The 262123-nt window shown below is 42.1% G+C and overlaps 13 protein-coding genes, 1 long non-coding RNA gene and 1 pseudogene across 22 annotated transcripts; 10 read left to right on the top strand and 5 right to left on the bottom strand.

Moving 5' to 3' along the window:
- Positions 1-12245: 12245 nt before the first annotated feature.
- On the bottom strand, positions 12246-26998 carry kcnk12 (potassium channel, subfamily K, member 12; the record flags this gene model as incomplete). Its single annotated transcript, XM_079169476.1, has 2 exons — positions 12246-13138; positions 26659-26998. 2 exons carry the CDS (start codon positions 26996-26998, stop codon positions 12246-12248), a joined length of 1233 nt encoding a protein of 410 aa, XP_079025602.1.
- Positions 26999-41663: 14665 nt separating this feature from the next.
- golga4 (golgin A4) lies at positions 41664-62587 on the top strand. Of its 5 annotated transcripts, none has more exons than XM_079168922.1 (24): positions 41664-41853; positions 42980-43057; positions 46883-46951; positions 47054-47380; positions 47523-47570; positions 47678-47734; positions 47812-47910; positions 48445-48598; positions 48736-48926; positions 49984-50067; positions 50416-50563; positions 50654-50832; positions 51163-51261; positions 51363-51518; positions 51879-55669; positions 55764-55885; positions 56283-56350; positions 56921-57007; positions 58395-58415; positions 58609-58677; positions 59028-59103; positions 60815-60900; positions 61681-61767; positions 61907-62587. In XM_079168922.1, the coding sequence occupies exons 1-24, from the start codon at positions 41776-41778 to the stop codon at positions 61919-61921; spliced, it is 6189 nt and encodes a 2062-aa protein (XP_079025048.1). In that variant the 5' UTR covers positions 41664-41775; the 3' UTR covers positions 61922-62587. The 5 variants fall into 5 exon arrangements, with proteins under 5 accessions (XP_079025048.1, XP_079025046.1, XP_079025050.1 ...); XM_079168920.1 differs by having other exon boundaries at positions 56283-56413; XM_079168924.1 differs by lacking the exon at positions 58395-58415.
- Positions 62588-64214: 1627 nt separating this feature from the next.
- On the top strand, positions 64215-108930 carry itga9 (integrin, alpha 9; the record flags this gene model as incomplete). The annotated part of the gene is made up of 28 exons (XM_079168275.1): positions 64215-64405; positions 64688-64815; positions 66070-66176; positions 68326-68449; positions 69589-69656; positions 72556-72685; positions 72769-72854; positions 72948-73010; positions 73430-73567; positions 74006-74111; positions 75947-76041; positions 76667-76757; positions 77056-77101; positions 77212-77366; positions 79269-79429; positions 93013-93165; positions 94224-94300; positions 94744-94891; positions 98592-98678; positions 98768-98847; positions 99038-99121; positions 99561-99669; positions 99788-99895; positions 101143-101268; positions 101460-101579; positions 101669-101764; positions 105228-105347; positions 106531-108930. The coding sequence occupies 28 exons, from the start codon at positions 64215-64217 to the stop codon at positions 106627-106629; spliced, it is 3096 nt and encodes a 1031-aa protein (XP_079024401.1). The 3' UTR covers positions 106630-108930.
- A 6881-nt stretch (positions 108931-115811) lies between these two features.
- Positions 115812-124207, bottom strand: zc3h6 (zinc finger CCCH-type containing 6). Its single transcript, XM_079169469.1, has 12 exons — positions 123734-124207; positions 121519-121738; positions 121312-121422; positions 120970-121219; positions 120740-120885; positions 120322-120450; positions 120095-120209; positions 119869-119978; positions 119532-119755; positions 119031-119449; positions 118751-118945; positions 115812-118575 (listed from the first exon to the last, which is right to left on the bottom strand). Exons 1-12 carry the CDS (start codon positions 123817-123819, stop codon positions 117080-117082), a joined length of 3501 nt encoding a protein of 1166 aa, XP_079025595.1. The 5' UTR covers positions 123820-124207; the 3' UTR covers positions 115812-117079.
- Positions 124208-125311: 1104 nt separating this feature from the next.
- On the top strand, positions 125312-135877 carry fbln7 (fibulin 7; the record flags this gene model as incomplete). The annotated part of the gene is made up of 8 exons (XM_079169213.1): positions 125312-125389; positions 126566-126728; positions 129417-129593; positions 131834-131959; positions 132120-132257; positions 132851-132988; positions 133388-133526; positions 134721-135877. 8 exons carry the CDS (start codon positions 125312-125314, stop codon positions 135091-135093), a joined length of 1332 nt encoding a protein of 443 aa, XP_079025339.1. The 3' UTR covers positions 135094-135877.
- Positions 135878-137785: 1908 nt separating this feature from the next.
- Positions 137786-146880, bottom strand: tmem87b (transmembrane protein 87B; the record flags this gene model as incomplete). Its single annotated transcript, XM_079169127.1, has 19 exons — positions 137786-139638; positions 140502-140532; positions 140628-140680; positions 140870-140940; positions 141059-141132; positions 141215-141318; positions 141410-141468; positions 141614-141723; positions 142908-142978; positions 143748-143841; positions 143962-144061; positions 144148-144331; positions 144634-144695; positions 144901-145066; positions 145262-145315; positions 145401-145535; positions 145636-145727; positions 145820-145880; positions 146731-146880. The coding sequence occupies 19 exons, from the start codon at positions 146878-146880 to the stop codon at positions 139597-139599; spliced, it is 1713 nt and encodes a 570-aa protein (XP_079025253.1). The 3' UTR covers positions 137786-139596.
- Positions 146881-147734: 854 nt separating this feature from the next.
- On the bottom strand, positions 147735-161967 carry mertka (c-mer proto-oncogene tyrosine kinase a). The gene is made up of 19 exons (XM_079168304.1): positions 161798-161967; positions 160095-160410; positions 159912-160012; positions 159659-159829; positions 156374-156460; positions 156141-156256; positions 155871-156060; positions 154962-155107; positions 153232-153367; positions 152122-152272; positions 151413-151501; positions 151206-151301; positions 151029-151109; positions 150841-150933; positions 150603-150721; positions 150388-150497; positions 150081-150240; positions 149247-149383; positions 147735-148358 (listed from the first exon to the last, which is right to left on the bottom strand). The coding sequence occupies exons 1-19, from the start codon at positions 161880-161882 to the stop codon at positions 147926-147928; spliced, it is 2817 nt and encodes a 938-aa protein (XP_079024430.1). The 5' UTR covers positions 161883-161967; the 3' UTR covers positions 147735-147925.
- Positions 161968-162811: 844 nt separating this feature from the next.
- LOC306703547 (lutropin-choriogonadotropic hormone receptor-like) lies at positions 162812-165793 on the bottom strand (annotated as a pseudogene). The gene is made up of 5 exons: positions 165753-165793; positions 164461-164530; positions 164019-164093; positions 163861-163927; positions 162812-163449 (listed from the first exon to the last, which is right to left on the bottom strand). The product of its transcript is annotated as a lutropin-choriogonadotropic hormone receptor-like (transcript).
- A 1102-nt stretch (positions 165794-166895) lies between these two features.
- sft2d1 (SFT2 domain containing 1) lies at positions 166896-177085 on the top strand. Its single transcript, XM_079168524.1, has 8 exons — positions 166896-167143; positions 167989-168075; positions 169052-169134; positions 171453-171534; positions 171847-171882; positions 171989-172047; positions 174228-174257; positions 176445-177085. Exons 1-8 carry the CDS (start codon positions 167078-167080, stop codon positions 176482-176484), a joined length of 483 nt encoding a protein of 160 aa, XP_079024650.1. The 5' UTR covers positions 166896-167077; the 3' UTR covers positions 176485-177085.
- A 2108-nt stretch (positions 177086-179193) lies between these two features.
- Positions 179194-180768, top strand: prr18 (proline rich 18). The gene has a single exon (XM_079168589.1). It carries the CDS (start codon positions 179480-179482, stop codon positions 180242-180244), a length of 765 nt encoding a protein of 254 aa, XP_079024715.1. The 5' UTR covers positions 179194-179479; the 3' UTR covers positions 180245-180768.
- Positions 180769-183833: 3065 nt separating this feature from the next.
- On the top strand, positions 183834-190064 carry LOC306703299 (uncharacterized protein). Its single transcript, XM_079169224.1, has 5 exons — positions 183834-183958; positions 184210-184365; positions 186831-187163; positions 187265-187364; positions 189997-190064. Exons 1-3 carry the CDS (start codon positions 183893-183895, stop codon positions 186948-186950), a joined length of 342 nt encoding a protein of 113 aa, XP_079025350.1. The 5' UTR covers positions 183834-183892; the 3' UTR covers positions 186951-187163; positions 187265-187364; positions 189997-190064.
- Positions 190065-192823: 2759 nt separating this feature from the next.
- On the top strand, positions 192824-194142 carry LOC306703434. Its single transcript, XR_013767289.1, has 3 exons — positions 192824-193445; positions 193551-193653; positions 193743-194142. It is a non-coding gene; the product is annotated as an uncharacterized lncRNA (long non-coding RNA).
- Positions 194143-194891: 749 nt separating this feature from the next.
- Positions 194892-197719, top strand: tbxtb (T-box transcription factor Tb; the record flags this gene model as incomplete). Its single annotated transcript, XM_079168314.1, has 8 exons — positions 194892-195100; positions 195201-195465; positions 195643-195777; positions 195967-196028; positions 196138-196199; positions 196298-196474; positions 196839-196971; positions 197446-197719. The coding sequence occupies 8 exons, from the start codon at positions 194892-194894 to the stop codon at positions 197717-197719; spliced, it is 1317 nt and encodes a 438-aa protein (XP_079024440.1).
- A 6022-nt stretch (positions 197720-203741) lies between these two features.
- On the top strand, positions 203742-254161 carry pde10a (phosphodiesterase 10A; the record flags this gene model as incomplete). Of its 4 annotated transcripts, none has more annotated exons than XM_079168288.1 (22): positions 203742-203814; positions 230262-230393; positions 238742-238770; positions 239947-240067; positions 240748-240797; positions 240927-241067; positions 241352-241507; positions 242582-242632; positions 243172-243230; positions 243525-243576; positions 244202-244344; positions 244902-244994; positions 245241-245427; positions 246397-246539; positions 247150-247233; positions 247310-247460; positions 247579-247734; positions 248507-248679; positions 248819-248930; positions 249115-249195; positions 249904-249992; positions 251546-254161. In XM_079168288.1, the coding sequence occupies 22 exons, from the start codon at positions 203742-203744 to the stop codon at positions 251643-251645; spliced, it is 2376 nt and encodes a 791-aa protein (XP_079024414.1). In that variant the 3' UTR covers positions 251646-254161. The 4 variants fall into 4 exon arrangements, with proteins under 4 accessions (XP_079024414.1, XP_079024415.1, XP_079024416.1 ...); XM_079168289.1 differs by having other exon boundaries at positions 239944-240067; XM_079168290.1 differs by lacking the exon at positions 203742-203814 and adding an exon at positions 220958-221046 and having other exon boundaries at positions 239944-240067.
- Positions 254162-255081: 920 nt separating this feature from the next.
- Positions 255082-259819, top strand: LOC306703546 (uncharacterized protein; the record flags this gene model as incomplete). Its single annotated transcript, XM_079169544.1, has 9 exons — positions 255082-255105; positions 256468-257046; positions 257226-257348; positions 257967-258026; positions 258623-258747; positions 258839-258900; positions 259159-259343; positions 259572-259625; positions 259724-259819. 9 exons carry the CDS (start codon positions 255082-255084, stop codon positions 259817-259819), a joined length of 1308 nt encoding a protein of 435 aa, XP_079025670.1.
- Positions 259820-262123: the final 2304 nt, after the last annotated feature.

The raw sequence follows: 262123 nt of genomic DNA, 5'->3' as shown, positions 1-262123 counted from the left end.
TGTGCATTGGCAGATAAACCTGCAATACGATTTCATTATTTCCATGCGTACGGATTAACAAGAAAAGGATGTTGAAATATCAACTTTTTACTGTTCTTCAATACTGTTATCTGCTGCTCTCTACAGGGGACACCAAATTACAAAGTTGTGTGGTGCAGCTTTGAAAGATGAAAATGTTTTTTCACTGTAGATTTCCTTCATCATTTTTTAAAATGAGAGAAATAGGCTGATTAGCTCTCTTGCCAAGAGAAGAGAGTGGTATCAATCTTATCTAACGCTCTGCAGGAAAGCGTGTTTCTCAAAATGTTGAGCTATTCCTAAAACAAAGTGCGAAATATTATGATGAGCTTTTATTACCAATACTATAACTGGGGATGTAAAATAGAGTGCTGTTCTAGTCTTTCTGTTTTTATCATCAAAATTAAGGATCCAGAGTGTGTTGTGTCTTAATTCTCACGTAAGATACTTCCCATATATTCTCCCATTAAACACAGTGCCAGGGTGTGAGTGGCAGATCTCAGTGGGCACCAGTTTACTGGGACGATACAGTAACTGACAGTGTTTGAGTGGGATCCTGTTAGTTAGCCTTCATTGCATCATTGTCATCAGTGCAGGAAAGGCTGTGAGGAATTTATCAGACACAGTAATGTTAATATTGTACATTAATTCAACAACCTTCTCTACGGGGAACCGAGCAAAAGCAGCAAAGCTGATCAGTGTACAGAGACTCTCTTTACATCCCCCTTGTTTTTATTCCCATTTTCCTTTAATGGGCTGCACCGCCAACACCTTACCTGTTATTTCTTTCCTTAACCTCTTTTGTTTCTCATGGGTGTCTTTACTCCTCTCCAACCATTCCTGAAGCAGAGCTATTACAAAGCAAGTACTATGGGACTCCTCTTAGCATAATGAGGAGGGCGCATCAGGTGTGCAGGGTGATTCCCTAAGCACTGCTGCGACTGTATAGAGAGACACAACATGAAATAACAGCTCAGCCCTTCTTCCCTTCCTCCCTTCCTTCCTTCCTCTCATCTTCTCTGCCTCGGCTGCACACTAATAAGGTGACCACTTCTCTCTTTGTTGGCTGTTACACCATCATAAGACAGACTTTATGATCACAGTTTTCCTTTTTGTCTTCTTCACAGTACAGACCAATTAAAAGCCCTCATGCAAATGTGTAATGCCTCTTGCCAGTTCGCAGCCATCCGTTCAGTGTGTCCCTCCACTGCTCTATTCTGCCACTGAGCCTTAAAATACCATAAATGTGTAAGGTTCAGTCACATTAATTCAGCTGCCTCTGGAGGAGCTGGAGTGGGAGCAGCCACTGACGGTGGAGTGATAGTGCAGTCAGCAGAATAAACTCCAACTGCAGAACTGCGGTATCTATTTCTCTAAATAGAAGGAAAAGAGAGGATCTGTGTAGATGCGAATGGGAAAACGAGAGAGAGATTGAGAAAGATATTGCAATGGACAGTGTATTGTCCCCCTCAATGGTGCAGTATGAACAATTCTGTCTATATTTAGATGCATTTAGTCGCTGAGTCTTTGCAAACAAGGTTATTTCTGAGCGCCCAGACAAATAAAACATGCAAAATGTGACCATAAAAGATCAAGAAGAAAATACCTGGTGTTATCGAGTTTTCCATCATCTCTATAATTTCTACTCTCCTTGGGATGCACCAAAGTTGCGCACACTGATTTGCAATTCAAAAGCAATTTAACCACCCCCTATTTAAAATCCAGTTTGTTTGTTTACTCTCAAGAGATTTAGAACTACTTTACTGTCCATCAAAGCGATGGAGATTTCTTCTTTGCATCTTAAATAAGTTAAACCCCCACAGTACACAGAGAGGAACTTTTGGTACGTATCCTTCCCAATCCCAAACTACAGTATGTTCTCTCAAGTCCATCATTTAGTATTGTTCATTATGCATTTGTGATATAGCTTCTTATAGCTCTTGTTGGAGCTGCATGTGCTTCTGCAAATACATGATTGCTTGCAGTCATTTCCACATTTATTTTAGACATGAACTTCATCTTAACTAACTAAACTCTTCAGCTTAATTTCTATTAATTACTGTTGTTAATGAAGAATATCATTTTCTTTGGCCACCTGATGAAGCTCTTTTTGCTATGGTTGGTCTCCACCAACTAACTGAACCAAAGCAATAGAGTTGCCTTGGAAAAACCCAAATAATGAGCTGAAGGAAGCTAGAATGCTTCAGAGTGATAATTCTGTGTGGGTTTGACACTTTCACATCACAAATTCAATCTATTCCAAAAAGATCAATCGTAGCTGCTCTAAAGTCTGTGACTGCCTCCAGACAGACCAGCAGGAAGATCTCTTGTTGAAACCAAAAGTGAACTAAAGTTTATTTTCTAAAATGAGCTGCACCTGCTGTGCAGTGCAGTGATATGATGAAGGTAATCTGTAAGAAACATCTCTGTGATAGTGGGAATTTGCATAATCTATTATTGTGCTGTCAGACTTTCAAACACAGACACTCAGAGATCAGATGTTGCTTTTACGAGCTCAAACTGTTGTTTTTTTTGTGTACGAATATAGTGAACTACACTAAAAAAAGCTTTTAAAGTGCTAAAACATTTACTCTCTTGGGCTGACTCCAGTTTTGCCATTTAGGGTAATTTGTTTTTTCCCAAGGAACTGCTAACATTTCACAAGAATTTAACCCTCTATGGCATGGTGTTCAAAATTGCTTTACATCAAAATGTATGCACGAACACGAAAGATGTATGTGTGATTGTTGAAAGACGCATTTTGTTTTTATATATACTAAAAGTGTCTTTTCTGTTTGTTACCTCAGGGCAACGTTGTGCACTTCGACCACTTTGTTCCGGTCGATATCGTGCTGGAGTGTGGAGATGTGCTCGGATTATGAACATAGACAATGTTTTTACTTCACTATCTACTGATACTTACAGAAAACGGAACATTCTATAACAAGATCGAGCAGACAGCGTCCTTCCCTCTGCGGACAGTAAAGAGAGTCGGGAGGAGAGGATACCCAAATCCTGTTTGTGAGACCGTTCGGATGTCAGGGGTCAGTGTGCAGAGTAACTATGTGTGCTTGACTGTTGACAAAGAGACTGAGGAGGAAGATGAAGACGTTACTGTTCCAAGAGAAACCACCTTGCACACTGTGAACCACTCAGTGACCCTATTGAGTGATTACACTCCTTACCTAGGACCAAGGTCCAAGGTTGACAAGCGGAAGATGATCACCAAAGACCCCTGCACTGCTGTGGTGAAAGACTGCAACACGAATATGTGTGGGTGTGGATCTGCTCGACTCACTGATTGCACTGTACCGGATGAGAGAAGTGTTTCCACCAGTAGGACTGGGCTGTGTTGCATCTTTTGTTGATCCGTTTTCCCCCCCTTTTTTTTCACGTTATTCATTCAGCTTTAATGTTTCCTGTTTTTGCTGAGTAAGTTCACTCTGCCCTCGTGTCATGACTGGTTTTTTTACTTCCTTACCTTTGTGTGTTTTCCTGCCGTTGTTAATCGTCTGCCCTGATTGGTTTCACCTGTCTCTCGTCAGGCCTGCAGTCACCGGAGCTCCGGCTCGCCTGTTCTTCCCCATCCGTCCGTCACTTCATAGACCGGCCTCTTTGTTCTCTGTCGGTTTGTCTTCATTTCTGTTTGGAGCTCTGTTCCAGTTTGCCCGAGTTGCTGCCTACTTGTTTTCCTGCCTGTTGTGTTGGTCTCTAGCCTGGAAGCTACTATATACAATTAAAGGATTGCAGTTTCTGCTGCCTCCTCATCTGTTTCTGTATTTGGGTCCATCCCCTATTGCCATGCTCTGCCACCGTGACGATACAGGAGGTGGTGGTTGTAATTTTTAACATATTAGAGCTAATTGTGATTAATTGGAATAGTTTGTGGTTGATGTTTTTACACTGCATTTACTGCTTTCCTTTTCACTTTCCACTATCATATGTATAGATAACCTTGGTGTTTCAGTACCTCCAAGCAATAACACAATATCTAATTATCAGCTCCCCCAAAAAAAGATTCCCCTCCTCCCCACCAAAATAAACATTCATGCCACAGGTTATGTGTACCAGGCTCTTTTTATTTAACTTATGTGAGTATTAAACCCGGACGCCACTTGCTGTATAGATAAAAGCACTAAAATCACTCTCTTGGTGCACAGGAGGAGGTGGAATTGCCGTAGAGTTTTGGACCTATTTATTTTCCACTAATGATAATGAAAAACCATTCAATGTTTGCTTTAAATCTCCACTTGATCTGAGTCACCGAGGTGTTCAAAGCTGAACGGTTTTCTTCTCACCTCCAGCTTGACGAGTATTCGTCTAACTTTATCTGCTGTGAATGATGCGGTTTCTTGCATTTAAGCAAGCTGACGCTGAAGAATAGCTGTAAACACCACTGTCTTCTAATCTGAAGAGGAGATCATATTAAACTTCATTAGCTGAAGTGGTGAGTTTCCCTTATCTATTAACCCCTCCCTCCCTCTCTAGCTCTCCTCCCATGGTAATGGGAAGAGCAGATGTTATAAGGTAATTGCCTCATCACTCAGGCTGCTCAGCCCCTCTACATGTAAATGCCGCAGTTCCACAATGACTTTTGAATCTCACACTCTGCCTTTAATTCGGATACGCTCGTGGTCTCTTCAGATACTATTAGAGCACTGCAGGCTATTTCAGCAGACGTCCCCATGTGCATTCTGAATAGATTGATGGAACAGCGGCCACTTGACATGAAAGGCATGTATGAGAAGAGGTTGCTGGGTCGAAAGTGGTTCTGAATGCGACTAAACGTATTACGTCTCCAGGTTAAGACATGAATGAGTTAAGAGCTTGGAGGATATTGAAGGCTAAAGCAATTAGCTGCCATTCAAATGTCTACATTAATAGACTTACAGGTCAATTATCTGATATAGATGTTTCAAGAGTCCTTCGTCAATCACTATAAAGAGTAATTTCAGACAACATTATATATTTTTGGACTTCAGTATGTCTCCGCTCAGCTCTGTTTTATTTTAACTCATTAATTCTGAGAACATCGGATTTATTTTTATCTCCTAAAATCTGAATCTAGATCTAAATTATTTTAAGTTGGGCACCAACTAAAATGAAAAAAAGCCCTAAATTATTTGCTGCCTTATTTCTGATTCAAGGGCAAGGCTGGTGATCATTTGTTATTGTCAACAACAACTATTGTTCTTCTGACTTCTCTACCCCAACTGTAGCTGTAAGACTCAACTAAGCCCATTCATTCCTACTGATGAATTAAAAGATCACAATCATTTTTATTTGATACAGTTCTATAGTTTGTTCATTTGAAAATAAAGGCTAAATAATTTGTTAAAACAGCTGGGCACTGTATGTGTCAGCAAAGGTTACTCGAACAGGAGGAAATTGTATTTACCAGCAGGATGTGTGGGATTGACGACAGTGCCCAGGTTCCTCATAATGAAGGAACAGTTTAGCCAGAGCGGCTCACTGATGTGTTTTTTTTTAGTGTTTGGAAAACAATGGAGATCTACAGAGGAATAAGCTATGTTTTACATAAGCTATGTTATCTAATATCATTTACCCTTTTGTTCAAATGTCAGGCTACACAGACGAGGGATTTTACAACAATAAAGAAAATATTGAATGTCAGACTTATCCTTTACGGTAGTATTTACTTCAATAACTCCAATTACAGTATATTCTTTCTCTTTATTTGAGCCGGCCAATCTTTTTTTCCCGAAAAGTCAAAAAGGTCGTGATGACTCTTAGATCTTAAACGACCCTTTTCCACAGATCTCACTCTGACTGTATTCATGCGCGCTCTCAAGACTGATTGAACAATGTATTCAATTTGACACGGTTTCAAAGAGAAGCATATTCTCAACTGCTTGCTAACCAAATCACTTAAAATGAAGATCACTTAAAATGAAGATAAATGACATTTCAACAGTGTGTCTGTTGGGATTTGGTGGAGTCCAATTTGTCTCTTATGTCTATCTATCTCCTGCAGTTTCCAGAAATAAATGTATCTGATTGCAGTGTTTATATTTAGTGAAGACTAAGTGAAAAAAGGGAGGCGATGCAAAAGGAGACGGTGAGAAAAAGTCCCTGACAACAATTAGAGGTTTCTGCCGCAGTGAAGGAATTGAGTCACATGTCTCTGACCCAGAGGAAACACTTCAGCCTGCTGCTTGAGGTTGAACTGCAGTCCTGTCTCCCTGTGGGACACGCTCTTCACACTGTGCCGGTGTAACAGAGAGGTTTATTTTAAAATGCCTAGCAAGGGGAATCAAAGAAAATATAAAAAAAGAAATCCCCTCATAAATGACTAAATCAGGGAATTCTTTTATGTGTCAAAGCGTTGCAGTAAATATGGACTTGTTTGTTTTATTTTTTTGTGGGAAACAGACGCAGTTCCATTTATTTTGTACACGCCTGGCAACATGCAGATATTCCAGCTAAACTAAAGCTCTGGTGATCAAATGTAGTCCAGCAGAAGGAGAGGACAGACATTCAGGTGGGTGTTAATTCCCCCAGCAACAATATTGGGCTGTTCAACGTCCCTAATGAGAGCAGAAAGCCGGCTTCTTGCTTAACAGAGAATTACTGATGAGCAAAGACTTTGTGGCACATTTCCTCCACACAGACTCCCATAACCCCTGTGCAGTGAGATAATATATGTTGTTTTTCAGCATAATTTTCTGGGATCAGACTCATCTCAATAATGAATGCAATTACAGGTCCAGCTTTATGACTAACATCCTGATTGACCCATTACTGAAGAGCCACACTGTTTCAAGGTCCTTTCAGAAGGCTGTATAAGTTCTGGTGGAATAATCTGGTGGACATACATGATACATGATACAATTTGTCATACATGCTGAGGACCTTTAATTATGAACATATCTCTTCAATCAGAAATGCGATGATGAGACACAGCAGGTCTGTAAAAAGCCAAAGGGGACATTGGCTGCTTTTCTGTTAGTGACAGTTTTGGAGCTTAACAGACTTTTTGCAGCATTGCTTGAAATTTTGTTGTGAGTTTTCACATTGTCTGCACCTTAAATAAGATTGATTGATTGATTGAAACAATGTTTTTACCAATTTTGGTGCCACTTTCTATGAAGTTACCTTTTTATTAAGGGCTTACAAGTTGGATTTATAAATGGTTAATAAAGAATTCACTGTAACATTATAGATTTGTTAACAACCATCAAATAGAACAAGTTTGGGGTTGCCAGGTTGTGGAAAATATCTCTCTGACTGGTGAGTCATTAAACAAACATTTCAATGTTTTGGGATATACACATATTTGCTTGTTTTTGGCGAGAGTTAGACGAGAAGATGGAGACCACCCAGCCAGTATGCTAAATGTGAAGCTACAGCAAGCAGCCAATTAGCTTAGAAATAAGGGTATTTTAGCTCTGTCTTAAGGTAATAAATTACCAGCACCTCTAAAGCTTACTGATTAACACGTCATATCTTCTTAAATCCTCACAAAAGGCGAATCTGCAAACATTTCAATTATGAGTCATGTATGAGAATAACAATTAAGAAAATGAAAGAAATATCAGTAAATATCAGTGTTTAATGGAACCCTTCTTGTTTCATATAGGTTTTACTTTTAATTACATAAATATAAAAGTACAATCATTTGTATAAATGTGCAACTTGCAAACAGAATGAATTTGCATACATTAACTGCATGTTACACCACAATGCAAGCAAATTGACACACACAGCAAGGTGTATAATTATGGTGATGTTGATAGAACCAAAGGTCAACATAACTGTGGATCACAGACACCTGAAGTAACTTCTAAATCGAGATCTGAATTAGTTTGTGTCTCCAACAGTCTTCATAATAAAACAAACATCAGGCACACGTTCTGCAGATTTGGAAACCAAGCTCCAGATCTAAGCCAACAATGTGACTCTTGCTGAATATCAGAAGCAGCCAAGCAGAGAAGTAATACATCATTCTGTTACCAAACCACTCAGCTGTTCACCACTTGTGCTCCAGCAAAATGAGTGTAAATACATTTTGTTCCTGAAACTAGCGGCTTTAACAGTCTTAAAATACAAAAGCAATCATGCAATCTTCTTCAGATAAAACCGGAGTGTTATGTATCGTACTGTGATCACAAAGAAATAAAGCCATGAGCACCAACGACAGCCTCCAAGATTCACACTAACAACATCTCCAATCTCTGCTTATTTAAAAAAAAAAGTTTTATTATGGGCCTTGTAGTGGCTATGGAGCATGACATTTTAATGGGGCTATTTGACAGTCACAGTGTGCTTGACAATAGGGCAGACTTTCCAGTGTGAAGATTAAATTAACAAAAACAACTTAACTGAGAATCATGCAGCGCTGTGATCCAAGTCTGCTATATTCACCGATATTATGTTCTAATAGTGTGGGCTTGAAAATGTTGCATTATTTCAATCTAATTTTGAACATTACACAAATTAATTACAATAAAGAAAAGTCATTGGTATGACATTTGATTGGCATTTCTGCTGATAACAAGTACAAACATACAGCTAATCCTAAGACCACCTGTCTCCTCTTACAGAAGATACAGAGGACAGCGGGACGGTTAAAACCATTGCAATCAATGGAGATCAATTTTGCAAAATGCAAAAGGATTGTAATGTACAACACACAAACGTTACACACTAAAATCTTTTAAATAAGGAACCTTTTTTATAATATACAAGGACTAAAGTAAGGCAATTGATTTCAAGCCACACATGCGTTTTAGGTGAGCAAACATTACTCTAAATATTATAATATTCAGTGTCTTACAAGCTTGATGTGGTTCAGTCTTAAGGAAAATACATTTGAATGGATGTTATATTGAGTCAAATACCTTCTGGGGGACTTGTTTAAGGAAGCATTTAAGTATATCACAGTCCTTTAATTCTCAGTCCTTTACACACACCAGTTTGAATACACAAATACACATGCTCCTTGTTAAGGATAAGGATACAATGCAGCCAGCTAAACCCCGACGGCTACAGGGGCTTTTAATAATCAGTCAGCAATGCTGGAACCTCTTCCATTGTAACCTCAAGCCTCAGAAGGAAAATGAAGGTTCACATACAGCATTATGGCAGCAAAACGTTTCCTCAGGTATATTGAAGCAAGGGGGACTCATCATTGAATTCACACAATAGTATGTCATTTGCTACAGCATGCCCATACTAATGCTGAAATGTCCTGGGGTTTGCCACTTTTCTATGCCTGCAATGAGACTGCTAATAGTATGGCAAATCCCCCCCGACACTGCAAGCTTAACCGTATAGTCGTAAAGCGTATTTCTTGCAGAGCGTGCGTTATCACTCTCCAATCTATGTAATAAATATGAAGATACAAACAGCAGCTGCTTTTCTTAGCTTTGCATAAACAGGTGGAACGGCTAGCAAGTCATAAAACTATTTGTTTTACCTCTTGGATTTAACAAACAAGATCATTTGTTGATTAGTGAGCTTTAGACCTGCCAATAGATAAACTAGAGCCAGCAGCTAGTTAGCTTAGCATACAATAAAGACTGTAAAAGCTTTCTAATTAACCTTTTACAACTAGACAATTCACATGTTTTTAGGTAGTAATGTGTGCAGACTATTTCTTGGCCGGCATCAGTTGCAAGGTAAACAGCAGAGACTCCAGGAAGGTACTGGTCCTGTTCAAGAAAGATTAGCCAAGTCAGTTTTGCTTAGCATAAAGACTAAACAGCTAGCCTGGGCCTGCTCAAAGGTAACAGAATTCCAGCACATCTAAAGCTCAATAAATAACTTGTTTTATCTTGTTTGTTAAATCTGTACAAACCCCACAGAGTAAAACAGTATTTGAGGGTTTTTACAGCCTGCTAGCGCCACTCGAAGCTAAGCTAAAGCTAAGCAGCTCCAGCTTCATATTTATCTTGCAGTCAATCTTCCCATCCAGCTTTCCGCAAGAAAGAATACCGGTATGTGTATTTTCCAAAACAGCAAACTACAAAGTGTTCACATTTAACCCTAGCATCCACAGTTTGAGAGGGTAGTTAAGTTCTGTATGGCGCAGCTTATTAATCTGCTGACTGACTGTGTAGTAGACATGAGACAATGACTTATTCAATCATCCACATGTACAAGCTATATGTAGAAAAATAGACTTGAAAGAGTCCTCTGTTTTATATACAGCTATCTTGTATGGCTTTACCATAATGGCATGCAGGACAAACTAAGACAAGCCTGAAGATTTAACTACCTGAGTCATTTTCTCTATTCCTCTTTGTGAGACTGGGGAGTAAAGGAAATTATTCAGATCTATGCACGAACAGGACGAGAATCAACAAAGAAAAGATTCAGATCCAATTCACGCCTTATTGTAAAAGCGCTTTTTAAGACATTCCAATACTATATATATATATACTGTATATATCTACATCTATGGCATGTCTCATCGTATTCACAGTGTAAGGGTGATGAGCGTGAGGAGAGAGCCAAGATCTGTGGGAAATAGGAGGCAGGAGGGTTCTGGTGCAGTGTGTGTCAAGTGAATGCAGAGATGACAGAGAAAAAGAGGTGAGCGGCCAGGATTTTAGATGTTGAAGATGGACGCCAAGAAAAGTTGAGCCCTTGGCTGAGATAGACCTTTTTATTTTGATTGGCCATGAATTTGACACCTCATTCTCTACCTCTAGGACTCTCTATCTAGTCATCTTCCTTCATGGCCGTCTCCTGGACTATCACCGATCCTCTGTCACGCTGTTTGCCGAAAATCAAATACACATCACACGGCTTTAAATCATAGATGCCCTGGAAGAGATAGTTACCGGCAACTAGGACATTGATCGCGTGGCTTGGTAGCACTGCATCCTTCGGAAACACCGTCTATCCAAACTTTGGCTGCACATTTACACCAAAACCGAGCAAAATCAACTTGTGCAGGCTTTTGGATCATGCTTTGTTTCACAGAGAGAACCAGAGAGAAGTCTCCCTTAATGAAAACAGAAAATCCCCCCAAGAAACAAATCGATGCACAACAGAATCCTTCGGGGTTTTGTTTTCAACTCCAGCATCTGAGATTGACCCGGCTGCTTTCAATCTGTATCATTTAACACAATGTACCTACTGGATAAAACCATCCATCATTTGCCTCCTTCTGCACCTCCCCTCCTCTCCCTTATATTTCACTTCAAACAAACATAAACTTACTCCTCATTTATTCAGTTTTTACAAATACATAAGTCTACATTCTGCATTCAAAGAATAACTAATACATTGCAAGCCGTTATCATCTGTTTTCCTCACAGACAGCTGTAGGTTTGAAAAAGAAGAGAGAGTGGGAGTTGGGTGGTGCCTTCTTTTACCCTTTAAGTCAAAGTCTTTGGCCACAGAAGCATTTTCTGGGCTGATAAGGCCAGTTTCTCTCTCACGAGAAATGGATTTTCATTTTTCAACTCTGTTCTCTTCTCCATCTTAAGCAATAGGAAATTACTCTTTGTAGCCCATTAGTGTGGCACACTGCAGAACCACCTCTCACTACTGCCCTGTCGAAATCAGCTACATCACAGCCATGCTTAGCGAAACTCTACCGCCCCCAGAAATGAAATCAATCACCTGAGGGTAAAACTTGACTCATGTCAAGAAAAACATGGAGTTTGCACAATCAATGGAAGGTCTAGAAATGGTGCAAAAAAAATGCATGAGACGTATAATGCATAGATCGGTATGTGCCATGTCATTCAGTGAATACACTTGTCTTGTTTGTATCAGCATTCAATATGTACATTCAAATAAACTGGCCCAAAACAATGACAATTGCATTGTATGCCTCCCTTGGCTCTTTTACAGCACATTTCAGTCGTATGAGTCTGATATAGTGAGCATGTATAACAGACCTCCGCAGAATAACTGACATTTCAGTGATTTGTTCTGGGTTGGGTTTGAGGTTAATGCAATGGGTGATGGATGGTCCCCAAGCTTCCGGATGTTTTTTTCTTGACTTTGAGGTTCTCTCACCATCATCGCCAAATCATCACTGAAACCGTCGCCATCATTACCGTTATCATCTCCACAGCCTTGTAATTCCAACCGAAAGTAATCAAAAAAAATCACATGTGTCATGCATAACAAGTTACATTGCCAATCCATCTCAGAAGCCGTGTATTTTTTCCATGGCCGTCAACCTCAGCGTTTGTTTCGCAGTATAAGAATCAAGAGATCCCACGCGTCCTGTCTCACTGTGTCCTCTACCTGGAGTTGCTTGTCTCTGCCAGCCTGTTGTTCATGATACCGAGTGCGCCAACCCCCCCAGAGAAACCATTATGGCGTGAGCTGCCACAGACTGTCCTGGGATACCCGTTGGCCGACTCAGACAGCTGCTTCTGCATGATGGCCAGCGACACCTTGTTAGAGGCTGCCAAGTCTTTCATAGAGATCATCTCCCCTGATAGTCTGCGTCCCTCAGTATCACTATCACATGGTCCATCTGAGTCGGGTTGCTGGCCAAGTCGACCCTGGCGACCCTTGGAGCCCGGCCGGATGGCATTGCGTCTGCCCAGGAGGACGTTGGGCTTATTGCAGCGCTGGCAAAACAAGCAGCTCATTTTCTCCAGAATCCAGTTGAGCACCTGCTTGATGACAATAGAGATGACGTTGAAGAGCGAGTAGATGCAGCACACTCCCATTAGCATGAAGAAGAAGTTGGCCACCCTGTAGAGGCTTTGATATTCGTAAGCCGCACCCTGGCTGCTGACAAAATCCCCAAATCCGATGGTGCTGAAGGTGACAAAGCAGAAGTAGAGTGAGTCTAAGTAAGCCCAGCCCTCCACGGGGGTGTACATGGCTGACGCACAGCAGGAGATGGTGATGGCCGACAGGCCGAGAATCAGCATCACGTGGTACACGGAGGGCTTCCAGCCGGGGAGGGAGTACGCTGAGAAGTCATGGCGGATGCCTGGCGGGAGTATACCACTGTTCCTGATTCGCCGCTCCCTCACGGCCTTCATCACCACGGCCAGCAGTGTGATGATTCGCTCCAGGAAGAGGTTAAAGAAGAGGATGGTGGCAGCACAGCCCAAAAGCCCATAAAAGATCAGGAACACCTTGCCTGCCACTGTCACAGGCGTTGTCATCCCAAAACCTGCAGAGACAGAAAAGAGATATCAGAACACTTAGTCCCCCAACCGAGGCCACGTTTTCACCTACAAGATGCAAAAGAAATTATATCTCTGATTCTGAAACAAGTGAAGCGATGCCTGAAAGTAAAACAACCTCAGATCTAAATGTTGCGGGGATTGAGTGCACAAGTAATGTGCAGAAAATACTGCATAATGAATTGTTATGATGCTGATACAAGACTGTAAGCTTTCTCTGGAGGATGAGACTATGTTAAGTCCTTCTGATGCACAGAGAGGACGATAAAAAAGTGACTTTGGGATAATTAAAAACAAACAATGTTTTGCAGTGCAAATGAAGTTGCATGTTGTGAGAGATAATAAGGGAAAATAGCAGAATTAACACAAATGTGAAATCAGCATTACATTTATTAACAATAAACCAGTACATAAAATAATAACAACAGTCTATTTGCACTCGGGTGAAAATAGTCACATGGTAGCTATTTGTTATTTACAGCCAGCCAATTTGAATTTGCAATTTAATTTAGCAGTAGCTAGCTAGCCTAAAGGCTTTCTGCCAGAGAGAAGATTTAGGAGTAGTAGTAAAAGTAGTAGTAAAAGTGGTAGTAAAAGTGGTATATAGTATTATAAAGAGAAGTATGTTTAGGGAAAAGGTTGTAGAGGATAACTTTCACCCAGGAAAGTGGGGTTTGAAACTTGTGATAATCCTACTCGCACACTTAATTGACTGGTTTCTGCCGTGCTATATACACCCTGGTGTAAAAAGCTAAATACAAAATTGGCTATTCTGCCTGCGTGTAAACAGTATTGTTGGCTTCTGACAGCTGGGTGCAAATAGCATTTGCCAAAAAACACCATGCATCTTTTGATGAATGCATAGATTTAACTGTGTCTTATGTTATCATAATTTATTCAGGAAATTAAAAAAACAAGGACATTGAGGGGAGGGGAATGCCAGAAATAAGCTTAGGTAAGCCTTCTGAATATTTTCTCTCTCTGCTGTGTGGTTTGGCTTCCTGCTATCTTCTGATTTCTTAGTCAATTAGACTGAGTGTTCAAGCTGAAGAAGGGGTTACGAGAGGAGAGGCTGTTTATGGAATCTGCCTCACGTTGAAGGAGCACTTCTCAATCTCGACGAGCATCACAGGTGCAGCTCTGACATTAACATTAGCTGATGAGTGTCTTGGTATTTGAGCACCGAATTGTTTCCTCTTTAAGATCAAATCTTATAAATTATGTCAGCACAACAACTGGTTATTTGTGCGCACACAGTCGTGTTTTTATGATTTTTTAGGACATTCCATTGACTCACATTAATTTCCAGAGTACTTATGGCGACTACCAGCCTAATCTTATCCCTTACCTTAACCTTAACCTTAACCGTAACCTTACCTTGACCTCAAACCAAGTCTTCATCCTAAAATGATTTATGTTAGATGTATGTCCCCAGAAGACTGGTAAAACAACATGCACACACACACACAAAGCACTCATACTTGTATCCCAGGGCCAATGCAAGCACACACCCTTGAACACACACACAGTGTCATTCCCCGTATCCACAGAACAGCAGATGGTATATTTGTCAACAAATCAAATCGTGTTGAAATATCAACCAGTTCACTTCCAGGCCAAGGTTAATTGATTGTTCCATCATGGCCATCCTCCATTTCAGAGCATTAGGGCAGCGCTTTTCCCCCCTTTTTTCACCAACCCGTCTATAATCATCCATGTCAGGTAATAAATGACATCAATATCTAGACAATACTTCCTTTATGACACCCAAAATGGCTTTTGTGACCTTATCTCTCGCCCTGAAAACCACTCTCCTGTGGGTTTGCTGTTGACACGCCAGGTCATTTAGATCAACACTGATTGATACAGATTGTTTTATAGAGACAAGAGGGCATATCACCCACACATATCCACACATGTATACACACCTTATGGCCTTACACACACAGATATACGCGTTTAGGCTTTATACGGTACACCAGACGCTGAATTACCTGGTTTTGTCAAAGATAGACAAAGTTCAGTAACAGACAATGAGGGACAGTTGGATGACAGGAAGGTGATGAGATTACCCAAATTAAACCCTTCAGTGAAATCCTATTTCAGTGTTTCATGGTTAATCAATTAGCAGACCAAGTCTTTTTAACCCGACTGAATAATAGGGAAAACAGATTACATCTACAGAACGCGCACAGAGACAGTCTGCCGCACCGTCTCTCATTACCAAGTAAATTACCTAAGAGAGGAAAAGGCACCCGGCATTGATTCGGTGTAGCATTTCAGAGCCATTACTCCAGACTACTGTGTCAACATGCATTAGGGAACACAGAACAATAATAGAAAGCAAAGGACGGGCAAGCTAAAACCAAACAGTGTGACTTTACACACAAAGACGTGAGAATTTAAAATTCTTATTTATAAAGTCTCCAATTCAGACCAATGAGCCTGCTGCTGTCCTCAGTTTAATCTTTCCACTGTGTCCGAGCCAAGATGAGTCATTTAATTCAGCAGAACTTGATAACGTAGGAAATCATATGCGTGCTAATCCAATTAAACCAGAGCCCCGGGAGACTATTTAATCATTAACATTAAATACAGTATGCTCAACTCTACAAAAAATGATGTTATGCTCTAATGGATAATGATGCTTGCACACATAATCACACACTAGAGCCTCAACCAGAAGGAACGTGGTGGAAATAGGGGCATTAGTATCCGTTAATTACCACCTGACAGTTTTAAGAGAAGAAGAAGAAGAAAATACTCAAATGGGTATCAGACTGTGGGAAGATGAATATAGATTGTTACTGACCTGCAGGGATTGAAAGGTTAAGGTGAGCGTTTATCTCCAGCGGTCAAGTTTAAATCACATGCACTCAGCCGTAATCACAGAGTTGACACGACTAAGACTGAGCAGCTCTCATTACAGTCCAATGGCAAATTACTATGGCCCATTAAGTTGTGTAGTAATGTCAGCAAACAAAGAAAGCACAAATTACTGAGTGTTGCTAATAGAAGTATTGATGGTCTCTGCATTTGATTTGCTACACTCAGTAGCACTCGCCTCAAAACAGTAATCAATCATCAGATTTGACACCAATGAGCCGCTCTGAGATAAGTAGAGGTGTTTAAGATCTTTAACTCTCAGTAGTCATTATCTAAAGCAGAAGGGAACTAATGCAGCTATTATATCTAATCCTATAAAGTGCACTGTTCAACCTCTCCTTGGCTGGCATATTGACATTTTCCATTGGCAAGATGTATTGAATTGTACTATTTTATAGCAGTGAAAACAAGGAGGCACTAGAATTTCTTTCACAAAAAGCATATTAACATACAACAGAACCATACTGACAGATTCTAAGCCACTTTCATACGTGGAAAGTAAGTCATCTTATGGCTCTCACCTCTATCGTCACAAGCTTACGTGGAGGTGGCTGAGCTGAAATAGTGGTGGCTAGCAGTGCTAATGGTGCTAACGGTGCTAACAATGGCAACAATGCTGACGGAGCTAACAGAGCTACCAAAACAAAGAACAGAGAAGCTCGGATAACAACAGCGGGAGTGTGACTTCATTCTCTGCTCAGGGCGCCATCACTCCACCACATCTTACAGCAAATAGTTGTTCACTGCTATATTAATGTTCTGAATGTCGTAGTACTTGATGGCACACAGGACTAAGCGTCATCAGGCTTTATCTACACAGAGAATGCAGTTTAGTGGGACCTTTGCACGGGATTTTCTGATCAATTTATCCGACAAATTAAATCCATTATTTTTGATGAATAAATCTATTTAATATTTGGTATGTGTCGTAGAGTCATTGCTGTTTACAATGAGCTCACGTTGGAGCTGGTGGCAAAGACAAATAGACACCTTTTGCAAAACAAAGTATCCCAAAAAAGACATATTGATTCACTTTCCTGGAAACTGGTCTCACAAGGCCAACTATCATAAAGCAGAGCACATTTCCGTCATGTTGGAGAAGTCTGCTCATAATGTGAGTGAATTCATCTGATAATTGAGGGAAAATAAGGACGTTCAGAACTAGTCTAAAAGAACACAATACAAGAGAAATACAGGATGGCCAAATCGCTAAATGGATACCCAGATGAGAATAAAGGGCAACTAAAAGCACCCAGTCATGTTCCCGTTTCTGAAAGGACATGGGCAGTACGTCCACCTGTCTCTCTGAGCAGTATCGAATCTGAAGGTCCCCGTGTGTCCTTGAGGACAACAACATCCCCCCTCACAACTCCCAGAGGGCCTGAAAATGGACCCAGAGATTCATTAAGTGACTGTTTTGCAAATCAAAGCTCAAATCTCGGCCTCCTCTGGCCTCCCCATGTCCCCAATTATGAATGCTTAAATACAAGCTCCAAGTCAAACTAACTGCATCCCACTAGTGGGAATACACTCAAATTGGCCTGATAGGAGCGGCAGCAGAAAACGCCACGTCCCTTTGATGACTGTGTTTCTCTGACGAGCAGGAAATAATTTGTCATGGGGTGGCGTGGCGGGGGTCCGCGGAGGAGAGGACAGAGGGCCGAGGAAGCAGCAACATGGCCAGACCTATCACAACAACATTTGCGGAGAAGCTGCCAGGATTACTGGCAGACTGGATAATAATAGGAACACTCACACCATTCTGCCAGTTTTACACAAAGCGGATGATAGAATAGGTCACATACATCATTGATATGCAGCTATATTGTTGTATCTACACACAGTGTAAACAAAGGCAAAAGAAATATTCATAAAACACTTAAAGCCTGCACACGCAACAATATGTCTATGTGGCCCAGAAGCAAAATAATGTGGCTTTGAATTTCACACCCGGCTCAGCCACACTCAGTATAAGCGGTATGTTAATGGTGTATCTGTTCTGCGTGTCAATGCATTGATAATGAGTGTTTTGTGTTAATTGTGTTACACAGCGCTGTGCAATAATTAGAAATAATGGACCGAGGTGACATGTAAAAGGTGTTATAGCAAAGTCGGAACAGATTGAAATTGCGAGACAGAGCTCAGGCGTGCACTGTTAGAAGTAACAAGGTAACATCTACAGCGCAACACAAATCTGTGCAGCAAAACACAACTTATAATACCTATTTTTTTCAGAATTTGTGATTCGTTTGGCTCCTCCATAACTGAATCGAGTCTAGTGGTTTAAATTGTATCTCAGTACTTAATTCACTGGCAAAGAGAGCCGGGAGGATTGATGGTTCTGCCGCTGTCTGTATTGATTTATTGTCAAAAAAATATGCTGCATTGTCTTTGGATCTGTGCCAGCATTTATTATTTTTCTCTTCATTTTTCGATCTGTTTTTCATCTTTGCAGGGTTTAAAAAGAACTGGAAAGACTCAGACATGCATGGGGTCCACTATTGTGCAATTTGTAAGAGTCAGGGCTTCAATAAGCAAAATGAAAATGAAAAGACTCACGTGGTTTCGTCGTCCATCATCAAACGGTAACACAGATTTTGTCCTTTCATGTGACTGAGGAGTCATTCTCTCATCAGATTAATAGCTTCTCCATGAATGATCTGAAGGCTGAATGTCCTTCTGTTTCCTTGTGTCTTGCTCTGTATGCAGAGTCAATGTTTGAATAAAAGCTGAGCTACATAAAGCCCTCTTGTATTATTCCAAAGAGTAAACACACCTGTCCAGGTGGAGCTTTTGAAACACTATCACCCTCAGATCAGTGTCATAAGCCATGTTCCCCATGATAGATAATACAGATTTGGCGCTCATACAGTATCATGGTAACGCTTCATTAAATGTATGTCTTCAGAACATGTGTTTCATCACATGAAAACAGTCAAAACCGATGCCGGCAGGAAATGAATGCTTGAGGCTCAGCAAATATTCAGTCTAATGGCTTTTCATTACTGATAATGTAAAAGCACAAGTCCCTGATATTTAAGGCCAAGCAAAAACCCGGTTCCAGACTGCTAAGTAAGTGACAGCTGCAATAATGATCCTAGATAACACATAGACAAAATCACAGCAAGCTGCCTCAGAGAAATGAAGAGGCAATGCTCTGTTGCTCAAAATTAAACTATGTTTTACATTCTATTAACTGAGTGTGACTACAATGAGTCTGAGACTCTGCCAGAGGCTGCCAGCCTGGAGGTAGCTGAGTTGTTTGTGTATTCTGGCATGATGACAAAATATATGCATTTCGACGCTTTCAGCTCTGTGTGATCCTGGTGTTTTCCTGGGATAACCATTATTTCATAATTGTCCAAGTGGCAAGAGGCTGAGTATTGGAGAAGTAGGTCTTTTTTCTTGAATGATTTAAATTCGTGTGCTGGCAGCTGGGCTTCACAGTGGCCAGTGTGTGTGTGTTCACCGACAATCTCACACGGTTTTGCTGAAATAAAGGAAGGGATCAGGAGTGCTGTTTCCTCTAATCCAAACAGATTGTGTGAAAATCCAACATGACTGAAACTGCATGTAGTCCAATTTTAGACAAGCTCTGCTGTTTGAATTGTCCTTTCTCTCGAAGGCAGATGTGCAATACGCAACGGCCGTGACTCCCACTAGTATGCGGCCCATGATCTCAAGCTCCACGGATGACATCATCTCGTAATCCGATCATGATGACCAACCATCTTAATGATTCAAGGTCATGCTCAAAAGTCACTCACGAGTTACGCCGTTATTGTGTTTCCTCTCTTTTGACCGAAAATGAATGGGATTTTATCAGCAGGCGTGAGAGGATGTTGATCCATCTCAAATCTGAAATGTAACTTTTATTTTTGCAATGAATACTATTTCAGCATGCTGCTTGCACGTAAGCAGTTGAAAGATACAATAGTGCAGCATGTCCTCCTGTGTCTCTAGTAGCCCCTCCTTCACACAATGAGACGGATGGACGGCTGCCAAATCACGCTGTTCGGCAACTTGCTGTTAGCTTATTAACATTGAAAACTATTTATATACATGACCCCAAGATGCAGATAAACGTTCTGCTGGTGCACAAGTGGAATCTGCTATGCAGGCTATCTGCAAAACATGGCGACCCTTTTTACTGGGGCTTCACTGCGTCAAAGGTTGCCAAACAACACAAAAGTTTCAAGAGAGAGACTTTTCTGCTTATGGGGGAATTTTAAACTCTCATAGCTGTGAGTCAGCATTGACGTCAGGGCCAGAGCAAATTTGGTCAAACTGATGATAGTCAAAATGTTAACACCAGAATATGATCTAACGTGTCTGTTGCAATGTGCTCTGATAGGAAGCAGGGCAGAGGACTGCAGGGTGCAAAGAGCACACAGAGATTAGTGTCTCTTTGCCTTGGCCGGTGCAAAGAGCCGAATCAGTGAAATGCTAATCAGGTTGGAGGAGGAAGCCCAGCAATTCTGCTGTGTCCTCTGAAATGATCTCGGTATCACTTGGCCATGATGGCTTGAGTCTGTGAGTTACTGTACGTAGGCGAGTGCGCGCCTTAGCAAGTCAGGGCAGATTAATGACCCGCTGTGACAGAGTGCAGAGGTGTGTACAGCCATCCTGTACAGCAGCAGTTAAGTAAGATGGGGATTTATTGAAGCCAACCCCTCACAGCAGGTTTGCCCTACACACATACACACACACACACACACACACACACACACACACACGCACGTTTCTGCTCCACATCAGGAAGCACCCAGTGAGGCGAGAAACTGGGAGAGGGGGAGAAATGGTGGGATAAAATGTATTTCAAGCAGCTGTGTGTTATCTGGAGAATAATATTTAAATTTTTCCCGTCTTTGAAGTCAGGCTATTTGAGTGAGTGGTCTCAATTCGTTTTAAGTCTTCTTCAATACAGCATGATGTTCGTTTAGTAAATGATGGTCCCATTTAGAGTCAAATTAAAGCAGGGTATGCTTTACCGGGTGGCTACCTTTTGATTGACAGGTCGCTGCCGTTGTCAGGTCTGGGAGTTTTCTCTTTCACAGCATTGTTTAATTTCTTGAAACATTTTTGGTCGCCCCAAAAAAACGTCTCTTTCAGTGTTGTGTTTAGCTCCCTGCTCTTGTGCCACTTCTGGTTACAAAAACCAAGATGGCGACGGCCAAAAATGCCGAACTCGAGGCTTCAGAAGAGCAGTCTACAAACCAATAAGAGACGTTACGGTTACTATGTCCACTTCTTAAAGACATTCTATGGTTGTCGACCGTAAACCTAAAAACAATGATTCAAGGACGCAGAAACGCAGAATCTGTGTGGGTTTGTCTTACAAATAGTCCTTTTTACAACGTTGATCTAAAAATAAATTCGGTATATTGCACAGCAACACGATTCATTTCGACACAGTCTTCAGGAACGTCTATGCAGCAGCGGTGCAGTTTTGGCTCCACTTCCTCATTGGGGACACAATTTTTGTGCTGAGCATCCGGACTGCACACAGTCCAAAGAGACCTCCAGTGCCTTTCATGTGACTGAAGGTCCTCTGTTTTCCATTTTTAACAGTGACATTTCCTCTGAGTCTGTGATTTCACAGAGCAGCCTGGAGATCTAAAGAGAAGAGAGGGGAGGTAAGGAATAGAGAGTCATACTGACCAGCTTCAAATGGTTCTGTGAAATAAACTGTAAAGTGATCTTCTTCTCATTATGTAATGCACTGCTTGTGTGTTATGAGCAGACTATTTTATATGTAGCACACGGTATAAGGAGATCAAAATGATTGAATGAATGGATGCAAATAAGTGAGGGCATTAGAATTAGTTATATTTGAGATGGATGTCAGACAGGAGTCCACACGTCTTGGACAGTGAAACAGTGCTGAAGTGAGACACAGACAGCAAAAACAAACATCGCTGTGCATCGAGGAATCTGATTACACAGATTTCAAACCTTTTCCACCCACCTCCTGTTCGCACACTCATAACATACACCAACAGTGGCAATAACACAGATGTTTTTTTTTTCTCCAAGCGAGGCAGCACCGAGCGCCTCATCTAAATACTAAAGCACGACATCAAAGCAAAAACACAGTCAGCCTTCAGGAATCCACGGAGTCCGTCATGTGACATTTCAAACTGCTTAAATGCCAAATGCATGCTCTGCCAGACTGAGGTGATATTGTCTTGGAACCTCGGAGCCTCAGAAAGTACAAGGGGCAGTAAAGTAGAGAGAATATATTTGATTTGCAGTTTCATCCAGATGCATGGGCCCTGGTCATACAAGCGTGTAATAGGCCTCACAAGTGTTCCTCAGTGAGACTCTGCTGCAAAATCAGCACTTTTTAAATTGGCACGAGAATACGAGGAAGATAACACTAAACTGAACCATTAGGCCTGATTGTTTACTATCACAATGACAGAGAGGACATGATTTCTCAACATCATTTCTCCAGATCGTGACATAACAAGCTTGCAGTTTTCTTCAGTTCACAAAAAATATAATTTCTTTATCATAACACACTCACTTTAGGAACTACAAATAATGTCAGAATGCATTAATAATTACTTTTTTTATGACAGAAAATCGATGCTAATTCTAAAAAGAATTGTAATAACGAAAATACAAAACCTGACAAACAATTACGTGCACGTCTTCTCTGGCCTTCTGATCTATTTCATTCAAAGGACTCTGTATAGTCTCTCTGCTGAACATGTAACATCTGTAGTGAGACACTCTATGGTGTCGAGGTTCACTAAATTCAGCAGATGGTGCACCTTCACTGTGGGGTAAAATGGAATTGCCTGATGTGTGAGCTATAAAATTAAATCAAAAATGTTGCACATAAACTTGATCTTGTTGACATAACTGGAGAAAGTCTGCAAAGTTATAGATTTTAGCACTGTGTCTTGGCTTTTACAGTAGAATGTTAACTGACTGTGTATGATATTTAAATCTCAAAAGTACTCTCCCTGACACTACTAGCCCAGATTTGGCTCCAGTTGAAGGGAAGCTACACTCCTGCACTGTGATCTGAGGTTATAAACCGCACATATATCAGCCTGATGATGTTGCCATGGTCAAAGGTCAAACTAGGCTACTGTTTGACAGACTCACTCCTCCAACTCGGTCCATTTAATACAGAACTAAATGGACAAATCCAGCCACAGGAAGTGTACTCAACACCTGCACAAAGAGCCCTACCATAAAAGCTATATGTTTATGATGTTAATAATGTTTATACTGTATAATTTTATGAAACTGGTTATGAAACAGTCTCAATTTAATAGTGATGCCTTTATAGCTGAACCAAAGTAAAGCTGCGGACTGTAAAACCAAAACAATGAGCTGAAAGATGCTACAACACGCTGTAGAGTTGAGGAGAAATGCAGCTTTAGGTGATAATAGTTACCTTGAGTGACTCCTTTCACACTACACATAGTCATTTGATCCATTGTTAACATAGAAATATTGATAGGTGCAGCTTTAAGCAACATTTCGAGGATCTTTTCCAATGCAATCTGATGTGACGCCAAAAACGGCAACTTAGAAAATACCAGAGTTGCTTTAACACTTCTCTTAGTGTCAATATAAACTGTACGTTACATTATAATTTGAAGCCATTAGCCTAACGAGGCCACTTTAAAATATCGACCTGGAATCAGAGGTTGGTGAGGGAAGAGACGTCGCTAGAGCGCCCTGACATTTTGCTGCAGCACAGCTCTGTACAGCCAGGGTTGAGCATGATTTGTATCTTCTCTCAACTCCACTGAAATGTACCCTCATTTTGCAAGTTATGGACTGCATGGAGGTTAAATCCGGCCTCATTTAAAGGACGAACTGCATGAGGGTCTGCATGTGCTGTTTGTTCAACGGTCCTATTTGCCTTGTCTGCCTTTGTGACTTCTCTGAGTGGGTGGTTATGAGTGTGATGGAGCTGGAAGCCACAGTGGCTGCCAGAGGCAAAGAGAGGCAGGACAGAGTCTATCCCCAGGAATAAATAACCCTGAATAGTATAACTGCAGAACAACTAACTGCTCCAACTGGCCTGGCCTGTTCCACTCAATCTCAACAAGTTGAACGTCTTAGATCAGACAGCCATCACCAAGTACACTCGAGCCACAAGTGTTACCCCCTGTGACCACTTCAAAGCTGACAAAAGTATTTCTCAAAAATGTCACCGTAGCAACTTAGAATGAGACCTACAGGCCCACACACAGCGACAGAGAGCTGTCCTAATTGGCAGTTGGCAGCTATCAATCAGCCTTGGGAGGGTTATGAATAGCTTTCCTATTAATAGAAATTCTGTTTACGGAGCAGACTCTTGTGGCCTCTTCATTGAGCATGCAAACAGTAAAGCTGCGTCTGTAAATGTAGGGCAGGACAACAATACCAAGAGTTGGATGTAGACAAACATAAACTCTTCAAAGCTTTAACAAGATGAGAGTCCACAGCTCTGCGAGGCGGTACTTAGACACAGCGACGTTTTGATCTAGATGCTCACGTCAACATGCGGACACGGTCACAGAGACAATGCTAATGCAATGCTGATGATGTTTACCCATGGATGTTCTGGATACCGGACTCAAAGATGGTACCCACTCACCCGTGTGGAAATTGATTGGCAAGTGCAACTGCCAAAAAAGTTACCTATTGACTTTACATTGGAATGACGTCACGCAAAAAAAAAGCTTTTTATAGGCTCTGGGATATTTTACAAAAGAGTAGTAATAGACCTTGTTTGCAGTTTGTGTTTGATTGTCCACCTTAACATTTGCTAATTAGCATTAAACACAAAGCACTGCTGAGACTGATGGGATTGTCATTCGTTTTGCAGGTATTTTGGTCAAGTGTTGAACAATTAAAGTTGTGTCCAATTGTTAAACGTTAAACTGCCCTTTCAAATGTTAACCACCGACAGATCAACATTGCCACTATTTGTTTTTCCTGCATCATTCCCAGAAATTGGGAAACAACACGGTGAATCTGGCCAAAACTTGAGGTAAACAAGCACCTCAAGTGACCACGGCTTCACTTTCGTTCTTCAAAGTGATATTGTGGAGGCACATCAAGAGGAGCACAGTGTCACTGCTGATTTGAAGCCTCTGCCTCAGCACTGAGGTTAGAAGTGTTTGGGTAGGATTGTCTAGAGTGCACAGGGGGATGACACTCTGAATTGTGTGGGGAGGTCCCCAAATCCCTTTTATATCAGCGGCTCACAAGCATGCAGAAAAAGTAGCACACGAGCCGGGAGGGAGGACGGAGGCGGTGGAGATCAAAGCGAGATGGAAATCTAGACAGAAATCCATGCAAGCATATGAAAATGACAAATACTGTAGAAAGACTCCCCCCCCAGGAGCCCTGGACAGGAGCTGAGTCAGTGTATATGATCTTGCTTGACATGACAACTGGAGCACAAGAGGATTTCAACCTGCCACAGACATGTACACAAACACAGCTGCTGTGGCCCCCTCCTGTGACTGCATGGGTGAGCCGGGTACGCAGGCTGCCTGAGAGCTCTGCATTTGTGTGTCTGAGAGCAGGAGGTGCTGGAGCCAGTAAAGCTCTCATAACAGGTCTACCGTTAATAAACTTTTGACAGGTTTCCTACTTGTATGGATCCAATTCTCCCTGTGCGCCCATGCACAGCCATCAGTTTTCCTTATCGCTCTCCTCGCCACAGTTTTCAATTAATAGGAAGGCGCCGGAGGTATCACAGTGTACATATGTGTGTGTTTGTGTGTGTCGAGGGCAAGGTCAGAGATAGACAGCAGCTGTCGGCTCAAATGACAACCTGGAGTGTCTCCGTTTGCTTGTTCACCCGCTCACACTCACTCACTCACTCACTGTATGCTGTGGCTCCTCTCTAGCCATCAGTGAGGAAGGGGCAGAGGCGGTGGAGCCATCAGGCATGCAGTGCACCACGCCGTTGGCCCTTGGGGTGCCCTGCGAGGGACACTTGCTCTTTTCTGACCTATCGCACGAGTAAATGTTAAATGAGGGGGAGCAGACGGGGCTTCTCATTGACATTCCTGCTGGTTTGAATGGAAATGTGGCAACAACAAAAAAAAAAATAGACTGCACCCATGGGTGCTGTCCTATAGCCAGGGATGAGTGTGCCATTCCTGGCAGGCGAGTCAGATATCGCCCCCCATTGCCAAAGTCCCTCACAGCCAAAAATGTAACACATGACTGGAAAAAAAACCTGTTAATCTGCTATTCTGTATGTAAGCCAATGGAAAGATAGCAGCCTGCAGGGATGGCAGCTCCTTTTGATGTCCAGACTGTCAGTAATGATATCATTATTTAACAAGCAGAGGCCGTATTAATATTAAACATTCTTCAACTTATTTGTCTTGATATAGCTTTATCAGGGCAGTAGGTCCCAAATGTGTTCAGTATTTAGCCTCCAATACCTCCTAAATAGAGCCAATAATTACTGACTTAATTGGTGTGAGCTGACTACATTCACGTGCTATTTGTAAGGCTCGACATGGGCCTGGCTACACATGGTTGTACTTGGAATAATGAATGCTTTTTTTTTTTTCAACAAGTAGAGGACACCGTTGATCCAACAACATGGACGCAAAGGTCAGTGAATGCTGCATAGATCACCCACCTATAGTCGACACCACAGTTCCAACAAAATAAAAAGCCCCTGTAAAATCCCATCGTGGCCTCAGGGCATCAGCCCGGATCCCGGCGGCGATGGCAGCCTCGTACTCCCGCAGGAAAGAGTTGAGGTCCTGCAGGCTGATGTTGAAGGTCTCGCTGAAGTTGAGGAGCGTCCCGTTCCAGCGGCCGTGAGACCGCAGCTCCGACGGCCTCTCTATGGCCGAGAAGACCGCAGCGCCGCACAGCAGGTACAGTATGATGAGGACGGCGAGCAGCGCGAAGCGGCCGTTGTCCTCGTTGAGGTGCAGGGAGCGGCAGCCTTGCAGTCGCTGGCCAGGCATCATCCGAATTTCAGCACCACGCGCGCGTCGGACAGCGACAAGCTCCACATCGGAGGCGGCATTCACTCGTCCGCAGGTGTCCTCTGGAAGTCACTGCCTTGCACTCTCACTGCACTTCTGCAGGCAACATCTCGTCCGCTTAGCCCATCACGTTGTCCCATTGTAGTTGGGAAGTGTTTTTATCTGTAGCTGAAAGGCAGAAACACGCCCCACTTGTGGATAGAAGTCTGTAGAAGCACGAAAGAGTTCATGAGAAAAGCTGCCGGCGCATTGTGTCATGATGGACACATTCTCTCCCACAGTTGTGGCAATGCAGTTGGCGTGAAGTGGACTGCAGCTTGAATCCAATCGGTACGCGCTGAACGCTTGTTTGTGCAAGTGCAAGCAGCAGTAGTAGTATCCTCTGGGTCCCCTGCACCAAAATGTTCCTCCTCAGAAGAAAAAAAGACCACAATGACGCTCGAAATTCTGCAAGTTACCGTTGATCCGCGTTCCGCAGGAAAAGCCCGCTCTCAAATAAAGTCATCTATCGCAAGGCTTGCTTGGGCTGGAGAAGTGCGGAACTGCATCAGCTTTCCTGTGGACGCTGTAGTGGAACATTGCACATGCATAAGCATCAGTGCATACGCATCAGTGCATATGGTGAGATCATTCTCCGCTGCAAATCAGAGACTATGCATCCCGCCACAATAGAAGAAGGACGGCAGATTAAATTAGACTTTTAGGTTGTGCAGTTGGCGGAGGTAAATGAGCGTCCCCGTGCGTCTTTATCGAGTCCTTAGATAACAATCACATTTTCACTAGAGTGCAGCCGTGCTGCCACGTGCCATGCGCACTGAGGATGCTCCACTCACTAGAAACTGTTACTCACTTTCTGTAACGTGGGAACGGGTGTAGAACTAAAAGCACACTCCTGAACTAAGCTGCTAAAAAAGTTTAGAAAAGCTTCCACACTGAGCCAAGGACAGTGTAACAAATACTCCATTACAAGAACAAATTCCACATTCACAATCGGGAAATTATACTTTGAAGTATTAAAAGTAAAAGTACACCTCATGCAGCAGAATATCTCCTGATGGAATTATATTTTCAATCGATTATAAATTATCACTGCAGATGCATACTTGTAAGAAATAATGTTTTAGCTTACAGGTGGAGGCAATTTAATACCAATGCATAACGTTTTGGGCTGAAATTATTTCCATTGATAACAAAATCAATAACCTATAGTGTTGGTGACCTACAATTAAAAAGACAAAGATTATGTAATGAACATTGATATAAAACTGGGGAAAGGAGCGAATCCTCACTATTGAGAAAATGCAATTAGATAATGTTGAGCTGAAAAAAGGTAGATTTACGGATAATCAAAATAGTAGCCAATGATAAATGAACTAATCTATTTCACTCCAATCCTATTGTACAGGGATCACATCTCAATCATTTTGCATGCATCCATCTCCACTTTTTCTGTCTATTTTTTAAAAAAAAGTTAAGAAAATGGAACACAAAGAACCTTAAAATTGTACTGAAGTAAATTGATTTAATATACAATAACATATACATTCAGATATATACCTGAGCATAATTCTAAGCATTTATGTATGAGCCTGTTGCACATGTGATACTCAAAATGCATTAAGAACACAGTTGGAGACAGACACGATCTCACTTTGCTGTCATCGCTTGATTTAAATGAATGACGACCCATCTGCATGCTTTTAAGACCCAACAGAGGACATAAGATGGAGAAATGCAATGCACTGACTGACTGCCAGAACACACAAAAAAGAGATTCATCTTATTTCTGCTGCATGTTTACAGCAGGTCAAGACTTCTTAATGGCAGTTCCCATAACTATTAGGACAAGGTTGAGTGATATTTACAAGGCGCGTAAGGCTAAATTACTGTTTAGGAAAAAAAACAGCAATATCCTTTTGGGTTGTTTGAGATTCTAACAAAATCAAAGACAATCTGGAGCTGCTGATCCATGAAAACACCTTTTAAAAAATTGACTGGTGCTTTAAAAAGACACATTATCCAACAGATGAGGAACCAGTGATTCAATAAACTGTGACCGTAGAGCTCAGAATGCTTATTGACATGATTACACTTTAAACACTAGTCCACAAATGCCTAAACAAATAGTGGTCCTTAAAAAGAGAAGATTTCCTATGAGAGTGGATTGAATCCACATTATTGAGACAGGCAGTGGATATTATTTTTCTCAAGAGAAGGCAGCACCGGGCTGCACAAAGTGGCTGTATTGATTGTGCTTTCTAATCAGGCTGATTGGCTTACACATATCAAGTCAGAATGTAGAACAAGGGCATGCTCAGCAGAGTCCTCTCAGCTGCACACAGTCTGTCCTTGTCAAGTCGAATAATTAGTTCAGAATGTAAGAAAGCACGGGACGGTGATGTAATAGAAGAAAACATCAATGAAAAGTTGTGTCTGAGGCATTGGCAGGCGGCCTATCCAGTTACTGAACTGCAGCTTGTGCTTTTTGTGTTTGAAAATATGCGCATGTACCGTGTCTGAATGCCCAAGACGTTCAGAAATACATGAGCAGAATTCAATCTATCAGAAGCAACATGCACGGCATCAGTGATGGTGATGAGCAGCAGCATGGGGGAAATACTGATCAGTGGAAATGAAATGAAATACATGTTCCCCCTTTTCAGTCATTTATATTCTCCAACCACTTATTTCAGGGTCACGGGGGAAGACTATCCCAGCATGCACTGGGAGGAGGGCAGGGAAGACAGTGCCGGTTTGAGACGTACGGCTCAGACACATTCATACCTCGAGGTAATAGAGACTCCAGTCCACCTGTCAGTGGGAGGAAACCAGCACTGCTGAAGCAGAAACTAATCCTAGGTTCATTTGCTTTCAGGCAACAATGATATTCACCTGAGACACCATATCGGACATTTTTAAACACCAGCATCGCAATTGCCTATTTTACATTCATTTACAGTAAATATACAATTAATAATAACACTATAACTAAGAATAATGTAGTTGTAAGCCAATTTAAAGACATTTTTCAATGTATGTTTCAGCTACTTTAAATCCTCATATCACCCATTTACACTGTTCACCTGTAATTCATGATGAGCAATAGTTTGACAATGGTTGATAGCACACTATAACCCAGCTGTATTCATATATCATAAAATGTTATTACACAGTGTAAATACAACATTACAACTATGATATATGTCATCAAGCATTAATCAAGTGTTTACATATGTCTATGATGGAGGATGTATAGTTATTGAGATGAATAACAAAAAGCCAAAAGACTGCTGAGAAGTGTGTGGTGTAACAATAGCGCAAGTAGAGAGGAGTCATAAAGTTTGTACCGTGATAATGAAATATCTAAAATGTGTTTTCTATTGTTAGCCATCATAAACTACTGGTCATACCAGACCAATTGTATTTGTATTGCTCATGAATCAACTTTCTTATTTGTAACATTCTTACACAGTTATATTTGGCTTGAAAGCAGTTTGAACATTAAAATAAAATAAATACAAATAAAATACGACATGCCATATATTCCCCTTTAACCTCCAGTGCAGCAGTCATGCTGCAGTACGTGTTAAATGGAGAAAGCACTCAGCCACAGCTCGGCACACACATTAACGGGCCTGTTACAGTAGAAACAGAGGACGTGCGGGCATGACAGAGGGGAGACAATCCTTCAGAGTGCAGCAACAAGGCCTCCTGCGGTGAATAAAGATGAGGAGACAAGTGACGACACACATCCGCTTACAGTGAGAAATGAAACAGCCAGGCGAGCGAATGAGGGATTTCCTCTCAGCCTGCTGAGCAAGCGCTGATCCCAATGATTGAGGACATATGGTGAAATCAATCCTTTTGTCATTTATCAAAAAAAATAAAAAAACACTCTGCTCACAGCCTTTTAAATAGTAAATGTGACCTGAAGCGTCCAACAAGTTCTTGTGCGTGATGTTGACATGAGAGACACACTAGTGTTGCAGGCAGTGAGGGTGTATTGATTTAGATCTGGCTTGACAAGGTTAATTAAGCCAACACAGTCCTCTGAGATTTCTGAGGATCCATTCAGAAATCTTCTTTGTCGTGAAAGGGTCTAGAGTGATTGACTAAACCACAACACTTAAATGCAACACCTGCACACCGGGTCAAAGGTCAGGGCAGTTAGATTTGTGTCCATAATGATTTTGTTTCAAAGGAATAATTCAAATGAAGAAAAAGGAGTAGAAATTAAACAAGCCAAGAAGGTAGAAATCCCATTTTATCCCACTAGTTCTGTCCTAAGTGCTGATCTGACTATACATGCTGAAATGCAGTTGTTCTTCAGTATATCTGCAGCGTTAAAAGTACAACTCTCTCTGTCAATTAGAAGTTTGAATTTATCTTTATAACATAAAATAATGTGTTTAAGTCAAAGCTACATGCAAAACCAAAGCTGCACGTAGCTTTACTCTCCCATTATGAATCAGAGGTTTTCTTTTTAAATAAACCCCTGTTGCAATCTCTGACACGAGCACCGGCAAAAGTCAATCTCTACGTCTGTCCCGCAACTTTAATCCACTTTTTTTGTGCTTGTGTGATTTTGTGCATTAGCTTGAAATGAAAACCATTTCCCCACTCTTACCGCTGAGGAGGATTTGCCATCAAGAATCCAGTTAGATATACAGTCCAACAACAATAGTCCTAAAAAAATCCTGGAAGGTACATTATCTGAGGGTTATCTGAAGGTTTAGGGCGGTTCATTCAGTCGGGGAACCTGCATTTCATTTTGCCAAAAAAAAAACGTAGATCCACTTGAGTGAGTGATTGAGGTGAACCCTGACCAACAATATGTGATTCTCCAAAATACAGGTTCCTTACGGCCCACACTTATTTCTGAAAATGTTTTGGTTGTGACTCATCCAAGTGTTGCCATCTTAAGATGAAGTACACCACAATAAAAATGCTTGTGGTCTGTTTGCCTACTTGATACCTTCATGCAACACATTGATTTGACTCATTCTGCAGAGTGAGACAAACACTCTGTATGTCCTCTCACTCGCAGCCTTTTGAGAGGAGCCTCTTGTGTAGAGTGTATTTCTCTTGGTGAGAACAGCCTTGGCAAAAAACATGGAGGAGGCCCACAGTGAGAGCTCCTGGTGGTTGTAGTTTGCTGCATTTATTATACCTTTCAAATCCACACACTTTCACAGCAGCTTGCAGCTCTCACAGACTGCCAGAGGAGTGGAATTAAAAACTACAATATCACAACTTTCCGACAAGCCAAACGGTACAGGGAGGAGGGAAGCAGACTTTTTAAGCGTCCCAGGGATATTTCAGCCAACACATTGCCAGTTCTTATACTGTCGTACTCTTCTTATCAAACGCCACTTCAGAATGGAAAGCTAATATGCAGTGCAGAGTGCCTGACAGTAGTTAAGCCTGCTTTGGATGCTTATCTCCCTGAAACATGCTCATGTTAGTGACCACTGTCGGCTGCAGTGTAGCGCTGCAATGCTCCCGACTTTTACTATTCAACACATGAATCGTCGTGTTTGCCTTGTGTGTTCATGACTTCAGTAAAAACTAACTATAAGAAGTGAACGGCAGCCAGCACCATGAGACATGGATTGTTTTGTTTTTTTGTCTTTATTCTTTAAAGAACACAAAATACAGAAGCCAAACCTTCAAAAAAGCGACAGTAGTGTAGCGAGGATCTGTTAATTACTGCTTATATAGGCTGATCAAACAGCCTCACGTCCCAACAGGCTGCATCCCTGGTAGCTGCAGATCCCTTAAAGCAGCAAATGTCACGGTTTAGTAGTTTCTTTCAAGTAAACCCAGAGCTCTGGGAGCAATCCAGTATTTCAGAAGGGTCCCACAACGCATCTTCACCGTATGTTTATTTAACCACCAATGCCAGTTCTCGAAACCCATATAAAAGATATGAGTTGTGGACACAGCAATAACAGCCAAGACGACAGCAGTTTTTTTACAAGATGACGATGCCCTATCCACAACAGAAGAAAGAAAAAAAGAATTATCAATTGATCCCAGGATAATATAGTTTCCTTTTCATCTTAGAGCCGCTTTAAACCTGAATCCCTTTTGGCCCATTGAGACCGAAAAGTAAAGGAACTCTGACTCTCCCCGCGATTCATTCATCATGGTGACAGTCGCCTATAGGTTCTCCCTCTCTCTCTGCAGGCTCTATCTCTCTGCTCAACCATTCCTCCAACTTTCTCATTTAGATGTGCGGCCATGATAGCGCTTGCAGCATGATACACATGAGATACATCGTGTAACATGCCTGCATATAAAAACACACTCTGAAACGTTTATATTACACTGGAGACATTTTGGTACAAGAGTGAAAAACTTAATGGACAATACAGACACTTAAAGCTGCCTTAATCCCTGAAGGAACATGTACACAAATAATGCCTTAACTATGCTTACACGCCAAATAAAAGCAACTTGTACATTTTAAAAAATGTGGCACTGACTGTGTTTTTTTTATAAATATTTTGGCATTTCACAAAATGACTCATAGTGACCCCAGCAGCTCAGAACCATCACACACTGGATGTTCAGCAGGTGTTCGGAGGCGTTGGGGGAGTTATACAGCATGTTGAATTGTTGTGGGAGAGCGACTAAGAGGAGGAAAAGTCTTGTCGCAGTGTATTAAAGTGATTAGATAAGGTGTGCTGCATTCTTAACAAGTGTCTTAGTCAGCAGATTGTGGAAGCTTGTGCGGGCCCACAATGCTGTTTATAGAAAAAGGATTGGAAGCCTCTCTTTCAGACAGTGGGATGCTTTTATTACACTGTGTGTTGATGTTATGGATCCAGCCTCCTATAGGTCATGGCCTAGCGATGTGTGAATATCACACGCCCACGCATATCAAAATAAATGTTTTCCTCCGCAGTTTATACCAGTGAGACAGGAAATAAACACCAGCATTATGATGCTATCATGTAGTGGCATGAACCAAGTCACTGAGCACACAGAAAATAATGATCCCGTTCTCATGCAATGCTGAGATAATGTTCACGTTGATATGCTGCTGAAATAGTACTTGAATGCCTAAAACTGTCATAAGAAATGAAACGTAAAGCACATTAACGCTCCTCTGGACAGCTTTTATATCCTCATCCTTCTCTGTGGATACCGTGACTACTGGTGAATAGTAATGTTGATATGTGACACATAGTAGCGTTAGTAATACAATTCTTTATTATTATTTTTTAATTAAGTCGTCACATATCATAGGAAAGTACATTAACAAAAAATAATTTTAAAAAACCAGAAGGAAAAAGAAGCTGAATCATTTTTATCACATTTTCAAAGGGCAACATTATGGAAAAATGTGATAAAGAAAAGTTATGGTTATGGGATCATCATCCGCACAACTTCTAAACTTGGAACGCCTTTTAAATATTTTACCCTGAGATATGGGACTGTTTATCTTGGCGACGTGCACCTTACACTATTACTATTTTTTAAAGCCTGGGTTCAAGAGCGCAAACCTTTTCACATTTGTTTGCCTGGACCCTTTTTCATAATGCAGGAAGTTGTTTTAAGCTATGACCTATGCCCTTGATTAAAGTGCAAAAGACAATCATGGTAAAAAAAAAGAAGAAACATAATTTTTTGTCAAAGCCACTGACTTCTTTTCAAATATACTTGGAAAATGTATCGGGAGGTGTTAAGGAGTGGTGGAGTTCCAAAACCTAAACCTATAAATCATATTGTCAAATATGGATTTAGAGCAGTACTGGAACCAATTCAGATAAGCTAAACATAATTGGACGAACAGCCTAGTTTATAAGTGACGTCTTTCTTTTGGCAGTCATCCAGCATGTAATTCCCTTTGCGAGCCTAACCATGCGTTTCCCTGCAGTCAGGTGAGTAAAGACATTATCGTAAAGATACAGACACCAGAATACAACAAGAAATGCACAGATGTCATCTGTTGTAAACACATAACGAACAGGAAATGTATGTTTGCTCCGAAGCAGAAGGTTAACATAATGGCACATTCGACTAATGCCGCATCTGTGCCTATACAACATGATCAGATTACTGCCTCTTTCTTTGTCTAATGGCTTCTCTGTCTCAGCCCGACCTCCAGGGGCTCAGGGGGGGGGGGGGGGGGAATCCCAGCTATCAGCAGGGTTGCTTTTATTCTCTGCCACAAAGCAGCATTTTATTACCACTGACATGGTGATGAGGGGACGGACAGATAACCCCTCCTGCCATTACCCAAAAGAAGCTTGCCCCTGCCAGTGCATTATGAGACCTGCAGCCATTCCCCCTCCTCTCTCTCTCGCTCCCTCTCTTGGATTTATCAAACACTATTCACGGTTGCCACAGTAATGACACACTGGAGACATTTTAATGGGCTAGAGTGAAGTTTGTCTGATCATTGTCAACGGATGAGCTTCTATCTGTGGTGCCAGATGCCTTGTAGTATTCCAAAAACATAAAAGTGTATCTAATTAAACACATTGTCATATCAGCATAGAGGCTAATTGGAACTCACTTGATGTGATTCACAGAGATAAGTGTCAAGTTTCAGCCTACCGGTTATTATGCAACGCTGCTTCCTCCTGTCTGATATCCATACACAGCGATGCCTATTATGTCTGCATAATAAAGTTGTAAAACAAGCGGAGCCATATATACATACATATCGTATAAAATATGGTGTTTGATTTTATGAAAATTTAAGATCTAAATTATGTTTCCAACTTTCCAAAACTACATGTCTAGTGGGAAAATATTGAACTTTTGGCAACTTTATAGTCAAACTAGAAAGGTGCACTCAGTAGATTGCAGATCTCCGCCAGGTGTGTTTGCAGGTTAATGTTAATGGACTGTATGGTATCGTAAGACACGCTTCATTCAAACTCAAAAACAAGTGGCGATGTATGCAGACAATCGGCTCACAGTCGTCGTATAAGACCTTTAAATGTTCACACATGCAGCTGATGGCATGAACCTCCTGGCGGAGATAAATGTATTGAATGTAGAATGCAAACTCCAGCTGGGTTGCTTAAACCTTCAAAGTGGTAGATGAGGACAGTATCTCAGTTTCCTCAATGCTTACTAAAGCCCAGTGTGCAAACACAACATATTATATGCAATAATAGTGATTTACTTTTCACTATTTCTGCCCTTTCAGGCAAAAGTAATGAGAAGTAAGCATTACTAAGCTTTGTAGGTGCGATAAGACTGAGATGAATATTCTGTTTTATGCACCAGGGTGTTCATGCCATCTGGAAATACCAATGGCTCCAACCACAGAGACTGATGGAAATCCAACTGCTCGAGAGATAATAATATCGGGACCAGCGCAGCCTTCTGGAACGATATTCTTGTCACATAAAACATGTTCATCCAGGTGTACCCTCCTCCCCTCAACAGAGGAGACTCACTCATCAGGCAAACACAAATCCAACCAGTCCCCAGGTGGAGTGTCACAGAAGCCTGAGCAATTACCAGAGCACCTTTCATCATCCCTCTATTTTATACTCCGGTGTTCAATTTTCCTCCATTTATTCGTGTCATAGTATAGCAGCAAAACAAACTGCAGCCGTGGAGTCAACACCTCCAATGAGTAATACTCAACTTTTCCTTCTTCCCGAAATAATTATGAAGAAAGTTACCATATATTGAAACTGAAAAAGCAATTACGTCCTCGACGGTGGAGTGTGTTGCTCTGTGTGAATTCCCAACTGTGGGAAATCCCTTGAAAGACTGCAATTTAACTGCCCAACATTAGATGTTTGGGAGTATTCATGACCACACCGAGAGACTGTGGCTTGTTATGCAGCTGCTTGTTATCTATGTCGAATCCCATCTTAGACATAACTCATGGGGTGAAGGAAATCTGTGGAAAGTTATGAGGGGTAAAAAACATAACTTATCTTGAGAGTGAGACTTGCAAAGGTCTTTGGTTGGCATGTTTATCACACTATTCCAAGATCCCATATATCTTTTTGTTCACGATTTACAAGCAACCTGCGCTGGCAAAACATTTTATTCTGATTTATGTTGGTGTAGTAATTGTTTTTCAAAAATATAAATTGAACTGCGAAAATAAATACAGCTGTTATTTCTTTAAAGTGATGGTCTCGAAAGAAATGAGTAAAATGTCAGTACTCATCACACTAAAAGCATGGGTTTATTTTACTTAATGTAGTTAAACAACCTAGTCAGTCTTTTGTCAGTGAATTCATCACTCATGTGGCAAATGCTGGTATGGTTCAAGCCTGGGAAAAGACCATCACAACCTTTGTGAGCAGTGCAACATTTGCTGTAGTGGCCAATGTTAAAAGTGACAATTACAGGATAATTCTAAAAGTAAGTATTGGATCGAGAAATGCTGTATTTCACTGCTTAAGAATTTAAGTTTTCATCTATAAAAGGAGGAATTTGTTATTTCTTCTTTCAAAAGTTAGACTTGCTTTAACCTCTTATGTCACTCCCTCCCTTGCCAGCATTAGTTCTTAGTGTGTTCTGCTCCCAACTCCCTAATTAGCCTCCCAGTATGCAGTATACTGCATACCTGCCTTTAGACGGACTGCCTTGTTTTACTGAGCCATTACAGTAAAGCTGGTTCTGGTTTGTAACTTGGATCCTACCATTTTTTTCCATTTAAGAAGCATTATATTGTATTCATCGAAGTGATTCCTGAGATCTGGGAACACACTGACATCCACAGAAGTCCAACAGGCGGAAGAAACAAGCTGTCAGATTAAACGGGTTGTGAACAAGCCGACCGTTGTTCTCCAGACAGCATGTTTATCGTCTAAAATCATCACAAGTGCAACAGGTCAGGACTTTGTTGAAAGAAATAACTTAATCTCAATGAGACTTTTAGCTGGTTATATAAAGAGAAAGAAACTGAAGAGTGCAGTTGCGATTGTTTTGGCCACTATAGGTGATCGGATTCCAAGGATTTGGTATCGCTTTTTTTCACTTCGGACATTTTTAACATGACACATTAGAAAGCAGATTAGAATCCTGGTATTGAGCATGACGGCTCACTGTCACACTGTCTTACTGGGACAGACCCATCCCTCATGTTATTAGTTATACCTGTGCTATTCCTACTATGACGGGTCAAAATGTCAGGTGTGGAAATCTGTACAGTTTGTCTCACTGGCATAGCTAATTGACCACATGCCTCATCCTTTGCTGAGTAAGGCGGGTGTGTTGCAACACAGGGGTAGCTCCATCTAGTGGATCCACTAGATTACATTAAACCACAGATTACCAGATATTCAACATGGCAAATGGCACCCCCCCCCCCCCCCCCCCCCCCCCCCCCCCCCAATCCACTACCAGAACAGACACAAAGTTATTTTCAGTCAACTTCAAATGACATTTTGACATGTGTTTTTAGTACTGACTGAACCCGAACCCTATCATCACACCTTCATCATTATCACGTTAATTAGCTAACTGCTAACCTAATGCTCATTAAAAGGCTACACGAAAAGGGTTGCAAATCATCATGTACTGCTGTTTTGGACAGGGCACGAACGAGAGACGATGGCTGTGCAATGCTTTCCCCCATGCCAGTGACAAAGCACATGGAGCTGCTTCTGAGGCGGTCTGGCAATACCTCACTGTGACAGGAGGCACGGCACGAAACAACCAGATGACAACACCGCGGGAGGTGGGAAAGGGGCAAAGGATGGCCAGAGCGCAAAACGCTTAATCATCAATCAGTGTCCAAAACAGTTGTTACTTCAACCTCGGCACAATACCGACACCATTTTAAAAAAAGGGAATATAAAATAATGCTTGGCCAACTTTAAATATATAGTGTAAAAATAAATGAGTGGCTCATTAGCATTTTTTACTGAAAACTGCTACGTTTACATCTTGTTGTATTGAACATATGCACCTACACACACACACACACACACACACACACACACACACACACACACAGCATGGTAAATCTGGCCTGGGAGGCAGATTGTTAGTGGTTTGGCAAATGTATTGCACAACTTAATAAACTGCCGTGCCATGTGGAAAGATAGAAATCTATGTGTCAAGGCTGGGCTGCCCAAACAGTGACAGTCAGCTAGTTGTCTGTGGTAAAATCTGCTTGAATAAACTACATGGACATCATCAAACATCTGCTTAAAAGAACATAGGCACAGATTTTAAATTCACGTCAGTCACTTAAATAGAGACCCTCTATGAGACTGTTTTAAGGACACTTAAAGAAACAAGTAAATTGGTCTTTGGTACCATGGACACCAGTTGGAGTCATTCATATTATTGTGGGGATTTTACCACAAGTAAGCCCTTGATTGCCAGCTTGACCCGTCGTAGAGTAAGGCAATGCTTTACTATAATTGTCTACCTCACAATTTTAAGGAAGGAGAAATAATGAGGGGAGAGAGAATGAGATGTGAGACCTCAGATGACCGTCCTTCAGGACGGGAAAAGAGGTGCAGCCAGAATCTGGTCGGCAGAGAGGATTTTGGAGAGGAAGGAGGTGAGAAAGAGCCGTAACAAGCAACGCCAATTCAGGAAGTGCATCAATATTTAATCAGTTTGGCCCGTTCTGTCAGGAGGGAGCCTCCCCTAGAGAGACAATTATGTGTAAAGTTGAAATTCCAAGAGCCATATACCTTTACACTTAAGCACATATTGTATCAGCTTTTCACAGCACTGACCGCTGGTTGGAAAAAAACCATAACATTTGCTTGGTTTTCAGGTCCTCCTTCACACATGTCTTTAATTGGGCATCAATAAACTTCACAGGGCAGTTGTAGCTCTCTTCCTATTGATCTGGTCTCTGAAGCCTCATTGTGTGGTCAGCAGTGATTTGAGGTGCACGTTACTCCCAAGTGAATGTGATGGGTGGTCCCCCCCCCCTTTAAACTTGCTGTCCAACAACGTCTGTAAATTTGCAGAAAGGCCTGAAGAAACTAATTTAATGATTAAACTAAGTTGCTTTCCGAAACAAAACAGCCATAGCAGACATACAACCCCTGTTTTGACTTCGTATCCTCTCTGCCTTATGCCTCAGGGTGACTGCCGCATGGTATAGGAGAGCTCCATCACTCTGCCGTTAACCACCCATCGCTCACACTCACTGTTCCAGGCACCCATCATTGATCAAAATCCCTGCTGAGTTGCAAGCATTAGAGTCAGAATGGTGAAAAAATGCAAATCACATCTTGCTTGTAGTCTTCATTTTAATGGATTTAAGGACCAAAATGGCATGCCTTGGATTCTTTCTGCACCAGTCAGCAAAGACGGATTCAGAAATGTTTATTTCAGATATCGGCACACTGCCAGATCCCAAAGAAAGGAAAATAACACATATTTGAACCATGACTCACAGTGTGATCTTTTCTATCAACTTCTGTCTTAAAGTTGTCATAATACCCAAGGACACTATGACTCACCCTGATGAAAAGCAAGCATGCAGACTGTCTATTTTTTAGATATGCATCGCTATAAAATTCATCAGAGTCCAGGGACTTCACCACAGATCATCACATAAACAATAAACAAGAGCATATTGATATTTTTAATCTACAATATGTGTTATTGTTTTATCACTGCGGCTCAGTATGGGCTCAAACAAATGTTCCCCAAAGATGATGTGTGTTGGCCCCCACGCGATGGGTTCTTCATCCCCTTTGCAGCAGAAAATAAACCCAATAAAATATTTTCTATTGACATTGTTCAGGTGTAGCAGCACAATTAATTACCAGAGGAGCTAAATTGGCAACACTGTGACTCTGCAGCTTTCCCCTGTGACATTCAGTTTTAGGGATGCCACCAAAGAATAAAGGGAAAGTAATGAATCGTCTTTTAGCAGGGAAACGTAGTACCGACTATGAAAACTGGATAGCACATACAGTATGACACATTATGTAAGTCTTGGTATTTTTGCTTTGAACTGGCCTGTAGCGTCATCTTATTAAAACACATTGAAACAGTGTCCTCTTCTGTCCAAGTAAGGACCCTGCAGTAGCTTTTATTTAGCTTCCATATTCATTATTGAGGCATGCAGGGTTGTTTTTAAAGTTTAAAGACTTGCAGGTCGGTACTAAGACAAATCCGATGATGATGGAAGGGGTAAGAAAGAGAGGTATTTTAGGTATTTTCACTGATATCATGAGTAGCATTACATATATATATGTATTTAATATACATCCTATACAATTTAGCATGAATACAACAAAGTATGTAGCGCCATCACTAAACTTTTGAAACAGGATATTTCTGAAGCCACTGCATTAAAAAACTCATGTGACCAGTAAAGTCAACTATGTTGTAAGTTTCCCCCATATAAAAAAACATGTTGTGAAGGCATGCTCATACGATACTGATGTGTAACAATATTTTTCATGCCAGCCTATGATATCAAGGGTTTTCAGGAGTTGCTTTGCCTTTTGTAAATAAAGTGCCACTTCAAACTACTAATGGGCAGCAAAATATAAAACATTCACTTCTGGTAGGGCAGCTAATACCAGTAAGCCAGTTTCCTGGAAAATCAAGGCACTTGTGGCGCTGTAGCTAATTTAGTCCAGACTGGCCCTTTAACTCTGACGTTTCAGTTTTCCTCCACGTTGGCCGCACATGCGCAGAGAGCTCCGTCACCTGCTGGATATCAGAAGCGAACAAGGAAGTCTGGCACTGAGGACTTGATGTCAGGCTAAACTTAACAAAATACATCTCTGACGGTTAGAAGTTATTGGCTCATCAGCTGTCAGCTACACCAGCGTGACAAGATGTTTAAAAAACTTAAACAGAAGATAAACGAGGAGCAGTCCCCGCAGAGGAATGCGCAGTCGCCCCAGCAGGCCCAGGTTAGTTGTTGTGTTGATGGGAGCTAACGAGCTAAGCTAACGTCTGTTTACATTGCTGAGGGGCTATCGAAGGAAGCTAGCTGTCATTTCGCAGACGTTATGGTTCACATTTAGAAACTGATTCTTTGTAATATCTCATTGACACATCTTAATAAGATGTCAACTATCGTTAAACAGTTACTTGTATTCTCAATTGGCCCATTTGTTCTCCTCTAAACGTTAGCGCCATGCTAAGTAATGTAGCATCCCAACTTAGCTGTCAGCTGCTGCTGCTGCAAGTAAGGTGCGTTCAAGACAACTTGTAACTGGTTCACCACGTCATCTCAGGTAGAAAAGAAAACCAGTCAGCCAACCGTGAACTTCGTTGTAGCCTATACACGAGTCATGATTTCTATAATAGACACAGGCAGTATATGGGCGGGTCTGTTTTATGTTGCTTGCATTAGCTGAAAGTGGATGTTTGCTTGCAGCTTTATTTGACTTATGCAAATCCAGCCAGTGCCTACATCAGAGAAAATAGGATTCAACGTTGAAGTTAAAGTAAATAATAATTGGAAACGCTGCTTTGTTTCCTGCTTAACTGTAGTTTCCAGTATAACTGACTGTGGGTTCATCATAACCCTGCTGGTCAGGTTCAACCTGTCCTTAAATGCAACTGCAGCTTGTCAATGTTTTGCATATAATAACACCATTTATTGAGTATTCCTCTATGTTTTAAACAAAGATTATTTAGCTTCTTTAGAGGTATAGTGTATGAGTTCATTGCTTTGTGGACTTTCTGTTAACGGTTTGGTTTGCTCTTTATGCACCGTGACCCTTGTGTAGACTTCAGTTTACTACTTGTTTGTGTCTGCAGTTCATCGCGCTCATTGTCTTGCCGTAAAAGCAAAAGCAGATTGGGTTCAAAGGTGAAGATTGACCATCAGTGGGGTAATCTGACAAGAAAAGTTAGATTAGGCAAATAGAATAAAGGGGTCAATCAAATAATTGTATGTCAGGGAGCCAAAAAATTTGATTTCTCAAAGGCCTCGTCAGAATGGGGAAGAAGAGCATAGATGTGAGTGTGTAGTTTGGGGAGAGGGATGCTGTGTTTTTAATACCAACACTATTTCATTTATTTTAACAGATGGGCAGTGGAGACCGGCGCAGCAGTCAAACCCCCCCGTTTCATTACGATGGCTCTCCCTCTAGCGGTGACAGAGAGGTGAGCGTGGGGTCAGCTTCTGATAGATATGTTTTTAATATCTTTGAGCTCAAACTGCAGCCCGCAGAGATGCCATATTCTCTCCCCAGCTTATATTCTAATTTTCAAAAAGCAGAGTCATGTTTCTGTCTGTCATGTGATTTGTTACGCTGAATGCTCCCTCAATAACACACCAGTCCTTTTGTGCAAGTCAGTGACCAAGTAGCACTTTAAAATACTCTCAGCTCTCTGTCCCAGACTGAACATCATTTGTTAATAATGACAAAATATGCACATTAGTCAACGCACTAATTCCCAGAGCGTATTTCCTGAATCGCAGCTGGTGGAATTACTTCAGGCAACAAATGACAATCTGTCCACACAGCGTCCTTAAGAGCCAGAATAACATTGTGATAACGGCTGTTGTAGAGCGATCAGCACTGCAATCTCATCACAGGTATGGCATCATCATTACATGCGACAATGACTTCGAAACTTAGATAAAATTCAGGACATTTTGCTGTTCATTTTTAAAGAGCACACACATAAATAAATATATATATATATATATATATATATATATATATATATATATATATATATATGCATATATAGCTTTTATTTAATGACACCTGGGTAATTTTTTTTTACCGTACTGTCCAAAGACATTCTCATTTAGACATATTGGGAACAGCGTTTTAATGGTGGTGGGCAGACCATAATGGAGCATGTGTATGAATAATTGATGTGACATTCTCTCCGTGTTTTTCTTTCTCTGTTGATTTGTTGCGATACTTTTCGGCAGTGGATGTGGCCAAGGTTATGCAATACGTCTTTGACTCACCAGACGGAGGTAGACCGGCACTGAGTTACCGACCGGGACCGTAAGATTGATGATGCAACAACCGTGAATCTATTTAAGAGCTGAGATCTGGATGTTTACAGTCATGCCCGTTTGATCTACAGATTAAAAAAAAGAAATCCATGACACGTTTTGTTTTACATCTCATCACTGCCAGACTCCGAGCTGGAATAGTGCCAGTGCCCCCTTTATATCTCAGGTTTTCATCCTCCACTTTCTTCCTCATGCTTTGGAGGCACATGTGTGTTGTTTGTAACTCGGGCCCATGATCGGCCTTCAACCTCTTATCACCGCAGCATATTTCTTCACCTCACAAATCTTTAACACTTTGACATCTCTGAGAGTGTTTATTTGCTTATTGGAGGCAGATTTGGCCTATTTTTTTTTTTTGTTGACAACATCATAACTTACGTCTTACATGCAGAGATGTCAAACTGTTCATAACATTAATGTTGATTGAGTGTTTCACTTTCCCACTTTCCTTATTTTTCTTCCTATTCCATGTCGTCTCTCTCTCCCTGTCTCTCTCCTCTCTCTCTCTTTCTTTCTCTCTCTCTCTCTTTCTCCTCTCTCTCTTTCTCTCTTTCTTTCTCTCTTTCTTTCTCTCTCTCTCTCTCTCTCTCTCTCTCTCTCTCTCTCTCTCTCTCTCTCTCTCTCTCTCTCTCTCTCTCTCTCTCTCTCTCTCTCTCTCCATCCACCCGTCTCTCTCGGCCAGCCTCGTCTGGCTAGACACTCCCTTCAGCGCTGTTTCACACTCATGGTGTTGTTTTTCTCATTGCTCTCTGTGTTCCTCTCCTTCCCCCACCTTTCGTCCCGTTACTGCACTGACGGGGGTCAGATGCTGGCCGGGATGATAGCCGAGCCCGCTTTTCTCTCTGAGTATACTATCTTTGCTCTGGACCATTCAAAACAACCCCAAACGGCCCAGGTAGCCAGTGTGGTGAGTTTGTCCCCACTTCGTGTCTCTTCCTCCTCATCTTACTCCTTCTCCTCCTCCTCCTCCTCCTCCTCCTCTTGCCCCGTTCCTTCCTCCCTCCCGTCTCCATGCCTTTGGGGACTCGGTAGAGGACTGTGGCCCAAGTAGGGACAGCTTGTTCCCTGCTCTGTTTCCTGTTTCCTTTGGATTTAGCAACAAGAAGGCATCTCATAGGCTAACCCTGCATCCGATGGGCGTTCTGGTTTACGCTGTGGGATAGAAGCTTGTGTGCTTTCTGCTGTATGTTGGTGTATCGCCCCACCTTTCAGTTCTTCTAATCTGTCACAGAAGGAAGTATCGTCCCCTTGTCTTTAGGTGTCCTTAGTTGCTTGCCTTATAGACCCCCAACACCCTGTTATGTTGCCTGATGGCCTTTGTCCCCTCGCCCCACAAGTCTGTTTATTTGGAGAGTTGCCGGTTTTTCCTTTGACAAGCTATGGGCAGGCAATTTAAGCAGTTGAAATGTTAAATTGTTCGTAACTTTTCCAAATAAACAAAAAGACCAGAGCACCTTTTGTCGATGCTCTTGTGTAGCTCTAGAACTAGATGATGTGTGTTCATATGTGGAGGCAGTCAGAAGAAAAGAACATTTAAAACAATTCATCACATTTTAAATGCAGACACTAAAATCATTTTGCTAACATTTCGTACGTCTATTTAAATGTCTAAGATATATTCAATGTAACGTGTAATATGAAGTGTTTGTAAAAGACTTTAGAGATAAATGGATTGTTGCTCTGCAGTCTGGAGCATTTGAATGTGTTTCAGCTACAAAAACCACCGGTGTCATTATGATCACCACAAATATCTTAACTATACCAATGTCTCTGTCGTGGTCCGTCTACATCTTATTCAGGTATTATAAACATATCCTCACAACATGTCCATTGCTCCGTCCAATGACAGTAATTCCATCAAACCATCCCATTCATTCACTCATTTTGTTGGTTTTTACATTTTATTTTGGAGGGACAAACTTGTTTTGTCATTTGACGAGCTAGATTTAAGGAATCTCTCTGTCTCTTGGAATCATGTTTGTGTTGGTTCTTTGATTTTAATCAGTTGCTTGTTGTCTGTGAGGATTGGGAAGTGGTGTGCTTGGTACTGAAAGACAGTAGAGAGATTCAAGTCTTCTACATAGGATTAGACGCGTGATGAAGTAATATTCATTCACATAAACCTGTGAGAATGAAGTGAGCAGTGAGGTATCGGCTTGTTTAAATAAGGAGTTTACTTAGAAACTTATTTACCCTTCTATATAGCATCACTTCCAGTAAAATGAGCGCTTCCTTTGTATTCATTTATCTCTATTGACACATACATTTACACGCTCATTGAACCAAGCAGCTGCCCCTATACACAGCAGACTGAAAATATGTTTAATCATTTGGTTTTAAATCTAAATCCCTGACATAAGAAACACTACAATGAGCATTGCTGCTTAGTAAGCTAAAACAGATCCTGGACGAAACATCTCATCAAGAACTTTTCCACAAGAAACAGGACAGACGTGTTGACTGTATTGCACAGTAATCCAGAGGACGGAGTAGCTCGGAGCTGGACAAGAGAGGAGAACATTTGCTTATCCTGATCCTGCTTCTAACAAGTCGACTAAACCAACTAAGCTGCTAAACGTCCACTTAAATTACGATTCTCTTGTAATACAGCTGCACACGGCACTGCCAAGCATCTTTAATTCAAACACCGGCTGTCCTTCTTGACTTTTAACTGTCTTGTTTGTTCTGACCTCATGGCTGTTCTGTAGTCTAGTCTTAACCCTTTTTGTTTGATGTACGGTAGAGATGCCTTCTTTTTATGTATTTAACCCCCTCTGTTTTTTCCAAGTTGCATGAGGGTACCCATTGCCCCTGCATTGCTCCCAGCAATTCTAATATTGCTCCCTCCAGAGTAATCAGGGAGAGCCCCGCTGGGTGTGGATGACTAACTGGTCCAGGACAAGCCCTCTGGCACGGTTGTCCCTTTGTCTCATAATGTACTTTATCTGCAGAGCACCCCTAAAGGAGCAGCAAGATCTCCCAGAGGTAGCATCAACGGGGATGGAAGTGCTTCTCCTCATGTACGTTTGTCACCCATATGATCTTCGTTAATGTTCTAAGGCTCTCGCTCGTTCTTCGTTTTTAAATTAGCTTTGCATGCGATGTGTTGATCCTCCCAACAGAGAGAGGAGACGCCGTCGTTTGCCCAGAAGCTGCAGTTGAGAGTTCCCTCGATGGAGTCGTTGATTCGCGGTGGTGCCAGTCGGGCCGAAAACCTGTTCCGCTCTCCGTCGAAAGAAAACCTGGTCCGGAGCTCGTCGCGTGAATCCCTGACACCTTTGGGAGAGAACGAGTCCCCGGGCGCCCCCTCGTACGATCCCCCCTCGGATATCGAGAGCGAGGCTGAGGAGCCACCAGGAACTGCAGAGTCCCTTTCCAAAGAGCAGCTGTTGCACCGACTGCTTAGAGTGGAGAGGAGCCTGGGGAAGTACAGAGGGAAGTACTCGGAGGTAAGCGGCTCCCAGAAGACTCAGATGTTAAGTTGTCACCCTGTTTTATCATGTAGCCATAGAAGTGCATAACTCTAGTTACTTTGATGTATCCTCATTCTTTCTTCCCCCTTTTACTAACCTCCACTCCTTAACCACACAGCTGGTTACTGCGTACCGAACGGTGCAACGAGATAAAGAAAAAACGCAGGTAATTTACTTCCACGTCGGCTTCTACTTTATTTATGATGTGAGGTTCAGGGGATTGAAGACATGTGGCATCCTGAACTGATCAGATTTCTGTTTCCTTCCCTTCAGGTCATCCTCAGTCAGAGTCAAGATAAAGCTCTCCGCAGGATAGGGGAGCTGCGGGAGGTAATGGCTATATGGTGTGAATGTTGTCATCTCTCTAAATCATTTACGCGTTGGTGAGCATATTGAATGACTTCTAGGAGCTACAAATGGACCAGCAGGCCAAGAAACACCTACAAGACGACTTTGATGCTGCGCTGGAGGAGAAGGACCAGATGATCACTGTGCTCCAAACACAGGTGAGTGGTGAGACACGGATGGTGGCGTGGAGGAGGTGAGGGTTTCTTACGAATGTATCATTATAATTCTTTGTATGGCCTCTCATGTGATTGTGTTTTTCAAGCACAATAAAAAACAGGGTTGGAAAAAACAACATATACAAGACTTTGATTAAACATGGCTGATTAACAAAGAGATAGAAATATTAAAGAAGTCAAAGAAATTAATTGCTTTAAAGGAATTCCATATAATAATTTGACTGCAGTGATCAACTAATAAATGTGGCAACATTTTACATCCCAGACACTAACTTAACATTAGTCTTTGTTGTGATATAATAACTTAAACCTTAGAAATTGGCTCAGCCTCTTTTGTGCACTTGCAATATTTGCAAAACAGTACGACTAAAAACATAAACGACGAAAAAGAAAAGAATAAGTGGTGTTGTGTGTATTAAAAGTTACATTTACAAAATTAGATATGCATGGAATAAGACCAGATTTGTAAGAACTCAGAGGTTTATTTCACTAACTGTTCTTTGCTCTTTCTAACAGGTCGCTCTGTTGAAGAAACGAACCAAGGTGGTCACTGACGGTGCTGTGCCACCCAAGGGTGACGTCCCTCAAGCTGAAGATGCAAATTCAGACTCAACCTCCTCCACACAGAGTCCTCTGAAGGAGCAAGGAGTAGAGCCTGAAGGCACTGAAGGCAAGCAAACTCTTTATGTATCGTAGTATTTTGTTTAGAAGTAAGCGCAAAAGTTACTGTTTCTGAGAATTATATAATAACTTCTGTGTATGGTTAGTATTATTTTTTTTAACGAGTGCATTTTATTTTCTGGGCAGGAGAGGGCAGCAGTGATCCAACCAAACTAATGGAGGCGCTGCAGAAGCGAGTGACGAGGCAGGAGAACCTGCTGCAGAAGTGCAAAGAACTGATGCGAACACACAAGGAGCGCAGCGCCCAGCTGGGCAGCGAGAACGAAACCCTGCAGCAGCAGCTGCAGGAGAGACTGCAGGAGCTGGAGAAGATGAAGGTGGTTAATCTGTGTTCAGCGTGTGTTGACCTCAGTCACGCAAGACAGGGTTTATCAGAATGAGGCTGGAATGAGAACACTGTCTTTACTGTTCAGGGTAATTAATGTTGTGCTGCAAAAGTCTCTGCCGGAGTCTTAACGGTCCACTGATTATGCGAGTCAATTATCTCAGGGACCCAGAGGATTGCTGTGGTCTCTGAACATCCAAATTCTCTGGCGAAGCTCCAGGGCGGCGGTTCATGTCATGTCATGTCAGCGTGACTGAACCGCTGTTTTCATTGATTTCAAAACATTTAGCTTCAGCGGTATGATGATGTGGCAGCGCCTGATAAGAAATGTTTGTCGTTCCAAAGACACGGTTTATAATAATAGACAGCTGGCCCGTCCTGCGTGGTGATTGACTTGTCTTCATTTTGTTTTGCCATAATTGTTGCGTTGGATCTGCTGTGTGTTTGGGAACAGGGCCTTTCCTGTGTCAGGAAAAGCAGAGGTTAACAGGCGTTTAGCCCTCTTAAGCAGCATGAAGGCATCCTGGAACTGCTGGGTGGTGCTGTGCTCATCCCCTTCCTCAGACAAATATCCCATAAAACAGACCATCTGTCTTAAGATTCCAGACCTTCAGCTCAGGGACGTTTGAATGTATCGTTTACAGTCTAGTTGAGAGTATTGTACGCTGTCTTGTCTTTTAAAAAAAATATATTTACAGTAAAACTATTAATTTGTGCAATTTGTCTGCATAGACACTAATGTCTTGTAGCACACACGGATCAAACGACTGAGAAATACAGACGTTTCCTGTTCTGTAACCATTGGTTACACCGCTACTACATGCCGCTGCTGCTGAAACTGGGCTGTAATTTGGGTCGACTTGTTGGTTTAGCTGGGCTTGTGTGCACTCTCTGGTTATTTGGCTTGTGGGTGAGGCATCCTGGGTGGTAGAGAAAACATCTCATTTTGAAGTTATCTGAGCAAAAAGCCTGTGCTGGATCTGAAATGGCTCTGCGTGAAGTTCAGGACATTCTCATTTGTAATTTTGTCAAATGGTTTGTGTTTCTAGGAACTGCACACAGCGGAAAAGACGAAGTTGATCACTCAGCTGCGTGATGCCAAGAACCTCATCGAACAGCTGGAGCAGGACAAGGTGAGTGAGCGGTTGTTTAAGCTTCAGTCACATCTTGATTGAAGGTCCTGCTGATTCAGACATGACTTTTTTTTTTTTTTTTGGGGCTCTGCCACGAAGTAAAGAAGTCAGACACCTTGTAGTCCAATAATGTTTCTCTTAAACTTTGACCCCAGCTCTGCAGGACGGACAGCAGCTCATGAGATCTGTGTCTCAATGCTGAAAGCACTAAAAGTTTTACAATTACAGACACTTGAGCTTGCGTTCGGGTGTAAAATACCGAGATAGCATTCATCAAATCAATATCGGTGTGTCGGTTCATTTGTTGACCGTACAGTTAATAGGTTGATAATGTTTGATGGCTTTCAGGGAATGGTGATCGCTGAGACAAAGCGCCAGATGCACGAGACCCTGGAAATGAAAGAAGAGGAGGTTGCAAAGCTACGCTCCAGGCTGCAGCAGACTACCGTCCAGAAAGAAGAATTACAGGAACAGAAAGAAAAGGCTGAGAAATCAGGTGAGTGTAATCCACTTCTGTACGTGAACATGTAAAGGGCTCATCTGGAAATGCTGATGATATATATTTTCTTTTCTCTCTCTATCAAAGCATTTGAAGAACTTGAACGAGCGCTGGGCGCAGCTCAGAGGGCGGACGAGGCCCGAAAACAGCTGCAGGTTCAGCTGGAGGAGCGAGTGAAGGACGTTGAAAGAGCCAGTGAGGAAGAGAGGAAGAGTCTGCAGCAGGAACTCACACGAGTCAAACAGGAGGTCGTCACCATCATGAAGGTCAGAGACTGAATGGCATTACCCTATCAGTATGAGTTGGCTATTTTGGTTGCGTTTCTTGGACTAAAACATGTCATAGTCAATTAATAGAAGTGTTTACATCAGAAAAAATAATAGGAAACTGCAAACACGTATTAAAAACATTCAAACATCTGCAACTGACATGGAGGAAACTGCAAGGCAAATGTATTTTGATTGTGATTTATTTACTTTGATTCATTTTGTTGCTATTTCTTTTTCTTTTTTAATGTATGTTATGCTGTAACATGTCTTTGATAACACAGTAAAGCACATATAAATCTGATTTATTATTATTATTGACATTATTAGAAATCATCGGAGGAAACGGTTGCCAATATGGAAAAACTCCACAGTGAAGCTTTGGCTGCTAAAGAAGAAGAGATGAGTGTCAAAATCAACAAAGCTGTGGTACGTGCCAAAGGTTTTCATTCGTCTCATTTCACAACATAACATCTGACTCTCACTTTTGAATGTTGAATGTTTTCTGTTTGTGCTGCTTGTGTATTTAGGAGCAATGCAAAGAGGAGTTTGCCCAGTTAGGAAATGAGTGGGAGCAGCAGTCCTCTCTGGCTCTGGAGGATGTAGAGCTACAGAAGGTAGCTCTGAGGACTGAAGCTGATAACAAGGTTAAAGAGATACAGCTGGAGCTGGAAGCTGCAAAAACTGTGAGTTGTTGTTGTTTATATATATATATGTATATGTAGTTATAGGGAGACATATTAATTAGGGCTGAGTGAATCCTTTGACGCTCAAATATTTGTTCATTTCCATGTTAATTGTTGTACAAAAATGGTAAAAGTAAAAGTAATTTCCCATGAAATAAGGGTAAACACAAGTGCTATAATACTTTAAAAAACTGTTTTATTGTTATGTACACACCTCCCTCATTGCCCTTGATACTTTTAATATTGTACTGTTAATAAATACTTTTTAAAATATCTTAATTATTGACCATTTGTTTTTATAGTTGTCCTGTGAAATGATTAACTGCAGTGACTTCATCGAATGATCTTGTGTGCTTGCAGAGAGTATTGGAGCTGGAGAGCACTCTGGAGAAGATCTCGCAGGACGGATCAAGTCTCTCCCAGGAACTTTCCGGCCAGTTGGACGAGCTGAAGAATAAACACAAAGAGCAAATCTCTGCATTAAAGGAGAAGCACCAGCAGCAGCTGGAAAAGCACAAGGGCACCGGAACCCAGCTCAAGGAAAACCACAGAGTTGAAGTGGAGACCCTTCTGAAAGATAAAGACTTGCAGCTCCAAGCACATGTTGAAGACATGAACCAGAAGACTTTGGAGAAACTGGATGCAAAGCAGGCCGAGCTGGAGGCAGTATCCGCTGAACTTTCTGAGGCTTTGAACAATAAGCAGCTGCTGGAGGGGAAGTTGGCGGCAGCTGAAGATGCTCATAGTTCAGCCCTACAGGAACACGAGAAGAGGTTTCAAGATCACGTGGAGAAGCACAATGTAGAGCTCGCAAATATCAAACAGGAGCACGAGCAGTCGCTTGGTGGTATGGAGAAAACGCTGAAGCAGGAGCTTAACGCGTTGAGGATTGTTCTGACAGAGAGGGAAAAGGAAATCAAAGAACACATGCTAAGAGAAAAAACACTAAACAAACAGTCGAAATCCACTGTACAAGAATTAAATGTCAAAGTCAAGGAGCTGGAGGAGCTGCAGCAGTGTTTGTCGCAATCCCAGCTGGAAAGTGGGAGCCTCAAGGAATCTAATGCACAGTTAAGTCAGATGTCCGAGGCTCTTGATCAGTGCAAGAAGGATTTGACAGATATGGAGCATCAGTTTGAAGTAGCAAAGAACGATTGTCAACAAAAGGAGAAGGCGCTTCAAGAACTAAAGGACCAATTACAACAGACCAAAAAGCAGCTTTCAGAGCAGAAGAAGTCATTTAATGCAGAACTCAACACTAAGCAGGAAGAAGTCGCTTGCCTCAAGAAACAGCTGGATGATGAAAAAGCTGCCCTCGAGAAAAAGATGAAAACCACCATTACTGAGTTGGAAGACAAGCTGAAAACACAGGAAACAAAAATGGAAAAGATCAAACAGAAGGCCAAAGAAATGCACGAGAGTTATAAGAAGAAGCTGCAGCAGAATGAAGAAACCATGAAGAAGGAACTCGCAAAGAAGGACAAAGAGCTTCAGCAGACGGAGCATCAAGTACAGGAGAAAATTGTAGAGATGGCCCAAAAAAGTTCCCAAGGCCTCAGCAGTGCGATGTCAGAGCTGCAGGCCAACCACAAGGAAGAGGTGGAGAAGCTCAACAACACGCACACGCATGAGATTGCGGAGCTGGAGCATCATTGGCAGGAGAAGTTGGGACAGCAGGAGGAAGAGTTAATGGAGAAACACTCGCACATACTGCAGGAGAAGGCTCAGGAACTGGAGGACGTCTCTCAGCAACTCGGCAGAGGCAAGGAGGAGAACGAGCAAGTGTCGTGTGAAATAAAGGATTTAAAGGAGGGCCTGGCGATTCGAGAAACCACTGTGCAGAAGCTGCAGGAAGAGCTTAACGAAGCGGCGGTGAAGCTTGAAGGTTTGTCTCAAAGTGAGGCGTTGCTCAAGGAGCAAATGGAGTCAGTGGAGAGGAACCTCAACCAAGCTCTGAACGAGAGAAGCTCCCTCCAGGACCAGCTCAACGCGACCAAGGAAGAGAACAGAGAGAAGGTGAAGACCTTGTCGGGAAAGTTGAAGGAAACGGAGAAGCAGTGTAAAGCTCTGAAAGGCTCCAAATCTAAGGAAAGCAAGGACTTGCAGAAAAAAATGGAGGAAACTGAGATTCAGCTACAAACCAAGGAGGCGGAGTTCCAGCAGCAGTTAATTACGATCACAAACCAAATGGAGCACTACTGTAAGGAGGTTCAGTCCAGAGTGGAGTGTGGATCTAATGAGCTGTGTCAAAGAGTTGAATGTAGGTTAAAGGAGCTGAAAGACGGGCTGCTCTCCAGTCAGAAAAAGGTAGTGAATCTCAAAAACGTCATCCTCACCAAAGTAGATAGAATCTGCACTTTAGAGGAGAATCTCCGCCAGCAGACGGAGGAGAATAAGAATCTATGCATTTCACTGGAACAGATGTCCGCTCAGGTAAACGCTCATCTGGAGCATATCAAAGCCTTAACACATGACAAAGAGAATCGTTCTCAGTCCGTCCACGAGAAAGCTCTGCAAATTGAGGAGCTGAGTGAAGCAAACAGACTCATGTCGGAAAGTATGAAAACAAACGAGTTGCATATCCGTGACCTGGAAAGCATCGCCAGTGATTTGAAAAATCAGCTCGCAAGTAGCATAAAAGAGAAGGAGGAAGCCATAAATCAGCTGAGTCTGCAATATAAAGAGGAGCGACAACAGGCGGCTGCTCGAACCGAGGAGGCCGTTGATAGATTAGAGCAGGAGAGAAAGTCTGCTTTAGAGGAGGCAGAAGCACTCAGGAACAGTCTCTCTGAGTATGAGAAGAGGACAGAGACCAAGTTCACCCAGAATGACAACACTATCACCTCTCTGCAGACCAGGCTCGACGAGCTGGAGCGAGAAATCTCTGAGAAGAATGAAACCCTGCGGAGGCTCACGGCGAGCATCGACAATCAGTCCATCAGCAAGTCTGAGATGGACCAGGCGCTGAGCGAGAAGGAGCAGAAGGTCAGCGGTCTTACCTCGGAGCTGGAGGGTAGCGTCCGTCGACTCGGCGAGCTCCAGGAGCAGTTGGCCTTAAAGACGAAAGAGTGCGAGCAACTCACAGCTGACCTCAAACAGCAACACGGCGTCAGGGAGAATGAAAAGAGAGAGTTGGTGGAGCAGCTCCAGCAGACCCAGATGCAGTGCACTCAGAATGGCAGTGTGGAGCAGGAGATGGTCGAACAACTCCGCTCCCTCGAGGAAGACAACCAAAAGTGCAAACGCCAGCTTGAAAGTCAACGGGAGGAATTTGAGAGGATGAGAGATGAGATCCTCAAGAGCAAAGAGGAGAGCGTGAAGGCAGCTGAGGAGAAGTTGTCTGCAGAGAGCGCCCGGAAAGTATCGGAGCTGAAGAAGAAAGCCGAGCAGAAAATCGGTCAGATTAAGAAACAGCTCACCTCGCAGCTCGAGGAAAAAGAGCAGGCGGTGAAGGCTCTTCAGGCCATCCTGGAGGAAACCGAGAGCAACGTGGCGTCCGGCAAGCGACACACAGAAACGTTGGAGGAGAAGACGAAAACACTGGAGGAAGCTCTCGTCAAGCTGAAGGAGGAGCAGGAGCAACGACTTGAGCAGACTCTGAGTAATGAGAGGCTCGAGAAAGAAAAGTCTTTAGAGGATTTGAAAAACTCGTACGAAGAGAAGTTATCGTCGCTTCAGAGAGACGCAGCGCAGGAAGGGGAGCTCAAAGGAGCTGAGTCTGCGCTACGCGAAATTGAGGCAAAGCTGAGAGAAGCAGAAGAGGGGAATGGAAACCATCTCGCAGAAATCAATCGCCTGAAAGAAGAAATATGCAAGAAGGATGCCCAGCTTGAAGAACATCAGGCCGCTATCAAGCAGCTTCCGAATCCGTCAGGAGCCGAGGCTGAGATGGAGGTGGAACGTAGCAGCGTCCAGCAAAACAAGAGCGGGATGCAAACCGAGACGGGAAACCACTCATCGACGCAGGAAGTGGACGGCGATTCTCCGGAATCTCTCAAGAGCAATCTGAGTCAGCTGAAGAACGAGAAAGAGAGAATCCACAAGGACTTCGTCCGACTACAGAAAGACATTCGAGCCCTGAGGAAAGAGCACGAACAGGACCTCGAATACATGAAGAAAGAGCTGCTCGAGGAGAATGAGAAAAAGCTGAAGTAAGTATACGATGACATGTTATTAATGAATTGTATTTAAGCTTGTGGTGCCAATAATGATTTATTGCATTTCCTTTGCTCTCCGTTCTAATAGACTGGAGTTGGAAGATGTGGAGATGAAGCACAATTCTAATATCAAGCACTTAATGAGGGAGTTCAACACACAGATGGCTTTGAGAGAGCGGGAGCTTGATACGGCGGTGAAGGAGACCATCGGTGAGGCGGCAGAGAATCCTTCTGCTTTCATGACATGAACCGTTACTGCTGTGTCGTGGAGCGTGGGAAATAAGTGCTTGAGACCACTGTGTGTTTGCTGTGGTGAAATCATTTCAGTATACGACCAAATAACAATGGAAAATCAAAGTGAATATGATTAACTTGCGTGTATAACAGCAGGGTGGAATAACTACATGGACACATGATGCATTTTTAATCTCCACACACGGGCGGAAAACAAAAATGAAGGGATCATGGCATCTGAATTGCCTTGTTTCCTTCATGGTTTGAATCGTGTTACTTTCCAAGTGTGTGACTGAGCGGTTTGGAATATGAATTTGTTGGTTTTTTTTAAGTGCTAACTCTGGCTTTTCTCCCCCCCCTTTCCTCGACACAGCGAAGGCCCAGACAGTAGAGGCAGAGCTCATGACGAGCCATCACGAAGAAGCCAATCAGCTGAGGAAGGTGATTGGCGAGAAGGAGGATGATTTGCACAGAACTGTTCAGAAATATGAAGAGGTTTTACAGGTACATAGATGAACCCCACCCGCCATTTGGAAGCTGTCACTGTACTAGTTGGCAGTCTAAAGCAGAGGTTCCCAACATTTCTTTGTCAGACATTTTTATTCATCTCAACTGTTATAACTCCACTTCTCACGTGCTAAATAATTTAGATACTTAATCACGTTGTTAGGGTGTTTTAGCTGAATTAATATGTGGTTATTAGATTAGAAATTTGATAATAAATTCCACTACTTTACAATCTGTCTACATATCCTCCTTGGGGGAGTCACTGGTCTTAAATCAATCATCAATGAACGCCTGCTGAATGATTTATATTTGGAAACTGGTCAAGTGATTTCTGAAGAACATTCAGTGTCTGGTATAAAGTTGTCTCCCGTACTGTCTCCAAATATAATTAGGGCTGGGAGGTCTGAAATAAGGCAGTGGGCGATCAGACCGACATGCTTGAGCTGTGATGCTGAGATGAAACATAGGAAGTGACTCAGCCGTTGTTCTTTATTATTTTTTCAGAGTCGAGAGGAGGAGATGGGAAACAGAGTGTGGCAGGTTCAGAAAGAACTGGAGGATTTGCAAGCAAAGGGCAACGACCCCGTTGAGGTACAAACATTTACACACATATTCACCAGGGCCAACATCTGTTGATGCATTGGGAACATTTTTGCGTTTACACAGATGTAGACAATCATACCTGCAGCCATTAAAGTCTGTTATATACGAGACTGGAGGTTTAGATTAAATTCATACAGCGATTCTGTGGAAACCATCAGTCATTGTGAAGTCGCTTTGCGACGGCTGAGTGAAATAACAATGGCTGTATAAAATCCCTTTTTCTCAGCTCCCTTCCCTCCTCTGGGAAGAAGCTGTCTGATGGAAGAATTATTCGTTTTCAATGACTTCCTGATTCCGGACGTATTTTTTGCGAGGTCGTCCCAGACACCTCAATATTTGAAAAGTTCACATCCATGTTACCAGACTTTGGCAGTGATCGGTTATCTTCCCCTTCGCCTTGCTTTTGTAATTGAAGGATTCCGCCTGAAAGCTCGCGGATGATTTGCTCGCATACTTCGCTCTGATCACACTCTCGCTCCAGTCGTGTGGCTGCTCTCCAGAGCGCGCCGGATGGCGTGGAGCTCGTTCGAATCACTCAGGAATGTTCCCCTCGAAAAAACAAATTCCCAGAGATTGTGAGGCAGCAGCCAACCTCAATCCCTGTTCTCAATTATCATCATACGAGGTGATTCTGGGCTTTAGATTTATACTCCAGCAATACTCACGGGCATGATGTGCCCACTGGAAAGGGGCCAGATAGGACAAATGTACTCCACGGAGACGTTTTTTTACCCAGGTGTTGAGGTGCCATGAGACCCCGGCACAGATTCCTCTACCTTTTACACCGTGTCCAAACACACACAAACACAAAGAACTATGCTGCTCTCTCTGTTGCATTTTTCCCTGGTGAGGTAATAACTTTATGAGTGGATTGTGTGTTGGTTCATGCTGCGGGAGGCCTCTCCTTACTACAGGCCTCACAAACCATAATTCATTCAGACGGTGGGTCAGTGTGTGTCTCTAAAGAGACATCAGAGCAACACGCTTTCACAAGTCCAGTTTGTTAGTACTCACAGCTGTTAAGCTAGCAGCTTGTGGAAGACTCCGGTAGGTAGGGAGGGAGGTGCGCTGTCCCAATCATTTCATTTGGCAGAATGAACTGATTGGACAGGCTTATCACAGTCCTGCGACAACCACAGAAGCTGTTTTTTTTTTTGTCAGAGCATTTGATTTATTGATGCTGTCGGGATGTATAGAGAAAAATGTTTCTAAAAATACATGACCTACCCTTGTTTTAATTATTATTATTATTATGTCATGACTCAATGAATATATATATATATTAATATTGTTTACTCTCACTACACATTTATTTGTTTATTCTATTGTAACATACAGTATCTTCCCTTTCTTCTTCTTCTTCTTTTGGGCACAGATGAGCGCAGAAGAACTACAGGTGTGTTCGCTGGCTCCAGTATCACTGCTTTTACTGTCCCTATTATTCCAGTCCATTACCACTGTAAAACAATACATTGGTTCATAAAACATGTATCATTGACAGGCACATGTGTTTGTGCTTTGCATTACTTGTTCCACCATAAACCGTCCTGTTCTCACCGACGGTGATGTTCCGTCCTTCTCTCCCTCAGGCTCTACTGGCCGAGAAGACGACGCTGCTGAGCGAGGCTTGTCTGAAGGAGCAGGGCTTCGTCGACAGAGTGAGTGTTGGGCCTCGGGTGTGCTCTTCGCGGGGACAAGTGAACAGCAAATCCCATGAAGTGTATTCCCAGGATTTCGGGTGGCCTCCAGCAAGAGCAGCTACTGCTCTCCTGCTGCATCAACTTAATTACAAAGCACATCTGTTTACATTTGGTTTAACCCCATAAACAATCACAGCAACGCCTCCCACAGTTTTTCTCACACACACACACACATCGTCATTCTCACAAACATCCCCTGAGGATGGTAACAAAATGCTACATTAGGCTAATGCATAGGATGAACCCACTAGGGTCAAATAGCTTTTTTTTGTAAATGATTAATCTGTGCGTTTGTTTCTCCACGGTAGATTCACTCGCTTGAGGACAAGATTAAATGTTTCCACCGGACCACTGTGGTAACTCATCTCGGGAGCACATTTACAGGTAACGTTAACACCGTGAATCACTTAGTTCTGCTTCTTGAGCCAATTTCCCTTTAGCTCAGCACAACAAAGATGCCACGCAAAATGCTTAAACACGGTGCCATACCATGGGAAACATGTATTGTGGTATAGTAATGGGGATTTATTCTAGAGTAGCTGCTCTGTAGGATCTCAGAGGTGGTGTTTTGACACACTACCAGTCTGCCTGATCTGCCAGCCCCCTCATCGCTTCATGGATCCGAGATAGGACGAGAGATCCTGAGAAGTGTGTGTGTGTGTGTGTGTGGTCTGGTTTAAATATGCTTTTGAGAACATTTAAGCCAACTTAGCTCGGTAGAAGGCTTACTGGTTAAGAGGAGAGCTGCGGCTATAATTAGGGTTTGGTTAAGGTTAGTTTAAAAGAGAGGCGGTCTACATCTAGTGAGGGTTAGGGTGAGACAAATAACCGCTGTAGTTAAGGTAAGCCTCTGGGTGCTGACTGTAAGTCGACGCAGAATCCCCAAGTACATCATAAACCGAGCGTGGTGTGTGTGTGGGAGCGGGATGGGGGAGATTGAGTGAGTTGGACCCTCCTCCTAGAGCTTCCCTGCTGGTGTAATAGAGAATCTCCTGTCAGAAAAGGGGGCGGTGAAGACCCCATCGTTGGATTTAATGGGTTTTGCAGATTCTGGTCTTCACGTTTCCCACACAGACTTTTACTTCTCAAATCCTCTACTTACAACACACACACGATACCTACGCTGGCCTGTGTTACTGTGGATTACAGTACTCATTAGTGGGAGCATCTTTCACTCGTTATGAATCTTCTTAATAAAGAACAGAGGTTTTCAGGTAGAAGGGCCCTTCAGAGGGCTGTTCAGAGATGGTTTCATGTGTGGGGGGGGGGGGGGGGGGGGGGGTCGGCTCCGCTGGACCAACATGGGGTCAGGAGTTCAAAGGCTGTGGGATTTATTGGTGACCCAGTACCTCACACAAGACATCAAAGACTTGTATGCACTTCTCCATCACCACTTCCTCTCCTCTAATCGCACGGTCTCTCCAGGTCAATGCAGAGGCATTCAGCTTCGTCTCAATGATAATTCCAGATAAGCGCCGACCAAGTGGGTGTCGTTCTGTGCTGAAGCCCTGATGGGGGGTTTTTCAGTGGTAGAAGCAGTCGTCTTTAAGTGTTACCAGCCCTATAGCACAGTTTCCCATTCATAGTTTTTAGAGTCATGGTGGCGTTATAGCTTTGGGGCGTGGAAGTAGAACGTTCACTCTTTGACTCTTGTGGTATTAGTGTGATCATGCTGAGCGTTGCCATTCTTTCCTCTGCTTATAGTCGCTGCTTAATTTGAGCCCATACCTGTGCAGAGAGTGGCTCTGTGTATATGGCTGCTAACGCAAACATGATGCTCTGGGTTGTTGTTCTTTTATGAAGTGTCAGAAGTCAGCCGGAGCGTTTGACAGTGACAGGCGTTGTTGTCTGTCTGACTTTAAAACTAGACAAGAAAAAAAAGTTATGTTTTTAAAAATGTATCCTGATTTAGATCTTTTAGCAATGTTTTATTTGTATTTATTTATTTGTTACCATTTTTAAAAGTCTCATGAGTTACAGTATCTCTTTTACCAGAGAGACCTGTTGATTTATAACAGTCTCACTCAAGTATGCATCATTGTGTGGCTGACCAGGTCTCGGATGATTAAATGGCTGTTTTTGCTTGTTTTCACAGAACCGGCATACAACAGCAGTGAACCGACAGAGACGGAGTATCTGAGGAAGGTGTTGTTTGAATACATGATGGGACGGGAAACGAAAGTATGACTTTTATTTTTCTTGCAATATGATACTTTAAATACATGTGATTGCTTTATATGCTTCAATTTTCAGGTTTTTTTAGTTCCTATTTTCTAATATTACTGAATATCAGATAAATGAATATTTGTCTCCATCTTGACCAATGGCTGGTTGACTGTGAAAACACCAGGAACTACATTCGCAATAAGTCAACGCTCAAGCACTTGATGCTTCCTCAGGAAATCATACTTTAGGGCTGTTTAAATTCTGTTTTACATGTTGCTAATGGTTAGCGTTTAGGACGTCGTATAAAAGTCATGTTGTGTCCAGTCTTCTTGGGTATAACGAACAGCGATCTCTATAATTAACAGTGCTTGACCTGGTCCTAAAGTCAGCGGGACTGTCCCAGCTCCTCGGCACACAGTTAGTCTTTATGGCGGCATGGCAGACCACCCCGGCGTGGAGGATGTCCCCCCAGGCTGCCTGCTAGCATACACATCTTGCATGACGCAGATTTGCCATTTAAAGACATGCTGGCCTTGTTTAGTGTTGGGCGGTTAGGTTTCCTACACAGCGGCCCTGTTTCTGATTATCCCTCGTGTTTATGGGGAAAGGCATGCACTCTGGTAGATCGGCCTGGACTTGATTCTTTTTAAATGTTTGTTGGGCTTTAATTGTCAAAGAACAAGCTCCATTTGTTACAGGTCATGGTGTCAAAGGTAGGTCTCTTTTTTTCTTTTTTTAATATCTTATTGTCAAGGTTATTTATTTTTTGTTTGTTTGTTTGCTCCTCATCCACAGACGATGGCCAAAGTGATTACCTCCATGCTGAAGTTTTCTCCAGACCAAGCGCAAAAGGTTTTAGACAAAGAAGACTCAAAAGCGATTGTAAGCATCCGTTTACCTCATGAGGATACTTTCACTCACTAAAGTCTCCTCAGTCCTCTTGCACTTGTAAAATCACATGACGTACAATTCTTCATCGCTGATTGCAGGATTAATTGATTTCCTATCTGTACCTCCACAGCCTTGGTTACGATGAGCGTGTGAATGATTCGGGTATTTATGGATGAAGATCTGCTGCTGCTGAAGGGGAAGACTATCATGGATTTGATCAAGCCCTTCTTTCTGCATTTCTTTTTATTTTATGTGTGTTGGTGTGTGTATATGTGTGTGTGCTTGTGTGTGTGTGTGTGTGTGTGTGTGTGTGTGGTGAAGTATGCTTGAGTATAATCTAATGGTATGAGGGAATTAAAGAATATGCCAGAAACACAAATCTTCCATGAATCTACTTTTATTCTGAAATTAAGTTTGTTAATTTATACGTTTTAGATGAAGTGAAAGTGTTTTCTTTTTGTTTTAGAATATCTTTATACAGATTGGCTTGTGCAATAAATGATATAATGATCACGTATTAATGCTGAAGGGTCAGTTGATTTCTAGGCTTCTGTGTTGTGCTGTTGTCTGAATCACTTCCTCTGTTCAACAACCCTTTAACTGTGCACCCGCACCACATTGAGAGACACCTGTGGACCCTGTTTGTTTAACACAGCTTTTCTATGCTTTATATTGTGTCACTACACTGACATAGAGACACAAACACAACAACTGTAAATTGTACTATGATAATTAAGACTGTACTACAGGGCACTATATGACTTGCTATACATTTTCAGACTAACAAAATAAATCTTATTTACTGAACAACTTTTGTCACTCCTGTATCTTTATTGCCATTCAGTATCTTAAGGTGCGTGTTAAATCCAATAGCTTATCTCATTACCTGGTTTTAATGTGTAGTCTGTCTGACAGAGGATAAAGTATGACAACATCCTGTAGAAATAGACATGAGTGGAATGCAGACATCACAACAAATCTGGGTTTTAAAGATCCTATTGGTAGTGGGTCACAAACAACTGTAACCTTTGCTTGACCTATTTTTTTTCCTTCACAAAACAAATGCATATTCATATGTGTTAGACCATGGAAACCCTCATTTAATGGGAATCAGAATAAACTGTATTGGTTAAGTATGTTGACAAATACAGGTAAAGTTGGTATCTACTTCTATTGGAAGATTTGCTAGATTATATAAAGTGCTTCGCCATACATGTGACAGTAAAATGATATGTACAAATTATTGCACGATGTATATATTACAGTGTAATAGTTGTACAAACCTTATGGCTCGGGACCCCCACAAGACTTTGCAAAGATAAATTGAGGGGTTTGCCTGAAGATTAAGAAATAAGAGAAGCAGAAACAAAAATATTTCCACAACACAATATTCAGACTCATTTAATCTTTGCCTTTTTATTGTAAATCTTGATAGTTTGTTTCGTGAGGACTGTAAAAGGTATTTAAATTAAACAAGGAAATGTAAATCAATATTTGTTTGACTGGATACAACTGGTGATTGGGTTGCAAGTAGACATTGATTTTGCTTTAAAGGGACACCATGCAGTCAAACGTATTGGGAACTACTGTTGTTATATATATATAATGTATTAAGATGATTTGTCCCTAGAAAACATATCCGGGTGGGTTTTTATTTTGTAACATTTTGCAACAAAAGCTCTCTTATTACAAGCTTTGAATTCCTTATATTACAACCGTTTACTCATGTCTTTTTCTAATTGTGCTGACTTTTAAAGGAATTGCAATATCCCTGGGGATTTTTGTGCCAATAAGCAAAATCAATACACTTCTCATTGAAATGAAAGCTTTTAAAAATGTACTAATGAGGGCGTTACACTGTTCATTGTTACTGGAAAACGTTAGATGGCAGCAGTGCGCCCTCATCGCTCAATTTAGGTGAGCGGAGTCCCCAAAGCCCACGGATGAAATGTGATGCTTTGCGCCTCAAAACCATCCGCGTCTCTCCGTGACCGCGTTACCAGTGTCAGGGTACCAGAGTGAAAACACGCGTTCCGGTTTCACCTGTCACATTAAAACCCTCGCTGACCTCCAGGACTTGTTTAAGCAGTTCGATCGGCGGTGATGCTTTTATTTTGACTAAAACTTGGTTCATCCGGTCCTGTCCCGGCTACCCCTTGCTAACTTGACGCAAGTGACCGCATTTATCTCCACGGCCAGGGAGCCTGCGAGCAACAACTTTCTCAGATTGACACAGAATGGAGAGAAGCTGACGCACCGTCATTTACCGGACCGTTAACTTTCCTCCTGCCATCACAGCCTTCACGCTGCGTTAGACCAGGAACGTATAACTGAAAGATAGTTTTGAAACAGTTTGAGCACTGAAGAGCTGACACTTTCCCCTTATTATTTTTTTCCCCTTCTTCTTCTTTTTGGACGCTTTAACCGCGTTATTACGCATGATGCGCCAAGAGATGGCTACTCCTCGGAGCCACAAAACGGGAGTACAACATTTTTTTTACGCTTATCTCTCTATTTCAGTGGCTTATTCTTACAATATAGACTTAGAACATCCTTTGGTGTTTCGCGGACCAAATTCAAGTTTTTTTGGCTACTCTGTGCTGGAGCATTATCATGACAACACACGCTGGTGAGTCCCATGTTTTACTGGAAATGTTGAAATATTCTGTCAATGATGCACGGAGTTTGTACTTTTGAAGCAAATGTCTGAGGGTCTCTAGAGCTCAGGCTGCATCCACATCCAATGCATGCAAAGCAACTTCTTACTATTCTCAATGAAACGCCATTTCTGTTGGCGCTGTGACTTTTTCTGCTTGCAAAAGATTTTCTTTTATTTCCAGGTTTTAGTGGCGCATTTTAAAGACACTGTAAGGTGTTTGTCCCATCCTCTATCCTCTCCTCATTTCTGCAGGCTTATAGTAGGGGCTCCGAGGGCAAACTCAACCTACAGTAGCTCTGTACACTCTCCTGGAGCTGTATATAAGTGTCGAATTCACAGCAACCCAGAGCGCCGCTGCACAGAGATGGATCTGGGAAGAGGTCAGTCCCCACTGCCTGCTGCATAAATATAAGAGCATTGACAAACAACACACTACTCTACTGCAACCTCAGACCAACACATGCACCCTCAAACAATAGAAAAGTTCACTATCTGGTGGTACAGTCCACACACACGCATTGAGCCTTCCTGCAGCTTTTTCTTCTCTTTGCCTAAACTCCCCCAAGCATCTGTTTTGTTTTATCAGAATAATGCGGCCTTATACTGCTCTTAACAGTGCGACATTTGTTCTTCTAGTTCTGAACTTGCTTTTTGGAGACATCCAAAAGACAAGAGGGCTCTGTGTGCAGAGGTCCATAAATATTTTTGATAAATATGATTTACGCTTCTGCTAATATTTTCCAAGCACGTGAGCCAAAAAGTTGAACTTCAAACCCCCCCCCCCCCCCCCCCCCCTCAGCCTCCGGCTCTGTTCTTGTGGTCAAGGAAGCCGGGGTGCAGGCGTAGCTTTAATATTAACTCTGTGCTCAGTCAGTGTGTCACCAGAAAAAAAACATACATTATCACAGTGAGCGTGTGCTGCTTGGTGCCTGAGGAGCTGAACTCTGACGGGCCTCTGGGAACACACAACACACACTGACACACTGCATGCTACACAGCTACATGCCATTGTGCTGAATCAGTTGTCTCCAGGAAGAAAGAGAATAAACTTGGGGAAGGGAAATAGTGATCTATTATGTCAGAGTTGGACTGTTAAAAAGTTGTCCCTGACATTTTGAAGCGTGTTTTCTAACTATGCACATTCATGTAAAAAGCATTACAGAGCAGTATGTATCTTACAGTCAGTTATTTGGTTTCATGATCTCCTTGGGCTTGAGGAAATTGTGATGAGCCTTTCCATGATGTTTTATTAACCAAACTATTCATGCAGCCCTAAGGGGATCCTATTATACAATAATATGTCTTTATGTTGTGTGTTAAAATAAAAAATGGAATATCAGTCAATATATTGTTGTTTGACTTGTTTAACACCTAAAAAGTCCCGTGTCTTTGGGCTCTTCCTTGATGTCATAACAGATTTATTTTCTCTGAGTAAAATTGACTGCTGACAGCTGTACAACCTATATAGCATTTCAAACTGTGTAAACACCGCACACACATTAAGCAGAAATGAAGACTGAAACAGAGAACGCAAAGAGCTGAAAATGGCTGACAAGTTAACAAGTTATTTGCTCCAAGAAAACCTCCGTCCCGATGACTCAACGTCTGCAGAAACTGCTCTCGTTGTCTTTCAGGAAACAAGCCGAGAGAGTCGTGTGGGAAGACGTGCCAGGGAGACAGGGACGATGAGTGGATGGGGGTCAGCCTGGCCCGCCAGGACAAAGCCAATGGCAAAATACTGGTGAGTTCAGGGACGCACCGCCGCACTCACCTCCCCAAATTGTTTAATGCGAACCACGTACACTCGTAAAAAGCAGACCGTATTAGACCGACATCATTGTTGCTGATGTCTTACCATGAACCGCACTGTTCAACCACAGCTGGTCTCAACATTACAACCCTCCTTAAATGAAAACGGCCTTTCCTTCCATTCTGTGTTACATGCTCACAAGCTTTGACTTGCATAAGTCAAAAATGAACTTCAAGTTATTTTGCATATTCAAAGCTGGAGTAACAGCTGAAGTCAGACAGATTTGGAAACTGCTGAGTGGTTACATAATACTGTGAAACATCTACCTCGTGTTCGGAGCTGGAAGAGTCAGTGGAACTGGGTTTGTCAAAAGTGGAATGTTGTTTATAAAGAATGGGAGAGGGATTTAGAGAAACGAGAAGGCTAACTAGTGGTGCTAATCCCAGAGGTGCTTGGCTGGGTATTTGCACAGAGATCACAGGGCAGCTGGCAGAGTTTGTTTAGGCTTCAGTCCCTCTGCGGTGGTCCCGTCCAAGGGCAGCCTTTCATTAAACGTTAACCCCCAGTCCCCTGCGGTGGGTAGCGAGGGAACCAGCAGCCTTCCTGAACGGTTTGAAGGCGACTGGTGGGCCGGGCAGCTCTTGAAACACTCAAGACAGGTGTGTGTTTGAATACCTGTCGTTCATTGACCTCGTCCTACGGGAGCCAAGCAAATCACAATAATTCCTCCGCATACAGACGTCCAGATAACTGCTTGGTCTTTTAAACCTCCATTACTTTCAATATGTTTGTCTTTAGCCCATTTTTTTATACCTCAGTGGAATGTATTGGCATGATTTTCAAACCATGACCCCATAGTTCTTGGAGTTGTCAGTCTTTGGAACTTGAGCATAGAGTAATATGATGCTTGTAGCTGCACACTCTTTGGCCTTTCAGATGGGAATATGATAAAGGAAAGGTGGTGATTTTCTGCCACGTGTTGCTGTGTTGCTTTTTTTATTTTTTAAATCTCATCTAAATGGACTCAGGTTTCTGTGCAACAGGAGGGAAATGGCTGCTTGGCAGATGTGTACAGTGGTGATTTCATCTGCGCTTTCAGTGAAGGCCTTGTTTGTGACCGGCGAGCTCTTTGACTGAACAGGAACAAGACAACAGCGGGGACTCCAACCATAAAAGCCTTCTTTGCTCCTTCGACAAAACAGTTGTTGCGAGAGCTCCTTCTGCTGTGTTTATATCAGCTGATTGATCTTTTTTTTCGTTCATGCTGGTATTGCTGCCGCTGTTGCCCAAGCCGTCCTTTGAAACACAACTGTTTCTCAACGCGGCCTCTTCTGACGCTCTGTGTGCGCCCACAATCTGCCGAGCTCTTGTATTCATTTAGATTGGCTATGTGCGTGCGTGAGGGAGGGAGTTGGGGGGGGGGGAGTTATACAGTGCGAGGGGAAATGAAGTGAACTTTGTCTGCACAGAGGCGTCCAGATCTGTCCCCAGAGCCACAGGAGCTCCACCACCATCCCCCCAGGGTGCTAAATTATTACCACATTTACACATTTATGTGGCATGATTTGTGCCAGAGTTTGAAATCGAGTCTATATTATCCTGTTTACTTATCGATCTGTGGAATGTTTTATTTTGAAAAACACAGCGGCCAAATATTGTTTTGAGAATTACTCACTCTCCGTTGTAGAAATGTGCCCCCACGCTTCAGCAGCAGCATAATAAAGTGGGAGTTTGTTCTATGTCTTTTGATCCGCTCTCTGAACTTTTGCCTTCTCCAGCTGGCTGCAAGGCCCGGAGGAGCCTGTTTTTGAAATTAAAACTTTTAAAAGACAAATGACGAGGCGAAGATCTTCTTGCTGCATGTTAAATGATGCTTAGGAAACACAGATCTCACGCTGCAGATGAGATATTCACACCACAGACCATGGCTGTGTCGGTCAGAGCTAAGGATGGGCTTTACTACCCCCTCTTATTGACGATCATTTGACAGCCGCAGAGACACACTGACTCCAGCCCAGCGAGGAAGGGGCTTAAACAATCAGCGTGGCTGAAGGAACGCCTGCATGCAGTCAGAAGTGTTTGTGTTTACTGCATGAACATGTGTCTGAATTTGTTCTCCGATGCTGCTTTTCTCTCGCAGGCCTGTGCTCACCGCTGGAAAAACGTCTACTACGACTCAGAGCACATCCTTCCACATGGATACTGCGCCATCATTCCTCCCACTCTCCAGGGCGGGACGAAGCCGCTCATCCCTTGCTATGAAGGTGCAGCAAGCGCACACATTTGAACCCATATCAGCCTCTCACATTAGGCAGGCACAGACACTGGGAAAGATCAAATGCGTTGGTGGTTATGGGTTTAGTCCAGTGGCTCCCAAACCCTTCTGCCTCATCACCCCTTCAATTTAAGCAAAGACCCAGGTTATGGCCTCAGTGTGAATTTGTGAGCAGCTAAAGTGTAATCTTCCGTCTCACGTTGATTTTTAAAAGCCTGGAGATTTATTCCATAACAAAAAAAAAAGAATAAATTGGTCTGTTTATCCTTTTCTGTGGTTACATTTTATCAGCACCTCTGATTGGTGTTCTGGCGGTGATGTCTAGTAGCAGCAGAGCCTTGACGTGTGATTTCTCTTCCTCAGTCCAACACAAGTACTTTGGCAAGAGCCAGCGTCTGCTATAGAGGGGTTTGTTAAGCCAAATAATATATGAGCATTTGTCCGGTGGAGATGGAGAGTTTGTATTCCCTACGCACCTTTTCTTAAAGAAAAACATTTTCTTAAAGGTTTAATTACGCCAACAATTTTGTAAGGACAGATTTTTGGCTTTTCTAGAAATCAGGTGCTTTTAAGGAAAGATTTGCTTGCAAGATAGAGAAGTCACATTTTGTTATGATTGTAGTAAATCCAATCCATTTGTGCTGCAGGTAACCTTCTTCACGCACTGTCTACAACACTAAAAATCAACTTCCATTAAAAAAATGAATGTACTGTATAAGCTGACTCATGCAAATGTGTTCTTAATATGTTTTGATATGTGACTCACAACTATTTATCAAAGCTCGTTTTACACCTTAATTGGTCTCCCAGGTCAGGATTCCACTTCCTTCTGTGTCTCTCGTTGCCGTCAGTTGTGGAGAAGCCAGGCACACTGTGCATGGGACCGTATTGATAGAGCATTTTGCACAGATCCAAGCTCAATATTTGTGTAACCTGAGAGCGGTGTGTCCCCCTTCCAAGTAAGAGGTCTCCTTGTTGAACCCCTTCTCCCAGTCTGTGTTCTGGCCCCAGACTCCTCGTGGATAGGACCGGGACTTTGACTAGCTCCATATGGAATGCAGGAAAAACTCCAGTAAATGCTGGCTCAAGCACACAGTGAAATAATCTGTGGTTTGTTTTTTCTTACAGACTATAAGCAGAAGTACGGGGAAGAGCACGGCTCGTGCCAAGCCGGGATAGCGGGAGTTTTCACGGAGGTCAGTAACGGTCCTCGTTCATCTTCTTAATCCGCGTGATACTCTTGTTGTGTTCGTCGCTGGTTGTCATCCAAACTCTGTCGCCTGGACAATCATGGCACCTCATCAGTCAATTCACTGTTTGCTAAACTGAGCACGTCTTCAAATGTAATACCAATTGCAGTTCTTTGCTTTTTCATATTACGTGCCATAAGAAACTGAAAAGGTGTACAGCCTTGCTGCGTAACCGATGCCCCCTCCCCCGTGCTCGTGAAGCGCTGGAAGGCGGCTTGTTCAATAACCTCTGACCTAGGTAACGAACGCACCCCCCAAAATATACACGCCAGACTGTCTTAGCCTGCTTAGGGAGGCGAAAACCAGGACAACTTAATACCACTAGCCACCGTCGTATCACTCATTTCAGGCTAAAAACGTCGGCCTTCCCGACTACCGGATATCAACGGATTTAGGTGTGTGTGTGTGTGTGTGTGAGGTGTGGATGTACTCCAGAGTGAACCCGCTCTAAAGTGCCACCGCTGGAGGAGGAACCCTGTGTGGTTGGGAACCTCGCTCGGGTTATTAAGGGCAGCTTCAGGACCCTGACCCTAACAGCCCTAATTTAGACACCAATCTAACCCCTATTGTTTCCTAATACACCTCAGCTAATGTCTAAACATTATCAACCAACACTGCGACATCACATATGATACATTAGCAGAGCTTCAAAATCAATCTGAGCCAACCAAGTTAGTGAATCACAACAATGATGAACAACACCATCTAAACCGTAGCTTGTAACATGAATATCATTCAGATCACATGTCTAGTAAATGTACTACTGTCTATCCCAGGGGAAGAGCTCTCTTATCTTGAGGAGACTACGAGGGCCCCATCATTTTTAGATGTTAAATGATGTGGAATATTCTTCAGTCAGATATACATGAGTACTTTTATCAAAGCAGCCAGCCCTCTGCTGACTAACTGCTGATAACTGTTAGCTCATGTTTCCATAGAAAGATACAGCAACCTCGCCTGACCTGGTGTGCTACCACGAGATAAAACGTTTAAGAAAATACGAGTTTCCTTTACTCTAGATGCTCGAGAGGTTTGTATCAACATATGACATCATCCTCGGGTTAACAATACATGTTTGTATCTTACTTATCTGTAAGCCGTCTAGAAGCCGTCTGCAGTAAGCAGGACAAATGGATTTGACATGTAAATGCATTTGGGCAAAAAATATATATTGACAAAAATTAGCAAATGTGGAATACATTGAAATTTGAATTTGACCAGTTTAGACATTTTGTTTGCTGTACGCTAGCAATATAAGTATTTCCTGATGTTGTCTGTGAGCGGCATGTTCTGCAAAAGACCTTTTCAAGTCTCGAATTACAGTTACGCTCAATTTGGCACATACAGTTAAGTACAGTGGACTGTAAGTGACTTAAAAATGTGTCTTTGGAGCACAGCGGCGCCCTCAGGGTGAAACCATTCTTACTGGTGAGAAAGAGTCTGATGAAAAGCGAATGTAATTTGAGTTTTTCTTTTTTAACTTTGCTAAATAACATTGTTTCGGCTTTCTAGTTAGACTGGTGCAAATCTCAAGCAACTCTACCAGAGCCGCAAACAACTTATCGATTAGTCAGTCAACAGAGAATTATTGTTTTGAACATTTATTAATCGTTGAGAAGTGAGAAACTCCAATCGTTCTGTGGTTCGTTAAGGTGAGGCCTTGCTGCCTTTCTCGATTGTATATCATCGCAAACTGAATCTCTTCAGGGTTTTGGACTGACGGACAAAACAAGACTTTTGAACCCTTGAGCTGTGAGAAACTGTGATGAACATTTCTTTCACTGTTTTCTGACATTTAATAAACCCAAATGCTCTTCCTGTCACGGATACTAAAATGGGATCATTTCACATGATCTGCCTGCTCACTTTTCGTTGACTTGTTTCTTTCAAGAGCCTTTGAAAATGTTGTTCACGGCTGTTATGAACACTTAAAGCAGTGTATGACATCATGTTTTAGGAATTTATTTTATGATTTTATGAGTAAACCCAGATAAAAAAACACAGCATTTAAGTTGGAAAGAGGTGTGGAGCTTATAAGTGGAGCCTTATTGATTTTTTTTTGTGTGTGTGTGTAAGTTTTTATTTAGTCAGCATCATGTGAACGCTTTAAATAACACTGGAGCGAAACCTTGTGGCTTTAGCCAACAAAATATTCTATTAACATTGGATTCTACAATAACACTACTGTTTTAAAACCTAAAAGAACATCATCAAACCCACTTTTTTCACAGACTGAGGACGTAAGTGTTGATCTGTTAAAGCAGTTGAACAACCCCACATTAAAGAATGTGAAGAATTTAAAGAAAAGATGTCCAACTGTTCAACCTTATCCTTGTCTGACCCATGGTGCCCAGATGTTTGAGACCACAGCACAGGGGCCATTCACTGCTGAGTGAGGTCCATACCATGTTCTTAAGTTTGTTTGAGTTCTCAGGCGACTACACACATCCTCTGAGACGGACGACACACTGTCAGGTTTGAAAACCAGGACTCAGTGAGCAATGGCTACACTTCTAGGGCAGCTGAAGCAGAGCGTCTTAATTGCCGTGCTCTGGTCCCTTTAATATCCGTGGAACATCACAACAAAAAGCTGTGAACAACTCATTTTACAGCTGTCAATTCTGCCTGGACTGTGAATTCCTCATCACATCAAAGGAGGCCCCTTCAGCTGGCACGCCATCTGGCTGTGTGGTTGAGAGCAGATAACACAAACCAGTCTGTGGCCACTGGTTAACCAAAAGGTTCACCCAGCAGCACTTTCTTTCTCTTTTCTTCAGCAGGCTATAGATGTGCAGAAGAGGGTGAATGCACAGTCATGTGAATGAATGTGATTTCTCATTTTCAGGAGCTGGTGGTAATGGGGGCACCGGGGTCATACTACTGGACTGGGACGATCAAGGTGTACAACCTGACTTCTGACTCTTTCTACAGCCCGAACAAAGAAGACGTTGACTCCCACAGATACAGCTACCTCGGTAAGAGCTTGTTAATGAGGGTTATTGTGTTGAATGTTAAAAATATAAGTGAAAATGTTGCTGCAACGGATGATTGTTTCCAGGCTACGCTGTGACTGCTGGACACTTCTCGTCTCCTAATGTAATAGACATCGCTGCAGGGGCGCCTCAGCACAGCGGCAGTGGAAAAGTAGGGGCTTCTTCTTCTGTCTTATTTCCAGCTGTTTGAATTTAAGTCATCTTGTGTTGCTTGCTACACTGATTTGCTTTTCTCCCGCAACAGGTTTACATTTTCAAAATCGACGGTGGGTCTTTGGTGAAGAGCTTTCAAGCCTCAGGGAAAATGGTATGAGCCCGGATGTGGTATTCTTCCAGTGGTCTCTGGCAGTCCTGTTTTTAATCATTAAATTACAATACTATACAACCATATTTCATTTAACCTGATCTGCCTCAGGGATCGTTTTGATTCTTGTGATTCGTTGCAATCTGATTGCCTTGTTGTCAGAACCACACTGTTTATGTCTGCCTGAAGTGTTTAGACAGCAACAGCGATTTAAAGAAGGAACACGCTTGCCAGAAAGCAAAGCCAGGGAGGTAGCTAATGCTTTCCATTCAGAGCAAACAAAAGGCTTTAAGACTTAATGCTGGTATAGATATATAAAAGGGGAGGTGACTCCAGTCGGAGCGTGAATCGTATGACAATGGTATGAACTGAAGGAGTGTCTGTGATCTGACCCATTGCTCTGTGGCTCGGCTTGGTTCCAGATGGGCTCTTACTTTGGCTCCTCATTGTGTGCAGTTGATCTGAACCAGGACGGCTTGTCGGACCTGCTGGTGGGGGCACCCATGCACAGCCAGCTCCGGGATGAGGGCCAGGTGTCTGTGTACCTCAGCAAGGGCAATGTGAGTGGGATTCGTGGTTCAGCAGGAACATGAGACCATTAACCTGCTGATTTATTTTGCTCCAGTGTGTCCGCTCTCTCTGAACATTTCCATACTGTTATTACTGTCTGCAGTGTCAATTTTTAGATTTGCTCATGTTTGATTTCTTTCTGACCGTGTTTATTATCATGAAATTAGAAAAACAAAACACTGGAGCATTGTGAGACTCGGCTGTGAAATTATTTAACCGACCAAGACGTGGACTTCTGTTTGTACATTTTGTATTGATGAGTTATTGCGAGGAAGTTGACTGTTTGGTTGTTAAATTGTTTTGGTTAAAAGCCAACTAACTGCAGTCGTGGCCAAAGAATTTTATCGGAGCGCTGCAATAATTTCACTGCAGCAGTATACGGTAGGACATTTCTTTACTGACGTTATCTTGCCTGCTTCTGTTTTCAGGGGGTGATGGAGGAAGAAGGTGTTTTGAGTGGTGACAATGCTTTCAATGCACACTTTGGAGAATGCATTACCGCAATCGGAGACATAGATGATGATGGATATCAAGGTCAGTACAGTAATAACAGAGTGGTCGTAAAATTTAGAATGCATGAATCCATAAAGATGTTTTATTATAAAACAGTGTCCACTTACTTGCTAGTTTTACCTCTCTATAAATAGTCGCTGTAAATAGTAATTCAATAACACAACCTGAGAAGTTGAACTGAAAGGCATCTGAAACTTGTGACAAGAGGTCACAAGTAGGCACTGGTTTCTGTTCAGGGGTCAAAAACCATAAAAGGTTGGGAACCACTAACATAATAGGACCACACTGGATGTTTAACGTGTTTCAGTCCATTGACCATTTTTACAACCATGCCACAACTTCTTCATTTGCATGGCAGCCACTGTTTTTAATTTAGTTCACTATGATGAAACTTGCGGTAAAACCTGCATGACATAGTATCCATTTGTTATATTGTTATTTTTGAAGTTCAATTGTTTTTGTGTATAGTGATACATTAAGAGAAGAGTCTTTAATATGATCCTTATAAATCAGCTTCTGCAATGCAAACCACAACAAAACATATTAATTTCCTCTTGTGCCTCAGATGCCAGAGAGTCCTTGAATGCAACAAAAAGGAGGTCTTTACATTCCAAAGTACTGGAATTGTCCTTTAACCACTTCACTATCTCTGTGCATGTAAACCGTTTGCAACACTGGAGCCACTAGTGAGCGGTCATAACCCACATGGGGGTCTTGTAATGGTCCACAAGTGGTCAATGATCTAAAGTCCAAGCAATGGCAAACCCTTTAAATAGCATTCGTTGCTATTAGAGTGACATTTTGCTTTAGTCATGAAACAAAACTATTTCCTCTGTCATCTGGTGAGTAATAAAGTCACACAGTTTATGTTCCCCACATCAGCCCACAAGCAATCGTTGGCTGTTTGAGAGTCTCAGTAGGTGCAACAAAACCCGTCATTTTCACAGATGCTTTGTTTTCATTACCCTGCGGCGAGGGGGCTCTTTAGAAAGTATTGCCCTCTCTCACCCTTGTGTGCATCGTGTGTCATCCAGATGCAAACTAAATTATCCACACACACACACACAGACACAGACACAGACATGCATTTACACTGTCTGTTTTCCTGGCACTCGCATTGGCTTGGCTTTGAGGGCTCGACTTGGCGTCCATGTCCCACTCGAGGCCGGGAGCTGCTGTCTGGATTCATCTCCGTGCAAGATACGCCTCGAGGCTTGCAGCCTGGCACAACCTCTCTATTTGTGTGTGTGTGTGCAGAGAAAGATGGCAGCTGGGAATCATAACTCATCCTGTAACTCGTCGCTGTTTGAGTGACGAAAGAGCCAGACTTGCTCGCCGACTGACAATCTATTATTTACAACCTAACTGCTACTATTTCATTTGAAAGAACTACTGTAGAAATCAGAATACACACAAGAAAAAAAATACTTGTTTAATTCTATCTCTACATAATGAGTTAATCATTGTGTGATATAACCAAAAAAAGAAATAAAGAGTGCCATTCGTTTACCATCTCTGCTTTGGTACGCTGCACCACATGGCCTGGAAGTGTTTTGGTTTATAAAAAGAAAGTTTATATGTGGAGTTTCTGTGCAAATGGGATAAGGAGACATTGTTTCAGTGCTCTTGCCAGCACTTTATAAGGCTTGTTTCCACTCTCTCAATGGTCGCACAAGTCTTTATGGCCACTAACGACACTTAACTGTCTATTAAGTCTCTTACTGTAACAGCTTGTTTCCCAGAGTTAATGAAAGCTTTTGTACACATTCACAAACACACACCGTCACATACATGCTCATTCATTTCTCTGCCATCTTTTCACAGAAACACTTTTGTCCTCTTATTTGTCTCCTCAGATGTAGCCATCGGAGCCCCTAAAGAGGATGACTATGGAGGAGCCGTTTATATCTACCATGGGGATGCCTCGGGAATCATCAGCAAATACTCCATGGTAAGAACTCCTCCTAGTGTCACACGACATGCCAATATCATGTAGATTTATTTATAGAACTAAGCAAAGGATTACATTTTGATTATCTTTCCCCTCATTTCTAGTAGTTCCACTAAAGGTTCACCTGCAAATGTTACATTTTGATGAAACCCATGCGTTCACCTTGTGTATCGAGCTGTTGAAATAGCGGATTAACGTGCGGTAAAGTCGCAGGTGGTGATGTTGCCTCGGGAATCCCCACATAGCGCTGAATGAGGAGCTTCTTTTTTATTCCGGACCACAAAGTATTTAAATCTTGAAATTCACCTGTTTAGCCGCCACATCATCACTACTGAGATGTTTTGAAGTATAGAGCGAGAACCTGGAGGCGACTAGCTTGGCTTGGCATAAAGATTGAGGGACACAGCCAGCTTCTGGCCGAAGCTAGATCAATCCACCTGCCAGCATCTCCAGCGCTCACTAATTAACACAATTTATGTTCTTTAAAATAAACTTGCGTCAAAAGGACTAGTTGCAGTCTGACAATGAGCTGAGAAAACGCAGAGCAAAAACAAATCATGCAATGTTCTCTTTTTCCCATGTTGGCTCACATGTATAACTTGAGGGCTGGTATCATCTGTTACAGAAACTGTCTGGGCGCAGTGTAAACCCTGGTCTGCAGATGTTTGGCCAGTCAATCTCCGGCAATGTGGACATGGATGGCAATGGATACGCAGGTAAGATCGTACCAGAATAGATGAAGGCTTAACCACATGAGGAAGATGAAAACATCAAATAGGAAAGGATGACAGTATGAAATATGTGTTGGCCAAAGCAGTGCACAGACTCGTGATAGAGGGATCTTGTTTACTGCATTCCACAGCTGACATTCAGACTTAGCCAGCATGACAGTTAAAGACCTCTGTGCATTGTTTGGGATTTGCAGGTGTAATGAGTGCTATCAGCAGATGTTGCATTCCCATCATATCCTCTTTATGGCTTTCCAAATCAACCCTGTTTATGTTTTTGTTGCAGATGTCACTATTGGAGCCTTCATGTCAGATAGTGTGGTCCTGCTGAGGTGAGAAACCGGATCAGTGACACTGCACTATTTCTTTCTACTTCTGAGTGGTATTATTAATGTCCAGCCTTTCCCACGCTGTGTTCTTGTGTCGGTCGATGTGGTTGTAGAACTCGGCCTGTCATTACGGTGGATGTGTCCATCTTCCTGCCCGTCTCCATCAACATCTCTGTGCCGCAGTGCCACGAGGGCCAGCAGAACCTAAACTGCTTCAACGTAGCCGTCTGCATGCGCTTCAGGGGAAGACAGCTGCCAGGACAGATAGGTGAGGACAAATCCCGACAAGAGAAACCTCACCAAAGTTGAAATCCACTCTGAAAGGGACACTGAACTGCCTGTGACTGGTATTACTTGCGCAGTCCCCACTGGAACAAAAACATATTTCCACAATACCGAATAGTAACGCAAGCTAAGTAGATAATAGCTAAAAACAACAAAGTTCATCTACCGCAGAATTCAGAATACTTGAATCATAGTTTAGTTTTTGTGGCTTAAAGGAATAGTTCAATATATTGGAACATTTTCATATTAGTTTTCTTGCAGAGAGCTACAATATTCATACCACTGGTAGCTGTGTGCTGTAAGTTGGAGCGAGGGCCAGGAGGAGGCAATTACCTAAGCCTAGTATAAAGACTTGAAACAGGGGAAACAGCTAGCCTGGCTCCCTCCAAAGGGAAAAAAAGCTCCTACCAACACCTCTAAAACTAATAATGAATACGTCGTATCTCATTTGTTTAATCTGTACAACCAGTAATGTAAAAACAACAAGCTGTGGTTTTACTGTGAGACTTTCTTGAGTCTTGACGTTGCTGTGAATTTTGAAAATGAATCTCAAAAGCCATAAATCTCTGTCGTCATGTGTCACTCACTGGTGTTGATCATATAGAGTATATTTTAGTCATTTAGTGTTGTGAGGAAGTGAAATTCATTCTCCTTGAACTTATGGTGGTCATCTAAATTGGGAAAATGTGTAAACATGCTCATGCTGAGTAATTCTCCCCGTGCTCGCAGATGTGTGTGGTTAGCCTTTGGCCTGTCAGGGCGTTTGACCGATGGTTTACCCTCCATCCTTTGCTAAGTCGAGTGCTGAGGTGCAGTCCTGTTCCAGTGTTTGGGTGTGGTCATTCGCAAACCCCCAGTCGAGCAGGAGCCCTGTCGTTAAATAATGACTACGTCCTGTCTCGCTGCAATAAAGCCTCTCTGTTTAGGCGTCTGGCAAACGCCATGGAAAGTGTAGCACTATGTGTTTGGTGACTCCCTTTAATGAAACCTTCCTTTGCCTCCTCTGGAGTGAGCTCATGGCGTTCCTCTGTTGGATGCAGGAAACAGTAGGCTTTGGTCCGAGGAGGGTGTGTTTGCCACCCCTCTCACTGTTTTTACCAGAGTGACACCCTCTTAAAGCAATTACTCCAGACTGAGGCTGATTCATTCAGAGGAATGGGTTTTTAAATGGCCAGAGGCCCGTATATGGTCTTCTCGGAAATGTTGTTTATGCTTGCTTCAGGGTTATGATTTCTCAATTCCAAAACTTCAAAGATTTGAAGTTGTTGTGTGTCGCAATGTCACTAAGACACTAAGACCAGGGGTGGAACCAGCAGGAATGTTGTTATTGAATGTTGTCTTTCACAGTAATGCTGCTTCCACCCCACCAGCTGGAAAATTACATCCTGTTTCTGTTAATATTTGTTATTTGTTAAATATCGGCACACAAACCTCGTTTTTATTGTATAAATTCAGTTTTAGCTGACGTATTTGCTGGCTTGTGGATGAATGATAAATTCTCCGTCTAGTCTCAAGATGAAATTGAAATTCTTCATTGTTCAAAGCCATTGCTTTTCATTCAGTTTTTCATCGTAGTAGCAAAGCTATAGGCAAATCTACTGAAACTAGCTCTGTACACACCATGGCACGAAAGGCTCTCGTTAACTCAAAGTAATATCAGATGATTAGACCAAGAAATGTCAAACATGTTCCCATCTTCCCTCTGACTCACAAAAATGTTACTGCAATAAGCGCTAATTTATTTATCCCCATGTTTTCCTGGCAGTTAGCAGAAAACCAAACCCTGCATACTTGAAGTGTTTTTCAAGATTATCTTTACTCAAAGAACCATCGCTGTCAGTTGATTATGTCAGTTATGTGTAACAGTGCTGTCGTCTCTTCACAGAGTTGATGTATAACTTGACAGCTGATGTGGATAAGCGACAGAAGAGCCAGCCTTCCCGGGTCTACTTCACTCAAAGCGGTTCTCAGATCAGCCAGATGAGCCAGCAGATCAGCTTGGACATCAACAGGGAGGAGTGCCAGCGCTACACCGCCTACGTTAAGGTGAGGTCGGATTGTCTGGTCTTAGCGCTGGCTGTGTTTCTGTTGGGTTGTCCATATGCGGCTCATGTCCTCAGCTGAACTCTCCGCTGCTTTCACATAACCTTGGGCACTCTCACCCTGCAATGTTGACGCGTGTTATGAGTTATTTGCTTATGTGGTCTGTTTTTCTTTCTTTCTTATCTGTTTTTTTGGCTTTTTGTGGGAGCATCAAAGGCTGTATGTTTCCAGTTAAAGTGTTTAAACAGATCAAAACAAGAGGAAAATTAAGATGTCAAGATACTGTACGGTCCATCACATTATCTCATAGTGTTGTAGGAGCAGCGGTTGCTGCAGCCGAAGGCTACGGATCACCAGGCATCTGCTGGGAAGCTCTTTGTGTCACCCTGCTGGGTTAGGTTAAAGGTAACAGCCAGGCTCTTGATGGTTCGTGAAACCATGCTGCTCAACTGTGCGTCTGCAGAAACTGACAGAAACAGGAAACAGAGTCTCCTTTGTCATCGCATAGTCCCTCTGTTGTGTTCCTCTGTGATGTACTCGTGTAGCCTCAGAGAGGGTCCTCGTCCTGAGGGCACCATCCATGTTTCACCTCCTCTAATGCGGAGGCCCACTGCAGGCCTGTAAATTTCACTGGCATTCTTAACTCCGCTCTCCAAGCGCTTTCACCGTGGGAGGCTGAGCTGCCGACTGAGGGGGGCTGTCATTACCACGCCTGCCTCTCTTCCTTCAGCCCCATCAGACTGTAATGAGCGTATATCACACAGAGCAGATGCAGCACTGAGCTCACTTTATTCACCACAACATGCACATCACAGTTATGAAGGTTTATTCAGTGACGTCTGTCATGTCTTTATTTAGGCTCTTTAGTAAAACCCGGATAGAAGAATTCAAATTGAATATTCACTTCTCTGTCTTAGTTTCAACACAGAGCATTAAGAGTAGGGTAAGTAGGGTGTTTCTTCCCCAAGTAAATCGGACATTTCAACACTTGAACCAAACTTCTTTGTGTGGGCGGGCAAGTGAATTATCACTCAGTCAAAGCTCGTAGCTGCCACATATCCATAGCATCTCTCTGGCTGTGAGATAAACATACTTATGCTTTAAGTGCCATCCATCAGGCCAGATGTTACATCAGGGGAGAGCCGTATTTTGCAGCTTCAGCCCCGAATGTTTCTTGATGAAATAACACTTTGATGTTGTTAAAGGTGTAGTTCTATTTTGGGAAACATTTTAGCGGATTTATGAGGGATCATGTTTCCATTGCCGAACACAGTAACTTATTTAAGTATTCAACTTGTTGTTTTTACGTTTCAGTTTTTGTACGAAGCAGCAGTAGCAGTTGTTCCCCTTTGTCTCCAGCGTTTATGCTAAGCTAAGTTTACTGTCTCCTGGCTCCAGCTTATTAAAGGATATAAGAATTGTTTAACTATTCCTTTAACATATATTTCAGTTTACAGATGACGCACATAACATTACATCTTTCTTCTGAAGGAGTATTTGGATTGGCTTGACTGAGGTGTGAAGTGCAGCATGGTTGCACTCGAGCTCTGTGGATTGTCATTTTCTTCTCCATATGTAGCCACAAATTCCACCTGCTCAGCAGCTGAAACAAGAGTGAGATTCCCAGAGTTACCATAAGCTGAAAAGCCACACAGGACGGTAAAGGCGTGGTGCCCAAATTACCACTCTGTCAAACTGTTTACAGGCTGAATGACCTTAGATATGTATGAGAGGGGGCAAAGATTACGACCTAGCAAGATAACTGTCTGCCATGAGTCCTCATCATCATAAAGTATGTGTTTTTATTGCAGAGAAGAGCTAAAGAATCACCATAATCAGACGTGATCTGGCTCCGCTCTTAGATGAGTAAAGTCTCCTTGCCCAATTGCATCATTTATCTTCCTCATGTGTCTGCCCACATGAGCCAGTCCTCCCATTCCCCAGAAGAGGTATGCTAATGCGAACCAGCCGGTTGCCTGACTGCATCCTTAAGGGTGGGGGGTGGGGGGGGGATTGTGCACCCCCCCTGCCCCACCCTTCCCTCAGCTAAAACACAGCAGGGTGCTGGGCTGCTGTTGTGTCCACAGGAGCTGTGCGCTGGCGCTGCTGATGGAAAACCCTCACGTCAGAGTTGATTGCTCAACCCCTGATGCATGAGGGCCGGTGGAAGCGGGCCATGAGCTATTCTGAGCCACTCTCACGTTTGAAACTACGCTGACCATCGGTAGACCCCATTTGTTGACTTTATGAATGATATAAATACTTTAAAATGACCTCAGTTAACAGCTTGAATGAATAAGGCACTGTTAAAGTGGGATTCGTTCTGATTACTGTACTGTACACGCAGCAACAGGACTGGAACAGACACGCTCAATTTTCACCATCTGAAATCTGGTAAAAAAAGCTTGACCGACCGGTAAATCATGTAGTGTTGAGAACACAAGGGCATAGCTGGAGTTATTCAGAGAGCACAGAGTACAGAAGCTAATAATTCAGTCCCTTGCTTTTTTTTTCAAGAGTAATTCCTCCTGAAATTATGCAAGTCTTTTCTAGTTGATCATTTTAAACATGTTTTCATTGGCATGGGCTAACAGCATACCAGTCCTCCAGATGGTCTTTGTTTGGTTATTTTTAGCTGAATAAACTCCATGCAGGCTTTTCCTTCAGTTGTACCTCACATTGAGGAAGGATGAACAGTTCCTCGAAGTGATGACTGATGAATGATTAGGGTTCAGATGACCAGAGGTGCTGTGTCCGTGAGACGGCAATGAGTCGTTTAATAAGAGATCCACCGACTTTAAACGGGAATTCTTCAGTTCGATGTGTTGCATTTAGTCATTTTTGTACAATTGGCATGTTACCCTTCTGTAGTATGGTAATGTCTCAGGTCTTAGTGAAATAGCTTCACTTGACCCCTCAGCAATTAAACTTCATTATAGTGGCGTCAACGACAGAAAACTGGAGCTGTTCAAATTTGAATGAAACAGGTAACTTTTTTACTGTATACCAATAATGGTATGTAGGTTGGGGATGATATGGAGCACTCTTTAGTAGTTGGAGGAATGGCAACTTAAAGAGTCACCAGGGAAGATATTTTAGTTACAGTTTTTTAGTTTTTAGTCTACAGCCTTGCTAGCGACTCAGTTTGCACTAAACGCGACATACAGCTGCGGCGAATGGGAATGCCATTAGTTTTCTTCTGCGATCCACTCATCTCATGGCACGTTTACGTCTCTGAGAGTTTACCTATCGTCAAGTACATGTTTTTACTCCAGCAGTCCAATCTCAGCGCAGTGCACGTGAGCCTTGAAATCATGCCAAGAGCCAATTCCATTTGTGGTCATGAGTGGTGTTGTGTAGCTCTGGAGAAGCATCGCAGTCTCCAAGGAGGAGCTAAAATAGGCATTTAAAGCCCAGCCTGTAACAGTTGTCTGTTTAATTTAGCCCGTAAAGTATCCTGCTCACTTTCCCCACCTCTTTTCTCTGGCCTACATCCCACTGTATCTCATGTCCCCATTACATTTGCTTGGCACCACCGAAGTATTTAAAGGTCCACCATACTTTACTCTGTTGAGTGCTGCTGTTAGTGGGGCAACTGCAGGATGAACATCTATCTGTCAAAGCTAAATGCACTGAAGCCCTCACAAATCTCTTATGACTGAATGGAAAAACTAGATACATGTTGGATTTGAGCAATACAATGCAGGAGATTATCAGACTGGCTAGTTGAGCTGATGGATGATGGTCTATGAAGTTACAGAATGAACCAGCTTCTCAGAATTATTACCTCTGCAAATGCAATTGAAAGGAGCAAATGTTTTAACCTGCCTGTGTGTCTGCTTGTTAGCATCGTACAGCGCCTCATTCATGTCTCATATGGCTAAATTCGATGGACAGATCCGTCGCTGACATGCTATATTTTGTTAGAAAACGAAGCCAAGAAGACAACAACAAACATATGTCAACGATTGTATTCTATTGATTTATGCATCGTAAGCGCTACTTGTATGTAGTTATACCATATAACAAGCTGCCTATATCCACAAATGCCTGACTTGTGAAATTCAGTTCTAGCAAATGATAAAGTCAAAATAGTTGAACAAAACTAATTTTTCAATTTATTGATCTGGTTAATCCTTAAAAATGCCAAAAAATGCATGTTTTCTTGGTCTTCTTCGACAGTAAACAGAATATATTTGGGTTTTGGAACAATGTGGGGAAAAAAACTAATTTCAAGCCTCATAACACTGAAGTGTTATCTTAAGTTTCTTTAACTTTATGGATATAGTGCCGGACATGAAGTGTAGTTTTCAAGACTTGGAATTGGCTCCCACAAAAGTAACTGGCAGGCAGTGTACTACCATTTTCTGTGATTGGCCACTTACCTGACAGTATTTGAACATTATGCAGTGAAATCCACTAATCTGTTCCCTCCAAAGACGTCGAAACAAATGTGAAAAATGATTTACGCTTACTGTTTGACCTAAGTCTGCTCTGCATAGCCAAACAGGACACCCTGGAGAGTAAAGCAGAGCGGGAGTTCCTGTCGCTGGATCCCAAAGAATCTCCAGTAAGACAAAGTCCCTCAACACTGTCTGGCACGTGGAAACCCGGAGCGGAGCCGCTGCCACACTGCCTGCTTTGTTTGCCTCTTTACAGTTCAACAGAAACGTGCAATTCCCTTGATGCCGTTCCCCCGGTTTCATTTACCTCAGGCCAAGAGAGCTGATACAATGAAAGTATATAGCAGGACGGTAATCATATCCAGCTGTCTTCTGTTACACATGGCAGAAAGTCTATTTATAAAGACTATAATGAAGAAAAAAAAGGGTAAAATATACAAGCAGTGCACTGCGATAATAAATCGCGTGGAAAATGACATGGACACTGTCATATGAATAAGTTCAGCGGAATGCTTTTCCTGCAAGTATTAGTGTTAATACCATGTACTGGATACTAAAGAAGAGCTATTCAGGTTCATTTTAGCTCAGGGTAATATTTTGGTCAGGATTTCCCTACATGGTCGTGTCAGAGTGAATATTAAACAGTTCTTCTCCAGGCTTGTTTGGGGAGTGCACAGCCGACTTTTGCCTCAGTAAAACAAGTCAAATGGTGCATGAAGTTCCTTTCATGCGTGTGCAAAGAAGATGTAAGTGAGTTTTTTTGTTTTTTTGCTGTAGCTGCTCATTAGACATGCTCTGTGTTGTTGCCATAGTAAATGCATCGCTGTTACTCATATCAAGACTGACTAAAGGTTGGGCAGATTTGATGAATTGTTGATTTTGGCAGCTAAGCACGCTGGGCAAAATGTTTCCGCAGTCTTTTGGCCGCGGTACTGCCACACGATGCTACCGCAAGGCAACGTAATGGGTGGCCAAGTCTGACCACAATGAAAGAGTTTCTCTTGCCATGATTCCCACTTCCACTGCAGAGGAAACGCGTCTGTGTGTACGGGTGTTCAGTGTGTGCGCGTCGGGTCAAAACGTGTGATGGTTCCTGTGCTTCGCCACACCAGGATAGGACCATAGGCCGTGATTACTTCATCACTTGGCGTCGTCACAACGCTTCCTTAGGAACCTGGCGGCGACCCCGTTATCATTTCCCCCCTACGTGACCCGTTTGTTAATATTAGTGTATATTCCTGATGTGGTGGCGTTCACGACAAATTCTGCTTCCCGTGTAAACAGGCGAGATCCGCCACAAAGGAAGTGGAACAAATATATACACAAGACGTTTGTTTATGTCCAGAGGAGACAGTAACCTGCCTTGCTCAGGTGGATTTGACGAATTAGTGTTGCCATGCTGCAGTTTTATCAGGGCTTTGTCTAAAAACAATGGCTCCAACAAGAACAGTGAAGTAAACGTGACCCAGATTTTGTGCACAGTGACGAAATTGGCTGCAGGAAGCATCTGGAGACCTCCTCTCTCACCAGGATGAAACCGACACACAAACACTCTGAACTCCATTTTAAAAGCGGCACATTTTGAGCTCATTGCTGGTATCTCATCTATCAGCGGGTCGAATAGCAATTTTCAGCAAACGCATGCAATTACAGTGTTGCATTGTTTAAACTGTCACGACATGAGGCAAAAATCAGCAACTGTGAAATGTATTAAGTAATCTTCATTCTTTTGTCTCCAATTAATTGTATAAGAGTTCAGATAACAAACTTCCTGTTTGTGCACAGATAACGTTCATCAGGATGTTGAGGGGAGTTAATCTCTCAAAGAGTGGAAATCTTCAGATGCTTGTTGTTGTTTCTAAACAGCAATAACATTGCAGAAACTCTGGTGCTTTTAGTTTGATGAGTAAAACCCAATAAAACACTGTCTGAAATCACTCCTTACTTGCTACCTGGTGCATTATATTCTCAAGACTCAAATCTGCTTCCTTAAAAGGATCTCATCTGGATTCTTTTTCCCCCCCTCAGCACTAAGTTTGTTTTGCTTCTTAGCAGAGCCGTGCTTTTGTCCTTGTGGTGACTCCGAACCTCGTCAGTCAGGTTACAATAGAGATCAGCGAGGGGTTAAAGGTAGCTAGACATGACGGGTCGAGAATTTGGGGAATGAAGAGGTCATAATGCAGAATCCGTTAGACTAATTCCCCATCAGTTCTGCTCCTGTTGCTACTGACCTTCCAGAGCTCGGTTTCGGGGTCATTTCAAGAATGAAAAGCCTTGTAATGCTCTCAAATGAGACGTAGAACGATACTGAAAATAGCACAGAAACAAATAATGTGTTAGGAACAGAACAATGTGGGAGTTGTTGAGTGAGGAGCAACTGTTACATGAGGGAACACATCTGTGTATTTATAGGTGGCTGGCTCAGATCCAGATATGAAACAAATTCAGCCATAGTAAGCATTGGTGTTAAATCAAGTTGTTGTTGATGGAATGTGGTCAAAAAAAAGTAACACGCTGAAGAATGTGGTATGTTTGAGCAGTAAACCTCTTCCATCTGCCAATTTCCAACGGGGAAGTGAGGCACCTTTCTCCCCTCCTTTATAAGTCCCAGCTGTGGTTTTAACTGTCCAAGGGTCAAATGTTGAATGCCTTCTTCATGATGCATGTGAGACCATAAAAGTTTCCTGTAATTTGTGTTTACGTGAACGTTGTTTTAAAAAGCAATAAATTCAATACACTTGGATTCTCCAGGGCAAACGGGATGTATATCTCCTTATCTGCACCCTTGGGATCTTTATCTTTATAAAGGGAGTCATTTTACTCAAAGTATGACGCAAAGAGCTTCATGTTTTTGTTTGTGTGTTTCAGGGGAAACGTTTTGAAGAGCATGTACTGTTGTGTGCACCTCTGCAAGTGGATGTTCTTGCTTGCATGCTGCGTTAAGAGCAACATGGTATTTATTGGTGTTTAGTCGTGATGCAGCCTCATGCATGACAGTACAGATGGTGTACGTTTCCTGTCAGTTAAGTGATGGTGCTCCTCTGTTTTAAGCCAGAGGGAAATGCTTGTTTAGGATTAGGTTAGGATTTGGTTGATTTATGTTTTCACTGAAAGAGCAGCCCAAATGTGTACTCCAGATTCATTGTTCTGTTTTTCAAAATGTACAGCTGACCAGTTATTTATTGTTTTATTTTTCTCTATACTGTTTTTGGGTGGTGAAGGTATAGGATGTGATAGTGCACACATGTTTTCCATCCATTCATTTCTAACTAAATTCGCTCAATATGCAACTTTATCCCTGGAGTAGCAGTAGCAGTAATAATAAAATATTTGCTTTAGTACTAGACACAATGTGCGATGACCTCTGAACACTGCCGTTCTCTCTTTTGTAAATCCTGTCAGTTTTCTGGGAAAAGTGTGTTTTGATCCACAACAGGTTGTGGAGTTGCAGTGTGTGATTTATCAGGTTGGTGCCTGAAGCTGGACAGACATCTGAGAATCACTGCCTACTACTAACATCAGACGGGCTGAATTATTTTCCAGTGGTTGGAGTAAACATGGCTCATGTTGAATGGGAGCCATTTTCAAAGGCATGCTACATACAATTGGTATGACTGGTAGTCTGGCCTTTTCGGATTACTCAGAATAGTTTGGTTTTGGACAGGCTGAAAGTATTAAAACCTAAGTGCATTTTTTGTTGATTTGTAACTTTCCCGCAGCACACGGGTATTTCAGAACATGGTTAGTTTCACTTATTCATGTCATTGTTTCAGACATGACATCTTGCTTCACAATGCAACATATTTTTATATTAAAAATGGATTAAAGAAGTTCCGCAAAAATACTCTAATAACCCGCTTTACGCTACCTGCTCTGCACCAAACAACAGACAGACACAGTTAGCGACTAGCTGGTGAATAAAATTGAGTGTTTAGCAGCTGAAGTAGTTCCCTAAAAGAGATATTAGACCTCACATTCACCAGAAACAGGACTTCTAATGAATGATAATGTTGCTTTCTGGTTCCCTCTCACTGGTCTCATCAGTTTTCGTTTTCAGCAGCAGCAGGCAGCTGTTTTCAGTGAAAACGCTGATAAACTTGACTGTCCGCCAGATGCCCATCACCAAACAGCAGACAGGAGCATTTAGCAGGTAAACAGCCAGATATTTCCCTCCAGAGACAAAACTAGAGCTTCTAGGAGAGTTAATAGTGGACCATTCACCAGATGGCCAGAAACACCACTCCACATGAATGCTAATGTCTACCTGATGTGTAAATAAGCAACTATTTGCTAATACAATATAACCTTTATTAGGTGATAATGTGTCAGTGTTGGGTTAACAGCTTGTTTTACGCTGCCCCCAAATGTCCAAAAATAAATCACGTAATTCTAAAATAAGACCAGAAACGTGACAAAAAATAACCACAAAAATTACAAGAGGCAGACAAACACCTCATTTGAAATGACAAGGCTATGAGGGCACAGTGGTGGGCACAGGAACTGAACAATCGAGGCGCACTTAAAGAGAACAACAACAGGAAAAGCACATAAAGAGCATAACAGTAAAAAAAACAATCACCAGGTTTAGAGGCAGCTGCACTCATTCTCACTAAGAGGTCCTTGACAATGTCCTTGAAGGAAGTTTTTCACATTTTTTGAAAAAGAATATTGCGCCACCGCCAACAGAAGTGAGAACCGAAGAGCTGCTCCTTTGGGCATTTCCTCTGCATGTAAAGGACGCTTGTTGTGATATGAGTGAAGATCACAGGAGATAAATCAAGTCTGAGGGGATTTAACAATTCTGTTAAATATGAGGAGGAGTCATGGGATTTCTTAATAGATGTGCAATCTGTTCTGGTTTATGAATAGAGATTGAGCTTGTATGGTGCCAAAGCAGGTACACACTCTGATCTTTCTGTCATGATCCACGTTACCAGAAAGATTTAGGAGGACGAGGATCGTTTCCACAGACAGAATGAAGCTGTTCATACCCGACAGCTCTAAAATGGTTTAACTAAAACAACTGGACGACACTCCTTCCTACTCCTACGCAGTTTGTCATTCTAGGCTTCTCAACATCTGCTAACCTATTCTGAGCTGAGCAGCTGATGTAGTTTGACCTGAAGTCAATCTGGCAGAGAGATAACACACTAAAAACTTAAGCAATTGTCTCACTTCTGGACTTTTTTCAAGGACAAACTGAGATAAGCTGCCTAAGTGCATGTCTGCCATATGCTGCAGACATTACTGTAAATACTTTCAATTTCGAGTTGTCTCCGTGTGTCTCAGGACACACGTAACCCCAACCTTTGACAGGCTGAATCCATTCATCACTTAACTAAAAGGCTTTTTCCATCTAAACCAAGATCCACTGGCGCTTCGCCCTTTAATGAAATCTCCTCAACCTGCAAGTTATCCAAACACCCATTGTCCTTAAAAGGAGTGCTGTATGCTGTGTTTCACTCACAAGTTAATGACCAGGCTTAAGCTATACGCTTTTGAGGCGATGGTTTCACTGAGAGAGGCGCTCCCGAGCGTTTCAGCCAAGCACGAGGCGTTTAAACTGAAGATCAGAGCCGTTTGCAGCCTGACGTCATCCTCCCCTCACCCACCATGGCGGAGCTGCTCTGTGAGCACGCAGGGCCAGTTTGGTGCGTTGCCATCTTGTTGATCAGATTAACATGTGAGATGTCAGAGCTTGCAACACTAGAGTATAACTGGAGTACAGCTCAACCAGTGTTCAGGGTGAAATCTATCTGTTCAATAAAGTCCGATGAAGTCACACGGTAGCAGTGTTTTTGCTCCTAAAACATGCATGCATGAAGCACACAGATGTGTGGGAAAGAGTCATACAGGCAGCAGAAAGGGAAATGAAGGGGAAAGAATGGATGGTAAGGTGAGAGTCATGCTCTGCGGTACCAAATAAATGGGTCTTGAGTGTGAACATAAATACCGAGATAGACCTTGTTCCACAGAGAGGGGATGTTGTTGGTGAAGGTTTGAATCCCAGTTGTTTTCTTTCAAAATATATACGTAATGGCAAGCTGTCCTTCGTCCTGTGAGTTAATATGAAAATGCATACAGGGAGGAAGACTTTGTATCAAGTGTGTCATAAAAGATTGCAACTGCTGTAACATGTAGTTTTTTTTTGGTCCTATAGTTGAGAATTTACAGTTTCCAAAATGTGGTGTGAACTGCTGGAAAACAGTTGCTTCCTGCTGAGTTGCCTGCAGTATGATTGAAACCATTAATAAGAGATTTTGTCCATGGGATGATGAGAGGGTTCCGACTATTTTTAAGTGACCATGATGGAAATGTACCTTTTCTTATTGGTAGTATTTCCGACTCAAAGAACACTGTAAAAACAAAAATCCTTCATCGTGTTTAAAGCCACTATGTTTAATATTTGAAACCTCCAGTATCAAAACAGACAGAAATACCCCCGTCAGACAGAAATACCCCCGTCTACCCTACTACCTGATAATCAGACTAAATGACGTACTTTACAGTCACCGTGGAAGCGAGGAGCAGTTCTCACAATTATCAAAGAAATATGCATATTGGGTGTTATTTCTCTCTGCCGAATGACAGCAACCTCCAAAGCTGCATCCATTTCATTCACGCTTGTTGCCATTTCTCTGTCGCTACATAGGAACCACATAAAAAAAAACATCAGAAATAATGTTTTGATCCCGGAGGGGAATTGGTACGTTACAGTTGCTCTTATATAAGAATAAAGAAATATAAGAAAATTAGAAATAAATGATTTTTGTAAATGTAAATGAAGGACTATGTAAGATGTAAATGATGTACATAATGCTAGAATATACAACACAATATATGAAGAGAATACAAGTAAATAACAAAACCAAGGAAGGAAAAATACAAGAAGTATTGACCTGCAGTTTTATATGTCCACGTTCATTGTAATGTTTTTTGGCCCACCCTGCTGCCTCTATATTTAAATGAGGATTAACACAGTGGAAGCCTTTGAGAAGAGAATGACCCGTCACAAGCTTCACCAGCATGTAAGGAACAGTTGTTGCGTTTCTTTCCATAAAGTTATAGGTAGCAGGCAGTAAACACTAGCCTGTGTCTTTCTCAGCTGGAGCTCAGGAACTCCTCTGTTCCATAAATACAGGAATTAAAGGCAGGATCAGGAGTGAGTAGGTGACTGGGCCTGGAGTGTGGACATGGGTGGGGCAATTGGCAGCATTGATCAAGGGATAATAAAAAGCTGAGACCAAGTGTTACTGGACGGCCTCCGGCACTTCTAATGTGAGCTTGCTGTGAGTCCTGAGAGCTCTCCAGTCAGTTCGCGGTGTTTCAAGAAGAAAGTGACCCTGTATGTGCACAATAATAGATGCTCTGTTTAAAAAAAAGAGCAGACAACCCTCCACAGCACACTAATTTAATGGAAAGAGTCTGCCTATTTACTTGCATAAAAGACACTTAAGCACGAGATTGTTCATAAACACCACATTTAATTTCAGGTCGTTATGTCCCCAAGTTCTCCTGTGGCTTTCTGAAAATGTGAGATAAGCGTTGGGAGTTTGTGGCAGTCAAGTCTCAGGGGGTCAGTTCACTCAGAGGCCAGTGGACAGGGGCCATTTCAAGCATTCTGCTTTAATGGCTGTTGAGGCCGAGGGCTTCGCTGGTGCCTCACATAGTATTCCAGCACTGACTACAACATTGTGTCATGTTACCTCCCGGCTGAGCCGACATACTACTAGAACAACACGGTCTCTATAAGTTTAATGAGGCATGAACTGCAGTCCAGTGAAGGATGTGAGGTCAACCTCTTGCCTCAGCCTTTGTACTGACCAATACTGGCCACATAATGTTGTCATTTTCAATTAGAGCTGAAGCAGTTAGTGGATTATTTGATTGACAAAGTTATTCTCTAACTATGTGCTGTTTTTCTTCGCCTTATGTGAAAGTGAATTGAATATCTTTGGGTTTTGGGCTGTTGGTCGGACAAACAAGCAAGATTGAGGTTGAGGAGTTTTATAAATGAAATGATTAATTGATTAATCAAGATTAAATTATATTAAAACTACATTTTCAACTATCAGTGGTAGAGCCAATCAAATAACGACAGAATATCTCTAAAAACAGATTTCTTTCTGGTCCATGTCTTTATCTGTGCGCAGCACCATTTCCCAAATGTCTATTCATGTCCTGCACGAACGTCTACTCTTTCCTGCTCTAACTCTCTCACTGTTGATGAGTTGGGTGTGCTCTCAACTGGTGATGTATTCAAAGCCCAGACTGGCTCAGTGCCTGCGTGAGGAAAGAGGATGGGTGGGTGCCCGCTGGAAAATGCTGCGATAATGGACCGAAGGGAGAAAGTGCAAAAAAGAACGAGTGGCCTGAGTGACCACCGGCAAACACAGGAAAGCCCTTTGTGTTTGCATTGTGGGATTGGCTCCATGCTGGTGGACATCAGTTGGGCACAGGGATACAGGTTGCATGGAGCTTGTTTGTGTGTGTTTCTGCTGCAGCTTTTAGACACGAAGATCCCACCAAGCCGCCCTTCAAAGAGTTGAGTTTAACTGTAATGGACAGAAGAGATCAGTATCTCCTTTTCCCATGTACGTCTTTCAGCGCTGTCATCTAATGAAGATATGGGATTTGAGAACATTTAGCTCTCTGTTTTCATTCCGTCTGTATTGTTTCCAAACCTGATGCCAAATCAAACACTTCATTTGTGGTCTCAGATGGAGCCGCCAAAAACGCAAAGATCTCTCTCAGAGGCAGTGCCAACAGGTTAAAAAAATGATCCATGTGTTTCCTTTGCTGGGAACCTCGTGGTGGCCCTGCTTTTATTACTGTCAGCATAATGACAATAAAGAAAGTGTAATTAATCAGAGAGCGTTTCACTCGTCCATTTAAACCAATTCAGATAATTTTGTAGTTTATCAGTATAATTACATCTGCGTTTAACCCTGTGGATCTTTCGCACAGTAATTACAGCGATAACATCACATCCAGACTGTATGATCCTCCGATAATCTGCAGTGTAATCAGTCTTTGCGGCAGTCGTCAATTGGAGAAAGATGTTAAAATTACCATAATTACCCAGGCTGTCGCATGACACTTATTTCTTTGAGGTTTGTTGGTTTGAATGGTTTTGTGGGACACATTTCTTTGTCAAAGCCTTGTTGTTTGTGCTCCGTGCAGAAAGATGTGAAGGACGTGTTCACAGCCATCACGTTCGAGGTGGCCTACAGCCTGGGGAGGCATGTGCTGTCGGGACACCAGGAGCGAGACCTGCCCGCGCTCACTCCTGTGCTACGATGGAGGAAAGGAAACAAGATCGCAGCGAGGAACGAGGTAAAACTTTGAGATTAAATTATATGGTGTTTGGGATCAATATTGTTTAAATAGATGTAAGTAGAAATTATCTTATGTTAAGGTGCCGAAGGTTTCAGGGCTTCTCAATGTCCGATTTTCTGTGGTGAAAGTAAGTTACCAGAGAAAAAGATCTTAATATGGCGGTGTGGAGGAGGGTGATAATTCCAAATGTACACTGATCATTGGACGTTTATTTTCCTGTGGTTGGACTTTGATGTACAATGGATGATTAAAGTTGTTATCAATGAAGAAAAAAAACATTCTGGCCCCACAATGAAGTACATAAAGTCATTGTTCTGAGCAAGAAAATGAGCATCACGGAGAATCTGTTGCTGTTTCATTTAAACCTCTTTTAATTTCGTTTTGATTTATTTTCATAAATTGTTCAGATACCGCATCATCTTTGATGGTTATGCTTTGGTTCAGGCGTGCTGCAACTGATGAGGATAAAAGGATGATCACTCTAACACAGCAGTTATTTTCAACTAATTCAGATTATAGTTCATCTCTTCAATTGATGATAAAGAATACATTTTTTTCTTCCCTTAGACCACAGAAGAAATGAAGGAAATAGCCCAAATTGAGGTTATAATGATTTGGTGTGGGTTACCAGCTTATTATTGTCTGTGTTAGCTTTTCTTGAGTGGAATCCAAAAAGACAGATTCATTTATTTTCTTTGCAACCACCTCTAACCTGCCCCACATGTGTTTCCCCACTGTCTGCACTTCTTAAAAAACGGAGGGATTTGCGTCTTTCAGCACCTACAGAATCCATTTATCTGAAGCTCATCAACGTTACATCAAACTTTACCGCTTGACTTAAGTTTCCTTTCATGTTTTAGCCTTAAACCAAAGACCATCCTCTGACTGATTAAAAGAGAGACCAGAAAGAGTAAAGATGTTGTCCTCCCCAGATAAAAGAAATCTACTGGATGGCTTCATCAACAACACAATACTGCCCCCTAGTCTGAATGTGGAGTGAATGTGTTGTGTGCATGATGTCACATGAACTGTGTACTTTACTGTTTCCTCTTTAGACTTGGTTCGAGAAGAACTGCCTGTCAGACGACTGTGCTGCAGATCTGAGGCTTCATGGGAAACTGTTGCTCTCTGGGTAAAAAACGTTGACTTCCTCAACTGTTTAGATTCATTCTCTGTCTGTTTCTTCAGTACTGAGGAAGCAAGCTGTCGTCATAGGCCATGTGGGTGTGGGTAGTGGAACCATGACGCATGCTTGGAGGATATCCATATGTTTTTCCATACTTAGGGAGTTCCCTTTCTTTTTATTGTGTATCTTTTGCTCTTTGTACATTTAGTGACAGCATGTGTGTGTCATGGGGAGCGGTAGTTTTACATATTCTTTGTTTTAGCCTGAAAAACAAGAATTGTAAAGGCTACTCTTTGATAACTTTTAAAGCAAAGATTTCAAAATAAGACAAAGTTAGATTTGATGTTGATATAAATCTCTGCTTACTGCTCCTCCTGTGACATCCCACAGTTGTCATAAGAAGCTTGCTTATTCTCTAACATGCATTGTTTCTTTTATGTTCCCATCAGGTTGCATAGCGTACCCCATTTGGCCCTCGGAGGAGTGAAAAATGTCTCTTTGAACCTGACCATCTCTAACGCTGGGGACGACGCCTACGACACCAACATCTACTTCAACTTCTCCAGAGAAGTCTTCTACATCAACTTCTGGCAGAAGGTCCGTTACTCTTGTTGCTGTTGAAGTATCGGCTGTTTGTTTAATGAAGTGCACATGTTTGTTTCTGAAGTGTATTTGGTTGTTTGGCTGAAAAGTTGTGGATAAAGTGGACCACATTTATTTTGCATACGTATCAGCTGAATAGCATCCGTTTTCAACTGAGACGTACATTTTCCGAAAGATTTAGACTCCTGATTCAATGTCAAGAGCGCAGTCTAAACAGTGAAGCGTACAAAAAAGGACAGACCTGCAAGAGGACAGGATGAAGAGCAGGAGAGCCCCAGCAGCAGCAGCTGTCCCATCTCACAGCTCCTCTGGCTGACCTGTCACACGCTTCTCTGACTCATTCAAGGCAGACACACCATGTCCAACAGCGTATGAGCTGTGTGCATGAGAACAAATCAGAACACACATGCCTCATATTCCCACAAGCTTGACTTATGTCCCGTTCAAATCGCATTACTCATGTAGAAAAAAAAAAAGGGAGCCATATTTAATGCAGGGATTATGGCTGACCTTCATGGGGATACTGATCGGGTCTGCTCCTCACACTCTTTGACCTCGAGCAGAAAACTATTTCATCCTGCTGTCTCTGTTAAAGAAATATCTACCCACTGTCATCCCACATTATACCTGGGAGATTTTCCATGCTGTGCTGCATGCGGATGGGTTTCACAGCGGCCACCTCTGCCTCTGCTCACGTCTGCTCGCTCGCTTGTTGCAAAGAGGCCAGCAGGTCCGCTCGCAGCCGGAAAAAAAGACGCCACGTCAGTCAGAGCGCTCTGACGCGAGCTCGCACAGGCTCAGCAGATGTTAGAGAGGACAACATCCATCATGAAGGCCTTTGCCCTCATAATGGACCTTGTGTTTATCCTCCAGCTGGGTTTTGCTCCCCTCTGATGGATAAGATCATCCCTTTTAAAGCACATAACCTGTGTCATGATTTAAAAAAAAACAACAAAGCTGAAATTGAATTAAGATAGAACACATGCTGCAGGCAAATATTAGAAAAACAGTGTTTCAGTTTGAGTTTCATAGCTAATCTAATGAACTAATTAAGTATCAGGTTACCAGCAGCCACAGAGGCTCATTTTGCTGAGGAATCTGATAAGTCAGGGTGGCCCACTGCACAAAGGGAGCAGGAAGTGAACAGTATGAAGAGATGACAAAGGGGCCACCGAGCAGATTTACTGCCGTATGCTCTTTGAGACACTTTTAATTACTACTGGCGAAGTCTGAGGTGATGATGTGACCCCTTTTTGTGAAGTTAAGGTTAAGCTTCCAATCCTCCCCTGAGGCTTTTTCTCCAGTGAGCGAAGCGTGAACTTGTGCTCCCCCCTCATATTTGAGAGTGGGCTGTGCTATCTGTCTGTTGTTCTTGCAACACAAGCTGTCAGAAAGCTGTGGAGGTGAATTGGTGTCAGGAGCACTGCCTTCACTCCCGTGGGATCCACGGACACCGGCTTCTGTTTTTTTTCTCTGAAATGCTTGTATTGTTAGTTCTAGCCCCTTTTTTTGGAGCAGATGTTTTGTGCCAGTGGGTTGTACTTCAGCCACTCCATTTCAAAGGTCAATATCGTACCTCCACTTCCACATTTACCTGAAAGCCATAGTTCTGCTTTACTTTGCAGATTACGACTTTACACACAAACATACCTGCCTCTAAATATTATGATTTATTAGGTAAAACCACACAGCAATCTATAAAGTTAGTAGTATTAAAATACGAGTTTTGGGGCAGGGTTAGGCAGGGTGATATTTGAAATCAATACCATCATATCTATGGGTGTTTGTATAATAATGATATACACAATGTCACAATATAACAAATGTATGCTAAATTTCATATTTTATTATCAGTGTATATATCCACCACTCTGAAAGGGGCCATTCTGCAGAATGAATACTTGTTATACTTTTTGCTGATAATACTTATTTATTGTTAATTTGTGACATTTTGAATGCAGGACTTTTACTTGTAATGGAGTATTATTATGGTTTGGCATTACTACTTTTACTTAAAAAGTGGATTTGAATACTTCAGTCCAGAGTCCAGAAAGTGGGAATGCAACTGTGAAATGTGTGAAGTTGTGAATTGTCAGTGGTCCTTCAAACCTAAGAATATACGAATCACTGGCTTTCTTGTCTGAGGGGATGCAGCTTTGCACATGCTATGTAAGCCAAAGGTAGATCTTAATCTTCATACATATGTGGAAAGTGGAAAGCAGGCAATGACACTGACTTGGAAGAGGTAGACCAAAGTAGAGCCAAATGTATAAATACCGAAGTGGATGGGCGACGTCAAGAGACACGAAGAAAATGGTCTTTCTGTGTGTTGTCATCCACACTAATGTACTCCTCCAGCAGAGGCTTCAGCCGACACTAAAGCAGGGTAAACAATCCTGGTGATGTTTAGCGGGCCTGCCATTTGTGAAAATCCCTGCGTGTATTTGTTCCCGACAGATAAAGACAAGAGGAAGAAAGTGAAGAAGTGCTGAACAAACACACTTTGTCACTTTTCTCCCCGTGGAGGCACAACAGGCCATATGTCCGAGTGCTCTGCTCTCTCTCAAGAGCTGCCAGGTGGATGATGGGTAAACAGGCTGACTTCCCCAATCCTGCCCAGCCCCATGGGACAGGCAGTGTTTGCACAGCAGCATGAAGGAATACAGGAAATAGAGGAAATTCCATCATTGCCATTTGTGCTGGGGTCCCAACCTCCCCCCTACAGGGCTCGCCATGGTCTCCATGCAAAGGGCAGCGCTGCTTATTTAAGCTGACTTAATGAAGATGGAGGGAACAGCCACACCCTGGATTTACACTGGGAATTTGCTGAATAAGGGGCATGGCGGTGTGGATGATACTGTGGATGGATGTCTACCTTTAAATATGTCAGCAGAGTCAACCTTCCCACCTCTTTTCTTTATCACTTTTGGAAACACGTTATAAACACAAGCCCAAACTGGACAGCAGCCGACGCATGCAGACGTTTTGTATGACTTACCTTAAGCCCCCTGCTGAAATGTTCCAGGAGCGCTAGTCTGTCGTTTCTTTTTCTTTTTTCTTTAACTTAGTCGTGAATAATTTCTGCCCTCCTTTATGCTCCCAGCACACGAGCTCAGCCGACAGCCTCTTTGTGAACTCTCGCTAAAAGAATTCTTACTCCTCGTAGGGTCAAGGCCCGAGTGTTTACACAGCGCAGCCGGTGAAGCTCCATAGTGTTTAGACAAGCTTCCAAACACGCAGCCTGGAGGTTGTCCAATTACCCACCCGCTCAGATGTGTGTGTGCCATCACTGCTTTGTACATTCTTCGTTTAACCTAATTTAGAACTTCAATAAAAAAAATGAGTACCTATTCTTTTACATATAGAAGATCTATTTCTAACAATAAACTTTGATCTTGCTGTATATGTTGGCAGGTGTGTGTGTGTGTGTGTGTTTTTAAAGCTGCAGTAGAGGTTATAATGTTGCTTTTCGCCATGTAGTCAATTACGTTATCTATGATATTTGCATCTATTTTACCACCCAAAGCCTTTGCTGAGTCTTTTTGCTCGTTAACTTATCAAAACTGAGTGTTCCCTATCACAGTCTACTTTGTCTTCCTCTTTGTGTCTGACTGTGTGACTGTCACCCACTCTGTCTCCAGTCTGTCTGACTTTATCTCCTCCTCTCACTCTCTGTCTATCTGTCTTTTTGCAGGAAGAGAAGGGTATTTCCTGTGGACTTGTTGATTTGGACTTCCTCAAATGCAGCGTGGGATTTCCCTTCATGAGAGCGCAGACTAAGGTAGCTCAAACCAAGAGAGAACTAATGGCACAATGTTAGAATTGCATTGGTTGCAGAACCCCTGGTTTATTCTGTCTTTTTCTCCCCAGTATCATTTTGGAGTGATTTTTGACACGAGTCAGCTCTCTGGGGAAAATGACACATTACAGTTCTTAGTTCAAGCGAAAAGGTAAGTCTTAAGAGTCTCACATTTTAGTGCAAAACAATATGTCTTTTTTGTTACCTGTGAATTAAATTATTAATCCCCTTAAATGTGTCCAACTTCATGGCCCGTAGAGCGAATGCAGTTTTCATGGGTGTTTGTGGAGTTTCATCTTACAAAATAACTGAATAACTGAACTGTTCCTTGTTTGTTGCAGCGCCAATCCTGAGCACAACCTCTCTGACAACAGCTTGGATCTGTCCATCCCTCTGGTTCATGAGACCGACACGACTATTACTGGGTAAGAACAAGGCGAACCATAACAGTGTAGTTACTATTATAGAAACTTAAAGCTGAAACCAGCTTGAACTGGTTTCCCATCTGTTGGCTGTTGGGAGGAGAGGGAGTGTTTTGTGTCAGTATGGAGCATGTCAACTTGAAAAGCCTTATCTCTGAAGGCTTTATCATAGCTCTGCTCCACGGGGAAGGGAAAGAGATAAAACAGCCCAAATCCGGCACAAGTCTGACATCTGATAAAGCTGCTGTGTGTGCTGTCTTTATTTGTGAGGGGAGGCTTCAGAGCAAACTCTTCTGACTCATATATCAACTGCTAAATAAATCTCTGCTGTTCAGCTGATAACATGACTGAAGCCAGAGATGTTCGTGGGGCTATTTCTAAGGTTATTTTAATAAATAGTTCATGTGAATGCATCATCTTTCAATCTCTCTGTCATCTGCAGTGTGGTGACACCGAGTTCCTTTGTGTACGGAAACTACATCGACGCCTCTCGCTTCGTCCAGTTGGAAGACATGGAGTGTGACTTTCAGCCTCTTAATCTCACTTTCCAGGTACTGCTAGCAGAGACCATGTAGGATTTCTTTTTGTATTTGGACATGCTTCTCTATATAATCACGTTTCTTTCCCTTTGTCTCCATCTTTTCCCGTCTCCGTGTGATGTGGTTCCAGGCCATAAACAAGGGCCCCAGCAGGTTGCCTGGCTCCACTGTGGACATCAGAATACCCAACCGGCTGGCTGGCAGCGGAGCCGACATGTTCCACATCATTGAAACACAGGTGGATGCCAACAGCAGTCTATCTCCATTATTTATCTAGACCAAATCATTATTTATTAGTTTATTAGCCTGCAGGCAGCCGTCTTTTAAGCTCATTTATCCTGCATACTCCTAAGCTTCTCTTCATGGCACAGCTGCCTGTGTCCACCTCAGAGGACACTTGTATGTATAGAAGGCTGCTAAACCCTTGGGCTTTTTGTCATGGCATGGCCAATTTACTTAGTGTGAGGCACCACTGGAGCAGTGAAAAGCAAAGCAAAAGTGTTGACATTGCTACTGAAGCTAGCCAACCATTTAGTTTCACAACATTTTGCATTTAGATAAAGAAACACAATACTCCCACTGGGTTGAAATGTTTTCTTAACCCTTGCATTGCTCCTTTCATTGAGGTAGATCATGGGGGAGCTCAAGCTGATAATTGTGTATACTGTGAATGGGCAGACGGGGTTCACTGTATCCCACCCTCCTTGAGCCCATCTGGAATCACTTTCAGGGGATCAGACAGCTTGCACGAAATGGGAATGGGACACCTGCAGAGCTGGCTACTGCCCAGTACCATCCCCAGCCTGGAAATACACATCATTAACACTGTGGCACACCGGACAGTCGCACACTTATATTTTATAGCCAGATATTCTTACATTTTATACAGACCTCCATTTGTTCAGACATGATATACAAGTTCCCGACTGTTGCTCCATACGTAGTTTTTCTGTACAAAATCCCTCAGTCGTCATTGTTTAATGTGAATTTTCTCTTCTCGTGAGGGTAAAAGTTACACCAGCAACGGCAGCAGAAAGACAGGACCTGAGAAAGCGCCGCAATAAAAACTCAAAACATGCTGGGTGGCAACAGAGCAGACAATGAGGAAGGCCAGAGGAGATTTCCACCTCCCGAGCTTCAGGTCGGACTGAGGAGAGGGGAAAGGGGAAGTGTTCCCCGGGGGCTGGGCAGTAAACCAGACACCTCTAAATCACTCCATATGGGAAATCTGGCTGGGAGGGGGTTACAGCTTCATTTTGGGGAGAACTTCCTCTGAGTCCTGGAGACTCATAACAATCGTGGGATTGGGCCAGTTTAGGTGACTGAAGAGCTGATGTGTACATTTTTGCTTTCAAACCCCAAATCTTTGCAACATTAACCTGACAAACTCCTGCTTTCCTCCTCAACAATGACACATATCCTACGTTATACCGAAGACTTCTTTAGTGATCTAGTCAACACAACTCTCCCACTGTCCTGTTTCAGGTGGCCGAGGGCCGAGGGAACTGCACCCCTCACAGGAACCCGACACCGTGCACCGTCCCCCAGGACAGAGAGAGCATCTTTCACTCCATCTTTGCCTTCTTCACCAAATCAGGACGCAAAGTCTTAGTAAGTATGCAGCCCCCGCGGTGCACTTTGACATCGCAGAGGTCACTGAGAGTCGCCCCATGTGAAGGTCCATGTTTTTGTTTTGTTTTTAGTCAGTGCAACATCTGTTCATCATACGTGCTTCTCTCTCGCACACACTTTGCCCTGTTCTCTCCCACTCTCTGTTTCATCTTCTCTGTCTTTTTTAAAAGGACTGTGACCGGCCTGGAAGAGCTTGTATGACGATCTCCTGCAGTCTGGGCCCACAATTAAAAGAGGAAGCTCTGAGCATAGATATGAAGCTTCTCCTCAACACTGAAATGCTCAAGAGGGTAAGAAGCATGTCAGAAGCTTGTTCAATTTAGTTGCAGGTTGTTGTGATTCTAATAGTAACAGTAATCCGCCCTCTCTCCACCCACAGGATAGTTCCTCTGTGATCCAGTTTGTGACAAGGGGCAGCGTGCAAGTAAATGACAGGGCAGTGGAGGTGCCCAATGGCCTGCCAGAGGACATTTCTGTGAGTACATTATTAACAGTGAATTCACCCTCTACCTACATTAATTGTAATATTTCAGTCAAATTTGACAGAATGCAAAAAAGGTAAATTATGGCACATAAAATAACTACATTTAACATCACAATTACGTGATATCTAGCTGAGCAGCTTCCGGTAGCAGGTGTTCTTTTTTTGTGTTTAACCACTACTTAAAGGAGCTCTTATCGAATATTTTTATATTAACAATTGGGTCACTATTTTACAGTAGTTGCTTATAATGACAAACCCACAGAATTATCGCCACACCCTACAGCAGCTATTTCCCAGCAGTGGGCCTCAGAGTGCCATCTAGTGTGCCACAGATGTACTGCCGAATGATTTCGATTGATTAAGAAATATATATATATACAGTATATATATAAATATATATAATTTTTTTTTTTTTTACAAAGCTTGTCATTTTTATATCTAAATGTGCTCAAGAATTCACTTAGATAAAAAAAACGTTCAATTAAAATGCATAATTTCAATGATGAGTGAATATCACCACGCCAATCACCAGATATCATCAGGTAGAGACAAGCGTGTTGTGCCACTGTTAGCTAGCTAACGTTCCTTCAGATGCAGTGACACGAAATCGATCGTTTTTTTAAACTAAAAAGTGATGTGGGACACAACCCTGTACCAGTAAAAGCTCCGAAGCATGTGGGGAGGAAATATGACCCTGAAAACATTAAATCTGGATTTATAATGGCAGGCAGTGAAGCGTGAGGGTAAGCAGAATATTTATTTGACATAACAGTTATTTACAGCCAAATTATTTTGTTTCTAATTTATTTGGAAGGTGGTCTTAACAATCAGAAGCTTAAGTTACAAAAGGTGAAGAACCCCTGCCCTACAGTTCCCCGTAGCTCTTTTTAGTGCTCATGGCTCATCGGTTCGGTTCTGCGTCCCACAGCTTGACTTTGGTTCACTCTCACTGCTGGCAGTACCAAACAGCAGACAAACTAAATGAGCGACTCGCTGGTGAACGTAGTGCAGTATTTCACCGCTGAAAACCCAGATATGCAAATCATGTTTTTTGTAATATGTTCGTCTTCGCTGAGTCTAGATTAGCAGCCTTCACCCGGTTTCTCTTGCCACGAATTACAGGCGAAATTGCAGCTGGTGAAGCTGCTGTGTCTTGCTCAAAGGGACTGTGGCAGGGCAGATTTAGGGCATGAATCCAGGCATTCTGATTGAAGGACAGGGTGCTCACATGGCTGTGCTAGCAGAAGAATATCAATAATAAGCATATATATTTATATCTTTAGGTGCACAGTCCATTGTGCTGTGGTTAAACAATCCGTGAGCTGCTGTTGTGAGCCCAGAGGACAGCTGGGGACTGTGGGTATACTCTACGGTGGCACTTCTATCGCCCTCTTTTCGGGGTCCTCAGCTGTGCTCAAGGACAGACCCTCCCCCCCTCTGTTGTTTGCTGAGTGATTGAATGGTCCACAGATCACAAGTGATGATTATATTGAGCACCCAGCATGCTCGCAGTGGGATCTCTCAAGTGATTAGGCTGCTAACCGGGGCTGCGGCCCTGCTGACCCTGAACTTCAGACGTGCTCGGAAAATTCAGACCCGCTATGAATATGTCCATACCATGCTGCTCTTTCAGCACTTAGTGAGTGAGCTCATTCAAACGACTGCTACACTCCCACCTCCCCCCTTCTAGGTTTTAGTAAACACAGTTACCTTTTCCCTCAGGATCCCTGCTGGCTAGAGTACACACTGGAAAGTATGATTTGTGGTCCCTGGTTGTATCGCTCACAGCAAGCCGACTGGTTGTCAGCAGCACGACAAGCTCACTTTTTAATCTCCCTTGACATGTAAACAAACTGACATAAATCTATAGGATTCTGTTGTGAGTACGCAAGATACAAACTTGGTAACTTCACATTCAATTTGACATTCCTGGAATTATCTGATTGCACAAGTTAAACTGGGAAAAGTCAGAGTGCAACGACCAGTCGAGCTTTCATCTGTCCTGCACACACAAGCGCCTCGGCATGCATTACACAGATTCCAGAGCTACGAGTAAGGGGGAGGTGTTAATTTGAGAAACTATTCAACAGAGATTAATCTCCACTTGTCCGCTTGGTTTTGTCTTGCCTCACAGTTGGCGTCTCATGCCACATTTAAGTTCAAAGGATGTTACGGCGCTGTACACTGAAGCAGTGAATTCCTCAGACATTTCTGAAATTGTCCCAGCATACTATGCCGGAACAAATTAGGCAAGATTATCTGACATTTGGGAGATTGCACATTATTTGCCTTTGTTTGAGACCATTCGTAAATATCTACATCTACATCTATTTTATGATCCCTGTGAATGTGATGTTTTCCATTTTAGGCCTGAATGCTGACAGTAAAGCAGGCTTAGCTGTGGTGCAGAGCAATGCAATATTTCACTCGAGTCAAACCGCTGTTAATTCACTGCAAATTATTGCAAGCGATCCAAGTACTTGTGTTGGATATGAATAAATTCACATCAACTTTTCCAAGGACAAAGTCAAAATGATTATTTTACTGTCAAAATAAATACAAGTCATGATAATCAAAGAATCAAAATACTGGAGAGAGAAAATGATTTTAGATTATTATGTTTTTGTCAGCGGAAACGACTTCCCTCCACTTTTAGTTAAGCGTTACAGTGTGCATTGGGTTAAGTGAGCTGAGTTTGCTGTCAGTGACAGATTACACAGCAGGTCAGTGTTCATTCATGTCATGGGAAACAGCCTAAATAGCTCTTATTTATTGTGGAACCAGGCTATTTTTTTTAACAGTTGCCAAGCCTCCCGAGATTTCTCTCAGAACCGTTTAAAGGCGTGACGCTACAAATTGAAAAAGGGGGGTGGATGATGTATTTTTTTGGATAGCACTGACCTCATAAGATGAAGATGTGTTGAGATTGCACACACAGAGCAGTGTATTATGAAACAGTGATGGTCAAGCTTACTGACTAGCTCTAAAACATAAAGGGCAACATCTTGTTAGACAGATGTGCTAGCGCCCTTATTAGGCTGTACTAAAGCTAATGTTAGCTTGTTAACTAACAATGACAATGATAACATGCTTATGTTGAGCGGTTATGATTTTTTTAGCATATTTGTCCAGTAAACACTGATTCTGAATCTACATTGACTTTGACTGTTTTTGTGTTTCTTTTCTACTGAACGAAACGTAAAATAAACTCACTACACGCAGCGACTCTTCAAATCAAGAGTGACACAGCTAAAGCGACTCAAGAACGATGTGTCTTGGTTGTTATTGTTGCACTGCATTGCATCATTAGCAGCACATGACTTTATGATTACTCTTGTGTGTCCCTCCGCCTGTGTGTGTGTGTGTGTGTGTGTGTGTGTGTGTGTGTGTGTGTGTGTGTGTGTGTGTTGTATTTGAGTGTGACTCACTGACTGACGAAAGTGTTGTGTTTCAGCTGGTCTTCGAGGCGCTCCACAGTCAGGAGCCGAAGGGTTACGTAGTCGGCTGGATCATTGCCATCAGTCTGCTGGTGGGAATCCTCATCTTTTTGCTGTTAGCTGTGCTACTCTGGAAGGTAAACAACGCATAAACTCAGACTGTGATGTTTCATTCGTCAACAAACACAAAAGACACAAAACTGCTTGTTTCTCGAACAATATTTGAAGTACATAAGAGATAGTTGCCACAAACTGGTCACAACCGGAGGCGTTGTGTCCGCACAGTATCCAGTTGTACAGACACAGCTGGAGGGGAGAGGTGGGGGTGAGAGCTTGCTTTGGGCCTGTAACATCCATGGAAATGACAAATCACAGACTGGACAATAATTCACACCATACCACTCACATGAAAGAAGACTCTAAAAGGGAAATGGCAATTACACTGATGTCTAGAGGCCCTGTTAGCACAAAACGTCTTTTCTTTTTCGCTGCTTCCTTTTCCGGCGGGAATACCACAGCGAAACCTTGGAATGTAGGTCCCCCCCCCCCCCTTCTTGATCCCCAGGTCCTCAGACTTTGCCAAAATAAACCCAACTTACAAGAGCAGCACATGTCCTGTATTGCTCATTTCAGGAAATGCCTGAGGAGAGTACAGGTCTGTATCAATAAACTTAAGTAGTGAAACGCAGATAAATGAATGGAGTCGTAGTGAAAGAGGCATCATCCCAGTGTGGCTGCCTTGTTTAGACACACACTAAGAATCTACTGCTCTCTCCATGCTTTCATATCTCATTTACGTTACACGGGGAAGTAAAATGTGAATCTGGGTGCAATATTAGTTTTCTAAAGAAATAACACATTTCCAAAGGGAAAGGTTTGATTTGCTTCCATCCATGCCTGTGGTTTCGTGTGGTTTAGCCTATTAACTTCAAATTGTGAGTAGTTAGCGGCACTGGCAGCACTTTTTCAAAGCATACCATTCCATGGTGGTTTAAATTGATTTCCTATCTACCAAACATCCATTGTTTTCTATTTGTTTCACTGCAGGATACATTTCCACTTCTAGATGTTTTTAACTCTAAGATATGTTATAATCCGTCATGATGAAGTCAATTTTAACTCAATAATAATAGCTCAAACCACATGTTATTATTGTATTAATGCAGCTTGAAGAAGAGACTGTTTTTAATAAACTCTCTCATTGGCAATGCCTTCAGTGACAGTCCTGAGAGTCAGCTGCTGAATAACGCTGCTATGTGAAATCAAATCCAGAAGTCAAGCAAAGAAAATCCATTTTTGTTCCTCTCGTTCCTTTAACAGATGGGATTCTTCCGTCGGCGCTACAGAGAGATCATTGAGGCTGAAAAGAACAGGAAGGACAGTGATGAAAGCTGGGACTGGATGGAAAAGAACCACTGAGACTTGTAGTGGGGGTCCCACAGGAGCCAATGAGATTAGGGATTGGGTCGAGAAAGATCCAATAGCACGTGGTCTCGCAGCCCAGCCGCCCCCAGTGGCACCAGGCCCTTCAGTCTTCCATATGTGGAAGAGAAGAATATTCTCCATATTTTTTGGAGACTTGATCTTTTTTTTGTGGATGGTGGTACAGGAAACAGGCTTCTGAAGTGACCGTGTTGCTTGCCAGAGGACACTTGCTGTGGAATTCAGCCAATCTCAAAAGAGGCAACTCTCAGCCAGCGAGAGCGGAGCTGCTGATGGAGACCCACATCCTTACGGGGATGTGGCGACAGCATGAATACTGGTGGACAATAAAACCCTCAGGGCTGTGTTACATAGCAAATTTATTTTTATACATACACTTTAAGCCATATTGTATAAAACTGGGCTTCAAGAAGAGATGGGGTTTTGACGGCCATTATAAACATACTGTATCTCCAGTATGTTTTTCTAAAAGCACTGATGTTTGATAAGAATGAATGCCTTGGCTCCATAGCTTCACTGTTTATGCCAAAGATATGTCCTGTATAGTATATGATTGGAGTCGTTTGTATATTCAGTTCTTCCTGGGAGTGAAAGATTGTATCTTTTCTGTATTATTTCCGCCTTATGAATATCTGGTTTAAACATCTGACTCCCGCTCTCTCCCACAGATAACAAGCCGGAGCTAATTCTGTATTTCAGACCCACACACACACACACACACACACGCGACGATTAAACGCTGTGTCCTCATGTCATCCGCTAGTGTTGTCAGGGTTGTCGCAGAGGCGCTGAGGGCCCAGCAAAAGCGCTCTCTGAGGCCATTAGGATCTAGCTCAGGATGTGGTAATCAACCTCACAGTAGAGTTCTCTATTAACACTTTATTTGCCATGTTTCCTTTATTATCAAGAGGTTGTGAATTATACATTCACATTTCAAGCTTTGGGACTTTTCACAAGCATTCCATTTGTTATGGTCTGGCTTTTAATCAGTTGTTTGTAGGTGTTAAAAGTGGATGTAACAAAGTGATTTTGTCCAAATTTGAATGAACAAATGCTTTGAAAGTGCAATGTGTGGGAGTAGAGTGAATTATCTGACGCTGTTTTTGCAAGGATCTGTTGCTCAGGTATGCAGCTGGCTTTTTAGATGAACCCCCCCAAAGGTTTTCCGGTTCAAGTGGAGACTGAAATATTGTAAGATATGATTCATATACGTCATGACATAAGTCATGATCATGTTTAATTTCCAAAACATTTCCAGACATCTCCTAAGCAGACCATATTTAATTTTACTATTATGTTATTAGTCATTGGGCTTTAGTGTGAAATATGAGATACATTACTCTCCACGGCCAGATGAAAGTCTGCGATGGGAGTCCACCTTCAGTCATTTACAGGGGCCCATGGCATGAGTAATGCCCTAAAAATAGGTGGGAATGTGCTGCACTCAATCACTTCACATAAACGAGCTCTTTGGGGCTCATGGGAAAAGCTCATTTTAAGTCAACATGAAGGAATGTCAGCTCCCCGAATATCTGCCACTATTAAAGTTCACAGCTTCTCAGTACTCACATTTTACCCCACATGTCCTTGAGAGTCTTTTAAAAGTTGGGTTTACAGAACACAGTGAATTACATTTTATATTAAAGGTGCCTAAAGAAATAAGAATATTAACTATTTTATACATTTGTAGAGCTTAACGTTTTGCAGAATTTATCAGTGACAATGGGATTATAATTCATTATATCAAAACAGATATTTTGCAGTAGTCCAGAGTCAGATTAAAACGTGCAATGCCCGAAAAAGTTTCACACAGTGGTGGTAACACACTTTATGGCTCACTGTGATTGCTTGGCTCTCTGTTTTGGGCTGTATGAACCGTTTATTGATCCGATAGCGTTTATTTTATCATTTAATTCCACTGGCATGACAGCATATACTGTACACATTCACGTCCTCCCTCTGATTTTGTTAAACCGATGCTATATCTGTATGCAGAGAAACCGACACTTGACAATTTTTTGAACTGTGATGTTTGTGGACACAGTCAATCACACCGTTATTTGGGGGTTTGGTTCTGAGTATACTACTGTCACTGAATATCATTTTCATTATAGTGTGATGTAGTGTGTATGTTTGATGTTTAAAGTCATGTTGGAGTTGTATATTTATCTGTTGAAAAAATGTTGAGTGAAATTTCCTGACTCTGTATGCTGTTTTTGTCCAGTGTGGTTGTTGGTTATAGTTCACTTCTTTTTTTAAGGTGTGTGGTGCTCTCTGCTGGCTGCTTTGATATGAATGTACACACTACATATAAACTACATATTCAACGTTTTTTCAAAACTCTTTAAACTGTTTTTATATTTGGTTAAACAAAAAGGTTTTTTTGGTCAAAAGCAGCATTCTAATTATAGGGGTCTAATTTCCATCTCATTATGTATTTATATCCTAGAGCTCAAACGATTAGCTGATCAACAGAAAGTCATTCAATTTGTGATTGTTCGTTTGTAAATTATCAAGCAAAAATAGTTCCAGCTTCATAAATATGAGGATTTGCTGCCTTTCAGAGTTACACCAATGTAAATTAACGTCAGTGTATGTATGTCAGTGACTTTTGTTTGGATAAAATTAGCACTTTAAGATGGCGTCATGGAAAATTTGAAACATTTGTAATTTTGACGTAATTTTTCACTTTTTTCTGACATTTAACTGGTGGTGGATTCGGCAAAAGTAGGCCTCTTTTTAACACTCAAAAAATTACTTTGCAATTAATTAAGCTTTATTAAAATACAATGACACACACTTACAATTACGATGTCACAAAGATAGGATTAACTGTTCAATGACAACTAGTCAGGGGAGGAAATATGATTTCAAAAGGTAGGGAGGACACAATTATTAGCACAGGCACACATTCTTGTTTTTCAGATACCCCGACCCGAGGTAGAACAAAACTCCACCATGATTTTTCACAAGTTTGTCACTTTCATATTAACGTGTGGTACTGCACAGGTCTCTTATTCTGAGTGTTAACAATCTTTACTAATATGCTACAAGTGCAACTGTCAAAGAGACAAGACACAATCCTCCTGCTGGGGACTGAGGTTGCATTTTGACCACAGGCAACTTTGGGTTATTATTTTTAATATAAACATTAAATTCTGTATTACACTGTACAAACACTGAACAAACACTTAACCAAAAGGCAACAGGTCAATAGCCTGTAAAAGCACTAAAAATACTAAATGAATAGAATAAAAAATAAAACCTGTCCATATACGTCAAGAAAGAAAGGCAGTTAAACACTCAGCTGGTCAGGTGACAGCAAAAAAAAAAAGCGGTTGCAGTGTATGTGTTTGGTCAGGTGACCCCCAGTTGCTATGAAACACTGATACCAAACACAAGCTCCTCTGTGGAGCACATTAATTATCAATTCAGCGAACGCACCACACTGTCTTTTGACTAGAGAGGATCCTTCTGATAACCATGTCGTCTTTATTTGATCATGGGTTGATCAGGACTGCGGTGGTGGAGCAGGTGGTCGCCCCAATTGCAAGTCATTTATGCCACTTGGTGCTGCTGTGTGACAGTGCAGAGGAACCTGAGCAGTTAAGTCAGCTGGAGGGCGCAGCTCAGGCTGTGGCTAAAGCTACTGGGAACATGGCAGCAGTGGCCTCCAGGTGCGTACATTGGGGAGTTTCCTGAGGTAAAGAAGAGACAGATAAGTGTAATGTATTATCAGATTAACGCCATGGCTCTTTACTTCCAGGCAAATAAGTGACACAGAGGATGAGGTTTTGCACATGGAGATGTCGTCCCTGTTGGAGTCAGTCACTGTGTCTGGACAGCATGTGCTGCTGGCAGCCCAGAAACTTAGCATTCAGCCCAGTTTGACTGAGCACAGAGAGGAACTCATCACTGCAACACAAAACGTCTTCCTGGGAGTGGCCAAAGTGAGTCCTGGTTTAAAATCTGACTGCAAGTGTGTTACTAAAGGCCTACCATTACACAAGAACCTACACATTTAAAAATATACAGACAGAGGGAGGAAACAATGGCTGCGGACACTGACTGATTAAAAGCAAAGAAAGGTTCCAATTGATTCCACAGCTGCAGATCTGCTTTCTACTTTCCCAGAGGTTTGCTTAAATGGGAATACTACTCAATGCAACAATAGGCCAAACTGACGATTCTTTGACATTTCTTTTTACTTTTTCAGTTAATCAGTGCTTAATTTGTGCACACAACTCTAGTTTTAATTTCTAGGTTTTACCTCAGTCGTTAAATTTGATCAGTGACATTATTGCCTGAATAGGTAATAATAATATTCTCACAGGAATACAGTCATGTGTGAAATATGAATAAGCGGCTCTACGTGAGGCTAAAATGTCCGCCTGCTTACATGTTCACCATGATAATGGCAACATTTCAGTCAAAATGGTAGACTGAGCCAATATTGCCCTCCACAGTTCTATGCTGGTAGCATGGCTAAAAAGGCAAAGCAGTAACAACTCCCCTTATCCGTCTTTCCTCTCAGGTTCTGTTAGTGGACGACGATGCTATTGTCAGGAGAGTGGTAGCTGCTGCTGATCGAGTTTTGGAGTCCCTCTCTGAGCTCGGCTCCGCATCAGACATCAAGTCTCTGCTCAAATCTTTCCGGGTGTTTTCTGAGGCTTTGCTTTTCCTCAACAGTCTGACAGTTGAGAGAGCGAATGCCTTACGGGACCCCAGACAAACGAAACAGCTCCTTGATTCCCTGGAGACCCTGAGGAGGTGCATCTCCATGCTGCACACGGCCACGTGCACGACCATCAAACACCCCACTAGCGAGCAGGCGAAGCAAGCCAAGAGGTACATTCTGGACAAGGTGCACAGCACAGTGAGTGACGTTGTTGTGACTCTGAAAAGTGAATGCCACAGTGGATCACTGGGTCCTTGCGGGTATTACACGGGGAGGAGGAACAGTCTGTTGCAACTGCTCACCAGTTCCCCCACCTCCTCACTCCGAGGCAGTGGCTTTGACAGTGTGGTGAGAGATCTTGTGTTTCACTCTATGGTTGTGGCAAACACTTCTCGTAGAGAGCTTCAACAGAGAGTGGTGGGTCATTGTCGTCACATCCTGCAGTTCTGGTCAGACACAAAAAGGATTTTAAAGTCCACAGAGGATGATTCGGAGCAGAGCCTTGAGACTACCTGTACTTTGCTGGTGCAGCAAATACAATTGCTTGACAAAGCTATGACGACTACTGTTCTTCATCAAGTCTTGGACGCATTTCCCACAGCATCGTCGACAGTTGAGGAACTTTTAAGTGTGTCGGGACAGATCCTGGTTGCACATTCTTCTACAGAGATGGATCTGTCCTTTATTCAGTCACAAGTCGAGGATGTCATATCTTCCACTGATAGAATAATCAAAGTGACCAATTTCATCTCAGCCGTCGCTGTTGATGCAAAGAGTTTGGAGAGCGTGGAGAACTCTCGAGTGTGCCTCACGAGGCTCAGGGCTCGGCTCGCACCTCTGTCCCTGGAGCTGGCAGATAACTCAATGCAAACCGTTCAAAAGATTCATGAGGCGTGTGAAAAATGGGAGGAGGAGACTAGTCAGCTTCAGGATGCTCTCAGTGATGTGATGGATGTGAGGGAGTTCACCAGTATTGCTATTGATGAGGTAGTCAATGATCAGCATGGATGTGACTCAGCGTGCAGAGAGCAAAGCTTTAAACTGTTTAATGAACATGCTGCAAACCTTATTTGTCACATGAAGCTGGTGGTTCGCTCAGTGAGGAGGCACTTGGACAGAAGTGATAACCCCATCCACAGGAATGGTCTGCTGGTCCTGCTGAAACAGGTTCAGTCCTCTCGAACCAAAGTGAGTGAGTCAGTCAGAGACATGCTTTTAGGTTCCAGTCTAAATGTGGAGGCATATTCTACTTTTTCAGATAATGTTTCCGGGGCTGTTCAGGATTTGAAAGTGCTCAGAAATGGACTGGACGGCCAACAGCATCCACATCTCCTGAGCCCGCTGCGAGAAGCAGCACGTCAGCCTGAAATCTCACGGCCATGTGTGCCGGTCAAAGACCCCTGTGAACTGAACCTGGGTCATATGATAAGAGGCTGTCCTGTTTTAGAGGTTATGGAGAGGGATTCCCAAACCGAACATGAGGAGGAACACTCACATGAGGAAAGCATAGAAGCAGAACTGGCTCATAAATGTGACTTTGATGATTTACAGATCCCAGCTGTCGCAGTTGAGCCCAAGCTGATCCACAAACCTCTCGAATTTGACCTTTTACCCCTCTTGTACGAAGTTGTGACTGTGACTAAAGGGAAAGACGTGACAGCACTCAACCGGGCCTGCACTGGTGTTTTTGAGCTGTCAAACTGTTACGCCCAAGCTGCAAAGGAAGCCTTGGCCATTGTTGATGCGGTTGATTGTCAGACGTTGGAAAGTTTCAGGGCAGAGCTGGTGTCAATGACTCCGCTGCTCGTCCAGACTGCTCAAGAAACGGCGATGAGCTCCGCGATGAGCACGGAGAGCGTCTACAAGCACAGCACACAGTTTACTGACCTTATCAACAACACCCGAAAGGTTTTACTGCCAGTAGCCGGAACCTGGTATACTGCTGTTTACGCCGAGCTGCAAGGAAATCTGACATCAACGGCAGCCACCGTTACGCGGCAACTAAATGAAGTGATGACTTTATGCGCTGAAGTAGTCCAGCTCTTGACATCGTCTGATTTACCCTCCCAAAGCGACGGTCAAGAAACATTCAGCGCTTTACACAACAAGCTGAACAAAGCCCAAAACAACACAAAGTATCTGATTGAGTTTTCCACCTCGCTGGAGGGACAGGCGGATCAACTAGAGGGACTCTGCATCCTCTGGGGCCTGTCTATTCAGGTTTTGCTGAATTCTCTTGATAAGATTTTGGGAACGTCAAGTGCAATGAACCAGTTGAGCCCTCAGAAACGGCTATCGGCGTTGTCGGAGAACTCGCTTCGAATCCAAGAGGCAGCGAGGTTGACCAGCCTGAGTTGTAGAAGTGCTTACAAATCAAAACAGTTAACAGGATACCAGGATGAACTGAAAACCCTGACTGAGGCCTATCTCAAAGCTGCGGAGGAGCTTGACATCATGCCGAGTGTCATGCAACTTGCAAAATCAGACTTCTTCCAGAGACATCTTTTGATTAAAATCAGAGTGCTTTCTTCTCATTTAAGCAAGGCAAATAATGATTACGACGCGGCACTTCAAAATATTGTCAGCATTGCTCATTTCGCTGCTGAACACTTCAGGGAGCACAACGCGGAGGACGTGGAGCGAAAATTTGACAACGCAGCTCAAGCGCTGTTTGAAAATGTCAAAACTGCGATCAAAAGAGTCGAGGACTGCTCACACTTCATCCGCAACCCACAAGCTCGTTCCAACCTGAGGTCTATCAACGACCGCCTGTCTTTTCAGATCTCAGATATAATCAGCAGGGCGAGGCTCGCGGTAGAGACTCACTATATTTGTGACACACTCAGTCTGGACGTGCAGATACAGTGCTGGTCAGCCAAAGCTCACTATGTGGTGGAGGAGATCCGGAAGCAGGATGGGATTCACCAAGAGGCTAAAGAGCACATCAGGGCTGGTCTACAGGGCAGAACACCTGAGGAGATCAAGGAAGTGTTGGCCACAGTCCCATCTAAAGTCAAAGAAGTGGAATTTCCCTCTGACATGACAATGACATCATGGCAGAGAGGCAACACAGAAAGCACAGATGCTGCAGAACCAAATATTAACGTGGCAATCGTGGCAAAATATGGACCTGGAAATATTGAAAATGTAGGTATTTCATAATTAACAAAATTTTGAATGCAGTTTCCTTTATGTCACAATAAACCATGTCCCTATATTTCTCTACAGGACGCTGTTGGATCTGGCGCATACAAAGAGACTCTTTCGCTGACTTTCACATCCCTTTCTCTAAAGCAAGAAAGTGACAGCTGGGATCCCAAAGACAACAAAATTGTCCAGATGACCAGGAAGATGGCTGACACACTGTGTTACATGACCAAGTACCTGAAGAAGAAAGGCCCAATACTGGTAACGACCAGCAGAGGGCACTTTACTGCCTTGTTCTTGATATTTGCAGGCACCCTCATCCACAATCATTCCATCTTTTCAGAATAAAGAGGCATTTGTCACTGCAGCCAAAGATGTGCTCTCAAACTGCCAGTCGGTCACTCAGTTCATCAGAGTAATTGCCAACCACTGCCTGGATAAACAGTGCGCAGTTGAACTCTCCCTCATAGTTGAGCAGATTCTCACCATCACTAACCAGCTCAGCATCATCTCCAGGTAAGAAGAATAAAAGAGATAAATCACACGCTGAACTAAGCTATTATAAGAAAATAATAATGAAGAAAGTTCCTCATCTCTACTTAGTGTCAATGCTGTAACACCTGGGTGCAAATCCTCTGACGAGATCCTGGTGAAGAACGCACAAAATCTGCTGCAGACGGTCCTGCGTGGGGTCCGCGCCGCAGAGACGGCCTGCATCAAAGTAAATCTAACAACAAAATCAAATCTGTAACGATATGAGGTCTTTTCCATGTTCTGTAGATATAGAAGACACAGCTCAAACTCCTATGTGAACCGTCTGCTGGGCCATCAAAGCGGCACAATGACTCTCTCGTTCCAGGGTTTGAAGCAGCCGGAGCCAAACTCCGACGGTGCAGAGGCTACAGCCTTGTGTTTCCAGTGGAGGAGGAAACTGGAGATCCATCGAGCCCTGCAGACCTCAAACCCAGAGACTGATGAGCTGGGTTTGAGGAAGACCTCCACCCACCCGGCAGCACCCAGTCTCGCCCCGCCAGTTGGCTTCAAGTGACCACTACCCCTTCAAAGCACGAGTGTGTTTGTGTCTCAAGAAATAAGAAGCATCACAGATTTAGTTTTCTATTTGACAAATAATGTGAAACTCACTTAATCCTTAGACGGAGCATTTCAAGGACACTTCAGCAGCGAAGTTTACAATATTTTGTATCAATGCTTAGATTTGATATAATGCGGGACATGTCACTGATTGTATGCGCACTAAAATCAGACAATGCAACTTGATGTGCGACTCTGAAATAAAATATTGTATGTTTTATGTCTTTATTTCAGTTATTCATAGTAAAATCACTGAAAAGTGACAAGCATATGCGTTGTTAAAATGTCATATAGTATTATCACAACCATAACAATCAAACAGACAAAAAAAACATTGTTCATTAAAACACTCAAAAACAGGCTGTACATGTGATACAAAATAGGTATATACAATGTGAAATATGAAAATGATTTTTTGTTTTTGTTTTTCTAAGTACATAGCTTAGTTTTAGTCCAACACGGCTCATCTTAACAGAGACAGGAGCGTCAAATAATACAAACCGACGAGCATTACGCCACCTTAAGCTCACAATATTCACCTTCTGGACACATAACCTCACGAGCTCGTCTACAGTCAACTCCAACAAAATGCAACATTCAAAAATAAAGTCATATTATCTCAACGCAATGCAATGTGACCAGGACAATATTGTCTTTCTTTGTATCATAAACTTCTTTCCTTCTTATTCTGATGAAAACTGTTTAGTCGCTATTTACAAGCTCGTCAGCAGTGAGTGTTTGGAGGAATGACAACTTCAATTAAGTAACAAATAATTAAGTTACTTAATTAGCCGTCATTGCTGCTAAGTTAGCGAGTGAGAAAAGCCCACCACAGTAACTTTACATCCACAAAGCGTTTAGGCCACTTCAAATCAAAAAGGTCCGACGATGTACAAAAACCCAAGTTAAATGGCCGCAATGTTTCAAAAGGACACATTTCCTCTCAGCTGAGTAGCGAACTGTCTCACGTTATGATTATCTGACAAATCACAAACTCATATCAGGGTGTTGAGTAAATACAAATGTAAATATTCAAGAAAACATCTGTTGACTTATTGTGGAAAACAAATCCCTCCATCACAAACGTGAGCATAAACCGAAAGATCTGATCATATAAAAGTGCCTTTAAATAAGGAAATACAAAACTTAAGGGAATTCTTTGTGTTAGATGGATTATTTTGGCTCATCTCTCTGAATGTATAGTGACTGCAGATCTATTCTACAGGGTGCGTGTTCTTCGTGGTAACTATACCAGTTCCCATAGTTTCTTTTTATCTGATCTTTTAAAAACTTACATGAAAATTACACAATGATAAAAAGTCCATGACATACACACTTTCAAAAACACAACAATATCGTGGTTAGGTTAAAAGCATACACTGTGTCTCCATACTGACAGACGTGTGGCACTCCAGACAGTATGTGAATCTATACAGGATCAGTTATATACAGAAATAAATAAGTTAATGTAAAGCTAAATGAAGATGAACAGACACGTCTCTGGGTTGTTTACTGACAGAAAGGGGAAGCAGTGGGATCAAAAGTCTTGAACACGTCTTTAAGTGTCCGGTCGTCTGCCTCCTCCTGTCCATCTTCCTGTTTTGGTTCTTCCTCCATGGCCTCCTCCTTGTCCTGCTCCTTCTTTTTCTCTTGCTTATTTTCTTCCGCCTCCTCTTGTGCTCCCGTGGAGCCCTGTCCTCCTGGTTTGGCCTGCCTCGGGTCAGCGTACTGGGGTCGGATCAGCCCGGCCAGTGCCTGGATGGGGAGGTTATGAACTGCGGGGGGTTTGACCGGTGAGGCAGGAGGCACTGTGGGAGAACTTGAAGGTGGAGGCTGATCCGAGGCCACGTCTGTGCTTTTGGCCTCTTCTAAAGAGCCGCTCCGTTGGGCTGGTGAGAGTGGCGGAGTTTTGTCCTTCTTAGCCGGGAGTTTCAGAATCAACGTCTTTTTGGGAGGCTCTGCTGGCTCCTTCTGACCCTGCTCGCTTTGATTACGTGGATCGTACAGACTGATGCCCCCCAGGATCGTAGTGGGACTCTCTAGCCCTCCACCGGAGGATGCCAGACGAGGGGCATAAGGTGGCAGCCTCTCAGGCTCCGGCTTCACATGGACAACATGAGGGGAGGAGCTAACACTGGCCTTCTGTAGCCTGGGGTCCACGACTCCTCCCACAGAGAAGGGCACTTTCTGACACAGCAGCTTGGAGTCCAGACTCCCTGTGCGCTTGAGTCTGGGGTCCAGAGTCTTCTGCTGACGCGGATCTACAGGTCTTTCAGTGGAGGATCGGGACTCTAGAGATCCAGAGGGCAATCGACTCATACGCTCCTTCAAACGTGCAGCGACCAGCCTGGGGTCAATAGCTGGAGGGCTGGAGACGGGGGGATGGTCAGGCAGGCTTGTTCGGTTCATCTGAGCATCTGCGATTAGAGGCGGGAGGGGCAGGTTGATGGAGTGTTCCTGTTTGGGCACGAGGGACGGGATGAGGTCCTCAAGGCCCCACACCACTGTCTGTGCGAAGGCCGGGCGCTGGAGCAGGATGTCCACCCGTATGTGGCTAAACTGCTTTAACTGGCAACGAGGGTCTCGCAGCACCACATCGGGGCCAGCTTCTAGCGGGATAGGAGCAGCTTTGTCCCTGAGCTCCCTCTCTCCCTCATCGTCCTCATCTCCTGTGGGAGGCTTCTTAGGAACAGCCTGGCGATAGGAACTCTGCTCCATTGGTCTCACCTTCCTGGGGTCTCTGGAGAACCGCGGGTCTGCAACGCCATCGGACTCCTTCTTCATATCGTGGGGTCGCTGTCGAGGGTCTGCCTTCACGCGGGGGTCGCTGGGCGGGGCCCTCTCCTTCACAAGCCGGGGGTCCCCCAGTGCTGGAGCCGCTGGGGCAGTCGGGGGGGGCTTGGACTGAGACTGCTGCATCTCACTCTGCTTCTTGAGGGATTTAAGGATGGAGGAAACACAACTCCCATCCTCCTCGTCGCTCGAGTACCAGTTTGTAGTTTCATCTGCAAAAAAGATCAAATTATAATTTCATGTTTGTAAATTGTCTGTGTATAAGCACCTTGTTTACTGACATGATTGGAGCATTTTCCAGTCCGTGCTCTATTTCTGAGGGGGTTCTGGAGTTTCGTTCCATCTTAATTAAGTCAGCACACCTGCTTCTTGCCCGGAGGCACTTACCTCTGTTTGCATTGTTCTCGTCCTGGCCCTCTGCTGCTCTCTGTGACTCATTTCCCTGTGGATGTGACTCTTGTTGTTGCTGCTGAGTCAGGTGTAGTAAAATGGCCTTCTGTACAGCCGGTGGTAAGGACTGAAACTGTGACTCTGCACCCATCTGCTGCTGGAGGTTCTGCATGAAGGCCAGACCAGGGTCTACTACAAAGAAGCACAATTTTGCAATTTCAGCGAAGCTTAAAAGATAATTAACCTTTTTGCATAACGATATTAATATTACACTGACCTCCTTGTGGACCCATGGCCTGGTTTCGGAGGAAGTTGCCGAAGAACTCTACTGGGTTCTGACCCAGCGATGGAAAAGGGAAGAGACTCTGCAGCATCTGTAGATCTGGTGGAGGAGGGAACGGCGGCCTCGGCATATTATTCGGAGGAATGAGATTGGGTCGGTTTCCATGGAAGGGTGGGGGTTGACCCGGGGGCATTGGTGGTGGCTGCATTGGAAACCTGTGTGGTGGGTGCTGCCCTGGGGGGCTCTGTGGGCCGGGTGGTCCAGCAGAGTGACCCATGGGAACAGGAGACCCAGGGGGAGGAACAGGAAGCGCAGAGGGGCCTGGAGGCACCATATTTCCACTCTGCGTGTCCTCGGAGCCTCCGCTAAACTGATTGGAGCCTTCCCCCTGATTCTGGGAGAAGTTGGATCCGCTGAAAAAAATAATGTGCACAATCAAGTTGAGAAGAAGCTCTTGGATTTGATTTGAGTTTGATTACAGATGATTTTAGTTACCTCAGGCCAATTTTTTGTGCCAAGTCTACAGTAGGTTGAACCGTGATTTCAAAAAGGGAGGGGATCTTCTTCCCCGCTTGGCCGTCTGTAGGACTGCTCTGACCAGGAGTGGGCAGCAACCCCACCCCAGGAGGAGGCTTCGGAAGGGGGGCGATACCCTGCTTTCTCAGATCCTCCAGCTCCAACTCGTCCTCACGGGCGTTCTCCTCCTCGGTGTTAATTATCTGATAATTGAGTCACAAAGCAGAAATAAGACAACCGTTGGCCATTACAGCCGAGTATCACTTGGCATAGAAGGTTTAAAGAGAACGTAAAAAAAACGTTATTTTTGTTTTACCTTATCAAGCAACTCTTTGGTCACATCGTTCAAAGCCTCGTGGGAGAATTTGCAGTTGTCCCCTTGATAACATTTGGCTCCAGTATGAAAGAACTTGCACGGGTATTCATGTGCACTCACCGGTTAAGGAATAGGACTAATTCAAAAAGGTACAATGAGCGTTCACTGAATTATGCGATGCGATTACACAAATGGAATTCAAACACGTGTGCACAGTGAAGGATATTGTGCATGTAAATGCAGTTATCTCCTTTACTGCAGTATCCTTGGAGGTAGAACTTACAAAGTTCCTTTTTCTTATCCGGTATGACGAGCTCATGTTCAAACTTGCACTGTTCCCCCTGTGTGAAGAAAAAATATTTCATCTTTCAGGTGTTTTATGTTTTGTTTTTTTATATATATATTTCAGCGTACATTGTTAAAGCAAGTAAAACCACATTAGCGCTACTATACCTTGATGCATCTGCCCTCCAGGAAATACTTGCAGATGTATCTCCCGTTGTGCTCAACTGTGTGCTGATTGATGAACTCCTTGCTCATAATTGGCCGTTTCTTCTGAAATCCGCAGGAATTTTTTCCCTCCTGCGACACAAAGTAAACAACAAGACGTGTATTTAGTTTTGTCTTCTTCTCAACGTATGCATTAATGTACAGTAGAAAACTGTGTGGTACAAAGCTGAACAGTACGGTCAAAAGCTGAAACCCTGGAAAAAGATAAAAGAAAGATGAACAATATATACAGTACTTTAGCTTGATTCCTCATGACTAATATTACATTTTATTTCCTTAAATATTAGGGGGCATTTGTGGCTTGTATTCTACTAAAATAATATACAACACCAACACATCTGGCTGTTTCAGGGCCACTCACTGGCATCATGTCTTCCATGCCCTGGTCTCCTCCTCGGCCTCGGCCTCGCCCCCCCCACGGTTTGCCCTTCAGCTTCTTGTTGTTCTTGTAGAGCATCCCACGTCCTCTTCCTGGGCCGCTCCCTCTGCCCCTTCCTCTCTGCCCAACTGAAAATGAAAAGTATAATAGTTCAATCTAGATGATGAATTACTACACGAGTGATCTGATTTGAAAAGTGGTTGATTTCATACACTGCTGTTGTTTCATCCCCCTCATGCCTCCTCTCTTCATCTGGTCTTTGGCATGGCGTCCCCTTCCACGACCCTGGGGGACGCAATCCTTTGACTGCGGATACTCGGACATGTCATCTTCATAATCCTCCTCCTCTTCCTCGTAGTCATACTTGTCATCGCTGTAGTCGCTGTATTTGTCAAAATCACTGCTCTTGTGCGGCGGGGACTTCTGGGAGTTGCCATGGCCGCCCTTCGAATCCCGTCCGTGCTGGCACGTCAAACGTCAAGAGAGAGGAAAATGTCACACAATAATGCCTTCGTGAAAATGACGCTTCAGCATGCCAGCGGCGGTGAACTCACCTGAGAGGACTGGCCATCGGATCCCTGGCTCTTCCGGTTTTTGGGTCTTTCCGGTCGGTCGAAGTCAGAGTCGTAACTGTCCGAGCTGGAGCTGCTGGAGGGGGAGTGGTGCTGAGGAGAGTGCAGAGGGGACAATAAGAACACAATATTAAAGTGAATTATCAAGAGTAGTTCAAACTCATGCCTTCATGAGGTATTGTATCTTACTTTCTGTCTGTCGCGCCTCCTCCTTTTGGACCTCCTCTTCTCTCTGGTCTTTTTGTATCTTTTCCTGGAGTGCCTGTGAGTCTTCTCTTCCTTCTCTTTACCTTTGTCCTTTTCCTTCTCTTTGTCTTTGTCTTCATTCACCACTGCAGCCTCTTTGTTCTCTTCTTCAATTCCAATCCCTTCATCATCTATTTCTCCATCTTCCAGTTCGCCGTCCTCCCTATAAAGAGGAAAACGGTCAGTAGAATGAGTACAAGTGTATTTATCAGCCTGAGGCATAATTCAAATGTAGTTCACTTCATCAGCAAAACATCTGATGAGCAAATAATCCAGAATCACCTGCTGTAATGATTTCATAAGAACTTTCATGATGTATTTTCCCTTCATTTGGAGTAAAGTACTAAATATCACACCAGACAGTTTGCAAATTGCCCGAAGCCTTTCCTGCACTAAAACATCTTATCAATAATTAAAGGCTTAGTTTTGATTTCCTGTGAACCAGTGTGTGGTTATTTCATGAAAGCCAATTTTAATTCTCTGATTTATGAGTATGATTTAGGCCCACATAAAACCTTAATGACAAAGGTCCATAATTACTGCAAAGTAAAAGCAGGTTATTCTTATTTAAATAGTACAATATCATTTTATAAATTAAATATTTTGATGGGATGTCCAACAAACACCGTCTGGCTGAAAGGCCTGAGCGCTGCTGTAGGAACATTTCAAGGGCATAATTGCAAGAAATGTAAACATGTAACAGAAAGGAAATGTTCCCAGGAGCATCCGATGCTGGACACTGGAATACAATGAAGTTAATGTTTGAAGACACAAACGTCCGTTATTGTGATGAGAATTTGGGGCGTTCTTTCGATGACTATGCTGCAGCACCCATGACCCCCGTGTCTCTGTCTGCAGTACTTCAACGTACTACGATGAGTACTTCACATCCACGCTGTTTGTCGTCATGTGTCAAGACAGGACATGTTTGGGTTTATTTAGATGGTTAACTTATAACACGACCCTTTGGCAGTCAAAAACAAGCGTTTATAACACCTGGTTCACAGTTAAACCCATGCATGTACCAGCTGATATACGTCAATCATTCACACTGTTAATATTATTTTTGTAAAATGTAATGTTAGCTGCTTTAAACTATATATAAATATATATATATAAAATGCAGGTTGGAGCATGAAACAAAAACACCTTGCAATGGGAAAGAATGTTCAACACCAGATGAAGGTCACCAGCTCCCTCTTCCTCTGACACAAGTGCAAATCAGGCTTCAACCGGGCACCCTTCATAAAGCCACCTGATACCTACAATTATTATTTACTCCAGTTAAAGCAGCGGAGACCTAAAGATTCAATATGAAACATTTGCCAATTCAAATATCTTTTGGGGAAAATTGGCATAAACGTACTCTTTCCTGTTGTCACATTTAACCAAAACCATGTAAGTGAAGACTGATAAATATAGGAAACTACTTCATACTAGCATCACTGGTAGAATACGTATCCCCAGCATACCCATCAACTTGTAGGTGCAATAAAACAACAGTTCTCTTTACTGAGCACAACTATTAGTCCACCAGCTTTTGCTCCAACCAAACACTGCACCAGCTGTTTCTTCTTCTTTGCTTGAACTTAAATCACCTGGTGAAATATGTGCTTTAACGCTAGCAAACTATTGACCCTGGACAATCCTGCAAAGCACAAACAGAACCCTTCCAGAGCACACAGGCCCGTGTCCAGCAGAAGCACACAGTAATCTCTCCACCCTGCGTGAACCCTGTCAGCAGCACTGCAGTACCGCCAGGTGGCCGGTAGGGGGAGTACAGTACAGAGGATGGGCGTGGCTGTGCCGTTTACATCACAGCCGTTTACATAGTCCCCCTGCAGTTGGCAACAATGAAGCCCTGAATTCATCCACAGAACCACAACAACACAAACGATGAGGTCTGCTATCTTGCATGGAAATGATCGTGGATGAGTCTTGTCGACACTAGGCTATTTGGACGGCGGTATTCACTTGCACCAAAGAGGCATGCAAAGATGTTTTTTTGAGGGGGGTGGGGGGAGAAACCGTGGACCCTAGACCCCTGCAATTCATCGTTAAATGAGGAAAACAGTAACACAAGCACGTAGACCCACCACAGCACTCAAAAACGCACAGATGAGCGTATTAAGAATATTGCATAAGAACGTTACTCGACCTTTCATCCCCTGCAAGCTCAGAGTCTGTCATGTTTTTGTCAAGAACGGGGGCTGGGGGACTGGAGACAAGGCTCACAGAAGCCATTGGAAAACGGATCTGCCTCCCTTCTCTCCGGTACAAAGAGTGAATTAACTCAGTCACTCAAGGAGACGTTGGGTTGTGAGAGATGCTGGAAGATTTCAGACTGGAAAAAACTCACGGTGTTACATGTCTCGACAGAGACAGTAAACGGACACTGTCCTCTTTCATGTCAATGACGTTTTAACTCTGTGAGCACAGCTTGATGCCCCGCTTTGCTAATGTCCCGTCGGTTGACAGCTGCCATGGTGAAATAGAGGAGACGGAGGGAGGAACAGACAGAAATGTAACCATGTTCGTAGATTTCAGCATCTTCATAGGGTTTCTCAACAGGGACATCATCTCAAAATGGCTTCTGAGGTCTGCAGCACATTCCTAAATCATGTATTCCTCCATGTATATATATAGTCCTTTAACGATCAATCTAACGTGATGGCAACGGATCCTCGTCTGCTATTGGTCAGACATTGCACTGGTGACGACAGCTGCGATTCTTATTGGTTCAGAGCAATGTCAGTTATTTTCAACATCTGCAACAATGAAGCGGATACGACGCACATCTTTGTCCTTTGTCAACGTTTTAATTTATGAATGTGTGTATTACGCAGTTACAACAACCCGAGTTTCTGATTTTATATTGTTTTTATTTTAACGCAAAACCGCTGAAGTCAATTCCCTTCATCGTGTTTTTAGTGGATACGTACGTCGTCCGTTGTATGAGCTCAGCTTCACGCGCAGTCTTTTCATTGACCACCAGGTGTCGCTCCGACTCTACAAGCCAAACCCTAAAAGACTTGCTCGTAAAACTGTGACAAATGCACATAATGTACGTCCGGTAGTGTTTATCAACAGACCAACACTAGTCTCAAAATGAGTGTTGTTCTTTATAGTCTACAAAACAATGTGGCCTTAACGGTTATCGTTAGCTCTCAGTTAGGCCTACCTGATCTTACGGATACATAACCGGTCATTTTAGGAGTGTATCCGGCTATGTCAACGGTTTAACGACCTGTTTCGTAATGAGCATCATACAATTCCTAGGAAGATCTTATTCTGAAAATATCCAGTCATTTGAGTTTGTAAGGAAAAGGAAACAACATTTTTTTTTTTTACCCTTTACGAGAGAGTTAATAAACTTAATTAAGTTCATATCATACTCGTGATATTTACCAGATATAGCTGACTCTGTGGTCAACTTTCCTTGACAGCAACGTCGAGATGTAAAGAGAAAAGCATACAAATGTGTGGGAGCATCTCGGTGGGAGGGATTCTTGCTGCAGGAAACAGTTAGGTGGCGTGCAGAGCTCAGAGGCTGAACTTTTCCAGAGCGCAGATAAAGAGACGGGAGCGCATCTCTTGTCTCAGACACCTGATGAGCATCCTCCAAACTCTCGTAACAAGGGGACAGGACTCGTTTTGGGGGATTTTACCCAATCACCAAATCTTGGAGAACACCAACAGGGAACAGCATTACTTTATTATCACTGGACTTTAAGAGATGGCACTGTCTTTTCGACGCAGGTGTTTGCTGCTGCTGTGTTTGACAGCTATCCAGGGTGGTCATGCTGCCGTTCAGGTAACAGCAATTTACTTTGCCTTAAATGCAACAACTCACTTGTCCAAGAAAGTTGCCGTCATGGGCAACTTGTCTCAACAACGTGTGTTAGGACATAGGTTACTTACTCAAATCTAAACAATCTGAGCAAACTCTATTTGGGAAATATTCATACATTTGATGAAAAGTAATCCATTTTAATATCTTAATCCTATTATTATAAAAAAAACTTCACCCCAACTAATAATATTGTGTTTTATTCTGTTCAAGCTCTTTATCCAGCTCATTGTGATCGTGTAGCCTGTGTCAAGTTGTGCATGGTTTGTGATCACAGTCTACAGTTTCCACTGGAGAAACAGCACGATACTTTTTGCTTTTCCCAAAAACGTCCCGTGTAGCATCCGGATATGAGTCCTCTCTTGTCTTGTCTGCTTTGCCTGAAGCAGAGCAGTGTTTTAACTACTGCACAAGTCCAAACTATGTACACATTGAATTGTAATGTATTGAAGCGAGTTGTTTTTTTGCAAGGTCCTCCAAATGCAAGTGCAGGAATTCAAGGTATGCTGCACAGAGAAATTGTTCCAATGAGCATGTGATTAATAAACCCTCCTGAAAGGATTAGAGGCACTTTCTCTGAGGAACTTTGTAATGGCTTGACAAGCTTTCTCCCTCAAGTAACTGTTAGTGGCACCCATGCTATTTTGAGTTTGCCCATTCAGGATTCTCCAATGTGCCTTCCTTCCTATGCAAAATATACAGAAGGACAGCATTTTGGGTTTAGGTCACATTGACATCTGCCAGACAGCTTTTGTCCAGCTGTGTCTGCCACAAGAGTTGTGATAGCAAGTGGAAAAGGGGAGAAGAAGAGAGATGGTGGGACTAGACTATCTCACATGTGAGTGCAATGAGGTTTAACGGAAAATAGATGTCAATAGAGAGCAAATGGAGTTTAATAAAAAGAAATCATGGTGACTGCCTCATGCAAATACAATAAAAACATGTTACATAATTTATTCTAATATCAATGAAAACTCTTTGTAACCGTAACAAAGATGAGTTTAGTTTCAAATACATCATGCTCCACAGCTCCACATTCATGTTTATTCACAGCTGTTTAATATTTTATGACCGTCAAACTGAGGTAACTTTTGTTCCTGAGCTCGTTTTCTGCTCATGGTGCTCATGCTTTATCCACAGACGTGCATGGACAAGCACCAGGTAGTCGGGGTGCTTCGTCAAATGGAGAAGTTTCTGAAAGGCCAGGAGATGCGATTTACGGAGGGCCTCAGGATCATGAAGTCAAAGCTGGCAACGCTCCAGAACTCTGTCTCCAAGTTACCTCAAGCTGACCAGTCAGCTGGTGAGTAATAAGCAGATAACAGCACGTATACCGCCACCCTCGTCATCATATTCCTCATTCAATTAATATTTGCATCCGTGCTTTTCACACTGTCACTTGTCACAATGTCTTAATGTCTGAAAAAGGTCTTTTGTCCTCAATCATAATCTTTATCAACTTGTTCTAGTTGATAATTATTTAATCCAACTGACTCCCTTATCCTGGGTGATGAGACCTCTGCACAGGTTGAGGTTGGGCAGAGCTGTGCAGAGATGTCATCATAATGTCATCATAATGTTACAAATATCCTGTGTGTATGAGATAATTTATTCCATTCTGTTACATCAGCCCATTTCACAAATAACTGGGTAATGGAACATGGTAAAGATATTTATAAAAAAGCATGTGTCTAATTCAGGTGAATGGATGTGTGGTGTTTTTGTTTATAGGAGTTTTAAACTTCTTAAAGCTCTAATGGAAGCAGGATTTATTTTTACATATAAATATAGCACAAAAAGTAAGGACATTTGTGTTTGGTAGACTATTTCTTTGTTGTAACAATGCTCCTTGGCAATAAATCGTATACCATTGAAAAGCCTGTTTATTTCCCTTTTAAATGGTGCCACATTTGTAAGGAACATGCATTTGTGGGATGAGCAGCAGAGCTGAGTATGTAGGTTGCGCCCATGAAAAATTTGCCAAATCTTCTCTGCCAATGCCAAACAGCTTATTCTGCCATTGACTCTGGTTTGGTGTTGTTTGGTGGATTGGATGATTGAAGTCTGAAGAAACAAGACATATTAGCAATTCAACAATTTATTCATTTAACAAACAGGAGCCTCAGTAGCGTGTGGAAGAACCAAACACAGCCACAACAGCTGGTCACCAGCCTGCTCACACACTGCTGTGGGATGGCATCCCATTCTTCAAAAAGCATTTTTTCGCAAGTCAGCCAATGTGGTTGTGTTGGTCACTCTGGCATGAACAGTACGCCCAAGCTGATCCCACAAGTGTTCAATGGGGTTGAGGTCAGGACTGCTGGCCGGCCATTCCATCTTCTCCACTCCCAAATTCTGGAAGTAGTCTCTGATGAACCCCGCTCTGTTGGCATTGGCAGAGAAGATTTGGCAATTCTTTCATGAGTGCAACCTACATACTCAGCTCTGCTGCTCATCCCACAAATGCATGTTCCTTACAAATGTGGCAGCATTTAAAAAGGGAAATAAACAGGCTTTCCAACGGTATAAGATTTATTGCCAAGAAGCAACAAAGAAATAATCTACCAAACACAACTTTACTTGCTTACTTTCTGTGCTATGTTTAGTATAGTAAAGTAGGAAATTGATTTATAGTCATAACTTAATACACATTCTTTAGGTATATGCTGTAAAATCAACATACCACGAGGACAGCCTGCTAAAAAATACAGAATATATGTCTTTATTTGCTCCACTGATCATGCAAACACTCAGTATATAGTTGGCTGTAAACCATAAACTGGATTTAAATTCAAAAATTCACAAAGAGTTTACCAAATGAGTGGATATTCAATTGACAATCCATAAAGTTCCACATGCATGCATGACTGAGGTTTGGTAATTCAGTGAATGATTGTTCACTTAAAGGCAACAGAAGATTCTAAAGTATACTTTTACAACATCTTGGGAACATTCAATTGTTTGAAGTTAACCTTCAAACAGATTTCTTGTTAATAGAGAGCCAGATATCGCTTCTTCTATTCTGGAGTTACATATTCATCCGACAGCGCGAGGTCATCTCAGTACACAGCTGGGTACCTGACAGGGGAAGGGGATTTGTGGAATTGTGTTGTTTGGCAGTCGATGCTGAGCCAATTTGTTAGTGATGGACCGGTGCAGTCCATAACTCTGGAGAGTACTTGGCAAGACAATAGGAAGCATATATTCTACATTCATACCAATAAAGCCTCAACAAAATGAAAGGACAAAAGTTAGGTTATTGCACCACCAGCTTTAAATGCTCAGATCTAAAAAATACACATTTAAATAAAAGGGAATATATTGTTGATTCAGATAAATATACAATAAATGCATTGGTAAAATAATATAGATTATAATCTGATGATAGTGTAATAATGTTGTGCAGCATTCCCCATCTTGTTCTAGCCTATTCTACAGTATATGCTTCCATACATACAATAGATGCAAAAAAAGCATCCGTCATATCCCTTGACGTGATGCTTAAACTTAAAGTTATTAGAAAAAACAACACAATGGGATTTCATTATTCAAGCCGGACATGATGGAGGTCCGGCTGTGTGAGATTGATTTATCATAAAGTAAGTGTAAGTGGTGGTTTTCACTTGAGGTTGAAAGCATAGGAAACATTTTCTCCTACTGGGATGAGGCATACATTCTCATAAAAGTCAAAAACCCAATCCATTCACAAAGTTATGTAATGTGATTACGTTCTATATTATACAAGCCTTACACTTTCCAGAGCATGCAAAATAGCAGAACATTTGGCTGCCGGCAAGATTCTGACTCATAAAAATGTCCGGTGCCGTGCTGGCTGACTGTAAACGAGGCATTTGAACCGTCCTCTCCCATGAAGGCTCTGCGCTGCCCAGCGACACGTGTATATCCCCAGGCAGGGAATGCCAGAGGATGTCGGGAGGCTTACTCCACATGTGACCAGCTTCCTCTCGTGCTCTCTCTCTCTCTCACACAGCTCCCACCACCTGCCCCACGCTGGAAGCCCCTGCTCACGGAACCAAGTTTGGCTCAAAGTATTTTGTCGGACATGAGGCCCATTTCACTTGTTCCCAGGGCCACCATCTTGTCGGTTCTGCCACACGTGTCTGCCGGGACAACGGCACCTGGACTGGCATCAGTGCCATCTGTAAAGGTGAGCTACATACAGGAATGCCATGCCCATCGCCCTGCCACGGAGCCTGATTTTTAACCGTGTGTGAGACCAGTGTTGCGTTTGATTCAGGTGAGGAATGCGGTCTCACTTCAGCTGCTGTATGTTTTCATCACAGGATTAGGAGCTTTTCAGCCCCTTTGACTTTCTCCACGTACAAACACACATCCACTGCTTTTCTGATTTGGTGGAATGTTTTGGGCCAGGAAGTGCTATGTCTGTGCATTATTCACTGCTGGAGCAGAGATCCCCACACCAATTTAGGGCGACCCCGGCTCAGCGGTGTCTGAATGCCAGGCTGAAAGAGACAGCAGCCCAGAAGCAAAACTGAGCTCCCCACACACACACACACACACAGATAACAGGCAAAGAAAAGAGGCATTCTTTAGCGTGGCTGGAACTCCTCGGCGTACTGAATGAAGCCCTCGTTAAAATGGCATTAAATGTCTCTGAACACAGAAAAACACCTGTACTGCATTCCACTGTGGGGTGCCTTACCCTCCAGGTTTCCACTCCTCATGAACAGCAGTGGTTGGGCTACTGTAAGATGAACCCTACCGCTCTTGCTCATGTTTCCCTGGTTCTTTGACAGTAGTCCCACTGGACGGGGTTAGGTCCAGACATTATGCCCAGACCACGGTCTGATAGCACAGAAGTATGTTGAGCATGCTATTGATTGCCCGGTCAGCCTGCGCTGGTGGCACTCTTCCAAAAATTCCTAGTGGCGCACTCAGTTGAACATGTGCATACGTTTATTGACATTCATGGTTAAAACAACATGAGAGGGCTCGACTCTGCACAGTATTATCCCTGTTCATGTTTTTCAGCTCGGCATAAGAGGTCTAAATTTAGTCATGCTTAAAAAGCAGTATTGACGGAGTGTGAAAACTTTAAAGTTAAGAAGAGTTTAAAAATATCTAGCAGAGTGAAGTGGGCCTTTCATGTTATGGCCCTGTGGTGGCCCCTGGGGAAGCCAAATAAACATTAAAGGGATTGGTTGTCATCCATTATACTGTGGGCTCAGAGAGCAGAGGCTGCTTCATCATTTTAACATCTGCACAACTCTTAAGAGCTGACTATAGAAACAAAGATCAGAATATATTTTGCTTATCTAGTTTGTTACCCTTGTTGTTGTCAACAGTTTGCGTTTTGTAGTACTTCTGTATCGAGTGGTCGTACTTACTATACAGGATTATCATCTTCGGGGCCGCTGTTTGATGAATAATCAATATACTGTATATGCCACAACAAAGACAATACGTCTGCACATTGGTGGGTAAATGAATAGACTATTATATGATATTATATTATTATAATGGACTATTGGCCAGTCCAAACGCTACTTTACGCATACTCACAGTCGAGGGCATTTATACCAATTTGCACTTGTTCATGTTTAGTCGATAAAATGCTTGTGAAGAAGTATGAATGAACTCAACTGTTTGTTTGGCAGAGAGGTAAAACCTTCACATTGAAAAATGATTCTCATGTGTTTCACAAAGCCTTAAAGTTAACTTTGAAGCTGAGATGGATTTTATTGCCGTACACTTTAAGAGTCCTCCCCATTAGATTTGATTAAGATAACTACTACTATTCCACAAAGAGAACGGCATCAGAGACTTACATACTGACATACTGTGCCCACAATGACAGTACCAGTTTGTCATTTTTAAGCATCGGTTATCAAACTGGGTGGACACTTATTGCCGCTCTTTGGATGGAGAGTCGATGGGAAGGGCTTTCAGAGGTTCTTTCATTTTTGTTGACCATTTCTTTCTTTCAGGACCTAATCTATGCTGTTTGATAAATTGGGCTGCAGACGATTTCTGCCAACCATTGTGTTGAATTATTCTATGTATTTTATTCTGAAGCACCTAGTATTTTTTATTTTGTCAAAGATTTATAGAAGCACACTGATAGGTTGTGAAGATACCGCTGGATAAAATCACTTTACATACCAGCACAAATAGAACCTTCAGCCTGAGGCAAAGATTATAAGGTGTTTCTCATAGATCATAACTGTGACAACAAACAATGTCAAAGGGAGCATCAAGATTGATGATAAAAAAAAAGGTTCATCTCAGAAATATGTACCTCAAAATTGCATCTGTTGTGCCTTTGATCTGTATGCACCAGACTGATGAAAACAAGAGATTCGGAACAAGCTGCACGTTTCTTTAAAGAAAGCTGACCACTGTGATTGTTCTCTCCTGCACCCACAGATATAAGTGAGTGTGCAAGTAATCCCTGTCAAAATGGAGGCACCTGTGTGGAAGGCGTTAACCAGTACAAATGCACCTGCCCCCAGAACTGGAGTGGCTCTCACTGTCAGCATCAAACCCAGACAGGTCAGTGCCACAAACGTCTGAGACTCTTTGTTTAGTTGGCATTTTCTTGTCAGTCAAGACTGGGATCTACTACTGTACATGTTTACATATAATATGTGTTCAGCTCGAGATCAAATGTTAGGACAGGTCTTCATCTTTCATATTGTCTCCCCCAATGCAGCGCCACCGGAGTGGAGTGTCATGAATGATCCAGCATTCAGCCGGAGACCTCGCTGTGCGCAAGTGAACAGAGCCCAACACTGCAGCTGTGATGCCGGCTTTCACATGAGTGGCACCTCTGACAACAGTATCTGTCAGGGTGAGCTGTAAATGATGTGTTCCTTAATTGATCCCTGTGGGGAAATTATCCTTTCACTGCTCCTCCTCACAGGGAGGCGAGGTCAGCTACAGTTCCCTGAAGCTGGTTGCTCCGCTCAATAACATCTCTGCAGCACAAATAGCACATGTTAAAGGGACTTTGCTGCTGAAAAGATTCCAGAGTAGCCAAATCTTTTACTCCTCTAGTGATTAATATGGTTGCAAATAAGAGAAATCTGAGGGGCCAGTCTGTGACAAACAAAATAATCCTCTTGGGAGGTCACAAGCTGATTAGCATTCATTTAGGTCACAGTTCAGTTGCTTTTAAAATGTAACTGGTTGAGTAACAATTCGAAATTACTGTTTTCAAGTAGTTGCCTGAAATGTGTTGATGCTTTCAATGCTGAAAGGGCAAACCTGATAGACTTCAATACTGACGATAACCTGAGGGACAGGAACAACATAGTATGGTTCCTCGGTGTGTGTTGTAAACTGTATGAGGTACCTACAGGCTCCCTCCTAGTTACTTTTCAGTGCACAATGGCCATGTGATGGATGTTCACGACATGCGATTCCTTGTCTGTTTCCTGACAGATGTAAACGAGTGTGAGGTGTATCGGCTGGACCAAGGAGGGAAGCTTTGCGTCCACGAGTGTGTGAACGTCCCGGGCTCGTACCACTGCTCGTGCCCCAGCGGCTACAAGTTGCTCCCAGACGGGCGGAACTGTGAGGGTGAGTGACAAGAGGGAACAGAGGACAAAGGCTCATTCACAGAGCCCTGGCTGCAGATCTGGCTGGGTATGTAGCTCCAGAGAGGAATACCTGTGACTTAAGGAGAGGAGCCTTTAAGCAACGAGCTTTTAGTTTCTGCAGAGGTGTCTGTCGGCCCCAAACCTCGTTTCCACTTTAATTTGCACCCCTGAAGCTTACAATGCTTGCCAGTGGAATGAGTGACCTCACCCTTTCCCAGCAGAAGGGATCTTTAGGACATGAGACTAAACTAAGAACCCAAATAAACAATCACAGCACAGCACCCCCTCTGACTGTGGTAACCAGGAAGCAGGGAGTCAGTCTGGCAAGTCTCTCTGCCCGCTTCTCATTCTTACATGCCTCTGCTGTTTTGTCTTCCAGATGTGGACGAATGTTTAAGCCAGCAGCACAACTGTAGCCGAGGGACAACTTGTATCAACACGGGGGGAGGCTTTCAGTGCGTCAACCCAGAGTGTCCCCGTTCTCATGGCAACATCAGCTACGTCAAGACGTCTCCCTTGTAAGTGGATAGACCCCGATGTGACCCCTTTGTCATTTGTTTTGTCAGTGAAAAAAGCTTTAGAGAAAATAAACCAGGATCACATCTTCCACGTGCCAGCAGGAAATTGTCATCAACTTTCAAATGGCCATGTGAATACTAAATCAGACCCGACACTAATGGGCTCCTGGCGGACATTTTGACTTGGAATAGCAAGAAAAGCAGAAATAAAACAGATCATTCCTGTGTTCAAGTGTGCAGGTAAGCCATGCCAGTGAACCCGCATGCGTGACTGAAGGTTAAAATACATGTATCGACTGTCATTGACGAGGTGCACTTGAGCGAGGTGTTACAGCCTTAGAGCTCTCTAGCTGAAATACATAAAAGGGAAATTCAGGTTTCCTACAACTGGAGACATAGTTTTGGCCATATTGCTAATGGTAGAAATAACAATAATCTTGCCATGGTAACTGCTGAGTTCTGGCTGTGCAGCAATACAACTAACTGCCAAGCTAACCAAACCGATGACAATAAAACACAAGAGATGTGGATCACAGTGAAGCAAATCGTTCCTGAAAAAGAACATGTATCAGCAGAACTTCACCAGACAACGTTTTTTTTTTTCTTTTTCTTGAAAACCATGTCGAACGTCTGTGTCTGGCCAAATGTTTGGAGGTATTACAACTTCCATCTCCATGTTCGCCAAGTCATCAGCAAGCTGCCTCATTTAAGAGCTTGAAACAAAGCTCTGTTTGCTTCTACTGAACCATCAATGTGGTGAAATACCGCTCCGCTGCCAGCGAAGGGGATGAATAAATGTTTGGGAAAACACTTGTAACAAGGGAGAGAGCAAGGAATCGAGAAAAGGCAGTAGCTGAGTCCCCGTTTCATAATTCTATGCAGGTTTTGAGATTGTTGTGCGCAGAGATGGAATTTTGGAAGTACTTCACAGAAAAAAAGGTCACAGCTTTCTATGATCCAACACTTCGGGGCACATGACTTCATATGTACTGTATGTATGTGTGTCACTACTCTTCAGTCACAAAGAGGCACTTATAAACACTATTATGTAATGGTTTTCTCAGTGACAAAATGGCTGCATTACATGACAACTGCCAAACACATAGAGAATGGAAAACATGTACCACTTTGTCCTGTAACGCCCCCCCCCCCCCTGCTTATAAAATTAGCTGTCTTTCTGTTTCTGTCCGGCAGTCAGTGTGAGAGAAACCCCTGTCCCATGGACAGCAGATCCTGCCACCAGGCTCCCAAGACCGTGTCCTTCCACTACCTGTCCCTGACCTCCAATCTGCAGACTCCTGCGACCCTTTTCCGTATGGCGACCGCCTCCGCCCCAGGGCGCACCGGGCCGGACAGCCTGCGCTTTGGCATAGTGAGCGGAAACTCCCGAGGCATCTTTGTCATGCAGCGTTCAGACAGGCAGACGGGTGAGCTGATACTGGTTCAGCAGCTGCGCGGGCCGCAGGAGATCAGCGTTGATGTGGACATGTCTGAGTACAGCGACCGCACCTTTCAGGCCAAGCATGTGGCCAGAGTTAACGTTCTGGTTTCCCCTTACAACTTCTGAGAGCGTGCTGGCAAAGGAGGAGGACGACTAGAGACAGACAGGGGAAGAGGAGCAAGGAAGAGTGTGTGATGGGCACGAGTTTATTGATACCGTTTCTTATTTCCATATCAGAAATTAATTTGCCTGAGTAGCTGGTCAAGTGACAAGCCGATATTATAATAAAACAGTTATATTATGAATAACAATTTACGGCAAAACACATCATAGATGCTTCTTTAAGTCAGTATGAGCTTTGACTGATGTTTGACTGAGTGTGTTTGGATGCATGGAAACAAGCTGAACAAGAGCATAAATGGGTTGGGAGGGTTGCAGAACTGTTTTTGTCATTGCTGTTGCTTTATGTTTGTATTTTTATGTCCATCATAGATCATGTCTGTAGCTCAGGGTTCAGTCCCGGGGCTGATGCACTGCCCTCGCTTTGTTGACGATAAATCCCTATAAGACATTAGTGCTCCTGAGGCTCTAACTTATTGGAAATATTATTGCTGGTTTTTACATTGTAACATACTGTAGGCCACATGTTTATCTTCCATCATATACTGTATATTTGTTTTGTTTTTTGTACTAGTTTGCCTTGTTTAAGCACCATCCATTATACTAAGGGAGTTGTTGTTTTTTTTAAACAGTAGATGCAGTCCTGTACCTGAGCATATTTCCTCTGTAACTCATATTCTGTATGTTACCCAGAAATGATTATATTCAGATCAACGTTGATTTGGCAAGCTTGCAAAGCACTACGCAATTTATCTGGGATTTTAATTGTCTCTACGTAACTGAAATAAAGTCGGTCTAACATTTCAGTATTTGTTAAAACTACCTCATTTGACGCTGAACAGAGTGCTATTAAATGTCCTTTTGGCTGTGCTGCTTTTCATTCTACAGTATTCTGCCATGATGAGTGAGTTTTAATGAGTGAAATTCAAACCAACGCATAGTTGATGAATGAACGCTGGACGGCTATCAAAAGTTCTCCGACTGGATGGATGAAAGGTTAAAGAGGAAGAATGTGGGTTTTTTTTTTTTTATATTACCCGTGAGGCATAAGTTCACAGACGATACAAGTCAAAGCAGCATTTCCCAGAATGTCTCAGAAACAAACAGTGTTTCATTTAGACTTCAATACGAGGAACAGTAACTGTCACATTTTCAAAACATATCTTCGTGTGTCTACGTGTTAGAGAAAGAAGAGACTAATGTCCACCACATGTGTTCTCTTCACTCTGTCCTCCTCTCTCGTCTCCATCCAGGGGTTTACATTGCATTAAAAGAGCTGCATGCTTCCAGGAGGGAGTGGATGGTGAGAATCAAAACACATGCCCCGATGGTACACGCCGCTCTGAAAATGACAACGCGCCTTAATGGCAGTAATTTCCTTCAGTAACCATACCGGGAGGGCTCACATTGCAGCCTTTGTTTCCAGGCTTGTGCTCGGGCTATTTGATGTTTCACATGTTTCATCCATTCTGAGGCGGCAGGACTTATTGCCAGAGACTATTGGAGAACACTGAGCTACATAACACAAGCCATTTGCTGGAAAGTAACAATAAAAATATACAGTAAGGGCCTTGAAGCAAAGCCAGCACATAGTGTGGTTTACACTGGGTTTACGTCAGAGTCACAGGAACATTGTGAATTTGGGGCTCTGTGGAAGCTTCCTCTTAGTGCGTCTGGAGACTTTAGTGCACCATTCATAAGGAGTGGACAAAATAACAGAAACACACATAGATACACACAAATATACAGACGACAGCAGTAAATACCAATTTGATGAAGCTTTTGATAATGTGTTTTTGAAAGTTTAAGACGTGATGCCGTACTAGTTTACTATAGATTGTGTGTCCTCTGTCTTTGGTGTTGGTGAGGATCTGTTTCCTGTGCCAATGCTGAACTACTGTTGGAAATGGGCTCAAATAAATGTAAGTAAACATCTTTTACTTATTCAAGCACAAAAGCAGAAATCATATTGAAGGGATACAGCTGGCACACTATAAATCTACCAGAGTAATAAAATGACACTTGTTTTTCTTATGGTTGAGACAAATATAATACTGTTTTATTTAGTCCTTCTATCAGCGTAGATAGAAAGCATATATTATAGATAGAAAAGAAAACTGGTAAAAAAGAGAAGAAATGAAGGTAGCAGCTTGCTCAGATGGACGAACCAGGTCTCTCTGGTGTCCACAGGGGTGTTCTTAAAATGAGGCCATGTTTTCCTGTTTGTCTCCACAACGAAATCCTGATGGTTTTATTAGTGATTTCATAATTGCACAGTTCCAGTTAAGGTATTTTGGCGGTTATTGATTGGTACTTTAGATCCAAAGGCCTATGACAGGTTTGTCTTCTTTCACGAAAAAGGGTACAAACAAACCCAACGTCTAGTATAAAGTGTCATTTTAAAATGGCACTCTAATGTTAAAGGTTTAACCAGTTTGCGTTACATAGAACAACTTGTATTGTCAACATGACAAATACATTGATTGCTGGTAGATTTATTGTTGTTTCAGCGTGAAAACTCAGGGTTTATATTTTTAACATGGGCTTCATGTAAACTGTCGGTTTCATTATCATTTATTACAATTTTCCTCAAACAGCCCATTTCTTCTCCCATTTCCTCTTGAATCTGGTATTTACAAGACAGCTTTAGAGTAACATTGTTCTACTAACGCAGCAAAAACCACAACCATAGTAAAATATGTATTTTTATTTCCAAAAGAATACTGAAAATCATAGACAAAGAAACAAACAGTCTCCTGTGGAAGATTAATATGTAATCTGAGGACACACTTCCTGAGAAGGAAGAGTGAAGAAAACTGCTGGTATGAAATGTCTATGCCCAGTTCTTTGTGAAAAAAAAAAAAGATGAGTCATATTATCCAGACACCGCTCTACCTGTGGAATTATGCAATAACAGGAATCAGCCAATACCCATCTGTACAAATACTCGAGGTCCACTGCAGGTGTCTGCACTTTTATATAACAGGACAGCTTGCCACCAAAAGCACAATCATTCCAGGTTTCCAACCAATATAAAAACAGAATAGTGACATTATGAACCCAAGTGATCAGCTTTTGCTTATCAAATATGTCATGTGGGATGGCCCAAGTCCTGCTGTTACATTTACTCGGAGAACAACACACATGAAGATGACGACAGTGTTCCAACTCCAAAACTACACTGACAAAAACACCAGGGCAGCCAATTTCAGAAAAAAAAAATATTAAGACGCATTTGACATGTTTTCACGGTGTCTGCGAAACCACAATGGTTTGTTTTTTTTACCAGCAAACACTGCAAAGCAATAAGAAACAAGCTGCAGTTTGCCGTTCGCCAAACACATTGTGAAACTGTTCAGGATCCAAATCAAATCAACCAAATGGAAGCACACATTGTAAACACACTCGAGAGTAAACATGTACGAACAAACTCTGTAACAACTTATAAGTACACTTGAAACACAAATAAATAATGAAATTACTAAACTCCATATTAACATACATACAGTATATTGCTCCCTAATTCAAACACCTGCCCACCCACAAACAGCAGATCCAAAACATGACTGCAAACTCCAAATTCTACACTTCTGAACCTACATTTCAATTCAAATAGTTTGTGCCCCCCCCCCACACACACACACACGCACGCACGCACACACGCACACACACACACACCGGTACTGAGGATGCCAGAGACATGAACAACACTTTCATACATATTGTTCTCAACTACCTGAACAGTTTAGGCCTCATACAAGAACTACATGTAGGCAAAGATTTGAACTTCAAAGTGCATAAGAGCAAAATGTTCTAGTCAAAGTGTGTGTGTGAATTTATTTTTTGTTGGCAAAAAAAAAAAAGAAAATAAGTGTGCTTCAGATATTTATATATAAAGACAAATCCTGTTTGGGATTAATTAACAAACAAATTGAAATTAAATTCTGTTTCCCTCCCATGGCTGCAAAAAGATGCTAGATAAACCAGTCTCTGTGTTATTTACTGAGAAAAAAAGGCTTTTGAATTATTTCCCCATCATAAATAGGCATCTTGTTTTATTACAACCAACCAATAACATCTAGATACCCACAAAAAGACACTTAACGTGTGTTTGAGGGTATGTTCATGCATCAGGCCCACTGTTCGTAACTCTCTGATAAAATAAATTCTCATGAACATAACAGAAATAAATACAGCACTTAATATAAAATGAAAAATTCTCTTTGGAAAGAAAGGCTCAAAACTGATCATAATCAGGGAAATGGTGAGCCAGTTGGTCAGTGAAAAGACAGTTTTCCTCTGGTAGAGTCCTTTGCTCTTGACAAGTTGAGGAAACGAGACCTGGACCACCCTGCGAAGTAGAAGCCGTATTGGGAAGAGGCCCTAAAAAAAGTAAACGGCACTCCACCACCTCTACCAACCGACTGGAGATCCTGGAGGAAACCCTGCTGCAGAGGCAGAGTCAGAGACAGCTGCTATCTTCTCCTCCATGTCTGGAAATCGATTGCCTCACTCCAGCTTTGACATCTCATATCTGGTCGTCATGATTTCCTGCGAAATAACATGCAAATATAAACTAAACATTTTTGTCCAGGCTATCAAGAAATCCCCTGAACACCAATGTTACTGCATGTTATTATTCAGACACAATGAACCATTTGACTCACCCCCCCTTTGTTACTTTTTCTACGCCTGTCAAGCTTTCCATTCTGGCCGAGCACATGTGCAGTTCACAATAACTGTACCACCCGAAATTCTTAGTCATTTATTAAACAACGGGTCCCTGATTTCAGACGGGGGCAGACAAAAGTACACCGGTTGTTGGCAGATTTTATAAGCTGAAGCTAGTTAGCTAGCTAGCTACTAATACTCATGACCACACCCAGCTGTGATATCGCATTGGTGCTGTAGGGTTAGGGGCCATGAGACACCACTGCAGCACAGGCTGTGGAAAGAGCATGTTGTCACCACTAGTTGGCAGGGAGAGCCAACTTGTTAAGACTGGGTGCAGTCACTCTTTTAAGTGCAGAGCATTGCGCTCAGTACAGCGCCATGCACACCATTTCACAAGTGAAGAGATCCAAAGCGTGACAGGCCTGTGGTGCCTCGTTTCAGTTGCTAAGCTATGATTGGACAATCCCTCTTCGGGGGAGAGGTTTAGTGAACAGTCAGCAAGTATGTGCTAGATTTCAAGGTATGAACAAAACGTATTGACTGCAGGTCCCATCACTCAGTCCCCATTTCGTCACCGATACAGTAACTCCAAAATGAGTCCCAAATGAGTTTCTCTCTTGGTGCTTTTGGACAAAGTTACTCATCTCCACATAATGTGGACCAGCTGTTTCTGGTTAAAGGAAATAAGGTGTGTGAATCCTGTTATTATATATATTTATAGATTGTAAAGTAATTCATACCTCATCTGAGTCGAGCAGGACTGGTAGAGCTCTGCAGCAACAAACAGAAACTCTGTTAGATTCACACACGTCTTATATGAAAACAGCTTGCTGGATTCATAAATATAATTTTGATAGGATGCTTACATATCCGTAAGAGAGCTAGGAATGTTATCCTCCACCCACTTCAAGTCTTCCTCCTGCAAAAGTGAGAAAAAAAAAGATGAGAAAAAAAAAAGTGTGAATAAGTGTAAATACTGCCATCTGCTGAAATACACTTGTACAGCTGCCTTTGCTACTTTTTTGCTGTTTATTTTTAATAAACCGTACTGAATTACACTAATCAACACTGAAATATTCCAAACCAAGAGTGCAGTTGTGCTACTCACTGGGTTTTTCTCTGCAGGCTTCACTGTGCCATTCGTCTCACTTTTAGATGCTCTCAACTTTATGCCATCAGCTGTGAAGAAGAAAGACGTAGGAAAGAAATATTAAATGAGTATGAAAGCACTATTAGACACTCCAAATGTTTGCAGCGTACTGGACAAAAAGGTAGCGCTCCCATGATGTCATCGTACCAAGGTTTGTAGAGGCGACGAATTCCTCAATCTCCTCATCGTCAGAGTCATCAATGAGAGGCGTGAAAGCATACCTGTGGACATGTGAGATTGATAGATTAATAACAGGGTTCAATTCATGTTGGTGAATTCAACAGTCCCCAATGCACTGCTCGCCTTTGGTTGTTTGCAGACGGTCTCCATAAAAACATTATGACGAACAGAATGACGGAGAACAGGAACCTCCAGAAGGCATCTTCCACCCACAGCTCAATCCAATCCTTTACACACAAAAAAGGCCCAATAATCAATAAAGTGTTAATCTATTTATTTTTAACACAACTACTGATGAATGTGCCAAACCATACTCACAGACTGGCAATCTGCAAGCCGGAATTTCTTTGCTATCCAACCCATGAAAATGATGGAAGCTGAGGGAAATAAGGGCAACGTTTGAGACGCAACTCATCAGGACTTGTGTTTTCACAGGTTATGTATGGTTAACAATACAAATATCTAGAAATCATGAACGCTGATTTTCAATATTATGATTGAAAGTGTAGTCGTACCACTCACCAATGACGGCAAATATGAGCGTGTTTGTAAAGTGCCTGTACAGTGACAACTTGACGGGGTTTTTCCTCAGCTTCAGAGTCTTGATGGTTTGAGCCAGGCTGACAAAGATGTTAGTGGCAGTCAAGGTAAACACATGGAAGCTATATTACAAAAGAATCAATGGGACCTCATAACCTTTACACGAGTACACACACTATCTCTTTCTTCCAGACACCGAGTCACATGTAAATAAGTGGCCACATCACTTGTAAATAAGCAAATACAAGTGGTGACTCAGGTTATTAGGTCTTTACCTTTAGAATAAAATGTCTACACACTCCTAACTAGGTTTACTAATAATGTGGACAACTGAAATATATGTAAACAGTATTTTTGGATTTTACGTGCCATATTCTTATTGTCTAAAAAATAAGTCTTTGTCAAAGTGCTACTTAAGATTGGGCAATATGACAATGTATACCGTGAAGCGATAGAAATAATAAACAGTGGGAACTATCCCTTACATTTTTTTTTTAATTAAAAATGTTTCAATTAATGTTGCAGAAAATGTGCCATGTTAAGATTTTAAAAGACGTTACAATAGAGCATTTTCTCCATATTGCCCACCCTAGTAGCGCACTTTGTACATTCTTTAAACAGGAACACCTGTAACGGGTGCTGGGTAGGCATGCAAATCAATGGCTTCTACCAACTCAGGCCAAGACCATTAATAGGAACCTGATGTCACCGATTGTACAAGAAAAGAAGCAGTGAGAATGGAGGATTTTAAGAGCAGTTAAATATCAACCAGAAAAAAAAAAAAGTTGTTATGAATTTCAGTGAAGGATGAATGATGAATGCAGTGCTGTATGTCTCTCTCTGCTGACTTGTACTTTAAGTGCTCTTTCACTGCTAATCATCTGGGAAAGGGCTCTAATTTGGGCTCGTGTGAAGGAGGTGAGGAGCAGAGGGGGACCACACAGGGAAAGGTTGTGGGTGCACTAAAGGATATCCACCAGCATAGAGAGGAGTCAAGCAGAGCCAGGGGAATGTTGGCCAGCAGGGCCAAGTCAGAGTCTTTTGCCTAGACGGGAGGACAAAGCAGGACCAAAGGGCACAAGGAAGAGGAGAAAGATGGCGGCAAGGCCAGTAAATTATAGAATCATTCACCAAAATGCAAAGAAGAAACTACCAATAATCCAAAACAAGAGGCAAGAAAACGCAGTCACTTGGGCTCAGTTAGTTAACAAATATGTCCACTTTGTTGTTACATGAGGGTATAATAGCCATTCATTATTGATGCTGAAAGGATATGAACCAGATGCCGCAGGAGTCAAAAACAGCCAGAACAATTTCTGTAATGAGAGCGGGGCCATTGTCTCGACCCTTGATATTTGGAGACCCAACAAATCAAGAAAATACACAAATTGTGATGTCAGTTTTACTTCAAATCACAACACTTTAATACTGTAATGCTAATTCTTAATTACTTATCAATGACTCGATTCATTAATCAGATACTTTATCAAGTTCAGTTTTTATCAGCGAATTTGCCAACTAACACTAGCTGAGTGTTGCAGAAAATGTATAATCGTGTACATTTGTAGGTTTATTTTACCACTCATTGCCTACAAGACAGCTGCACAGCCTACAAATATACAGTAAACTTGATGCAGCATATTTTAACATTATCCTTAAGAATTGTATTTAGATCTGACACTGTCCCATGATGACGGATACATGGAAATCACTTTAATTTTGACCAAATCAAAGTGAAATTAATTCTGCTGATTGAATATTATCTGTGATAAATACCATCAGACTCATCGCTTTCTCCACCAGACTACACAACTGATGCTGCGACAGGACGTCCTATTAACAACAACACTCTCGTTCCCCTAAGGTTCCAGTGATGGGGGTGCAATCTAGTCCACTTATGACCCTAGAGAATCCCACGAAGGAGTTACACAGCATTTTATATGCAAGCAAACGTCACACTGATTCAGAAAATAGTGAGCTGTTAATGTCACACAATGTGATGCACTCAGTTTGAGCTTCGTTCAGCGGCATAACTAATGTAACATAACGTTACGACTCAACAGGTTGTGTGTCACATGTTATTGTTGACATTTGCATTGACTGATCTCCTACTCACCCCAGTAATCCTCAGGACACCTTCAATGCTAGCGAAGGAAAAGTAGAGGACTCCGAGCCCAACAACTCGGTGCATTACTTGCCCGAGTCGAGGCCTGAAATTATGCAGACAAGGAGAAAATAAAAAAAATCGCCTGATTTGTTTCTACAATAATTTGTGGTTTTTCAATCAACAAACGAGTAGCAGCTTTGTGTTCAAAGACATGTTGACATACTTTATAATGCCATAGCCCAGGCTGACGATGATGACGAGCAATCGAGCCAAAGTCCTCTTGAGGGCAGAGACCAGCTCGGCGAAGATCAACAAGCCTGGAGCTGAAGGCAACACAGACGGGTGAATAAATGACACTTACAAAACATTTTTACTATCTCAAGGGTAACGATGACCTGGAGACACTCACAGGCAGAGCCGACAGCGTTGGTGTTTTCATATTCGGCACAGAAGACAGCTTTTTCCACCATGCCGAGGAATATGACCCCCGCTATCCAGAACTGGATCCTCAGCAGATCCTTCCAGTAGCACGCTGCCCAGATAAACCACAGCAAGGCGTAGAAGATGTACACCATGCACATCACCATGTAGAACTACAAACAGACAGTGAGGGGTTAGTGTATAAACACATATGGAAGCAGTCATCCCACATCTTTCTTTCCCCACAGAGTGCGGACTACTTGTACAGCTTCAGCGTGATTTGCTAGGATCAGATGTTGCTCTTGAGTTTATGAAACTAAATCTTTTGACTCCGTTGCGTCACTACTAAGATGCACAAACCAAAAACAGTGTCTATTACAACCCCCCCCATAAAGAAAGAACCATGGCCACATAATATTAATGTACATATATTTTTGCAAATTCAGGTTCATGCAACATAAAGTCATCTACTTACAATCATGAGAGGCCATTCTGTGATAGAAATGTAGCCATGGGTGCCTTTCATCACCACATGAACTGCAAAATAAAACCAATATTCACAACACGTTAACAATATTTTTTTTTTGTGGTTGTGATTAGGGAAGTCAATTCTGCACATTCATGCACCACCAACCAGCCCATGCTTTCAACTGTATTTCTCTGCAGAGTACATTCACACAGGGTGTTTAGGTTCCTCTAAGCCAGTCACACAGTATTTTAGTTGCACATGAAAAGATCTCACCCGTTAAATTCCAGTTGGCTTCCGGTTTACTGGACACAATCTTAACAACCAGGAGGTAAGGCCCGTCCTTCCACGTTGTGGCTATGACGTTGTCTTGGATATTTACACTGCCGTTGTTGGAGTTGCTGTCATATTCCTCAGTAATCCATCTGGTGTCTTTTTCATCCTGCAGTTTTACAAAAGTGGTGCAGTGTTTATCACCAATTTAAAAAGATGAATACGATGTTTGCGCAAGCCGTGTAAAGAAACAACACACTAAACAAAGACACTGAATACTGTCAGGAATATCTTTTTCTTACATCTTTGCCTACTTTAACTTACACTATTCTACTAAAAATAAAGAGCATTTATGTTTTCTTACAGGCACTTCGCCCTCAACAGGTGGACTGACTGGACGCGGCTCTGCCTTGGCTTTCTGAAAAACACAAAGTTACCGAATGCTGAGAGATAATAAACGCCATGATGCATGCGTGCGTGCGTGACTAATGTAACAAACCTACTTTGAGCACCGATAAGGAGTGCAGGCCATTGTTACACGGTATGGGGCTGTGTTTGTGTTCGATGAACTCCCCTTGTCCCAGGGGATTTGGATCCAGGCCCTCCCCACGACTCAGAGGTGTTCTCCCATACATTTCCTTCAGACAATGACAGTCACAACTCAGCTTTCACAAACACTCAAGGCTAGATAGACAAGGACGTCAGATCATTAGCATCACTTTAAGCGCATGTACTTACATCAATATTGTTGAATTCATTGTGACAGGGGTAGTATTTTAAATACCAGTGAATAGAGAAGGTCACCGCCTCAGGACAGCCAAAACGCACAACTAAAAGATGAGGACACGAGGAGACGATAAGCACAAGGGACCAAAAGGGAACCATTCTTTAATGAGTCATCAGCACTTCTTCCATGTCTTACCTTTCAATTCAATGTCCGTGTCTTTATACATGGATTTTCTTAACAACAGTGGTCTTGAGGTCTGCAGGATGGATAATTTAAAAAAAAGATTGTTTTTCTTATTGATTAATACATTAGTGTATAATAAGTTTGAACTGATTCGTCGTTTAGGCGGGACAGGGGCTCAGTAGTTAGTACTGTCACTCGTTCAAACGCAACCCTCTCTGTGTTAGTGACGCAGAGAAAAGGCCTGTGGGTCAGGTGAATCAGAAACTTTAATATTGTTCATAATGCCTGTCTGTCTGATGACCTCTCCAGGTTTCACCCTGCCTCTCAGTCAGCACACCTACTAGTGCAACTAGATATAGAGACAGACAACAACAGAGGGAATTTGAAACTTCTCTGTACTTCAATTATTTATCGAGGCTTTCTAGTTCTCCTTGGATTGAATCTAGGAACTGTCTTAATACTGATAGAGAAGAGGAGCAACTCCACTGTGCAAGCACTTGATTGTAATGCAACTTTCAGGGTGTGTTTCCGTGTATATATTACAGCAACAATGTGTTGAAAGTTGCTGATAAAAAAGCTCAGACCGAGATAAGGGAACACATTTGAACTACAAAGAGTCTTTGGACAGCTGTACAACATGGCTAAACTGTAGCCAGCTAGTTAGCCGACGGCTAACCTTCTCCACCAGGTGCATGCTAATTAGCCAACAACACACTCTGCTCTTTCGGCAGGCACACTTTATCCACGTCTATTAAGGATAAGTCCTAGTCAAGAGTGGTTAACGCGACACGATTAACGCAGGAAGGATTACACGACTGTACCCACACTGGCAGCTGCTAGCGAGCGAGCATAACAAGGCTAATGTAGCTAACGTTAGCTAACCGGTGCTGCAGTTATCCAGCGTTTTTCGCTAAAATACTCACATTTACAACTGTGATTTTCCAAAGCCCCGTCTCTGGCGCTGCATTGACTGCATGTATGGTACTGAATAAAACTAAAAAAAGGACTGCCCAAGGGTAGAAAACTCCTCTGGTCGGACAGCTCCACGTCCTCATCCTGACAGCAGCAGCCATGTCGGTGGGGGAGTGAACATCACTTCCCTGCAGGCGGCGCCGTGAACCACCAGAGGGTTTTCACTTTAACACGTTAATCACCCGTCCCAGCGTGGAGGTTGACTGCTCTTTTTATTACAAAAAACACATGCCTGCTAGAGCTGCAGGTTTACTATTAGCCTGTGGATTTATATTGTAGACAGAAGGATGACCTACTTGTCAGCTAAACTTCAAACCTAGTGACCTAGACCAGGAAACATAATGCAAATAACCTCAACTTTTTTACAATACAGTTTACAGTACATCACCGTTTTTGAAGTTCCGGCATTTACCTGATTAATTATGATTTTGTGACAATTTGCTTTCAACTCAAAACTACAAAATACTACTTAGGTCTACGCCACATTACTTAATATGTACACAACATATCTATACTTACTGGGGATTACATTCCTATGCATGTATAGATTAATTGCATATAGTTGTTCTCAATACTGATCTATGCAATTCCAATGCTCACCTACACTTGCATTTTACCAGGCACTATCATTGAATTATATTGAACCTCGTTCTTAGTTCAGTCTCTAATTGGAATTAACATACGCACTTGCACTTAAATATTTTAGTGCAGTTCTTTTTTTGATGATAGTATCAACACCGTCACCAATGTGAAGGAATCTGTTGAATCTTGACAAAATGTATCTCATTTTAATGAGTCTTGAAGAAATCTTCAAATCATATATTTGTTTACAGTTTATAAAATCACTTTACAAATCTGTATATTTCTATATTTACATTGCAACACAAAATCCAATACAGTAAATAATTTCACAGTTCAGTGTATCTTGAGCTTATGGCACTTGCATGAACATGTTGGATGTTGACACACACGGACAACATTCCTAACACTAACATGTAAACTGGCCATGTATGGCACGAACTGCTTGTCCAGTAAGTCCACATCAGGAAATGTCAAGGTGCTCGCAGTGCAATGAGGCGTACTGTTTTGTACTGACGAACCATGGTGATAGTTTTATTACAGTATTGATCTGCTGGGTACCAATCTTTACAGCAGGAAAGAGGTGTCACTTGAGCTGTGATCCATCGCCGCCACGTCAGTAACCGTGTCTCCATTTGCTTGACTTAAAGCATCACTTGACAAAAGAGGAGTGTCCACTGTAGGAGATCTCATGGAAGGATCAGAGGAGATCACCACCACGTAACGATCATCCTCCTCATCCTCCAGGCTCCCGTGAATGTCCGCAATGACTACGGATTCTTGATGGCTGCAGGAAGGTGACGAGTTGAAGACAGGATGTTCTGCAGGCGTCCCTCCATCGGGGTCCTCTTCAGGAAAGCTGGTGTTGATATAGATGATGTCGTCCTTGCTGAAAGACTCCGGCAGCTTTTCTGTGAGCTTTTCTAAGATTTCTCGCAGTTGGGTAAAGACGGGACGGTCCAGCGGATCGGCCCTCCAACAGCTGTACATGATCTCATACCTAGACACAGGGAAATAGAGGAAATAACTCATTTCATTTCTGTAAAACCTCAACTTTGAAAAAACACCTTTTCAAGTTGTATATTCAGTTTCTAATTTCAGTACACATGTCAGTGGTGAGAAAAGCAGGCCAGTTTTAAACGTTTTGGGGACTGATGTTGTTTGCTGGACTGGATGTGAGCCAGAATAAGGAGAAGTGAAAAAATGATGTACTTTACATCAGTACTTTATGTGCAAAACAACTTAAATTGCTCAAGTTTAGCCAAGAAATTGTTGATGCAACGTAGAAAATAAGGGAGGACTGATATCAGGTGGTTGAGTGGGACCTCAGCTCCGACCCATGCAAGGGACTGCATTTTAGCTACAAATAATTATCAAAACATTTAGGGGATTATTTTAAGCGTGAAAAAGCTTGCAAAAAATTACCTTTAATTTATTACGGTCCCCAATTATATTCCTAAAAATTATCCCCATTCCTGCAAAGTTTAGACAAACTGTTCACCTCCAACACAATCAATAGTCAATACTTCCATCCATCCATCCATTTTCCTCCGCTTATCCGGGGTCGGGTCGCGGTGGCAGCAGGCCAAGCAGGCTGACCCAGACTTCCCTCTCGCCCGCAACATTCTCCAGCTCATACTGGGGGATCCCGAGGCGTTCCCAGGCCAGCTGGGAGATATAATCCCTCCAGCGTGTTCTGGGTCTTCCCCGGGGTCTCCTCCCAGTTGGACGTGCCCGGAAAACCTCCAGTGGGAGGCGTCCAGGAGGCATCCTAATCAGATGCCCGAACCACCTCAGCCGCTACTCCTTCGCATCGAAAGGAGTCAGCTGAGGTGGTTCGGGCATCTGATTAGTCAATACTTGTGTGTAGAAAAGAGACAACACTCACAGCTCATCCAAACAGTCTCCTGGCTGCTTCAGTCGCTGTCCTTCAAGAAGGTAGTCATATATTTCATGGTTCTGGATGCCGGGGTACGGCGTCATGCCTCGTGTAGAGATCTCCCACATGGTAACACCAAATGCCCACTGCATGACACAGAATATCAACTTCAGATGATATTTCATTATGTGAAAAACTTGTTTTCTGTTTTTTCTTCTATCTAGAAATACTATTAATATCCTAGAATACCCCTTACCCTCAAAATATGCTGATGAAAGTATGCTGCAATTTATTTCAAAATGATAAACTACATTTGTATTTGTAGTCCACTACAATTGTGGGATTTCTTTTTTATGTACTCAGTTTCTCTTTTCATTTAAATTTTTCATATACAGAGTTGTGTTTTATGTTACAATATGTGGTGTAAACATATATTTTCCCTCTTCAGTTGCATGAATTCAGATTTTTTGCCAACAACACAAAATATGACACTTCAGGAAACTGGGTTTCAATCTACAATGTACTACTTTTAAAGTTCTAACATTTCAAAATCAGGGAAACATTGCAAAAGAAGGTAACATCCTAAAATGACCATGATTGATAAATAGTGCAAGAAAAGCTTTACCACGACATCATAAGGAAGGCTGAGTAATCAGAGCTGCGTAAATTCAACTGACTCTGCTCTGTGTACATCTCAGACTGATGGCTTTGAAATTCATTTCTAGTGCAACAGACAGTAATGAGCGAAACAGAGAGTGTAGACGAGGGGATAGTTCTTCTGTCAGTGACAGTGCACTCCGACTCGTGTTACTTTAAGAGACAGGAGCATATGGAGGTACTTACCACATCACTCTTTACAGTAAAAACTCTGTCTGCCAGACTCTCTACTGCAATCCATTTCACAGGCATTTTGGCTATTCTTCCCTGCCTGTAATAATCTCCACTGTAGATCTTCTTAGATAAACCGAAGTCTGCTACACACACAGTCATGTCATCGCGCAGCCTGTAAGACAAACAAAGTATGGACTTGAGAATAAAGAGGAACAGCAAATCACATCAGCCTCCTAAAGAAGCAAACTGACCTTTACAAATTTCGGCTTTAATCTAAAAGCGACTATTAAAAAAAGAAAGTTTAGAATTTTCAACCTACATGCAGTTGCGAGCCGCCAGGTCACGATGCAGAAAGTTACGACCACTGAGATACTCCATACCCAAAGCAATGTCGACCATGAACTTCAGGAGTGTCTGAGTGGGCAAGAACTGTGTAAAAGACACACAACAAAATAACAATTATAGGTTTAGTCTTTCAATAATAATATATCATATGAGCTGCCAGCAAAATATTCTGTTTGGCAGGAATCTTACCACTGGCCTTTCTCCCAGGCGTGAGCGCAGAAGGAAGCTATGAAGATCTCCATATTTCATGAACGGCAGGATGACCATCGGCTTGGGAAAATGTCCTGCGCCTACTTCCAAGCTCACACCTAAAGTTGACAAGTCAATAGACAGAAATAATGTAAGGACGGGCAAGCGAAAATGGAGCAGGTAAGAGAGTAGTGGGATTCTACAATACTTTTAAGAGGTAATAATACGTCACTCGTACCGAGCAGTCTGATGACATTAAGATGGTTAAAATCCTTCATGCAGGCCGCCTCATTCAGGAACTCTTCAATCTCCCTTTGAGAGAAGCTTTCCACTGTTTGAAGAAAGAACATAGAAAATGATCTGCCGTTTCTACCTGTTTTAGTTTATAGATGACCAAAAGATGTCTTTTAGCAATAGAAAGCTCACGTTTCATCGTTTTCACAGCAACTTTCTCTGATGTTCCATCTGGTCGTTGTAAATGTCCCTCCATCACGGAGCCAAATTCACCTGATCAAATGCAGTCATAAGTACTTCATACTCTGCACAGTATGTGTTGTTATCTGTGTTAACCGAGAGATAATGGCTGAACAAATGTTCACTCACCCTCTCCAAGAACCTTCCCTATGGAGAGCAAGTTCCTCATGACCATCACATCCTGAAGTTTGGCTTGGAGTTCATCACTAATACCAAGGTTCCCAACTGCAGACAGGACCCACTCAAGTTATTACGTATTTCGAAATGTGCCTTTAGCCGGACAACATCAACCTCTGCATACATGTTAATTTTCCACAATAATATTCAAGAACATACATGTGATTCCTATGCCTGATCGATTGTAGGACCTCTCGGGTTTGTACTGCACACAAGGCTGCTGCTTTTCTCCACCTCCAAACACTCGCCTGCAGGGGGGGACAGGGAAAGAGAAGAAATGAGAATGCTGAACAATGAGCTAATTCTCTCACTAACGTCATGACAGCTGTAATCATGCACACACAGGCTGAGATTCAACTGACGAGGTGGTCATCGTGAGGAAACCCTCTGAGTTGTTGCTTTCCTGACTTTGAGGTCACATACTGTTTTCCTATCTGGGTGGCAGCCTGTGACACATTCCTATCCATATCCTGATTGGCAATACTGAGTCACAGACTTCATAATAATGAACTCCAGAGAATTGTCAGCTGCTTGTTGTTCATTTCTCCAGCTGCACAGTTATTACAGGACTCAGGTGCAGACAATGGTGATTAAGAGGAAGCAATGGCAGTTTATTAGCAGAGTCCGGAAGTGTTCACTTTTTCAAGTCTTACAATATTGTGCCATTGACGAATATCGCTCAACTCCAGAGGCAAGAAAATGAACTACAACATCTACAATTTTATGTTTTTAAAGCAAAGTCAAACCATGTAGACAAATGGGTCACAAATACGGTTATCTGCTGCAACTTCAATAACAGACAATAACACTTGGAGCCAGGTTGGTAATGAAATCCACATTGTGTTTGCACAGAAGATAGTCTGCATACCCAAACCAAGATGCAGAAGTCCTGTTGTGTACGCAGATACCCGCCCAGATGATAGACAGCAGAAGACAGAAGCTACACACCACGCCCAGCACAACATAGAAAGAGTCTGAAACCCTGGTGTCAGGGCTGGACGATGGGGGCACCACTGATTCTGAGATAGGAATAAAAAAGGATATGCATTATCACATTTTAGTGCACAACATTCAGCAAATGGGACATCCAATGTTACAATATGTCAGCTCATGTTAGTTTATTTTTTCCACAAAATTAAGATTATAGTAACAAGTCAAGCGATAAGTTGTTTCAATGTGAAGCGATGAGGATATGTGATTGATCCCAATGGGTAACAAGAATGTGTTGCAGGAATGAGTCCTAAAAGCCGGAAATTATTACAGCATTTTAGCACTTCCGGTTCCCTTGTCTCAAAGTCAATGTGTTTTTTGAATGGAATTTTTGGTTAGATGCCTGAAATAATGTCAGTGGTGTAAAATACGTCAGTAGATACCTCTCAAGATTGTTTAGGCTTTTATATGTTTTAAAAAAGGCGGTTGCTGACAAAAGGCTAAATGAGACTACAAAACATCTTCCATGCCGACTAGTCCGCCTTCACAGCCTTATCTTGTATACTTGCACACATGTGACTGTGGTGTAATTAGTTTATAGCCAAAGTTAAATTTTAACTTTAATCATAAACTCGTGTTTACCACAGTTTATTTTCTGCAATAATCCAAAATCCAATGGAAAAATCCCATTGGCTATTTGTCGAGGGAATCAGTGTGATGCGAACGCCCGGTGTGGGCAAACACAAATACGTCATCCCTGCAGCACTCTATTACATCTTGAAAACAATTAACTAGTTTTCAAACTATTGTTTTTAAAATGTCCCCAAGATACTCCTGCCTGATCAAGTTGTATTTATTTGAAACAAAACTTTATCCCAAACTTAAACAATAGTCTACAGCAATGTTAGTGGCACTGTGAGGCACATAGGCACAGCGTTGAGCTAAATGCTAAAATCAGCTCACAATGACAACATTAGTATACTAATTGTTCTAGAATATTAAAATACAACAGCTGAACTTGATAAGATAAATCAATAGAGCAGCTTACTGTCCTCTGGCACAAACAGCCAGACTCGTGGGCTGACCATGCCGCTCCCTGCCTGTGTGCATGCAGCCACCTCCACACTGTAGGTTGTGTTGAATTCCTGCACATCTACAAAGGCCACGGTGTTGTAACTGTGGATCTGAAATAACAAACAGCATAACAACAGAGGCAATTTAAATGTGTCAAATTAGATTCCTCCTAAAAACATATTATAAAGGTTAATCATTATCTCTGTGGAGTTTAACTTGTTGTTAGAAGAACATACTGTAGGTCACAAGCTAAAGCAAGTTTTAATGGGACAGTAAGGTAAATCTTTAAACTGAAGTAGAAGCCCATTCTCCATGAAAAGAGAACAGCATGCTAAGGAACGTCTTGTACGTTTGTGCAACATCTAAAATACGGGTCAACAACTTTGCTGCATGTAATGTCCTTTCTCTCACCATGTCTTCTTTTATCTCATTTCAACTTAGAGCTTAGAAACTTAGAAAAATGAAAGCTTTTTGGAAAATACCAGAGAAGTGTATAATGGACATCATCATATATAATGAAACTGCCTACAAAAAGGGAAGGAGACCAGCTTTCTGGAGGGGCTCATGTGCTGCAATGGGAAAGAACATGTGACGGAGGTAGTGCTGCATTTCACAACACCACATGGTGGGGTTCCTCTCTTTACCAATGTGCTGACCGCCGGACTGGGAACACTGAACCCATGATTAACGATGGATTCATTAATTCATGTCTGTGGCACCAAACAGAGCTCATCGTGTCAACATTAGATTCAAAAGAAGACACCAAAGCTTCTACCATGAAACACACATAATTATGAGCAAGAAATTGTTATTTCTCTAACTTAGTTCACCATGCGGCGGTTTTAGGGGCAGGTGGGATTGACGATTGATTAAGCAGCATTTGCTCACATTTACAGTCACTGCTAATATTACAAAGCCTATGTGTAATAGGACATCACCAACTGACTGGACAATGCATAAGGGTATTTGGACCTATAGTACACATCCCGTTGTATTCATAATCCATTCACTATAAGATGACTCAAAGCCACATGCTGAACAAAGAAAAACACAGTTTTCACACCATCAGCTTCCTTTAACCACGACACAGACAGGAAGGACGGGAAACACACTATTGTACCAGAGAGTGCGTCTGCAGTGACAGAAGAGCTACTACACACAAACAGCATCATGGAATAATGCACCGGACAACTGATGTACTCAAAAGAAGTTGTTGTTAAAATAAACTGTGAGTGTATCTAAAAGGAAAAGGCACTTCTGGTAAATGACTTTCTCCGCCTTGTTGATTCTTGAGAGGAGTGGAAAAACTCTTGTTCAGAGATAACAGGGAAGCTGACCTCTGGTTCAGTAGGCAGGACAAAGGGAAGATCACATATGCGAGAGGCATTCTTTTCATATTTGTCATAAGTGAGTCATTGTTATCAGAAATGTTAAAAAAAACATCAGCATTCACAAAGAAGAGGGAAATATGTGCACATGTAGCTTTTGTATGTGCATATGTATATCTATAAAGAAAGGGAAATATGAAAATGGTAACTTACGAACTAAACAATTTACATTTGTCTTCAGTTTGCGTAGTAAGTTGCTACTAACTTTCTGTGTTTCAAAGTTATTGTTAAAGCTACATAAACCAGGATAAACCTAAGAAAACATTAATCACGAAAAGGGCTAAATCTTTAATTACCATGCTGTCGGCAAGCTTACCTTGTTTATTTTTGTGCCGTGTCTGATAATAACATCATAACCACGCAGGATGCCATTTATCTTATCATCCGGAGGAGGTTTCCACCTGATCACCAGCCAAGACTCATTCAGCTGTGCGGTGACATTTCGAGGATAAACTGATGGCACTGAGAATGTGACAAGAAATGGGAATCAGAGGGATTAAGACACTGTCAAGAGTGGTAAAAAAAATACAAAATCAAGAGATTAACATATAAAATTGCAACCTATAAAACATTATTGAAAAAGAGAAAGAGAAAGTAAGACTGCCCCACTATTGAAATCTTTGATTACAGTTTGGTATGTGGTCACTTCCTGGCACAGCATATCAAATCTTTCAACTAAAATATCCCCTGTGGTGGCTTTAGGAAGGAAATTGAAAGCAGCTCCACCCAGTTGGAACTTTATGTTTTCTCAGTGAGACCATTCCGATTTCCTATGTGACCCTTCAGGAAGACAACAGAGATTTTAGTGGATATGACATTTTCTCTGGAGGGGGACTTGCCAACAGTAGAGCAGGCAGTTGTGCAACTTCCGTAAATTCCAGTTATGACATTCTTCTACAGCAGGGAGGCTTACATTAAGCACATTTTGGATGGGAAAGTAGGCTAATTACATAGTGCTACGTTCCTCAAACCTAAACAGAAAAGCTGCTATGATGAGAAGGAGGCAGCAGCATAACACAGAGGTTCTTATAGCAAATACAATCTCAGCCTTGTGAATTCAAACAGCGGTGTGTATGTGCTGGGATGGACTGAATTCGATTTTGGTTCATTTTGCTGTGTTGCAGGCCCGTATCGACGGCTGCACCCCAAATCTGCTGGTGTACCACCAACTGGCAACAACATTCAACCTGTAAATTGTCCCAAAGTTCCTTTAGTACTAACACACCTCCCTCTGTGGTGTTGCTCTGGATCCACATGGTGACCGGAGAGGCTCCCACCTCATTGCTGCACGAAACGCTCATGTTGTACCACGTCATCGCCTGGAGCCCGGGGACTTCGCACTGGAAAGGCGGCACTGTGACGTTGATGAACCTGGTAGTCGTCACTTCCCCTTTCCTCCGACTCACCTCTTTAACCTTAGATGGAAGAAAGAAAGTGTGAGGATCAATCGGAAGACATTTAGCGACAGCACTGTTTCTGCAGATGTGGGGCTTACCCTGATGTGGCATTTAGTCAGTGGAGAGAAACCATCATGTCCGGGGCTCCAGCTCAACATTAACTTATTGGACTGCCTCTCCATCACAGCAACATTAGACACAGGGTCAGGAAGCACTACAAAACACCGTTAAAAACATGTATTGACTCGCTAACATGGAGGCATATGGTCAGCTTGCAGAGCATGAAAACCTTGTGGGATGTCTAACAGCCCCCCAAAAGACCAAGTTTTACCTTTGATGTTGATGTTTGCTTCTCTGGAGGTGGTGACACCCTTCGGATTGTGAGCTTCGCAGCTGAACTGAGTGTACTTGTCCACACCTGCAATTGAAACATTTCAAAGCATAATGTAGTCCTCCAATACGGTATGAATATAAAACTATCAGTCATCAAGGTCAAGATGGAGCTGAATATTTTGATAATGGTGTTATTATACTTCAATACTGGGGGTAAAAACCTGAAGAACAAGGCAGCCGGAAACAGTCTGGTTCTTTGTTTGAACAAACAAACGGATTTATCTCTGTGTCAAAAGCCAATCTGGGGCAAACGAGCAATGTCAGCCTTGATAGAGAAGCTAGAATGAAACTGATAGAAAAAAAGACATTTTGGAATGACTCACTCCTTTATTATACCTCAAATGTTCACACAGTAGCACCTAATGCAGTAAGCTCAAATTGAGCCTCTCCAGTGTGATGTACTGTGGTAACAATGCTTTTGCTGGGTCCCTTTTCCTGGATGCACAATTACTGTCTTTCAACAGCCACAGATCTGCCCAGCTAGAATAGAACTGGGACAGCTGCTAAATAATGTCCCTTTTGTGCTCTGTTTTCCAGCGTCTCTATCTCAGAAACCTTTGGACAAAGCTAATCACAGAGCAGCCTGTGCGAGATGACTGGAACCAACTTGGGATGTTTTGTTTACGTCTTCTTTGTCTGCTCGGGGAGCACCAGGGTAAAGTTCACTTTTCTCACAAACACTGACTGCAATCTGCTTGTTTGCACAAAGATAGAGCCGGACTTAAAATAGGTATGATTAAGTCATTCATGACATAAATCATTTTCATTCACATGACAAAAACATCTCAAATAAATTTGGTATCACATGGATCAACACTGAACGTCAAAACTAAGAGAAATGTGCAAATACATCAGTGCATTTCCAGCTAAGCTGTGCAGATGTAACTACCATATGCCTCATTTTAAACTGCATGGCAAACAGATGGTTGGGGCAATGTGGGCACTGAGCAGGTTTGTCTGAAGACCCAAATGACACTGGTCATTCAATTTTACCATACAGCAATGTGACAACAGGAAAAAAGCTCATTTAGTAAATGTCACAACACCATTTACTTTAAAGTGAAAGAAATCTAAAAGCCCTAAAAATTCAGCGGTCCCTATCGGGTTGAAACATTGCTGCATATAGTCTGTCCTGATTTTTGTATGACAACAAAGCAGTGGTGTATGCTGCAGAGGTGGTTCCATAAATTGATTCTCCACCCAGCATCTACAGTAGAGCGTCAATCATATTAGCTCATGACTCAATAAAGAAACAAATTAATTTTAAGTCATATCATTTTTAGAAAAGGAAATGAGTAAAGGTCAAGCACTGCTTTCACTTTACTTGGCAAGGAACTGAAAAAAACAAAACACTGCAATAAAAATAGATGGCTTGGCAACTATAATGGAAACATCACAAATTATAGAGGAAAGCTCTCCAGCTTCCTGAGCTGCCTATTTTTCCATTTTTCTGCTATATCTTTCAGCAAATAGAGTCAAACCTTCTCCGTCAGGTTACAAGTAAGTATTCAGTATAGTTTGTCTTCGCAAAGCTAAAGTGCCAAACCTGTGTTCACCTGCTGTTCTGAGATTGATAAACAATGTCATGTGGATAAGCAGTCTTTCATCAACCCAAATTAAATCCCCGTTGCCTTCATATCTCTTTAAGAAGGTATAATGCCCCGTTTTCAAGCAATCTGAATGATGAGTGCATGCTAACAATCATGCACCACTTCACACCACAAAAGCACTGATAATATCATGGGATCCAAGCTGTTGTGGAAAAAGGGGCCCTAGACTCATAGCATGCATGAGGTGCGTAAAAGTGGGTTTACACTGTTCTGTTGTGCCAATATTTGATCCTGCAAAGAGCTCTGGAAGCCCGCAGCCTGCCAGCCTCTGTGTCCAGCCCCTCCCTGCTGGGTAGTGGGCCGGCCCATGAATGAGGTCTTTGTCCCCGGAGCCAACCCCCGAACACACTCCCTGTGCAGCCCCCCCATAAACTCACTGCCCAGGCCCTTGCACATGCTGGACCAAAGCACAGCTCTGAACCTTTAACCCCTCAGCTTCGGGCTGACTACAGCAGTAGGGTTTATTAGCCGGCGGCGCACTGAAAATTAATGGTTAGAATATACAGAACAGAAAAGTTTTGCTTCTAATAACAAATGCTTTGTTTTTAGAGCAGCTGAGGGCAGAAAGGGAGCGTGCAAGTTGAAAAGAGAAGTTATATAATTTAAAGAAAATTCCATGGTCATGTTGCTACAAACAGTCTAGTAATTATATTCATAAAAAAAAAAAAAAAGTCACATATATCACATGAGAGTGATATATCAAACTTCTCATCTAACTCTCGGCAAGAAAGTGAATAAGCATATTTCCCTAAATGTCAAACTATGGCTATAATTAGACAGTAGGTGTTGCATTTCCAAAGTTTAGTTATTCTCTACATGTCACATTTTCTTCACTATACACCAAGCAGAGTGGCATATAAACAAAAAGATCTGACCACGCATGAATGACCGCTGTTAACCATTCAGCAGGGCTGCAGGAGGCCCTTGTGACACTGACCCTGGTGATGAATCTCATTGCAGTAAGCAGGCTATAGATGCTGAGGCAGCAGAGACGAGGCAGAATAGAAACCACACACAAAGTGATACTAGCTGAGTGAGACCTGCTCCACGTTCTGTCACCATCACCAGAGCCAAATGTACCTTTGAATGTTTCCACATTAACTCACAGCAGCAAGTTAATCAAAGTGAAACTAATGAATTGGTTTGATAAGCCGTAACTTGTGTGTTCCTTCTAGTTTCCTCCTTTTACAACTTCTTTAATAAAGCCAGAAGTTCCTTTATGAAAACAACACAGAATTTGTCTCAGATGTGTGGTTTCACTTTGATGTAACCACATCTCTGATGTGTCAGTTCTTCTTTGAACATTTAGTGTTTTGGTAAATTACCTTGGACAAAGGACTGTTAGTAGAACTGTTATGGCAGGAAAGTTTGTCAGGATGTGGATGATGTGTTTTCATCTGCAGCACGTATTATCAACCAAATACAGATATATTTCTGATATTTCACTGGTGTAAGATGAACAGCAAGAAATTACACCTTTCTGTAGAGACCGCCTCAACAGGAACAGGCAGCAAGAAGGAAGCAGAATAGATGTTATTAAGTAGATCACTGTGAAACACATATTCTCTGTGTGTGTGAGAAAGAGACAGAGACTTTGTAGTTGGTTGTCTCACCTGACACAGAGTAGTTGCTGGAAAAGTTATGAAAGTCACTATTAGGTAATCCATCGCGAAGCCAGCGGATTTTAACGGGGTCCGGAGGTCCGACCGCATCACATAACAATGTGAAAGGTGTGTTTCTTGTTACATTTCTGTCCTCCGGTTGATGTATAAATGTCGGCAGACCTATGGACAGATTAAAGACGTGTCATGAAAAAATGTGGACTCCCTGTAAAGCATCCAATTTTGCCACCATGTGGAAACTCACCTTCCACCTCAATGGTGATGGGCTGAGACTCTACCATTGTGGTGCTGATGTTCAGTCTGCAGCGATACTCCCCAGCATCCACTCGCTGCACACTGTTAATGCTGTAATACAGTACACAAAGACACTTATCAATCTGTGTATTCAGCACCTCACACTACTTTTCAACTCCATGTGTTTACCTACCTGACAGTGGAGAGGAGAGTTATGACCACGTCTGTGACGGTCTGGAGCTCGTTGATCACCACCTGTGTGTTTGCTGCCAGGTCCAGGCCGTTCTTCATCCAGAGGATGGTGGGCTCCAGCCTGGCATCGGGGATGTCGATGGAGCAGTTGAATTTAGCTTCATGGCCCTCTGACAGCTGGATGGAGCCGATGGTGGGCTTAAAATGCAGCCGTCTGAGCTGATCCGGGCTCAGATAGACCCTTGAAATGCGGCCCGATATCACCAGAGGCTCAGAGGTCCTGGTGGGACGATGGAACCGGCCCCTCAAATGCTGAGCTGTTTACAGACAGAGATGTTAGGTCAACACAATGTTCTACCTGCATGGGAGTTGAGGTCGGATATGATACCCATCAAAGATTTGACACCCAAAGGGACAGAACTGGGCATGTGTTACATGCAGAATGCTCACAAAACCACCATAAAGTAGCATTTAAACATCATGGGTATGTGACAGTTTTAGGGGTGCATCAAATTATAACTTTCATTATAGATGAGGCGACCGTGGTTAAGTGGAGACCAGGGCCATCCTTCAATCAGAGGATTGGTGGTTCGATCCCCAGCTCCGGCTCCGCTAGTCGAATAGATGAGTCCTTGAGCAAGACACTTAACCCCAAAATTGCTCCAGGAGCTGTTCAACCAACAGCTGTAAACTCAATAAAGGTGTAATTAATACTATTTCACCTGCCTCCGATTTCTCCGCCTCATACCATCACTTCGATTAATGTTGTCTCCTTCCTTCGTAGAGGTTGGACATCACTGCTTATGCCCACATCATAAAGGTCTCAACTCAGATCAATCTAGTATTAAGTAACCTGGGGTTTTGGGGGGTTGGCCGTGCCACAGTGCTACAGTGGATTCCCTATCAAAGCCCCCCACAACTCATTTGGCAAACCGGACGAGTTACACGAAGTTCAAGCCTCGCATCTCAATCACGTCTACCTTTAATAAATCCGTTAAACGTTTCTGTTTGATAGTGCGGTCATGGCTAGTAAATTGAAGATACCTAGAATTCCAGGAGCAGGACCTCTCCTCAACCCTGCCAGTTCTTGTACATCCACAAATACCTGCCTAACCAGCTACGCTCTCGTATTGTTCGTATCGTATCTCGAATCCTCCCCCCCCCCCCTTCTCTCTCTTCCTCCCTCCTCCTCCTCTCCTCGCATCTTAATCATGTCTACCTTTAATAAATATGTTAAACATTTCTATTTGACTAAGTGAATAGTGAAATTAAGCCCCAAAATAAAATAATATAGAACTCGTTTTGTATTATTTGATTTACCACTTTATGGTTTCAAATGCTTTTCAACATTTCTGAAGTAGGCTATGGCTCTTTAACACATTGGTATTTTGAAGTGTCACCATTTCTGTCACCATTCCAGTCCACAACCGAATAAGCCACAGTGTGTAATTAAAAAGAAGCGACAGAAGCCTTCGCATTTAGTGCTATGAGACTGACTCAGGAATGTGCCGTATGTTGTTACTTTGTATGCAGGTCTACAAAGAATAGCTTTAACGAGTATGTAATGTAGAGTATTTAAATATATTCCAGCTGAGAAGAGAACACGTCTCTGCTGCTGCACATTGAATCGAGTTTAGACTGAGATGCCACTGTGAACGGCATGAAGTTAGTGCAGGAAAACCTCCAAGAAAGTAAACAACTCACCGCTGACCGGACTCCCCACAATAATGGCTATGATCGTCGTAGAGAGAAAAACTCCAAACCAGCCTGGAGTGGACTTCTTTGCCATGACCTGTCTGAGCTCTTCGCTGCTGCTTTCTGTCCCGCAACAGACTGAAAAGGTATTTTATTCTAGGCGGATTGCGCGGCACGCGGCACAATATCACCGACAATAACCAACATCACCCGCTAGGCTTCAACGCAGCTTGTTGACCAGAGATCACGTCCAGCTGGAGAGAGAGAAAAAAAGTTAACTTTTCTCCACGTCACAGGAGGGATCCCATGAAGGCGGGACTGAATGCACCGAAATACTGAAAACAACCAAAATACAAAACATGCAACAGCAGATCACAGACACTCAACAAAACTATTGCAAAGTCACACTAGTTTATATATTTTTATTTTTCAATATCTTTTTGTCTTCTTCTCCTTCTTTGAGACATACATATTATGTTACAAGCATTATAAACAAGTGTGTAGCCTATAACAACACATAGATTAGCACAGCATGTGAAACATTCGATTTTCAACATGTTCACAAAAACTATTAAAAGAAAAACAAAAAACCTGGTGGCATACTTCTGCCCAACATCTCCACCACGTGGTCAATTACTGCATAAGCATTCCACATCATATGGCTGTAGATAGGATATTCTTCATTTCAATACATTCAGCCAATCTCATACGTGGCCAACCTCATAAACCAAACAATGTATTTGACATTGGATTGAGATTAATTGACAGGGCCGCCATGATAATAACAAACTACATGGTGATGAAGGTGATCACTTTTCTATTTGACTAAACAATATCACCACAATATCTATTTAGTGGCTGTTCTGGAGCTTTTAGTCGTATTGCTGTGCCCATTTATCATGGAATCATACGTGCTCAGTTATTTTGGAGCATTTTAAGGACTTCTTGTTCATTTAGCGTATCCATTTAAATGTTGAGATTGAAAAGTCAGTTTTCAGAGAGGTTGACAAAACGTTAAGGGATCTATGTAGTAGCTGTTCTGGAGCTTCCTTCTGCAGGCATCTCTATGTCCATGGGTAAGCACATGCTGACTTTGGTGTAACTGCTCACACCGACCAGGGGCAACATCCTCATCCCCAGACAGATGAGCCAGCCAGCTGCCATCATATTCAATGCGTGTGTAAGTACCAGACGGCGCTCTATCTGCACAGTGTTGGTGATGGTGTGCCAGCGCTCCAGGCTGATGCTGGAAAGTGTGTAGACTGACAGCTCCCCACCAAACACAGACAGGAAGCCTGCAGCACTACAGTCAGTCAGGCCCTGTCTGCCATTCAATAGCATGCTGACTGTAGTGACCATGTGTGCGCAGGTCTACTGTAGCTATCATCAGAAGGTAGATCCCAATGCAGAGGTCCACAAAAGCCAGGTGGCACATGAGGAAGCGAGGCACGTCGCTGGCTGGTGAAGAAGACCAGGAGCACTGTCAGGTTACCTGTGATGGCCATGTTGATGAACCAAATGGCAACTCTGAGAAAACTGAAGCCTGCTATGTCCTTACAGGGATTGAAAGCATCCGCTTCGAGCGTGCAAACCAAAGTTGGACGGGTCTGACAGAAGTCCAGTTCTGGATAGCGGAAATTCAAGTTTCCAAAGCCTTCGTCCTCAACAAGCCGATCAACGTCTGAGAAAAATGGCAAGTCCATCACCGGAGTCGTGTCTGCTGAACCTCCAATCACACGCTGAATCCTGTTTTCAAAGGAACAGAATTTTTTTTAGTTTGTTCAACAGTTATCCCAGTATTTGAGATGCTCCTATTAATGCAAAAATAACACACATGTCCATTTGTGGTATGTTTTACGATTTTTAATGTAAACCTGATGTAAATCCACGGCTTCTGGAAAGCGCAATATAAGTTAGTGGGTGTCTGATGTTGAATTCAAAACAGATTTTATTATTGCTTAAGTATGTATGTGGGATTTGAAAACAAACAAAGGGTTCTGTCTAATATGAACCTTTAAAATGTAAACAAAACAAATATATACATTTGAATTGTATATTTTGAGGTCTCTCACGAATATGGGGAGGTTGTTAAATGTCTTTCTGCCAATGTGCATCAGGCTCCTGGTGTTCTGGATTGAGCTGCAAAGCAAGATAAAACACAAGTTGAAACTCCACTGCATTACACTGACCACTGTTTTTATTGACTTAGAGAACGACAGAAAGGACCCACATTTCAGAGAGAGTGAGAAGGTTATTGAACGCCAATGTCTCAATGGATTCCAGGATTACGCTCTGAGTGATCTCACTGAGTATAGAGCAGCAACAAAGCTATTAAGTTAATCTAAAACACATGTGACACTAAAAGAAAAAGACAGATTGCTGTTTGGTGCCGTCAAACACCATGACACATGTTTGTGTATTTTATATGATAATATGTATAGCCATGTTTTTACTCTTTTCTATGGTATACACATACAGAGAATTAGTAATTTTTATATTTCTTTTTAACGGTTATCATCAATGCTTAGTTGACTAATACCATGAATACCGAGGAAAGAAAAGCAAAAAAACCCCACTGGAAATCATTTAAGAATACCATATTTCATTGCAGTAAAATGACAAAATGTCAGATTATTGAAATCAGATTTTCAGTCAGGGAAATTGATACTTACGTCCTCTGGACTCCTTTCAAACTCTCAAAAGAATGGCTTGAAAGAGTGCAAAGTCAAGTGATAGAGAAACCTGAAGAAAAAGAACATGGAGATGCACAATAAAGTTCTAAATATATGATAATCAAAGACATTTTAAGTAAGTGATCTGAAAGCAGTATGAATAAAAAGTAACTTTCTTATAATATAGCATTAAAATATCCTGCATGGTGAATATTTTCAAAGACGTTTTAAAAATAGCTACGACTTCCAGGTTAAGTTTAGGCATTTCCAGTCTCACTGGTCATTTGTCACCTTATGGATTCACAATGGCCTTCAAGCTGTGGTTTCTTCACACTGCCTGTGGAATATACACAACATTTTGCATCCAACAAATCATCAACTGTTTCAATGTTTTCCCTCCATGTTCAGTTAATACAGTGATAAACCAACTAAAGCACTTCAGAATACTGGTCATTTCCTAATTTGACAAATCACAAAGTTCCTGGAGTGTGCGTGTGTGGCTGCTGGTGTCATTTAGCACATGCATAAAGCTGCTGGCCTCAGTGTTTATGGATACTTATCAGGAGAAACTCAAGGTTCTGTGATTTAGCAGGGGAGAGGTCAAGATTCCCTGCACCTTCAAGAATTGTGACGGTCTGGTAAAACTGAACCTTTTAGACTGTGAGGACTCACTGCTACTTGACCGTGTGAGATTAATTTGACATTTTCTTCACAGGTAATTGAGTTGCACACATGAAGGGGGAGATTTACTGTGGTATACTCTCACTAAGAGGCCGCCAAATGTGCATTTGAGCTAGCATTTGAGCTAGCACAAAGATCAGACGTTGTGAGTATATTGAGATATATATATATATATTCTCTTTGTTAATGGACCAAATGTTTCATTTTCTTAATTTCAGAGTTAACTGTGTGGTATTGTTTTCTTTTCATTGTTGTACTAACAGAAGAGTTACCACTACAGTTATTTATGCATTGACAGCATGCACTAGATTGATGCACTGAGCTATAGTCTCAAGGGACGTTAAGTTAGTTTAGGATTTAATCAGACTGGTTAATACACTGTACAGGTTACTGTCCAGGGTTTGAAGGGAGAATTTGTGTCCAGACCCCTCCTTCCTGTCTGACCGCCCTCCTGCCCCCCAGAGCTGCATTCCTGGCTGGGTTGAACACACCTCGCGCTGTTTTCCTCTTGAAACAAAAACATTGGGAAGCTGCAGGAGGAACTGTGTGGAGATGGGGGGTGTGACCTGGCCACTGTTTCAAATGCAGAGGACCAGGCATTCTTTATTAACCTGAGTATCAGCATGGACAGAAGCACCATCAAGGCTTCCATGCTGCATGGATCGAATTGCAGGATTTGGTGACCGAGGGCGACTACTATTGGATGAATGGACAAAAATTGGACAGATATGCAAATATCCCAGTCCGAGAATCCGTGTCCCCAGTCTGGCTCCCCTGAGATCCCGTGTCCTGAAAAACTCCGGCCGGATGGACAACAATTGGACAAAGCTAATATGTTTTACTAACCCTAACCCTAACCCTAACCCATATCCTGTGCTTAAATTAGACAAATTGTCTAATTTGAGATTTTGAAGGGCTTTAATTTTGGAATCCTACATCAGAATGTCCTGGTTATTTCAGAGTGAGACCTTGAGGTGGTCTGCTATTAGCCTGTTTTAAAATTATTTTGTAACAATGCACCATTTTCTCTAAAATCTCATTTGAAATTAGACAAATTGTCTCATGAATGTGATTTGAAGTGAGCTCATTAATGAGATCCACCTCTTCCCAAGTTCCAAGACACTCGGGAGCCCACTCCCAAGGCTCTAGGACCTTCCAATCATCTAACCAGGATCATGCTTGGTAGTTTTACTAAAACTACCAAGCATGATCCTGATAGGAGGAGGACATAGCTCAGTAGTACTGATAGTGCCAACTGTCTCTTTTTTGCTGTACTTCCACTGGATGGCGGCAAAGCGAGATAAAATCACGAGCATAAAACTGTATTTACTTAATAGGCTTCAACATATTTAAAAACCATGAACAATGACAAGTAAATAGGCCAAACCATGCAAAGAAACACTATTCTATAGGGCAATTGTCAGACCTCTGATACAGGTTATATTTATTTGTCTGTTCAAGCCTTTAAAGATTGAACGTAAAGTCAAATATATCATCAAGTGTACAGTCTGCTTTGCTTTAATAATTAGGCTTTTCTCGTGCAAGGCACCAACAGCCTATCACACCGGAAATGTCAGCACGTTATTAATACAGTCCACACAAGAACACAACATGTGTGCTCGTTATGTTCGTACGCCGTTCATTGAGCAACACTATTATTTCCAACAGCACGGGAAGGCAGCAACAGTTCCGAGGAAGTCGGGGGGTTTTGAAGCTGATCTGCAGTCTGTTATTTAAACGCCTCCACGTAGACGTTGGCCAACAGTGGCTGCGAACAGACAGATTCTAAGTCAGCACTTAAAGAAAGCACCGCTCAGGAAGGCAGGAAGTCAAACTTCTGCGATCAAAACTTTCAGACATTAAATATCAGACGTACAGTTGTAAATATAGACGTCGTGACTTCTCCTGCGCTTCTGCTCGCTAACAGCCTGTAGCGATGGACAAGCTTCGTCGTGTGTTAAGCGGCCATGAGGAGAACGAAGAGCTGGGTCTCACTGACCAGGTAACCGTATGACAGCTACACGCTGCTAATGCTAACTGTCTGTCACGTTAAGTGGATAACATGTCATAATAATATGAATTGTACTAGTTTCTTTTCCTGTCTGAGATTGGGCGTTACCTTGGATACCCGCTTTCAACGTTAAAGTGGTTTGTTGTCGTGCAGTCAACGTTAGATTAGCTTATGCTGGTTAGCTATATTATTAGTGATAGCATTTCATAGACATTACGTTAGCTAACATAGCACTTTCGTTATCATGTTTCCTTTAGGAGTCTGTTTAAGCAAACACTGAAGCTAACTTTTACCATCATATGTTTCTGGCAGCATTCAATAAATTGTGTTGTTTGTTTATTTACACTTTTTACACGCGTTACCGATGAGGAGGACACGGGGTAAGATGCTTGAACACTGTTTTTATAATAGGTTACGTGATTGTAACTCTTTACTTTTAACCTCTTGCAAAGTTAAAGTTTCACCCTGGCACACCATGGTCTGCCAAGTTTGCAATTCTGCATTTTCTTGCAGATTCTTCTGTACAGTTTGGTACACGGCTCCCTTCTGGGGTCACGTGGTGCAAAAAGAAAATAACTCGATACCCATGTAGTTTATTTTTCTACCATGTGACCCAAGAGGTGCTCCGTAGTTTGGTTGTATTGGTTCTTGTGCCTAAATTCAGTGTACAGAGTAATGCTCTGTGTCTGTAACGTAGACCTGTGCCGTGTGTGTGTGTGTGTGTTTGTGTTTAAATATATTATTGTCTCTGTGGTTAAATCCCCAGTAGAAAGCCTGTGGGTCTTTCTGCGGGTCATTAGACTCGTCTTGTGACATCCTCCCATTGTTCTCACCAGGTCCTCGATGCCAGCACTCTCAGCTACAGCACCAGGGTGAAATGTTTTGTCATCTGCTTTGCTGGAGGCATCCTGTGTTCAATACTCGTGAGTGTCTCTGCCTTTCATGTTGAAAAAAGGCATCTGTTATGTTCTGTTGGACTTCATACTGACAGAAGGAATGCAGAGCATACATAACACTGTTACTGTTGTTAGGAATGGTCCAAGTTATCTTTTTCTTGTGCTATGTTTGATTTATAGGTACTATGAAACTCTCAAACTAACATGGCTCTGCGCAAATACCATCAAGACAAATTCCTGTTCTCTTGCACGCTTGCAGATGATAGTGACTGACACGTGTCAATTACACTTAATTAACACTTAAAGGTTGCTTGCTGTCAGCAAAGAGCTGACCGTTTCGGTTTGTAGAGCGTAGTCTGCAGTTCAAATGACAGGAAGTCTGGTTGCTGGCAGCACTTGCTGATAACACTTTGAAGCCACCACATAGGGATTCACTCTGACAAAGCCCCAACAGAACCCATGTAGGCCTGGATGGTGAACGTCACAGAGTCAGGCGCAGAGCCACAAGGCTGCCCCGTGCTCCCCTTTTTCTGTAGAAATAAGCAATGTCCTGAATTTGCTCCTTCTGTGAGATGCAGTTATTATCTGCAGGTTATTTAAATGTTCTTACAACCAACACTTGAGTAAAATGCTCCATCTTCTTAAAAGCTTAATTCATAACCGTGTCGTCTAAATGTAATTCCTCCCACGATGAAATGCACACTCTGTTCACACTCGCAGCGTGACACTAGTCTCTTTCACTGATAGTGGGCATTCATGACACACAGGCAGCGAATCGTAACAAAGCCTCATATAGTACTTTGCCACTAGGGGGAGCCCACCGTGTGTCAGTAAAACCTAAGGACAGCTCGCAGATGTCCAAGAAAAAATGTATGACATAGATGCAAGCCTTCAATCGTATCAGAATCCATGATTCATTTAGATACTTTCCACGTATCCCTGTTTTAAAGTTTGGTGACATTATTCTGTGTAGCTGACGGAGACCTTTTTGCTGTTTTCTCAGGGTTCAGCACTGCTGTTCCTTCCGAATGGATTAAAGCTTTTCGCCGTCTTCTACACTATAGGGAACATCGCAGCTCTTGCCAGGTAAGTCCAGCTCAAACTGGCCGGTCAGATGATTGTAATGACTTGATATAGTGAGTATGGCTCACTGCCAGGAAGACAACAAATGATGAGCATCAGACTCATAAACTCTGAAACCTGATGCCTGACAGACACACTACTCTGTTACAGTCATCCTTGGCACAGCTACACATTTCTCCCAAATGTTTGCTTGTGAACTGTTTATAAAGAAGACACGTCAAGTACTGTAATTATGGCAGTTATTTACCCTCTGTGCACTCATCACCTGTGGCTCAGAGTTTGGAGCACAGTGCCTGAGGAACCATGAGATGTTTCTGATTTATATGATAAACTGGTGACTACTGGTTCTGACTATAGGATCATAGCGAAAATTATAATCTCCATCATTTAATCAGATTAGCATTAGTATAATTGTAATTTTTTTTTTTAGTATAACAACAATCTAAATGAGCAGAGAACTGCCTTTGCAGTAACATGGCACTTAGTAAACCTAAACATTTAAATCTCCAGAGACCTGTAATCACTACATGCATAACTAAAAATGGTTAGACACTCTGTTTGCAAAGGGCTAATACTGCAACTAATTTAGTTTATTTAATTGTGATCTGTTTTATTAGATAATTAATTCTGCCCTGCAGCTTATTTGTATGTTGCTTGAAAGCCAGTAGGAGATTATGAAGGATAGACTGGTCAGTGTGAACAGACTGGCTTCCTGTCTCCCCAAACTGTTTGGTTTCTTCCTGTCTCTACCGTGCATTAGTGTTTGTTCTCTTATTATTATCTGTATAGGCGCATTGCATACAAGGATAATTCCATCCCAGTGACAGGCCATACTCTCAAATCTCTCATGAACACAGCCAACATCTGATATTTCTTTGTACATTATTCTTCTTTACAGAAAACTAAACTTGTCGCTGAGCACAATGAAAGTGTAAAAGTTTCCTTTTTGTAGTGTGACATTAGTTCAGCCACTGTTAGTAGGATCTGGCTGTGTGCTCTAATAATAATAATAATAATAATAATAATAATAATAATAATAATAATAATAATAATGCTGCAATATTAGGATTATATTTTCTATCACTAGATATCCGCATCCTCCTGGATTTTACAACATTTTGGATTATTTAGTCTCGATAAGCCACGCGCTAAATCTAATGAAGATGTCTTTGACTTCTCTGAACCGTTGATGAGGGGATTTTTTAAAGACGGGGCCGTCTATTGTCTGGTGTCATATGTCCAGACGGTTTAGGTGCATCAAGACACCGGGTCACCGTCTGCTTCCATAGCCCAGGTTACCGACCCAAACCAAGCCAGTCTCATATTTGAAGGAGCTTAATGCCATTTTCATCTTTTATGTGATTTTTTTGACTGCAAGAAGATAACCCTCCAGCATTGGTTTCATGTTGTCAATGGTACCGTTGCACCCTGTACCGCAGTAGCCGCATGTGCGTGGATATGATTAGTGTCATAATGAGCGGTTGATTTAAAAAATATCCATCCCTCACAGCTGACCGGTAGAGAGAGTCTGCGCCAACACAGACGGCTCTGATGTCTCACCTAACAGACGTGACGCCACACAGGCTCCCTCTGCCCACTCGGGCTCCGCTGAGCCCAGAGCTGCGTGACTCGTCGGCGGGGAAAGCCTTTGTCTCGTTACATTTACTGACGTCACGCATGCATCATGTAGGAGGTCTGAAATGTGTCACTGTGGTTTCGGGCATTAAATATTTACCCCTGATTAATTTGGTTATGGTGGCGGCACTCTTCTGATGTCAGTCGGAAGAGATTTGTGTTTGTGTCTGAAGACTTTTTACTGAAATCCACCGTGACCAAAAGTTTATATTATAAGATTTTCATTTTCTGATGTTTCACAGATTTTAGACCCTAAATATTCAATATTCATGGAGGCGTAACAATATGTGTGTATTGTGTCTGTCACAGTTGACCACCAGGATAATATTTGTAGTTCATCACTTTCAAAAAAAGTGCGACTGAAAAAGCTTTTTAATAGGTTACCTTGGTAACTAGCATTAGCACATCATCCACCATGCTGAATGGACAAAGAAACAAATTCCACTTTAACAACTTACACACACACACACACACACACACACACACACACACACACACACACACACACACACACACACACACACACACACACACACGGGCTGCACTACTCTCTAGAAAGAGCTACGAAAATAAATGAAAACAAAACGATAAAGATTATTGATTCATCTTTTAAACAACGATGGACCTTTTTAGCTGATGTATAAAAAGTGTCATTATTTTGTTTCTTTGTTTTTGTTCGTCTACAGCACCTGCTTCCTCATGGGACCACTAAAACAGCTGAAGCGCATGTTTGAACCGAAAAGACTGATAGCCACCATTGTCATGCTGGTAAATACCGTGTGCTTTACTGTTACTCTGAAGCTTAAGTTGAGCCAGATGCTTCACTCGGTCCTCATGTTTTATCTTACTTATCTTATTATAGTAGGTAATAGATTACGTGTTCTCTCTGATTCCTTGTTGACGTGAGGCCACGATGCGTTTACTTTGTATCTGACTTCACCTACTCCACACAGATTATTATTTTTGTTGTTGTTCGAACTTAATATTTGATGTGAAATACTGAAAGAAATCAAGTGTGAGATAGTGAACGTCATTCTGCCAGCGCACCAGAAGATAACCTTTCCTCTCTCCTTCCTTCAGCTCTGCCTTGTCTTAACTCTTTGTGCAGTGTTTTGGGTAAGTAGTCAACGTGTGGTTTTTAAAGCCGGTTACAGTCTTTATTGTTTTAGTGCGGCGTTTTCAACTATTCTGATTTACCGTTTTGTTTCTTTTTCTTTTACAGTGGCATAAAAAGGGGCTTGCTATCATCTTCTGTATTCTGCAGTTTTTGGCAATGACGTGGTAAGTGTGACCAGCCACCTCTCCATTTACTCATCACTCACACCTACTCAGTTGAAGCCGTCTTTCCGCTTCAGCTGCCTCACAAGAAATGTCTCTGAGTCGAGTTAATCTCGCTGCTCTTGTGGCACGTGCACAAGCAACGTATCTTTTCAGGGTAGTTCAAGCTTTTTTTTTTATTTGACTATAAAGTGTAAATATCATACCATGGAAGGGTCGTATGATCATATTAAGATGCACACATAAGATAAAAGAGAACCTCTGAGTCCCTAGTTTCCCTGAGCAGTCCTTGACTCACCTGTTGAGTCAGTCCGGTTGTAAGAAGACTGGTCGGTAGGTTGCCAGGCCTTGTGCTACAGTAGGTCAGTATATTTCTGGCCTGAAGAGGTATTGTGGATGTACTTAGAGACAGACGGCTGTTACCGCCTGTGTTGTTTACACACAAAGTCGCTGGCTGGCAGCTATCTCTGGGGTCATTACTATACTGCTAAGATCACAGGTAAATGGTTCATTGAGAATACATGGCACCCCTGGGTCCTCTATTCATTTTTTATTTTTAAGTACGTAAAATAAAAACCTAAACTATTTTAATGTCCTAATGTAACTTTTTTTTCAGACCGTAAAGATACAAGAATAATGTAACTAACTTTTAGTTGCTTGTTTTAAGTACGGCTGTCTGCATGCTGCAGATAACTCTGACTAGATGATTCAGTAAAGAGTGTGGTAATGTTAGCAGTGAATAGTAAGACCTGTGAGTGATGTGCATGGGCATGTCAGCACTTGTATGTTCATTAGTTTGAACATATTTGCGCAGCAGTAACACAAGACACAGAAACACAAAGGCCCCCCCCCCCCCCCCCCCCCCCCACAGCTCAGGAGGAAGGGACGGACAGATTCATTGCATCACTGAGCAGCACAGTGTGTCCGCCTCATAACCGGACTGCTTTTGCACCGACATGTTGTGCGTGCACTTCCGCTCTGCCTGCTTTCTCAGAGGTGTCCCCATGGTAACTGCAAGTCACACATCTCGAGCTCGTTCTTAACAGACGGAGGGGGGGGGGGGGGGGGGGGGGGGCATAGTGCATAGTGCATAGTGCAGTCCCACGCAGGCACTCAGACGTCTGTGTGAAGGTGGTTCTGTAATAAGTAGTCGACACACACACACACACACACACACACACACACAGTGGGGCAAGGTCCGGTCCTCAGGCTGAGTTGTGTAAAGTGTCCGTATGACACTGACGCACTGCTGACTCAACACAGAGCATGGCAGGCAGTGGGAAGTTAGTTCAACACAGCTGCACTTCTAGCTTTTTATTGAACTTGTTTAGTTTAGATATTCCGAACCGTCACGTTGCAGCACTTCTAATAATTGTTAAAGCTCACAGATGATTCCTGCTCACCGGTGGTAAAATAAGATGGCAGTAAGTTAATCATTCAACTGCTGCACCAGATTCCTCACATATTTCAAATTATATTGGGTGTTTGATTTCTTTGGTGCTTAACTTCAGCTGTAATCATTTCCAATACAGGGTGTTGTGCTCTGTTTGGCTTCCAATCTGTCTGAACTCCTTAGTCAAAAGATTACAGTGGATCCAATTCATTCACAATCACGTTTTGTTAATCCCCTCGATGTCAAAGACCCTTCAGTCCAATGATTACTGCTTACATTTTAACACATTTTACATTTGGGTTTTCTGCTCATAAGGAAACTATTATTATGCAGCTAATAAAAGCTAAATCTACTTCTAGACCGGCATTATTTGTGGCGTTATTTTATCCTTTTAATCGTATAATCTCTTTTGACATCACATCTTTACGCATGACGTCATTCAGACGAGTGTTGTTGATGTGACGTGTGAACCGTAAGTTGAGATCCTGGGATTTCCAGTGAGCACATGTTGAATGAGAGGAACATGTGTTTGCAGTCGTCTACAAGACGTCTTGAACACCCACGTAATGACAAAGCTTTTGAAAACTGAAATGTGGCCGTACAGCGTCCCACAAACAAAATGTGACTTTGAAGCCATCCAAGTGAAACATTACACATTCATATCACATACTATGTGATATGAATACTAAGAATAATGTATTTTATGAATATCTTTCTGTGTAGTTTGACCTGCTCAGTCTAAATGTTGTCTTCTACAGGAAGTAACTTCTTTTGTGTTTTTCTGTTTCAGGTATAGCATCTCTTACATTCCATTTGCCAGGTGAGACAACTTGATTATATGATTAATGTTCGGTCCGCGTGGACTTTGAGGTGTCCAGTTATACGTGTTGCTTACTGAATTCACCCAATCTATAAGAGCTACCATCCCCTGTCTACAAATGAAAAACTAACTGGAGAGAATACTGTGTGTGACCCTTCAATGAAAACATGTTTTCATTTATTGCTAAACACTGTTTGCCCCAACCATATGGCTGTAATCCCCCCCCCCCCCCCCCCCCCCCAAAGACTAGTGCAGGCACTTAGTGTCAAGCAAATGGCAGCTTGTTGTTTCACGCTCCTCTGTGCTTTAGCTCTGTGACGCTATTTTGCTTTATCCATAATATCTAAATGAAATCATTTCCTGTGCAATAATGCTCCTTCAGCCAGATTTACCTCAATATTTATCCCCCAAATGTAGCTTTCGTATGACTTGTGATGAGCTTATGTTAAGCTCAATAGGGTCGAAGCGCATTGCAACATTTTGATTAGATCAAGACCCAAATAGCCTGTCGTGCATAAGAGAAGAGGATCAAAAACGTACTTGCTTTGTCTTTATTCTAGATAATGTGCGATATAGAGCCTAAAAGCACTGAAATCGAGATTTATTTAGTCATTTCTTCAGAGTACACCGCAGTAAAGAATTTGAATTGAAAGAAAATACTCCTATACTCGGATGTTCACTTCTCAAATCGTCCCATGCGATGTACCACCTCAGTGCTTTCCTCAAACCAAGCACAAGGTGTGACGTTGTTTTGTCAGACCAGCTGTGAGAAGGGTTGTCTCATTTGATGAGAGGTCCAAAGCCCCCCCACCCCCCACCCCCCCACCCCCGCTCCCAGCCCAAATGCCTTGTGTATTTGGGCGACCCTATAATCCATGCTGACAGCTGAGAGACGTCCCATAACCACCCAGAGTCCCCCCTCCCCCAACCCAAACGCTAATAACAATACAAAGCTGGGACAAAGACGTTTTTGCCGTGCCAGCCTTCCAAAAACCAAATTCCTCCGGAGAAATTCAAATCTGACTGCCAGACCTTGAGCTGAATATTGAAATCCTGACGATCACTTATTTATTTATTTGTCCTTTGTTGTTGTATTTTGTGTCAACACATTATTGTCCCCTCTCTCTCTCTTTAAGTTTCTTACTTTAATCCATTTTTCATTTAATTTAGATTGAATCATTTATCTCTTTATTGTTTGCCGTGTTGTAACGGAGCAGCATATTTTGATCACAGATCTCAATCCCTCTGAGTATTAGACTGCAGTCTCTCCCTATGGTCTGTGGTCAAACAAACCGGGATACCTGGTGAGCCACAACACCACATGGCCAATGGACTTGATCTTTTAATGTGTTTTACTTTGTTGCCTATTTATAACCTCTAATACCAAGGTACTGAAACCTGCTGCATGTGCACTTCCCACAGTGCTTTAAGGCTACTGTTGCGCTCGTGGTTAATCAGAAATGGGGGGGGAAAGTCCCTGAGACTGATCTTTTATTCATGCCGTTTTTGGGGAAGCAAAATAGCATCAAGTGATTCTATGAAAAACAAACCTCAGGCTGTATGGGAGGAAGAGGATTCTGGTGTTGAATGTTTTTTTGTTTATACATCAGAGGGACGAACAAAAGCATTTGAAGGAGCAGGTCTCCTGTCTGACCTCCTCCCCCGCCTCCTCCCTTCCTCCCCTCCTCCCCTCCTCAGACTGCTTATGATCCCCCCTTCTCCTTTTAACCTTGACTGGTCCCACACCTCCTCCACTGAAACTTGACTGTGGCTAGAGGCAAAGTCTGCATAGCAACACACCGATAGCAAGAGCAAACAGTGTGTGTGTGTGTGTGTGTGTAGGGGGGGGGCGGTGGAGCAGGCAACGACTGTCTGTGGTTACCATGGCGATCACTCGTATTGCATCATCCCTCATCGTACCTGGAGGAAGGGAGCCCCCATCACTCTGAGCATGTGGTGCTTCCCCGCCAAAACACACTCACTTATTCATGACGAGCCCAACCCGAATCATCAACAAAGGGCGGAAGTGCTTTTTGTGTCTCTTTTCGTTTCGTACGCGTGACAACATTTTGACTCCGCTTTCTTTTACATTTTTAAAACACTGTTTTCTCCTATTTCTTGTCTTCTTTGCATTGTTTATGATGCTGGCTGTCTTTTTTTTTTTTCTTTCTTTCTTTCTTTCTACAGGGATGCTGTGATGAAATGCTTCACAACCTGCCTGAGTTAGGACTCCTTAGTCCACTATTTGAGAAGACTTGTCCTAATATGCAAACAAGAAGAGGAGCTCTGTAAAATATACATCTGTGTTGTTTGTACCCTATATCTCCAGATTTTTACTACGGCTTTGTTTCATACTGTGAATCCTCTCTTTTTAAGTCCAGCTGAAGGTCGATAACTATAATCAGATTATAACATCTTTTGCTTTTGATGTGGAAGAAATGAGTGCATTTAATGCTTAATCTATTTAAATACATCCCTATGTTTTCTTTGAGGATTTTAAACCAATTAAGTGCAGGGAAATTATTTTGAATGAGTGCCTATACATTATTCATATATATAGATAATATATATATCAGTATTTGGTATATTACTGTATTTGCAGTAATGTTGTTCTGACTTCTCACCCACAAGCATTATTAAAACGCGTTGTCTTTCTGTACAAGGCACAGATGTCTGAGGCTCTCGGATGCTATTCCATGTTTATATGATTACTTTCCCTTCGGCTGCTTCATGGGTCATGCACTGGAATATATGAAATCCACCTTTTTTGATGTTTTTTTCTTTTTCCCCTTCAGCTAAAGACAGATTAAAAAAGCAGCTCCTGTCTAGTCTGTCCATCTGTGTGTATTTGAGCACACCTGCTCCTCTCATCACATTACATGAACATCGCTTCTTTTTAAAGTTGATTTCCTGCCAGATGTAGCAATGACCCCGTTAATTACGCTTTTCTGAGCATTGTGATTTTGATGTGACCTAATAACCCAGAATAGCTTGCGTCTAGCTCCCTATATCGCTTCGGCGTGATAGCGTAGCCTTTGAGGATGTGGTTGTCATGACAACCTCCAAGAAAATTCATAAAACCTCAGCCTTCCCCCCATCTGTGGTGCAGATGTTCACATTATCCTGATGAGGAGGTGTGCTTTATTTTTTATTGTATAGAACACCTTGGACCGGTGGCTTTATGGCTGATATATTTTAAAACCGTCTTATGCATCAACAGCTACATAGAGTCCCAGCAGCCCGTCTCCCTGTTGTTAGCTGCACGATGTGCCCGAGGTATAACAAACATGCCTCCAGGCCTCCTCGTCTTTCTGCTTGATGCGACTGAATAACAGCATTGCACTTCCTGTTGCGCAGCCCCCACATAGTTTCATTAGACGCTTGGTATAATGTTACGTGTTGGAGGTGGATTAGCGGTACTACTTGTTTCCACCAACTTGGAAGGGACCCAGCAAATCCTTGAGCAATTAGTCAGAGGGATAAAATGACTGTTGGGTGAAGGGAGTGTGGTTGTTTTTGTTGTGGTTGTTTTTGTTATCGGTTTTCTTTGCCCGCTATTTTTGGATTACAACGAAGTCTGAGGATGAAGGGGAAGAACCCTGACCTCAGAAATCTCTTAGAGTCTCCCAACTGTTTCCTTTTTATTACATCTAATCCATTGTTATGTCAGAGGAGAGGGATCCCACGCCACCACAACAAACACTGATATAAAAACAAAGTCTGTGTCCGCTTCAGCTTAATGGTCCAGCTCATCTTGTGAAAAACACTCCATGCCATTTCTTTTTTTTATTCCAATAGTGAGTCAGTGGCTGTTGACCTAAATAGATTTTTGCTTTTGTTGGAAAATATTCTGCAACAGAAACACAACTCAAGTCACATGGAGAAAGTTAATGAACCACTATGGGCCCAATGTTTTTCCCGCCTTTACAGCAATTAATTTGTACACTATAATGTAAATTATTTCTTTCCTTTAAATCTCTCATATTGATATAATCACCAGCTAAATAATATATGGCCAAATGTTTCACGAACTGTAAAAGTATGCATTCCTCGGGCAATATCAAATAAACAGTCTAAAAACTATAGATTTGGAAGGAAGCATTGATTTTTCTCTTGCACCCTACACTGATGGAAACAAAATTACATTCAATCAATTGTGTAACGCTCTGTGCAAAAGTGCAGATATCAGCAAAAAGGAAGAGGAATCAATATTGTAGACTATCTGTGTATTCCTCTGGATGTCTTTCATGGCTGAAAGAACAACAGACCATCGACATACATCATTTAATTGATATTTGAGATATTGTGGAAACCGGAGACAAATTCCATGTATGCGTACGCATACATGGCCAATAAAGCTAATTCTAATATTGACTGACTGAAAGCATTGAGCCAATGACATGGTTTGTTAGTTCAAGGACAGACAGAGTTATCTTGCAGCAACAAGGACCGAACGGTACCTGTATGGCCGTATGCAGTACATGTAAGCCCTATGGAGGTGTATTCACAGCTATACTTAAACTGAAAAATGCACATTTTGTGTGTTTCTCAACTTATTCACGTTAACAATCTGTCTTAACACGTGTTTTGATATTGAGGCACATTTGAGTAAAAATATATATAGGCTTAAATTGGTGCAGTATTTTCTGCATGATTTCTTATTAAAGTTCAAATGTAATTACTTGAAATAGACAAGATATTGGTCCCCTTTAAGAACCACATATATCTTCACCTGTGGTCACTCTTAAAATATATCCACCCACTCACTATATCACCATTTTTTTAGCAGATGAGTGATATTTTTCCAGGCTGATTAATATTAAACAATTTGTGCATGTGGGTCTAAAATTACCGTGAAACAGCAGAGAGGCGCTGTGAGAAAAGATGGGGGGGAATGTGAGGTGGATGTCGCTCATCGCTTGAGGAAGTACTTGGAAATTATGAAATGACATCACCACAGTTTTTGCCTGGCTTTGTTTGGTGCTTCTCGTGGCCACGCCTTCCTGCCAGCCCCACCATAAAGCAGCCAAGCCGTGTGCGTGTGCACCAGTTGAACTCCAGTCTTTGTGGACAACAGGTGCACTACAGCAGCCCCTCTTCACCCCGCTGTTGGATAATGCCCGCAGAGCGCAGCTCGTCGCTTTGCGCAGCAGGGCTTCCCTCATCATCTGCACTTTGAACATTTGCACGTTTTTGTATCCTGATCACTTCCAGCCACAAAAATGCCTTTTCCGCCCATCAGCCTCCACCAGCGGATCACCTCTCCGGGCAGGGATCTATTCGGGAAAAAGAAAGCCAACGGAGTGCCTCCTCACACTGAGCACACCAGCAAATCCGGCGGAGAGAAAGGGTCCGATAAAGAGAAGCAGTCCACTTCTTGGACGTCGGCGAATTTAAGGAATTTGGGGCGAAGAGCCCATCAAGAGAAGCGTAAAAGCTCCGCTCAGAAGGCAGGTGCCGGTCAGGAGACGCAGGAAAAGAGCTCCTGGCTGACGGTACCAAAACCTCAGGACTCGTTCGAGAGAGTCAGGCGCTCCAGCTCCATGGACTCCGCCAGACACCTCAACGGCAAAGAGGAAGGGAAGAAGGAGATTCAGTTTACCCTCAGTCTCACCCCTGAAGCCATTCTTGTCATCCAAAAACGGAATCTAGAAAAGCAGATGATGGCAAAGCAACAGAAGTGTTGCGCCTCCGCAGACTTTCGCCACAGGCGAGTTTTTCCATCCAAAAAGACGCACGGAACGTCCAAAGGCTGCGCTCCGGTCGCCAAAGTGGAAAGCGCCGAGCAGGACATCACCGCCATCGTTAAGATATCGCTGTTGAATGATCAATACAAGTACGACGACGTGGAGTATGAAGAAGAGGATGGAGACGTGGATGAGACGGTCGTGAGGAAATGTAAAGAGTGGCTCAAAGGGGTCGAAAATGCCGCTGCTTTGGGAAATGTCGACAAACTTTCTGCACTCCCGCACCTTAAAGGCTGCTGACACCTGGCTTTTGAACTTTCTTTTTCTTTTTTTACACTGCAGACTGAAGGAATGATGGACTCATGAAAAGCGTGTGCCGATGTAGGCCCGCTGCGATGGCATCTTACATTTTGAGTATTGTAAATGAAACGTTCGCAAAGGAAAAAAAAAATCCACTCCAGAGGAATGTTAATTTGTTTCGGAGTAAATTGCTTAGATAGATGTCACAACAAATTACACTTATTGAAGAAAATGAAAATAAGTCATCTGCATTGGACATTTGGCATTCAACAGAAATAAGATATTAAAGCGGAATTGCAACCAACAGTGCTTCTTATGGTTCACAGGGACGTTGCTTTGCGAGTTTAATGCCTGGTCAATGTTTTGCTACAGTTTGAACTGAATACCTTAATATTGTTGTCCTTTGCACATGGTTTTTGTTTTCAGTGGGGCGCCTGTGGATTGGCAGTGGGGTTTGCGTAAAGGGACGTGAAACCGTTCCTTTGTGCTGGAGAACAATACGCTGTCAACAACAGGGCTTTACATGCGCCTGCTGCTGAAACCAAACTGGACTGTTTATTCTTTCCTCTAGTAAGAGGGTTATATCCTTTGTAGGGATTTATCAGCGATGTACAGTATTTAATATTTACTAAATATTTGTACTGTCAAACGTTTTCTCAATTGATGACTTTATGCCATTTGAAGTAAAATTGTTGTTGTTTTTTAATTATGCAAGTGTCACTGACCCTTTTAAATCTTTTTAAACTTGTGTTGTTGCTCTTGAATGATTCTGTTACATGATGCTGATTGGCTGTCGGAGTTCGGTTACCAGACCTTTTATTTAATTAAAGGATCTTTTGTTGCTGCTGTAGCTACCTGAGGCCATTTAGGCATTAGTGCTGTAAGCCTCTTAGATTTTTAAGCAGGGTTGACCAGTGTACTGAGGGGCCCAGGTGCATGATCCCTTCAGGAAATTACCTCCAGTCAGCTTTACTTTTATCATATCAAACCAAACAATGCATGTAGCTACCAGAGATAAACAGTAATGCTACCAATACAGTTTCACCCAGAGTGGCAGAACTATGTATTGCAGCAAAGGTTTTCCCAGTTTGAATGTAGGGCTTAATCCTGACATTCCCATACTTGTGTGGTCCTGTCTGAGCTACAAAGACCGCATGTTTTAATTCTATATGTGGTAATAAACGTCATGTACTACTCAGGGAGAAACAGCAGGTCAGGGACCAGTTGAGGGCTTAGAAACAAACCAGTATGAAAAACAAAATAAACCAGACTTAAAGAGAAATTACGCCTTTGTTGGTTCTCTTCAGCTGCCTTACGCTTTATTGTTTTGACCATGAAACCAGTCAAGGGAAACTTGAAAGGAAACAGCAATCACATGCTATAACCTTTGACACAAATTAAATCTTCATGCAGGGTCACAAACATATTTCAAATGTGTGTACAGTGTGAAGGTTCCTCGCAATAAGGTTAACTCCATTGTTCTCGGTAACTTGGTAACCAGAGTTGTACACTTTAAAGTCCCAAGTTGGACAGAAGACTGTGAGGTTTGAGACTTGACAGTGTGTTTGAAAAGCCCATACACTCAACAACTGGTAAGCTGTTTTTGAAAAATTACTCACATAACCTTACAATTGTTTTTTGATATTATTTTGTAATTTAATTTGCCAATAATCCTTTCTCTAAAGGTCAATAGAGGATTTGCCATGAGATCTAAGAGCAAAGACCTTCATCCATCAAGCACTCTGCCCTCTATTTTGGCTGCACACGTATTACCTGTTGGTGTCAGAAAGGTATTTGAAACAACCCACTCATCAACTCATGAGAGTTTCACATTTTATCCTGCTGTTATCCTGTTAAATGGCATTTTAATCAGTAATGGATCAACAGATCAGGTGTCAAATATTTGTCCTAGTAGAAGTTTTTATAGTGGTCCAGCACATGACATTACCGATTTCTCTTTAATGTAATGTGCAAACAAACTGCCAGAGTAAGGCCAATTGTTCCCATTCAGTGTCACAAAGTGGTTTTATTGTCACATGTTGCGGACTGAGATCATGGCTGAGCCAGTACAGTGTGTACCAAGACCCGTTCGGTTCTCCGTGCCTCCTGTGATGATAGTATCTACTGGCTCTGTGACCGAAAGTTTGGTAATCCTGCTCTATTGTGTCATTTCAATCGTGTCCTTGTTCATGTGCCTCTCTCTGGTATTCACTGTTGTCTGGTTTAGGCCTGAAGCCGAGCTGTTCATGACTGTGTCTGTCCTGGGGGTGAGAGCTGCATTATTAGGTCTAAAGTAACTCAAATACTTGTATTCAATTGGATAAGTAGAATTTAAAGAAGCAGAAGCTGCCAACAAGTTGAGATGGTTGCAACCCTCTTGGTTACAAGTGGAAACACCTTTTCCACACTCAAGGTCTTTATCATTTGGAGTTGCTAACTCTCGCTCTCTCTTTTCAGCTTTGCCTTTTATCATCTTCTGACACAAACTGCTTCTGTTTACACCTGCAGCATCTCTTGTCTTTATTTTCTATTTTTATCTCCAATGTCTCAGTCTCTCCCCTGCTCTTTATGGATCAGGATTAAAAAAAAAAAGAAGGGAAAAAAAGCATAAGAAATGGCTGCAGGCTTCTGTTCACCTCACTGCAGTATCATGATCACTGTCTGGCAGAGTAACGTGGTACAGCAGGACAGCTGCATTATCCTCCACTGATTTATATTGGCAGGGAGCACAGATGGATGCCGCCTTCGCCCCGTCACTTACACTTTGCAAACAGCAGTGAGAGCTAAAGAACGGCTGGTCCCTCCGCTCTGCCACGACAGTATTACTGTGGCAACGGAACAGATAAATCCCTCCTGTCCACCAGCTTTTGTGAGAAAAGACAAAGCAGACACTTCCCGAACTGTCTCAGCCCATAAACTTCAGTAATGTGGTCATTCAGGGGCAGCCTGTTAAGAACAGGGCATTTCCCAGAGACAGGGCGACCTCAGAGATAGGACTTGGATCAGAGAGTGCAGTCCTCCCATGAAACTTCAAACATGTTACATTCTTTATTTACGGGTTATAAAAGGAAGCATGTAGCTCCACGTTTTTCCTATAGTTAATCTGCTCTGGCATGCATGCTGTTACTCCCATTAGCCTTGCATTCTTTGGTAACATGCTTCGCATTTTGCATTCTTTTCCATCTTATGTTTTCTCTTTATGCTCTGGGGCAAGACAACATTTGCTTCAAGAATTAGTAGTTGAAATCTGCCTCTAAATCCTCCCTCTGCAACATCTGTTGGGTATCAGTCTTTATCAGGATTAAATAAGGACACTGTAGCCCAATGATATTCTTAGGGCAGATCACAGCCTTACAAAATTGTTTCCTGAATACATGCAGGAAATGAGGTGAGGGCTTTGTGGGAGAGGAGGTGGGCATGTTCCTCCCGCGTATTTTATTTTATTTTTTTGTCTGGGTATTGCAAGAACACAATGTGAAGCTGTTGTGTGGGAGGTTGCTTTTGGCAGATGAGAGGGATTACCAGAAATGCATTCTTTTTTTAATCTTCAGGCAAGCTGACTGACTCACTCCCACAGCATCTAAATTGGGTTTTTACTGTTGATAGGCAGGGGATGAAGTCAAAGCTGAGCCCCGGAGGAGGAAGGCAATGCATGACAGCTGTCCAGACCTGGACCAAGAGGCCAAGGCCCGGCGTCAGGCTCAGCTCGATCAGGTTGAAAAATACTGAACATTGATTTAAAAAAAACAAAAAAAGACACATTCATTGTCACAAAGGCACAATGATGCAATGAGAGATCATTGTATTAATAAATACCCACATGTCATTCATCAGTAATCAATAGCTTTATAATCTCCTTATCTTTATAGTCAATACTGAAGCACTACTTGTATACTCAGGTAGTGCTTACTTTTAGGTCATTTCCTCACAGCAAGTGTCCTTCCGTTACTTTATTTATCCTCCAGCGCCATCTAGAGGCCTACAGGAACATCCACCGTCTCCGAGATGCTCTCCGTCGCCGCTATGCCGCCCTGCTCACAGACAAGGTTCACTCCCAGAGAGTGTTTCTGCAGCAGAGAGATGAGACAGCCAGAGCAAAGCCAGAGAATGACACTAAGCAGGTAAATCATTGAAGCGTTCTCAAAACTGAGGGCTTTATCTGAGTCATGTGCGTGTATTGCAGAGGTCAAAATATGTCTGACATTCACTTTAAATGGTTTCAATTATTACAGATTATATTCTTTGATATATTAAACTCATAATATTCAATACCTTAATCATTGCTGTCCATGATATCATGTTGAACTTGTTTCCATGTCAGTGTTTCTATTAGTTACCAGCAGAGTGTCGACACACCATTACTACATGCTACAACTTGTGGGGGCAAAAATATATTAAATTAATTAGTTTTCCAGTCTTGACTATATTTTTTCTCTCCAACATACACTACAACCGGAGTTAAGCGATTACCTTCATCCATGGGCCAGTTTGTTTCAGTGTTTCTTCACTGTGGGATCTAAGGGCACAGTGGATTATTGTGTTTGTTTATTTTTTAATTCCTTTAAGAATAAAATAGTTTTATAAAAGTGTTTGTTTTGGGACTTTATCTCAGGGCATGCTGTGTTCACATAGCGCGGGGCAGTTGGTTTGCATGCCTCTCTACACACGGGGGCATTGCGGGCAGTACTAGATCTAACAAGGATTTATATGAGCCTTGTATTTACATTTGTAACTACAGGAGAAGTTTTGATGTAAACTATGCATCCATACTACTCCGTTTCTAAACGTAAACAGAGTTTTGAAACAAAAACGATCTCCGTCCACACAGCGTTTCAGCACTGTTTTCGAAATGATCTCCGTCCAAACTAACAAAACGAATATCACGTGACTCTTCACGTACATCACGTGACCATTAACGTACACTGGGCATGCGCATTTCCACAAACTGTGTCTGTTTGAGTTCATAGAGGAAGATTTTAGAGAATATCTTAAGTATCAAACACAACCTTTCATTATTAAAGACTACTTTATTACTCTGTCGTGGACGCTCAGTGTAAACGTAGCAAAACAGATGCGTTTTCAAATGGAAATGGAGTAATGTGAACATAGTCTGCAGGCCAAGTATTTTGCTGGTGGGCCTGATTTGGCCTTCAGGCAACTATTTGCCTGCCACTGTGCTACACATTGTCTGGGCTCAAATACATAACCCTGTAAATCAAAGCCTCTCTGTTTTCACTACAACACCGCCACTTTCTTTTTTAGTCCTCAAGTTGTCATGCATATCATTGGAAACAATTACAGCTGCTGTTTACAACTTAATCCTGTAAGTCTTTAAGTCCTGCACACTATAGCCAACACTGTTGATGAATGGGACGTCTATTGTATGAACCCGCTTTAATTAAATGTTAAATAATTCGCAAGTGATGTTTGAGCAGTTAATCCATTCTATGGAAGCAAAGTCGGGTCGTAACATTTTGAATCTTACAAAAAACCTAATAGTGGAATTTAATCACTACTGAATTATTCATGTTAACATTTTAACACCACTGAGTTTATAGCCTTGAAATGTAAATATTTTATTTTTAAAAACATCTTATCTGAAATTTAGGAAATTAAACTTCTGTATGTTAATCAGCATTGAGTGACCTCTTTCATATTGTCACATTCTGCTCACATTGTCATTTGATACATTCTCATTCTAAAAATATAAATTACAGTCACTTCAATTTTCGGTCTAAATTGGTGAACCCTTGAGAACACCTAAAATCAGGTTTTGAAAATGCACCACTTGAGAGATATCGGGAATTCAAACCACAAATTCCGATAGATGATTTTCAAAGTAAAATATGGCAATGCTGTGAATTCAATGGTATTTAAATTAACAATAAGGTTTTAGTAATGGTGACATTTCACACTTAAGTATTAAGTCGTTAATAAGACTTAAATTATTATGGCCTTTATTCACTCCCATACATCCTGTCACTTCTTTTTTCTTTTGTTTTTAGCAAATGTAGTTACCTGTTCTTGCGTATAATTCTCCTTCTGCCGTTTCAGCTGCTGTGGTTGGCTTTGATTTTGACTGTCTCGTCTCTATGCTGACGGGGTGTGAAAAGAGCAATAAGCTTTAGAGAGCGGCTGCATTGAGGGGGTCTAACATGAGAGAGATCCTGTCTTATCTGCCCCTCCTGTAAAAGCAGAGCTTCGTCAGGAGGATGTAAATGTCCTCTCTAATGACTTGCACTTGGTGGGGGGACAATAAAGGACTATAGAGGCCTTCCAGTAAGAATCCTTTGCTTCAAATTGCTGAGCAAATGAAACTACCAGTTGTTTCCTCAGCTCAGATCGAGAGGCTCTGTCACAGACACAGAGGTGAGGCAGGACCAAAGCAGGCAAAGGCAAGAACACCTGCTGGGGCCTAATTGGTCCTTGCTGCTGTTAATGGCTTCCTGTGGCTGTGTGTTTACTTCTCATTTGTTCAGTGCACTCTGTTTCCCAGCCCCTTAAACAAGGGTGGGTTGCTTCAAATCTCTATTCCCACAACTCTCTGTCTCTCCGTGTGTCTGCGTCCTTCTCTTTTATTCTTCAGAAACAAAAGAAGTTGGCCTTCTCCAAGCTGCAGCACAATGACTCACACCTGAAGTCCCTTCCCAAATCCAGCTACTACCTGGTAGTTTTTGTCCCAGCACTGACACACAATGACACCTGACTTTAATCTGTCATTGATGTTTCATGTCTCCCTGTGGAGTTCATCAAAGTGTTCTGTCGTTTTTTTTTTATGAGATCTTTGACCTCCAGAAACAGTTAGCTGAGCGTGGACTTCTGAAGACCCACCACGACTTGGAGGAGTTTTATAGGTGCATCAGATATAACAGTCAGCCATCTCAACTACACAAGAGTCTGGAGGATGTCAGGAAAAGGAGTTGAGTAACAGTTTGATATAGAAAAAGAAACCTCTTCCTAGATCTATTATGGAAAAACAGTAGATGTGACTTTGCATGTGTGTTGATGTAACCTTAACAGTGCTGGAAAGCAGGCCTGCAGCTGATTTGATGACTCAACACAAGATCTCAGAGACACATCCCTGCACTGCTGAAGATAAAGGAGATGAGGACCACTCCAGGTGCAGACAAAATACACTGTAATAAGTCTTTGTTTTAGAGTATTGACCCCTGACCAATATTTATTTTCAAATAATCATTTTCAAGCCTGCAGCATTCCGTACTTTTAAAGCAATAGTTTGACATTTCCCCCCCAAATTTCGCACTTCTGCTTTAAAGTGACACGTAGAAGTCTTTGAACATAATATTATGCAGCAGCAAAAATAGTTTGTTCCAAATATTTTTCAAATAAATATGGAAAATTATACTGAAGACAGTATATTCTGTATATTTGAGAATCTACATGTCTGAGGTTTTATGTGTCGAAGATGCAGCTGGCGTTGGTGGAGGGCTGGCAGAGACATGGTACTCGGCTGTAGAGGCCTCTGGTCTAATGGATCTCTGTTTGCACTGCCTTTTAAATCAAACACAGACTCCACTGCAGGCTTGGTCAGCATTGACCCTCCTGGGGGAGAGAGCTGATTACTCACGTAGAAGTGAGATGACCAAACACAAGCTGACCCCACTGTTGTGGAGACTCCCCTCCTCGGACGGTTGCTTTGACTCTGACAAACATCATCCGGGGGAAAATGTCGTAATTATGTCCGCTACAAAAGAGACATAGCAATTGGGCCAGTGGTGTCACTTCATGCCAGCACTGCGAGCAGATGTTGAACTGTTTGGAGAGTTCCTTCTCATTCAAAGCTTTATGGGATTCTAGGCAAACAGCGCTCCATTTACCAAAAAGTGGAAGAGATAATCTGAGAGACGACTTTATTGAAGAGTTTGCTTACTGTTCAGCTGACACTTTAACTGACATCGTCTTTTAGTTTATACACTTGAACTGCCACTAATTCCTTTCAGGACCTTTGCTTCAGCTGACTCGTCCAGCTTGATTTGTCACCTAAAATTAACTGAAGTTAAAATTTCTTACGGTTTTAGCTTTTTCACTTAATAAACTGACACTGGACTCTGCACTTACAGCTGATTTGACTATTCAACTTTGTTCAGTGCTTTCATTTAAACTGTAACTTACGCTTCTTTCAGCACATCCGTTTTAACTGCTATTTTCAGTAGGCCCAAGTCCAAATGCCACTTCAACTGTTTCAATGTTTGAACTACTTCTAAATAAATTTCAAGTACAGGGAAAGTACTTCAGAAAATGTTTCTTTTTTCTGTTTGAAATTATTGTAAATGATGATCAGAAAAAAATATTACCTTGAAAGCCCTTTGAAGTATTTTACACATAAGAAAACTCTCAAAAGCTTCACTTTTACCCTGGTTGTTGGGGCTTTCTGCAATTGTCTCTTTATATCATAACACTGGCGATTAACATAAGTGCTGTTAGTATCAAATACAAATTACACAATTCATACTGTACCGCTGTTAATCTACAGAAAATGATCTCCAAGGCATGTAGTTCAGATCCACTTTACACTTTTGCACCTGCTCATATCACCCTCAGTGTCCTTTGTGTTTACATGTTGTGAATGTATAACAGAACAGTGTCGGCCACTGTCACCCTTTTTGTTAATTAGGGCCGAACTCTGTTTAGTAGGAGCATGTATGATGTTAGCACAAGGCTGCCGCCGTCAAACAGCACATTTGCTTGGGGACATTAGGAGCTAAGTAAGAAGGCATGTGAAGGCTTGCGCTGACAAGTCCTCCATCAGTGTGAAATCTCACCGCTCCACAGACAAACATGGCGAGTAAGCGGCCCCCCAACCCCAGCACTGTGCCACAAGCACATTCCCCACATCCGTAAGAAAAACCCAAAATAAAGGCAATTAGAGCAGAAGCCAAAGATATGGAGTCGGCAAAGTCCTTGTTTATGCTTTTTAGTAATGAGCCAATTCATCCAATCTGTTCTGCTTTGTGGCTATTTATATGCTTATTATTAGCTGCTATGATTTATTGGACAGTTGAGGCAGTAATTTGCTATCGTTGTGGCCATCTGCTCATGGTCTCTTCAACATGTTGAATTTCACGAGTATGCATTACAGGTCTACAAAATTAGATTCAGCTGACCATATTACTATTACTATGAATTGACTTCAATGAGTGGAACTTGCACATAAGACAGGACTGGTCTAGTTGCCTCTTATTTTGTAGGATCTCGCTAGGCAACAATTTAATGAGAGTTTTTCATAATCAAGCTTCTGCAGTGTCATCTGTCATCTGAGCACCAGCACTGTACGTATGTGGCTGCACAGGCCCACATCCTCATTCCTCCACCTGCCTCCAGTGCAGCTGGTGTTTGTATGGATCTGTTACCTGCTGCACTGTCTTGTGAGTAAACGCTGCCTTGCTCAGGAGTCCTCCATGAAGCCAGTTTGCACCCAGCAGACAAAGTGTGTTGTCACCTGAGTGCGCAGTGTTATTGGGTGTGAGCTGCACCACACTATGGCTACTCTTGAGAAGTAGCACACCATTAGGAATATATTAACAACCCGACATTTTGTGTGCAATTCCGACATCACAGCAGTGAGGACGAGAAATATGTTTTGACGCCGTTTTCCTCAATCATTATCCATTAGGTTAAATATCCTGTTGGTGGCCTTTTGTTCTTCCAGCTGTAGAATTTACTAATTGTGTGTGTATGTGCGTGTGTGTGTGTGTGTGTGTGTGTGTGTGTGTATGCGTACCTACGTGTAGGTTATTGAAGCAAGGGTCTGGTCCAGAGGAGATCTTCGTTAGCAGCCAGGAGAAGGATGAAATTGAGCAAATGTTTCCCAAGGTTAGTGTCAAAACCACAGAGGCAGTAATATCACTCAACAAAGGCAGTGAGAGGCAAATACACCTGGAGCAGTGATGCCCCACTGCCTCCTCAAACCAACACACATTACTGAGGACCTGATAATATGTTTTCTTTCTCTTTGCTTCCATCTTACCTATTTTCTTTTCAGTGCCTTTATTTTCTCCCGCCACGTGTAAGTTTCTTAGAACACTTAAAGGTGCAACGTTGTACGATCTGGTCAACGTTCTAGTTTTAAAACGTTTACAAAATGAACCAACATGATTACCAGAAGGTGAAAAGGTTACAGTGTTGTTACTGTATGTCAAAGATGTCTATGTACTGTGTTGCAGAAATGTCTACTTAAATGAGCATGCTAACCAGCTAGCCCAGGCCTGTCCAGTCCGGTGATACCACTTGTACCTCGACAGGCGATTGTGAGTCACTGTAGCATCCAGGGCTTGTCAAAAATACATCCAGGGTCCGTGTGCGTTTTGATGGTTTGTTTATTGGATTAAATCCAAAGTGCCAGAAACAACTAGTATTTTCATTTTGTCCTCCAGGAGACTACTTAGCTGGGAGAAGGGCAGGTGATGGAGCCGGGAGACGGGCCTTCAGTTAGCGGTTAGCTATAGCAACTAGCATTCAGCCAGCGTAAACCTTGTCTGAATTTGAGTTGGTGGCACAGCAAACACAAGACAGGCAGTGTTGGTTTGACCGTCTCTCAGAGTTTCAGTAGTTTGGTTACATTTAAAGTATTCTTATCCTGCTGTTAGTAGGTGTAGTTGGCTTTTTTTTTTAATGTTATAACTGATGACTTTAAATTATGATTGTATATACGCAGTAATAGAGGTGAAATGCTGGTCACTATTTGTTTGGTGCATCTACATCTTACAGATTTTAACAAACAGAAAACGTATTTTCTTTCGTGCAGAGAGTTAGAAGTTGAGAAGATTGAGACCAAAAGAGCGAAGAGAAGCGTTTATTGTTTAAATCTTGAAACTTGAGACATTTTTAAGAGGCGATAGGCATAAATAGCATTATTTCAAATCCTTACAGTGATATCAGAGAACAGGAGAGAGACTGGTAACACTGGAGGGGAGGTTATGCTCAGGTGCTGAGATGAGCATATACGGACAAGGACGAAGGACTCATTTCTCTCTCACCCCTGTGTCAAAACGGGTCTGAGCAAACAGAGGATGAGCCTGGCTGGAGGGAAAGCAGGGGAAGGCAAACAGCGGTCAGACAAGACCGGTGAAAGCCAGGAGCATTACTCACCACAGCTCGGCGCTGACATCTCAGATCCTCCGCTGCCGGAGAGGCCTGTCTCACCTATTGACATCCTTAAGGTGTCAGTCCAGGGTTCAGGCTTTGAGTGTTTGTGAGGCACCTACAGTTACGCATGTGTGGGAACAAGCACCACTTTACTTTACCTCAGAATAATATAACATATTCATAATATCTTAACCTTATAATACAGCGTCAGGGAGCCGGTGATCAACTCTGCGGTCATTTTGAGGTCATATTTTGTTTTATTTGAATGATATTACATTATACTGTCATGTTCTCTAAATATTTTATCCACTATATGTATGTGATAGTACCAGCGTTTCACCATCTTCTAACCTATGTATTAGAAATGATATAGTTTATATGACTGCCAACTGTTTTTCAAAGTGCTTTGGCTATTTTAATGTGTTTTTCACAACACAACGTTTTCCATGTGACTTCCTTTCATGTTATTATGATAATCAGCTAGCAAAATATAATTTTACATTTTTTCAATGAATCTACACAGATAAACTACATTACCACGCAGCAATGCCAAACTTTAAGTAAAATCAAAGCAGATGTTGACAGTAACATCATAACTTTAGCAAGTTTGTGTGTCATAAAGTTGATTTTCATAACCTACTGGGTGAAATGGAAATCAGTGGTGGCCTGGAAGGAAATCCACTACACAACATGTTATAAAAACGATTAGCCGTAATGTTAAGTGGTTTGAAGTAAATGGGGTTAAAAGATGTAAAAACACTCTTATGGTCCTTTTAAGCTTTCCCAAAGCAAACTGAATGCAGACTAGATTGTGTTCCCTTACATTTATTTGAGTTGCACCTGCTTTTTATCCTTTGAGGAATGAATAGGCTGGGGGATCTATATAGCACCATATAGATCAATAACATTAATTCACAATGCTGCAGGCCCACATCAGGAAGTGGCCTAGTGTGACAGTTAGCGCTGGGAGGGGTGTTGGAAGGGGGAGAGAGAGAGAGAGGCGCCAAAAGGGACACTAGGACTGTGGGAAATGACACTGGCTATGACACCTATGACTTTTACACCATGGTTACCTCGTATACATGGGGACTTAAACTACAAAATGAGTAATGGACAAGGATATGATAGATAAATGTAATATGTGCCACCCACAGATGAAAGCCCCCACATTTGCAACCCTACAGCCTCACTTTATGAAGAGCTTCCAGAGCAAGATGCCTGATTTGGTAGGTCAGCCGTCTTTTATTTACACTGTGTGGTAGCCCAGCACAGAGGGAAATGCTCATGTTTACTACTTTGTCTCAATCACAGATTATCCCTGAGATTCCTCAGAAGATTAGGAAAGCGGAGATTTACATGAGACGGCTGAGACGAATGCATGATCTTTGTTTAGCAAACATGGCTTGCTCTAAAAGGTTGGTAATTCAGCAAACAGGCAGAAACATAAAGGAAGTGATGCACTGACATGGATAATTTAACCTTTTTTTTCAATAAGTTTAGTTTTTAGTAACCTTCAGATCCAATGGGGCGACAGGAGATCAGAAGCGCATTGAGGGAATCTTCTGCTCTTTAAACTGAGTGAGGTTTGTTTTTCTCTGCTTGCTGTGAACTCTGGTCCAGACTGCTGGACAGGGAGATAGACTCGCTGAGCTGGCAGGAGGAGCGAGGCGACCAAGATTTGGTTAGTAACACAAACCAGCCACAACGCAACACAACACAACACTACAGAGGTCTATGGAAGCTAACACGTAGCTGCCACACACTATCTGCCTTTAACGTTTGTTTGTTTTTCCTTTGGAAGCCACCATGGCAACAGGTCACACCGAATAAAATTACCAGAATACAGTAGTTATTTGCGGGCATGACACTCCGGTACTACACGTCTGGATATAAATTGTGTTTCATGAATTGAGTTATCAGCGAGATACTTTTTTTCCATCCTTGCTGTTCCACAGATGCTTCCCGGCATTGACTCCACACAACGGAAGACGAGCCAAACCAACCTGCCGCCTCTCTGCTCTCCGAAACAGCCAAGAAGTGTCTGGAATGACGGGCCTCCGTGTCCCCAGCAGCCGAGCAGAATGACCTCGACCAGGTGCATGGAGACATACAGTGCATGAATCATATGTATTTGTTTTTTGGAGACAAAAGTCTGATTGTCACTTGGCATTGTGCATGTTTGTGGGTGTTTTCTTGGCAGCCACCAATTTGTTGAGACTCTGGTTTGGGACGCAGCAGTGTGCTGCCCTAAAACACCTGATCCTTTATGCATTGAAGATGTGTGTCAACAAAAGCATGTTAAGGTATGAATATTTCTCAAAATGGTTTCATTTTTCATAAAGATTGCATTGTTTGTTTTAAGATGTAATTATTTTGTGTGTTCTATCTTTAGATAATTGACCGTGGGTTCAAGCTATGGAGAAACTATACAGAAAACACATCTGAGTGAAGATATCCCCACCACAGCATCTCTTAGTGTCTGCAATGTAATGTTTATTGATATGTTAATGTTTCACATATCAGAAATATACATTTTACATATTTTAACATTGCAAATGTGTTTATTCCATGTCACACTGGTTAATGACTATTATACTTTTATAGTGTCAGACAACAATATTTGTATACTTTATCAAATTAGTTTTATATGTCCGTCAATTGTTCATTTGAGTCATATACCTGTAAACGGGACAGTCCTTATACATGTGTAGGTTTTCTGAAATAAAAGTTTTGTTATAATAACATTGAACTATTTGTGCTGTGATCAGAATTGGTGATGATGCAGATATAAAGCCAGCAGTTTGTTCTATTAAATGACACTTCAAATCTGTAATACAATTGTTAAGGATGTGGTTGTTGCACTTGAGTGTAATTTTCATCTATTTGAGTGTCTATTTATAGAGTAATTTATGTATTAATTCATTCATTTTAGAGAGCTTCTTCTTTCACCTAATTGACTAAATGTTAACCCACAAAGACAGAACTGAAAACGTCCCAGGTTTCTTGAAAGTGACCTAAACTAGCCAGTAACAACAATGTGTCAACGTATAAAGCAATTTGAGTTTTTATCATAAAACTAAGCAATATTCCTCATAAAAAGTGTAAGAAACCATATGGATCTAAATCCGAGACTTCAGGGACTAAAGACCAACCATGCTCTGCCGCCCACAGGGGTTTGGTTTCTGCAGGTGTGGCTTTGATCTAAGTGTCAATGTTGACAGGCTGATGTAATAAAGTGGGTTGAACTGCGTTATTCAAAAAGCTGTCATCCTGTGGACCTCAATGATTATGGCTGCTCTGAGCCAATCGGTGGCAAGCCCGCAAAGATCAAAGAGGAGATGAGCCAACCATCTCTGCTCCAAACACCCATCCTGAGACGGAGCTTCTTTTCCTCCTATATATTTGGGGGCTGTTCGTGACGTCCAGCGTCCTGAGATAACTGCTCGTCTTTGGGGAGACACAAGAAGAGGAAAGAGGTTTAGTTTGTTTGTTTTTGCAATAAGAACTGTGATTACATTCAGCCCTGGAACTGCTGGACAGGATGGCCACTGCAGGCGCTTCTGAGTGTCCCGGGAAGGCCAGTCAGAGCCGGGTGGACCACCTCCTCAGTGCCGTGGAGAGTGAGCTACGGGCCGGCAGCGAGAAGGGCGACCCCACGGAGAAGGAACTGAAATTATCCCTGGATGAGAACGAACTTTGGCAGAAATTTAAGGATCATACAAATGAAATGATAGTTACAAAGAATGGCAGGTGAGCTGAAATACAAACACACAGTATACAATACCAGATAAAATAAAACATAAAGGAGAAATATTAACTCTTTTTTTATCATTCTTTCTTTTTTATCAAGGCGCATGTTTCCGGTGCTGAAAGTGAACGTGTCTGGATTGGACCCGAACGCCATGTATTCTTTTTTGCTGGACTTCGTATCTGGGGACAATCACAGGTGGAAATACGTGAACGGGGAGTGGGTCCCTGGTGGCAAACCTGAACCTCAAACCCCCAGCTGCGTGTACATCCACCCGGACTCTCCGAACTTTGGGGCGCACTGGATGAAAGCTCCGGTCTCCTTTAGTAAAGTCAAACTCACAAATAAACTCAACGGCGGAGGTCAGGTAAGTAAAAGAGAGAATGCGCGATATTGTATTTTCCTTGTTTTTCTTCGGGAAAAAAAGTTCAGTCTTTTCCATTTTCTTTTTAAATACCCTCATTTCAAAATAAAATACACTTGAAAATTCGAAATCTATCATATTAAATAACCATCTTCGTGTTGAACTGTTTTTTTTCTTCAGATAATGTTAAATTCCTTGCACAAGTACGAGCCACGCATTCATATAGTCCGGGTTGGAGGCCCGAGGAGGATGATCACCAGCCACTCGTTCCCTGAGACACAGTTCATAGCAGTAACAGCATACCAAAACGAAGAGGTCGGCAATACTCTCTCTATATAATATTACTTAAACCAAAGCATCAACAATGTTTCTTGTATGCGCGCAAAATGTGTGCGTAATTTACGCACAACATTTACGCACAGCATTTTGAATATCTTTTATGATTTTTACTGGCGGAAAAACACAATCCTAATTCTTTTTTTGTCATTTATGTTTGGATTTTAGGTAACTGCTCTTAAAATAAAGCATAACCCTTTTGCCAAGGCCTTCTTAGATGCAAAAGATAGGTAAGAATCCACATTGTTTTCACAACAACATGTTATTTGTCTTTAAGATGTGTAAGGGTTTAGTTAAACATTATTTAAAGTATGTCATCAATCTTTTAAATTTTGTCAGAAGTGATCACAAAGACATAAGAGAAGATGCCATTGAAAACCAGCAGTCGACTTATCCTCAATGTGGGTATTGTGTTATTTTTTCTGATTTCACGTCACGTTTTGGAAGCTATGTGGTGCTCATATGGTTTCATCATGTCTCTTCTCATCTGTGGAACCAGTAGGTGGTTGGTTTCTTCCAGGCACAGGGTCTCTCTGCCCTCCTGCCAGTCCTCACAGCCAGTTTGGGAGTCCCATCTCGCTCTCGCCGTCCCACGGCTGTGAGCACTACTCCAACCTAAGAAACCACCGCTCTTCCCCCTACACCAGTCCGTACGCCCATCGGACCAACTCGCCCAGTGAGTGTTCTCTTCCAGCCTTTACCGTCACACATCCAGGAATCACACCACTTCCTCCCCGGCTATTAACAAGAAACGCAAACAAATGTAGCTGAGCACAGAATGTCTTGCATTCCTCTGGCTTTTGTGTGAGTGGAGCCACAAAGCTGTAAACGGTTGGGCTTCAGACGGGGAATGTATGGAGAGAATATTCACACCTTCAACTGTCCTTCAACAATACTGATATCAGGGGGACAGGAAGTCTTGACTCGTACTGGGAAAGCAACAGGTTTAGTGCTAATATGATTTCTGACAAATATATATTTGAAATCACACGTGACTTGTGAACATGCTAAGCCCCAAGTGCTTCTGTCTTGTGTTACAGTCAGTTACTCCGATAACTCGCCAGCCTGTCTGTCGATGCTCTCAAGCCACGATAACTGGTCCAGTCTACAGATGCCAACACACTCCAGCATGATGCCCATGGCCCACAATTCCACCTCTGGTACCAACTCCAGGTTTGTGTTGTGTTTGTTTTTATTGCACCAAATGAAATCATAAACCACCACCATCGTCTCACCACCACAAAGAAGGTGACATAGACAGAAAGAATAACTCATTTTACAAAAGAATTGGGCTATTCAAGTAAGATGGACAAACAGTAAAGTGTATAGTTATGGTGATAAAAGAAAAGACAACATATAAAATAAAGCTTGCCTATAGTATATAAGACATTGGTGGAGAAAAATAACTATACAGTCATTTTATGCATTTCTTGTTTTTAGGAAGTTGGGTAAGAAATCAATTTGAGGGATATTCTGTGCACTGTAGCCTCTTCACATTCTGTTGAAAATGTTTAATTTTTTTAATGTTTTAACCAAAATGCTTCCCAAATTTTACACATTGCACCTTTAACCTTTTGCATGAGTTGCACTTCTAAAACACCCTAAGAAGAGCTGAGTAAGACGTGTTCTATCCATGTCTCTGTACAGTCAGTACACCAGCCTGTGGTCTGTGAGTAACTCGACCCTGACTCCCGTGTCCCAGAATGGGGGGATTAACAACAGCCTGAGCTCCCAGTTCCTTCGTGGGTCCAGCAGCCACTACCCGAGCCTGTCTCACTCAGTCACAGTGCCCTCTTCTGGCTCTCCCATGTACGACAGCGGCACAGCAACAGAAGTGCATGACACAGCTCAGTATGACACTACCACGCCACACGGGCGACTGCCTTTAGCCTGGAGTCCTGTGACACCTCCGTCCCTCTGATGGAAGTTTGGAGAGAATGCCATGAAACAATGTCTACAGGCTGTTTGATATGCTGTGATTTAAAGGAAGAATCAAACCCAGATGAAGTAGGTTATATTATATTTCCAAATGAAAGGTCACAGGCAAAAGACTGTTTTCGGTTTTTGGGCGCTTGAATTAATTAATTAGTTATTTAACAAAGAATTCTTCACCTCTTAATTGATAATAAGAAGTTACAGAGGCTTTGATCTCAATACATTGTGTGTGTTATATGTGTTTTAAGAAACAATATATTTGCCCTAATTGTTGGTAGATTTTCTCTTAAATTCAGCTAATGTTTTTGTTCAGCATAGCAGGATAAACTTGTATTTTAATGTTTGTAAACCAAAATCCATTTAACCTGCTTATATTAAGCATAGCTTCATGAAAACACAAAACACATACAGTTGAAAAATGTAAAAACATTGTTTATAGTGTAAATGAGAAAGTAATTGAGGTTTACCATGTAAATAGACAAACGCTTTGTACCACAATGATGCCGCTGGAGATATTGTGTTACAGATTGTTTTAAAAATTAAATGAAAAGGGGGATCTAATGTCAATATTCTGCTAAGCAGACGATACATAACTTTCCATATCATTATAAAACATGTCAAGGTCTCTCAAGTGGCTGTTTTTGAGGCCAGCTACATGACAATAAAAACTTGAATGTGCTTTGCTACACTGCGTTTTACGTTGTTGTTTACATTGTCCAAATTCATCCAAATTGGTCACTGTGTCCTTTTCGGGGTTTTTTGTGCCATTGTGATGCCACACAACACCATGAGATTGCTGGCCCATTTATTCCATCCTTACAGTATCTGGCTAACTATCCTCCAGAGCATCTTTCAAATTATAATCTACATGGGTGGTTCACAAAGTCAGGTCCAGGGACCTCCAGGGTTGCTTTAGATTAATGGAGGTCCCCAGCAACATAAGGGACAGTTTGATTTGAGTGTTCTTTGGTTCCTTGGGAGGTAAAATTAGGTCAGTGGTCTGATTAAAATCTCATTAGCAGCTCTTGATAAGATTTTCATCATTTCTACAGAAATCACAGGAGCACCGGTTTAATCGAATAATGACCCTACCTCCCTAAATATATTAAGCCCGACTCCAAAACACCAGATCTTCCAAAAAACATCGCACAATCCCAATCCCTTAACATTCCAATAGCCTTCCTATGTGTGTTTGTTAGTTTTGTCTCTGTTCGTGATTAACATTCAGGCAGCTGTTTATGATCAAATGAGCTGCACTGGTGCAGCAGCTGTTGAAACAGAACAAAACAATAGTAAATGCAACATAAACTAAAATGAACTTGATTTTCCCAAAACAACATACTGCTGTCATCCTGAATGATCATAATAGTATGCATCCTTGAATATGACAAGGAAACATTTTATTGGGGTTCTTTGGTGTTTTTATTTGTCATTTCAGCATTGGTTATTACAATTTCTTCATAGTGTTAAATCTTGTGATGTCAGCTTAAAAACTCAAACCCTCCTGCTCCCTTTTTGTGAGTAGGGAAGGAGTATTTTTCACACATGGGTGAGGAATTACATCTATGTATATCTGAAGGAGGGCGTTTGACGGCTGCATGGTCCACGTATGTCGGCTTGAGAAACCCCAGAGATCAACACTCAACTTTAGCCCTCTCGTTTCCATTAATATCTCCCTGACATGAGGGCAGAAATCTCCGAAAAGATATTGGTGACGCATCATCATCTCCTGTGTCATGGATCTGGTCACGGTTGTGAACGAGTATTTAATCAGAAAGGGACCAACTTATGTCGTACTCTGTTTAAACACAAGTTCTTTATATACTTCAAACTGCCAAGTTGGATAATGCATGGTTTGTCACATTTAATTAAGTAGGCACAGATCCACCATCCCGTCATAATGCGAGCCCAGACATGCATTTTGTTAATTAGGTGAGAAAATGTATAAAGTCTTGTCAGAACTGGCATGTCATGAAAATGATCTTGCCACGTACTACAGTGTGTTTTTTCATGTTTGACCCACATTATTGAACTGAAACCTTCTAAATGAAAATAGTTTCACATGAATATCTAACATAATTTTACTAAAAACTGCAGTAACTTCTAACAATTGTTGACCAATAGCATATTCTAACTCAAAATGGAATGACATTTTCTTTCTTTAACTGTGAGAGCACATTATGTAAAACTGCTGTCAGCAAGATAACAGATCTCACTTAACTGGATTGCAACTGCTAAAAACTAACAAGATACATCTGAAGAAAACTAACCTTTTTCCTTTAGGATCACCCGCAACCACCACTTTGGATCTGGGCCTCCACATCTGCAAAATGTCATGAGAAGCTTCAGAAGTAAAGAAAAGAATCGGACCACCTTCACTACAATTGACGACACTAAACACAACCGTAGCCCTCATGCTAAGCTTAACCACCTATGAACTACATCCAAACAATGTGTTTAACAGACTTAAATGGAGACTGTTACTCAGCTAGGGACGAAATGTTGCAATAGAGGCTCAATTCAGTTCAGGATAGTCCATCAGACCAGCTTCCCATATTTGCAGTTAGGGCTCCACCCATCAGTCTTCTGTTTCACAACCATTCTCCTTATAGAGATTGTTATGGTAAACTGGATGAAATTCACAAAATAATAACTTATATATTGTGGGCAATTCCTAATTTGCTGTATTGTCTCCACAGACAACTCATATTGCCAAAGGAAGGGCATCATGCATTTCGGAGATATTCATGTGTCATAGTGTTGCTGACAGTGGATCTTCAAGGGGTGATGATCAGGTACAGTAGGTTTGTAGAGAAGTGACTCCATGATCTCAGTTACTTACAAGTAATGCGGCTCCAGATTGTTGGCAACACACAAGGTGGTCTCCTTTCTGCTTGTAGACGCAATTGTATGAACGATGAAGCCCACCAGAATGCTGTCATACTGATATTCAAACAGCTTGATTGGCAGGTAGGAAGGGCAGAGCATGGGGTTGGGTTTTTTTTTCACAACTAGGGGAAAAAGACACCAGAGCTTCTTCTGCATGACAGGAAGCAGGGTCTACAGAGCAGCTGTTGATTGCAACATACTTCAGTTGATGTAAGAATGAAACTTAAATGAAATAAATTTCAATGACTGTATGTTTTTCATCAGACCTCGCTGATGTTTCGCTACTAAACATGTGTTGGCTGTGGATGAACCCCATATGCAAAATAGCATTCATGCTATTAAAGTGTTGCTCTCAAGATAAGGGTGACAATTCGAGTCTTGTTTGAAGTCCGAGTTATGAAGTAAAGAACAATATTTGCCCTTTAAAATGTCTTTAAAAGAAATCTTTCAGCATATATGCAAGATTTCTTTCACCTCTGTATGTGCAACAGGATATTTTATTGTGACATCATGACCTTTGGTGTCATCTTTTTTTTCTCCTTTATTTGGTTTGCATTTGCACTTAATTAAGCTGATAGGTGAATTGTACATGCAGCAGCGCACAGTTACTTATAGAGAGAACACTCAACAACATTAATATGTTCAGAGTATAGTGTAAGGTGTTTGACTATTAAGCCCTAGAGTGACTCAAAGCACAGAGCAGTTGAGCAGAGAAAGCTTAAAGACAGGCGTTATGGCTGAAGTGAGACAAGGCCAGTCAACAGGCACTAGAGCCCATTCAGCCCAGAAGATCAAGGTCAGCGTATACGGACATCATGACATCCTTCCCCCTCGTACAAGTAGCAACCACAGACTGACAGGAAGGAACAGACATCTAATCCGCTAAATCGAATACACAACTGCATCTCACTGGTGGGTGAAATAGTCTGTCTGTATAGTTAACATGTCACCATGTGCTTATACTATTGCGTGTGTCCAATGGCTGTCTGTGTACAGAGATATTTAAACTGGGTAGTCAATTAGCAGACGAGATAATAGCGAGCAACAAAGGGGACTCATTTCTTCATTTTGTGTGCACTACTTTATGAATAAATGCACTGCGGTTATTTAAAGGTTTTTGTAAATTGCTGTTATAAACTATTGCAAAACCAATAGAAGGACTGGAGTAAAAAGCATATTGTAGAATAATAACAATCATTTAATTCTTGTGATTTGCTTTAAGAGCCAATTATGTCCTTATAAGGAATAATGTTTAGAGCGAGAAAAGATAATGGGACATCTATCAAAAAATCTAAAAAGCCATGAAGGCAGGGTATTTCTCTAAGCCTAATAATCCCATTATGATCCCAATGAAAAAAAAAAGCTCTCTGTCAAAGCAGGGAGCATTGACGCAAGCATGTCTTGACGTCAGTAGCTGCAGTGAATGAGGGATGGGAGGGGTGAGAGCCAGAGAGAGAGGGAGAGAGAGAGAGGCGTATTTGCCTTCAGAAAATACCACGAAATACCAGCGTCATTGGCATGAATATAACTGTAGCTCTTTGCAAGAAACCCGCCGCGAATGTGCGCATATATACGCACCACCAACACCGCAACAACAAAAAAACACCCAGCTTTTTATTTTCAAAACTATTTGCCCTGACATCCAAGTCACACATTTTGGAGAAACAGTATAGTCGCTGCTCTGGAAATCTAAACCAGATGTAGTGAATGGAATATGATCCCCTGACCCGGGAGTGTTCATAAATAAATCAGCATATGAGAAAATTAAGAGAGGAGGAAGAGTGTTACTGAACTGGTGTCAGGCACCCATCTGTGAGTCTCCTGAAAGGGAAAAATAATGTGTGAAAAGTAGAAGTCAGTGATAATCTGACAAGGTCTGTGCAGTATTATCCAAGTGGATATTTGAGTGCACGCAGAGCCCATTGTTGCGTTGGTAAAGGAGGAGCGCTGCTTTTCTTTTTCTCTAGTCTACCGGAGGGGAAAACTACCATCAAGCAATTTGTAAAAGCCAGACCGGTTGCGTCACTGCCTCCTCCATAGTATAGTCTATACGCGCAACACCACGACTCTCCAGCTGCATTAATCACAGCGTTATTCTCCAGTTGCTCTGTGGCTCACTGACGTGAAAGCAAACCTGTTCGTCCAACACTTACACAATGCGTGTTAGTTCGATTTATGTTACTCTGGCACGTGGATTAGGAGGTTTTGCGAAAGAATCGTCACAGACAAATAGAGTGTTTTCTTCTCTCCGCTGGACTGATGGTGTTGTAAAAAAGAAAGGTAGGCTGCTGTACTGCGCGCTCCCCCCCACACCACCACTTCTGTTGTACAGTGTCTCCAATTTTTTCACAGGGGAGGAATCCTCTCCTCCGTCACAGATGTTGCCCGGAGAGCCTTTTCTACCAGCAACTTAGTGCGCAACTCAAATGCTGCCAAAGGGACACGCGCTTTGGCGTGCTTCAGCGGGCAGACCACTTCCAGATAATCTCCGTTTACATTGGCCTATACTCTGCAAGATACCCAAGAGTTCCCGTTGTGCCGGCTGTGCGTCATCTATGCCTGATTAGACTTGCAGTCTGACGTCGCCCAGCACCATTCAAGCTAAACACCTCACACAACGTTGAACATTTAAATTGATATTCAAAAGGACAAGAAAAGGAAATGACGGAAACCACCACCTTAAGACGCGGATCAACAAGTTGCCTCCAGTGCGTAACTTCCATCTGAGCGGGGTTCGAGCATAATCCGCGACGCACATGATCGACAAATAACCTTTATCTGCAAATAGTTCTCATTTGTCAAGAGAAACAAGCCCCGGGCTGTCCCCGGAGTCGCATCTTGTCCGACAGCGGCGGGATTCAGGAGCTGACCCGGCTCCATGCCTCGCTGCGTCTCCAGGTGCTTGGCTGGCCACCACATGGTAACTTTGCGCACACAGCACGCTGCAAAGAGGACATCCAGAGAAGGGATCTGAATGAATGGGACTGAGATTTATTCGCGTTTCTCTTTTCGCCTCCCCCAGACTGTTGTTTGTGTTGTATATCCTGCCGGTTGAAGGTGTCTCACATTATCAGCAGCTATCGATTCAGCGGTGGATAGATCCATCACTCGAGCAGCAAATGTCGAAGAAACGGAAAAGTCCTGACGACCAGGACTGTGAGGAATCTCCGCCAGCTGGATGCAGCGACCAAGGTAGGAGTCATGGTCAGAGATGAGTGAACGTTGAGCTGTTGCAAGAGTGCAGGCATGTGATATCTTCAGGGACTGTTTGATGAAACTACAGAGCATTTCTTAGTAGGAACTACAGGTTTACTGCAAAGTCAGAGGCACCATGCAGCACTTGGTTAAACCCTCATGATGCACAGCCACTACAGCTGTTAACTTCATATTTTAAACCTGGCTGTACAGAGACATGATGCAATGCCTCTCCACTAAAATAAGTATTTTATCCCTAGAAAACAATCTTGTGTGTTGCTGCAGATTACTTTCTGTAATCTCTCATCAGTCCTCAGTGGAGTCACATTGTGTTTCATCAGGTTTGGTTGCAGAACAGACTTTCATCTTCAGCTACAGCAGAAAGTGTAGGCAACTGTGGCATCAGAGTTGTTGCCACTATCACTCAGGCAAAGAAGGACCTGTTGATTCAGAAACAGCATTGTATGGATGGCTCACCTATATCACTATTTCCAGTTCCGTTGTAAACGTGGGGTTGATTTATGGTGTTGCAGTGTGTGAGTTCTGAGGGATAATCACAGCCAGATCTACCATCATGGTGTCCCTGGTGTGTGCACCCAGAGGCCCGGCACGCTAGCGCACCCTTTTATGTGCACAGAGAAAATAGAAATAAACAGTTGTGGATGCAAATAATAACCAGCAGCACAGACCAGGCACTCCGTGTACAATTCCATTGGTAAATTAAACAAAATAAAACAACAACTTTCTTTAACTAAAAGAAGAGCCATGATTGGCAATAATAAACTGCACATGATCAATAGTAACATTGTTTAGTCAGTGTGATAAATAAATGCCAGATTAACTACTTTCAATATTCTAATATCAATAAATAGTAAAAATGTAAAAGACACCCAGACTGAAAGTGATGCAAAACTGTTTGTGTCTCATTTTGGTCATTGTGTGTCTCTTTGTAATCGTATGACTGACCTTTCACCAAGAAATGAAAAATAGCACTTCACACAATCGCATCGGGCATCGGTAGGCCTGTTCAGTAATCCATGGTAACAAGTCACAACTGGTCGGGGGTTAACCAGAGGGGGCATGCACTATCCCTCTGGCTCCGCCACTGATAAACTCTCATTGATTGATGTCGATCCTGCATTGAGAAGAGGGTTATTTTCCACTGCTGCTTACTTACTTACCGCTCTCTGCATTTACCAACAGGCACACAACAAGGTCTCTACACACACTTACTGTAACAAACTGTGTTGTTACATGTCAGGCCACTCTGAAATTTAACCCCTGTTTGTGAAAGTCTTAATCTAGTCATTGGGATGATCACATTGCCTGAGTGTAAAATATCAATCAGGTGGTAAAGAAAGGCCAGAATAAACAAAATCCCGTCCTGTTCTTAGGTTATGCTTTACTTATAGTGCCTGTGATCTGTGCCCTGTGTAGTTGAAAACATTGGTTCAGCACATCATTTACTTTCAAATTCAAGCATTCCTCATTTACAAGAGACAGCTTTTGAAATGCTTCGATGGGCAGTGTGTGTGGCTGCTATTATGCTGGCAAACACATGACATGAGTTGTAAGTTCAAGGCCAAGAACAGCATCACCTTCAAGCAGAGAGTCGTGCCTGCCAGCATGAATAGTGCTGTAGCAATGGAAACGGCTTGTGCGTGTGTTGGGCGTGTTTGGTGTTTCCTTTGCATCACATTATTGAAGTTTAAAGCTACGTTTGTCATGTTCAGATTTGGGAAATATGTAATTAAGCATGTATACATCCTTTCATCTCAGCTTGTCTTTTACTTTTTGACTAGATCAGTCTTATTACCTCTGAAACCTCTGGAATTTACTCTTGTTTTGTGTCATGTAACATCATAAAGTTTGACACTTAAAAGGATCTGTTCACCCTCTTTACAAAGCAATGTGCCTGTAGTAATGCCAATGCTAGAAATGTTATCAGCAGCATGTATTTCCAGAAACGGTGCCAAGTGTCCAGTTTTCATAAGAACCAGTTCTTTGGTAGAAAGTAGGTTCAATACAAACTGTAGCAGTGAGGTCTGTGGATTCTCTTTAGAAACATTTATTCTAGAAAGAGATATTGCAGTTTTTTTTTCATCGCTGTGAGCACCACAAACAGAATTTCGTTTACCTCCATTGTATTAGCGCGGAGGCAGAAATCTCAAAACCTGGACAAATTAAAGCACATTCATCTGCATGGTTGGATAGACTTGTTTTTGGTAAGTTGAGTAAATTGACCCTTTTAAGACTTCAATATAAACTCAAAGCTGCAGTGCAAGAATTACAGTCAATATTATGGCTTCCTCGGGCCTACAGACTTGTTTGTTTGCACTGAAGACGTGACCTGTTTGCATCACAGTCTTTGGCTCTGTATCTTTTTGGGTCCATGCCCAAATGAGAGTTTCCCTTGGCTAACATGGAAGGAGAGCCGTGCGCTTCCTTCCCCGACTGCGCCTGGCATCTGTGACTACTTAGGGGGTACACACCCACTGAACCCCTCCTGCTCAAGATTCTGCATGCTTTGATGCAGGTTGGCAGCACTACATTGTACACAGAACACTGTCATAGCAAATGTGGAACAGAACACTTGGCTTTTCATACACACTAAGGAGTCATTTATGAAGAATGGAGAAGTTCTTAATAAAAAAAAAAAAACAGGCAGTCGTGCATAATCACTGCTTTAAACAAAACATCTTAAAATGAACTAAAACGTGTTGAACAGTTTTGTCCAAACTAAATGGCTGCTGGTACAAAAAGCAGACAAATATAATAAAGCTGTGGTATATTTGTGCATCATGAACTGAACCTGAAAACTAACACCGGTCATTTGTGCTGCTTCTGTCGCTGCTCCATTCACGGCCTCTGAGGGCTGCACGCTCATATTTTCTCATGGAGATCGTTTTTGTTCGCTCAGATATCCCCGGTGAGGCCAGGAGGGGAGGCGTAGAAACAGGGGCATTGAGATTCATATCAGGACCACCACAATGCTTTTTTGTCTTGCCTCTCGGTGTGCAGCCTGGACCTGTCCATTACAGGGCCACTCCTGGGTGCCCCCTCCAGGCCCCTGGCCACCAACCACCACCACAGCTGGTCAGCAGGCCTTCAGCTGTGCAAATGACCAGCTATCTTCCTTTATAGTAAGATACCAGTGCAAAGCTCGGCATGAACCTTGATGTCTGAAAACATTGCTCATTGAAATCTGTATTTTTTCGTTGTTCCTGGTGAATGGTAATGTGAGATAATTGAGCTGTAACGAGCATTCGTTCACAATGATTGTACATACAATATGGACTGGACGCTCTGCCTCTATGCACAGCAATACACCAATAATATTAAGAATAAAAGAGATTCAGTATTTATTTATTTTTTAAAGCCATCCTACAAATAATAAAATAAGAGATCATTTATGTATTTGTTCTTACCTAAACTGCTTGACTAATTAAATGCAGACAATAGATAAAGTGAGGAAAATGGTTTATTTACACGATTTGATTAAGTTCTGTTTGGGTTGAGACGCGGCGTGATTCGGCAGTTGTTGAACACAGTGGATGATATTGTGATGAGTATACGTACAATGAGATGGATTAAAAAAAGTGTGGGGCTGTACAGAAATAAGAATGTCTCATACTCATAAAGGCATCTGTGTTTTGGGCCTTTGGTGATAACGGTTCACTGCAAAAGGTACATATCACAAAGAGTCCACCTCTGCCAAGACCAACTTATCTCGTTATAACGTGAAACATTGTATGTTATAACAATAATTTATCAATTTATTGTGCATTGTACAAGTTTCAACAAAACAAACTCCATGAAACAGCTTAAGTATTGCCTCAAAATCTTGAAACTTTGTACATCGCTTTTTTGATCTAGGTCAATAAAATGTGGGGAATTTAAAAAAAAAGAGTTTATGGGTAGACAGATAACAATTTATCTGTGTCATCTTTGTTTTCCTGTAACGGACCCATTGGAGCAAATAGTTGCCATACATCTTCTCCATTGTAACAATGATGGTGCTCCCACATTACTGACAGTAGATCAAGAACAACATTACAAAATGGCCTCCGCTTACAGGAACAAAAAAGGCCCTGTTCCTATGAGACAGAAGGTCAGTGCGGTTGTGGCCAGTTAGAATTTCTCTTTCTCTTTGAATTCGAGTGTTGAGAGAATAGTTCCAGATCCTGTGGATTGGTTTTGTCCTCATAGATTAAACTGAGCAACAGCTCGGCGTCATACACTGTCCAAGCTTTCCAGCGGTGTACCATGTGCGTCTCTTTAGCTTGGCTTTGTGCCCACGATGTTGAAAGTGCAGCAGGGCCGTTCGCCACCATCGTGACGCCACAGAGCACTTAGTGTACAAAACCCACACGCAAACTCGCATACATTCAAACGCTCACACGTCTTCGTGAATATTCCTGTCCATGTTCTTCTCTGAATTGAGCAGCCGCTCACAGCTGCAGTCTATGAGGGCCGTGGCTGCAGACGGTTGGGAACAAACTCAACTTGTGCAAGAATACCACTTGGTGGTCGTAATGTGTATTGCAGGTCACAATAGTGCACACAAAGATTATCATAAGGATAGAATCAAAACGTCTTTGATTTCATCCAATTTGTAACAGTTTTACATTTATACTAAATGTTGACCTTTACCCTCGCAGTTGGTAAATGTCTACATCAGTGTCCTCAGACAGTTGGACACTAGGTGGAGCTAAAGCATTGAGGTGAAATGGAGGGAGTGGCGTCGGAGATATTCAGCACGGAGCGCACAACCAGTAACTATGGATTAACACATTTATTTTCTTTCAAATTGTTATTATTTTTTACAGACTTGGTAATCACTGCTAACAGGTTCCACAAAATAGATTCATATGATCCTTTCATGTCAAAAGAGGTTTCACTGGCACAGTTCTTAAGTCAACTAGCAGAAAACACTAAATCCATCTTATTGTTTATCAGTAATTGTTGTACAATACACTGAGGTTATTGGTTTTCAATTACAGTTTAATTTCGACAGCAGTGTTGAACTAGGTTAAGTCTTTTTTATTACAAGTTTGCATTCTAAAATACAATAAATCAGAAAAACAATGCTGTAGTTTCAAATCGAGTAAGGGCTAGATAAGGCTAGAGTGTGTGTGTGTGTGTGTGCAGTTTAGTTCATGAATGGATTGTATCCATGTGTTATCAGTAAAAAGGCAGACCTGACGTCTGGTTGCTTGGCCGTCTTGGCCTGTTCTGATCTCCGCTGTGCAGAGAGATTGACAGGCCTGTACGTCAGCACCCATATTTCCCACCTATGATCACACTGACTCTGTTTGGCTCCTGATGAGGGCTGCAGGCAGCCAGCGAGGGCTCGTCCCTCCTGCCACTCCCCAGATTATTTTTCGTTTAATACCGACCTCTCTTTCTTTCTCTCTTTTGGAAGCATTTCTCTTCGAAGGCATAAAATTAGTTTGTCAACTCATTCAAATGAACAATAATCAAATTGACTTTCTTACTTGCGTCGGTCACTGTGCTTTTCTTCCCACCTAGCTGCTGTTAACATTGAATAAAACTGAACCAAAAAAATACAATTTAAGCATTTGATCATTATTACATGATCATCACAATGTTTTCACATTTTGTATAACAATGCAGTTAGGGTGATACTACTTATTATTTGTCCTGATGACATAAAGGCTCATCAGGCAGGTTGTGGGTAAATTAAACAGGGTGAGTACAAAATTATAAAATGTAAAGTACATATTTATATATTTTCATTTCATTTGTAAATGTCGTGAGCTGTGTTGTTGTGTTTAAAGATGATTTCCTCTTGGTGTGTGTTAATGTGTAATGCTTGTACAAAAAGCAGAATCAAAGTCAGTCAGCAGCTCCTCACTGTATACACACCGTACAGCGTCACACACACTGACAGGCTGTGTGACATCACTCAGCTGTAAGTAATGATCCGATCTGTGTGTTTGGCGGTTAAAAGGCTTACACTTGACCAGGACATTGTTTGGCTTCTCAGCTCAGAGATCAACACACGTATCAGCATCGTATAGCACCAAGGGAGGGTGTTTGCCTTTTGTAAAGCCAGGAACTCGTGTGTGTGTGTGTGTGTGTGTGTGTGTGTGTGTGTGTGTGTGTGTGTGTGTGTGGGAGGGAGCAGAGACCCGGTGTGATGCAGTGGTTAGAAGTATTCAGATCCTTTACTTAAGTAAAAGTAGTAATACCACAGTATGAAAAGCTTCCTTCATTTTAAATATATATATATTTTATAAGTAAAAATCTAGCATTTCAAATCTTATTAGATCAAATGCATAATTATTAGTACTCATCATGCAGAATGGCTCATTATATATAATATACAGATGTGTAACTAATATTGCAGCTGGTAAAGGTGGGGTAGTTTCAACTTTAATACTGCTGGGGAGCTAAACAAGATATTAATATTATATTTAATTTGAACAATCTAAATCTGCAAAGTAACTAGTAACTAAAGTTTTCAAATAAATGTAGTGGAGTGAAAATACAATATTTCCCACCAAACAGAGCAGAAGTGTAATGTAGCATAAAATGGTAAAACCCCAGTGAAGGACCTCAAAAATGTACACGAGTACTTGAAGAGGTGTCTTTAGCTCCACCCCACAACTGGTTTGATGGGGAGCTGATGAGGTCATGGCTCGTGTCTCCTGCTTGTGTCATCACCTATAGGATGTAACTCCTGCCAGCAGAGCTGCAGCTGCTGCTCTCACTGTTCCAACAGTGTCAGAGGCACACAAAAAAACACCTAAATCTGAATAATGTTTTAGCTGTTATGTTGATAGAAATCCTCACGCCAGTCAGCAGACCTGCGGTGGAAAGCAACATTTGAATGAAGAATATGGATCATAAGCTGAAACAATAGCATTTCAATGTTTACTTTCTCATTTTATTATAGGACAACATTTGCAGCTGTCTGTGTGTTTTATATACATGAGTGAGCTCAACACGTCATCGCACGTGCCCGCTCTCATGTGCACATCCGAGGAGACACATTTGACCCCCTGTTTTGCATGTTTTACAAGATTGCACAGTGAAGCGTTTCACACGGCTGAGTGACGTCAGCAAAGTGAACGAGCACTGTTTGTTTTGCTGTTGTTTTTTTTCTTCTTTCCCCGGCACAGACCTATGACCACATGCTCATTATCATAATCATTCGCTAGAATTACAGATGTGTTAATCTAGGTCAAAAGTGGTGCCAACAGAAAACACTGCCCGCTAATCTAAATGACCAGGATATGCATGTGAGAGATGCATGCGAGTTTGTGTGTGTAAATGTTGTGTGTATCAGAGAGAAACACATTTTGAATCTATTTCTGAATTTGTGAAAGAAATAAGGTTGTTTATTTTCTCAAAACTGCACCTTTTTTTTAGGATTTTTCCAAATGAATCAGTAAATGTTTAAGCACACTGCAGAGCCAATCCTGAGAAACACTATTTCATGCTATAACAATATAGCATAAATAGAACGTATAATTTAATTCTGGACTGGTTGCTTGATTAGCATTGCATCCTTTGATACTGATGTAAGAAAGCCATTTGGTTACTCTGGTCTCAGTTGCATCACCTATCTTGCCATATGTGGCATTTACTTTACATACACATTAGCTTGATGTTAGAATAATGTATGTTACACTGTCGCATTATGAGAAAAATGTAAAAAGCATCCTTCAATGTCAGCGCTGTATTTGTTTTGAAGGGAATAAAATACACCACTGCTGGTCCGCTAATTTAACCGTCCGAGAATAGTGCGGTATACCGTATGTGTTTAATGCACATGAATTACATCTAACCGAGTGTGTGTGTGTGTGTGTGTGTGTGTGTGTGTGTGTGTGTGTGTGTGAGAGACAAACACTCAGGCAGGCATAATTTGTGCCAGCTCTGTGACGTAGAGGACATGAGGCCCAGGTGGGTGCTGTGAGTGGCACTAACAGCATCTCCTGCTCGAGCCTGCCCCATCTCTGACTTCATTGGCTGCAGCTCTGACGCAGATACACGCACCACCATCCTCCCTCCCTCCCTGCACATTTCTTTTATCACGTTTTTTTTTTTTTACACCCATTTAAACGTTTTTTCTTTTTTCTTTTTTGATTCATGTGCTTTCTGCAGTTCCCTCTACTGCAGCGCTCCACACAAGCTCTACATTACAAATCTGCACCACCTGTCCGTTGTGCACTCTCTGAACGTGCTTTCTTCGTTTTCTCTCATGCATTGATAGAAACCTTATCAACATGTCTGTGATTTCTAATCCTCTTTCCTTTTGAATTTAATTGTGCAGCGCGAGCTCTAAATCACGGTGAGCCACTGAGCGCTTTAGAGGTGTTATATGGTCACATTAGATTTGTCAGCATGTGGCACGCGAGCAGACGACGGCATCCACTTTTTCAGTCAACTGCTGCATTAAAACTGTTAAACTGTGCAATGAAATATGTTCATCATGGATCCCGTCGTTACATTTTGTCCACCAACTGCACAGTGTAGTTGCCAAGCGTATTTTTGTTAAACGCAATCATGTAGTTAACAAGCTTTAAATAAACAGACTACTGGAGAAAGATAATTTATATTTTGTTTGGGACTGCCTTTTTTCATATGGCCAGGGAAAACAAACACATCAAATCTATCCCTCTTGGTCTCATTTACAGTAATTATGTTGGCAAATTTACAAATAAAAACAAACAACAGAAAATTAGATAATTTAAAGGCATATAATCTACTCAAAGGGAATTTGGGAAGGAAAACTGAAAAACACATTTTACATTTTGAATCAGTCTCTCCCTAATAATAATAAGAAACGCCTTAGCTGTCAATTAAAAGGTCATAGCAAGTTTAGGTCTAAAGATTTGTACTTTAATACTGTACAAGCCATTTAGCATGATACCATTTAGCCACAGTTGAAGCACAGTGGTCCACGATGTCTGCCAACAGTGTGTCTGATGCTGTGGGAGTGCTCTGATGCTACAAACACTTCATTTTGTGGTCAGGGTATGTTTTGCTGCACATCGAGTGTTCGCTTACGAACCTATACATTGCTAATGTTTGGATGTTCTTTGTTTTTTTTATGGACTAAAGTGACCTTGTTCAGGCTGCAGTGATCATATTTGCATCAGCCTCCAGGGGTGCTACAGTTTGCATCGACCTTTGACCTTCATTTAAAGGCCTGCTGTCGAGGACATGCTTGAAGAGCCCTGAAGCTCCGCCGGTAGACCAAACCGGTAAGAGTTGCTAGAGCAGTTGTTAGAGCGGTGATGATTCACCATCATTGACCAGATTCATTTACTAGAGATTATATTGAGTGTCGAGACTCTACCGGACTTGTGCTTAAATACTTGATGCAGCATTGTAGTCCTTTTAAACTGAGTTAAGTGGGATGTAGGCATGTGGTAATTTTGCATATGAGGTATTGCTGCTGTTTTTTTTTGCTTGATCTTGACCGAATTATTATCAGTTTTTGGCGTTTGACGAAGAATTGACCAGATAATTGTCACACTTGACTTCAAACAGAATATCTCAAATATAGTACAGCCTTTCAGAAAGATTGGTTTGACAATCTTTCTCTAGAAGGGAGTCTAATGAAGTGTCTAGCCTGAATTAGACTCTGGTATTTACTCTACATGGCCTGCACCAAATTGGGTTGGATTTCAGTCTAATCAGTCTGCATGCTGCCCCCTGACCAGTCACGCAGTTTCATCATTCCTTGTGCTTAAACTCTGGAGCACCATTGGCAGGTAGAGATGGAGGGTATCCAGTTCTGTCATTCTGGTGACTCTCAAAGCCAGTCTTCAGGCTTCCAAGTAGGCTGTGCTGTTAGAGCAACACAGGCATCTAAGATATCTGCAGAGGAAACGGAGCAGACAGCATAATCCTATACCACAAAACACATCATAATGGAGGGAACACGACTGTGTTTTTAATTATGATCAGTCATTTGAATCAGCTCCACTCCAAATGAAAGTTAGGCCCGTCATCCTCCTCGGGTTCCCTGAACATGCTCTTACTGTCAGTCCATAAAAGGCAACTTTTACCAGATCAGCCTGTTTCCTGTTGACGAGCCAGTGCTACACCTCTTCTGGAGGGACTTGCAGGCAACTGAAGAGCAAAGGTTTTTTTTTAGTGGACACTTGCCCTTGGTCACTTGGGGACACAGAATGTAATCCCTGCTGTATAATCTACACAGTGCTTTCACTGATGAGACAATGCTGACAAAAAAATCATCCTGTTTTTAACGGTTCTATTGCACTGGACTCCTAATTTCCCGTCACCATGTGGAAGGAAGTCCTCCAAGATACAGCTGAGTCAGTACAAGTAACAGGCCACAAACTGTGTGCCCAGGCCTACATGTTCACTGAGAAGATGCCCATGTACCAAGCTCAGATGGACTCCTGCCACCTATACCAAACTCAAAGCAGCCACTACAGAATGGGTTATTTTGGCCAATTTCTGCAGCACTGTAAAGAGGTTGAGCGTCACGTATGAATGCCTGAGTGTTTAACGTGTACATTTGGATCTCATTGAGAGCTTGGATCCAGATTTGACTAAATTGCAACAATGAGGAAACCATCAACGATTTTGTTGGGCAAGCGCAACATTCCAAGTATCATCTGGTTTAACCTAAAATCAATCTGGTTCAACCCAACAATTGTACCACTTTAAAAGGCCATAAGAAACACAGGTAATGTCAACTCAGACCAACCTTTAGTTGCTCTACTTACCTTCATCTCTCCTCTTGTACATTCACAGTGGAGCCACTAGATCCCATTGACCAGGCATTGTCACCAATTTCAACTGAAGTGGGCGAATGTATTTGAAAGCCAAGACTTTGTTGCATTGTGGTGACACCACATCAATTCATATAATGCACCCAGGCCGGCTGAGTGAAGAATAAGCTTGTGTAATGCAGAGAAAAGCTTCTCCTCTATTGCATTCATGCCTTCTCGTATTCTTCCTTTTGGTCTTGGTTGCCATTTTGTTGCAAACAGCAGCGACAAGCTGCTACAAGCTAATGACAGAATTACTTAAGAGCACTGGCAGTATAAAAATAGTGAGCACTAGGTAGATTTGACAAGTGAAGTAAGACGAGATGCACTTTTTCTGTTTACCATATTTCACACACATACACAATTCAGCATGAGCTATGTCTGGTGTTTATGTTTGTTGGTTATTATTGTTTGATATGATGTATTTTATGTCAGCGATGTGATGACCATGCGGATCATTTTTTATATAATTCAATTGGTTAGTTGCTGCAACCATTATAGGGCCAATTGTATTTCATTAATCAGAATGTGTGGATTATCTCATGTGCAAAATGTATTTACTTTGGAATAAAAATGAAATAAAAGATCCACATTTACAGTATAAAACCTGCAACTAAGTATGTTCAATGGATGACCTCAGTGTGTTTTGCAACATACTAATTTGTGCACTTGTATTTATGACTTTATTCAAAATGTAACAATATTACATTTATATCCATCCCATATTAAACACACACCTAAAGATACATGCACCTTTTAATGTAATGACGCTCTTCTGTATCACTAGCATTGCCTTAAATAATCTATACGGCTTTCTATCTATGCAGACCAAGATTAAATTAGCATTTTATTTATTTTTTTACAAGAACATGTCGAAGACCACACATACTGTATGTAGTTACAGACAAAAAAACATAAACTATGTTATATAATGTGACGGAGTCAATGTCGGAAAAGGTGCGAGGAGGAGAGCGAAAGAGAATAATGAGATTAATGGCTCTGATGTCCTAATGATGTCTTAGAAGAAGAAAAAAAAACAGAAAGCGGTTCAGAACATTGAGCGGTAAACAAGATGTCATCTTCTCTCCTGGGACTGTGAGGACGTTTGAGGGAGCAACAAACCTTTCCTCTGGGAACGTCTAATATACGACAATCTGACAGCAGTTATTCAAAATGGCAATTATTAAGACGACAGAGGGCAGGCAATGATGTGCGCTGATTTGTGTTTCCATTAACCTAAATTATGCACCTATCTCACATTTGTCCTAATGGATCACAGTGCAATGACGTCCATTGACGTCACATTTCAGATGAGCCGCATTGCAGTCGCATGCAAATGTGTGCATGCCAGGCTTTGTGTAAATGTGGAACTCCTTTTTTTTTTTTTATGATTTTCATTTTTCAACAAATAAGAGTAAACAGAGACAGTAATATGCTCATTTGTTGTTGAACTAGTTGCGAGCCAAGCTGTGAAGATGTGCATAACTCCCTCAGCCCCCCAGGGACCCTGTATTTTCATGGGCCTGCCTCTGACGTCAATGCTCCGGCTGTCCTGTGGATTGTCAGAACAGACTATTCAGTTGGGGGGAGGGGACTGGAAGTCTCTGTGGTGTGTGCCTGCCGCATGTGATGTGTGTGTGTGTGTGTGTGTGTGTGTGTTCATGCCTACATGGATGTAACTATGCTCCTGTGTGTGTGTTCATGTTTGTGTGTGCTTGCATGTGATCTGTAAATGTTTCACTTACATCTGGGGCGTGTGTGTGTGTGTGTGTGTGTGCAGAGTGCAAAAAGCGTGTACAGTGCTTTGAATCAGAAATGTGCTTAAGTGGATGAGGTCTGTAATGTGGGGGTAGGGGGGTAAGGCTGTGTGTGAACAAGCGCACACACGTCTGAAGATGTGCAGCTCTTATGTAGGGAGACTGAGGCCGTATAGTCATCAGGAGGATGTTTGCTAAAAACAGCCGAGAGGGGGGAACAGTTTAAGCATGGCTGCCGACCACTTCTCTCTTCAGTCAGCTGTTGATCCCCCAGCGGACGACAGTAAAGCTGCGTTTTCACCAACCGCCATAGGAACCTTCTGCATGTGACACACGCATTAAGGCACATGAGATTTCACCTTCTTTCATCATCGCCTTTTTTATTTCCATAAATTTCTCTTTAACTCGTATGATTCACAGAAAAATATGGGATTTGGTGGCAGGATAATGTTGTCGGAGAAAAGAGTGCGCACTGCCTTTTCAAATTGATACAGATCAAGCCGGAGAGAGCCCCGGCGGACATTTTGAGGTTTTCTTGGGTCTGTGGTTGCTTAGTTCATTTATTTCCAAACAAATAAAAAGATACTGTGATGTACATTTAGCCGTAAAATCCATTTGTTGACCAGTACGTCTGCCTATGATCGATGCTCTTCTGTAAATATATGATTTTTTACATTATCCTTAATGAAGCACAATCAACAAGGACCAGTAGTGGACTGTTACAAAGTACATTTAATCAAGTACATAAATACAAATTTATGGTAATCGACTTCTGCTCAAGTACATGTCAGAGGGAAATATTGTATAACTGTGTGATGAGCTTATAAAATGTGATGACTGTTGTAGATGAAATTACCCAACAGTAAATTAGACCTGAAATGGTTCCAGCTTCTCAAATTTGAGGAATACACTGCTTTTATATGCATGTGCACTTGTACTTGAAACAGTACAAGAAACAAAGGACAGCTCAAAATTTGCTGGGGTCATTCTGTTGCATTTTTCAACGTGAGACTTATGTGTCTTAAAACAGAATTCATACCATTTTATGCCACTATTTGCAAGGGCAAAAATACAGCTGTCTGTGTAGATAAAACCATTACTTTAGTGCAATTTATATTTATATTTCATCCCAATTGGGCTAAATAAACACAGTTGAATTGTAATTTTGGTTTGACCGGTCACGCTGGTCAGTTCACTTCCTGTTATGTAATAATCTTTCAAACTTTACAGCGGTTGCTCTGCCTCTTCCTCGAGCCGTGGATCAGAAGGGTTCACTGGTGGGTCACAAACAGAGTTGTGGCATCCCTTGTGATCTACCGCATTTCCCTATAAGTTCTTCAGTCATAACCGTCCCACATAAGCCCATAAACTTCCAGTGCTGGGAATGTTTTGAAGCAATTTTCTTAGATCTAAATTCCCGTGCATAAGCTACTTGAAGTGCAGGGAGGACGCACAGAGGTGAGCCCCGAGGGAGCTAACAGAGCTCTCTGAGCTTCTTCAACTCGGAGCTTCTCTATTTTTTGTGTGTGTTACATTTGACATTTGTAACAATCTAACAATCTCCTGCGTCATTAGTTTCATAATCCAGAGACAAAATACTATTAATGTTAATAGAATAAAAGTCATGAATATGTCTGTGAATTTTCAGATAGCAACCTAAAGTATCTATCCTCAAATAAAAGGCGGACAATATGCTGCATGTTAATGGTTCTATTTCACCTGAATGGCTGAATTTATTTGGCTTTCCCTTCAGCTCAACCTCCCGAATTCCTGGGCATTAGAAAATATTATTAGATTAGTATTTCAAACGAACAGATGCATGCTTTATTGCATTACTATTACACGTCAAATAATCAAAGGGCAGCATCGTACAGGTAAAATAAACTGACGTGTCACCGTAAGATGCATCCCTCATTTTAAGGGCTTTTCTCATCAGGCAGAAATTGGAGAGAATCCATTATGTTATACCTCTGAATGGACCAGCTGCTTGAAAGCGTAGGAATGCCAGTGATTGATAGCACGCATGCTGACGCAACCCGCCACAGCTCTCTCGCTCTCTCTCTCTCTCTCCCCCGATATGATCAGTATATGCTGCGGCCGTGAGGGAGTCTGGCACACTGTATGCTGTATCATGTTACCGACTCAGAGCTGTTGATGTGCAGTGTGAGCACTGATAACACAAGCACACATCTACAAAGGTTGCAGGGATAGGGAGCTCATTTCATTAGGAACTTGATGTGGGATCCTCACGTCAACTATACAGATTTCTTATTTTTTACAGATTAAAACAGGAATCACACCCCGTGTTGATACAAAGTGATATATTGATCTAAGATCTTCATGTATGCTGTAAATGATGTGCAGTTTTGCTATTCTCGGCACAAAATCAGTTCCGCAGCAGGATTGTTTTGCTCTGCCGATGTCCTGTAAATGAATTATGTTTCTCTTTTCTACATGGATATTAATAGCGGAAATATAAAGATCGGTGGTGATGCATTGCTTGGTTAGCTTCAAGGCAATAACAACAGTTAACAGGAACTAAGTGTGGCCTTAAAGACGTCAGAGACAGCTAAAGTGGTACAGGAAATCCTCTGACTCAGACTTGAATCTGAAAATAACAAAAAGAAAAAAGAAAATTTACACTGGGGTAATTCTATCATAATCTTGCCATTTTCTAATCCTAACTTTGTATAATCCAAACCATTGTTCAGCATTCTTATTTATCTGTGTATATAGCTTCTATTGTTTTTTTTTCTCCAGATTGTCTTCAGTCAGTGCAGAATGTATCATCTGCTTGACCTCAATTTGATGTTAATTAGGTTATTTTTTATCATTATCTTTATTATGGGATTGGATATTATTAGTATAGGATTATAACTGTAGTCCAAATATTTAGTTGCACTACAGATGTGAAGTTTTTGCATTCAAGCTTTCTGCACTGCTTTTGCTAAAGGAATGGACTACATTGATTTATTTCATTGTGCAAATTCAAGGCGATATTTACAATTGTAATTTATGTAAATGTACGCCTAGTGAAATAAATCAATTGAATGTATTCCTTTAGTAAATGTAAGTGTCTGCAGATATTTGAAGTCAGGAGCTAAAATATCAACAGTTACCCAGAAAAAGGCAGAAAGACAAATCTTGAGACAAAAGAACGTTATGGGAAATCTGAAATGATAGATAGACACAAATTAGACCTCGGTGTGATCAGCGTTTAGAGTCTAAACTTTAGACTGCCCCTGCATGCTCGCTCACTCTCACACACATTGTGTGTACATGCTTTCCTTATGCTGCACCGTAGTGAACGTGTTTTCAAACGTTTATTAAATGTACTAATACATATTTCTTCCAGAAAAATCACTTTTTGACTGCTGTATAAGAGGGACTGTTCTGAATGCTCATTGAACACAAGCCATTCATAAAATGTGGCGTGGAAGTACCCAATAATATAACTCATGCAGATCGATCCCTATTTTTAACTCTCTCTATCTGCAGAGGAGGTCAGGGGTCAGGGTCGGCACCTGGAAGGAATTCACTGCCTTGGTAAATAGCGACAGCAAAATGCTTAAACACCGGGCTGGACCTTTTTCAATCCTCGTATGCAAAAGTTGACGCTCCATTAAATGTGTCCTGTCGTGCTGTAAATGTGGAGCTCGGCGTCTCCTCCTTGACCACTGAGCTGTGGATCAGGAAACAGCAGCGCGTCTCTGGAGAGCACTGGGGTTATATGGCTCGGCCCCTTTACGCAGCCACATTCAGAAACGGGAACAGCAGCTCAGCAGCGTCAATGGTGCGCTTCTCAGACGCGTCAAATATGCTAAAACACCGGAAACGACGACGATTCACCCTTCAAAATAACCGTTAGATGTGTAGGAAAAAAAAGCGTAATGAATGAATCTTTGAACATCGGTGTTTTTTAGGCAATGACTCACATTTTTAAGCGCTCTGTCATAGTATTTGTGAATGTTTGCAGTAAGCCAAATATCTTAAATCAATGTATTTTAAAGGCTAATTTAGCCATAGGCATTAAAACTGCACGTTTAAAATAAATTCCTGAAAATTATTGTCTGACCTACTTAAATTCTTGACAAAATGTCTTCACGTTCATTGCAGTATTCCTGACAGGACACCCTACATACAATCATCATGCAGTGCTTTGGCTTTTACTTTGAAAACTAAAACGGAAGTCGTGCTAGATATTTGTAGATGACTTGACAGTGGCGCGCACCCGTCTTTCCCTCTCTCCCCATGTGCGTGTGTGTGTGCGCGTGTGTGTGTGTGTGTGTGTGTGTGTCTTTTGTACTCCCGTCCCTCTGTGTCTATGCGTCGTCGTCTCCGCTCCCCCAGTCTGCTGCTGCACATCCACAGCGGAGCCACCACGCCGAGGAGGCGGGCCGACTGTAGCTACACCTCGGCCAGCGGTGCTGGGTCATAGCGCTGGTGGAGGGGGGGCAGCACACTGCTCTTCTTGCCCTTCCAAAACCGTGCACAGCCTGAAGCATTGAAGACACCATCAGACTAACGCGTACTGGAATAGTTTTGGTTTTTGCTGAGACGCGCCAAGTTGCAGCTGCAGAGGCGCACTTTTCTCCGTGGCTCCTCTCTCCTCCTGCGCTCACAATCCGACATGGAAGATGGTCCGTCTTCAACAAGCTGTTTCAGAAGGTTAACGGACTGTTTCCCGGGTGCAAGTAGGTCTTCTTTTTTTTTTTTTTTACAAACACTGTGAAAGAGTGAAACAAAAAACAAACTGAAATTTACGCGAAATACAAAAAGCTTTGCTTGTCAGTAACCGTGCCAAAACATGTTGGTCGTGCAGGCGTTCGTTATTTGCCCATGCGTCTACCCAACTTTATGAATGACAGCTTGATAGCTGATGTAGATGGGTGGGGACTTCATTCGAGGGGGACCAGGCAGGACTGCAATACGGAAAATGTAGCGTGTGTCTCTTCAGTCCCCTTTTCATAAAATAAAGAGCGGGTTTATGAATCCCATCTCGGATATGAGCTGGTCCGGTCTAAGGAGGGGACAGTCAGCGGTGCTGCAATAAGACATGGCATCAAGAAGCGAAGCGAAGTCTTCAGCTCGCGCCGGAGTGAGGATAGACTGTGTAAATGCTGTTCAGCCCACTCCCTAACGAGAATTACATTTAAAAATATTCCTGTCGAAATAAGAGTTCAAGGCTATGGTTCAGGATTCATATTCTTGCAGACATTACTTTGTTTTAACAACTATATTAACACATATTTGTATTATTTGTTGCAATACTACTATAATAAAACTAATGGTATGCACACCATTCAATATATAGGTTTCTCGTTCCATAGCTGGGATAAATGTGTCCTAATAAAATTCAGTATGGCTTTTATGTCAGCTGTTTTGCTTATTTGCTTTTCTTTTTTTAAAGCTTTTTTTCTTATTGTCAGAGGCTGCTACACTCCGCAATTTAGCATTGTTTTAATTATTAAAAAAATAGAATTTATTGAGAAACACAATAAGAAATAGTATGCAAAAAGTTTAGTGAATGTATTTGTAATTTTCAGTAAATATTCACTTATAATGTACATTCCCACTCAGTGGTGAATTTACAGGCCTTATTGCATATTTTTGCAATTTTATCTGGTTTTGTATCTTTGTAATATTGCTGTATAGGAACTTATACTTTGGGAGTTATTGTAATTTATTTCTGTGATTGTAAATTACACTGTCTGTGTGCCACATGAATAACACTGTCCATGGTTCCATTTGTATAAGTGGCACCTCGAGTGACCTTTATGGCAACGCTGTAATAACCAGTTAGCAGTTTGGGTCCTGGGATACCGAGTGATGCCAAAATACACACATAGCAGTAAACTGCAGTCATGGAATGTATTATTGAGGTACAGTTTGTAGGTATCCCGCCTTCATACTGACCAAAGAAGGACAAGAATTTGAGATTACACAATGCTTCCACACTTTTTTGAATTAACTAAACAACTGTAGCTGCAGCTGACTAAATATTCAAATTGCAAATGTGTCCTTTCCGTGGGACTAACACATTTTTCTTTTATTTTGTGCTTAACTGTCTTGTCCTATTTTCTAACACTATAAAGAAGTCGTTTCACAATACACATTGACCAGAGTAAAAGTTAATCATTGACTGCCGGCTTCCACTTTTGTTGTAATTGTCATTATATGCGAGTGTCCTAGCTCACATTTATGCTGTAATGTTATATCGTACAGCTGTCAATTAATCTAGATTAAATGTAGGATTTGACACACGGTTTGCCTTCTCATTGCACGTTTCCCTGTGATTGGTTTAGGATCAGGGCATAATTTGATTATAATTTATCCAAGGCATGAACACTTATATTTGTGTTTTTATAGCACTGTTTACAAAGGCTTTTTGTGTTTTATTTTCTGGCAACTGCTGTCATGTTTATCCTTTCTGAAATGGGACTGGTTAAAGACAACGTATGTGTTGGCTCATTCACTTTCTGGATGCTCATGTGATTCTAAGCAGCGAGTTAGTCCTGGGAGATTATAAATAGCTGTTTGTAGCCTCACATTGCGGGGAAAAGGTGTGCGTGTTTTTGTGCATTGTTTGTGGATAGTTGTGTGGTCAGATTCGGCGGTCAGTCTGGGTCAGTCCTAATGTAATCTCTCAGGCATTTACAAACCCAATTGGTTGTCGACGAATTGCTTAACTCCGTGAAGAAGGCTATATTGTCCGACAGGAAGTGCTCACGCTGGACATTTCCTGCCTCACCGCGTGCCTTCTCCCACAGTGAGGACTTCTCTCTCAGCACAGAATATATAAATACATATAGTGATTGATTTGATTAAATATGTAAATTAATGCGCGATTTAAATTTGAATGGCTAAACAATTCCAGACCAGGCTGAACACATGCCAAATAGTCTCTTTGTGATTTCTCTTCAGTGTTTAGCTGTCAGGAAGTTCAAGCCAAAGACAATTAGCTTGTTCTGCAGTTTGAACCCTTTTTTTTTTATATATATATATCAAGATCCATGCAGGACCGGATCGGTGCCAGGGCACAGTGCACGATCTGAGCGGTGAGACAGATGACATTCTCCTCAAGGCGTCCGTTGACCCCTCGTCAGCTTGCCGTGGTTTGTTATCTGAGGGGATGGGAAAAGGCCACATGCGTGTAGATTTCTTTACAACTTGTCCTCGTGTCAAGGCTCATAAAAGAACAGGGCGCTGGAGAAGACGCACAGATCTGTGGTTCTCATTACCGGGTCCCCATTGGCCCCTTCTGCAGAGCGGCTGCAGAGTTCAGCATCAGTCCAGATGTTCAGCGGGGAACATGACCCCTGGTCACTGATGTGGCTCTGGGTGTGTGTGTGGGGGGGGGGGGGGGGCACAGAGGCAGCGCTACATCAAACCACCAGTTTGGGTGAGATGTGACCTCCGAGGCGGCAACCGCAGCTTTAGTTTGAAGGCTCGCCGTCGTAGGCTGTGTGATCTACCGCCTCTGGCTGTCTTTCAGGGAATGCACAAGAAACGTTTGAGTTAATAACGTGAGTTGAAGGTGAAGGTTGACCTGCTATGTGTCTATAACTGCAGCTGGAGTGTTGCTGCTTGCCTGTGACCACACTATTAGGCTGTGGATCAAGGGACATGCCTTATCTACATCTCAGTTTGCCATTTATAGCCCTTACCCTTTACATCTAATGACCTGGACCATGGAAGTGGAAATAATGCAAATTACATTTCCATGGAAATGTCCACCTCTCTGTCTCTCTTGAGTGTTAGGTGTGCATGTTTGTGCAGCGGTGTTGGTTTTCACCATGCGGGGGCGTGTCTCTGGAAGTGATCGGACTGCAGTTAAAAGTCCAGGGGGAAACAACGTTTTCTTAATTTGACACCTTTTCAGTGGCTGACTATTGATTGAGCCGCACCAGTCGCCTCACCCCTTGGCTGCCGTGGAATGTGTGTGTGTGTGTGTGTTCACCTGCATTTGCACACACACACATACCCAGGTTCACCGGCACAGGCTCAATGAATAAATTAGTGGAGCAGTGGGAGAGGAGTCAAAGCGTTTTCATCTTCAGTCTTTTTTTCCCCTCTTTGCCGCTCACTGAATGTGCGTGTTGGACGCTGTGCTCCAGCCCTCCCAGAGATAAGATAAGAACCACATGCTCTTCCCACCTCCTGGCAAGGGAGTCCCAGGCGGACCTGCTGACGCACGCACTCCCCCTCCCCTCCCTCCCCTTTCCTGCCTCAGCCTCATGTCAGGAAAGTGAAAAGTAGTACCTTGGCAGCTTGCCCTTGACTCTCTGCCAGACGGAGTGCGCTTCGAGAGAAGTGGTCTTTTCCCTTTTTCTCTCATGTGCCTTTTTCATCTATGTGTTGCAGAGGAGTTACATCTTGCTCACTAAACAGCCGCACCGCCGGGGTCGGCCTCCGCTGTTGACATTGCCGCCCGACATCGTTTGACAGGAGCGCTGAAGACACACGTTCCCTTCTATTCAGGCACTGTCACACAGATGGCCAACTGCTTCATGGGAAATAGAGATGAGTGATGGCGATCGGGCGGAGCTGGCCGTTGTTTTTAGGAGCTCTTAAAATGTTCCTTTACCTGCATATGTGAGTTTACTGTTTAAATTAAGCAAACAGTACCTCCAGGAATTTCCTACTTTACATTGCACGTTTCTCTAAATCTTGCAATATTTCAGCAAAAAAAAAGAAAAATCCATTTATGTCCCTTTTCTACATAAAATACTGGTAACCCAAATAACTCAGGTCAAATTAAGTTACACCTCACTCTCAACTACAGTAACCACTTTCCTTTCAACTGCCATATACATTTTCTGTTAGCTGAGAAGCCTTGTTAAACAGCCCTTTCCCCCAATGTACATACTGCACGCAACAACCTTCACCTGCCAGTTCTGACCTCAAACGAACCATTTTATTTATGGAACTTGTCGTTTCCGCCAGAGGATCATGCTATCGGTTGCGTGCGTGCATATGTGCGTGTGTCCATGAGCGAGTGTGCGCCTCTGTGTCTGTCCACGGCCCAATTTGGCATTCTACTGCAGTGAACTGCATAGTATTTTTGGTGGCCAGTTATGGCTGCATGCTCAAGGACCTCTTGTGGTTGCGGTGACTCTCAAAAAACACATTTTAGTGCCTGAATCATACTGCCATAGACTGCCTGTTGACTCCCCTCTCCCTACTCTTACTTGGTAGAGGCCGCTAGTGATAACACAGCCGAGTGCATCGCCGACCACCTATCTGCTACTCTGCACTCAGAGGGGGGGGGGGGGGGGGGGGGGGGGGGGAATAACAGTTTGCAGTGTGTTTGGCTAACAGCCAACAAAACTGCCAGTAGACACACTGCTGCAGAAGTATCAGCTGCTGCTCTCTGGTTCACTTTTATCGTTTTGTACAGTGTGTTTGGCTAGCAGCTAACAGAACTACCAGTACATTCACTGCTGTGCCTTCCCGCAACTCAGCCGCTGCTAAGGCAGACAGGTTGGTTAGTTTAATTTTGTTTTTGGCAAGACCGTGTGACGTGTCTCATATAAAGATTTCGAGGCGATTGCCTGCATACATTTTGAGTTTGAATGGAGTGTGTTTTACGACTTGGGCCTTACAGCTTATTGGTGTCTAGACCTGCAGTGAGCCAATTGTGAGTTGTGTTCATTCAATCACACAATACAGCGATGGTCGTTGCAGACACACCTGGCGGAGATCTGCACTCTAAAAAATGTTTGATCATCCATCATCATAACTTCAAAGACAAACTCATGAAGTGATGAACCTAAATTACAGTGTAATCCTGATGGGATTTACAAAGCATACCTTGTGATATGTGGATGAGTTTTCTCTCATCACAGACTCTTATATTCAGAAATTCAGATTTTAAAGTAGAAAAAAAAGAAAGAGAGAATGAGGTAGTTGAGCAGCAGCTGAAGGCGTCCAGTGCAACCCCCATCTCTGTTCGCCAGCTCTCAGATTGAAGGCTGAAGTGTTGTCGCGGCTTAAATCAAACATAATGTAAATTGTAGAATAAGGACAGACTTGTGGATACAGAGAGAGAAACGAGGCCTTTGCTTGAGCTTCTAATAGAAACGAAGCGTCCGAAATACTCGGGGACTTTCCGTTTGACGTATGTCTTTTTGTGACTCATATGAAATCTCACCATAACTGACTCAGCATCAGGTTTCTAAGCTGATGTTCATCTCAAAACGTTAAAGTTGCTACGTATACTAATAAAGCATGAAAGAATATTTATTGAAAGCCCATTTCAGACCATGCTCGATGCCGGACATTCCATATTAATGCCACGACCTGGTGCCACACACAATGAAGGTGCCCATTCTGTAAACGCATTCCCCGTCAAACAGGAGCGTGTTCATACTGAAACTTGGATGTGAGAGCGCAGAGACCCAGACTGGTTTGGCCTTCCCTTCCCAGTCCCAGGGTGTGGTGTGCTGCAGTCAAGATAAGTGTTATGCAACAATACCTCACTGAACATGAACTCAGGCTTCAGTTTTTGCACAGGAAGTCCAAGTCTGAGTCAGGCACCAAAATCTCTGCTAACTGGGCTTGAGCTGCTCACAAACACGCTGCAGAACAAGCAGCTTCCCAGCGCCTTCATTTAGAGTCAAGCTCATTTAAGCAGCGAGGTGGGAAGTACTTAAGCACTGCATTTAAGTACAATTTAAAAAAACGTCTACTTTGCATAAATATTTCAATTTTATGCTATACTTCTACTCCACTACATTTTAGAGATATACTTCTCTACTACATGTATCTGACAGCAAATAAAGACTGTATATCAAATAAAAAAAACATGATAAATGTTTAAAATACAACACTTTGTGAAAGACTAAACCAGTGGTTCCCATCCCTTTTGGCTTGTGACGGATGGTTTCATTTCATAACAGTTCAAGGCCCAATATTTCACAAAAATGATTTAAGAAAAGCCTTGTTCCCTATCAATAATCTTGCAACCACAGAGATTTATCTTGTGACCATTGGAGGAGGCCGCAGTCTCTGCACATCCTCCAGACATCTATATGTTGTAATCATGGGATGATGAGGATTTGGACATATTTAGTTTGTTCAATTTTGATGTGTTAATGTTTGACGTGTCATACATTGTGTTATTCTATCTTGATGACACCATTGTCTTCAGCAGCGTTGGTCCCAGTGGGAAGGACATTTTACTGAGGAGTAAAAGGAGAAAAAAAAGAACTCTGGCCAAACCAGTCACCAAGCGTTTGCTCCTACCACAGCAGTCTCTCCCTCCTGATTGAGAGAGCACATGTGGTTCCCAGTGGGGTTAACCATAGATCTGGCTGCACCTTTGCTTAGTTGCAGTCCCAGGCCCAGGACACTGAGGCATATCCCACAGCTCTGAGTGTCACTGCAGTCACATTAGGTTGAGCTGTGGCTCGAAAGGCTTAAGAAGGAATCAGAAGGAAAGTCCGTAAGGTCGACAGAAAGCATCAAGAATGTTCAGAAGAAAACTGTCATCATTTCGTCAGTGCTCTTACATTTTGCTTGAGAGGAAGTCGACCCTTGAAGGCTTTCCTGTCATGTGCACCGACCGGCTTCCGTTAATGCATCATGATATTGTATTACATTGAATCATCATAACATAATTTAATAGGATATGTCTGGTGATAGTCTATATTTTTCTTAATGTCAAGTACAGTGAAAAGAGCAAAACCAACCAATGGTTTTGCCTTCTGAAATAATCATCGGAGCACCAATAATGTATTAATCCGTTGCTGAAAATAATCCCCAGCAACACTATTTAATACTACAATGCCCACCTGTTATAATGCATTTTTTTAGATTTATGTCTTCAGTTGGGACAAATGGGCTTGGAGGTGACAGCCACAGACGTGTTGTGGAAGTCGGAAAGTACTGGGAGGCGAACTGACACATTGTTGGTTTTGGTCATTTTACAGAATGTTGACGATAACAAAAATGACACATATGGCCAACCTCATCCTTTACGCAATAATAAGCCTTGTTCTGATACTTTTTTACCTACTCCTATGATGTTAGTAAAAACTCAAATTTGCACTTTCAATCCATATTCTTGTACTTTTCAAACGTCCACGGGTTGAGTTAGGGGTCAGAAATAAACAGTGGCTGTTCTAGAGGGCCATGGTTTGCTCTTTCTTTGGTGCAGGCTGGTAATTCTAAGCACAGGGATGTACCCAGAACACCATTTTAGCAACCACTTATATGCCCACTGTAGAATTCTAAGCACTGCTGTTTGTTTTTGCCCCATGGAAATAGGACATTTGACTATTTCTGTTCATGTGCACACATATGATAGCTAAAATCATTTTCCACACAAAACCTGTATTCATAAAGAATAAAAAGGTTTTTGTAGTGTCACTAATCACAGGGCCTTCTTTGTTTCAAATAGGACAAAGTTGTGAGGGTATTTTGCAGTGCTTCCATTTTACTCCTTTCTGTGTGTCTTTCTGTCCCTTGCAGCTCCACCCACCCCCCCTTAACTTTCTCTGATTTATTAAGCCATATTCTGCCGATGTGCGTCAGAGCTGGCCAGGAGTCTCGTGAGGCGTTCCGTTCCTGAAGATCTGTGTCTCGTGTCTGGACAGCGTCAGGCTGCAGCGTCCTCCACCCCTCAAACTTACCCCCACCTCTGTTTGCCTTATTTGCCTGCAACCACAAGCCTGCTCGACCTATACCCACACACACACACACACACACACACACTGAGCAGATGATCAAGCGTAGCTGAAGATCAAATTATTTGTTCTGGGCGAACAGATCAAAGGTCGTAGGTGGCCGCTAAGACTGCTTACCAGAGTCGGGAGCACTTTGATTCTAAAAATCTCTATTCAAATAATTGCTATTCCTCAAGTGCAATTTTAAACACTTTGTAAAGACATACGAGAGATACCTGCAGCTGAAGTGGATGCTTCTAACTCCTGCATCTGGTTTTATTTTTTGTCATCTTGCACAACAGTCAGGTCTGTGCCACACATTAATTACCCTGATATCATACAAGATTTTAGACAAACACACACCACTCAGTAATATTTTCATGCTGTGTGTCTGTATGTTTGTGTGTCTGACGGCTGATAACCAGACATTATGTGAGAAAACGAAACAAACGATCTGTGCTGTCTGAATACAATGGCCTGCTTTCTACCCTTATCTGCTAACAGATATAATTACTGTGTGCCATACCATAAAATGGAAGTATAGCTTGGTCGCAGGATTTGTTTTTCTGTACCAGGAATTATTATACTCGGTTGCATTTCATGTCAGCATTGAGTTCACGGTCTCATGATGTCGTGACGTCTCACGGCTGAATTTATACAGAAGTCTTTGTTTTAGAAGCACACTCCATTTGTGTGAGTGACCTAAACATGATGGCTTCCTAGTGCATCACAACGGCCTCTCAGACGCCAGCGGGTGTATTAAAAACAACTTTCCCTCAACGATGGTCTGGCAAATGGCTTTTTTGACAACAAAGACAGTAAACAGCAGCACTTAGCGAGCTTTCGAGGACCTAATTGCCTATTAAGCACATTCGAGTCCTCCTTTATCCTGCTGCCTCTGTTGGGCGCTCCTATCCCTGGAGACACAGCTTTACAGTAAACATAAGCGAGCTAGCCCGGCTATCTGACAGCTTTAGCTGGAGCATAGGCGCTGTGCTGCCGCTCTCACCTCACAGTAAAGAGAAAGAGATGACCTTCGGCTGTTTCTAGTCTGTGCCTTTGTTTGGGGGAATGTCTGGAACACTGTGGGCCTTTGGCATATGACGTTTCCACCCTCTTATATCTCATGTTTCTCTCCTCCACACTCTTCTATTTTTGTATTTTTTTACACTTTGCTTAGTCATAAATAAAGCTGTGTTGTGCCTGAGCTAAAATACGTTTTTATTTCTTGTGCTTTTCAGGCTTGACAGATGAGAAAGTGAAGGCCTACCTCTCGCTTCACCCGCAGATGCTGGATGACTTTGTGTTGGAGAGTGTGAGCGCAGAGACGTTGGACAGATGGCTGAAGAGGAAGACCAGCAGCAGGCCTGCAGGTATACCCACTCCCACACACACACACACACACACACACACACACACACACACACACACACACACACACACGCACACGCAGCAGGGACAAACATGGAAACACACACACACATGCTGCAGCTCTCTGGATCACTGTGACATAATAATTGGATCAGCGGATTCCAGGATATTGATGCAGAGTTTGTAATTTCTGCGATATTTTGCTTCGGTTAAATGTTTATACTTTTTCGCTACATAATCTCATACGAGTTCCCGACTAGTCAACCACAAATACAGGCCGCAGCCACGTCAGTCGTTTGCTTTTATTGCGCTGAAAACCGAAAACCTTTTTTCTTAAAGACCCAGAGTAACCAGAGTGTGCCTCTGCGGGTTGTATTTATTATCCCGGCCATTTGCCGTACAAATCACTCATCTTCACATTTGTCTCCTTTAATCATCAGTGTGTGTGATAGACAGAAGAAAGGCAGAGGGAACGGGCCTGTCGGGTGTTTACGGGTCATTAGATGTGTTTGAGCGGGCCCGAGTTAAGTCTGTTCCGTGCGCTCCACACACACACACAGTGGACTGTTTCTCAGACCATCCGCATCCATCAAGGGCCCACAGGGCTGGCACTCTGCCCAGTCGAGCTGCTGACGTCAGAGGCGACCTCCAGAGACATGCAGCCGGCTGAAGGGGGCCCAGGGGAGGGGTAGGGATGATGATGGTGGTAGTGGTGGTTGGAGCGGAGGGGGGGGGGGGGGGTTGCGCTGGCTCAGGGTGTGGATGTGTTGAAGTGAAGCGGGATACTGGAGGACGGATTTGTTTCATTTTGAAGCTGTTTTTTTTTTTTTTACACATAATGTCTACAGACAGTTGCGTTCATTGCTGCCATGCAGAGACGTTGATTTCTCAAGTCTGAGCTTGCATTTGAAACAGTTTCCTGTATACAGTGTGTGTGTGTGTGTGTGTGTGTAGGTTGACAGGTACAAAATGGAGGACCTCATGTTAATCATTCTTGCCGGCGCCAACTAGGAACTAATTTCACTCTTGTAGATCAGGTCACAGCAGGTGAAACACAGATTCACAAAACCTCACCGCAGCACAGACATGCAAAATACTTTTGGCTTATGTCTCCGTGTTTTTCAGCCGTTTTCAGTTATGATATGAGTCACAAAACCAAATTCCCTCAATGCAAAGGTCAAGTTCAGCTCTTAATTGCCCTTAAATCAACAATCTAAAGAACCATATGAACCGTTTTGTTTGCTATAAATTACATATACTTAAAATGACTTTTATTCAAAGCATGTTTTAGCGTTTCGGTGCGGTAGGAAAATCAGCTCACTGGGACTTGGAACCCGCTTGAATAAAGTCACAGTTAACAGCGTGTGCAGAATTAATGTCACGCTTTCCTTGATTTTTATGTTATCTTTTCGGATAAACTGTCCATTGTGAGTCCGACTGAATGTTAAAGGAGTGCCATGCTAAATTGGCGGAGTAAACAATGTTTGTATCCGTGAGGTGTTGAGGGGCTGCTGAGGTCTTAACCAAGTTGTTAGATTACGTAACAAAATGCAGTAACGATATTTAGCCACTAGCGCCGTGCGGTTGGGCTCCTGAGCTGTACGAGAAGCGGCCAGACTCTGAGTGAAAACATCAGCCATCAGCCTGACAGCTCTCTCATTATGTTGCAGGTGTTTCTCTTGGTTGATCTTAACACCACATCGATAATATCACTCCACAAGTCCACCTCTGTTAGCGGACACTTAAGGCACCACTCTGGAGCCTCTCAGTGGCTGTATCCACTCACATGGCAACAAGCCTCGTTTAATTTCTGGTTCATCACGCTGGCTGAATGGTCACTGTGTTGATATTATGGCAGGAATATGACTTGTAGATTTATTTGACACATTTCTCTGCTTGTGTTAATTAAAGAAACCTCTCCTCTATATGTATTTTTTTCTGATAAAAGTTGCTAATTTATTCTAAAAGTGAGACTTTTTAGAGATCAGATTGATCTTGTATTCTTCATGTGTGCAGCAGCTGCAGCAGCAGCAGGACCTGTCCTCATGTGATCGTCACTGAGATAACCACTGCTTCCTGGAAGCAGTCCCTGCAGCCTGTCCCGTTCTCACTTATCATGTGATGGGCTACATTGGATGACATAAATCAGTTTGTTTGTACACATAGACGCAAGTGTGTGTCTTTGTCCAAAGACAGTGTTACAGACTGTGAATCCAGAAGAAAAGCCTTCAGATTTGCACACTTGAGCTAATATTACAAATGTGCCATGTCATAGCATCTAAATCCCAATTTTCTTGTGATGTTCTCTTGTGTTTTTGTCTTATTGTTTATTACTTTATTGCTTCATACATGGATCAAGATTAGGCTTTTAAGGCAGATGTTGGTGTGTCATTATGTGTTACAGAGCAGATTGCTCTTATAGCAGTCTGTTACTAAACACAATTTCCCAGAATCCCCACTGATTTGACCATCACACCTCTCTTGACCAATGTCCCATTGGCAATGGTTACTTCACACCACATGCTGTCATGGAGTAATTAATAAATCCCAAACCGTCTGCTGATCCCATCGAGAGGCCCCTCGCTACTGACTTGTGCACACAAACACACACACACACACACACACTGTGTACATCTTCTGTGTCTTTTTGTCAGACTGTGCAAGGCACAACTATCAAACGTCAGCACCGATCTGAACAAACTCTGAATATCATACGCTGAATATCCCTGACATGACGGACCCCCTTTGTCTTATTGATAATGGAGAGCAATGTTGGAAGAAGTGTGTGTGTGTGTGTGTGTGTGTGTGTGTGTGTGTGTGTGTGTGTGTGTGTGTGTGTGTGTGTGTGTGTGTGTGTGTGTGTGTGTGTGAGTGAGTGTGAGTCTCCGGCCTTTCAGGCCCGGGCGCCCGAGGGCAAGAGCGACGCCGAGCTGTTAAGCAGCTGATGCTGTTTCTCAGATGTGTTTGGACGGCAGTCGCAAAGCAGACAAAGATGTGCTTGTGTAGCAGAACCTCACACCCCGCCACTGTGATAAGAGCTGTCTCACCTGCAGGGCTTTACATCAGGAGGGAGGAAGGAGCCTTCTGCACAGCCCTCACTGGAAGCTGTTTCAAATCCTGCAGGGGGGGAAAACATTAACCAAAGGGTTTTGCCAAAGATATCTTTCTCAAACAGAAAGTCTCATTAAGATATCTGTTTAAAGAGAGACCTGTGTACAGATTAACATCAAAAGTCAAAAACAATTGGAGGACTATAGGTTGATGCAGACGGCTACTAGGTCGACACATGTCGGCAGCTGATTCTCTGCTGGCTGACTGCCCTGTGGGCGGCTGTGTATCTGCGGCAGATCAATAAAGCACCCATCAAATATTGAGCACATTAGACCCAAGCTGACTGAGGGATTTTCTTTTAAAGGCCTCAGCCCCGGCTGCTGATATGTTCTGGGTGCTTCTCCAAATCATTTCTCACCGTGTCTCATCAAACAGTGTATCAGAGACCTCTGTGCTTATGTGAACTGAGGGATAAACTTTCAGAGTTAAATGTGATAAATCTGATATTCAGAGCATTAATACGGCAGCAAACAATAAATTGCTTATGTAAAGATGTAATGGAGTAATGTCTACCTGAGCAGAGAATGAAGTTGCTCTCCTTCTGTGTAGGTTTTTATCTGAGCTCTTGTGTGCTTTGTTGACCCAGGCGGGCCGTGCTGTGAGTGCACGTGAGTGCATGTGAGTGCATGTGAGTGCATGTGAGTGTACACCACTGGCTAGCTCATGGCCGCCGCTCTGCCGTTGGGAGGCAATAGAAATGCTCCCAATCTCGTATTTTGCACTTTTAAGTCAGACAGCTCTCTTCTTTCACTGCGGTTTCCAAAAATCCTCAGAAAAACAGTTTCATAAGACTGCACGATTATGCCACAAATTATAATTAATCAGATTAATCATTCAACCAAATTTCAGTCATTATTTGGATGGTATTTAGGAAATTGAATCATGAAATGACTTATTGAATTTATTAAATTATCAAGTATTTATCAAGGTGACAACCATACCACGCACCACTGTGTTGTAGCAGGTAATACTCCACACCTAAGCAGTAAATACCCCAAATCAACTGTGAGCAACAAGTGGATGTTTTCATATAATCTTTCATTAAATTATCAGCAGACCATAACAAGAGTTTAATTTTAATAAACATTATAGACCTACTGTCTGTGCATGCTGTGCTTTGTTTAGATTAGGACATTTTATTTGGATGTACAAAAGGATTTACAATGGAAACAATGTGTCGGACTGATTTTGCTTTGATTGAAAACAATTTGCGAAGAGATGACGGAGTATAAATACTTTTATACTTTGACAGTAAGAATCTAAGTTGTTTTGTCCTGGATCATCCTGGAGATATAAACCGTGTCTGCTTGACTCCTTGTTGCAGACTCTGATGATTTTATTGGTTGAACCCTCACAGAAATCTGCAACAGCTGACGGAGTTGCTGTGTTTGTTCGTTTTGTTGTCTGCAGCACAAATATCACACGTTACATCACACACCATGAAATCAATATGTGCAATGTTTGAGAACAACCAAAGTACTACAAATGAATATAACTTCATATAAAAAACTTGATATTAACACAAAAACCCAAATAGTATGCAATAAAACGTTAAATTATGAATTGTGATTAACTACAGTAACCAGCCCCTCTCGCTCTGTTAAAATATGTTAAAGTTGTTATTCTTAAAATTGTATGTATGATCGTCGGCAATAAACAGAATCAGGACGTACAGTACAGTATGTGTTGCCCTTAAAGGAGCCTTACCCGCTAACTATTGGTTTACAAGGCAGACTAGCACATACCTACAACGGATACATGTCAACTTAAAGCTGCACATCCCAGTGCTGCACACCTGACAAACATTTAGACTTTTCCGGATGAGGAACAGTTTCAATGGAGTGATAAAGTTACAAGTGGAGGTCTGTTCAGCCTCTGCTGCTTTCAGGACAGTAGTGTTTAGTTTTCACTGCTTACTGCGCTGGCAGTATATTTTCTGAGAACATGTCGGCCCTGTCCTCCTGTGTTTACTAAAAGCAACAGTAGGTTCCTGAAAATATGGGATGGCATTCGAACAAGCTGCTGGTCTGTGTCCCTGTGCTGATGGCTGACCACTTGGTTTGGTGATAAAACGCACAGACATGCACACACACACACACACACACCTGTACAGATACAGGGCCTCTTGGCCCCAGGGGCAGCTGTATCATTAGGGCGAATCCCCCCGACGCGCATCTGATGAAACTGAGATGTTATTGTTGCAAAACTGGACGGACAAGTTGTCAGTTTTCCTTCAGCAAGAAACAAGAGTACAGTCCAAATGCAGTGTATTCAAGCTATTTCTGGTTTCTAGGAGAGTCATGCTGGACCTGCACCTGCTAAAATGTGTGTACGGCCCTGCATGCTTACTTTAAAGAAGCTGCTGGCACTGGTCCATCCAGGCAACTGGTTCAGCGCAACAGTTTTAAAGTGCACTTGCTCTTGTATTTCTGTGATTCCCAGGCACAGGAAGATTCTGCATCTTACCTGACAGGGTGAACAGTCTGCAAGTGCAAACGCTTCCTGTTACCTTTTTGGCTCCTTCAACCTTTTTAATGTGTGTACACAGTGCTCAGTGCTCACCCTATGGTTCCACTGGGACTGCTACACATGAGATGCCTACAGAGGTGGTTTGCCAGACTGTAACTGTACCTGCAACACCTCAAATCAGTCCTCCGGGAGGGACCTTAAAATATGGGGGCAACCCACACACCCTGAAATACCTATGGGAATGGAAAGGCTCTTATGTAGGACTGGGTGATATGATTGAAATATTGCTAATAATATATATATGTTTTTTTGGAAATGAATGCAAAATCACTTATGAAACAAATAAGAAAACAATGTTTAGTGCAATGGATTATGTTCCACGCGTATGCATTCATTTCTTTTGCACAACAGAATTCTATTTTTAAGATGTCATTATATGATCATATCATCAGCATACTCATTTACTGATATGATGCGCCGTATCAGTGTTGCTGAAGTCATTGGCGCTGCAACACCTTACAGTAATGTTAAGTGGCAACGATGTGTTGGTGAGAAGAAGCAACAACCTTATCATGGCAGCCTCCATCAACAGGCTTTTCAACATACAAGAGTCAACGTCATGTCACCCCAACAAAGACTGCATCTCTGTTCTTTTATAGTAACAGCATGTTATGTATTTGCCATTTCTGCAGGTGCAACACCCGTCGACCAGGGTGTTTGTGTTTAAGTCAGCTTGCATTTGGTTTTGGAGGGTTTGAGCGTTCGGGGTAACGGAGGGGCGGAGAAATGGTTGAATGCCACTCATAGCTTTCAGTTACTGAGACATGTTGCTATCAAACACACCATAGACACAAAGGTGCTGTACATACTGAATACTATAAATCAAATAATATGGTAAAAGGAGGGAGAAGTACATTTCCTGGTAGGTCTTTTCATCTTTATATCCAAATCATTATCAACATATATCCACCATGCATACTAACTCTGCCATGTACACATCATATACCACATTACATCATACTGTGTACAAATCAAATTTCTACATCAAAGGTAAGCAGTTAAAGTGAGCAAAATGCGGCAACTGTAATGATCAGTTCTTCATATTCACTGTACAGGGCTCCTGTTACATTCACTTCATGTATCGAATTATGGTCGAGTACGATTAGGTTGTTTTCTCTTATTTTTTTAGCAACATTCCCAGTGAATGGCTTCTGTTCTGGTATATAGAACACGTAGACTTCTACATCTAACAGGTCTCTAACAGACCTACTGCATTTGTAAAATGTGTCCTTCAAAGGGGTTCGTGTCGAAATATTCTTGGCCTCATCAAGTCATTAAAAAAAGAAAGGTCCCGTCTGTTCTTCTCTTTTTCAAAGGGGTTTGAAGTCTTTTCAAGTGTAGCTCTCTGTCCTCTGATTGACGTCACGGCCGGCCGGGGGTTCACTCTAAAATAGCTCTCATGGCTAAGTTAGGAAACTCATAGCATAGTGGAGGAATGTTTAAAACAACAAACAATGTAGCTGGCTGTAATTTCTTCCTTCACATCTTTGCTGGTTTGTTTCAACAGAGGGCCAGCTCAAGTCAGCACTTCAGTAGATGTTTCTAAAAGATTGCTCGGCTTTTTGCATGGTTTGATCACATGGAGCGTTACCAAAGAGATCAGAGCAGTTACTGTTCTCGTGTGCTGTTGACCCCGTGTGTAATGAAGAACCGCTTGTAGCTGTGTGAATGGTTTTATTTTCATCCCAAGTAGCACTCCCAGACTATAAATCCAGAAACTGTTGGGATTGGCTGAGGCTTTCATTATTATCACATACTTCAGTGTCCAAAGACAATAGTCATATGTCTACTGTCTCTCCAACAGCCTGAAATCACACCAGGAATTTGTACTCGAGGCCACAAAATGTTACACTTGTCAAGTTAGATTAATAACTCTCTTAATTCTGTTTTAAAAGGAACATCATTTACGCAAACGTCTCCCTGCATCAATGGCACATAAAGTATTCATCCATAATTTATACATAATGTATATTAATGCTATACATACTGCTATCTTCTATGTATTTGCTCATTCACCATTCACCTGACTACTGTTGTGAGGACAACGTTTTGCTTATTTGCTGGTGTGCCTTTGTGCAGAGTGCCCAGCCAACTTTTAAACAGCCGGGTCAGATTTCTGTGTTGCTTTTCTGCTTTTTAATTCAGACAATGTTGCTCGTGCATGCATGCCCTTTTTCAGCAATGACAGCCTTCCCATTTGCATAGTTACACAGACTGGGCGTCTACCATTTAATGAAGTATTTTGCTCAATTGGACGAGGCTGTGAGAATGGAGAGAGTTTTCACAGACAGTCGCAGCAACTCACTTCCTTTTCTAATTTCTCCACCAGCTTATTAACACAAACAACACTTAAATCAAATCCTATCCACTAACCAATATTAGTGAAAGCAAAACTACGGCATGTGTTTTGCCAAACGGCCACTGGGGCCACAAGTGATAATTAATTGTAAATGAACATAGAAACATAGTAAAACAAAAGGTAGAAGAGTCCTAAGGTCTACAAACAGACTCAGTTAGGCTGCGATTACTATCGAAAGGATGCTCACATTGGCCAACATAAGCCACTGATCATAGACCAAGTAAGCTAGTGGCGTAGTGGGTAGTATATAAAAAACTGCAAGGATGCATTTTATTGATTTTCAATGCATGTTTTGATTTACAGAATGTTGTTTCAAGCTGTATTTTAACATTGTGATTTTTCTCTTTACAGATGACACATCAGCTAAAGAAGTCAGCAGGGTAGGTTTCAGTTTCATTTTAAGTGTACACATTTATATGACGAGGCACATGAAGCTTCTCCTCATAGCTTCATACACTGTAGATATTATATTACTTTATTTGCTCACTCATTCCTAAAGCTAACCAAAGTGACTTAAAGAAACTGTGGCTGAACAGACTGATCTCCTTCACTTACACCACAAATATCCTGGTGTACTCATTCCAGATGTAGATTAACGATGCTCTTTGACAACAGTTTTGTGTGTCCATGTGCTTACTTTCTATAGAACAGTGACGCCGTCTCATATAATAATAATGCCATAGTTTACAAATTCATACCTGTGAATTCGTGGGTAGGATGCAGCACAGTAGTGATGCTTGTGATATTAACATCAGAGTTAAAGGCCGGGCTCTGTGAGCTTTCAGGTCGGCATCAAACCGATGATTCACACGAATAATAGGAAACAACATTAATCTTTGCTGCATTACACACGCGTCATGTGTGAGACAGTGGCAGGAAGTGTATGTTCACACCTGTGTCATCTTTACACCATCATGCCCCTAAGAGGCCTGGTGTCAGTGCCCACAGCAGGCCCTGGAGCTGGGTAGAAGCAACTTTGCACAAGGGGGGGGAAGAAAAAAAAACGAGGGCCACTCAACCCCTCAGTGCGTCATCCATACGTCTGTGCAAACAGGATGTGGGAGGATAGAAGGCGTCCCGTGGGGAGGCTTTCTAGTACGCCACTCTCCCTGCCGTCCTGCCCTCACCCTCTCTGCAGGCGCAGAAATAGACGGCTCTCTGGCCCCGTACAAGGCAGGAGGTCTGCCTCTTACGTAACCACACTTTTAAGCTGAGGCTGAGCAGCAGAGCTTGCCAGGGCTTTAATCAGAGCTGTGGGGAACCGGTGGCCTCCTCTCGGGGACCGCGGGGGGATCCCCGGGCTTGAATGCAGCAGTGAAGGGGAGTGTAAGGGTGGGATGGTGGGTCATGTTGTGATGAATGGCTCTGTCTTTGTGAATGGCAAGAAGATCTTTCATTCAAAAAAAGGAGTCAGTAACATTCGACTGGGTGCAGTACGGATCGCAGGCTGCTGTCACGTGTTTCTGTGTCGTACGTCTTGCTGAATTTTGAAATTGAATCTCGGTGTTTTTGCAAAGCTGTGGAGTTGCAATTTCTGTGTGTCTTGTGTCCAGCAGTACCAGGACACAAATGTGCAGGGTGTGGTGTATGAACTCAACAGCTACATGGAGCAGCGCCTGGACACTGGAGGAGACAACAAACTCCTGCTCTACGAGTTGTGCAGCATCATCAAAACAGGTAGAAGTAGACATGATCCAGTTCATTGATCCTCACAGCTTCGGTTCACAGTGGGGAATCTCACCCCTATTCTGCTCCAATAAAAAGGATGAATATATATAACGAGCAGCAAATATTATTCTTCAATGAATAGTCCCAGTTCTTCTTCCCATTCAGCTTGGTAAACCAAAATCAAAATAGGTGAAATTTACACGTCTTTATAAATGATCATTAGATTGTTTCTTAACATTTTAGTTCAAAGTCACCAACTCTTAATATGTTACATTTTCTAAATACGTTCGAGTGTCAAGGATTAATTCCACCCAAACCACCCGACTCATTAACTTCTTGATCATCGGCGTGTTCACTGATGCTCCTCCAGTCTCCCTGTTGTCACATTGTTTGATAACATGACCTATATGTCAGTGTGAAATGGGACTGGATAGGAGGACTGGGAATGAGATGAACTGGATGGCAGTCAAAGCCCTCGGTCAGAGTGCCCTTGTCGTTATGTGGGACATGGCTAATAGATTGTTATTAGATTGTTCCCGGGCTGTTATGTCCCTTTTACGCTTCTACTCTCAGGTATACCTTCCATTTATTGTTGGACACATCTATGTTCGGGAACTTAACACACTAACAGCTAATGTCAGTTATTAATGGACTGTCTAACCTGACCTGTGTGTCTCTTTTTGCAACAGCAACAAAAGCTGATGGATTTGCACTTTACTTCTTGGGAGAATGCAACAATGTAAGTGCAGAAGACATTTGGTGAATACATTTTATACACTAATGCAGTTGTGGTCATGTAATTTACATTTTTTGTTTTTTTGTTGCCATTTCTGTTTCCCTCTCTGTTCTCGTCCATGCTTCTCATTAGAGTTTATGTTTGTTCAATCCAACGGGGGCCAAGGATGGCCCTCCAAGCCTCATCCCCTCTGGCCCCATCGCATTTGGGACAACCGTTGCCGCTCATGTTGCCAAGACTCACAAAACACTGCTAGTAGAGGACATCATGGGGGTGAGGCTGTTTTCCTGCAACCAGCACAGATTTACTCATCATAGGAATCTTAACATTTCACTGCCTAGCTGTGATGTTCTGTTATATGTTCCCTTTAATGATCCTTTCTCATCACCACCTGGTTCGATGCACTCAGCACTTTCAAGCTAAAACAAAAAAAACACTGTAAATATGCTTTGAATCTTCAACTACATCAGCTGATGTACCAGCTACACTGACCCCCCCTCTGCCAAACGTCTTTGCACTTCAGGTGGTAATGACCTTCCCTGGTCTGTGTGTTGCAGGACGAGCGCTTCCCCGACGGCACAGGGCAGGACTCAGGGATCCATGTTCACTCTGTCCTGTGCCTCCCCATCATCACTGCCATCGGGGACCTCATTGCCATCCTGGAGCTGCATCGGCAGTGGGGCAAGGAGCCCTTCAACCTCAGCCACCAGGAGGTCAGTCTGACCCAGACAAAACTCACCAAGAGTGGGAGGCTGGAGCAAGGCTCACAGAACTACAGTTAGCCTGGTATTCACCTTAATCTGGATCTGTTTAAGATCTCTATTAGATTTCTGGGGTTCAGTTGATTGTGTAAAACACTGAATAATTCTGTATTTAGTCTCCAAGCACTTTCTATTAGCTGCTAATGAAATACATTCAGTAAAATGGCATTGGAAATAAGTGCAATGAGCAAGAAAATCAATAAAAATACAGGTTGTTCAAGCAAGTATAGTCACAGTGAATACGCTGGGAAAATTCACACTTAAAAATTCTGAACTTTACATAAAAAAACATCTACCAATGTTTTTGTAAATGTATCACATACTAGGGACGTGAGAATTATTTGTGACATTTTATTTCATTTTATTCAAATCTGCATCAGTAGATTTTTTTGGCACAATAAAAACAACACTGACACTTTGAAGGTGATACAGTATGGCTCCCGGGTTGCTTACACATCCAGCAGACACAGAGCAACATAAGTATTCATTGAAAGTAGTGTCCAATAGTTCAATATTCACTCTGCTTTTAGCTCTGATTTGATCTACACTAACGAATGAGAGGAATGTCTGGCTCTTCAGATAATAAATGTTTTTTTTAACTTTCAGTGTACAGTGTGTTTATGAGCTGTTTAAAACAGCTGCTGGAAAAGATGTTGATAAAAGCAAAAAGGCCTTAAAACCAAAACAATGAACTGAAAGACTTTAATTTTCTTTAGAGTTGAGGGGAACGTAATCATTTCTGTGTAACCCTGTTGCATTACACACAGTCATTTTACCCCTTTTTCATATAAAAACATCTATTAGTGCAGCTTCAATTTTAATCTGCAAATTAATCTAGAAATGGAAATGTAGCAGGTGTTACAGGTGTCTGTGTCCCCAGAGTGGCTCTGGATCTGTAGACTAACTGGCTCTTCTATGAGTATGAGACTGCCTGATGCCTGATGTGCAGAACAGATAATTGTGTTGTTATTAATTATGTTTTTTTTTCTGCATTTCTTTGGAGCTAATCTTCACTTTCTTTTCCAGGTTGCAACAGCTAATTTAGCGTGGGCGTCAGTTGCCATTCACTCAGTACAGGTGAGCAAACTGTGCTGTAACATTACACCAAGGACTTGTCTGAGAGCAAGGAGAAGACTACTCTTCCCCATGTATTATGATCTCAGATGACTTTGTTTGTTCTGGTTCTGCGCTGGTGTTTTTAATGGGGAAATCCACTGTGTACAGGAACCGGGTTGTCACTGAGCCCAGTCCAATCAACTAAGTCATAGATTCAACAAACAACTCCCCGAGGACGTCATTACGCCTTGGTGCTGTTTTTAATGCGAACATATAGCTTAACACCTCAGAGAAGCAGCGTCCCACTGCAGCCGGGGCCACAGTGGACCTCTGAGCCTCAGTGAGCGGTACAGCACTGCAGCACACTGCGCTTCTGGGTTAGCTGCTCGCTGCAAAACACGCTTTGTTGTTGCTGAAACTCTTGACGGAGGCCAACAGCCAACTGTGTAGACATCAAGTTGGTTTGTTGACAGTACACACAGGATGCTGTTTCTGCTCTGTAAGAAATGTGTTCTGCGCCTGGGTGCCGGGTCATGACCCATTTTTCGTTTTGTTTCTAGGTGTGCAGGGGCCTCGCCAAACAGACTGAGCTCAACGACTTCCTACTAGATGTGTCAAAGTAAGAGCTTTAGTTAGTTAGTTTACCTAACACTAAATGAATACTGATGAAAACATATCTAAAGTGTTTTTACTCAATGTTCTTATTTCAGTCTTAAGTTTGACAAAAATAGTATGGGCTCTAAAGTGAGTTAGTGTCTTAACAGGTCAAACATTAAATACAAAGTGTTGCTCACCTAGAATAGAAAGAAATTACTGCATTTTAGGCAACTTAGCTTTCATGTCTTGAATGTGAACGTCATCAGAGCTTCCCATTTGTCAACATCTCAATGCGCCATTTCTTCTTTTCGCACAGAACATACTTTGATAACATTGTGGCAATAGATTCTCTACTTGAACATATTATGGTGAGTGTGATTTCTGCAAGTATGTGTTCATTCACATTGTCTTCAAGGCTACACATCCTGGGAGTGTGTGTTACTTTATGTGTGTTAAAGAGAGTTATACAGATACACACAGGCTGTCTTGATACCTGAGGGGCACTGCTAATATTTCCTATTGTTGTCATTAAAGATATATGATAATAATAATAATACTTCTCATGATGATAATCATTTGTTCTCAATTTAATAGACATACAAAGTACATGTTTAGACTTGGCTCAAGTTTTTCAGCTTGCAATATTTTAAAACACATTTGATCTGGTTGAGAGTAAAACCTGATTTTCCTGTTTTTTCACCTCTCTGTTTGTATGTATTTGTTACCTTGTGACTGTGGTGTCATCTCAGGTCATTCAAGTCATCCGGTTCAAACACTGAAATGAATTGTAATGACCTGTAGTTAGTTATACTCTGCGTCTCTACATTTAACTGTTCCATCCAAAAGAGAAACGATTTAAACTGCAGTGATGTGATCTGATTTGCGATGATTTCAGTTAAATGTGCTCGATGTAATCTTCCATGGTTTTTGTTTTCAGTTCCTTCAAACCCTCAGTGTTGCTAATAACGTTTTGTCCCTGGTGTTGTTTTGCAGATATATGCAAAAAACCTGGTGAATGCGGACAGGTGTGCACTCTTCCAGGTAGATCACAACAACAAAGAACTGTACTCTGACCTGTTCGATATCGGGGAAGAGAAAGAAGGCAAACCTGTCTTTAGGAAAACCAAAGAAATTAGGTGTGTAAGATTTACCCTTTTCTCCTTCAGTGTGTTAAACAGTATACTCATTTGACTTTGAAAGTGTCCTAGTTCTATTTTTATCTATATGTATTTATACATCATTATATATTTGTTTTATACACATTTCCATTGAAAGGTTTATTTTGAATTAGTAGAACAGTTGAAACTCATTTTCAAATTCATTTTTGTCTCCACACATCCGAAAGTGTGTTTCCTGCCCCTAGAAGACATTTACAACCATAGTGTACAGTAAACAAGGTTCATCTTGTGACAAAGAAAGCTCAGACAGAAATGATTCCACCAATAGAAAGTCAATAGAAAAGCAGGGGACAATCTTTAACTAGATATTGTACCATTACAATGGAACATCATCAATTGTACCCTCTAAAAACATAGTTACACACTATCTGTGCTCTAAATTGCATATTTAAAATCTGGTTTTCACATGGATTATCATATTGTTGATTTTCACCCATGCACTCAGAACCGACAGACTGAGAAGCCTTGACGGGCATCCACAAAGCTAACTCTTCCTCTTCTCTCTTTCTCTGTAGGTTTTCTATTGACAAGGGAATAGCTGGCCAAGTGGCTCAGACAGGGGAAGTCTTAAATATCCCAGATGCCTATGCAGACCCCCGGTTCAACCGGTAAAAGCCATCTTTTCCATTAACTATGATGAGTTGTCTACCTAATTAGCTGAAGTTGAAGTTGTGCTATGATTTGTCCCAGACGATTCTTTCTTCAGTTGACTTTGCTCATCTCCTGTATTTAGAATAAAACACTGAAGTCATACTTCTGCTCATTACAGAGGCCATATTTAAGACCTGAACATGCTGCCCTTCTAATCTATGATGAATTGACGATAACATATTTGTGTGTGTCCTCCTTAACAGAGAAGTGGACCTCAAAACCGGCTACACCACGCGGAACATCCTGTGCATGCCCATCGTGAGCAGGGGGACCGTTATAGGTGTGGTGCAGATGGTGAACAAGCTAAGCGGAAGTGCCTTCACCAAAACGGACGAGAACAACTTTAAGATGTTTGCTGTCTTTTGTGCTCTGGCCTTACACTGTGCAAATGTGAGTAAAGTGAATACGTCTTAAGATGCTCAAACAACTAGCTGATTTTCTCCAACAGCAAAAACGTAATCTAGTAATTTCATATCTGCCTGCGCAAGCCTGCTCTTTATTGCATTGTAGATTATATAATACTTCTTCACCATGAATACTTAATTGTTATTTTCAGAAAGCTGCACCTTTGACGTAGTGGCCTCATCACTGCCCTACATTCATTCTGTAGCTGAAAGGCGTGTTTCAGCTGTTAGGCTGTGGGTTTCCCTATTTGTCAGAGAAGAAATTTCATTTATTTTCCAAGGTTGACAAAGATAGTTCCAAAAGCTTCTATTTAAAGTGTGCATTGCCCCTAAATATGAATAAAAGCGTATTTTCTCCGGGGCGATGATTATTCCTTACAAGGAACACGCAGACGTTTCACAAATCAACCCTCAAAGACTGCGTTGTGTGGTCTGTTCTGTCGAAGCCTTCGTCTCTCTGTGGGGCCTGACTCGCCATCTCGTGCGACAAACTTACGCAGGAACAGCGTCACAAAGTTGGTTTTAAAATTGATGAGGCGTGTTAATATTTTAAGACAAGCAGTCTGCATCCGTCCACTGACAGGATTTATGTTTTGGTGTAATTTATGCCCCCACGTCTCCAGGAAACTTGCTCGGGCTGGCTCCTGATCTTTCGCTGATTTATGGTGAAAGGTGTGAGGCTTGGCGCCTGTACCTGTCTTATTCCCGTCTGTCTGGAGAGGGGACAGGGATACAAACCAGATGTGGAGACTCTTTTTGAGACCGATAAAATATGATACAGGACTGTTTGCAAATAACTTAACTTGCTCCGACCCCTTTTTGGAAATTCCAACAGCGATACTTGAAGAATTCAACAAAGATATGAGATATCTTCTCTGGGTGTTTGTAGCGCTGGAGTATTCAGTTTCTCTCTCGACATTTTAAAGACTTATTCCTGTTCTGTGTGTCTCTGCAGATGTACCACAGGATCCGGCACTCTGAATGCATTTACAGAGTGACGATGGAAAAGCTGTCTTATCACAGCATCTGCACATCAGAAGAATGGAAGACCCTTACCCAGCTCAACCTCCCTGCACCCATTTATAAAGAGATCGAAATGTGAGTGCCCTTTCACGTTCAGGTTTCGGTCATTATCTCCGCTGTGTCCCTGCTGTGAGTGTGGTTGAGCCACGTGTCTGTAAAGTGGCGATGACAGAGTCCAGAAGCTCTGCATAAACAGTTCAGGAAGGCAAGGCAAGTTTATTTATACAGCACGTGTCAGCAACAAGGAAATTCAAAGGGCTTTACATAAAACATCAAACGACAAAGTGCCAAAGAAACACATTAAAGACATTTAATTACAATAAAAAAATAATAAGAGCCAAGAAATTAGAAAATAAAATGTTGAAAATGACGGTGTCGTGTAAGAGATCAATTAATACATTTCAGCGGCAAACAAGAAAGTTTTCAGCCTTGATTTAAAAGAAGTGAGAGTTGCAGCTGACCTGGAGTCTTCTGGGAGTTTGTTTCCGGATATACGGTGCATAAAAACTCAACGCTGCATGGCCACGTTTTTCCAAATCCTGCTGAGCCATAAGTCAGGAAGGGGAAGGTCTCCTGGAGGACAACTTGACAGTTTAACACACCTCAGAAGTCCCCTTATATGTCCTACTGTGTGCTGTACATGCTAATTTAAGTCTCTCCTTTCACTTCGTCGTCCCTCCTCCAGGTTCCACTTTGACATTAGTCCCTTTGAGGAGATCTGGCCTGCTGTGTTTATCTACATGGTTCATAACTCCTGTGGAAAGACCAGGTAAGTGGGTCAGTGTCAGCTTTTCGTCTAAGTGCCGGTTGATCAGTTGCTAATCATCCGTTCTTTCCACGTGTAGCTTTGAGCTGGAGAAGCTGTGTCGCTTCACCATGTCCGTACGAAAGAACTACCGCCGTGTTCCCTACCACAACTGGAAGCACGCAGTGACAGTGGCGCACTGTATGTTCGCCATCCTACAGAAAACCTCTGGGATGTTCACAGAGCTAGAGGTTTGCTCCTCATTGGGTCTGGGTTTTACTGCTCCAAGATAGAAATACATAAAAGCAAGATCAGGTTCCTTTGTGATTTCAAGGTTTGTCTTTCTTGTCTTTCCACTCTGGTCTACAGAAGAAAGGTCTGTTGATCGCCTGCCTGTGCCATGATCTGGACCATCGGGGGTACAGCAACTCATACCTGCAGAAGTTTGACCACCCGCTGGCTGCTTTGTACTCCAGCTCCACCATGGAACAACACCACTTCTCCCAGACTGTCTCCATCCTACAGGTAGAGCTCTATTATGAAGAACTTACTTAAGTAATCAGCATGTTCTCATTGATTTATCATCTTTTAAATTCTCATGTTTATTATGAAATGATGTGCTTTGCATAACGTTTTTGACCTTTTCATTATAAGCATATCAGCATGTCTAAAGACTTGCAGATGGTGGGGAAAGACGTGGGAATACCACATGCGAAAGAATTGCAGATATAACAAAACTAAATACAACGTACAATAGCAAGGGGAGGGTGTCAAAAGTGATGCCATATGTGGACGAATGTCATTAGCAAAGCAGAAAGCAGGTCATCATTTGAAGTCACTAATAAAGACAGATTAAAACATAGTAAAACTTTGCAAAAACACATAACTTCAAAAACTCATATTTACATTAGAACTGACTTTTAGAGACTAAAACCACATCATCTAAATCAACGTGAATTTCATACATTGTTTGTATTAAATTAATTAAATTGCAGTTTGTTTGATCAGAACAGACAGAACATTTGTACATTGTTCGAACACTTAAATTCACATTCAAAAACGAATGCTTACACACATTGTGAACTACAGACACAGAGAATGGATCGTATATATATATATATATATATATATATATATATATATATTTAGTTCTGACTGCCCTCTTTGCGTCCAGGATCTACGTCAACCCGAGATGGCCTGAGATGGACGTGAGATTACAACCTGTTGTGGTCTAGCTGAGCTGAACGCCTCATAAGTGGAGCTTTTGCTTTTTTATTGATCTCTTTGTTTCTCATAGCTGGAAGGGCACAATATTTTCTCCAACCTGAATTCCAGCGAGTACGAGCAGGTGCTAGAGATCATCCGGAAGGCCATCATCGCCACGGACCTCGCCCTGTACTTCAACAACCACCAGCAGCTGTCGGAGCTGCTGACCTCGAGTGCGCTGGACTTGAGCAACCACACACACAGGTGAGGTCACGACTCGCGCCGGTGTGCAGGTCAAGTCAAGATCGCACCGGGTCTCGTAGCTTCAAACGCAGACCGGTCGCCCATCAATGGCTCATTGAGTTTCTCCTCATGGCTATAACAAGGCTTTGCTCCCATCCAGGGACCGTGTGATTGGTCTGTTGATGACAGCATGTGACCTGTGTTCTGTTACCAAGCAATGGCAAATCACACGACTCACAGCCAACGACATCTATGCTGAGTTCTGGTCTGAGGTACAGTGAGATACTGCAGGAGTTTAAACCGTTTTAGTGTCATTTAGTCAGTCGGACCTGTATGGTTACAAGAAAATGCTGTCCTACAATTTGTGAAGTGCAAAATAGTGTTGTCTATTGGTCAGAAGATTTACCACGGTATACAAAAATAAAAGGCAATTTCTCTCTTTATGTTCGTCCACAGGGAGATGAGATGAAGAAGATTGGGTTGCAGCCGATCCCCATGATGGACAGAGATAAGAAGGACGAGGTTCCCCAAGGCCAAGTAAGACCAGAACCTTTACTCATGTGTCTCTAATGAGGCTCTCTCTCTACTTTACACTCACACGCACAAAGTTTCACTCAAGTAGGAGCACTAGAAGTTGACTTAAATATAGAAAATATTAAAAATATTACAATAACTAGTATCGTCACTATATATACAGATAACAATATAACAACTTTAAGCGTTGATTTATTTTTTGCCACTCTCAAAGAAACAGGATGTGGTGTAAGAAGCCCCGACAGAATGCTGAGTATATGTCGTATAATAAACTTTGCATATTGATAAATGATAAGGGTTAAACTATTTACTATTTTTGGTACCATATACAACATAAAAAATACTGTTCCTGCCAGGAAATCATATCTATTCACTACTATAGTAATTACAGTTATAATAAACAATAATAGCCTGATAATATAGAAAGGACATAAGAGTATAACAATATCATAATTATTTTTTTATTAAGCATAATGACCTTAAAAATATGTTTCAGATGGTAATACAGGTAAGACAGCAAAAAAATCTAAAAGATATTTAATGTCAAGCCCCTACACACCCATAGTCCACCCACACAACAATTAATATACAGTATTGAGTGACAAACTACATACACAGGCCTCAAATAATACTAACTGGTAAGTATTAAACTGCCATTTTACTTGCTTGATATTTTTGGTTTGTGTTTTTTTTATTTGTCCTTTTCTTAAGGTGGGATTCTACAATGCTGTTGCAATTCCATGTTACACGACACTATCGAAGCTTTTCCCTCCATCCAATCCTCTTCTAAATGCCTGCAAGTAAGTATTCAAAGCTACAGTTTGAAAGTATGAGGGAAAGTCTCGTTCTTCGCCGTGTGCTTTGACAGAAAGCCGTGCAAGAATGTGAGGTGACAGAGAATGTATCTAGCGTATGTATTAAGCAATAACAGATGATTTCACTATCTAATTGTAGGTGTTTTCATTTCCAATTTTTTTGTGAAACTATACAATACTTCACACAATATTGTCGTGGTGATTTCACGTCTGATATGGCCAGTAAATGCGCTGACAACAGCCTGAAGAGCAAAAAGTGCCGCGTGTGCTGACCTCGTCTGACCAGCAGCAGTTAGCCAGACAAATAGAGGCGATAAGAAGTACGTGTATAGGCGCACATTCCAAGAGTTCCACGGAAAATACAAACAAAACACACAAGTACTGCACTGATATTGGATTAAACAAACCTGTGCTCGAACATTCTGAAAAACGTGCATGCATCTCAATATAGAATGCAGTGTACTAACAGTGTTTGTGTGTATGTGTCGGTTTTCACAATCAATAAGAGTGTACGAATTGTATTTGGATGTGTAGTTTCTGCTTGTTGCACTGTACAGGATCATATGGCACATGTGCCTGCCCTCCTGGGCTAAAGCGGTGTGACCTTGATCCGCGGGGAATGCAAACAAAGTGAGCAGTGTAATATTTAAGCCCCGGCTGTACGTCAGCAGCGGGCCTTCGGTGGGCAGCGAGCCTAGACCCCGTGGAGCCCGGCTGCTTGTTGTGGGATCTGCCACAGACGTGTAAACTGCATCGGCCCTGGCTAAGTGAATGCAGCAAAGGGCAGCACTTTCTGCACTCGCGTGTCAGGCTTAATCATAGCACAAAGGGGAGAGGTTACCTTCATGACAATAAGGCCTGATAAGTGCAGATGAGTAATGAATTACACTGCGGCTGCGGTGACATGTGTTTGACCATTGTTAATTGTGTTTAATACAGTTTGGTGTGGTTTAATGCAGCTTTTGTATTGTTGTTGCAATGTGTTGACATTTCATTTGGATCTCTTCAAGACCATAATTGACATTGTGATTATGTTGATATTCTGAAATTTCTGTTCTAATATCATTGCGAAAGTTGCATAACCTCCCCTCTGTTGTCCATGCCATTTTTAACATCAGATGCACACCCTTGTGGCAGCAAAGTGCTATACTTTTGTGAGCTAACTAGCTAGTTACCCATCAGTAGCTACAGGAATGCATTTCATTTTCACTCAAGGCCACTTGAGATTGTCAGCTGTGAATAAGTAACAAATATACATGTAGTGATAATAGCTTTTTCAAATCAAAATGTCATCATTCGGTAATTTGGAAGAAAAATAACATTTCATTCACAGCGTGTTTTGTTTGAAATAACAGTCATCATACGTAATGTTGTCCTTTTTATTGATGAAGTTTGCATGTCTTTGGTTGACCCTGACATGGTTCTTGGCCATGTCTTTGCACGCATAAATGAAATGTCTCTGTTAGTAGTACAGCCCTGATTGTAAACCAACGACATCCTGAGTCTTGAATCTGATGGAGGCGTTTTGTGTTTTGCAGGGAGAACCTGGGCCAGTGGGAGAAGATATCGCGGGGAGAGGTGCAGGACATAGTGCCCAACCGGCCTTGTGATTCGGGCCCTGTCAAGGTTGACAACTGACTACCAAAGGGGTTGCTGGCCCACCAAAGGAATACAACTAGAATCCTGCCACGGACCTGGTACTTTGTAGGGGGAAGAACCCACATCCTGCGTTAGCAGGAGACGGATCAGCTAAAGGCGACTTGACTTTGAAAACACACAGTTACCTCATTAGGTGATGGAGGTGTCAACTGACGGTTTCACCGATCCCAGAGACTGACAGACAGTCGGTGGGGAGGGACTTCAACCCATCGCTCTACATCCACTCAGCTTGGGAATTCATTTGTTAGAATGGACCTGTGCCGTTTTGGTTGTTTCATTTTTGGCAGTTTTAGGTTATGTTATGATTCTTTTTTTTATATGAGCTGATTCTTTTAACGGTCTTGTATTTGCAGAGGCCTTACTCTGAACCTTTCACAGGCTAGAAATATGTGAAATCTTGTTGTTGGTTCAGGCTTTTTTGAAATGGTACTGTTTGCCTTCTGTGGTAGGTTTATCGTACGCACACTACTTCACCAAGGTATTTCCAGAGACAGAAGGAATGTGTAGAGCAAATGTATGGTTTAATGCCACCTTACTGAGAAGGTGGATGCCGGAATGTTTTTTTTATTACTTTTTGAGCAAAAATCCTTTGCAGTACTTGAATAAAAACATACAGCCTATTCTACGTGGAGAAATCCCCCCATAGCATATTCTTCAAAAGCTGAATGAACTGCGGCGAGAGGATTTAGATAATGTCGACACTCGTGAACACAGTCACAAGAGAGTCACAATGTTCCTCCCTGAAGTGGACCCCACAGCGCCGCCCACGGCCCCTCCTGGCATTTAGGAACCTGCTGCAGAGTGAATCCACTTTCTTCTGATTAACAGAACCTGAGCCCAGGTCAGCAGACATATTGCGCGAAGGAAGGAAGGAAGGAAGGAAGAAGATGCATGAATAGCATCAGTTATAGCATAGTGTGCAGGCTTATAGCGGCATAGTAAGCCTATTGAATTTTCATTGTCGTCACATTTTTCACACCACTATCACATCATTAATTATTTCACACAACAATCTGGTTTCTCCTCATTAATCAGTAATCATTTCTACAACCATGAATAAAACACAAGTAAAATGAGGATACTGCACAAGTCGGTTAAGAGTCCCAGCGGATTTCTAAAGATTTCTTTGTTTGCAGTGACACACAACAAACTTTTTACGTGTTGACTACTTTATGTAATGACTAGATAGCACCCTGATTCATGACACAAGGTCAGGTGTTTGAGTTATTGGGGTGTAAATTGAAAAAATGGCGAGGGGTGGGATAAATCGTAGACTATACAGTGACAGTGAGTTTGACATTAGGTGTCCTTGCAGGTTCAAAGCCGGAGTGTGAAAAATGTATGGACACTTTTTTTGCTGATGATGAGCACAGCAGCTCACCAGAAGTCTCAACAGTGGTCGGCTTCATATTTTCACATAATGTCAAACCTGTTAAGCTAAAGTGCATCATATGTCTATCTCTGGGATTGTAACTCAAGAATGTTTGGTTGACTTTCTGCAAGTGTGTAACAGAAGTCCCCCTCATTTCCATGGCCTGTCGAAGGAACTAAATCCTCCTCCTTTACGCTTACTCTCCAACGCCATGCAAAGGGGGTACATTTGGACTCTTTCAAATGAGTTTCCGAGATCTTCCAAAAGACAATTTTTTCGTCTGAAACTGTCATTCCAGTGGACATTGTCCCTCCAAGACTGAAATTAGCGCTCAAATTATTTGTTTTACAACTGGTACTGTGGCTCCCAAATGGTGTGAATGAGCATTTTTGATGAATGTTTTGTTGATCCTCGGTGGTGGCATGTGGGTCAGTGCGCCATCAGTTTTCATGATGTGCTCTGTCTTACTTTTCAGAATTACTTCCAGTAAGCTTCAACCAAGAGCAACAGTTAGCATGCACCTCAACTAAACTTTATATATAATTTTTCAGCATACGGTAATAGGTGTATATTGTGTGCAATCTAGGAATTAGTTTGTACAGACTGAGATGTATGCTCTGATGGCGCTAAACTGAATGGCAGTTGTGCACTTTCAGACTGCGTGTGTACACTGTGTGTGTGCGTGTGTGTGTGTGTGTGTGTGTGTGTGTGTGTGTGTGTGTGTGTGTGTGTGTGAGGGTGAGAGAGAGCTTCTGACTGTCTCTTTCCCTGCTCCAACCCCACCTGAAAACATGGATAAGTCCATAACACTGCACTGTCCCTTCTACTCTTCAGCACCAGTTATATTTCATTGTCTGCACTATGTTTAGCTTATGGTCTTTATCATTTATTATTATTATTATTATTATTATTATTGATGATTATTATTATTGCTATTATTACTATTGTTATTTTCTTAATTAGAGTTCAATTTAAATTAACTTATATTTTTTATACAAAGAAAAATAATGTTGGCCTTTTTGTTTTGTACAAATTAAACATTAAGATAAACAAAACGGTCCAGACATGTTACTGTTACCCAGAATAATTGCGGAATGTCTCAACTGTAAACGTAAGAGCAGTAGCCCAAATGACTTTTATTAAAAACCTGGAAAATACATGTCAGTGGCGGATCATTCTTCATTTCCTGTTTGAATTACCTACCGCTTTGCATTTATTTGACTGTTAATGCAGAATATTTTACTGATGGAGCTGCAGAGATGGTGTTGGGTGACAATGCATCTCTCCTGATTGGTCAGCAACTTATTGCACTTAATCAGGTCCATTTATTTGATTATCCGAGAGATAAGTCAGGGTCAAATATTTGTACATTTTTGTTAAAAGTTAAAGTAAATAAGAATTGGGGATCTTCAAAATAACTGGCAATGGTGAGAATACCCTCCCTTAATTTCTTGTTGGCCCAGCTGAGATACTAAGTAACGTCTGTGCTGAACGTTGTGCATGCAGTTGATGAAAATCAGCACCACCTCATTTTAATACAAAATTAGTTAAGTAATTTGTAACATGACCTCGGCCCCATTTTTAGCCTGCTAATATATGGTCATACATTTCACCCTTCTCAAATCAGAGTTTCTGGTAGGTCCACCATTTTTATTGAGCCCTAGAGCAGCAATAGTTATGTCCATCCGTCCCATTCATGTGAACTTTGGCACAAACGCCCACTTGGACTGAAGGATGAAGGGATTAGAATTTTGTTGTCAAAGTTCAAAACCTCAGAAAACATGTTTTGGGCTAAAACTCAAGAATTCATGACAATTTCACACACATGTCTAATAGGATGAAGTGACGTCAATTTGGACAAACATGGACGTCAACTGCAACATGTTTGATGGAGGCATGCAACCATTCATTACTGCAGGTAATACAGCAGCGTTGTCGGCATGTTTTATGATAAACAGAAAAACAGTGAAGAGATTTTCACAGAAATCCCTGCCACACTGTAGCCAACTGTATGTCGTGAGTTTCATATTTTTATTTGATGGCATGCTTCGATCTGGATCATGGAAGGTGTGTTCATGAAACATACCTTAAAATTGTTTAGCAGTGGTGGATATTATTGTCTTTGAATTTAGGATATCATCAATGAAAAGCAGCACAGTGTTGAGCTTCCTCAGTTGTCATCTCTCAGACCAACAATGAGGGTTGCAGATGTAACACAGCTGCAAACAGACACTGAGGTTGGAAGGCATCAGTTGGCTTTCCCCAAATCTAAACTTGTCTGAGAGAAGTAAAGAGCCTAACACTCCTCTTCAGGGTATTTTATAGGGTAGCAAAATAAAGTGGAATGGGGTTAAGAAAAGATTGGGCTCACAAGAGTTTGGGTTTGAGATACAGGGAAGCCCTTGGCCTTCCCTTTTTCATGGCCCGCAAATATTCAAATCCGCCCTTGCTTTGCTATGATTCTTTACACATGGTCAGCTGCCTGAACTCCATACCTGCTATCACACACACATACGTTTGTTTCAGAGAAAGGAAAACATGGAAACTAGATGAATAACATATCAGTTAAACTCTCCTACTTGAAAACTCTGGATTTCGAAATTGACTTCTCTGATTGGTTGAATTCTTTCAAATAACTAAAAGACAAAATGTTATTTTCACAATCATTTCAGAGGCCACAACTGTTATATATGACTTAGCAAGTTAATTCTTGTATTTTTCATTCTTATCAGCCTAATGCTTGCTTTCTGTACACATGAACTTAAACCTACAGCGCACAATGCATCAGATGTAAAAGTTTGATTATGGTCTGCACCGTAAACTACACTTCAACTTCATTTTTTGCCCCGCGGTGTTCCAAAGCACCTAAAAGTTCACAAGTACGATTATTATCAAGACACTGAATGCAACGCAGATATTACGCGCTTCGGTGTCCTTGGCGACTGAGCGAAGAACAGACTGTTGTGTCCGTGAAGTTTGTTGTGACTCCGCACAGAACTACAGTCAGCTGACAGGTGAGGTTATTGTTTTAGGGTTTCTGAATGTCTGCAAACATGTTAGTTATGATAGGTGACTCAGGATTGTGGGAAAACAATTTGATTTAGAATTTACAAAAGTATTAACGCTGGTTAGATAGCTTAATTGATTAGCTCTACCTCCGTTTGTTTTCACAATGTAGTGTTTTTAGGACTGAGAATACTTTTTTTTTTAGACACACAACATTGCCGAGTTCATTGTTAGTCACCTATTTCAAGCAATTCAGGCCTAATTGTGAAGCGCCTTGGATAAAAGCGCAAACTAAGTAAATGCATTTGTGTTACATTTATTTGGTGGAATCATTGTACTTCCGCTGCTTAATATTGGGACGTGTATTGTCACCTTGTGTGCCTTTCAACAAACTTTACAATACTGTGTTTTGTCCCTTCATAGCCAAAGCCTGTGTGCTTTAGCAGCGACATCCACAGACTGCTGCTGGCTGCTGAAGCTGGTCAGAAGGCTGATATCCTGACCTACTCCTCGGGTCATCTTGGGCCCCGCAGCATGAACCAGAGTCAGCCTCACAGGGAGACAAAGCAGTCTTTCTGGAGGATGTCTCAGGGCCTAGAAGAAACCACAAACCCTCTGACACGCCAGCCGACACGGACAAAGGCGCTGACCTATGTAAAGAAGAAAAAGATGAAAGAGTTCTCCCCTGACACTGCTTTAGTAGAGTCTGATGTCTCGGGGTCAAGACAAGGCCAGGCTACTGATAGCTCATCACATGCAGACAAAACCAAAGGTACATGTCGACCTAAGACGGCTTCCTGTTCCTCAAATGCTCTGCCGCTCCAGCCGAGAGCCTTGTCCCAGAAAAAGTCTAACTCTTCATCTGATCTGGTGGGGAAACAGCGCTCTGACCGCACAGGCTCGAGTAATAAAGGCCAGTTAAAGACAAAACAACTTTTTGGCAGGCAAGTGAAAGACATGCAGGACCTCTGGGCTGGAATACATGAGAGGAAACTACGAAAGGTGAGAATGGTCACACAGACCAAGAACATCCCGCAACTGATTTTGTAATTGCACCGTTGCGCAATTTCCAGGCCAATTTTACATGAGATGGCAGTTTGAAATGTCCTCTCAAACTCTTGCAGAAGGTGCACTCACGTCTTAACTTGGTAACGTGTTGTGTGTGTTCCTGTCATTCCCAGGAGCTGATGAGGTTGTCAGCGCAAAGCTGGCCCGACAGAGACCGCCTTGCGGTGTTCAGTGACGTCTTTGATGATGTATGTGAGCGCTCGCCAGTATTTGGACGCATCCTGAGGGAAATTAAGGTTTTTCCATTTCCTCTGTACCCACTAGCACATTTTTAGCATGTGCCGTCAGATGCATTTCAGTTCTATTAGAGCCCAGGGAGATTGAGTCCCTGGTGTAGCAAGCGAAAGTGGAGCAACCACTGGTCATGATGCGTCTGGAAGCAGGTCATCAGTGGGCAACGGTTGCATTACTGCTCATTCATTAAAAAAAAACGACTCAGGGTCGTGCAAGTTTCTTTTTTTGCACACAATTGCTTTGCTCACACTGTCAGTGGAACTGCTTTGCATGCTTATAATTTAGCCTTGCGCTAGTGTGTGCATTTTGCTCATAAACTAAATTTACAGTCATTTGTTGTAATGAGTAGATAGTGAGGTTGCCATGCAGCTAAAACCTATATTAACAGAGAATTTAACAGTAGCTAAAATGTTACAGTAACTCGGGAAATGTGTCATATTTTATCAACACACATGATCTGAACCTGGCAGTTTGTATATGATAGATGTCTACATTTTCCACCATCAGCTGTAATGCAATGAAGCGTGTTGTGACAAACCCATGAAATGTCAGTAAAGTTTTGATGTCTTCTACAAAGACACATCATTTAAAAAGAAATAACGTTTTCTTTTTTCTTCCAGACAGATTATGATTTGTATGTCAACCACTTGATGGCTTCCCAATCATTACTACCCGACATGGTAAAGCACACTGCTCATAATCTATTACAACAAATACAGAAGACATATGAGAAGGAGAAGGCCTGAGAAATGTATGTGACTTTCTGGCCTAATTTCCTGTCAAAAACATTGACTCTCTTCTGTGGGTGTCAGCTGATTGACAACAAGCATAACTTACAGTATTGGCTTTGTGTTTACAGTAATGTGTTATAAATTGCTTTTCATACTGAGTTAGAATGTTGCCCTCCTCTAAAAGAGGAAACATTAGTGCAAAGTTGAAGTATTTTCAATGTAACAAAACCGCACCTATAGTTCAGCAACAGTTCATGTCAAAGGTCACTCTTGTCACAGGGCCTGTCGTCATTTTCATGGTAATATGTCCATTAGAAACTGATCTCAGGGCTGCTGGCAATGTGATCTTTTTTCAGTGGAGCGAGTATAAGCTCATGTCATTTTTGAAACAGCAGAATATGTTTATGAGGTCATGACAGATTTTGTAATGTCTTGGAGCCTTGAATCTTTTTGCAAAAGTCACAGAACAAGAATTTCTCTCAAGCATGTTTTGAGTTTTTCTGGAATGCAAGTGTTCATATGTTTTTGTTGTTGTTCTGTTACAGTCGCTGGAGACTTCACTCAAAGATCTTGGCAATGACAAAGAAAGGCAAATGGAGTTGGAGGATGCTGAAAAAGAGGTTTTAAGGCTGGAGCGGGAGGCCAAGAGAGCTCTAGAGGAGAATAAACGGTACTGCAAGGATCTGTCTACCAAAATCAAAGTAGATATGATTATATACTGTCTCATTATTTTAAGCATGTTTGTTCCTGTTTGACGTCAGAGTCCGAAATGAATCACGGAATGTTCCAGCTGTCATGGGCCCAGAGGACAGTGACATGACGAGTAAGTCTCAAGACTACCCTGGTAGATAATCATTGGTGAACCACTTCAAAGCATTTGCTGTATATTTCCCTGCAGGCCACAGCACATGCTAACTTTCAAATGGCGTGTGTCTCTGATTTGGACAGACTGAACAAATAATGACTTTGTCGACAGGCATAAAGAAAGTTGAAGTGAGTCAGCTGTGGCTTTATAATGCCTGCAGGGGTGTGTATGTACAGATACAGTGCATTCACGCTGGCCTCTTCTGTGCTTGGACAGATGCACCTCTGTCAGGGCTGCATGACAGAGGAACTGCCATCGGTCACACCAGCAGTGTCCAATCCAAGAGGCTTCAGGTGTCGAACACGTGGCGGGAGAACCAACAGCTGGAGGAGGAGCTTAAGGAGAAGCCATTGTCCTCTGTTACAACCGCGGCCACAGGACGAAGCATCAAAGACCTAAAGGTGCTGGGAGAAAAAAAAAGTCTGTTAATGCTAATATACTGTATTCTGCCCTGTTCCTCACAAGTTCATGAACAGCACAACTTGACTGTTGCATCCCATTGAGCATCAATTTTGCCTTTGCGCTCTTTCAGAAATAAACTTAAAGCAGGACTTGTACAGTAATTGGTGTGCACTAAAAATGCATATGGCTGCATGTTTTATTTAGCTTCTTATTCTGTTTGCTTCCAGATAAAGACAATGAGACTGATAGCCTCAAATGACCGTCTGAAGACCGCCAACAAGGCAAGGGAGTTTGACCTTTTGACAATCTTTTTTTTTAAGCAAAAAAACATTTTAAATGCATGTCCTGCGATGTAACACTTTGTATTTTCCCCTGAAAGGATTTGGAAAACAACACCAACATGGTGCTGAACAGAGAGAAAGCAAGCAAGGCCATGAGACGGTACATGTTATATTGCACATACTGGGACACTTGACTCAGAGACGTGTGACTCTTTTTTTATCCGCTGTTGTTTTCTTGTGTTTTACCACTAGGACGTTATGGGACGAAATATATTGTGATCTACAAACAGAGAGTGGATAGCTTCACCAGCAAGTGAACCAGATGATCATTTCTTGAGATTGACGTTCCAAAGCGCAATAAAATGAAGGATTACGTATTCCATAGAGTCACATCTGTCACCAGCAAGCAACTTTATTCGATTACAATGTCTTGTCGTAGCCCTTCAGTTTAGTAAAAATTGTCTTTGTCCAGAAATAGCACCCCACATGATAGCACACAACTACCACCAGTATCAAGCAAGCAATAACGCAATGTACAAATACAAATACACAATGTACAACTACTACAAAAACAGTCAAATGTACATAGGATTCAAAAGTACTCATTATGCGGAATGGCCCCTTTAAAAGTTGTAATCTATAATATATTGTTACTATGTTATTGTTACTTATGCAACATTTTAGAAATATTTTGATGTTGTAGGTGAAGCTAATATGATCTACTTTATATACTGTTAGTTTAATCTATAATAATACATCACATTTTAAAAGATGTGTTTTGTATGTAAAAACGTAATTGACATTAACTAGTATTGTACTAATATTATTCTACTAGTACTATATATGTCAAATTACTGTAGTGGAGTAAAAAGTACAATATTTGCTTCTGAAATGTGGTAAAGTTGAAGTATATATAAAGTATACACATTTCAATACAGCTTTGAGTAATTGAATGTAGTTAGAGGAAGTCATGTTTCATAGTTTCCAGCAATCCATCCTCTAAAGTGAATTTGATACTTCACATGGGTTGTTTTTGTGGCCCAGAGCAATCCAATTAGTATTTTGTTAATATGAACAACTTCCACCTTAATGTAGAAATCAAATAATATATGTACAGCCTGGGGCAACTCGAATGTTAATGAGTTGAAAGGAGAACTGTTTCAAAGCAGAAACAAAACCTGGATATTGTCACATCCATCTTTTTCTGATGTATTCTGAATGGAGCTGCGTATGAACCATATGAACCATAGCTATGAACATGGTACCACAGACGATGAGACGGATATTCAGACATTCTCTCATTGCTGGCCACAGGAGACGATGGTAAGTATTCATTTTTACAGGCTGGACGAGGCGTTGGAAGGAAAAACCTGAAACTCCATGAGATCATTCACAACTGGTATCCTTCAAACAGACCTCTGATGTGGGACAGGTTCACTAAAAAGTTCAAAATGATCCGGAGCATTGGGAGCACATTACACTTCAAACACCAGAGGGCAGCAGAGACATGCTAAATGAATACAATTATTTGTGATGTTGAATATGATCTTTTCCTAATCTTAATTTAGTAGATTTGTTGGTTTATTGTACAAAAAAACAAACACATTTGTAGCAGTTTTAAGGTAAAACTGGAGTTTCTTTTGCCAAAACAGAACACAAACTAAATGTACAAGTTTACCCAATATGAAAAACAACCCTTCTTGGTTGAAAGCGGCAGAAATATCACGATATTACTGTCAAAATAACTATTATTATCTGTTAAATAACCCAACAGAAATATAAAAAAATATTGTACTGTATTAAAGTAACCACCATGAAAGTTTTGATTTATGACCCAATATGAAGATCATAACAGTGTTTTGGCTGTGATTGCTGACCCAGTATAGATTTTAATAATACAAAGACATATTTAGAAAGTTTGCTGTACATTAATTTCATTCTCTTCAGAAGATAAACAGTATAAATAATGTACATACAGTTTACATTGACATACTGTGTTCTATGTTAATGAAACACAAAATAATAATACAAATGAAATTCCTTAAAGCTTTTAGAGTTATTATTTGATGCAAAGAGCTGCTGACGGCTTCCTGTGTGTGTGAGGCGCTTCCCAAACCCACCAGCACAGAAGAAGCAGACGGAGACAAACTACGTCCTCTGTGCCGGTGGGGACGGGACGCTCCTCGTCCTCTCGGCTGGTGGGTGGAGCGGGTGGTGTCGGAGGGTTTGGGTGGACGTGCAGGGGGGTCCTGATCGGACTCTCTGGGGTGCTGAGAGTGTTTCAGTGGTCTGTGGTGGGTCTGGGTCTTCCTGGGATGATGGGTTGTTTGACGTCCACTCTCAGCTGCCCCAGGAGTGAGACAACAGCACAGAGGAGTCCTGCCCTGTGAGACACAAACACAAGAGATGAACACTTTGAACTCAACTATACAACCTTTACATCGTTGTGTTGAATCTGGCCTCCAATGATGGAATCTTATTACTGATACTTCTGTAGT

This window comes from Pholis gunnellus (genome assembly GCF_910591455.1).
Source record: "Pholis gunnellus genome assembly, chromosome: 11".
NCBI classification, from domain to species: Eukaryota; Metazoa; Chordata; class Actinopteri; order Perciformes; family Pholidae; genus Pholis; species Pholis gunnellus.
The sequence above is the reverse complement of the archived record's forward strand: the minus strand, read 5'-3'. Positions and strand labels throughout refer to the sequence as shown.

Excerpts from the sequence above, each read along its gene's own strand:
- golga4 (XM_079168920.1), top strand. The coding sequence starts at position 41,776 with ATGTTTAAAAAACTTAAACAGAAGATAAACGAGGAGCAGTCCCCGCAG. Across the intron at positions 56,414-56,920 it reads AATATGAAGAGGTTTTACAG|AGTCGAGAGGAGGAGATGGG; the intron begins GTACATAGATGA and ends TTATTTTTTCAG. Across the intron at positions 57,008-58,394 it reads AGGGCAACGACCCCGTTGAG|ATGAGCGCAGAAGAACTACA; the intron begins GTACAAACATTT and ends TTTTGGGCACAG.
- zc3h6 (XM_079169469.1), bottom strand. The coding sequence starts at position 123,819 with ATGGCTTCTGTGAGCCTTGTCTCCAGTCCCCCAGCCCCCGTTCTTGAC. Across the intron at positions 121,220-121,311 it reads CCGATGGCCAGTCCTCTCAG|CACGGACGGGATTCGAAGGG; the intron begins GTGAGTTCACCG and ends TTGACGTGCCAG. Across the intron at positions 118,946-119,030 it reads GGCCATGGGTCCACAAGGAG|TAGACCCTGGTCTGGCCTTC; the intron begins GTCAGTGTAATA and ends GCTTCTTTGTAG.
- mertka (XM_079168304.1), bottom strand. The coding sequence starts at position 161,882 with ATGGCAAAGAAGTCCACTCCAGGCTGGTTTGGAGTTTTTCTCTCTACG. Across the intron at positions 150,722-150,840 it reads TAATGTCATCAGACTGCTCG|GTGTGAGCTTGGAAGTAGGC; the intron begins GTACGAGTGACG and ends TGTCAACTTTAG. Across the intron at positions 150,498-150,602 it reads GCCTGGGAGAAAGGCCAGTG|TTCTTGCCCACTCAGACACT; the intron begins GTAAGATTCCTG and ends TCTTTTACACAG.
- sft2d1 (XM_079168524.1), top strand. The coding sequence starts at position 167,078 with ATGGACAAGCTTCGTCGTGTGTTAAGCGGCCATGAGGAGAACGAAGAG. Across the intron at positions 171,535-171,846 it reads TAGCCACCATTGTCATGCTG|CTCTGCCTTGTCTTAACTCT; the intron begins GTAAATACCGTG and ends TCCTTCCTTCAG. Across the intron at positions 174,258-176,444 it reads TCTTACATTCCATTTGCCAG|GGATGCTGTGATGAAATGCT; the intron begins GTGAGACAACTT and ends TTCTTTCTACAG.
- prr18 (XM_079168589.1), top strand. The coding sequence starts at position 179,480 with ATGCCTTTTCCGCCCATCAGCCTCCACCAGCGGATCACCTCTCCGGGC.
- LOC306703299 (XM_079169224.1), top strand. The coding sequence starts at position 183,893 with ATGCATGACAGCTGTCCAGACCTGGACCAAGAGGCCAAGGCCCGGCGT. Across the intron at positions 183,959-184,209 it reads GTCAGGCTCAGCTCGATCAG|CGCCATCTAGAGGCCTACAG; the intron begins GTTGAAAAATAC and ends TTTATCCTCCAG. Across the intron at positions 184,366-186,830 it reads CAGAGAATGACACTAAGCAG|AAACAAAAGAAGTTGGCCTT; the intron begins GTAAATCATTGA and ends TTTATTCTTCAG.